Below are 288,358 nucleotides of genomic sequence, written 5' to 3' on the forward strand. Positions count from 1 at the left end.
AATTGATCAGGCCATTGCTCAGGCGAGCTTACCCCAGACATTCAACCCGTCACCACTTCACAGCTGTTCGCATGCACAGGTCTATTCATCCCTCTCCAGTAGTGCACTCAGCCCGACTCAGCACTTTGTACCATACAACCAGTGTTCATTTCCTTCTCTCCCACCATTGACACATCAAGTCCAAAGTCCGGCTCTCGTAAATAGTTCCCACACAGTGTATCAAGGAATGTATCATATACCGAGTTCTGATAATGCCCGCTGCGCGGCGACACCAGCCGTACCCAGAGTAGAACACGCTCCAAGTGCTACCTCTGGTGACGAAATAAACAAACTTTCGTCACAAATCTCGACCTTATCTTTGCATTCAACCGAAGAGATCAACGCCAGTTCTCTCTTCAATCTTTGCTCAAATGTACTGGAATTTGCGAAAACAGCTAATCAAAACGCACATAACAGAGGTTTCAACAAGGGGAATAATAAGTCCTCTTCCTACAGAAATAATAATAATTCTAGAGCTAATCACAGAGGTAACTTTCGATCGAACTCAAGAGGCCAGTTCAGAAGTAATGGTAACAAGAGGTTTCAACGTCGAGATCAGGCTAATCGCGACGATGCAAATACCTCAGCCTGCAAGTTTTGTGGTCGTTATAATCACGAGAGCGACAACTGCTTTTACAAGCCACAACGAGACAGTGATTTAAACTAAAATCGTCTTCGACTTGCAGGAACGAAATCGAAGATAATACCAGATTAGATAAAGTTCCTATAATTGAGAGAAATGGCCTATACTTTATTAATAGTAGCATACAAGGAAAACAGGTAGATTTACTTATTGATGTGGGTTCCCAAATCTCAATTTATCCTTCCCATCTTCTCCCTACTGAAAGAAAAACATACAAAGTACAATCCACAATCCAAGGTGTGTCCGGATCGAAACTGAGTGTGTCTGAAATTGTCGTTCTTCCTATCATAATTGGAAAGCGTAAATATTCGCACCCATTTAGAATAGTAGATTCAACTAACGTCCCTCCCCTTTTAGGAAATGACTTTTTACGAACGCAGAGGTGCGAAATGTCGCTAAAAGACAATACAATAACTCTTTGTCATTTAGGACGTACTCCTAATTATAGTATCTTAAGATCAAAGTACAAGACTCACCAGCTGTCGCATGACATATTTACCCAAATTGAGAATGTAAATGTGTATGAGGGAAAAGCTACCCTTTCAAACACAGTTCAGTTAAGTCCACGATCCAAGACTTATATCAATTTGAACATTACCACTACGACACCTAACACCCCTAAGCCTGTACTTTTTACCCCATCTGCTTCCCTTATGGCCCAGCATCCAGTAGTCCTTCCCAATGATACAGTAAACACTCAGTCACCTGTAATTCCCAAAGACAACCCTATAGAAAAGACTAATCATGACAAGAAAGATGATGATGATGATGATGACTTATTTTTTCATCAAGTATTTCATGCACAAGCAGCAGATTTTGATATTAGTTCAGAACAACGTAAAGACCCCTATTTCAGAGACATTATTGATGTATTAGAAAACAAAGATAAAGCTAGTGACCCTAAACTAGAAAAGCTTTCGTATTCTTATGTACTCAAAAATGGAGTCTTATATAGGACTAATAAAATCAAAACTGGTAATAGGGATAGACTTTGTATTCCTCATGCAGTAAGAAATCAAGTTTTCGACCTTATTCATGCACACAAAATGAACGGAAGTCACCAAGGTGCTCAAAAGACATATAATTTAATGCTTATGCGCTACTTCTTCCCTAATATGAAGAAATTTGTGTACGATAAGGTTAGACATTGCATCCCTTGTCAGATTTCAAAGAAACCACAAGGTTCTAAACCGCATACGCTGCAAACATTTCAACCAGCCCAAATTCCTTTCCAACGAATTCATATTGACGTATGTGGTCCTTTAGTCTCTTCAAAAACGCACAAATACAAATATTTCCTATCAGTAGTCGATAGTTGTACAAGGTATGTAATTACAGCTCCTTTGGCTAATCACGATGCACAAAACATAGCAACAGCCCTAGTTGAGAAAGTCTTTTTAGTTCATGGCATCCCGGAAACGATCTATTTAGATCGTTCAACACCCAATTCAAGTTTACTCTTACGAGAGTTAGCTAATATTACAGGTGTACAACTAAAATATGTAGATACTTGTGCCCATTTCATGAATGGATTAGTTGAAAGTTCATTTAGTTACTTAAAGAAGGTTATGAGAGTCTTTGTGTTAGAAAAGAAAGCTTCGTGGTGTGACTATTTAGCTAGCGCAGCGTTCAGCCACAACGTTACAATCCATTCTGGATCCCTCCAGAGCCCGTATTTTACTTTATTTGGCTACAACCCAAGGATCTTAGCTGACGCTGTCCTTCCTTCGAACCCCGACAATGTTTCCCAGACGAACGCACAGAGACTTGAACTCCTGACCTCCATACGAAAGACCGCACATGACAACTTGAATAAGCGTTACGAACAGCAGAAAAAGTACGCAGACAGCACTTCTAGGAAAATACAGTACTCACCAGGACAACATGTATGGATTCTAGATGCCACTCCAACTCCAGGCGTGTCAAAAGCTTTTGCGTCCTCTTATAAGTACAAAGGAACTATTCTTCGCAAAGTTAACGAGAATTCCTACGAAGTAACTTTCATCGACGGCAGAAGTAAACAAAAGACTGACACTATTACTATTTCTAGACTCAAAGCCCGCTACGACTAGTGCCATAAAACCCCACTAACATTCATTAACACGCCACTACGTTAACCTCCTCTTTAGCCTCCTCGCTCCGTACATTGCACATGCTAGCATACCATGATCCAGCATTTTCTCACGCTCATCGACTCCCCTCCCCCCTCTTTCCACTTCCAGTGCTCGCACTGCATTTCTGCGTTAGAACGAACTCATTTTTATTTTTAATACAACATGGTTATTTTTATTTTTAACAAGATCAGGATTATAGAATGCTATCTCAATCGTCGGAACATTTATAATACATCTCTTGCCTAATAATTATCTTTTTTTTTACAGATATTTTAATGTTATTTTATAATATGCGATTAAACGCATAGTAATAGTCAGAACATATCACTTAGCTGATTTGACTAATAAGTACTTAGTGTTTTTATGATTCTAACTAGCAAATATTTTTTTCCCCATTTGCTGGTACATATACGCTCAAATGAAGAAAAAAGTACGAAGAAATAAAGAACGAATGAACTAAGATAGAACAAGATCAATGATCTAAAGAACAAATGAACTGCGTAGAACTTGCTTGAACAATTGGCTTTTTGGCCATAGCAATTTTTTTTTATTTACGCTTAGGTGTAACGCGAACTGCTTCTTTGAAAGCTGCAATGCACTAAATATGTTAATAAAGCATATAATAAAATAGGCAAATGTTCCCACTCTCTTCTTTAATATTATAGTTCCAATATTGATAGCATACAACATGGTATAGCTCATATCCCATGAAATTACAATCTACTGTATTTTTCAACGAACTTTTACACAAATCTATTACTTACTCTTTTTCACTTCTTTTTCATTTTTTTTTATTAGCAGCGAATCGAAGGCGCTTAAACCTTTGTCCACAATACACGTAAAATTCTTGCAATTGCTTTTATAAACGACATTTACACATATTACAGAAGGAAATGTCTCGTAATCACTTAGTTCGTTCTATTATCGCTGAATTCTCCTTTCTTTTCTCATTTCATTCCCGGCTAAGCCGAATATTATAACTCCCCCCCCCCCCGTTGCGCCCCGGCGAACTTTCCTTACAACATGGAATTATTCCACCTATTCCCCCCCCATCCCCCCCCCCCCCCCGGCGAACTTTCCCGACAACATGGTAAACCTGTTAATCAAAAACAGGTCCCCTTAAAAACTCTACATCCTATAAGTAATAACGCCCCTTCGCCGTCATTCAAATCAGATATTACCTCCCCTCCCCCCCAAAATAATTCACCAGTTTTAACTGAAAGTCCCTTTTCAATCGATTTTATAACCCGTCATCACTTATTGTAAATCTGCTCCACTACCTTTCGCTTTTTCCTAATTTTTCCCTTTACGCTTGTTTCATTATCTCATCGCCACGGATGTTCCTGGACCCATGACGACCACCGGCTTGTACCATCGAGCGACAGACCTAGGCTCATCGCAGAGACCAACAACGATCTTGTGGAGTTCCAGCACCAACAAGGACCCGTTCCCGTCTGGACCCATGGCTGATTTTTCCATCTCCTACGCCGCGACCCAGACGTGGAGCGCTTTACCCAGGACGTCTCTTGACCCAAAGCGCCATCGCAAATTTGACTTCCAGACTCAACTTCGCTGACGTCACGGCGATCTTCATCGACAGGCCACGCCCACTCCGTGCATCCTGCACTTGTTTACTGACGACACATGATACTTATTGTTATCTTACATCGGCTACAAGTGTTCCGGTGCTCAGCTACTGCAAGTACCGTAAGGCACACGCAATTAATACAATCATATGTAATTTACAGTGCCAAAGTTAGTGCCCATGGGTGCTACCCATATTGGATTAGAGATACGTCTCTTTCTTTTGTGTTTTTTTTTTATTATCGTCAGCTGCACAGCACGTCCAGCCTATGGCGGCATGCAGTTTGCAATGTTGCCATGGTAACATACCTCAAGGCTCCGCCCAGCATTGTGTATGTTCCGCCGAATGTACTTTGAACTCCGCAAACAGTAAATACAACCGCTTGCGGTTCCCGGCGTTTCCTCACATTGTGCTGACATGTGTTTTTTTTTTTATTGTGCTGTCATCACTCAACCAAAACTAGTTCAGTGTCACACTTAAGCAATTATTTTATCCATGCCTCAGAACTTAGTTGTTGTGCTCGTACTTTTTGAGTTTATAAGAGGCTATGACCTACAATTTAATTTTTTTATTCTACGTGTTTTTATATTTTTTTTCTCAACGGTGTTTAGTGCCACGTTCTTTTCGATGATATGACTCTTCTGGTGATTTCCATTTTTTTTATGGTGATGCGATTCTTCTAGTGATTTACTGTATTGGTTTTCTACGAGTTTGATTTGTTAATAAATCCTAATTTTTAAATATAATCTACTCCGGACGAGGTAGTCGACCATCACAGAGTGGTTCGATTATTTCAACAAGGGGAATGTAGAGATATGGAGACCATTAAACCAAGAAAACCTCGTCATGTTAATATTCACACTTGTTTATTTCCTGAACTTGTCCGACCAGCGAGTGATCCCAAGAATGCGCTAACTTGTAACTTCCGTAAAACCAGGAACTGGAAAGGCAAACGCGTGGATCTAAACAGGATCTACCGCGTTTGAAAGGTTTAACAACCTTTCGACGCCTAGAATGATAAAAGCAAGCTCCTACCCGGAGCTCGCTCTCTTTTGATTCTGACACTCATCGACGCTACATGGATAACTAGTCCGATTACAACACGTTACACTGCTAACTACGACGATGGAACACGGAGTTACCGCTGCCTAGCATGCTACAAGGCGCAAGGGATCGCTTGGCTTGGTGAACTGAGGGTCGCTGGATAGAACCTTGGAACTGTCACGATTCGGTCTGCGAGAAGCATCAGGACAAGACATCACACACATCTACCAGGTATGAACAAGCGTGAATAACCTTACACCAACTTTCCATATCTCTACCCTCCTACGGAGCAGGTTCAGCCATCAAACATTATTAGCTCTACCTAAATGTTTAAATGAAACTTCCCTGTAACCTCTCTAACCCCAGGAAAACGGGGTTACAACAATATTTTAAAAATAATGTATAGTTTATTTATGTAGTATCTGCCTGTAGATAGTAACATATTTATTACTCATTATAAATTGTAAAGAGGAAAATTGTAAAGGTGAGAATAGTTATTACATGAAACATGAGTGAAAGTGTATTTTTAATTATTGTAACTTGTAATTGTAAAAAGATTTTGTAAACTTAGTTTCAAAACAAAAGAATACACAATATCTGAAAGGTCGATGCCATTTATTCAATATTGAGTGGGGGTGGGTGCTTCATTGATATAAGCAGTTATAGACACACTCTTAAAATCGCAGATCCTCTATTCTATAATTGAATATATCATTCAGTCATATTGTTATTGTCTTTATGAATATACATAGTTTTTAAAAAATAATATTTTTTTAAAGCAAAACCTGTCTGTGTCATACATTAGTTAAGGAGAAATGGATCATTTAGTTTCTTCATGAAATGTTTATTGCTACTTGTGACCTTATGAAGAACATGCCTGGAAACTAGTTTAAGGTTCCAAATTGCTGACTAAACTGGCAAAAATACCAGAGAAAGTAACCAAATATTTAACTACAGTTTACTGGTAATTTAATAGTTTAAAAGTGAAACTGAGATTTCATTTGAAAATCTGGCATCCAACATCCCTGGAGCCAGTCATGGCATGTCTTTTTACCAAAAAAACAGAACATTTTTATGAAGAAAATTTAATTATTGCAATATATTTTTTCATTTTGTACTAAAAAGTCAAAGGATTTGCATTGTAAGCAAAGATGAGTCAATATGGTGAATAACAAAGCAGAGAAGGAAATATGATTGGCAAACTATAATATAGTGGAACCTCGATTTTATGTTTTTCAGGAGACCAAAAGTAAGGGAGGCTTACCCCTGTGAAATAAGGAGAACACTTTAACATTCAATATTTACACTTCGATTGACTGGTCTGGCAGAATCATGTGAACAATAGAAAAGGAATAAAGGAATGTTTGCTTACCTCTCGTGTCCTGCAGAGATGATAGTCTCTGCTGATTTAGTAGACAAGGCACAGTCCTGAAATAAAACGTCTTTAGGGAGCGCAACTCGCTGCTGAAACTACTTACGTATCAATCGATAATCAGATTATAGATTGGAGGCAACAACTGTTCACTCGAGATTACAACTGGGGCGAGATCTGGTCTTGCGATCTATTTAAAGGGGATTCAAATTTCCAAAGCGTTAAAGCCATGGAACCTGTTCCATCTTTCTGTTAACCATACTTATTGCATAAGGTTGACTTTACTTATTTCCTAAGATTTCCTTTAGATTCCCATGTCAGTGGAGTTTAAAAGCTCCACTGAAGGTCGCCAGTGTAATATGCTTGTAATAAGTTACTTCCAGCGCTTCAGCCGGACCCATTGCCGAAGTGATTAGCCTATTGTGCTATGATGCCAGGGGTCTTGGGTTCGACTCATGCCTTTGGCATGATATGAAAGGTACCGATATTCTGACCAATACTGACGAATTACAGGAAAAACTATTTTTTACTAAAAACATTCCACCCGTGTAGTAAGAAATTTACTAATTCTGATTTGTATGTTGATAATTTTTTGGACGGATTTTCAAAGTTTGTATTAAGTCCACATTTTGTTCAGATGGGCTAATTGGGAATGGATTTACAGTTTAAAGTGGAATCTGAACCACTCTGCAATGAGTACACAGGAGATCGAACCTGGAGACGGCTTGGACAGATTCTGAGGCCAACATTCAATCAACTTTGATGTACAGAAAACTGCTGTAAAAATCCTGTTTGTGTATTAAAAATTCCTTAGACATTTCACACTGACATAGAAGCAGATTTTACATATTAATGGAAATGCATTATGTTAACAGATTTTAACTTTTCTTTTTAAATAAGAAAAGAACCTTCTATATCACATTTGTTAGGCTTTCTCCCTTCACGAGAATTGTACAATACTGATCTGTATTAACATTTTCGGACCTCTTAACTATAATATTGTATGATCCACCATGCAAGTGGTTTAAATACTTGAAATTTACAATTATCTTCTGGTACACCATTTTCAGTTGTTTATATACAGAATCCGAAATCTATTTTGAAAATCCTGGGCACATCATTGCAAGAACACCTATCAGTTTATGCAATCACATCAATGAGAAATAAACAGCATGTCTAAAGCATGACTTTTGTAAAGAAATTATGTGCACAAGTTGTGATGCAGTATTTTCTAATATTCCATGTTTCGGTTATAATCACATGTTGATAAACTACCAAAAGGCATGGATATATTTTATATTTATTGTCAAGCATATTTATCAGCCTCTGCAAAAGAAATTGTTAAGTATTTTAAATGAAGGATTGACAGGTATCATGTATTTCTGGGTTTATATTTGGTTTATATTTATTTTCGAATATATAAAAAAACACATGAAATACTGCTTTTACTTTGCTTTATTCAAAAAGGCAATATCATCACAGATATTTACAAATTCTTATTTTTTCATCTTTTAGTAAGACAAGGTACCAAATTTCAATTATGTTGAAATTATTTACAATTAAATAAGATTAACACATGTTGGGAAATAACGAATCAAAAGAACAATATATATGTGCCTTATATATACATATGTACAATGAATTGATACTGTATAAGAACACACACAACTTGAAGTTCCAACTGTGATTTCACAATTATGATTCAAAGGCAACTGCAGCTTACCGAAAGACAATAAATTATGACTTTCTGTGTACGGGTGTGTATTGTAGTCATTCATGCTGTATGAAAACATGAATTTGTTTTCCTGTTTTTGTAATCTCAACCAGTTGTGTTTAATAACAACAAAATGCATCAACAATGATTGTGAAAACACAAACTCGACAAAAAAATCACAGTTCAAAAAAATATCAAGAAAAAAAGGACACTGTTTTCACATTCTGATAAAACACAATCACAATTCACTCATACACAATATTTATAGCAGTATATTGGATCACTACTCACATATTCACGTCACAACTCTGTATGTTTTGCACCATCTGAAAACAGTAGACATTATAATTAAACATAACTTTAAATATGGTCCAAGTATATACATGATGTAAATATAATTAAGAATACACTAGAATACTTTTAACCTTTTGTGTCCCAAGCGTCTCGATCGAGATGCTGTGTCAGGGTCGTAGTTTTTACGTTGTAACTTTTCTATTTTTGGCTAGAATTTCGATTTTTTTTTATATTGTTCCTAACACATGCATTTAACAGAAATGTTTTTTGCATTTTTTTTTGTCTTCATGAAAATGGAGGGTGAAAAGGGGGGGGGAAATGGGGGGAGGGACTTCTCTTTTTGAGTCTCTTTTCAAGGTCAAATTTTTGCCGACAAAGTAAGACCGGCTTTGTTGTTCTAAATCAATGCATTTTCACTCCCTCCTGTTAAGTGCATTCGAAGGAAGCTTGTTTATCAGTATCCAATGTCAAAATGAAAGTTTTCTGTGAGGGCGCAAGCAGGGGGAGGGGGAGACTGGTTGTTGAATCTGCATTGTGAGGATGGAATTTCGAAGTGCGCTGAAGGAAACTTTTGTTTTTTTAGCACAAGTGTCCACAAGTTGCAACAGAGGTTACCCTGCATTGTCTAAAAATAGAATTTCAAGCAGCTGCAAGAATGGCAGCTTATTTTTCACTGCGTTCTAGCTTTTAGCTTTTCGTCCGTGAATGTTGTGTGTAGGTGTCGTTTCGTGCCCAAGTGCGAGGACATTTTTTGGGTGAAGTGACAATTTTTTAAAATAATTTTTGGGGGTTTTCTCCCTTCCTCCTCCATATATACGCCAAATTCGCATAAATTTTGCATTTTGTCATTTGGGGGGGAACAGCATTTTTTTTTTAAGAAAAGTATCTTGGAGGGGATTTCCCCCCTTTCCCCCTCCATATGTATGTGGAATGTGCATAAATTATATATCCTCTGAATCTGTGATTCATTCTGCGTACAACGGTACATCTTTCATATCTCTAGGGCATTTAGTTTCTGAGCTATAGTCATTTCAATGTAACTGTATTTTGAAGCTTGAATCAGTGGCGTGCTGACCATTCCTTCTGGAGGTACAACTCAAGTTACATTGGTCATATGATAATAATGCAAATATTTTTGTGTTCCTTACATGTCAGCGTTAATTTCTATGTGCATTTTGAACTTTTCATATCCTTTTTTTCGGGGGAGGGGGCAGGGGAGAACACCATTTAAAAAAAAATTCAGGGGATTTCACCCCTTTCCCCCTCCATATATATACCGAATGTGCATAAATTATATATCTTCTGACTCTGTGATTCATTCTGCGTACAACGGTATATCGTTCATATCTCCAGGGCAAATAGTCTCTGAGCTAAAGTCATTTCAAGGTACCGCTGCATTTTGAAGCTTGAATCAGTGGCGTGCCGAGCATTCCTTTTGGGGGTACAACTCAAGTTACATTGGTCATATGATAATTATGCAAATATTATGACATGTTCCTTACATGTCAGCGATCATTTCCATGTGCATGTCGACACTGTCATGTACTTTTTTCTTGAGGGGAGGGTGGGGGAACCAAATTTTTTTCCCGAAATTTTGGAATTTTGAGAATTAGCCCCCTCCCCACCGCCACATATATGCCAAATTTGCATAAATTTCATATAGTCTGAATCTCTGGTTCATTCCGCGTACAACGGTATATCACTCATCTCTCTAGGGCAATTAGTCTCCGATCTACACTCATTTAATTGAAACACTGAATTTTGCTCAAAATCGGCTTGGGCACCAAGGGGGTTACACGTGAAAATGGACTTGGGTTCCAAAAGGTTAAAAGCAACAAGAGGACACAGGTTTAGAATTAAGTGAATGCTTACAAGCTGAACTCAAGTGTTAGGTGCCGATCTTCACGGCAGAGTTGTTAGGACAGAATGCTATGATATCAGGGGTCCCAGGTTCGAATCCTTGGTCCCGTTTCTCAATTTTAATGCAGGTAAGATGATGAATATAACCTTGTAGTACTTTATGGATGTGAAACATGGCACCTTAAATTAAAATCCTTACAAAAATATTTGGAAATAAAATCTTTTAATTTTTGTTATTTAGCATCCATGCCCAGCCTGGGATTTGAACCCAGGACTCCTGGCATTGTAGTGTGTTGTGCTTACCACCCTGCCATGGAGGTTGTTTTTTTGGATATAAAACTAAGTGTGAGTTTTTTAAGTCCACTTTATACACAGATTGGCTAATTGGGATTGGACCTACAGTTTAAAGTGGGATCCGAACCACTATGTGCCTCCACTGGGTATCGAACCTGGGACCCCTTCATTACAAGGTGACGATATTACCACTGCATTAACTGAATGAAGAATATTCTGCAACGGTGCACTGTATAATTTGTGTTTGTCTCTTAATATTATTAGTAAAATTAAATCAATGAGGCCTTAATGGCACGTGTGGGAAAAGAAAGGAGAATACTTGTACAGAATACTTGTTTAGAAACCTGATGGTACAAGACCTGTAGAAAAATTGTAAGGATGGTCAAGATTGGATTCATCTATGCCAGGATATGAACAGATAGAAGACTTCGTGTTACAGTTGCAGTAAATCTTTAGGTTTAGGAATGACAGAGGCCACCAAAATTAACCCATTAACTGCAGTGGAGCTATATATACGAGGGTCACTATTTATATTTTGAGCCTTGGCAACACTGATTGAAGTTAGGCGCGATTTGACGTTTGCAGGGAATCGTCTGGCATTATTGACCATAACGTACTTCAAATGTATTGTCAATAGCTTCATTTGAGTTGTTTATGTTGCCTTGGAGATTGCGCGACAACAATAAAATGGAATTAACTCGTGAAGATTTTCGTGCGATGATTTTTTACGATTTTCGATGTGGATTATCAAGACAAGAGTGCATCGATCAACTTACTTCCACATTTGGCGATGAAGTCCCATCCTTTGCCACTGTGAAACGCTGGTATAACGAATTTAATCGTGGCCGCCATTTGCTCACCGACGAGATTCGCGAAGGTCGTCCAAAATCAGTTGTTGTTCAAGAAAACATTGATGCTGTGCAAAACCTAATACTGCAAGATCGTCATGTGACATACTGTGAGATTGAGGCATTAGTTCCACCAGCATATATAAAATATTACATGGTCATTTAGCTGTGAGAAGGGTACGTATGTTCTCGTTGGATCCCAGACAATTTGACAAAAACTCAAAAAGACGCTCGCGTCAATTGGTGCAAACAAATGCTCAATAAAGACAATCGTGGTGCTTCAAAAGACGTATATAAGATTGTAACAGGTGACGAATCATGGATATATGCATATGAGCCGGAACGTAAACAGCAGTCGACTGTATGGGAGTTTCAAGATGAACCCAATCCAACAAAAGTTGTTCGCGCTCGAAGCACATCGAAACAAATTGTCGCCTGTTTTTTCGGGAAAATGCTCATGTGGCAACTGTGCCTTTAGAGGAACGTAGAACGGTCAACTCTGAATGGTACACAACAATTTGTTTGCCAGAGGTCTTCGGTCAAATACGGAAAACAAACAAACGCCGTCGGATCATTCTTCATCAAGACAATGCCAGCTGTCACACATCTCGTCTAACAACCGACTTTATGAACAGTCAAAAAATCGAATTGATGGGTCATCCGCCATACAGTCCTGATTTGGCACCCAATGACTTCTTCTTGTTCCCGAATGTCAAGAATAAATTGCGTGGACAACGATTTTCGTTGTCGGAAGATGCCGTTGATGCGTTCAAAAAACATATTATGGAGGTGTCTCAAGAAGATTGGAAAAACTGCTTTGACAAATGGTTCGAACGAATGCAAAAGTGTATTGACCATAAAGGAGAATACTTCGAAAAACAATAAAGCAGTTTTCAATGCCAAATTCCTGTTTTTTCATTGTTAGGCTCAAAATATAAATAGTGACCCTCGTAGACTCTAAAAATGGATCTTTTTGCGTAACATCTATATAGACGGTATTTCAAAATTAACTGTTCTTGTATTGCAGTGTCATTTTTATAGATATCAATTTTTTGTGCTTTTAGTAGTCTATGTGGGCTATTGGCAATCAAACAATCCATTGTTGATGCCTTGTCAGTTCCTGAAAAATATATTTTTCCAAATATGGACTTAGAGCCATGTTGGTCTAGTTGGTAGGGTGTCTCACTGCTATTCAGGGGACCCGGGTTCAATTCTTGGGGTGGTCGGAATTTTACAAGGCTTGTCCATGCATGAAGCAGCTCTGGGCCTCACCCAGTCTCAAATAAATGGATACCTGTGGGCAAGACTGGAGGGTAAAGGCAGTCAGGCAGAGGGTGGTGCTGATAACATCACCTCCAATTGAGAATATGTTGTGGTGCCCTACTCCCAAATACCCTAAATGTGCCTTCATGGTATGGTACTGTATGCAGGGGGAACCTTACCTAGTATGGAAGGTTTATTTGCAGCAAAGTATATATATAGATATTTTACCTTAGCTTCATTTTGCGTAAAGACTGTTTTTAGTTATTTTTTTGCACTATTTACTATGAAGCGAATTTGAGGTTTCATCTATATATAGATTATTTCTGGGGGTATCTGTATTGGCATCGGTGAGTATCGGTTGATTTTCATTTACCGATACCATACGATACCAAATATTTTAAGTGGCTAGAAAAGCAAGCAAAGGCAACAGCTCGTCTCAACATTTGTCCTTTTTAAAAGTTCATTCACCCTTCCTTGTGACAGATTGGGAGACCAGCAGAGGAAGTTCCATAGATTTTCCTAGGAACACTAGATAAAACCCCACCCTCCTGGGAAGCAGATGGCAAGATCAAAGGCATGGGTAAGTGAAAGCTGAAACAAAACGTGACCATGAAGACATGTAACTGTTTAGTTAACGCTGTGGGAAATAAAAAAACATTCATTGTCAATTCTTGCTTGAAGATTGCAGTCTTAAGATAAGTGGATGGATGTTTTTAACCTCCTGCTACACAAATGCCAGCTCAGGTAGTTGCGGAGTTCTTGGAAAAGAGGGATGAAGGTCACTGTGAAATTAGCTTTGTTTTATCTACGTTCAAGCAGGAAAGGGAATCAGCAATTTACACTTATCCTCTTCACTTCTGTCTTTCCTGTAACTCCCAATATCAGTCAGTCTTTTGTGTAACTGCCGGTATCGGCCAATGAGGGTTATTTATTTCCGCCGAAAGCTGGCCCCTGTGGCAGAGTGGTTAGCATATCATGCTACAACACCAGAGTTCATCAATTCATCAATTTCATCACATCATCACTCATCCCCATCTTCGCAAATTAGCCAAAAGTTGCACAAAAGCAAAGTAAAATAAAGCAAATCAATCAATTATTTCTGCCAAGATTAGAATGGGATTACCACTTTGAATGACAGCACTAAGGAAGATAAGCTAATCGGACTGGACCTACATTTTAAAGTGGGACCCGAACCACTATCTGCCTCCACTGAGTATCGAACCTGGGATCTATTGATTACAAGGCGATGGCGTTATCCCTACACCAACAGGGAGGCCCCTCTAAAGATTTATGTTCACCACTACTTACAATATGTACATAAAATAGTTATCAGGAACTTTACTTTTCATCAAATGGATGTACCATCTTTCTTTTGTTTTTCAATAAATATTCAGTTTTTTAATTCTTTGACATTAATTTCCTTGCATGACAGTTGTTTTTACACAAATTTTAGTGGTCTTAACTACGTGTAAGCTAGATGATGAATATTTACGGTTTTATCTCTGATTTTATAGTGTCCTTTTACTATTTATGTAATAACAATATTTTTTAGTAAAGATTGAGAGAACAAAATAGATATTAACGTTGTCTTTCCTCCGTTTCTTAGTCTGTGGTTACAAACGAGAAATTAAGTACTAATTAATTAATTTACATATTATTACGAACTGACCGTTAATTATATTAACGTATTAAATAGAAACACTTTTATTATTATATTTCTGAGACAGCTTGGACTGGTTCCCCAAATTATATATTTCTAAATACGTGCCTAGTGATGTGACGAGTTAGTATGACTCGGTAACTAGCCTTTGTTATTTTATACTGGTATCGGAATCGGCAAATGGTGGTAACGGCTCAGCTCTAATTATTTCTTTTTGGATGCACTTTCCTTGAAGGTTGCCACAGGGAAGGGGTTAATACAACCTGAACAAGCAAGTCTCGCGGAAAAAGCTAGTTAACTCGCTTAGTCTAATTGTTATGTTAATTCAACAACGCCCAGTGCATTTTTAAATATCTATTGAGTCTCAGACAATATCTAGAAGGAAATTTCATTTTGGCTCATGAATTAAAATTATATCAGATCCTACTAACAGAGACCTCTTACTGGATTCTGGATGGATCTATCTTTATATGCCTGCCTGATGACTGTGCAAGAAAATAAAAAGGAGTGGTCAATAACAGGAGGATAGGAAGCTGATAGCACAGAACTGTGAATTTTTGTTGTATAGTTGGTACAAGGAGTAACATTTGTGTAACAAAATTGAACCTAAAATGTATTCAATTTTTGTGCCAAAAATTTCATTTTTTAAAAAATTCACCACAAATATGAGTATTACCTTACAATTTGGCACACACAGGAGATGTACTATGTAGAAATTTAAATGAGAAAATGCAGGCTCGACTTGAACTCAAACTTGTGTCTCTGGCATACCATGCCGCCATGCCATAACTCTACCAACATGAGTATGTATTGGTATCAGTGTCAGTTTGCCTTACTTAATACAAAATATACTTGCATAAAATAATATTCAGTTGTTACCTTTTAAATCTGCTGACAACATGTCTTCATGCATCCTTTCCTCTTCGGCAGCAACTTTTTCCTGCAGTATCTTGATTTCAGTATCGTAATCCTTCCATTCAGATATTATTCTCATGGCAGCAGTGAGCTTGGCTTCTTTGGTCATAGGGTTGTTGCACTGTGAACACAAACACATCAGTTTATGCTTTATCCTAGTCAATATTTGGTTAGCTTCCAGTTCATTATAAATTTAAAATATACAGGGCAATTCAAAATGATTCACCTGGTTTCAAATGGGCACATGTCCCGAGGTGACCATACCAAAGTGACAAGTGATACATCAACATACAGGAAAACTTATAAAATTTCATAGCATGCCACTAGATGCTGTAGTTCTCCCAGCATGTAGTGTAAAGGAATTTGTGTGTGATCCAGTTTTCTACTTAATTGTGCAGTGTACGTTTCATACCCAACATTGAATTGATTCACAAGGGGATCCAAGTCTCTGTAAATGGTATCGGAGTTCTAGATTGATTGATTTTGTGTCTTAAGTACACTTTTATGCACAGTAAGGCTAATTGGGACTGGACCTGAACCACTATATGACTCAACCATGTATTGAACCCAGGTCCCCTAGATTACAAGGCGACAACGTTACCACTATGCCATCAGGGAGGCCTTGAAGTTCTAGAGTACTGGATTCTTGTGTAAAGGGAAGAGCACAGAGTAATCGTGTATGCCTGAAGATTATGATTAATTCAACATAGCCTACATAAGTGAACCTACCACTGGCTGGCAACTGGGAATTCCCTAGACAACTGTTTGGCATGTGTTGAACTTTCATGTTACATTCAATATGCTGTATACGAACCACCACTGCCTACGACTTTGGGGAATTCAAAAAAACACATTCTTACTACCACAGAGCATGTGACAACTGACATACACACCGTGTGGCAGGAACTTGACTATGGCCTAGATTTTGTGCTAAGGAAAGTCACGCAGAGGACTTGAAAGATATAAGAAATTTCGCAAGTTTTCCATTACATTAATATATGACCCAACAGCATGATGCAAACTCAAAATACATGCTCATTCAAATTAGTGCAAAAAAATTTGAAATGTATAATACTGATAATTACATGGATTAAAAGATTCTTGGTATTTTTTCCTTTGTTTTAAACATTTTTGAGGTTACTCATGAATATGCCAAACCGATGATACAACAAATACAAAAGCTTAAACCAAGATGCCTTTGGTCAAGATCGTGAGTTGAATACACTATATTAGGGTGGATCAAATTAAAACGGAAATGTGGATGTATTGTGTTATATTTATGTTGTGTGTGTGTGTGTGCCGACAACCCTGTGTAAAGGTAGAGTGGGAGGTAAGGTAGGAAACCCCTTCTGCATAATGGACTCGCCTTAGATAGTTGCACATGAGATGCATAGGCGGTCAGGCAGCAGTATCGTTCGAGAAAGATCCACCGATTGCATGCAGCAATCAAGGCCCAACCTGTTGTCCTCTGGAGTGGATTTGCTGCATGACAACGCGTGGCCACATACGTCAGTTATTACAAGAACATGTTGGCGACATTTGGGTGGACAGTGTTGGAACACCTACCATATAGCCCTGATCTTCACAAACAAAATAAATATCTTTAATGTCTACTTAATGAACAAAAGTTCTAGTCATTAGGAACTCTTCACAATCTCAGCATATGTTTAAATTGAATGTACACTTCATCTGGTGATTCCCCATAAAAGAAGGGGAAGGGTATTCAACACAACCCCAAGGGTTAGCCCATGATCCAGAGATATGCCAAACACAACTTACCTGCAGGACCACTAAGTTTTTTAAAAATATATTTGGTCTGGGAATTAATTCGTGCGGTTGTTACGCACACATTGAAGCTGTAGTTCAAACACAAAATACATAAATACCTTAAGAAAAATATTGTCCATCACGAGCCACCACTTTCGCCCATCTGTCAGGCAAGTTACGGATTCTGTGGCGAAAGAAGTCCTCATCCTCATCCAGTCAGAGACCCATTTTTCGATATCTTCTGAAGAAGTGAACCGCTGTCCAATCAAATCGTTATTCATGCAATCGAACAAGTAGTAGTCCGAAGGAGCAACGTCTGGTGAATACGGCAGGTGGGGTAAAACTTCCCATCCGACATTTTCTAAATAACGCATTAATTGTCATCGATAACGTTCTCCATTAATAGTTTCACCCGGTTGCAGCAGCTCATAGTATACCACACCTTTCATATCCCACCATAACCTTTGCACAGTGAATATCTTGTTTCGGGTTCTCGTAATGGATCCACTTCTCATCGCCAGTAACAATGCGATGCAAAAACCCCTTTCTTTTCTGTCTTTGAAGCAGCAATTTGCAAATGGTTTTTCATATTTCAATGTCTCTGTCTTTCAATTCATGTGGAACCCAATGTGACATCTTTTGAATCATTCCCATGGCTTTGAGGCGTTTGGAAACTGTTATTTGATCAATGCCTAATGCTTCTGCAAGTTCTTCCTGTGTTTGACACGAATCCTGATTGAGCAATGCTCTCAATTCTTCGTCTTCAAATTTTTTTGGCTGTCCAGGTTGCTCTTGGTTTTCCAGGCCGAAATCACCACTTCTAAACCGTGCAAACCACTTCTGACACGTTCGCTCAGCTAGCGCATGGTCACCATACACTTCCACCAAAATATGATGACTTTCGGTAGCACTTTTCTGCATGTTAAAGTAATGAAGCAGAACACCCCGCAAAAACACTTTATCTGGCACGAACTGCGCCATGTTCAGTTGACTACAAAATGCTGTTGTTGACGCGTCAATCAACTGCCCTATACTACAAACGATGCGCGCTGACAGGAGTTTTCAACGCATGTGTGGATACACGGAACTGTGGGACGATACGCTCGTTACGCCATCTCTTGTCCAGGCGCACAAATTAATTCCTAGACCAAATATATTATCTTAAGGTAAAAAAAAAAAAAAAAAAAAGAATAAAATATTTTTCTTGTGGTCTACGGTTGTTACAAGCGTAAAAATGCAGCTTTTGTTGTGATGTTTACTCACCATAGACGACAAGAGAAATAATTATATGTAATAGATACAAGCAATGCTTACATGCCAAACAATTTATGTCAAAAAAATTATGAAGCAGGTAAAATTTGGGAATATAAAATAGTCATTTTATTAAATAGTTTTGTATTAATACTTACACAACAAGTTTTAATATTAGTCAAAGAACATTCATGGTAACAGTGACTCATTTAACCTACGTTAACTTATTGCAATTCCTCCCTGTATACTTACTAAATCAATGGTCTTGGCATACTTCTTGGATGCATCATCGCACCATGTTTCGCACCAGAGCCATTCCTGGGGCAGAGATTTGATGGTCACCTGGTGAATCATGTTATTTGGCAGGTCCTGAAAAATTTGAAACAAAGATTGGTGATATGGACAATGTACAAAATGACACTAAAGTCGCACAATTTTATCTACGTATAATTTTAAAAGAGAATATCAACATAGAAAAATGTTTTTATCCAGATAAAATTACGAACCCCTGATTAAATATCAATAGGCTATTTGCATGGCTGAGCAGACATCAATGCTGATGTGTCGGCATCAGAAAGTATTAGCTGAGGCTATTATTTTCATGGAGTTTGGGTATTACACAGGGTCTGCAAAAATGTAATGCAGCACTACTTTTGCGGAGTCTAATCATCCTGGAATTATGCAAAATTCCAGGCTTTCATTTATTTTGCACCAGCATTAGAAGAGAAGGACAAGACTGGAACATGGAGGAAAGAGGAGTGGTGGAAGACCAGGGAAAAATGGAGAGGCTTGACTTTTTTTAAAAAAAATATTCTACCATTCTTGAATATGGAAGCATATAATTGGAGTTATTGGGAATAACATTAATATATAAATTCATACTCACAGGTAGGACATATCAATGCAATGTTTCATTTTATTTCCACCTGCCTCGTTAATGTAAACTGACACTATTCCACCTTCGAGTGGGATACCATGTGCCATTTATGATTCAATTTTCCAGTCATCATGGTTGCCGCCCATGGCCATGGTAGGGCATTGGCTTCCGTTGAAAAAAAGCACCATATTTCTAAGTAATTCATTTTACTTATGAAACACCTACTCTATCAAATTAGTGGAAAGAGAGACAGACGGTGGTGGATTATAGCTCGCTCTCTATGCATGTGTAAGAAATTCTTGACCTTGACACATTTCACCAACAAAAAGTGAAAAGAAAAGAGGAGGAAAATGTACTTTATTTTGTCCGTACCTGATCCAAGTTAGACAAGCTATTTGGATCCTGGCTGAGTGCTTGGTACTGTCCACGAAGTCTATCACCAGCGGCAACCCTCCGGAATCTCTTCAGGTCCACAACATACAAAGCACTAATATGATACTTCCTGCCCTGCAGATGGTTCTTCCAATAACCTTGGTTCCAAAACCTGAAACAAGACTAGCAATTCATAAACCTTACGAGTAAAACAATCATGTACATTATTAGCACTTAAAAGTAAACATATTTCCATTCATTAATTAAATTCAAATTTGGAAAGAAAAAATGTGCATATGGCTTTTATTTGTGCATCTTTTTATTCTGTATACTTACAAGACAAACAAATTAGTACATAAACAAATTGTGACCCTCTAGATTTACCTCGAGTTGAGAGCAGCAGTACATAAGGTGTATAAACTTACAGTGGAACCCCAATCTTATGTTCGCAGATTTTACATTTATCCCGCATTATACATTCAATCTTGATGGTCCCAATGTAGCAAAATGTTATAAAATTTTCCTTGATTTTACATTTTCATGCATTTTAAGTTGTTTTTTTAAGCCTGGTCCCCTGAAAAACGAAATATCGAGGATCTTCTGTACTTAGTTTTCGATGGCAACAAGATATGAGATATGACATGCACTGTAATATTGATTGATATTTTTGAAAAATTTGAAATAAACTCAAAAATGAAAGTTACAGACACAATACTTTCCATAATCTCAATCATCCTATGAATTATACAAAATTGCAGAATACTTATTAATGCAGTTGCAAAATTCCAAGATGGAAATTGACCTTTTTACACAGGAAAAACTTCACAATACACTTCAATAACATATCAATGTAAGTACATCTTATTATGAATCTTTCACTGATAATGGTTTCAACTTAGTTGTAGTTCTAAATCTAAACACTGGTATAGTATTATAGCTACTGTGATATAGTGTGGGATGAAGTTGATCCTTACTCATGAAATAGACGAAAATGGTACATTTAAATACTACTTTTAGTCCCAAAATTTGCTCAGTTCTTGTAGTGAAATTTTGTTCGTCATGAAAATGTGTGTGCCTACAAGATTTAAGGAACATCTGGATGATATTTCACAAGGTAGACTCCAAACAGAAATGAGTAACCTACCTTCAGAAAAATACTGTGTGATATTGGTTACTAAATATGAACGGATAATTTTCCCCACCAGGTGCCATTGGTATTTGTATTAGTATCAACAACACTGACCCAATGTCACAACATATCACCACAATCAGATTGTCATGCATAAAAGAATAAACTGCATATACACAAATTCTGGCGCAAATATTACAATGGGTTGATAGTTGCTGGTCTCGTCAGAACTTTCACATATTCAAGTTTTAAATATACAGTGCTTGATGAAGAACTTGTAGGGAAGATTTAGCAAACTGTCTTACCTGAAACCTTCCATTTCTCTCCTGCTGTCACAAAATGGTGTGTAGCCATATGGTGCACCACCCATATCCAAATCTGTAAGCTCCTTCATGTCAGCACGAACAACCTAAAAATAAGAACATTTATTTAACTTACATCAATAACTCAAGCATAAATGGCACACAAAATATATTAAACCTGGAGACATTTCACGAATAACTTGTGTTCATAAATTCTTCGTTGTAGAATTTGAGAGCTTCATGATTCATGTTAGAGAAATTTTTGATTTTTTTCAGTATGATGTTTGGGACACTTATTTTGTCTTTATTTTCAGGGAATTTGCTTGGCTGTTATGTGCATGTGCATATCGTATCACGTCGTAGGCATGAGTCAAACCTAGGACCTGGGCAGCATAAATAAATAAGCTAATCATGTTACTAAAAGGGACCCCCTGAAGCATTGGAAAAGAGGTTCTTAAAAGCTAATCACATCAATGACCTTCAGCGGAATTGGGAAAACTCCGCTGACATTGCATTAGGCAGATACAATATGAAAATAAAAAAAATCAGTGTTTTCCCGCAGAATCACCCTTGCCTAAGGATGCCATCTAGTCAACTGTCTTAATGGCAGATAGTTCGAATTTCATTTAAATAGGTCGTGTGAGAAAATCTCTTTCTTAGTTGCCTTTAGATTTTCAGCAAATGTAGTAATTGCTAGTAAGCTCCTGAATCGCTTTCTGTTTTACATCGAAGTTAAGTCGTAATAATTGAGCTCTTAAATAATCCACGTTAAAGGAAAAGAAGAGAATTACGTTTAATAAGTGATCCTCTAGAAATCGCGTTTACGTTAGGTAAAGATAGGTATTGTGTATGGGGAAATAGAAACACCATATGGGCCAACACGGCGGCGTAAAATGTAATTATATTTAACATCAGTCGCGGTTAAGTCAAGGGGTACTCTTTCAAGCGACGTTATAATTAGAGCTGTAGACAACTATTGTGATTTCCAGGAAGTGCTAGCTTACAAGATAGACGAAGGAAAATATGATGTTAAGTTGTAATGCCGATGGTTGGGAGATTTGTTGGGGTTAACCAGAAAGTACCTTTTTATGTGACAGTAAAAAAAAGCAAATGACATTGTCCTGGGCTAAAAAAATAAACAACTTGATGAACTGACATCCTTTCGTACCACGGAAAGCACTGGGGAAGGTGGGGGCAGGGATGTGTGTGGACTTTTATACTCTCAATCTCGAGGTGAGGTAAAAACTAGGAGCCACGAACCTATGCAGGAATGTCATGCAGTGCTCCTGGTCGGTGAAAAAGCCATGTGAATGTAAGAGGGATGTGAATGCTGAATTTGCATTTTCGTGAAGCTAGAGGCTTGGCCAACCCTGGTTTGAACAAGAAATTGGTAATCTTAACTCCGACTGACCCAACCAAAAACACTATCGCAAATCTGGCATGTCAAGGGTGCACTGGCAACACTGTGCAGGCATTCGCAGCCAGGAGTTGAGGTACATGATCCAGCCAAAGTGCAGTTGGCTGAATACAAGCTGCCGTGAAACGAGGCGGCAGAATTTACATTTGGGATTTGTGCACGTAGGAGCAAAGGGGAAAGGGGGGGGCGGAAGCATGCCGTTAGATAAATGCACGAAGAATGGTGCACACTGAACCGACGCAGCTGGCTCCTCGTATCGCAGGGGAGAAACCAACATGCTTGTGAATGACAGCGAGTTGGTATGGTGCTACTCGCTGCCAGTGGCGTGGATTCGAATCGAGAGACCACCAGGTTACCATGCCGGGGGCGAGAAAAAAAATAAAAAGAATTTCAGAGACATTGTTCGATGCAATTCCAGGGCAACATGCCTGCTGCGAGAAAACAAAGTTATCCCAGCACAACTCTGGCCCTAAAGAAAATATTTAAAATTGAGACAGATCATCATACGATAAATGAGCAATAAATGCTATTGGCCCATCTCGAATTCGAGGAAGGAGCAACGGCCGATTAGTGGACAGGTCACGTGCTTGTGCGCTACACACCTCGGTAGAGGCATGTGGAGCCTGTTGTGAACCACGGACTTCCGGCTTCGCGAGTACACTGACGTGAGAGTGTTCGCTTGCAAGTTGCGGCAAGGGCGTATCCATGACCGGGGCCATTACGTTATCATAGTGTCTTGGGCAGGCTTCTGATTTCCACGACCGGGGAATGTCCTCGTGGATTGTCGCCGTTGGAACGGTAAAACCTGCATTTTCATATACATGAAAGCTATTGAAGCTACAATTATGTGATTGCACTTGAACGGGTCGTTGGCAAGAGCAACGGTGACAGGCAACTAAGCACTAAAACTAAAAACAAACAAATGGCCAATAGCGCAATTATAATCAGCGTACCAAACACATAGGGGTATGTGAAGGCTTGACAAATTATTTCTTTAGAAGTTAAGGCTTGCACTCGGGGTAAAAACATACCGAAGAAAAATACGAAGTAAGATATCGCCATAATATTATGTCAGGCTTGAGAGCCACAGTTCCTCTAAACTGAACGGAACAAAAATATATCCTTTGCTTAATTAGCTCCTAGTCTTATGCACTGTATTCTTTCTCACTAGTCTCTTTCTTGGAGCTATATCTTTAAATATAAAACGTAGCTCTCTGTATCTCTCAAAGTATTTAATGTCACTTGAATTGAATCTGAGTAAGATTGTTCCTTAGGGTCGTGAAGTTATGTATGTCCATGCAAGCAATGAAATTACTATTTATACAAGATTTTTGTTTCCCGTACTGATTAAGGAAGGGAAAGGAACAAAAGGGGTGGGAATTAACTTCTTCCACCTGTAAAGAAAAACAAAGTAGTATGCTTAAAAATGTGAACGTATTCTTAAAACCAGTTTTAGTCCATCCACACACCCAAAATGGAGAATCTGATTCTCACTAGACATTCTAGACATTGCACGTGTGCTGAGCACACAGCATGGTAACAAAATTAATACAAAAGGCATTGGTGGCTTAATTCGTTCATCCTTACTGTTTTAAACAGGAAGTGTCCCTTAAAGGTAAGGAATGCGTATTTCACCATAAGTGCCTATTTTCTTCATTGGTAAACATATAATATTTGAGACTATTTCGCTGGGTGCTAACAACTAAACACTCTTAGAGTTATTTAACATAAACGGTGTTTCTTGTAAGCCTTCATAAATTAGGTGTGGGTGACTCCCAGTGTCACTAAGTGCCACTGTGGTTGTTGGCTCAAAATAATCATAGAGAAGGTCAATATGCACGCATTCGTTATGTATGTATGAGATTAAAATTATTGCCAAAAAAAAGTTAGAGGTGACCACCTCAGAAAGTAGTCGGGGGTGGGGGGGAAAGTGGCAACCACCCCTTACTCCCAGTGTTAGCTAATCTTCATTTTCGGACTCAGGCAAGGGGGGGGGGGGATGGAATAGTTTAAGGTGCTGGATTCCAATATTGTCAAGGATCACCTGACCGTGCTTATTCGTAAATTGGACCCGATACAAATTAGGGTTAACACATTCTATTACCATACCGGGCCCTTCGCAGCGTTCACCTTGCTCCACTCGTCCATGTCAGAACGCAGAGGATTGAAAACTGGGAGGTTGGAAACGGGAATTTCCACCCTGCCACTGTTGGCTCTGGTCATTTTGGTCAGATCTGTTAAAATTATTATACCACGGGTGGTATTGGACTTGGCCTTGGCTGCAGCCAGAAAAGGATCTATTATTATTATTAGAAAAGACCCTTGATGACTGGCCGTGGTAGTTACTGGGGGGGGGGGGGGGCGAAGTCATTACGTCTCCCGTCACCAAGCTACGGCTGGCTGTGAGACATGCTGGATAGCTCATTCAGCCGAAGAGTCAAACTCTTCAGCTGCTCTTCAGTTGGGGGTTCGACTCGGCCTAAGTTTTCCTCTGCAGCGAGTCCAGCTGAACTTGCAATCCTCGCTGGGCTTGCTGTTAAACTGTTCACCATCAAACATAAATGGGTTCATAAACCTAGAAAAAGCCATCCACGGTTGGGTCTGTGGGATCCAAACCAAGGTACTCGTGGGACGCTCCTGCATGTGACGATTAATAAAAATCGGGCTCCTAATGGGCATTGATGCAGCCGTAGGGCCTGTCTCATTCAAATCAACGCTGACAACGTTATCCCCTAGGATCGTGAGATGATCTAGCATCTCATCCAATTCATCCAGGAGGGGGAGAGTTCGAAACCTTTGATTCAGGTCGTCCACTTCGCTAAACGACATGCAACATACTAAGACTAATGGCAAACCAACAACAACAACAACAAAAAGGTGCAATGACGCAAAATTAGAAAATAAGCTCAGGGAGCAAAATTAAAACAAGAATCTCGTACATTCGCTGAAAATCTAAAGGCAACTAAGATAGATATTTTCTCACGCGACCTATCGGCTGTTAAGACAGTTTACTCGATGGTGCCCTTAGGCAACGGCGATTCTGCCGAAAAACACTGATTTCCTGATTTTCATATTGTGTCGGCCTAATGAGTGAAATCAACACAGCCCACAACCTGACCAACTCCGATTTTCATGAAATTTGGGGAGTTGAAAGTATGCACGGAACATAGTAATTATGAAAATTTTGAGTCTCGTGCGTCTTGTAATTGTTAAATTATTCAAGGTCAAAGTTAGCATAAATTGCCCTTATTGCTCACGCTTAGCTACACTACATGTGCTGTAACTCTGCCCCTATTTCACCTACGAAGCTCAAATGAAACTTACTGTACCTTCGCCGCTTCAATTCTCGTGAAATTCTAGCCTGATTTGATATATTATATCACCCCCTTTCCTTTGAAATTTTTGCATTGAATTCAATATGGTGGTCAACAATATTCCGGACCTGCGCTTGACACACACATGGCTAGGGATCTCTCTGTGCCTAACCTATTTCTTTCATGACCAATTATACCCAGGATAACTCCTTTTTACATTTTGTAGGGGGTGTTAAGGGACATTTGACTCGTGATAGTTCATGTAATGAGGCTTTTATCAGTCACATATATTATTTTGTATCTTCTGATCCAATTGCAGTCCCAGAATGATTTTTTGATATATTTTAGAGTATGGGAAGAGTGACTAAATATATTTTTTTCACGATTTTTGGTGATGACATGTTTTGAGATATTCAAGGTCAAAGATCAAGGTCACGTGACAAAATTATATTTTTATCCAAAGATAGGCTTGTTATACATCACTGAAAAGCTTGTCCAATTCCCTGTACAATAAGTTTTCTTTGAGCTTACTAGGCAAAATAGGGGCGGAGTTACAGCACATTTAGTACAGCCAAGCGGGCTCAAAAAGGGCAATTTATGTGAACTTTGACCTTGAATAATTTAACAATTACAAGACAAACGAAACAAAAAAAATTACATAGTTACTAAGTTCCATGCATAGTTTCAAGTCCCCAAATTTCATGAAAATCTGAGATGGTCAGGTTGGAAATTGCACATATCAGCGTTGATTTGGCATTCCAATTCCGCTGAAGGTTGCTGATGTGATTAGCTTTTAAGAAGCTCTTTTCCAACACTTCAGCGGGACCCTTTTTATAACATGATTAGCTTATTTACAGTGATCAGAACGCTACATTTTAAAAGTAGCTTCGCTACAGCTACAGCTATTCTTCCAAAATGTAGCTTCGCTACAGCTACCGCTACATTTACCAAAAAGTAGCTCGCTACGCTACTCCTGTTCGCTACTCGCTACTTCGCTACTTTTTGCGCTACTTCTGCATAAAAAAGTTAAAAATAACCATGTGGATATTAAAAAAATCCCCTACTACTGATAAATAGATTATGTTGTTATTATCATGATTCCCGTCACTTGATAATTTTGATAGCAGTGTTACTTCAGTTACTTATTTTTACTATAGTTTTTGAGAATAACATACCTATGCAAGTGGCATTTCAATTCAAATTTGATATATGAATATTGCAATTAGGGTCTTACCCAAATTAATGATTACAACTATACACAAATGAAATTTGGTAGGATTACGTATTTATGTTCACATCAACATATTTTCCTTGAGAATAAATATTTCACTTTTTAATAGACTGATATGAAGGCAGCATTTTGAATTAAAAGTACCTGGGGCTCTTTGTTTACAAAAGGGCTCCAGGTTCGATACCCAGCGGAGGCACATAGTGGCTCGGATCCAGTCTCGATCAGCTTATCTATGCATAAAATGGAATTAAAACAAAAACTAGGAAAGACACCAAGTTGGGAGGATGGGATCCTCCTGCTCCTACATTCCCCACAATGTTCATCATTCTTCCTCATTCTCACAATTAGCCGAAAGTGGCAGAAAGCGACTATAGATAAGAGAATAATTAAATAAACCATTCATCCTCATTGTCATGATTGAGAAGAGTTGAAGAATAGATGAGGAGATAAACAGACGAGGACAAATGGGTGGTGGACTATATCAAAGCGTTCGAACATTAATATGGAACAGGGATGTACCTATGAAATGCAAGAAGGTAATATATAACACATACTATGTGCCAATAATTACGTGACATAGAGAGACAAGAAAAAGATGCAGACAGTGGAGATGAAATTTTTAAGGAGTCTATGGGAGAAGACTAGAAGGGATAGAATAAGGAATGAGCAGATCCGACAGACAGTGGGTGTGGTGAAGCTTCAGGACAGGATAGATCAGGCATGGATGAGATGGTTCGGGCACATGAAGAGGATGGATGCAGAAAGACTACCAGTAAGAGATTATAATGAACAAGCAGTGGGAATAAGGCCGGGGGGGGGGGGGGAGACCAAGATGTCGGTGGAAAGAGCAGATAGCGGAGAGTGTTAGGAGAAGAGGACAAGATTGTAACACCGTGAAAAGAGAGGAGTAGTGGAAGACCAGGAAATAATGGAGAGGCATGACTTCTATGCCGACCCAGCCAGAGGCAGGAAACTGCGAAGGATGATGTCATGATTAGTAAAAGTTACAGAAAAGTGACGCAAAAGTAGAAAAAATACATAAATTTGAAAACTATGCATATTAACTAAAGAAAATTGTCGTTTCTGCAGAAAGTCAATAACTCATACGTACTTTTCACAATATGATACAATATATTGAGGAAACTGTCGTGTAAACCCGAGTGTTCTTAACGTATTGTAATTTTAAAATTTGTGAACAAATATTATCGCGAAAATAATTGTAATTCCAAAAACTCTATCATTCTTGTAACAATAATTTCTTGCTGGTGAGATCCTATATACTGACAATGCTGTTAACGTACTGAACCATTTATTGCTGGCACTATTCCTTTGTCAGTGCAGCGGAAAAAACATCACTCGTTTTTGCACTGCAAGTTGTTTTTTACACAGCAATTAATGACATTTTGGTGTCTCTTACACCATGGATATCCACAGGATTTGTTCCGGGGGTGATGCAAACGAGCAGCGATGCAGGTAAAAAAAACCATAGCTGCTAGCTGGAATATATTCATATATGTCAGTTAGTTATCTGGATATCTGAATTATTCAGATACTAATTAAATAACATGCAGATATCTATAATCTACAATCTAGATAATCTGTATTTCCATGTAATAGACTTTGTCTTTATGAACCTCCTGCAAAATTAAAGGTTATTGTCGATTTTTTCTGACGCTGTTGCCACATTCAAAATTCACCTCAAAATGCTGAGAGAAAATGTAGCTGTAGCGAATACAGGAATTTTCGCTACAACTACAGGAATTTTGTAGCTTCGCTACAGCTACAACTACAATTTTCAAAATGTAGCGTCGCTACAGCTACAGCTACAAATTTTGTAGCTAGCTACTGTAGCGACGCTACAAGTAGCGCGCTACTTTTGACCACTGCTTATTTATTTTATGCTGCCCGGGTCCTAGGTTTGACTCACGACTACGGCATGATACGGTATTAATCGGGATCAATTACAAAATAATAATTGGCAACAATTTTATGACAAAAGTTCAAGACCACACATTTTTGAAAGCACTCAGGAAACTTTTTAATCTTTATAAAATTATTCAAAATCACATTGTCCAATTAATGAAGTTTAGTCACTGAAAAAACATTTCTTATTAATATTATTAGTAAAATGACACTGGCTTGATGGGGAATTTTCCAAGCAATGTTTCTGCATTATGCAAACCACTCTGGCACAGAATCTGGTAGTGTTCTTGAAGAAATTGTGGTCTAGTCACATACGGTAATAAAGGTATTTCTTTTCAATATAAGCATTTCTGTTAATGTAATAAAAGCTACCAGCAAAGTTGAAAAAGCCCTACCTGGTCAGCATCCACAAAGATTATCTTCTTCACATCTAACGGAAAGAGTACATCGAGGAACAGGATCTTGTACCCCCAGATTATCCTCTGCTTTTCCGTCTGCTGATGGAGCCACCTGGGCCACTTGTACTGTACTAATTCATAATCAAACTTATACTCCTTTGCCATGTGTGGAAGGAAATCCTGCAAAAATAAATCATTGAATATTTGTTATCTATTTGAGAAATTCTGAATAGAGAATAAACAATGACAACAATGAGCTCAGTATTATCAAGTCTTCATTTGTAAGCCTGCAGGATCATTCAAGCTACACGTATATTCAGACTGTTAAGCATGGTCCATAATAGATTTGAGTTGAGCTAATATTAATGCCGATATATCAGTTTAACCTTTGGCAGTAGTTGATTCACCGAGTTTGTGCACTTTATGCACAGTAAGGCTAATTGGGACTGGACCTAAAGTTTAAAGTGGAATCTGAACACCTATGTGCCTCCACCAGGTATTGAACATGAGACCCCTTGATTACAAGATGACAACGTTACCACCACACCATCGGGGAGGCCTTTTGGCAGTAGTAATGGTATTGGAAGTTGGAATTTTCCACCAATACTGGCTGATACTTTTTGTAATTTTCTGGGTATTTTGTACGATCTGCAACACTTTTATGAAGTTTAATTATCCTGAAAATTATGAAAAAGTAAAAAATTTCATTCACCAGTATTGTGTGAAAAAATTGATTCTCTGATCAAGTGGCTTTTATTTTAATATTCCAATGTACTTGAATACACGGTGTGCATCAATTTTGTAAGACCATATTTTTAACAATGCTGAACAGAAATATATGGTACTACCACCATTTGGAAGATAAATATTTGAAGTATCATACAGACTTCAAACGCACTCGATCTCTATGTGCACGCAACGTGCGGCAGGACAGATGTCCAGGCGGTACTCCCATTGTTACCAAACCTTTTTCAAGCATGTTTAGTGTGTCGTTTCCGATGGCAGTGTTGATGCACATTCGCAATACTGGCAGTGTCTGTGGAAGTTGAGCAATGAATCCCCACAGGAAGAAATCACACACTGTGAGGTTCTGTGACCAGGGAAAACCACCATCAGAAACATCACACAAGACATGCTTGAGAAGGTTTCACGAAAATGGTAGATACAATGTGTATATACCCTGTATAAATATCTTAGTTAACTGGTTGCTTGATCTAATAGCTGTTTTGAAATGAGAAGAAAAACATACAGAATAATATATCTTACAATTTTTACACCTGATGATAATGCTAGATGCATCGTCAAAAGTTAGCATTCTAAATCTACAGTCAATCACTATTCATGAGAAAATTGGTGATACAATGCACATGATCATATTATTGTTCTCAGTACCAAATAGTACAACACATAACAATTATAATCTTTGGAATACCTTGAATGTTGGAGAAAGGTAGTTTTTCAGAAACCAGAACTTCACATGAGATTTTGTGTGCTTAACAACACTCAGCATCATGATACGTATGAACCTCTCGTACAGATGTCCAGATGCCAAGGAGAATATATTAATTGTATTGTCTGGCTCTTCTTCTTTCTGACTTCCAAAGGTGCTGCAATCAAAAATCAAAGAGGTCATATGTATGATTTTTGGTTTTAAAACTACGGTTTTTCAAACTAAACTTTATTGCATAGCTTGTTGAGGGACTAGGTTTGCCATGCACCTCTTTGTTGGGTGATGAATGGTGAGAGAAATCCCATTGACGCTGTTTTCTGGCTTTCTAGACCAGTACTGTAGTTCCCCTTAGGCCTCCCCGATGGCACAGTGGTAGCATCGTCGCCTTGTAATCAAGGGGTCCCGGGTTCGACACCTAATGGAGGCTCATAGTGGTTCGGATCCCACTTTAAGCTGTAGGTCCAGTCCCGATTAGCCATACTGTGCATAAAGTGTACTTAAAACACCAAATCAATAAATCAATCAATAGTGTAGTTCCCCAATTGTCCTTGATGCTGGGTTAACATACATTTGTTTCGCCCATCAATTTGTATTACATGTTATTGTAGGGATGAATCAATATTAATGAAGTTTTTGATGATAAACAGAGTATCAATATAACATTTACCGATAGCAATATAAAATTGCATTTCACCTCCTTAATTAATGTATGTACCCATGTGATGTTAATGGGTTTTGCCTAAGAATATAAACCCTGTGGTTTGAAATTTACCTTACCAAACATGTACATGAATTATTTATAAAAAAATATGTTAACTAATGCAGTTCTATAGCCTAATTGCAACGATGAAAACTGACAATTAGGTGAGGAGCTGAGAGAAAGAATGTTGGATTCCAACTCTCGTATGCAGCTTCAATCTCACTATCAACAATGTCAAACTTAACAAAAATGTTTCAGCTTCCAAAGCACTAACAATGAAAAACGTGAAGGTATATTTTTAATAAATTCTGACTGCATTAAGTTTATAATTCTTTACTGTGTTGTCTGAAAAAGGAGCAAAAACATATCGTTCATTTAATCTCTTCCGTATGTGTTAATTTTAATGCTGGCTCAGAGGCCAAGAGCATTACATGGTCAACTTGCGATTGCGACACTGAAGTTCCTAGGTTCAAGATGGCCCAGCCTAGCCATGGGTGTTTATTGTGAATGTCAAGTCATCAACTGCATGTAATCATCCTCATCGTCACAATTAGCTAAAGTGGTCACTTCTACAATCCACTGGTACAAGAAGAAACTTTCTCGCATGTACAGCTTGCATCAATTTTTTAGATATGAAGCAGTGCAAGAAATATTGCAAACGCACTAAAACCTATATAGCAAATAAGCATTGATGTATCTGATAATGCTGATTTTATGTGTTATTCTCCCCCTTTTTCCATATACAATTATTGAACTACACACATTTAATAATAGAGAATAGCAATAAATATAATAAATTCACCACATCCTGGAAAAATATTACAAATAAATTATGTTCACAAGTGCAAAGACACAGAAACACAGTGCATTGTGAAACACGGAACAGCAGTATTAGTCAACTCAGTGAAAAATTCTGATTGTAAATATTATCTATCACATTGATTATTCATATGTGTAGCACAAACTTTGACCACACAGTTATACATACATTACATATTCATTGAACGTTTTAAGGAAAGAGGAGAAACAATTTGGGCTGTGAAAATAAATATGATAAAAGAATGGCTTAGTAAGATATAAAGACACTTTTAAAAGATTCTGTATTTTGGAAGGTGAAGGGGATTAGCTATTTCAGGAAGGGACGTCTTGCACACATGCCTCATCTTCTTGAAAACAGCAAACCTGGCAAAATATAAGATCACTTTTCAAGTAACTGTCATGTGTGTCACTCAGCTACATATTTGTCATATTTATATGTATATTGAAATTGAATGAAACATGCACTGCAAAATATCAAGTGCTTCTTTTTTCTTGTTTCTTTTGAATTTGATTATATCCACTCTTCTGGCTCTCTTTTTCCTTCCCATTTTCATTCACAGGGTGAATCAAAAGTCTGGAAACACCCCCTGAATTCTATACCAAAGGTATAGTTCCCAAATGCCTCTCACTGGTCTGGGAATTGTAGATGATGTTCCACTGCTCCTTGATGCCCTACTTGAAGAAAATATTTTCCTCTCATTGTTGACCGAAGATGGAAGTTTTCTAGAAATTTTCAGCATGATGAAGCTCTCTCCACTCTGTTACCAGCAACATCAGTAACTCCATGACTGAATTGCTCTCCATGATATTTAGACCTGTTGGCATTAGGAGTTTTATATGGGTGGGGAGAGGTAATTCGAAAGACATGAAGTACTCAGTGAAAATTGACATCATCTCTTATCACCCCCAGAGGTGCATAATGTCTGCCTGGAAGGGCATTTCACATGAAGGACCTCTCAGGGTGTGTGGAGATTGAAGGTGGGGGAAACAGGTTGCATATGTGCACTCTGCAGAATGGGTTCACATTGAATAGATGCTGTCAGTCCTTCATGATGAAATTAAATTTCCTTCTCTCTTGCACAATTCAAGTTCGGGAAGAAAAAAATAACACCTTCATCAGCTTCCTGGGAACTAACCACCACTGTTAAAACATGCGATGTGCATAGACCCCTTCCCCTCTCCTGATTTAAAACACTGGACTTTAATTCAAAATGGTGTTCGTAGTACATTTAGAAGTGGCTGCACTTTTGGGAGCAGCACCAGATGGAGCCTGCATCAATACATCGACTGCCAAAAGTGGTCGGTGCAGCAAGTGCTGTTGTGTATGTACATGTACGCGGTTGAGATAAACAAACAGCGAGCAGTGTACCACCATAAAATATGTTTACAATTTTTTTATTTATTTGCTTTATTTTACTTCGCATCTTGTGCCACTTTTGGCTAATTTTCGAAGATGGGGTTAAGTGATGACATGATGAAATTGATGGACAATCACAAACATCCATCCCCAGGCCAGGATTCGAACCCGGGACCCCTGGATCGTAGCACGATGTGCTAACCACTCTGCCACGGGGGCCGGCAATATGTTTACAAACGTCGAACAGTGATTGCAGATCAAAATACACATTTTGCCAGTGAAATCTGTAGCAACAATGTCTTACCATATCTGATGATTGCAGAATGGGTGACAGTTTGGGGAACACAGCATGACAAAATTTTCCTTCATGTTGAGATTGTTCTTTGGCATGTGCACGAGATCAACTTCTAGAAATACTTCTAGAAAGACAGTCTATTGGCAGTTAACCGAAAAGCAACCTGCACTATCTCCACTTGATCATCAGGAATAGATGGTTGACCTCCAATACTCCATGAAATGCATTTACCCATCATGCACCTGTCAGATACAGTTGCCATGGGCCACCTGGATTTTGATCCCTGATTGCTATTATCGTATCTTCGAACTGCCAGTACTAACAGTACTCACTGCACTGACCGCTTTTGGCACTCCATGCATCGACATGGAACCCAAATGACACTGCTCACTGCCTGATAGTGCATGCAAAGTGTTATCATTTTTTCTCATCAGGATAGCCACTTTCAAATTTGTAACCCAAACTCTCATATAATAGCTAAATAATTACATATGTCATACATTGTAGTTTTAACAGGCAGAATAAAATAAAACCATAAAAATCCAACCTTACACTGCAATTATCTTATTTTACTAAGACAATCTTATAGCATATTCTCTATTACCCAATAATTATTCTGTAATAAAATATTTCCTATTCATACAATCATATGGTTCAAACATTTTAAACAGAACTGGCTTCTAGTAAATACAGATTTCAAGTAACTAATTGTAATGCTGGTGAAAAATTTTGCACCAACTTCTCAATTTGTTACTTCAAATCCTCTGTATGCCAGAGGATATTTCTGATTAAATAAAATCCTTCTGAATTCCATTGTCAGTTTATGTGAAAAAGTTGTGTGTGTGTGTGCGTACCTACCCCTATCCTTCTAGCACTACAGACTATCGTGACTTTTTGATTCTTACACAAGCAACTTCCAGGCCTTCATATTTACAATTCTGCAGTCTCTAATATTAAACATCATTGTCTCCCTGCCTTCAAAGTCTTGGTTTTATACTTTCTTTTGATCAATATGGTTCTTCTTGAATGCTACACAGTGTTACATATTGTACCTACAAATTTCAATTGGTAACCTTTTTTGAATGCAGGAATCTCCCATGCTCAGGCAGCTGAAAAGTTCACAATCAGTCTGCCATGAAATGTTGGCAGGTTCACACCTGAATCACAGGAGTGACGGAGTTTATCCAAACAGGTTCCATTCACCTGTGGACAGTACAATAACGGGCCACTGAGGAGTGCCAGCAATCCATACCATAGTGGCCTACAATGGGGACCTGGGATAGACAATGGAAAACCAATAGCAGTGTGTTGAATTAGAAGTGTCCGGATTGGAGGAGAATTATCAGGACGCCAGGGAATACAGTGTGTTCTCACACTGCCTGCAGCTTCTCCTGAACCAACTGATGTTCCATAACAGACTGACTGCAAGCCTTTCAGCTGCCCAAGCAAGAGAGATTCCTCCTCATACATGCTTGCATTCAGACAGTTACCGACTGAAATTGGTAGATACAATACGTGCCAGCCTGTATAAGAAACAGAAGGGTAGGAAGATCACCCACTAGATTCAATCAAGCATTAACTCTCACGTTTCACTTATCATACTTCCAACTTTCACACCTTTGCTTTATTATACTCCACGTTTATAATATTCCAATTTTCTCCATGTGCATAACAATAACAAGAGAACCTGCATCCAAGAGAAACTTCTCTTGTGACTAGTATCACTCTGCAGTTTCCCTCTAGTCACTCCAGACAAATGTGTTGTGATGGCTAGAGGCACATATTTTTGGTAAATAAAAAAGCAATATTTCGGTACAAAAACTGAGTCAATTTCGGGTTCAAAAGCAGTAAATAAAATAAAATATCGGTGTTATAGCGGTAAAAAATTGGATGAAAAGTGGTATATAAAAGGACATTTTGGTTTTAAAATTGTGAATATAATCCTAAATTTGATTTATAAACTACACTTATTCCACAGAATTAACATTTCACTTCTAATAGCCCATGTATGTAGTTATCAGAGTATTAAGTTTATTTCTGTGTAAAGGAGTCCATTTTTGCTTCTCCAATATTAACAGCAGAATTAATCAATTTTCCGGGAATTGCATAACTCTCAGGATAATTCAGACCTCAGAAGGTGTCACATCGGTGAATAAACCCTAAATTTCGTGTTTAAGAGTTAATTTCGCTTTTTTGCAGTTCATTCCGCATTATTTCGTGACAAAACATGGTCACAAAATGCATCTCAAACCATTCAGAAACATGAAATATTAACACTACAATGTGTTTTTCAAATTTCGTTTTTTCGTCAAAAACGAAATATGTATGCCCCTAGTGATGGCAGATTCAAACAAGTTCACATATGTCTCCTGTCATTTTCTCAACAATACTGATTAAAAAAAACCTATTCTCATCCAATGACTTTCCTGGCCAATGTCAGGATGATACCTTTCATGAAGGCCACACGTGGTTATCGCAAGTTCCTCGGCGTTAGTAACAATAATATGGAGAACAGCAAATCCTGCTCACACTCACCTCGTCAGATACTGTTCCACATTTTCCCTCAAGGGCTACAGGCAAAATGCACATGGTATCGCTGATTAACTTCAAAGATACCTTCGATATCAGCTGGTGCCAGTATCAGTTTGGTTCTGGTTTTACATCCTTTGCGTCATTAGAATCAGTGCAATTATCACAATAGTATATATAGTGATAGTTTTATCATAATGTATTGTAGTTAAATTGCAACAAGTAAGGCATCTTCGTTATATGTATTTAATAAAGATATAATTATGAGAGTATCAGTAACCATCAGTCCAATTTACAGACCTGGGAGTCCATCTGTAAAACGGGGCCTACACTGGAGGGGTGGGAGGTGCTTATAGTGGGCACAAATTTTAAAAAAATAGATTTGAAATATTGACACAACTTGTTCTAAAGTTATAACTGAAATTTAATTAAGGTCTCTTGATAATATTAGCCTTAGGGCTCTACATATATCAATCCAGACCTGACACCCATCAAATAAGAGGGGGTCAAACCAATATCAAAAACTAAATTCCTTACTAAAAGAAAGTGCCTTTACTAAAACTCAATTTCTGCAAGTCTAAAAACAATTCATATATCCGCTAGCTAAAATCTTCATTCCTATCTAAAGGAGCGTTCAGTTCACATGACAAGAAAAAACAACACACATCCTCGCACACTATTACACAGACTGTGAGTCTATGTATCGCAGCTTCTTTGGCCAGCAATAATGTAATTTGTAGGGTGTACTAGAAGGAACAGATTAGTAATTGAGTGTCTTTCAAATAGGGTGCCCAGTCGTTGTGACATTACAGCATTAGCAACATATCTGCCACATTTCACATTACACATATAAATGCATGCAGTTATGCAAGTACATTAATACTATTCCCCCCAACAACAACACTATTTTCTAACGACAAAACAAAGCTAAGCAACATACAATTCATGCAAACGCATGCAACACTACTATCTCCAGATATTACTACAAATGAAAGCACTAAACGCAAAAGCTGCTTTTCTTGAAACATTCCAAGCACCTTTTAATATTTTCCGAAATAGCAGACTAAACACTCAAAATTAACTATTCCTTCTCACGCTATCAGCTATGAAGCTCTTACCTCAATATATATGCATTTCTTGGATCCATGTTCCAACTACCAAAAAAATTAAGTTTAAAAAAGAAAAACACAAAAACAATTAACGACAAATGAGCAACTGCATTTCATGACTGAGAAATACATGCCTGAAATTCAAAACTATTAGTGAACATTTGGGGGAATGAATGCAAATTCAATAAGCAGATAGCATACTACAGCCAAATTATGCTTTTAAAAATAAAAAAAAAGTCTGCAAAAATCAGATTAAATTATATCCAGATATCAGATTAATTTTTAGCATGGATATTTACTTTCTGATTATCCATTTGGATAGTCAGATATTCAGAAAATCTAGAATAGGCAAAAATATCCATTTAAAAATAAAAAAATCAATAAAATTGATGCTGTTATTTAATTCTACTTGTTACTTTAATGTCCAATGTTGTAAGTTAATGTGAAATCCTACTATCCTAAACTGTCTACATCCAATACATGCAATTAGTGCACACCTAAAACATTTTGCTTCCTTGGGAAAAAAATTGGATTTACGTGCTAGCATGAAATGCACTGAACATAATGAAAGTGTTTGAGAAAATTGCACTATGCCCTGAAGGCATATAGGGGGTTTGGAGGTAGGTTTGGAAAAGGTAAAGTTCCCCGTGCACTTTGTACCATGCCATAAAGCAAATATAGGGGGATGTGCCCAACACATTCTTCGATCTTGGCAATTTTGACTTGAGCAGCACCATGCTCGTCACTTTCACTACCCAGGTATACATTTATTTGAGGCTGGGTCTGCCCCAGAACTATTTTATGTGAGGATAAAGCTAGAAAAATTCCGACCATAGATCACCGAGACTGGGAATCAAACCTGGGTCTCCTGCTTGGAGGTAAGGCCCCCCGACATATTGATATAATTCACATACCCCGTTTTTATTAAGTAAATGTCTAAATATGAAGTTCCTTCTTTTTAATGTGAAATCTACTTGTCATAAAGGTATATTCACGGATTGGGGAGGTAAATGAACCACTCAGGTTCTTTTTGGAACATTTGCTACTTTTTATCAGATCTAGAATATTGGGTTATTGGAATCAGTAATTTTTTATTGATACTTTACAGGTATGGCCTAACATTCAATTTTTATCGGATACTGAAAAAGTAGTGATAAAAAATGTACCTATATTAATGTATCAGAGATCTAATGTACATCACATCACATTTCAAATATTTCATAATAAAAGTGACCGGTTCATTTGCCTTCTTAATTAATGACTATAACCAGATGACTTAATTAAGCTTTTATCAGCAAGATTGGAATTATATAAAATCAGCTATTACTAAGGGAATGAGACTCTTATTATATCCATACGCGTCAAGTTAAGGATATATAGCTTAGATTTAAGAGCTTATTTTGCTTTAGAAAATGGCCCTTTATATCAAGAAATGTACAAAACTTGTGTACATTAATTGTATCCTCATACTCATAAAAAAAGAACAAAGTAGCAGAACTGCACAGCCAACTGCAGGCTATTAACAGAAATATTGGATTGGAAAAATTACGATGAAGCGATGTACCAATACTGTTCTGAATATAGCTTTCAGATAGTCAGGGTTTCTTCAATAAGGTGATGTCTGGGTGAAGTGGTTATCTAAAGAGGACAACACAACTAGTGTTCTTTTATGGTAAATACCTCATCAAAAGAAAACTCCCAGCAGAATCCTACTTTTTCCAGAATTACAAGAATATTCAAAAATTTTACAAAGTATGCTTTTTCATACTTACCTTTGAAAAAAATATTTAAAAGATGCCTAATTTCTGGCAGGTATAACAATAAAACACTTCTTTCTTCCTTGCATAAAAATTGGAATTCAGCCAACACACTACAAGTATAATTTTGTATGCTCTATACAGATAAATCTTGTGATGCCATTTCCTTATTCCTACATTTCAGAGATCTCTAACATAACAGTTACAAAACACAAGATGGGAGATGATAGGTTTGATTGTTCTCTTAATAACATTTTTGTTTGTGTTCAGCCAATACCACTGTCGATACTCTTAAAAATTCCCACTGGAAATATATCAAAGCGATCTACCAGTGTTTTGCTCCAAAATATTATGCATTGAGCATAATTTTCAAGATATTTAGGAATACAAAAGTGTTGCCTGGCATATTTTGCAGATTCCATGAGCCACTTGGATTCCGGGAAAAATATCGATCGGTATAGGTGATTAAATTACAACTGTTACTCTCTCGTACTGATACCATTACATCGGTATCAGTATGGCTCAGCTATATTTTTTATCTATTAACAATAGTATAAAATAACTATTCTCGGTGACACTAAACTCTGTACAACTGTCAGAATTCAAGGGATCCTCAGTGAGTAGCTACTCTGCAAATATGAAAAAGAAATCACATCTAACTTCTAATTCAATGTACAGGGTGAGTCAGAAATATAGCTACACTTTTGAAGTAAATGTAGTGTATTACTGTACAATGTAGAGGGAAATGGTGAATGTTATATTAAACTTGAAACTTCATTTTATCATTTCAGATAAGAGCCACACGCCTGAGCTTACGTCATTAGCCAAGATGGCGCTGAACATGCAGCAGCAAGTTACAGTTGCAGAGTGGGCAATTTCATACCAGATGATCGTAAGAGATGTGAGCACAGCAATGGACTTGAACTAAACAACAGTTTGATGTAAGCAGTCGTTTTCTCCACTTTTTCACAGTTGATGACAACAATGTAATTAAAATCAAGTCTTGCCAGTCTCACAGCCTCATGATCATTCTGGTACGCAATTGCCCATGCTGCAACTGTTCCTCGCCATCTTGGTTAATGACGTAAGCTCGGGCACGTGACTTATCTGAAACGAAAAAATGAAGTCTCAAGTTTAATATACCATTCACCATTTTTCTCTATGTTGTACAGTAACACACTACATTTACTTCAAACGTGTAGCCATATTTCTGACTTACCCTGAATATAAATCGACAAGAAATTTTGGTAGAAACAAAAGAAAAGTATTCTAATATCTGGAGATAGTGTTGGTAATAGTTCTAACATGTATCTCTTATGAATATATCTGCATAAAGCTTAACATTGTCCCGCACTGAGGCAGCAAAACAATTAGCACTAAGCATCATGAAAAGTAGTATACAATAACTTCTACCTTCCCACTTTTCTCTTAATAGCTTTGGCTATTAGACCGAGCTGCCAGGTTAGGTCTTCAACAATGGGTCCGATAAATGGAACGCTTGCAAGACAGCAAATAGAAAGTTAAATGCAGTACAGTCCAGTCAATTCTAAAATACTTTCACAATCATGAAAATAATGCAGAAATATTGCATAAATATATGTCAATTTAACTTTATTACAAATTCAGATCTCAGGAATATTGATTTGCATTTAATTATGCTTATACACACAACAATAATGACATTCATGACATGTTTTGAACACATAAGCTTCCTTCTTTAGACATCGAACTGACCAAATAAATATCTGAAGAAAAATGTATTAGATCTCTTGATAACTCATTAGTATCAATAGTTCTTGTGCTTCAAATGTAGTTTAATACTGAAGACAAAATAATACACAAACAATATGAACTTTTAAGATGAAGGAAACATTAAATATTATTAATGCTTATTTACATCATCAGCTGTGAAATTCTTCAAAAAATATATCTACAGACACAATACCAACTTACCATATGAATCAATTAATCCTCAGAATTCATCTGCTAAGTCTAGCATGAAATGAACATATTTGTCACTTTGGGTGTATATGTGTATATTTTTATGTATATACAATACAAGAGAGGTACAAGAAAATAACAGGAAATATGAACTTTGTGCAAATGCATTTTTCTACTTATAAATGATACCATTCAGTATTTCTGAGCATAGTTTCCCGTATTAGTCTGCAGAGTTCTGTCATTTTTTGTCTTTCTTAAGAGCTTACATGTAATTTTGGCAATTTCTGTGATGACTAAGAAACAAAGGGTGTATGTGAAACTTTTTATTTTCTTAAAAATTGCAGCTGTATCTACTGTTACGCTTCAATCCTTAAAGACAACATTCTCACAGATAAGGTTACACCAATACAGCTTTCAACCAATACTGATGCAAAATAATCAAAAATTTCAAATTTAATTACACTCCATGAAACTGTTGTTGGTAATTTTGTAGATCTCATGAAGTACCCAAACTTCAGGCAAGTACTTGCCAATATCAGTGAATAAATTCCAAGCAATACTTTCCATTTATGACAGATAATGCAGTGTAACCTTGATTGCAGTATAAATTATTAAAGGGGCAGACTAAAGAACTTGTAATGTGAAGCAATTTTGTAACACATTGTGTTGACAAGAAATGACGTCTCACGTATTTCTCTTTATGTACAACCTTTATTTACACCACTGCTCTACTCCGTATGTACATCTTGTCATTAAAAATCCATTATCAACTGCTCCCAGTTGCCTTTTGCCCCATAACACAGAGAATTGCACTTATCCAGACTTTCCTCTATGAGCGCACTATTGACCATAGTGCTAACCTGCTCCCGCAGTTTATCACACAGAGGTCCCTACGCCGTCCTCATATTAAGTGCAGTACAATTTATAAAAGCTACGAGTGCACTATTTACCATAGCGCTAACCCATCCCCGCAGTTTATAAACAATAATACACTTCACTATACTGGATCCGCGCTTAGAAGGAACTGTACGGTAAACAAATGCACGTGTATGAATACAGTGTTGCCAACCAATAACTGCAGAATATAGCGAAAAGCGAATTCTCACAGTGTGTAGTGTTCTACATTATATTGTAGAAATTATTTTTATGACTTAGAAGGAACTGTACTGTAAACAAATGCAAGTGTATGAATACAGTGTTGCCAACCAATAACTGCAGAATATAGCGAAAAGCGAATTCTCACAACTCTGCTTTTTATGGATAATCACTATAATCACAATGTGGACATGTCATACCCTATTTGTTGCTAGTTTTCATAGAATAAAGAATACAAATTTTCCTCCTCACTTCCCTCACAAGAATAGCCATTTTTTGAATGGCCAGTTCTTTCCGAGTGTTACCTTTGTATATCCGTAGGTTTATTAAATATATATATATATGTAGTATAAACATATTCACATAACTAGAGTTGTTTTGCATACATTTTTAGAGTTTTCCAAATTTCACGCAAATTGGACAAAAATTGTAAGAGAATTTGAAAAAAAAATCCAATATCGAGGATCCGCGATTTTCTTTTTCTATGCTATCAAAAAATGAAGTCCTGTCTTGCAATGGACGTAGAGAATATATGTGCAGAATTTCGTCTAATTTACTCAAAAATCGTAAGAGGTGTGACGAATCGAAAATTACCAACGAAATGGAACTTCAGCCACTTTATTTCTTCCATTTTTCAAAATTTTTAAAATCTAGCATCATATTTAGAAACAGCGACGTAGAGAACGTTCGAATAGGAACATCTGCAACAATACCACAAGGATTAATACTGCTGTTAAAGAAAATAAATAAACAAACGAAAAATAGGTCACTTCCGTGTCTATTTTTGAATGAAGTCAAATAAGTATGATACTACTGTGCAAATATCTGAAAGCCATTATTGTCACCAATGCAGGACCAAAAAGTTCAAAACAGCTAATTTTAGCAAAAGAATAGGCGGATTGGCAACACTTCTCGTTGAGCCTGCTTGAACAACAGACCCTGCCACGCGCAACAAAATATAGTCCACTTTCTAACTTGCAAGAATAGAACATTCCTTCAACACAATTGTAATTATCGAACTCTAGAATTATCATAACCAATATTTAGTATGTAAATGAACTCCAGGTTGGCATAAATACACAAGACGTGACAATTTTTACTCTGGGTACAACACGCATGCGTAAAGGCTGGGCAGGCGGGAGGGAATTTCAATTTGTGCGAGATGGATGTTTGCTTTGGCTACGTTAAACACTGCAGCGGGAAACCGTTGAAAAGCGCAGAGAAACAAATTGTATTGAATGTGTTCGCAAAGTTTTGCGAGAAATATCCAACTATGGTTACCCAGGACGTGATGAAATTGACATCTGAGTTTACTGGTGTCTCTGTTAAGAGTGTAAAATCTGCGCGCAGCGAGGTTCTAAATGAGGGCATTTTAACAACACCAGGGAAAAAGTGTCAACGTCAAAAGCCTGTGTTACAAGTTCAGTGCGATGAGTTTGCGAGGATCCGTCTTAAGGTTCATCACTTTTTGGAGAGGAACGAAGCGCCAACAATAAATAAAGTGTTGGTGAGTGTGAATAGTGATCCGGATCTGCCGAACCTTAAGAAAACAAGTTTCCACACACTTCTGAAAGAAATCAGCTTCGAGTTTGTGCAACGCAACAGAATAAATATTATTGTTAACCGAGAAGACATATTGTTGTGGCGCCGGAACTACCTGAGGAAAATACGCGAATACAGGCAGGAGGGGCGAAAGTTGTATTTCCTTGATGAAACGTGGGTGAATGAAGGTCATACTGTTTCTAAGGTGTGGGTAGATTCTGCCATAAAATCTAAAAAAAAACAGGCTTTCCTCTCAGGATTAACCACAGGGCTAAGAAACCCGACCGGCAAAGGCAGACGCCTTATTGTATTGCATATTGGAGAAAGAAGAGGAACGCTTCTGGGAATCAGATTACATGTGCGACAAGGTTGTTGACCGACTTGTTATCAATCCAGCTGATAGCAGTAGCGGCGGCACCAACAGTGAAGGGGAGGAATCTATTTAAGGAATCGACTTTCTATCCGACTCTGCTTAGGCAAGTAAAACACTTTTATATCTTCAAATTAAATTCTTAAGTACAGAAGTTCAGCTTATCTTGTGAATAGTTATAGTTTTCCTTTTTATTTAATTTCTCGTAGCTTGTAACATTGCTTTCGCGCCAACTTTCTCTCACACGTGGTGGAAGCAGCAGAAGCTTTACGATCATCCAATCGCTGAAGCCTGGCGGAGTAATACTTTTGCCCTTGTGTTTACAGTGCAGTCCCTTCTAAGCGCGGAAAAGGTATAGTCACAGTTCATATTGAAGTTTTTAAGTGTCTTTACACACGCAAAATAAGGTCCCCTGAAAAAAAATGTCTCTCACTGGCAAATAGTCACACCTGAAAACGGTTCACCGGTCTTCCTGGCATATCCAGGACATCGTGTAGATTCTCTGAAACCGGGAAGTCCTCCTCTGCCGAGAATCCCCTCTCCAGCACATCCTGGTTCTCCGCGGTTACCATGCTGGTGTCATTCCATGACGTACTCCAATGGTTTCCTCACTAGGGCCGCGCCAGAAATCTTGTATCCGAAATCATTCTCGTAGTTCCGATACCATGTAGATTTTTCCACACAGGCCTCCTAATCTCCATTTCCAGCTCTGGCTGCGCATTTTGGGCTGCATGTTGATTCCTAACATCTGTTGCGCATCACACTAATTCCTATTTTTCCTGCAGCCTTCTTACGTGTGCGACCATTTCTTCCACCAACCCGTTCAGATCATCCAGGGCCACTTCCGGTTGCAACATGTCAATCTTGTTGCCTAACTGGCAGCCGGAGTCAAGATGGAATGGCAAATATCCAGTTTTGCTCGTGACTATACTGTTGATACCATACTCAAGACTAGGCAAATTGTTCAGCCAATCACAGTGGCTTTTTGTGTAAATTGCAGTGCATTTCTTGCTCCTCACGGGCATCTCGCTTTCCTTCTCTTGTGGGCACATCCGCATCTCGACAGAACAGTCGTCATTAGGCACCTCTTTTGAACCAGATACCCCTTTCTCCCGCAAAAGAAGCGCCAAGTCTAAGTCTTCTTTCTGGGAGACATCTGGTTGCCTTGAAACAAGTGGATGCCGACGCACATCCGTCTCGGTTAGCCTCGGTACATTTTCAGTCGGATACTCTCTCCTTCGTGTTTATAGCAAGGCCTCAGCCCGAAGCCCCGTGCTTCCTGTTTTGTTTCTTTATTCGAACTGCCCAATACAGAAACACTTAGTACATGGGCATCTTCCCTGGCCGATCTTTTTAGCTGTGCAGTTGCAACAATAGCTGCCGGCATTTTCTCTGCTTTTCTAGGAGCGTCAAAGTGAAACATTTCATCCCTTTCCCCACTCCACTCATTGACGCAGATATGCAAACGCATTCTGGATTGTGATATAAAATCCCTTCCCAATAAAACATTTTATTACATCTTTTAACACAAGGAATGTCTGTTTAATCATGCGTCCCTTTAATTCCACAAATAAGACCATCCCACCAACAGTGTGGGTTGTGCTGGCCGCTAAACTTAATTTAGTGCCATCATGATAAAGCATAGTAGCCCCTTTTTCCTGTAGCAACTTCGCCGTGTTTACATCTAGCAAGGAAGAACTGGCTCCCCCATCGACGAAAGCTAGGAATTCCTGGACTTTTATCTTGCAGCTAACAAGAGGCGCTTTTGCATATTTTGGAACGGTGTTTCCGTTTTTCTGACGAGACTTATTTTTGCGTGCCATGTTGCCTGGCAACCCTGATTGAGATGCATCTTTTTTCCAGCACGTGCCTTGGGAACTTTCACTTCCTTTCGAATTTTCGCAAAAGCGAAAAGTATGATACTGTGATTGACAACCCCCCCCTCCCCCCAGCAAATTCCATTCTTGTTCCTTGCCGGTTGCGGCAAACGTGCTTCCAACAAAGCACTGCTGCTGGACTTCATCGCCTTAACCGCGACAAGCTGCAGTGTCACCATGCTGCTGTGTCAAACTCCCTTTCTTTCATTTTCACACAATTCTTCATAAAGTGCTTCCCTGAGCAGACGAAACAATACACATTCCTCTTACGACCCTCTTCTTGACCTGAAGCCACACCCTTCTCGGAGCGGACGCTTGGGTGCAAGTGTGCCATTCTACCGGGATCTGCCTTGTCGAGGTCATTATCCTTCTCGGGCCCTGGTCACTTGTTGAGAGCTATTTTTGCGAAGAAAGCAGAGTGCTGGATCCACCAGCAACCTTGATGCCTCAAACTTCCAACCCCCATTTTGTGATTCTTCACGACTACATTTGCTTGTTTCCATCTGTAAGGAGGGGAAGACATAACGGGTTCTTCCTGGCTATCTTGTGTTCCCAGATGTTCGAAGGAAACCATCTCGAAACGCAGGATGCGACGTCCCTCGTTGTACAACTCAGCGACTGTTCCGAATTCCTGTCTATACAGATACTGGCAAAACAAAGGGTGCGCTTTCCTCATTTGCACCCTCTGAGCTTCCGTTCGAGAAACCTCTTCCATTTCAAACAAGTTCTGCATTATTTTAATGAAAGCAGTAAAAACTTCATTATCGCCTTGCTTTGCCTTATGAATTTTTTCCTGCAGTGAGGAATATGAGGAATGAAAAAAATCACTCAAAAATTCATTCCTGAATGCCTTCATAATGCAAAGTACATTTCACTGATATTTGTAGCATTCCAACGGATCCCCTGATAACGCTACGAACATTATATTATCTAGCATTATTTGATACGATATTTGACACGTTTCCTGAAAGAACTTTAATTTATCATAAAATTCTAACGCCGTTTCATGTAACGGCACTGGGGCAAAGTTGAGGAGGGAGTAACTTATATTCCCTGAGAATATGTCTTCTTCCCTGTAAGCCCTGACCAGCTGATGAGCCTGGCTACTTTCGCCTGCCCACGTTGTCGCTCGATCCCCGGTACTTAATGCCAATTCCCGCAATCGATCATTTACATTTTCTGTGGTCAGTTCCCTGTCCTCTGGCCAAGCCAATGCTGTGCGAAGGAACGCCACGTTTATATTTCCTGACGCCTGAGCCATATTGCATCTTGAACATGCCTGAGAATGCAATGTCATAGAGAGCATGCAGTCCGTGGTCGAGAAAGTATGGAGTGCAACCTTGAATTCAACAAATTCAATACTGTATACGGGAATGAGCTTCTAATATGTTTTGATGAGCCCCATCCTTTGACAAGAACTGTGTCTCTGTTGAGAAGAAATGACTTCTTACGTATTTCTCTTTATGTACAACCTTTATTTACACCACTGCCCTAATCCGTATATACATCTTGTCATTAAAAATCCATTATCAACTGCTCCCAGTTGCCTTTTGCCCCAAAACACAGAGAATTGCACTTATCCAGACTTTCCTCTACGAGCGCACTATTTACCATAGCACTCTCGCCCCCGCAGTTTATCACGCAGAGGTCCCTATGCCATCCTCATATTAAGTGCAGTAGAATTTATAAGAGCTACGAGTGCACTATTTACCATAGTGCTAAACCACCCCCGCAGTTTATCACGCAGAGGTTCCTAAACTACGGCGCTCACTCTGTGTGTACTTCCATACATCCATAAAAACGGCCTAACTCCATCGGGCCTTGTATCGAAGTCTCTGATATGAGAGAGTGTAACAAGTCGGAACCGGTAGTTATACCTCCGACAAACGACCTGCCCCCCAACCACTGGGGAAAGGCTCTATTGTTACCTTTCAAAACGGGGAATCCGTTTGAGAAAACCCAACCGTTGCAGCTTGATCACAGTGGAGGTGATGTGATCAGCATCATGCTCTAGTTTTCTTTTACCCCACCCTTCAAGGTACCCATTGATTGGGTGAGCCTCCCTTTACACAGGGACATTCGAAAAATTATAATCTGAGATCACGCTAAGAACTGAACTTAGGTTTCCCATGATGCACTAAGGACTGGACAACCACAGGTCTACGGAAACATGTATAAAGCACGAAAATATGAAATCTGGGAATTGTAACTCATGGTGCAATATTGTTGCACTAAACATATTAAAAAGCAAATGAATATTTTTTCTTATGATTCACTCTAATCGAGCTTTCAGGTTTGTCACTAGGAAATAAAGCTTCAGAAATAAATGAGACCTTTTGTACCAAGGTAACACAACAAGCTGCCACCTCATTCTGTTGGTCCTGCCTGTGCAGTTAAGGCAGACTGAAAGGGCATCTGTCAATTGTCAATAGTGTGAAAACTAATTGTTGCATGTTACTTGTTGTTTGCAGATTGTCTGTTCAGTTGAAATTTTTCTAACAACACAGACACATGAGTTTTAAAATGCTAACTTCTCAACAATAAAAAAGTCTACTGAATCCATGACAGCTGTGCAAAAGAGCTTTAAAAATAAAGTCTACAAATGCCACATTATGTAAGTTCACATTGCTTCTCACTCCATCTTACAAAATCACTATAACAACCAAAAACAAAAATAAAAGTACATTGCAATAAAATGTACATGAGAATTTGTTAAGTGAGAAAACAATAATATATGATTTAAATGCATTTCAATTAAATTATTATTGCAATTGTACAAGTGCTGAGCCAATACCACATTGATGCAGATACTCTTCTTGATTCTCACAGATAGAGATGCCGATGCTTGTAATGGTTACAAGTTTTCGAGAATATTGATTAATATTAATGTATAAATACGTATTCCATTGCAATTATAGCATCAATTATCAATTTGCTTTCAAATATTCAAAAGCTAGAGCCTGACGACATTCAAAATTGTTATTTACAGTAAATACACTATTGACACCCTAGAAGAGTGAAAATATTTTTTTCATTCTTTCATTCATACGTTTTTTTTTTCATAATCTTGTGTAGTGGTTGTTATGTGTTTGTGTGTCTTGTGCAGTAGTTGTGCTGTGTAGTGTGTGAGTTTGTCTTGTGTAGTAGCTGTGGTGTCTAGTGTGTTTGTCTTGTGTAGTAGGTATGCTGTCTAGTGTGGTTGGGATTGTCTTGTGTAGTAGTTGTGCTGTCTAGTGTGTTTGTGCTTATGTAGTAGTTATGCTGTCTAATGTATTTCTGTTTGTCTTGTGTAGTATCGGTGATGTGTATGTATGTGTCTTGTGTTGTAGTTGTGCTGTCTAGTATGTTTGTTTTGTCTTGCGTAGTAGTTGTGCTGTCTAATTTGTTTCTGTTTGTCTTGTGTAGTAGTTGTGGTGTGTAGTTTGTTTATGTTTATATTGTGTAGTAGTTGTGGTGTGTTTTTGTTTAATTTGTGTTATAGTTGTGATGTGTTTGTGTGTGTCTTGTGTAGTAGTTGTGCTGTCTAATGTGTTTGTGTTTGTCTTGTGTAGTAATTGTGCTGTCTAATGTGTTTGTGTTTGTCTTGTGTAGTAGTTCCTCCATTCATATTGGGGGTTAGGTGTAGAGCTGACAACTCTGCACTGTAAAAAGAAAATGTCAAGAAACAGCAATATAAGGCCATGGATGTTCCCAAGGTAAAATATTCCGGAGGTAAAATAGTCCCCCGTTCGGATCTCCGGGTGGGGACTACTTTGGGAGGTCCCTGGACTAAGGATAAGATCAACGTAAGGAATAAGGCTATTAAATTAGGCACCTGGAATGTTCTGAGCCTTTACCGGCCTGGGGCATTTCAGTGTACAGTTAATGAGATAGTGAAGTATAAATTAGATGTAGTAGCTGTCCAGGAAGTTAGGTGGCCAGGAGAAGGAAATTGTAAAACTAAAAATTATACTTTTTTCTATGGTGGTACTGAAAATCATAATTTTGGAACAGGCTTCTTCATAAATAATAGAATTATCTCTGCTCTTAAAACAGTAGAATTTATTAATGATAGGATATCATATGCAGTTTTACAGGGTAGGTGGTGTAAAATTATTTTCATAAACATACATGCACCAACGGAAGATAAAGATGATAATACTAAAGATGATTTTTATACAGAGTTAGAACAGGTCTTTGATAAATTTTCTCAGTATGATATGAAAATTCTGTTAGGTGACTGTAATGCACAGATTGGCAAAGAAGAGACATTTAAACCCATGATTGGTAAAGAAAGTCTTCATGAATTAAGTAATGATAATGGTATAAGATTGATTACTTTTGCAACCTCAAAGAATTTAATTGTGAAAAGTACCACTTTTAAACATAAAGATATCCATAAATATACCTGGTCTTCTCCAGATGGTAAAACTCATAATCAGATAGATAATATTCTCATTGATAAGAGAAGGCATACTAGTATAATTGACGTTCGTACACATAGAGGTGCTGATGTGCCAGTGACCATTATTTAGTAATTGCTAAATTAAGAGAAAGACTCTCAGTGATAAATCATAAGCAACAAAATCTAAACGTTCTAAAATTTGATACAGGAAAGTTAACTGATGAAAGAATTAAGAAAGATTACCAAATTAAACTGTCAAATAGATTTGATGTTTTGCAGGATTTAAATGATGATGAAAATATAAATGAAACAGACGTAAATAAGAATTGGGAGCACATACGTAATGCAATACAATCAGCAGCTAAAGAAAGTATAGGATACCATAAACCGAGAAAAAGTAAGCCATGGTTTGATAATGAATGTCATAATCTAATAGAAATAAGAAATCAGGCTAGACTTAGGTGGTTAAATAACTCTGATGATACAAATCTAAACAATTATAATAGAATAAAGCGAGAAGTTAACCGAACGTTTAGAAGTAAAAACAGAGATTACATGAAAAGCAAAATTAACGAAATTGAAACAAACAGCAAAAATAAAAATATCAGAGATTTATATAAAGGTGTAAATGAGTTTAGAAAGGGGTGGCAACCTAAAGTAAACTTGATAAAAGATAAAGACGGTGATTTTCTAGCTGACCCAAGCGATATTCTAAATAGATGGAAGAACTACTTTAATGACCTTTTAAATGTTCATGTAGGAGATAAATCAGAAGTAAATGAAGTCCACATAGCAGAACCTTTAGTTCCTGAACCTAACTTGACTGAAGTTAAAGATGCTATTAAAAGGCTAAAGAATAACAAAGCACCTGGCATTGATTTAATACCAGCTGAGTTAATTAAATATGGTGGAAATTCATTAATAAGTCAAATTCATAAATTAATTTGTTTAATATGGAATAAAGAAGAAATCCCTCAACAGTGGAAAGAATCCATGAAAGAATCCATAATTGTTCCTGTGTTTCAAAAAGGTGATAAAATGAACTGCAATAATTACTGTGGAATTTCTCTACTCTCAACAACATATAAAATATTATCTAACATTCTTTTAACAAGAGTAACCCCATATGCTAATGAAATTATAGGTGATTATCAATGTGGATTTAAACGTAACAGATCAACTACAGATCAATTTTTTCACATCAGACAGACACTTGAAAAAAATGGGGAATATAATCAAAATGTCCATCAGCTATTCATTGATTTCAAAAAAGCATATGATTCGGTCAAAAGAGATAAATTATATAATATATTAGTAGAGTTTGGAATACCTAAGAAGCTTGTTAGTATGATAAAAATATGCACCAGTGAAACAGAAAGTAAAATTCGTGTGGGTATTAATATGTCTGACAAATTTACAATTCATGATGGGTTAAAACAAGGAGATGCATTATCTCCATTGCTCTTTAATTTTGAATTAGAATATGCTGTAAGGAAGGTAAAGGAAACTAAAGAAGGACTAAAATTAAATGGTGTGACTCAGTTGTTAGCATAAGCAGATGATGTAGACTTACTGGGGGATGATGTGAATACAATTAAGAATAATGCTAAACTATTTTTCAAAACTGCTGAAGAGATAGGCTTGGAAGTTAACAAAGAGAAAACTAAATATATGCTTACAGGCCGAAACCAAGTGTTAGGTAATAATCAAAATCTAATTATTGATAACAACTCGTTTGAACCAGTTTCCAAATTCAAATACTTAGGAGTAATATTAACAAATGAAAATTATATTAAAGAGGAAATAAAAAGTAGGCTTAATTCAGGAAATGCATGTTACTTCTCTCTTCATAAACTTTTGTCTTCTCGTTTAATATCTAAGAAACTAAAAGTTAAAATATACAAAACCGTAATTTTGCCTGTAGTATTATATGGATGTGAAACTTGGTCCCTTACATTGAAAGAGGAACATAAATTGAGAGTATTTGAAAATAAGATCCTTAGGAAAATCTTTGGACCTAAAAGGGATGAGGAGACAGGTGAGTGGAGAAGGTTATATAATTTAGAACTACATAATTTGTATTCATGTCCAGATATTATTAGAATAATTAAATCAAGAAGACTTAGGTGGGCAGGCCATGTGGCACGAATGGGTGAGGAAAGAGGAGTTTACAGGATTCTTGTTGGGAAACCTAATGGTAAGAGACCTGTAGGAAGGCCAAGACGAAGATGGAGGGACAACATTGAGATGGACCTAAGGGAAATCGGTAGGGATGGAAAAGAGTATATAGAACTTGCTCAAGATAGGGAAAGATGGAAGGCCTGTGTTGCTGCAGCCATGAACCTTCGGGTTTAAGAAGGCTAGGGAGTTAGTTAGTTAGTTTCAAATATTCAAGACGTACATTGCAATATTAAAATAACCATCATTTAATCACAAAATCCATTTTTTCATGTAATACTGGTCTAAATAAATGCTTTTTTTTTAATTATGTATGATTTCCAAGAGAATCAGACACCAAAAAAATGTCATGTGGCATGTTTTGGACCCACACAAAACCCAAATTCCTAGAGGCACATAATTTTGGTAAATAAAAAAGCAAAATTTTGGTACAAAAACAGTCAATTTCGGGTTCAAAAGCGGTGAATAAAATAAAATTTCGGTCTTATAGTGGTGAAAAATCAGATGAAAAGTGGCATATTAAAAGACATTTTGGTTTTAAAATTGTGAATATAATCTTAAATTTGATTTAAAAATACACTTATTACACAAAATTAACATTTCACTTCTAATAGCACAGTTATGTAGTTATCAGAGTATTAAGTTTATTTCTGTGTAAAGGAGCCCATTTTTGCTTCTCCAATATTAACAACGGAATTAATCAATTTTTCGCGAATTGCATAACTCGCAGGATAATTGAGGCCTCAGATGATGTCGCGTCGGTAAATAAACTCTAAATTTCGTGTTTAAGAGTTTATTTTGGATTTTGCAGTTCATTTCGCATTATTTCGTGACAAAACATGGTAGCAAAATGCATCTCACACCTTTCAAAAACATGAAAAATTAACACTACAATGTGTGTTTTGACATTTCGTTTTTTTAATCAAAAACGAAATATGCATGCCCCTACAAATTCCCAAAAAGTATCATTAACCAACGCACACACACAGGCATTGGTTTCAGCTTAGCCCTAGAACAAACATCCCATGTTTTAGCAAGGATTCAATTACCACTCCTGGCTACATGTAAAGCACTTCTCGGAAATGAATTCATAAATTGATTAAACCGATAATGATAAAAATATATGTTAAAAAAAATGATTGCAACCTCTTACCTAGTGATTGAATTCCAAATTCCAGAAGTGGGATCATCCTCTGATAACAAATCCATGTTCAATTTATCAGGTTTCTTGGCAACTTTCAGCTTTATAACATGGCTTCTAAATGAACTGATCAGCACCTTGATATCATCTGAGTTGTCTGGGGTGTCCGTGTTGTCGTGGCTGCAAAAATAAATAATTCACGTCACTGCTGTGTAAATACAAAATTAAGGTTAAAATTTCAGGCTTCACCTCAAACTTTCAATAAACTAGGTATGTGAAATAGCTTATGAATTACTGAGCAAGCATTTCAGGTACATTGTACATAAGTCATGTTGACACCATTACCAATGTAAATTATGTAAAAATTGAAATGTTCAATTAATGTTTAACAAAATTTGTATGGAAAAAGTCGATTTTATGTCATGCATTGATTGTCTTCAGTGTGAAATTTCCGTTACAATCGATACAGATTACAGGGCCTCCCAGGTGGCATAATGGTAACGCCATCGCCTTAAAATCAAGTGGTCCTGGGTTCAATAACCGACGGAGGCAGATTGTGGTTGAGATACCACTTTCCGATTAGCCTTTTTTGTGCGTAAAGCAGACTTACCCCTAGCTTACCTGAGGGGAGGCACCTGTCAGGTCTACAGCCTTTCTTTTATTTTTAAAACGGATTTTTTTTATTAAAAAAATTGAAAATAAATTACATTATTCCCAATAATTCTGTTCTACTTTTGTTAATAGAATCAAAAATGTAATATAAATAGGAGGCATCATCTTTAAATGCATGTCATTAGAGACACTCATGCTGGAGACAGAGTAACGATGGTAATCTTTTGTAATTATTATAATTAATAAACCACTGCACATATGTAATCAACAATGGAAGCTGTGATTCAATAACAAAATGGTTTCTTGAATTTTAGTGACAAAAAAAAAATGTAGGCCTGTGAGCCCACCCCTCCTGTAAGTAAGTTCCTTGTAGGCATGGGTAATCTAGGGTTAAAACAAAAACTCAAAACTCGATACAGCTTACCTTGCAATGTTGAAGATTTCTGATGATCTTCCTTGCCTGAGCCTAAGGATCCAGGCTCCTGGATTGGCCTTCAACTGGAAATACCCCAAATTAGCCATCACAATGGTGTCTACCACAACTGGTTGCTGATTGGTTCCCAGAGTGATCTGAAGGCCTCTGGGAGGATTTCCCATTGTTAACTCAAAGCAATGCCCTTCCAGGAGTAAATACTCCAGTTCAAATTCACTGAAAAGAAAGCGATGCAAATTAGTTGCTTAGTGACAAAAAAAATTATAATTCTGTATTTGTACTAGGTCCCTGGATGAAAAGCATGTAAAAACACAATGTCGTACCGTTCAATCGATTTACAGTTTAGTAGGGATGGACTGATATGAAATATTTGCCTATACTAGTAAATAACAGTGAAACACCAATTTTACATTCAATCTTGATGGTCCCAAGATAGCAAAATGTTAAGAAATTTTCCTCAAGTTTGTCCCTGAAAAATATAAAATTCACGTTCCACTGTATTCTACAAATCTGACATACGATTGCATGTATTCCATGAAAAAACTCTTTCATTATTGCAAACAGGGGAAATTATCAATTACTGAAATGTAAAAATGTTATATATTCAAATAATAAATAGATAGCTGTTATCAGATTTATACTGATATTAATATCTGAATATTTCTCTAAGCTAAACATTATGTATCACTCAAGAAAGAATGAAAAGAGTAACCAACTCGTGATCAATGATGTATTCAAGTAAATTCCTTCCCCATTCATTCTTTACTAAAAATGCAATAATTGTATACATAATATACAAGATTATATTTATGCACAGTTTGTACTGTGCAAGATTGTAATACTAAAGAATCAAATAGTTATTGATAAATTTGTGAAAATTGGCATATTGGAATTTTCCACAAGTAGAAAAATTTTCTCTAGGAAGGCAACAATGAATAAAATACACAAAGAAGGTAAAAATATGTGAGAAACACTTATCATTTATATTGTGTATATAACTACATTTATAAATATACACCTTTTTCACACTATGTTTAGTACAAGTGTTGCCTTGAGTCAGTGACCCCTTATTTCGAATTAATCAGGTTTGGCAGAGTGACTGTTAATTTGTCCCAACTCTACAATAAATGTCTATGATAAAAGAGTAAGCCAGTAAAGGGATCCTATATTTCAGTTAGTTTGCTGTTTTCAAGGATTAAAAATTGCTAACACATCTTTCATACACATGCACCAAGCTTTGATGCTCATTGTCACAGTCAGACACACAGAACGAGACAGAGAGAGAGTAAAAACTTTTGAATACAAATAGCGAAACAAAACTTTCAAAATCTCACCTGTAAACAATACTCTCCACATCGTCCAGTCTAATGTTGTCTAGATCGTAAGGGCTTGTTATAGATTCCACAAGCCAATTTTCTGGCACATGCATATTTAGGGTAAATATTGGAGATGTTGGTAGGTTGGTGAAGCGTGCTATTGGTCCTGGTGCAAACATACCGTCGGTAGTAAATTGGACTTCTGAATCCAAGACGTACCGGTAAAAACTGTAAGAGAAGAGTTAGGTCTTCATTACCTGCTGAAAGAAAGTAATTTCTGACAAAATGTAAATTTTACCAATTCTGAAATTTCAGTTGACTAAAATGGTAAATTTTTAGTACACTGAATATTGAAGGATTTCCAATATTACTTGACTACTTACAAAAATTCACTTTCATCACACAAAGTTCATGTGAAATTAATACATTTTACATTGCAAAATGCACAGACTATGGGAAAATATCAGCCAATATCAGTAATAAAGTTAGAATTCTTACAACCTAATAATCATCAAAATATGGAAATTACAAATGAACATAACACTTGAAAATTTCATAAATATGTCCCAAAATACAAAAAAATATGCACTAAAAATATACACTTCTATAATAAATTGTGTTTTCTTGTATCATACGTGACTGGGAGAACTAAATTTATGTAGGAACAGAAAATGGAAGACAAACAATTAATGAACATGAAATTGAAAGTGTGTAGCCCTATTTACTTTCTTCTAAATACCATCACATTTGCAGGAATTTTGGACTTTCATGGGTTCACAAAAATGCCATGTGACGTTTGTGAAGTCTTTATCCTGGAAATTATGCAAAAACTGAGTTTACAATTTATTTTCCTCAGGATTGTGCAAAAATACTGATTTTTTATTATTATATAGCATGCATATTTTGATATAAGGTAAGGTAAAGGTAAAGTTCACCACGCACATAGCACAGTTCCACGAAGGCACATTTAGGGGATGTGGGGGCAGGGTCCCACACATTCTCAATCTCGACCATTTAGAAGGTGATAAGCTCCATGGTCTGGGCACCTTTACCCCTTAGGTACCTATTAATTTGAGGCTGGGTGAGATCCAGAGCTGCTTTATGTGAGGACAAGACTGGAAAAATTCCACCCTTAGATCACCTATCCTGGGAATCTAACTCAGTTCTCCCACAAGGCACTCAGATGGCCTACCGACTACACCACTGCGTCTCATATTTTGATGCAATTCTTGAATATTTAGAAGCAAAACTCTTGGTATTGGTTCAAAAAGTGGTATAGCTCAACTGTATCACAAATGGCAAAATGGCTATTTATAGAATTATCAGATTGCTAATATTAGAATTATTGAAAATTTTACCAATTTGCCAATATCCCGATATCAGCATGTGTTCATCTAAATCAGTTCAAATAATTATTGGCGAGTACACTGGAATTGCTAAAATCACATTTCATTACATTACTATAACATTACTGTTCAACAATTAGGCTGATGAAAGCTCTTTGTGAAAAGCACTGAAATATAGCTATCTATATTGCTTGCTTGATTCACGGTGATTACATTCATCTAAAGAATGACTGATTAATTAATTTGGATTATTTTACTTTGCTTTTCTGCCACTGTTGACTAATTGCGAAGATGAGGATGAGTAATGATATGATGAAATTGATGAAGGGACACTCACGAAGAATACCCCATGCCCAGTGTGCTAACAACTCCACCACAGAGGTCAGTTCATAAAAAAACGTACGTGAATTAACAAGCGATACGTACACTTAAGAACTGTGCAAAACGGGATACAAAAAAACACAAAAACTCACTTTTGCAATGGCATACCGCTAATCTTCTCCACAGAGTTGAGGAACACTCTGATGTTGCAGTTGATCACCTCTTGAAGCACGGAGAGGATAGGTCCAACCTTTTGAGCACCTCTGGAAACTGGATCCACAATTACTGTGATCTCAAAAGCAGGCTGTCCTGGCATTTGCGGTGGGAGTTTTATCACACTGAAAATATATTAAAAAATAGATTTAGATAACATTTTATTGTATGTACTGAAAATCTTATGCTTGCATTACACTGCATATAGTAAGCGTAGGGTTCTTCTCATGCTTACCAAACGTTGGCCCATCTAGTAAAAACCACACTGCTTTGTTGCTATGTATCAGCAGTTTTCAATGGGTGTAAAGGTAAAAAAGGTAAAGGTCTCCCTTGTGCTTAGCACCATGCATTGAAGGCATATAGGGGGTGTGGGGGTAACGCCCACACTTTCTTATCCGGTCGTGAGTGGGGGTGATGTGATCAGCATCACACCCCTAACTGCCTTTATCCCCCAGGGTTTCCCCCAGGTGCCCATGTCATTCGATGCTGTGTGCACGCCGGGGCCAATTCCAACGTTAGAAAAGTTCCCGGATTTGAACCGGCCGGGGATCATACCACGGAACATTTAGCATAGTAGTCAGACGCATTACCGACTGAGCCACATGGGTGTGCCATTCTCTACAGAGTTGAGGAACACTCTGATGTTGCAGTTGATGACCTCTTGAAGCACGGAAAGGATAGGTCCAACCTTTTGAGCACCTCTGGAAAATGGATCCACGATTACTGTGATCTCAAAAGCAGGCTGTCCTGGCATTTGCGGTGGTAGTTTTATCACACTGAAAAACTGTGCTGGATCCTGAAGAATAAAGGCGGTCAGGGGCATGATGCTGTTCACATCACTCCCACTCAACTCAATGGGTGTGCCACAAAAATCACATAAAATTTTTTGTAATGGGCTAGATTGTATAAAATATTTTAATGTTATTTATTAGCCTTTCACTTCAATTTGAAATATGGTCTTGTTTACTTTTACACAATTGTTCAATGCAGGGGAGGAATTGCAGACAAACATGTTCGTAATTGTTGGTCCACAGAAAGAAGTCGGTCTCGTTTGTTATTTTTTTATGTTGGCCAATGCACAGTGATCCACAATGCTGAAAAAATTGGCAAAAATCTGGTGCTAGCTATTTGAACCTCTAAATCAATAATAAGATTAGTAATTTTAAGGAAGAATGGGCACTTTGGGTCCACAGAGTTGACATGAAGTTGATTATTTAGATCTTTTAATACAAAAAATATAATTTATGGCCTATTTCAATAAACGCTAGGAAGCACAGTAATACTAAACAAGCCACTAGAAAACTGAAATGCATTCCAAGAAATAGACTAAATAATGTTGACAATAACAATGAGGATGATGATAATAATAATAGTGAAAAATATTGTTAAAATATTGTTATCCAGAAAAAAAAAATCTTTAGTTTATATGTTTTTACTACTCTCCCTGCTTTCTTCAAACCTAACACACTGCTTTTCAGAACTTATACAGAAGAAAAGACAACTACAATGATTTTTGAAGATTTTATCTTCTATTTGATGATAATTTTCATATCTTTAAAATAATATGCTGCAGAACCACGACTCATCAGCACTAATCTTTGGCAATATTGTCAATATTTATGGAGACTAACATGAATGAAACAAATTCTTCATTTAATCATTCCTGTCTTCACAAGATTTGGTGGCCACAAAAGACATTTTATAGATTTCCATAATGCACCACTGTTAGCCCGTAAGAATGCACATAACAATTACCTAGGAGATTTCGAAATATATTTTTAAACATTTCCAATGAGTGCTTGAGTCTACCCTTCTCAGTACCTTTCCAGTGCTCATACGGGCATTATACCAGGTGTATGGGTCCATTTAGAACCAAAATGACCATAAATTGGGTTTTCGTGAAACATTTTATGGAGAGTTGTTGCTGACGTTTTTGGGGGTATTAGGGAGTGCATGTGGATAATTCACTGTTACACTGATGACTGCTGCTATATGTATTGTAACTCAAAACCGGCGATGGATTGGCTTGAAAATTGAGCTGAATACAGAAGTTCCTGCATAATGAGAGGTTTCCCAACAAGAATCCTGTAAACTCCTCTTTACTCTCCCATTCGTGCCACATGGTCTGCCCACTTAAGTCTTCTTGATTTAATTATTCTAACAATATCTGGACATGAATGCAAATTATGTAGTTCTAAATTATGTAACCTTCTCCACTCATCTGTCTCCTCATCCCTTTTAGGTCCAAATATTTTCCTAAGGAAAATAATAAAAAGATAAGAGAATTTTAGAACTCAATATTTACAGGCATATCAGATCCATAAGACTGGCACCTCTTCCTGAAAAATTAATGTGACATTGTTGGTCAATACTGACTGAGCATCAATCAAGTGATCAATCCAGTCCCTAGATAATATTAAAGTATGCTTACCTGTGCTCTGTTCCATGGAATGGAATTTCAAATCTACTTTTAGTCTGTGGTCTTGAAACTAATAATCCAATTAGCTGCATTACTGTATCACTTTTTAGTTCACCTGAATCTGAAAAGGCATTTAAAATAAAATAACATAATTTCATACAATAGATATACATGCAAACACACAGTTTACTCTGCTCTCTTACCTATGGATGGAGATTACACTAGCAGTACAAACATTAGGTATACAGTGCTGCTCGCACTGCCTCCACTATATCAAAGATTGAGAACACCTATGTACGGTCCTCACACAATGTAATGCACACAGGGAAATTTTATGTTGATTTACATTTCCAACAAAATAAGGTTTTTCTTTTGGCACCCACACACACCAAAAAAAGTATGTAGCCACTAGAACAATAGGCCACCCGTATTGAGTGTGCAGATCAGGGTGGCTTTTGCCTTTTGCTCCACCCGAGGTTTCTGGACTCTGTGAGTTGCCCTTAGGACACCTGCTTATTCTTTGACAGATGTTCTGCTCCATACAAACTGCCTGCCTGGTATCATCCCCGGAATGGGTCGGCCCTGACCAGACTGGCTGGCTGATGTGCAAGGTGACAGAGCTGGCTGACCGCTGGCCCTTGTCTCGCGAATGGCACTTGATGGAGCCGGAGTCCTGACACCCGTGTCCTGCTTTACAGGGTATCTGGAAACTGTGAGAGTAGTGGTATTTTACTAGGGATGTGCCGAAGCCCATTACAGATGTATGAAAATCGGCCGAAATTGACACATCGGCATCGGAATCGGCAAAAATGCGATATTTAAACTGGTACAGATTATACTAGAGTTTTTACCTTCTAGTTTTGTAAGATTTATTGAAAATTTGGTTATTATTCGTCATTATTGTAGAGTTTTTGTAATAAAATTATTGCAAACTCATTCAGAGGATCAACCTAACTATAAATCGGAAATAAATCAGTACATTACTGAACCAGGATCTGCTGTTCTATTGGAAATTCAAAAATGAATATTCAAACCTGAAGCAAGTACTGAGAAAATACTTGGGCATACCTGCTGCATCAGTATTCAGTGATTGAGTGTTCAGTGTAGCTGAACAGATTTGAGATAAGAGAAGAAGTAGGTTACTTCCTGAAGTGCTTCCAAATCTCGTGTTTCTGAAGTTGAATCTGGCAGAACAGGAATTCATTTTGCATTTCAAAGAACTGCTTGTGTACTAATGTTTAATCTCTTGAGAATACATGTTCTTCTTAAAGGTTCACATAACATTTTGTAGATGCAAATGTACATTCGCATCTCTTGAGAATATATATGTATATACATATGATATGCAATAGAAATGTACATAGCAAATTTATTTTTGTCATGCTGAAAATAACATCCCACTTCTGTTTAATAATCTTATGTATCGGAATCGGTTAAATATCGGTATCGGTACGAAAAATTATCGGTGAGTACATCGGCATCGGTAAATTTTCAGCTTCGTCACATCCCTATATTTTACCAATGGGCACCGTGGTGACATCCCATTAATGTTACACCTCATCATGTCACCTGACAGCGCCAGACTAGTCAAACTCCTAGTCAAAGATTACATGTTGTGGGATGGTGGCTATAAATATAATCACTATGCTACCTAAACCAGTAAAAATGCCAGCAGAAAAATGATTGGGAGGTGGGGCAATAATACCTTGTGGGAATAAAATTTATCAAACATCTATGTATCACAAAACAAAATGCATATTTGAAGTAAAACAATATTCATCTCCATGTATCTTCATATCTGATTGACAAGTTTGTGAAGATAATTTTAATATTCCAGTGTACCTTTTGAATACCTGAAAACAAAACTCCCGGAAAGGGTTATGTATGATTGCAGTGCAATTCTTTCATTTCAATATTAACCAATATTTTGAACAATTTTTAGTCGTTACAATTTCAAGCATCAGTATCTGTATAAGCAATTGGTAAAAGCACATTTTTTGGTAAATAAAAAAGCAAATGTTTGCTACAAAAACAGTCAATTTTGGGTTGAAAAGTGGTAAATGAAATAAAATTTCGGTGTTATAGCGGTGAAAAATTGAATCAGAAGTGATATATAAAATGACACTTTGGTTTTAAAATTGTGAATATAATCCTAAATTTGATTTAAAAATTGCAATTATTACACAAAATAAACATATCCCTTCTGATATGTAGTTACCAGAGTATTAAGTTTATTCCTGTTCAAAGCAGTCCATTTTTTTCTTCTCAAATATTTGCAGTAGAATTATTAAATTTTCTGTGAATTGCATAACTCGCAGGACAATTCGAACTTTAGAAAATGTTGAGTCAGTAAATAAAAACTAAATCTTGTGTTTAAGAGTCTATTTCGCATTTTGCAGTTCATTTCACATCATTTCGTGACAAAACAGGGTAGGAAAATGCACCTCACACCTTACAGAAACATGAAAAACGATATATGCATGCCTCTAGAAAGCAACTGGTAAGAGTATTGGTACTCCATCAGGTTGACAATCTTGGTACTGGTATTGGTACTCCATCAGTTCAAAGTGGTACAGGAAAACCTCATTAATACGAAGTTGAAGCAAAAAATTGTGGCCGAAACAATTAGCATTGACCCCACCCCCACCTCGTTTGCTGACAGAAAAAGAGAGAGAAGGCACTCAGCCAACAGAACACTTTTTTGGCAAATTTTATGACATCAACACAGTTGGGAAATGTATGAAGCAAGAAACTGGAGTTATGACACATAAGAACGAGGTAAAATTTTGCGTAAACCTAGATGACAACACATTAAGCGGGTTGACAATCTTTAGTTGGCCTATGTGGCTTTGATTATCTGTAACAGTTTCCCTTTTTATGAAGTGGTGCAGGGCACAAATAACACGTTTTGAATGAAAGTGGTTACTGGAAATTGTCAGCTACCAGGCCAAGAGTTGCTCGCTCACGGGAAACTGTTGAATCTCGAGTTCAGAGCTAGACAGATGGGAGAGACTTCCAGGCGCCACAAGTCTTTATTTTGGAACATACCTGCGATCTTATCTCGCATTTCTCATCTGACTCTGGTGAATATTTCCTAGGTGGTGCGTTCAGCAGTCAAAGACCTGCCATGCACATTGACAAAAAAAGCAAGCCCAGTGGACATTTTGGGCTGCTTCCCCAGAGTTGTCAGCAGCCCTTAGGAGAAGGAAACATGTCAAGGTCAAGTTAAAATAACATCCAAGATCTCTCCATATTCAATCTTCTCTTGTTGACTTATGCAGGTGTCTACTTCGAATTAAGCAAAACCAGTTTTGCAAAAGGATCTTGCAAACAACATTGTATTAAAAATTATCTGTTTTTCAATTTATCCGTACCGAAAAACATTAAAAATCCTATCTTATCGGCTGGGAATGGGAAAAACTTCGGATTAAAGGGTACTTCGTATTAACCAATATCGTATTAACGAGGTTTTCCTGTATCGACTTAGTCCCATATGTAAGACTATTTAGAATACATAAACAGAATTTTCTTTTATAGTATTGTTTTTCTGTAAAATAATCATGCATATCAGGATTGGTTAAACATCAGAATCAGTCCAAACCTTTATCAGTACATGTTCTGTTTGGTCACATCTACATCCAGCAAAAAACTTCGTGAACACATTTGCTATTCCCTATGATCTGCACGTTTCCCAGAGTGCTAAACTTACTTCTCAATAATTTTCCTTCCTTTCAGATATGGATTTTTAAGTAGAATTTGTATACATTATTTTAAGATTATGTTGCTACAGCTAGGAAGAAATTCCCATTGTTATAGAAGCACTGAAATGCATACTGAAACTCTTATAATGTAAATTCCATTTTCACACGTAAGTCACATAATGGTAAAAATCAAAAATCAATGCACAATGCAAGGTAATTTTTGTGGATAGGGTATAATTTGCAGGATTGATTGATTGATTGAATTGTTGTTTTAACTTCACCTTATGCACAGAAAGGCTAATCGGGACTGGACCTACAGTTTAAAGTGGGATCCGAACCACTATGTGCCTCTACCGGGTATCGAACCTGGGACCCCGTGATTACAAGGCAAGGACGTTACCACTATGCCATGGGGGAGGCCCTATAATTTGCAGGAATTTCTCCAGTATTTTTCTCCTTATAAATTATCAAAACAAGTGAATATGCTTTTCTATTATCATGTCTTGTGTTTGTGCAAATTACTCACAATTACAGAATAATAAGTATTCCAAAAAAAATATTTAAAAAAAATTACTACACCTATTTTACTGACGATTAGTGAGTATGTAAAATTTCCAAACGACGTTTCAGGAATCAACTGTTACCTTTATCAGGTTCCTTCTTGACTAGCAAGATCGCCTCATAGCCACGTCAAATTGAATTAAAAACAAGGATAAAGGATATAGGAATAACTATGGTGCAAAAGGAATTTGAAAAGCCTGCGCAATCCTGTTAAAACTTCCATACCCACTACTATCCCTAGGTAAAACCACAAAATTAAAAAAAAAGACATTCTTAAAAGAACATCACAAACATTAGGAACCCTCACGGGCGAAAGTGAATTCGCATGCTTTTGTGTGGTGGAAAATACATATATTAACAAGATTAACTGAATTTATTAATCGCTGAACTTATGAATGATACACAACTGTTTGAAACGTAAGAGATAATCTTCAATGTCCTCTGAATCTTCGTGGAAAGCGTTAAATATTATGTTTGTGTACATATTTATAAATGTAAATCCAAAACATGGAACCTAATAACTATGAAAAGTGAGTTTTCATATAATTATACTAGATCTGCTTCGGATCACAATGTATCTATAAACGTGACAAAGCCCTTGTACGTTTAATGATTATAACTTGTTTCCACGTTAGAAGGAATCTTGATATATATACATTTACATCACACTTTTTTATAAGACTTGGACGGTTTATGCTTACCGTGTTATGCCAAATTGCGTCAAACCAACACGTTATGATTGTTCCAACAGTTTGTTGAAGTGAAAGGTTCTTCCATAACAACTGCACCATAATGTTGTGCGATGGAAAACACATATATTAACAAGATTAACTGAATTATTAAGGAACTCACAAAACAAAGTAACATAACGAAACTACGTTCTATCCCAGGTTCTGTTTGCACGGAATCTTGTCTAGCAACAGTAGCTTGCTTCTTCTTCATCTAGGAGGCAGCACTTCACATGCATCTTAATTTTTCAAGTCATAATGTTCTTTTAAGAATGTCTTTTTAACTTTTGTGGTTTTACCTAGGGATAGTAGTGGGTATGGAAGTTTTAACAGGATTGAGTAGGCTTTTAGGATTCCTATTGTACCATAGTTTAATTCAATTTGACGTGGCTATGAGGCGATCTTGCTAGTCAAGAAGGAACCTGATAAAGGTAACAGTTGATTCCTGAAACGTCGTTTGGAAATTTTACATACTCACTAATCGTAAGTAAAATAAGTGCAGTATTTTTTCTTTTTTAATATTTTAGTTTTAAATATTTTTTTTGAATACTTATTATTTCATAAAAAATTCACACATTTGCAATGAAGGATTCCAACTCACCTGAAATATCATTTGACTCATCAACTTTCTTCAAAGTTTGCACAACCTTGTCTCCATACACATTCATGCTGTACTTTTCAAGCAAATTGAAATCATCAGCCATAAACTTTTCCTTCTCGTCCAATGGAGCCAAAATCCTTCCGTTACTTATCACTCCCCTTGCACCAGGCTTCAGTTTCAACACACGGGCAGAATACAGCTGGTGGATTTTCAAAAACTCCTCTCCGGTATTTTGAACAGCAGCATCCAAGCCTGATAAATCAGCTCCCTTTGAAAACAAAAGAGGAAAACATAACAATAAAGGAGAGGTAAAATTCTCAAAACCATTTGCGACACATTTAATGAACATTTATAAGATCTGCACATTCTTGATTTTGGCCACAGTGGAGTTAGTGTGATCAGAACGTCAATGTGGCAACTTCAACCTCCATGGTGGCAACCAAGTATGGGTGAGAGATCCAGAGTTACTTCTGCAGAGATATTGAATAAACAAGTTCTACAATGAAAGGTACTCATAAGGACATGTTGTACGCTTTGTTATCCTATATTTCATGAAGTTTACTTGGCTTCTTCAGGGCTACATTTGGAAAGAGGATGACGTACATGCGGGAGACAGCAGAATTGAAAGTATTAAAAATAGGTGAACCTACAGTTTAAAGTGGGATCAGAAACACTATATGCCTCCACCGGTACCCCTCGATTACAAAGCAATGATGTTGATCCCTATGCCATTAGGGAGGCCCTCCAAATGGTTGTGGTACTACATGTAAAAGGGTTATTCCATGTCAAATCAACCAATGGTTTGAACCTTGACATCTCAGAAATAATTTTTGGTACAGTGGTAGTACCAGTAAAGTTGACGAAAACTGCCAAATTTCAGATTTTTTGGGCTCAGTTTCTTGAGTTATTGACTTTCAAAAAAGCAAAAATCCAATAATTTGACAAACATTTTGAAATCTTTAAACAGCTGTAGATCAAACACTATTTGACCCAGAGAGCTCAAATTGGTGTCATTCTCTTCTTCTTTTAATGGGCTTTAATTTGAAATGCAACATGGCTGTGATATTTCAATTTTCTAATTTTTATAAAACTAGAAAAAAGTTCTTTTGAAAATCTCAAAATAGCTCTTTTAATTTTTTTTGAAAAAATATGTGTTTTTGAAGACATCAACTGACTATTTCTGAACAAAATTTCATAATGGGATGCGTCAATGGGTTCCTATAGAAATTAATTATTTTGTATTGTAATTCTTGTGAAATTTGCTAAATTTGTTGACTTCCTTGTTAAAACCATAAGTATAAGCTGAGTGGTTGATGTTGTGGGTGATGATTTTTGGACTAGAAATAATATGGACATTTATAATATTTATCATTTTTAATAATAATGTATTGGTTTTGTTTTATAAACAATCCTCATCATACTAATAGAACATTAAATTATAACATTTTTCCCTGGCCTTACATTTATCTGCATTTAAGTTTTATCATCTTGGTCTCCTGGTTTCAGTGTGTATACACTGATGACTTATTTTTTTAAATACCATGGAACAATTTTTATATAGCTGGTTCACTTGCACCAGCAGTGGGGGCCAACACATTTATATGACACTATTAACATTACATATTACATGACCATGTTAGTGCATGGACTGTGGTATGTGTCAGATGCTACGTAAAGCATGTAATGCCTCGTACATTTAAACCAAGTTGCAGAGATAAAAAAAATATTCATGATGGATGCAGTAAACACAGTTTTAGTATTTATAAGAAAGGTTCGGTGTTTCTATATTGTGAATTTGAATGATTTCATTAACGCAGCACACAACCCAAGCTGCCAGTCACACCATGCAACGCCATCGAATGACTGAAACCAAAACAGCTGCCAGTGGAAAGCACAGGACATGATGCAAACCAAGATATATGCACCAGCATAGCTAGATGGGAGAAAGGGGAACTACTGCTGGCCGGGAACAAACAAAGCAGCAACACACTACCATTTCCACCACAGATGCTGCATACTCAGTTAATGAAGGCAGTGAGTTAATAGGAAAACACCCAAATTCATAATGCAGAAGCACCAAACTTTTCATATAAAAAAAAATATATTTTGGAATTTTCTTGTAATGAGAATTGTCATGTCACAAGATAACTTATGTTCATTGTTCTATATCTACCAAACTTTGTGTAATCCACTAATGAGATGCACAGTTGGAAAATAAATTTCTTTTCGCAAAAAAAAAAAAAAAAAAAAAGGGAAGGAATGTGTTATTGGAACTTTAAAACTTTGTACTGCTCAATGAATGTATAATTACATAATTTCTTTTATGTTATTAAAGATGATGTCGTAAATTTGGAATTAAAGGGATAGGGGATAAACTCATGCATGAAAAACTGAAATTTCAATCTAGTGTTTTCATTTTTTACTTCCTTATTACTAGAGGAACATATTTTTGGTAAAAAAAAAAGCAAAATTTCCTGCAAGACCTGCCCAAAAACCACCCCAGAGAGGACCTGCCCAAGGACCACCCCAAGGACCACATCGGAGAGAACCAGCCCAAGGATAATCTAGGAAAGGACCAGCCCGAGGCCAACCTCGGAGCGGACGAGCCCAAAGACCACCTGGGAGAGGACCAGCCCAAGGACCATCTCGGCGACGACCAGCCCGAGGACACCTCGGAAAGGATCAGCCCAAGGACCACCTCGGAGAGAACCAGCCAAAGGACCACCTCGGAGAGAACCAGCCAAAGGACCACCTCGGAGAGAACCAGCCCAAGAACCACACCGAAGAGGACCTGCCCAAGAACTACACCGAGGAGGACCTGCCCAAGAACCACACCGAGGAGGACCTGCCCAAGAACCACATCGGAGAGAACCAGCCCATGTACCACATCCGAGGACAAGCCCAAGGATCACTTCAGAGAGGACCGGCCCAAGGATCACTTCAGAGAGGACCGGCCCAAGGACCACCTGGGAGAAGACCGGCCCAAGGACCACCTGGGAGAAGACGGGTACAAGGATTACTTCGGAGAGGACCAGCCCAAGGACCTACTTGGATAGGACCAGCCCAAGGACTACATCGGAAAGGACCAGACTGAGGCCACCTCGGAGAGGACCAGCCCAAGGACCACCTCAGAGAGGACCAACTCTGAGAGGACCAGCCCGGGGCCACATCAGAGAGGACCAGCCCGAGGCCACCTCGGAAAGGACCAACCCAAGGACCACCTCGGAGAGGACCAAACCAAGAACCTCCTTGAAGAGGACAGAACCACCTCGGAGAGGACCAGCGAAAGGACCACATCAGAGAGGACCTGCCCAAGGACTAAATTGGAGAGAAACAGTCCAAGGACCACATCGGAGAAGACCAGCCCAAGGACCACATCGGAGAGGACCACCCCTAGGCCACATCGGAGAGGACCAGATGGAGGACAACCTCTGAGAGGACCAGCCCAAGGACCACCTCGGAGAGTACCACCTCAAGGCCACAATGGAGAGGACCAGCCCAAGGACCACATCAGAGGACCAGTCTGAGGCCACATCCGAGAGGACCAGTCTGAGGCCACATCCGAGAGGACCAGCCCAAGGACCACATCCGAGAGGACCAGCCCAAGGACCACATCGGAGAGGACCAGCCCAAGGACAACCTCTGAGAGGAACATCTGGAGGGCACATCGGAGAGGACCAGATGAAGACCTCCTCGGAGAGGACCTGCCCAAGGACCACATCGGAGAGAACCAGCCCAAGAAATACCTCGGAGAGGACCAGCCCGAGGCCACATCGGACAGAAACAGCCCAAGGACCACATCTGAGAGGATCGGCCTGCGTCCACCTCGGAGAGGACCAGCCCAAGGCCACATTTGAGAGGACCAACCTGAGGCCACCTCGTAGAGGAACAGCCCAAGGACCAACCCAGCGAGGTCAAGCCAAAGGACCACATCAGAGAGGACCAGCCCGAGGCCATATCGGAGTGGAAAAGCCCGAGGACAACCTCGGAGAGGACCAGACCAACGAACACCTCAGAGAGGATGAGCCCAATGACAACCTCGAAGTGGACAAGCCCAAGGACAATCTCGGAGAGGACCATCTGGGGGGTACATCAGAGAGGACCAGATGAAGACCTCCTCAGAGAGGAGAGGACCAGCCCAAGGACCAAGTCGGAGAGGATCAGCGAGAGGATCAGCCCAAGGACCAGCCCGAGGCAACCTCGGAGAGGACCTTCCAAGGACCACATCAGAGAGCAACAGCCCAAGGAACACATCGGAGAAAAACAGCCCAAGGACCACATCAGAGAGAAACACCCCAAGGACCACATCGGAGAAGACCACCCCAAGGACCACCTCGGAGAGGACCAGCCCGAGTCCACATCGGAGAGGAGCACCCCACAGCCGAAAGGCCACCTCGGAGAGGAGCACCCCACAGCCGAAAGACACCTCAGAGAGGAGCACCCCAGAGCAGAAGAACACATTGGAGAGGACCACCAAAAGTCCAACCCCGAGAGGACCAGCCCGAGGCCACATCGGAGAGACCTGCCCAAGGACCACCCCAGAGAGGACCAGCCAAAGAAGCACATCGGAGAGAACCAGCCCAAGGATCATCTAGGAAAGGACCAGCCCGAGGCCAACCTCGGAGCGGACAAGCCCAAAGACCACCTGGGAGGGGACCAGCCCAAGGACCACCTCGGCGACGACCAGCCCGAGGACACCTCGGAAAGGACCAGCCCAAGGACCACCTCGAAGAGAACCAGCCCAAGGACCACCTCGAAGAGAACCAGCCAAAGGACCACACCGAAGAGGACCTGCCCAAGAACCACATCGGAGAGAACCAGCCCAAGGACCACATCGGAGAGAACCAGCCCAAGGACCTCCTTGAAAAGGACAAGACCGAGGCCACCTTGGAGAGGGCCAGCCCAAGGACCACCTCTGATAAGACCAGCCCAAGAACCACCTCTGAGAGGACCAGCCCAGAGGCCACCTAGGAGAGGACGAGCCCAAGGACCACCTCGGAGAGGACCAGCCCGGGGCCACATCAGAGAGAACCAGCCCAAGGACCACATCGGGGACAACCAGCTGAAGGACCACCTCGGAGAGGACAAGACCAAGGAACACCTCAGAGAGGACCAGAGAAAGGACCACATCGGAGAGAACCATCCGGAGGCCACTTCAGAGAGGACCAAACCAAGGACCTCCTTGACGAGGACAGGACCACCTCGGATAGGACCACACCAAGGAACACCTCAGAGAGGACCAGTGAAAGGGCCACATCGGAGAGGACTAGCCCAAGGACCACATTGGAGAGAAACAGCCCAAGGACCACATCGGAGAGAAACAGCCCAAGGACCACATCGGAGAGAAACAGCCCAAGGACCACATTGGAGAGAAACAGCACAAGGACCACATCGGAGAAGACCAGCCCAAGGACTACCTCGAAGAGGACCACCCCTTGGCCACATCAGAGAGGACCAGCCCAAGGACCACCTCGGAGAGGACCACCTGAAGGCCACTTCGGAGAGAACCAGCCCAAGGACCACCTTGCAGAGGACCAGCCCGGGGCCACATCAGAGAGGACCAGCCCAAGGACCACATCGGGGACAACCAGCCGAAGGACCACCTCGGAGAGGACCAGACCAAAGACCACATCGGAGGACCAGACCAAAGACCACATCGGAGAGGACCATCCGGAGGCCACTTCAGAGAGGACCAAACCAAGGACCTCCTTTTATAGGACAGAACCACCTCGGAGAGGTACAGACCAAGGAACACCTCAGATCGCACCAGTGAAAGGACCACATCGGAGAGGACTAGCCCAAGGACCACATCAGAGAGGACCTGCCCAAGGACCACATCGGAGAGAAACATCCCAAGGACCACATCGGAGAGAAACATCCCAAGGACCACATCGGAGAGAAACAGCCCAAGGACCACATCGGAGAAGACCAGCCCAAGGACTACCTTGGAGAGGACCACACCTAGGCCACATCGGAGAGTACTAGATGGAGGACAACCTCTGAGAGGACCAGCCCAAGGACCACCTCAAGGCCACATCGGAGAGGACAATCTGGAGGGCACATCGGAGAGGACCAGCCCAAGGACCACATCCAAGAGGACCAGCTCAAGGACAACCTCGGAGAGGACCATCTGGAGGGCACATTGGAGAGGACCAGACGAAGACCTCCTCGGAGAGGACCTGCCCAAGGACCACATCGGAGAGAACCAGCCCAAGGAATACCTCGCAGAGAAACAGCTCGAGGCCACATCGGAGAAGACCAGCCCAAGGACCACATCGGAGAAGACCAGCCCAAGGAACACCTCTGAGAGGAGCAGCCCAAGGAACACCTCTGAGAGGAGCAGCCCGAGGACCACCTTGGAGAGGACCAGCCCGAGGACCACCTTGGAGAGGACCAGCCCGAGGACCACCTTGGAGAGGACCAGGCCAAGGACAACCTCTGAGATGACCAGGCCAAGGACAACCTCGGAGTAACAGCCCGTAGTCACATCTGAGAGGACCAGCCTGAGTCCACCTCGGAGAAGACCAGCACAACGCCACATTTGAGAGGACCAACCTGAGGCCACCTTGTAGAGGACCAACCTGAGGCCACCTTGTAGAGGACCAACCTGAGGCCACCTTGTAGAGGACCAGCCCAGTGAGGTCAAGCCAAAGGACCACATCGGAGAGACCACATCAGAGAAGACCAGCCCGAAGACACATCGGAGTGGACCAGCCCGAGGACAACCTCGGAGTGGACCAGCCCGAGGACAGCCTCTGAGAGGACCAGCCCGAGGAACACCTCAGAGAGGACCAGCCCAAGGACCTCCTCGGAGAGGGACCAGCCCAAGGCCCACCTCGGAGAGGACCAGCCCAAAGCCCACCTCGGAGAGGACCAGCCCCAGGGCCACCTCGGAGTGGACCAGGCCAAGGGCCACCTTGGAGAGGACCAACTCGGAGAGGACCAGACCAAAGACCACATCTGAGAGGACCATCCGGAGGCCACTTCAGAGAGGACCAAACCAAGGACCTCCTTTTATAGGACAGAACCAGCTCGGAGATGACCATACCAAGGAACACCTCAGATCGGACCAGCGGAAGGACCACATCGGAGAGGACTAGCCCAAGGACCACATCAGAGAGGACCTGCCCAAAGACCACATCGGAGAGAAACAGCCCAAGGACCACATCGGAGAGAAACAGCCCAAGGACCACATCGGAGAAGACCAGCCCAAGGACTACCTCGGAGAGGACAACCCCTAGGCCACATCGGAGGGGACTAGATGGAGGACAACCTCTGAGAGGACCAGCCCAAGGACCACCTCAAGGCCACATCGGAGGGGACCAGCCCAAGGACCACCTCGGAGAGGACCATCTGGAGGGCACATCGGAGAGGACAAGCCCAAGGACCACATCCAAGAGGACCAGCCCAAGGACCACATCCAAGAGGACCAGCTCAAGGACAACCTCGGAGAGGACCATCTGGAGGGCACATCGGAGAGGACCAGACGAAGACCACCTCGGAGAGGACCTGCCCAAGGACCACATTGGAGAGAACCAGCCCAAGGAATACCTCGGAGAGAAACAGCCCAAGGACTACATCGGACCGAAACAGCCCAAGGAATACCTTGGAGAGGACCAGCTCGAGGCCACCTCGGAGAGGACCAGCCCAAGGACCACCTCAGCAAGGTCATGCCAATGGACCACATGGAAGATGACCAGCCCAAGGACCACATCAGAGAGGGCCAGCCCGAGGACACATCAGAGAGGGCCAGCCCGAGGAAACATCGGAGTGGACCAGCCCGAGGACAACCTCGGAGTGGACCAGCCCGAGGACAGCCTCTGAGAGGACAAGCCCTAGGACAGCCTCTGAGAGGACAAGCCCGAGGACAGCCTCTGAGAGGACCAGACCAAGGAACACCTCGGAGAAACAGCCCGTGGACACATTTGAGAGGACCAGCTTAGGACCACATCGGAGTGGACCAGCCCTAGGATGACATCAGAGAGGACCAGCCCTAGGATGACATCAGAGAGGACCTGCCCTAGGATGACATCAGAGAGGACCAGCCCAAGGACTACATCAGAGAGGATCAGACCAAGGAACACCTCAGAGAGGACCAGACCAAGGAACACCTCAGAGAGGACCAGACCAAGGAACACCTCAGAGAGGACGAGCCCAATGACAACCTCGGAGAGGACCATCTGGAGGGCACCTCGGAGAGGACCAGACGAAGACCTCCTCGGAGAGGACCAGCCCAAGGAACACGTCCAAGAGGTCCAGCCAAAGGGCAACATCGGAGAGAACCAGCCCAAGGACCACATCGGAGAGGACAAGCCCAAGGACCACCTCGGAGAGGACCAACCCAAGGACCACCTCGGAGAGGACCAGATGGAGGACAACCTCTGAGAGGACCAGCCCAAGGACCACATCAGAGAGGACCAGCCCAAGGACCACATCAGAGAGGACCAGCCTGAGGCCACATCAGAGAGGACCAACCCAAGGACAACCTCGGAGTGGACCAGCCCAAGGACAACCTCGGAGTGGACCAGCCCAAGGACAACCTCGGAGTGGACCAGCCCAAGGACAACCTCGGAGAGGACCATCTGGAGGGCACATCGTAGAGGACCAGACGAAGACCTCCTCGGAGAGGACCTGCCCAAGAACCACATGGGAGAGGACCAGCCCAAGGACCACATTGGAGAGGACCAGCCCAAGGACCACATTGGAGAGGATCAGCCCAAGGACCACCTCGGAGAGGACCAGCAAGAAGATCACCTCGGAGAGGACCAGCAAGAAGATCACCTCGGAGAGGACCAGCCCGAAGATCACATCGGAGAGGACGAGTCCAAGGCCACCTCGGAGAGAACCAGACCAAGGACCTCCTCGGAAAGGGCCAGACCAAGGACCACATGGGAGAGTGTCTGCCCAAGGACCACCTCGAAGAGGACTAGCCCGAGGCGACATCGGAGAGGACCTGCCCGAGGACCAGCCCAAGGACCTCCTCGGTGAGGACCAGCCCAAGGACCTCCTCGGTGAGGACCAGCCCAAGGACCACATGGGAGAGTGCCTGCCCAAGGACCACCCCAAGGAACACCTCGAAGAGGACCAGCCCGAGGCGACATCGGAGAGGACCATCTGGAGGGCACATCGTAGAGGACCAGACGAAGACCTCCTCGGAGAGGACCTGCCCAAGAACCACATGGGAGAGGACCAGCCCAAGGACCACATTGGAGAGGACCAGCCCAAGGACCAAGTCGGAGAGGATCAGCCCAAGGACCACCTCGGAGAGGACCAGCAAGAAGATCACCTCGGAGAGGACCATCTGGAGGGCACATCGGAGAGGACAAGCCCAAGGACCACATCCAAGAGGACCAGCCCAAGGACCACATCCAAGAGGTCCAGCCAAAGGACAACCTCGGAGTGGACCAGCCCAAGGACAACCTCGGAGAGGACCATCTGGAGGGCACATCGTAGAGGACCAGACGAAGACCTCCTCGGAGAGGACCTGCCCAAGAACCACATGGGAGAGGACCAGCCCAAGGACCACATTGGAGAGGACCAGCCCAAGGACCAAGTCGGAGAGGATCAGCCCAAGGACCACCTCGGAGAGGACCAGCAAGAAGATCACCTCGGAGAGGACCATCTGGAGGGCACATCGGAGAGGACAAGCCCAAGGACCACATCCAAGAGGACCAGCCCAAGGACCACATCCAAGAGGACCAGCTCAAGGACAACCTTGGAGAGGACCATCTGGAGGGCACATCGGAGAGGACCAGACGAAGACCACCTCGGAGAGGACCTGCCCAAGGACCACATTGGAGAGAACCTGCCCGAGGACCAGCCCAGGGACCTCCTCGTAGAGGACCAGCCCAAGGACCTCCTCGTAGAGGACCAGCCCAAGGACCTCCTCGTAGAGGACCAGCCCAAGGCCCACCTCGTAGAGGACCTGCCCAAGGCCTACCTTGGAAAGGACCAGTACAAGGCCCACCTCGGAGAGGACCAGCCCAAGGCCCACCTCGGAGAGGACCAGCCCCAGGGCCACCTCGGAGAGAACCAGCCCCAGGGCCACCTTGGAGAGGACCAGCCCAAGGGCCACCTCGGAGAGGACCAGCCCAAGGGCCACCTCGGAGAGGACCAGCAAAAGGACTACATCAGAGAGGACCAGCCCGAGGCCACATCGGAGTGGATCAGTCCGAGGACAACCTCGAAGAGGACCAGACCAAGGAACACCTCGGAGAGGACCAGACCAAGGAACACCTCGGAGAGGACCAGACCAAGGAACACCTCGGAGAGGACCAGACCAAGGAACACCTCGGAGAGGACCAGACCAAGGAACACCTCAGAGAGGACCAGACCAAGGAACACCTCAGAGAGGACCAGCCAAAGGAAAACCTCAGAGAGGACCTGCACAAGGACCACATAGGAGAGAAACAGCCAAAGGACAACATCGGAGAGAACCAGCTCAAGGACCACATCGGAGAGGACCAGCCCAAGGACCACCTCGGAGAGGACCACCCCTAGGCCACATCGGAGAGGACCAGTTGGAGGACAACCTCTGAGAGGACCAGCCCAAGGACCACATCGGAGAGGACCAGCCCAAGGACCACATACGTTTAACAATTTAGTAATAACACGTAAAGCTGAATTTTATAATTTCGCAAGCAATAACATAACTAAATTCTGATACAAAGCATAACTTTCTGCACAATGGGTAATCAAGATGTATAACATTATGCAGTTGGGTAAACTGCGACGATCATCAAAAACAACGACATGGTCAACCGCAACGATGCCATTAATGCATACAAATTATAACACTGAGAATATGACAGACATTACAATTTGCTTAATTGAAAGTTATTGGTATTTTTTTTGTTTTGAATTGTTATTTTTGTTTCTCTCAATATTTTATTTATCTTTTCAAATTTTCTTTCCACCCTCCTTTTCTACAATTTATTCAATTTTTTAATAAAACACAAACATAAAACTTTACGAAACAGCACCCCAAAGTCAACAAAACACATAAACCCAGTCCCAGAATCAAAATAATTGCCATAAGCCACACTGATTATGCACTCCAGACATCCAAATCAGAAGTCTATTATTTCATCCATTAGGCAGTTCAAAGCCCTGCATGGCTCCCAGCGGAGGCACTGGTAGTGATTCTTTTCATCACAAAGTGCCATGATGTCCTCATCTACGGCAGCACATATGCCGTCTATATCACTGGCAGTATATACCATTCTGCAGGCCCTTTGCCAAACCATGTCACCCACCAGCAAGCAAATCGCGACCCATATGTGCTGGTCCAAAGCTGATTCAATATCCGAGATTCTATGCAGAATGCGCAGGCACATCTCAATAGCCGAAGTTGACATGCTCATGATTAAGAATGGATAAATAGTCTTATAAATGGCATTCATACTTCTGTTATATACCTCAATAACAACATTCATCAAACTTACAATCTTAGTGCATTCATTTACTATTAAGCTATATTCACACAGGAAATCTTTCCATCTATATTATATTTCAGCTTTAGGTTACAATCATTTATTCACGCATGTTGTTAATATCGACAGTATGTTGCACAGAGTCACCCATAAGAGGAAAAGAAAAGCAGTAATAAATTAAACTCAATCAATCAAATTAAGACATATATCAATGGGAGTTAAAAGGGATAAATAATATTAAAATCCGATTGCTTTATAAGGACTATCCTATCTTCTTTACATATTCTCGAATAAATGCAGTAATATTTATGGAACTATTCTTATTATATATTTTTTTAATAGTTATAATTTAAGAACTTATTAGTAGTTTAATTATATTTTAATTGATAATGGCATTTCAAAATTTTGAATGGCAAAATACTATTCTTGAGTGTTGTACCAGAAGGTTGGTTCAGCATAATCCCTTCCCAAGACTATACTTTCAAAATCTATGCAAAATATCCCCATTACCTTAAACCTGTCTCAAATTTGCAATTCATCAGCTGTTGACAGGAGAGAACCAGCCAGAGTCGGCCACAGGGAAACATATCAGCACTCCCAAACCCGAAGGAAGAATGTGGAACCAGGAACCACAAGCAGTGTATCCAGCCTCCAGCCAGCATTTAACCAACTGTGAGACAGAATGCAGCGACTTGTTCCAGCTAAAGCTTACTCTACAAGGGACCAAGGAAATTTTCCCTCCCTTGTCATTGCTAATTTTAGACTACCCTGCCACATTACACAACAAAAGAAGGTCCCGACGACTATAAGTCATTAGCAGCAAATATGTCCCATATAAGAAGAGGATTCCCCACAACATGACATATTCCAGAGAGTAAACTACATGATCCCTCCACTAAGTGTCACGCTACATTTCGAATATAAATATATTTACATGACACAGTTCTAAGTTATGTATAATTCTACAAATTTCATGTCAATTCTTCACCACAAAAGTCTCAAAAGAAGAATAGTCCAATGAATTGCTATCAGTACTAGAAGATTTCCCACCAAACGTTCCAGGAAAATAATTCTCCCACTCAGAGGATACATACGACCCCACATTCCCTTGGTTCTTATGTGATACACTCGGCAGCAAAAGCGTATTTTATCAATGTTCCAGTACAAACAGTTTATTGTAAGAAGAATTCCCTATTCCACCCTTAAGTGTGAACTTCCACAAACCATTTTCTTCCAAGGTGGAAGTAGTAGTGCAGAAGGAAAGTACAGTCACGTACAAAATGCAATGGCATTAAGTCCATTCAAACTGAACAGTGCGTCACAAATAAGGGATGTCTATCCTAAATAAAAGTCAACAAGCTTGATAACATCTTTTACTCTCAGCGTGTGTTTAACGTGTGTTGATGGACTTATCAACGAACAATTCTAGTGTAAGAGTAAAGGCAATGTTTCTTCAATGATATGGACAAACTAACAAATTGCGATGCGTAAAAATAATTTCCATGGTAAGTATTAATTCACATATTCTATGTAAATACCTAGGTATGTATATTATTTCATATCAAAGGACGGAATTAAACAAGTGACTAAATATTGTTATTCTAAGATAAAGACAGTAATCCACCGATCATAATTTTAAAGGATAACTATAGTGATACCATGTTTACATTTACGTGCGATACACATCGCTTGCAGTGTTCCCAAATACACATCAGTGTACTAGTAGGCAACATATTACAATACTCGTACGATTAGTAGCAAACAAGTGCGACAAATTATGGATAGAAATTGGAAATATTCCTGCATATCATGCCATACAATAGTCCATCGATTTATTATTACTCAGTGCTCCAAATCATTTACGGTGAAGGAAAGTTATCAGTGTCAACATAAATATATCATGTCACATTAAGTCACTAACCTTAAAACAGTGCAATGACTTTCTCTCGTAGAAAGAAATGTCTTGTTATACAGCTGGTGCGTTACACTCTGGGATGACATGATAAACAATTGCCTAACGTCAGGTGGACGACGCAATGTGACATCAGTCACATGTCTACAAACACATGTCTATATAGTATGTAATGCTTTTCAGCAAACACATCTTCAACACTTATTTGTTTTGATACATAGATTCTTGGGCCTCCCCGATGGCACAGTGGTAGCATCATTGTCTTGTAATCAAGGGGACCCAGGTTTGATGGCCGATGCAGGCACATAGTGGTTTGGATCCCACTTTAAACTGTAGGTCGTCCTGATTAGCCTTACTGTGCATAAAGTGGACTTAAAACACCAAATCAAATCAAAAATAGATTCTTCAATTAAATTCGTTCATAGTGTGTTTATATGGGACAAGGTGACAGTTATTAATTCTTAATCCACTTATATATTGTATTGGGTATTTGGTATTGTGTTTTTGTAATAAAAGCTACCTCTATAAGATTGGATCACATATAAACGGAGAGGGGGATCGTAACAATCTATAAAAGCATTGGAAATATTAAGCACAAAGAACACCAAATCCCAGATATTTAGCCATCACTTTTTCAGACAGGAAATATCTAGAAGCATCTGAGTAATGCCTTGCCAGACATTGCCAAGCTTCCTTGATCGTTATCGTTGTAAACAGGTGTAAACAATTGCAATCAAGGAAGAGACTACAGGTATCTCATTCGGCATTATTTAGTATTCGATCGGAATAAATGTCTGGGAGGAGAGAGGTGATGCTGATGCTGCTCCACAACCAAGATCCACAAAGACTCCTCATGTGTCTAGGAGGTTGATCAGGGTTAAAGTACCCCCTGATAGATACGGTTATCTTTGTTAAATCTTTATTTTTTTTGTAACTCTGTGAGGAATGTAGTGCTTCTTCCTCTAGGAAGAAGAAGCAAACTACTGTTGCTATGGAATAGTATGTGCAAACCAGATGGAATGTAGAACGTAATTTCGTTTTAATGTAAAATGTTAAGTTGTTTATGAGTTTCTTAATAAATGCAGTTTATCTTGTTAATGCATGTGTTTGCGCACTTCACAACACTCAATCTTCGCAATTAGCTAAAAGTGGAAGAGTAGTGAAGTAAAATAAAGCAAATCATATCATTCAGTCGTAACTTTCTGAACACCACTTCAAGTCTTTAGTTGGATCTACAACATAAGATCTTTGAACAAACACTATAATTATATATATACATCATGATAGTTAACAGAGAGGTCCCAATAATTATAAATCTATGTAGGAAAAGTAATATTCCAATGCATATAGAGATAAAACATATTACCTTCCCCCAGTCAGCGACATGATGGTCTTCAGTGAACACTTACTCCCTCCTACAATATGAGGAAGATCACGATGGAATGCCCAGACACAATAAAACAACAGGATATAAACTGCTTTCACAATGACGAACATTGTATAGCAGCCAATGGCTCGCCTTATTTTCCGTTCGCATGCTGCCAAATGAGACGAGAACTAATAATGTACGGTCTCTTCTATTCATCAGTACCACTCTAACAATGATACAGATGGACTTAGAAAAGTTGAAAGTGCCTCGATACGTCATCAATTAAGTTGTTGAAGTTTGTTTTAAGTCCACTTTATGCACCAATAAGCTAATCGGAACTGAACCTATAGTTTAAAGTGGGATCCAAACAACTATACTCTGGAGCAAGCGAACAAATACAAATCTCTGCGCAAGTAATGTCGCGAGACAGCACCATCAATGAACATGTGTGAGGAATGGGATTGTGTAGAGGGGGAAAGTGACTGTTGTTACCAGCCTTAGCAGCAATGTGTACTGCTTTACTCTTCCCACTCAATTTCCCCCCTTCTCTGCTGCTACATGCGGCTTTGCTCCACAGATTACGGGGCTAGACTACATGCGCCTTCACCGAGAATTGGTCTCGGACACCCTTTATTACAAGATAATGACCTTAGCAATATATTATCAGGAAGGCCCATATACTCAAATTTTAAAAATCCGATTTTACAGGAGTTTAAAACTAACAGTAAACCCAGGATGGTATTTGAAAGGGATATGGGGGAAGATTACTCTCTCTTGTTATTATTGTTCCTGGGGGTGGGAGGGGGGCAATAGTTATGTAAAAAGTATAAAATAAATAATCTCCTTCCCACGGTAAAAAAAAAGTACCACACCGAGTAAACCTTCACTGTACCTAACGAGAGATCTAAAAATGTGGGGTCAAATCGCTCCATGACAGTCCACTGAATGGTAAGACTCACGATCTAGCTATGAAATATTGCTGGTTTGACTCTTGGGTCATAAGGATGGTGTTCTTCCTTTGACAGTGCTCGTGTGTCAACTTTACCTTATTCATCTCAGTCCCAGAGATTAACCTTAAAACAAAAAAAAAAAAATCCCCTGCTAAATCAGAAATTACAAATTCATAATTTTAACCACTACAGCACAGATGAAGGCGAAATTCATAACTGTACCACATGAAAAGCAACAGGAAGTTGAAAATTAAAAAAAGAAATTATAAAGAACTCGGTATGAGATACGACCCCGTGACGGAATGGTTGACACATCATGTTATGACACCAGGGGTTCTGGGTTCGAATCCCAGCCTGGGCATGGATCTTTGTGAGTGTCCATTCATCAATTTCATCATATCATCACTCTTACTCATCTTCGCAAATTAGACAATAGTGGCACAAAAAAAGAAGTAAAATAAAACAAATCAACCAATCGGTATGAGAATCTAGAAAAGCTTACAAAAAAAAAAATATGGAAACAAATATTTCTACCACGGAAAATTTAAATATAGTCACAGAGAATCATGACCACCTGTGGGGAAAATAAAGAGTCAGAACTGTCAAAATAGGTTAGCTACCTCCAACTTCCTCCACATACATAGCTTGTTGATCAGACTTGCATCACGGTGAAATAAAATAAATCTCCGTAGCGCTGTCAATGGGAACTTGATCTTGCATCCTGAATAACGCACACTTCTATTGACTCTGCTGTATTCAGGCAAGGAAGTAACGGGATGCTGCTTCTTTTGTGAAAGAAATTACTTGATGCATTTGTGTAAAGATCCAATAGGATTCTTGCTTGTCCCTAAATGACAGTTAATAAGTCTTCCATTCATCATATCTGTGTTGACCAGTCAGGTGTATTAGCTTCTTTGTGTTAAATATTTGTTCCGCATGCAGTTTTGTGCTTCCTTCCTTTTGGCAATGTAAACTTGAGAGAAACCAAAACGTGTCATTATATCTTGACTTTATTGTTATTGCTCTTGTGCCCCTTTACGCTAAATGCGACAATGATAATAAGTGATAATCAGGAAATGGATTTATGTAACATCTTTACAGGATGCTAAATTCAAATGTTATTTTGTATTATCTTTGCAAATTGTGGTAAGCAAGCTCGAAAAATGTCACTTTTACTGTCTATCTTCACATATACAGGGTGGTGCAAAAAGAATGTATGTTTTTGGAATAAGTGTAGCGTCGTTGATGACATAAAGAGGTAGAAAAAGTGCCGTGAATCAAGAACAAACCAATTCCCAAACAACCTCCATTAACGTTATCACAGTGTAATCAAAGAGTCGCAGGTTCGAATTCCGGTGAAACTGCACAGAAAACGGACTTTCCCCTCAGAGAAGTTCCCACCCTGAACGACCGATAGGGGACAGCACCCAGGATGTGAGGGCATTTAATTTGCAATGCACTGTTTTCATCTTAAGAGCAATGCAGCATTCTGTTGTTTGGCATTGTGATGTTTGGCTTACATTTGCAATGGTGACTCGTATCTATTGGCAAAACAGAACGGTTTGTGACAAAAGTTCACCTTTGTGAGGTTGCTGATTCCCCTCACACACACACATCCACACAAAAGCTGCAGATGGTGAAGTTGGGAAAATTGCTAGTGTTGCCAACATGACAGTCTTGCTCTCAAATTTGGAAGAGAGGTTTCCTGCTTTCTGGCTGATCGAAATTGAAGTGTTTTTCTTTAATATATGTCGGGGAAATTTCTCAGAACTGATTGCGATAGCTTGAACGGTGAAAAGGAGGAAGATCAATAACATAAAATTCTAACTAGAGGGTAGAAAACTGTGGGAAACTAAGAAAGTTGCCAACCTGATAATGCACAAAAAAATGTTGTTTTTTTTACCTTTCAGTCTGGGAAGTTTTTGATCAATGTCTAACTGGAACTAGTATTATTTTTAATTCATCGAAAACTGAAACAAAGTTTTAAAAATGTTGAATGTCGACAGCTTGCGCATGAATTCTTGAATAATTAATATTTATTCATGCAGGCACACAGGCCTCACCAATAGTGAAATGGCTGAACCTGTTGTCTCTTAACTGTTCTCTTCCTCTACCACAAATCCTTGCTCATTTCAATTGCGGTTTTCTTCCTCTATCACAAACCCTTGGTAATTTCAATTGCTGTTTTCTTTATCTATCACAAGTCCTTGGCCATTTCAATTGCTGTTTTCTTCCACTAGCACAAATCCTTCGACATTTCAATTGCTGATTTCTTCCTCTATTACAAATTCTTGGATATTTCAATTGCTGTTTTCTTCCTTTATCACAAATCCTTGCCCATTTCAATTGCAGTTTTCTTCCTCTATCACAAACCCTTGGTAATTTCAATTGCTGTTTTCTTTATCTATCACAAGTCCTTGGCCATTTCAATTGCTGTTTTCTTCCACTAGCACAAATCCTTCGACATTTCAATTGCTGATTTCTTCCTCTATTACAAATTCTTGGATATTTCAATTGCTGTTTTCTTCCTTTATCACAAATCCTTGCCCATTTCAATTGCAGTTTTCTTCCTCTATCACAAACCCTTGGTAATTTCAATTGCTGTTTTCTTTATCTATCACAAGTCCTTGGCCATTTCAATTGCTGTTTTCTTCCACTAGCACAAATCCTTCGACATTTCAATTGCTGATTTCTTCCTCTATTACAAATTCTTGGATATTTCAATTGCTGTTTTCTTCCTTTATCACAAATCCTTGCCCATTTCAATTGCAGTTTTCTTCCTCTATCACAAACCCTTGGTAATTTCAATTGCTGTTTTCTTTATCTATCACAAGTCCTTGGCCATTTCAATTGCTGTTTTCTTCCACTAGCACAAATCCTTCGACATTTCAATTGCTGATTTCTTCCTCTATTACAAATTCTTGGATATTTCAATTGCTGTTTTCTTCCTTTATCACAAATCCTTGGTCATTTCAATTGCTGTTTTCTTCCTCTACCACAAATGCGAAAGGCATGTAAAAAAATGGCCGATTGGTTATTACAGAGAATAAAATCAAGCTAGAAAATTTTTATTTTGATGCTATATAAGTGCATACCCTGGCTATTTTTCTACATAGTCACCATGACGCTCCAAGCATTTTTGGTATCGTGGAACAAGTTTACATAGACCCTCTGTGTAGAAATCAGGCCTGTAGCCATGCAGGGGCCAGGGGGGGCTCTGCCACCCTGGAACTGCCATCAGCCCCCTTGACATTAGGTAAACTATTTTGCACAATTTGTTTGCAGTGAATAAGTGAAAATGTAGACAGCTTCAACTTTAAGAATAAACACACAGAATATGAACAGCATCTATTACATGCTCATTTTGTTAATTAGCAAAAGTAGCTGCAAGAATTTAGAATATTCTCTAGACTTCAGAAAGTTCTTTCATAGGGGAGCTTCTTTATCTGTACCTTCACTGTCCCTGTTGCAACCTCCCGTTTAGACAGAAATCTCCGACTTTGATGTTATCATGCAAATTCACTCCACACCTGTGTCAAAGGTCAACAGCTCCCAAGTTTTGGGAAGGAAGGGGAGTTTCATTGCTTTGGCTGGGGGTGGAATATACTGTAGGCACTGTGATTGAATAGTGTGCATTTTTTGTGTGTGATATAAATACCTGTATCTGCTAAAGTAGTATGGAGTGTTTAAGGGATGATTTCTGTATCAGTCAATTAACACTTCAAGAGATGTTTTAAAAGATGTAGAAAAATGTAGTATTTGTGTAGTATATGATATTTATAAATTTTAATAACTTAATAAGCCCCCCCCCCCACACACACACACATAATTTACCTTCATTTAATACTGTTAAATTTCTGAAAAATGGACTTTGTTTACAAAGCTACCCCTGCTAACCCGTGAGCCCCCTTGGAGATCAATTCTAGCTAGGGCCTGGTAGAAATCTGCCACCTGGGATCTCAGCCAGTCGAGAACTGATGTCTTGAGAACTTAACTATCATCGAAACTTTACGAACAAAGCCACTTTTTGAGGTGAAGGACAGAAAGTAATCAATTGAGGCAAGATCGGGACAGTATGGTGGGTGATTAAAATGTTTCCATCAAAATTTTTGATTTGTTGCAACAGTACGGTCAGCTGTGTGTGGGCGAGCATTGTCATGAATAAGCAGAATTCCAGACCGTAACATTCCTCTTCGACGGTTTTGGATGGCACATCGCAGATTAGACAGTGTTTGGCAATACACATCCACTGTGATAGTTCGTCCCAGTTCCAGGAATTCCATGATGAATACACCTTTTTGGTCCCAAAACACGACTGACATGATTTTGCAATGTGATGGTGTTTGCTTGAATTTCTTCGGTTTCAGCATACCATAGTGACACCATTGCATGGATTGCTGCTTCGACTCACCCTCACCAGTGATGTATGATATCCAGGTTTAGTCTCCAGTCACTATGCGAGAAAACAAGTCATCCCCATCCTTCTCCCAGCAGGCTAAATAATCACGTGCTGCTTTCATTCTTTCATCTTTGTGAGTGTTTGTCAACATTATTGGCACCCACCTTCCACACAGTTTGCGATAACCCAGATTGTCCGTTACAATTTGGTGCAATGTTTTATCAGACACTTCAGGAAACTCCTTGCCTAGATCAGTAATGGTGAAACGGCAATTGGATCGCACTTTCTCATCAACAAGTTGGTCAAGGGCATCCGTCTGAACACTAGGCCTGCTGCACTGCTCGTCATCATGAACATTTGAACGTCCTTCCCGAAAAGCATGACACCATTGTCTTACCTTTCCTTCACTCATTACTGTTAGTCCATAACTGGCACACAATTCCCGATGAACGTCAGCTGAACTCGGTCCTTTTGCGTTGAGAAATCTAATAACCGACCTCACCTCACATTTGGCAGGGTTTTCTATAACAGCAGCCATTTCAACTTCCTTCTACTTACACGTCCGCACCCACACACTGAGAAATATACCCCTGTTGCAGGCACAGAATACTAAAGTATGCTTTTGTGCTCGCGCAGCTTCGTCAGTGTTGCAAGTCCCAGTAAAAAATTATCGGCCCTTTTTCTTGACATGTGCCTCATACTTGGCCATTTCAATTGCTGTTTTCTTCCTCTACCACAAATCCTTGGACATTTTAATTGCTATTTGCTTTCTCTAACACAAATCCTTGACCATTTAAATTGTTGTTCTCTTTCTCTAGCACAAATCTTTGGCCTCTTAACTATTGAACATGATCATACATGGTTGAAAAAAAAATCACGTTCAAAAATACTTTTTAAAACAAGCCTAACTCTATGTTGGATTCAGGTGTATTGTTTCCAATGTAGAGTTTCTAAGTTCTTGAAATAAAACGACACATGAAAAGTACAACTGTAGTTATCACTTCAGGTTACAACACGTGCAGATTTGATTATTAGCAGACAGTGTGCCAGCAAGTGATCAATTATGTTTGTAAATGATGACTATGAAACTTGATTGCAAAATTATTCTTTCATAAAATTAATGATACATAAAATACAGGCCAAAAAGTGTTTTTTTTTTTTTTTAAATGAAATGTCGTTTTCCTGTTTGACTCTTTGTTTCAGCACAATGAACCCTGGAAAAACAAGTTTATCCTGAAAATATATGCAACCAAGTTACACATGTTCTCGGTTGCCAGTAACTGATTTATAGGGACATTGAATTTTCGCAATGCGCGAAATCACGAAATGTGAAAAAAAAGATGCAATTTTGAACATTCTGGACGTAACTACACCCCAATGATGAAATATGCATGAGTTTTATTCGCGAAGTAATGCAAAATGTGTGCTTTTCCATGAAATGAACGCTTTTTCGCGAAATAACCGTGAAATATCATCAAATTAAGTAGAAAACACGCAAATACCGGCAATCGAGGTTGTGCGCACAAACTGTTGAATTGTAACGAAACGTTTGCCTAAAGTTTCCTACCACTTGCAGCTGAAGAACGTTTTATTTTTAATCACATCAGGAAGATGTTGCAAATTGAGATTTCCCATGCACATAATCTCAGTTCGAAAACTTCCCTGCAATGTCAAGCTGCATTCCTTTCCCCCGAATGTCTACTCAACTTTCAGTTTCATTGAACTTGCTAGCTGTAGCAGCGATAAGATTAGTCTGTTTTTTTTTTTCCACTGCTGGTATATACCGCTGATCCAACATTTTATTTACCGCTCTCCTCAGTTTTTATTTACCATAAATTTGTCTCACTACTGATTTACCTTGGAATTACTATGAACAATTAATATATGACCTATATATAAATATTCAGGTACATGACCATTTGGTATGTAAGTCTCGGGTGCTAAGTTTCTTTATCATTTTTCTTCTTACCTCCCTCATGGCGCAGTAGTAGCGTCATTGCCTTGTAATCAAGGGGTCCCTGGTTCGATACCCGATGGGAGACACATAGTGGTTCGGATCCCACTTTAAACTATAGGTCCAGTTCCGATTAGCCTTTGTGCATAAGGTGGACATGAAACAACAATTCAATCAATCAATCTTTACCACCTCGGTTTTACAAAGGCCTTTCTCGGTCTCGTCAAGTCTCAAAGGGCTTGTTCTCGTCTCGATACAATCTCTACTGCACATGACACACACTAAATCTATGCCAGAAAAACACGAAGCTTCTCTCCACGTGGCCTTAAATCCACTTTATGCATGTGCAGGCTAATCGGGACTGGTTCTTTAGCTTTCAAATGGGACACTGCCCCACCGAGTTATAACAGGTGGCTCTCTTGATTAAAAGGCTATATTGTTAACTTCTATGCTATTGGCGAGTGGAGTAAATTGCATAAACAACTAGTAAGAAAGTGTTATTTGATTAGTAAAATATACTAGAGTTTCTCAATAGTTTGTAGAAATTTATTGTAACAATCAATACGATGCGTAACCGTCCACCAAAAGTATGGTTGATGCTCTGCGAAATGAACTTGTTAACCGAGATATGGAACGAGACTATTCGCGGAACAACTACCAATACCACCCTGCGGTAGTCTGTCTCCAGCCCATTGAACCAGTTTTGGACAGTTTGTGGATTTCATTGTCACTATGAAATCTTTGTCCACACAAAAAATGACTTCGGAAGGGGGAATATGTGAAATATGAAGCCCAAGTCTCATTACTTGTCACAATGTGGTTGAGAAGTGAGTCCCCTTCCATTGAGTAACATTCCAAGAATGTGAATGTAGCATCCATTTGGCTCTGTCTGTGTTCTGCAGACAGCATGCAAGCAACCCAACTCGCACACATTTTCCTGTAGCTGATATGATTGGTGGTGGCAATGCATACAGGACCATGCAAAAGCCTCAGGAAAGTGCTCCTTAAAGTCGTCAAGTGGGAAGCATCTCTTGTCATCTATGAACTCATCAATTCTCTGCTGAAAGTTCTGTGTAATGACAGATGGATCCACAGACTGCTCGTCGTCGTGAACATTTGTCATTCCTTCATTGAACATTCAGCAAAAACTTCTGATATATGATTCATCCAATATGCCCTCACCATACAAAGCTGAAACCTGACAGTGAACCTCACTGAGACAATCTGTGCATTAAGAGATCGAATCACCGAACACACTTCACATTTGGTGGCATCTTTAATTTTCAAATTTATTTCTGAAGGGCCTAGCAACCACGCAACTACAGTTAACAAGACAGGACTTGTCTGGAACATGGCCGAGAAATGACTGAAGCATGCTGGGAGAAGTGAAGACCGTGGTTTTGTGTGCAATCTGTGAGCAAACTGAGAGAACTTTCCGAATGATCCTCGTACATTCGTGAATATTGAAAAAGAAAATTATTTTTACTTACTGCTACAGTTACTTCTGATGGTTTCATTTTTCCACTGATAATCTTCTCTGCAGTATCTTCCTGCAGAATTTTTGCCAAGTATTGTCTGGACTGATCAGGTCTCAGTTTCTTCAAGGCACTGTGCACAAGTTTGCTGAAACTGTTCTTCCCATTTACATCAGCAGGATTAAAAATTATGCCTACACGAATAGCATTTGTTGCCCTCTGTTGATAAAAATAGAAACATAACATTAAATTATTGTGGTAAGCATTTCTATAACAATACTGTTAAATTATTGAAACATACTCAGTGAAAAATAAGGACCACTGAAATTTTAACCAATACCAACAATGTATCAACATAAAATTAATCAATATAGAGGTGGCTTGGTAGATCAGTTGGTAGAGCAATGGCATGGTATGCCAGACTCCAGATTTGAGTCCTAGTCAAGACTGAGTTTCTTGCTTAAATTTCTATGTACCAATATTCTACCGATGGAATATAAAATTGCAAATGTTGCTTGATGAACATAAAAGGTTCGTTAACCTTCTTCATAAATGTATGTAGCTAAGTGACTGCAATTGGTTCTTGTCTTTGAAATTGTAAATTTAGATAAGAGTAATGCAAGTACTTTTTCTAAAAGTTAAAGAGTGGTATCATGTGGGAGAACATGACAACCCTAGTATGTGCATACACCACTAGATGGCAGTGTGCTGTACAGTTATTGCACAGAGGGCAGTGGTAATTCATTGTGAGTCAACCACTGAGCAGAATGGATGTGATCTGAGGTGAAAATCATCTTATATCAAAATAGCTGCTCTTCGGGGGAAATGCTAGAGAATGCCACAGGGAGCTGTTTTAGTGCACAGCTCTTTTGTTCCTGTAATGGTAATGTATGCTTTTAGACTAATAAATGCACATAGCACAATGTTGTAGTTTATGGATATTGTTCGCTTCTTTATCCCACACCTGATCTGCAGAGTATATATATTCCACAATATCATACACTGTCCCTTTCTTTTGTACATTTTGAATTTTTGTGCCAGTTCCACATTCTCACAAAAAAAAATAAATTATATAGTTACCCTGGCTCATGCCACAACCCTCGTATTTACTTTACAAACACCAGGCCATATAAATTACATATTTGTATTCACAAAAAATAATAAAACTGCAAAATTTTGCATGAAATCGATAAAATTTTGGCAATTTTATTGATAAACTGACATGGCTATATAGTATGATGTCGATTAGCCTATCCCATCACTTACTTTATGTGCTACTGTCAACCTTCGAGGTAGAGTGGTTGTCACAGCATGTTATCATGCCCAGGGTCCTGGGTTCGAATCCTGGCCTGGATATGGGTGTTCTTTGTGCATGTTTCTTCATCAATTTCATCATATCATCACTCATCCTCATCTTTGCTATTAGCCAAAAGTGGCAGCAAAGCAAACTATAATAAACCAAATCGATCCAACTTTATGTGCTGCATTGCATCTCAAAAACTAAATATATTCCTTTTATTTGTTGCTGCTTTTATCTATTTGAAAAATACTACAATAAGGAGAGAGAGTGATGAGATGAAAGGGTGTGCACCAAGATACACCATTGCTCACACTAGGGCTCAGACCTTGGACACTCAGTGGCAAGATCATGAGAGCAGTACTCAAGTTGCTTAGCCACCAAGGCCAAAATGAAGTAGGTTTCTGTACAGAAAATTCAATCTTTTATCCATCACGAACATGTTATTAGGAATCACCGATGTGGCAGCTCTAGGCTGAACCTTGCTCAGTAGAAAATTCTATTCTATTGTAGGACTCACCAGTTGTTCCAGGGCCTCTCCAACCATATGACGCCCCTCCACACTGTCGAGATCAGCAATAATCCAATTGGTAAGGATCTTCATCGAGTCGTCATCCTTCCTCGTTATGTATTTCATGTGTTTCACTATAGTCCCTGTCATGTCCCTTGCAGATAGGTTGGAGAAAGTATCCAGTGCCAGCCGACCAATGCCATCTCCAGCCATATCAAGATATTGGCTCTTGCCATGCAGAATTCGGTCATTCAACCTGGAATTTCACAGAAATATTAAATATGAAACCCTTACATTCACAAGTTTCACAATTTCTTGTTTTCATCCTAAGGCACATCAACATTAATTTCCAAACCTCATATGGCAGTCTTGTGGATGCTTTGCAGCTACGCCCAAAAACACAACATTGCAATGTAAACAATAAACTTACTAATATCCTGCTAGAATAATCTAGACAAATCAAATCGGAAGACCTCGTAATACCATAGGAGCAGAAAGGACAACATTCAATAAGTGACAATGTAGAACATAATTTCCTGAAGAAAGTGAATGATATCAATTGATGTGTCAGAACATATGTAATAGGACCAGAACTCAGCATTTTTGGCTACAAATCGCTAAAAACAGGCAGTATGAGCCAAAGAAAATGACGACAGTACTCAAGAAATCACACTAGTTGATTGGATTCATTCCTTGCAAGAAATTAACTACATAAACAGGTACAGTCAACTCTCGATTCTACGACCCCGGGTATAATGACCCCCTCGAAGTAACGACCCTTTTCCCTGGAACCGTGAAAAATTTAGAAAAAAAGTTGAAAAATTTAGAAAAAAAGTTGAAAAATTTGGAAAAAAGTTGAAAAATTTGGAAAAAAAGTTGAAAAATTGAAGGAAATTGGCCGAAAAGTGCGTTGTTTTTTTTTCCACTCATTCCCTTCACGAGCGCTCTACCGCTCACAATTGGGTCTGAACTAAAAATAGACACCACCACACCATGCTTGAGTGATAACCAATAGCACTTGACCTCTACCCTCCCCTCCCTCAAGCGCACCAATGTTACTCCGCACCCAATGGCCGCTACGCACCAGGCTTGTTTTGCCACGCTTTCTCTTGGATACGCGAGAAGAGAAGATCGAATGTGCTTGGATGTTATTTTAAATCGACCTTGACTTGTTTCCTTGTCCTAAGAGCTGCTGAAATCTCTCAGGTTAGGAGGGGGGAGCAGCCCGAAATGACTGCTGGACTTGCAGTCTTTGCCAATGTGTATGGCAGGTAAAGCTCTTTCATCGATAAATACACCACCTTGAGAGATAAGATCGCAGGAATGTTCCAAAATACAGATGCGTGGTGCCTGGAAGTCTGGCCCATCTGCCCAGCTCTCACCTAGATTTCAGTATGTTCCCGTGAGTGAACAACTCTCGGCCTTGTAGCTGACAACTTCCAGTAACCGCTTTCATTCAAAACGTGTTCTTTGTTCCCTGCAACACTTCATAAAAAAGCGAAACTGTTAGAGATAATCAAAGCCACATAGGCGAACTAAAGATCGTCATCCCGCTTAATGCGTTGTCATCCAGGTTTCCACAAAAGTTTACTTCGATCTTACGTGCATCATAACTCCCGTTTCCCACTTCATACATTTTCCTAATTGTGTCGTAATATCTGCCAAAACATGTTCGGTTGGCTGACTGACTTCTCCCTTTTTTCCTGTCAGCAAAGAGGGGGAGGGGCAATTTTCTTGCTCGTTGTGTGCACATGGGCTAATTACAGGCAAGGGTGGAAGTGGACCCACCCCTCTTCCTTTCCTTTGATGTCTAGAATGGGGCAACCAGTTCTGGATATATTCTTGAAAACGAACAAAAACAGTAAAAAAAAAAAATAACCCTCCCCCCTTTTTCCCAGCTTATTCTCCGCCACTGGTGTGCACGGCAATGTTGATAATTGCAGAATTCAGGTTGTTTTTTTTATGCTGTTGTCTGCATAGGAAATATTACCCGTATTATTGTCTGTTGCAAGGTAAAACGTAAAGCAAGGGTCATTCCTTTCTTCTTTACACTGCTGTTAAAAGTTCAGTCTTCGACAGGTGTGTTATCTTTAAAATGCTGGGATTTTTCTCTTCCGCCACCTGCTGCTCGAACTTCCAGCCGGTCTCCTTGTTTTAACGATGCAGCTGGCGCCAGTGTTTTGTCTAGCGTCTGCAAAGCTCTTGCTTGCTGATAACAGCAATGACTGACTCATCCAGCGCGAAGGAAAAAGTTATTGTTTTGAATCTCTCAAAGCTGTTTTCATTTGACGATAATGAAATTCGATCTCCAGAAAGGAAAACAAGAGTTAAAATAACTTCATGTTCTGCCCTTCTGATAAGCAAAACTGTAAATTTAATTCGCATCCGCTTTTCTTTAGAACCATTCATGTGAAGAAAAAAAAAGTGCTCAATGTAGGAATGGTCACTGAGATCGATTAAAAAGACATTATTCAAGGGGAAAATTTTTGGAGGAGTGGGTGTTTGACATCGAGAATACTCCTAAATCCAACATTAAATCATCGATTAACGTGAGAGTAAATAACGATCTACCATTTTGATATGTAAAAATGTAAAGATTCATAAAGCTTGTTTTCAGTTCATTTTATGCTGATGGGCTAATCGGGACTAAATATACAGTTTAAAGTGAAATTCAATTCCAAACCTAAATGACTTTCGACTGGGACGCTGTTTAATGAGGTGTCCTAGAATACGCATTGGGTGAAGATAGATTGCAAGTTGCACGTTTCCTTTTTCACACTGGATTACAATGCAAGTCAAGGAAGGAGTTTGGACTGCTCCCTTGAATGGGGAAGGGGGGAGGGTGAATGAAGTTGGTTCAAGCAAAGAAAACGTGGCTTTTATTTTTGCGATGTATTTTACACAGCCGAACTAGAACGAAAATTACAGCCCCGCTGGCGGCAGTGTGACTGGTGTCAAGATTCTTCGAGTTTCGCTTGCAATGAGTGAGAGATTGTTTTTCTTTCAATAGGTCTCAGTGCAAACGGGTTTCTCATGAACTATGATTGTAAGAATTTCCTGGAAAAGCAACGACTGTGCACAATTGAAAGAAAGTAACATTATTTTAAATTATTTTTTGTGAAAACGTTTTTGTTCTATTTTCCTTCTCACAACATGCATCCTGTGTATAACAGGTTGTATAACTACCAGGATAAATGGTGTTACCATCTCCTAGGCATCTTTGTGTCTGTTTGAGCTCTGTTTAAGCAGAAAATTGGGGCAAATTCCAATAACGACCCCTTCGAAATAACAACCCTTTTCCCGGTAACTGTGAAAGGTCGTTGAATCGAGAGTTGACTGTAATGGGAATTACTTACGTGAAATTTAGAACTTCTGAGTTGCACAATTTAATGGTTAAATCCTATTAATTTCGAAGATCCACTGTCTTCATTCACAAAAGGGTATGGCGTTTGAAGCGGACATGGTACCTCATCACACGGAGGTCATTTATCAGACACAATTTTCAAAACAAAGAAAAATTAATGTAAGCACTAAAAATGGCAATTATATTTGTAGCAATTTTGATTTTTAAACCTTGCATTACATTAATTGTTTTAACAATATCAACTGATGTGTTGTGATGTGATGCGTTGTGCAATGCGGAAGTTCTAAATTTCACGTAAGTAATTTTAAACCGAGTTTACCGCAACCATCATGAGGTAATGGGAATTTTGAGGAAAACATAATTATTGCGATGTCATCCATCTTGGATTGTGTCTTTTAGATTAAAAGTTTCCATATTGGTATTTAACATTCTTTGTACTTGAAAATTCAAGAATAATACAGATTTGCAAATGGCAGACTGGCAGAAAAAGCTGACAGTTTTGAAATGTGTATATAAATAAAACAATTAATGTAATGCAAGGTTTAATAATAAAAATTGCTAGAAATATAATTGCAATTTTTATTGTACATTAATTTTCTTTGTTTTGAAAATTGTGTGTGATAAATGACCTCCATTCCTTACACATTCATGTAGCCTTCCTTGCCTTTAAGTTGGACATCGTCCTCACGCCCATTTCATTCAGAATTGCCGCTATTTCATTGCGAATAACCATAATAAACATTAGTTTTGTTCCAATATCATGTGCCAAAAGTGTCTTTCTCGGTTTTTAAATTATTTCAACCATGACCATTTAAAGTACGGATGAGGTAGAATTAATCCTTATTCTAATACATAACCACCACATACAATGTAAACAGTATCATATTTTGGTTCACACAATTTTAATGTGTGTGCATCTGAGTGTGAGAGTGGCATAATGTTTTAGTAAAAAAAAAAAGGAAAAAAAAGGAAAAAAAAAAAACATTTACTGTGTAAGTATGCTCACCCTAAGCAAGAACATGTACATTCCTGCTCATGGCATACAATATACCTATTCTGCAGACAAATTTCTGGAAGATGAAAATTTTCCTACAACAGAAAATTTGTTGGACATATACTTTACCTTGGCATGACGTTTGGCTGTCCCATGATAAAATCCAGAACATTGTCACTGTCAGACAGTTCTCCCTTGTAAACTGCCTTCTGTAACATTGGTGTCTGGTTCATGATTTCCGTCAAGACTGCCTCCTCAAAATCATTGGAATTCAGCAACTTTTCTGCCAGCGGAACCCCATTAATGAGAACCTACAGAATCAGGGAGCAACAGGATATAACCATCTGAATTAATAAAATGAGCGAGTGCTCAAGAAGGAAGAAATGGCACAGTGGTTCGGATCCCACTTTAAACTGTAGGTCCAGTCCCAATTAGCCTTTCTGTGCATAAAGTGGACTTAAAACCACAAATCAATCAATCAAGAAGGAAGAAAATTTCATATCAATTTTGTTCCACTCTGGAACATATATACTAGTGATGGACAGACATGAAATTTTGATCGATACCAATAAAGTACCGGTATAAAATTTACCCAATATTCTAACAATCAAATATAAAATTCTAAATGGTTCACTGACCTTCTTAATAAATGTACGAGGGTTGTTCCAAAAGTTTGTGGACTCAGATCAGTATTCGAAGTCCGAGTGAGTACGAGGGTTGGTGAGTTTCATTTTCGATATAATGCCCTTCACACTCTATACACAGATTCCAGCGATGCACTAGCTTCTCAAACACATGTTGCAGATAATTTTCTGAGAGTCAGTGTAACGTAGTGGATGTGATAGCTTTCACTTCCTAGTCTGTGCTAAACTTCCTTCCACGTAACTTTTTCTTAAGTGTTGGAAACACCCAGAAATTACAGGGTCCGAGGTCTGGGCTGTATGAAGGATGGTCTAGAGACTGCCCACCAATTTTCTCCAAAGCTGCCATAGGTTGACATGCCATATGTGGCTTAGTTTTATCCTGCAGGAGAAACCATTCTTCATAAAGCCGTTCAAGTCTTTTTTTGCGAATTGCTCCCTTCAAATGCACTTGCAAAACATTAGCATAATAATCTCCATTTACAGTTTGATTACTTGGAACCCAATGCTGCAGTACTATTATACGGATATCAATGTCTCTGCTTTCACAATGTTCTCATCGTTCACTGATGTTGATGGATGTCCACTTCTCGCCTTATCCTGCATATTGTGTTTACCTTCCTTAAAATGGTTCCACCACTTGAATACGGGCGATCTGCTCATTGCATCGTCACCGTAAGCTGCTTTCATCATCTCAAATGTTTCCTGGCCACTTTTGCATAACTTCACACAAAATTCAATAGCGATCGCTTGTCTGGTAATTATTGGTATATCACTTTCATCCGCCATTATAATACACTCTGCAGTTCGACTTTTATAGCAAGCAAATAAACAACAGCTGCACGTTGGTTCACTCGTAGAGTAACAAAGCACACAACAGGCTTCACGTGCAACAATCACAGACTCGGCTTACAAAGAATCGGTGCAGTGTTGCCAATCCACGAACTTTCGGAATTTCCCTCATATATTGCCTCATGAACTTAGCATTTGAATTGCAAAAGAAGTTGTATATTTAGACATTTACTTAAAAAAAAAGTACAGAATGGAGATTATATGTTAATATCCATACAAATTATAACAATATTGCACTAGATTGTGAGATATTTATAGATGTATCAGATACTGATAAACCAAGATGCTAATATTGGTCAATACGAATAGAGTGCCAATTAATGTATCCCATCCCTATATACATATTATTGTAAAGAAAAACGTGTCACGGAAATCTCTGTTTTATGTACACCTTTATTTGAAGCGGTGCCCTTCTCCTTATATACATCTCAAGGGGTCCCGGGTTCGATACCCAGTGGAGGCACATAGTGGTTCGGATCCCCACTTTAAACTTTAGGTCCAATCCCGATTAGCCTTACTGTGCATAAAGTGGACTTAAAACACCAACTCAATCAATCAATCCGTATATACATCTATACGTTACTTAACTCTACGAGTGCACTATTTAGCATAGCGCTAATCCGCTCTCGAAGTTTATTACGCAGAGGTCCCTATGTATCTCTATGCATCCATCTGGCTCTGTGCAACTGTATGAAAAACAGTCTCAATCCATCGGGCCTTGCATCTGAGAGTCACTGAGAACGAGAGCCTGTAACAAGTCGGATCCTGGTATTAATACCTCCGACAAAATGGCCCACCCCAACCACCCAGGAAAGGCCCTATTGTTACTTTTCAAACATGAATGCTGTTGAGGGGAAAACAACCGTTGGCTTCCCCGGCTACTGGGCAAAAAACAACCCAGGCAAGAGCATTTACAAACATTCAAACTTTTACATATATACTTCCATTTTCCAGTTGTGTGCCTTAAAACCACACAGCAATATGTACATGGGTATGTGTATATATTAGTACCTGCTCAGTTTCTGAGAATGAACTCTTCTTCTTCATATAGAAAATGTGAGATGATGCTCAGTTTCATTCACAAGGCTCGGTAAAACACCCAACAAGCCACAAGAAAGGTGGTGATCAATCTCAGTAATTCAAAAACTCCTAGAACAAAGACTGGCTTCCTTCGCAGTGAAAACATTAGGTTTCTTTGACACTGATGCAAAGACTCAATGTATAGTTCACTATAAACTTACCTGGGGCACTCTCTTGAAACCTGATCTCTCAACAAAATCCTTAGCCAACTGGCGACCAGTATCGTATTCAGAATCTTCTCCAAATACATCATCCAGAATCACTGAGGGGTAGTTACTCTTCAATTGTTTTTGTATGTCTTTTACTGTAACATCATTTTCAACACGTGCATACACCTGGAAGAAAATTTTAACCAATTGTATGTGTGAATGGCCACATTACATAGTTTAATATTTTTACAAAACTTCACATATACATGAATGTAATTCTTAAGAAACGAAGTGAACAAATCCTAACCACAACTCAATACAATTTTAGATTTCCAAATATTCAATTTTATCAAATACCAGTACAAGTATGTAGCAATGTAAATTCACTATAATGTAAAAAATAGCAAAAATTCTTGACATCCTGTAAATACAACCATTCATACCAGAGTGGCAATAAAAAGCTGAACATGTCATTTCCCAATAGGCTGTCTCTTATCTCCTTGGCCTGTTGGTCATGCATGTGAAATGTATGCTTCTCTCAGACAGGAGGAGATGTGATTATTCCAATGTATGGCCGCGGTGGCTCAGTCGGTAACGCGTCTGACTACCATGCTCAAGGTCCCGGGTTCGATCCCCGGCCGGTTCAAATCCGGGAACTTTTCTAACGGTGAAAGCGGCCCCGGCGCCCACCCAGCGTCGAATAACATGGGTACCTGGGGGAAACCCTGGGGGGTAAAGGCGGTCAGGGGCGTGATGCTGATCACATCACCCCCACTCACGACCGGATCAAGAAAGTGTGGGGCGTTACCCCCACACCCCCTATACGCCTTCATGGCGTGGTGCTATGCACAGGGGAACACTTTACCTTTACTTTACTTTATGGAGTTTGTAATCTGTTACTTGTTGTTCGGTGTGAAAGCCCTATGGCGCATGTCACTTGGCACCTGCTGCTTATCACTCACATTAACACATGAAACTGGATCAAAATTTTGGAGAAAACTATAGTGTTAGTAGTTAAGATTTTGCTGCAAATAACATGGAAAGATACTTTGAAGTAAAGGAGATGAAACAAGTGGTTGGAGAAGTTACAAAATACGGAACCGTATAATCTATATTCATCCCCTGATATTAGAATAATTCAATCAAGAAGACTTCAATAAACAAGCCATATGGAGGATCACAGGTTAGAAAATTTTACATATATTGCTGAGTATTTGAATATATGTTAACTGACACAGTTTTTCTGCAACTTTTGGCTAATTGTGGCAATCGGATGAAATTGATGAAGGGGCATTCACAAAGAACACCCATGCCCATGCTGGGATGCAAACAGGGAACTTCAGCAGCAAGACTGAAAGTTGATTACTTAAACTTTTGGAGCCCAAGACCATTTTCACATGTAACCCCCCTTGATGCCCGAGCCGATTTTGAGCAAAATGCAGAGCTTCAATTAAATGAGTGTAGATCGGAGGCTAATTGCCCTAAAGAGGTGAGTGATACTGTATTTATGCGTGTATAGTGCACATGTGTGTATATAGCGCACCCTAGTTTTTGATGGGGAAAAGTTACAAAAAATTATTTCTCTTATATAATGTGCAGTACAATCCAGTTTCAAGAAATGGCTTGCTTAGTTGTAGGTCGTAAAGCTGTTGCTATGCTGATCAAGAGGAGAATATCCTCTTGCGTAAACAATAAGTCTCCAAACCATGCCACCTCCCCCTTCTCCCTCCACTGTGTTTAGCATCCCAAAGCTTTCACTCTTTAACCACCATATTTATTCTGTGATAGAAGAAAGAGAGATCAAAAATACATTATGGATATGCAGTTATTTTCTATTATGTCTTGCCCAACAAATACTGCTGATATGCATCCCATGTGACAGAAGGTGCATGCTCGAATTCCACCAGAGTTGGACAGCTTTCTTTGGTGTCGCAGAAATGGCCTTCAAACTTTTATACGTGGTTTTGATCATTCCTTTTTTATTCTTTCTAAAAGAACTTCAAAATATATACTTTTTCCATGACTAATGTAACATTTATACGAAGCACATTCAGGACCTTCAAACTAGCAGTTAGCAGCACAAAATTTCTTCCATTAAGGAATTGACACTCCATATATATATTATTATTTGGCCAGTAATACATTTTAATTATTGTTTTCTGTTTCCTTATGTTTTCTTTCATCCAAAGCACCATAGAAATCAGAACGTTCCTTCATTTTGTGATGAACTTAATTTGGCATATACAGGGTGTTTCAAAAGGTCGTTTACAATGCTTGGGAGGTGATTCCTCACACGAAAACAAGCAAAAAGTGTGAGTTCCATATTTACGACTGAGGCAGTTCAGGCAGAACCTCACTAAGAAATGCATGATACGTGTGACCATTCAGGCGAACAGGGAGAATGTATGGTCCAATTAAATGATCATGTACTATCCCGCACCACACATTCACTGAAAACCTGTGCTGGTGATGGGCCACAAAAAGTGCATGTGGGTTGTCAAAGTCCCAGACATGACTGTTTCTACTATTGAAGACATCCATCCTGGTGAAAATGGCATCATCTGCCCACAATACCTTTACCCCGAAGTGAGGGTTTGTGTTCAGCTGATGCAACAACCATTGGCAAAACTCCATACGAGGGCGAAAGTGTGCATTCCTTCCTCTGACAGCACTCGCCAAACATTCACATGAGACGTGTTTCGTGGCCGAGCGAGCACGCGCGTACTGGTGCCAGGATGTTCTGCGACCACTGCTAACACATCTTCTGCAAACTGATTTGTGCGTACACTTCGGGGGTATTCCACAAATTGATATAAAAATTGTAATTATTGATAATGCTTTACTAGTAACTGTCATTGGTGGTAGTAGTAGTACAATTTCTACATCAAAAATAAGAAGTCTTCCAACTTCTTGCCGCGGTGGTAACACTGACCCTATTTCATGCAGTCGACTGTCCACTACCTGAAAGAAGGCGAGAGACGGTAAACGTCTATGTGGAAAGCATTCTCCATAAAGACGCCTTGCCTCACAGCTATTACCACGTGCCTCCCCATACATGAGATGCATGTCTGCTAGCTGCTGGGTCGTATACGCAGCCATCTGTGTAATAGGGAGCTGGAACTGCAAAGCATCGTTTTTGTTTAACACTGGCACACTGCACAAATTGGCCGTATCACCGTACGAACACCACAGACCAATTGTTGCGATACTTGACTTGCCCACTGCACCACGTCAACTTCTTTCAATACAACATACTAGTACACTTCAATGCATATGACAACCTAGAGTGAACTGCTGATCATATCCCAGCACCTGCAACACAACTGGGACGACTGCCGGAGAGAACCAACTCTTTGAGCTCCTCTCGTGGGTACAGCAGTCATGAAGGTCAAACGTAGACTACGAGAGCTAGACTTGCCTGCGCAGCGCTTCCAAAACTGGTCTCTTTTACGTCACAGTGATTGCGTGCAAACACTCTTGGTATTGCTCCCCACCCCCTTTGTGTGGTGAAAGTGACATCTTCAGTTGGTGTACAGTTACACGCACTGTCTGTGCGTAAGACATTGTTGCAATTGTTGTTTGTTGTGTTTGTGTGTGGGAGGGGATATTATGTAGTTGTCGCGTGAAAAAATACACGTTGTCGCAATCATCTGATATTGTGTTTTTCTTTCCCTCCTCCTGGTGGAGTAATGTGTCTCTCGTATGCCACATGACATGATTCGTTCATTCCTCGCGTGTAACTGGTGTATGCAACCGTGCTTAACTTTTCGGATTTTGTGTTCCGTGCTTATGGTTTGATGTTTGAGGTCGGGATGTGTTGTCTTTAACGCATTTCTCGTTGTCACGGTCCTTCTTGCTGCGTTACATACCCTTTCCATGCATTGTTCTTGCTGGAAATCCCCAATTCCTTTGAGGACTAAATTGCACATGCGTGCAGTGAACTTTTCATAGTGATTTCCGGACTGAGTACATACGATTCCTTGATGATTCCCTTGGAACCGCCTCTCTATCTGTGATAGTATTCGTCCCAGTTAGGTGTGACGTTCACTTTGTCACCTTTTGCGAGGCTCCTATCTCGGAAACGAAGCCTCAGTCGTAAAAATGGAACTCACACTTTTTGCTTGTTTTCGTGTGAGGAATCACCTCCCAAGCATTGTAAACAACCTTTAGAAACACCCTGTATGTGGTGGAGGAGGGGGTGAACACTCAAAATTCCAAATTTCGGAAAAAAAATGGGGATTCCACCCCCTCAAGAAAAAAGTACATGACAGTGGAAATTATCGCTGACATGTAAGGAACACAAATATATTTGCATTATTATCATATGACCAATGTAACGTGAGTTGTACCCCCAAAAGGAATGGTCAGCACGCCACTGATTCAAGCTTCAAAATGAAGTGGTACCTTGAAATGGCTGTAGCTCAGAGGCTAATTGCCCTAGAGAGATTAATGATATAACGTTGTACATGGAATGAATCACAGATTCAGAGGATATAAAATTTATGCACATTTGGCATATATATGGAGGGTGGAAGGGGGAATCCCCAAAATATTTTTTTTAAAAAAAAATCCTGAAATGATAAAGGATTTTAAATGTATTTTGGTGTGGATATGGATAATTTATACTGTAATTGGAAGTTGTTTAGAAGATCATTTAGCAAAACTAGTTTTACTTAATTCGAAGTAGATACCTTCATAAGTCGAGAAGAGAAGATAGAATGTGCAGAGAGCTTGGACGTTATCTTAACTTGACCTTGATTTGTTTCCTGGTCCTAAGAGATGCTGACAACTTGGGGGAAGCCGCTCAAAATGTTCCTTGGACTTGAATTCCTTGTTAATGTGCATGGTAGTTCAAGCTCTTTCATCACTGAGGGGTCCACTTTGGAAATATTCATCAGTGCCACATGAGAAATGCGAGATACGATCGCAGAAATGTTCCTGGCAACTTCAGGTAATCAAAGTCATATGTACCAACTAAAGTTTGTCAACCCGAATGAATATAACAGTAAATAATTATCTGCCCTTGATGTCTAAATTTAAACTTTCAAGCCCCAGGTGATGAACTCACCTGTGAATCAAAATAAAAAAAATGGGGAGAGGAGTTGTTGCCTTGTCACCATGATAGAAAGAAAATTAAACACCATGTTTTCAGCAGCATGAATGGAACAAATCACATTCTTTAAATGCTGTTCCATTTGATTGTGTTCTAAATTTCTGAAAATGTGCAATTAAAAAGGCAATACATTTAAACCTCATTTTTATTACCCCATTTTAAGTTTTCCCACTTAATGTGTTGTCATCCAGGTTCTGGCAAAAGACCATTTTAAATAATGGGATGCTTACCTCGATCTTACAATTTTCATAACTCCCATTTCCTGCTTCATACATTTTCCCAACTGTGCCAATGTCATAAAATATGCCAAAAAGCTGTTTTGTTGACCGTAATTTCTCCCTCCCCTTTTCCTGTCAGCCAAGATCTTCTTACTCGTGTGTGCACACAAGTAAGGGTGGAAGTGGATTCAGATTAACAAATCTGAGTGAATCTTCTATTTATAAAAAATAGCAAAACAGTGAAACACATTAACTTACCTCTGTAATAAAGCTAAGTCCAGCAAAATTATTCTTCAGTTCAGATATATAGTTGAAGGCAGTCAAAAATGCAATTCCTGGATCATCATTCCCTGTAGCATCAGGGTGGGAGTTAACGGCAAATACTATGCCAATCTTCAGAGGGGCGAAATTCACATAAAATGACTCGGCTAGCTTTAACAATGGTTGAGCATCTTCTTTGGATGGATCAACAACAAGCACCTGCAAGTAACATGTTATTACAAAGTATAGGCCATCACACATAAAAAGGGATTCATTTTTGATATCTATTCTAATTACATAATAAGTAGGGTTAGGCTGATACTAGTGGAATTGACATTGAAAAGTATTTGTTTAAATTTCATTAGCGATATATTAAGATACTTTCCCATAATCTGAATATCTTAACAGTATTCTAGAAATTATGCATAATTTGCAGTTGCTTTGCACCAGCCTTGTGTGAAAAAACAGGCCATGCATTGAAAGTCATACATGGAGACATGAAACTTTCAACATAATCACTGAAAGTTTCTATATATATAGGATAGATTTTAAGTGCTTATAGCGCAGAAACTAAGTGCTTTCAAGGTAAACTTTATAGGGAAATGTTCCTTGTTTTTATGATATCTACCAGCTCCCAAGCATTGTTGAAAGAGTTTTGCGACACCCTATATATATACAGGGTGTCGCAAAACTCTTTCAACAACGCTTGGGTGCTGGTAGATATCATAAAAACAAGGAACTTTTCCCTATAAAGTTTACCTCGAAAGCGCTTAGTTTCTACGCTATAAGCACTTAAAATCTATCCTGTACGTATGCAACCCAACACAGCAAACGCTTGCTCTGACATAACTACCAGGGGCACGTGGCAGGGTTGCCACTAGCGTTCCTCGTTCAGAGAGACGACTTGAAAATACCTACTTGGGAGTCTTGCCTGAGCAAAATCCAAAACATTAATGGTACTTGCAATGTTGTAAGAAGCATTGTCAGTATTTATAAACTGACCACGACAAATAATGGGCAGACTGAAATTCAAGATTACTCATTCTAAAATATCTCCATAATTGATTCATTTGGTTTATTTTAATTCGCTTTTCTGTCACCTTTGGTTAATCGCGAAGATGAGGATAATATGACGAAATAACAAATGCCACCAATGTCTAGGCCAGGATTTAAACCCGAGACACCTGGCGCCGTAGCGAGCTGTGCTAACCACATCACCACGGAGTGTTTCGTGTATCATGCAATATCAACAATTGCAAAAGACACATGACATTATCGTCTCAATGTTTCCTGCGTAACAGGTGGCACGCACATTGAGCATTTGTAATTCCAATGAACACCACAAAAACTTTATGAGTTTTTACAACTACTGTGAACATTTCTGTAGAATACTACTTTTGGTATTAAAGTTATACCCTTTCAAAACCAGGGAGTGTTTTTGTGCTCACGCTGTATACAGGGTGACTGGTAATTAGATGTATTCCCTGAAAGGGGTTAAAGTAGAGACAATTTGCAATAAATTTCACCATATGATACCCCGTCCGAAAATTAGTAGTTTTCGAGATAATTGAATTTCAATTGTTTTTTTTAAAAATGACAATTTTCCACATAAAAAGATGAATGGAGAAAAAACTGCTCATTGTATGGAACTTATTTCAGCGTTTTCTGATAGCTAACAAATAAGTGGTTTGTTGAAAAAAAAGTTTTTCCCAAATAACAATCACATGTAAGTAACGGGTGGGTCTAAACTTACAAGTGATGATAAAAAAATGCACTCTTAGTTTACTTGGCAACGTATTAATAACAAAAATGGTATGACACGAAGTGTACAAATTACTTACATTACTTCCTTGTGACATCTGCTATCCAATAAGGTACAAATGTTGCTAACATACACATTTGTGTACAAGAAATAATACTTCACTCATCTTCATGTGAATGGAATCAATGAACAATACAATTAAAGAACATTACACGTCTTGCTCAAAGTGGGCACCTCCGTTACGAATGCAGGCACGCAGGTTTTTACGGACATTTGTTCTCTTAACTCGTGATGTGATGGTGTCCTTGATGTGTTGACCACCTGTTAAGATCCTCTCCCTGAGCTCTTCTTGCGAGTTTACCTGTGTCTTGTCATGAGGCTCCAAATGTAAAAGTCGCAAGGGGTCAAATCGATCGGGGGATCGACCTGGTCAGTCATCATGCTGATAAATCATGTCACGTCTTGTAGCTAGAGGCACATCCTCCAACAACATTGCCATCCCGTTCCTCAAAAAATGTTCATAAGTGATGCCTTTTAAGATTTGGGGCAGGAAAAATGGCTCAATCAAATGATTGTTGATGACACCCATCCATACTTCTGCCTGGGCGTGCGACAGTGGCTGGATGAAAATTACCCAAAGAAATGGATTGGCCGAGGCGGCCCGATTCCATGGCCGGCTCGATCCCCCGATTTGAAGCCTTGCGACTTTTACATTTGGAGCCTCATGACAAGACACAGGTAAACTCGCAAGAAGAGCTCAGGGAGAGGATCTTAACAGGTGGTCAACACATCAAGGACACCATCACATCACGAGTTAAGAGAACAAATGTCCGTAAAAACCTGCGTGCCTGCATTTGTAACGGAGGTGCCCACTTTGAGCAAGACGTGTAATGTTCTTTAATTGTATTGTTCATTGATTCCATTCACATGAAGATGAATGAAGTATTATTTCTTGTACAGAAATGTGTATGTTAGCAACATTTGTACCTTATTGGATAGCAGATGTCACAAGGAAGTAATGTAAGTAATTTGTACACTTCGTGTCATACCATTTTTGTTATTAATACGTTGCCAAGTAAACTAAGAGTGCATTTTTTTATCATCACTTGTAAGTTTAGACCCACCTGTTACTTACATGTGATTGTTATTTGGGAAAAACTTTTTTTTCAACAAACCACTTATTTGTTAGCTATCAGAAAACGCTGAAATAAGTTCCATACAATGAGCAGTTTTTTCTCCATTCATCTTTTTATGTGGAAAATTGTCATTTTTTAAAAAAAACAATTGAAATTCGATTATCTCGAAAACTACTAATTTTCGGACGGGGTATCATATGGTGAAATTTATTGCAAATTGTCTCTACTTTAACCCCTTTCAGGGAATACATCTAATTACCAGCCACCCTGTATATATAAATATATCATAACATTTTATATTACGAATGAGCCAATATCAATACTGACGTACCAGTCTTGGTGGATATTAGTTGTACATTAATCATCAATACATCCCAATACTTCTTCGGAGTAAGCGTGTCTCATAGAATCCACAAACATGTTTTATGACACTTTCACTAAGTCTAAATGTCCTAGCAATTATACAAAATGCATAATTTTCCTTATTTTTATTATTTAACATTTTGGGGAGAATAGCATTTGCGAGGAAATGATTATCTCAGATGAAATTAAGAATATTTTGGTACAATGATATGTCGTAGTTCTAATAGAAAACTTGTATTTCCAAATTTATAAATACTTTGAAATGTTACAATTTCCAAGTATTGGCACCAAACAGTAAGAGTGTCATCAGTACTGTATCACAGTGGTATTACTGAGTATGTGAGTAATTTATGTACCCCTTTTATATGTAATTATTTATAATTTTTTTGTTAGAACTTACCATGTTATACAAATTCTTCCTGACACTTCTCAACATCCCTGGAAATGTGGGACGTAGGAGCTCCATCAGTGAACTAGACCACCTACTATACTGTTTGTCTTTTTCGATGTCATTGACATACATTATAGCAGAGTCCCTTATGTCAACTGCATAGTCTTGGTTTGAGGACTGGAGGTCCAGTGCTAGGAGAGGACTCATTTGATGGTTCTCAATACCTGAAATCCAAAACGTGCAATTGGTAGAAATCACTTCAATGTAGCACAAACACAGCACAGATCAGGAATAATATGGAGATGTCAATCACATTCACTGATTATTGCAGAAAATAAATAAAAAGTTTTCCATGCAAAATGCATAAATTTTACTATTTACTAGGGATTGGCCGATACAGAAAAAGTTCCGATATAAAATTTACCAATACCGATAACCAATATTCTACCGATCCGATTTATAATTCCCAATGGTTCTTGAGGAACTTGAATGGATCATTTACCTCCTTAATAATTGTGTAGTTCAAGGTTACTACAGTGCAAAAGAAGTTGCATATTTAGACATTTACTTTTTCAAAAAGTAGGACATGGAAAAAAAAAAGTTATAACAAACTGGCAGAATATTAAACTAAATTATAAGATATTTATAGATATATCGGATTCGTAAAATAATTGGAAATTTTACCATTAAACCGATATGCCTACATTGGCCGATACCGACAGAGTACCAATTAATCTCTCCCATCCTTACTATTTATGTAACAGTGTTGCGAGGAGAAATGGATTTGTGATTACATATTGTGAAATTATGAATATTTTGAAACAAAATTCTGGCAGATTGCTGTAGTATAGTTTCAATGGAATACAGATAATTACCGTATTTGCCAGCATATAAGATGCACTTTTTTCCTTTAAAAATAGGTCTGAAAAACATGTTCTGTCTTATTCGCAGATAGCCAGTTTTTGATTACTTTCATTTCTGGAAATTTTCTATGTTCTGAGTTAGAAGATTTCTCAGGAATGCAGTGGATGGTCCCCACCTAGTGGTTGCAGGACCTAGTTGTTTGTGGTGGAGCTTGTGTGCTTCAATGATCCTCCAGGCTATACCAGCAGTAGAGCTACCGGTAGGGTCTCCAATGCTTGGCAGGCTGGGGGGGGGGGGGGGGGGACCAGACTAAGATGCAATCGATTGGCTCTCCAGGATTGCTGGGGGAAGACTGTGCTGCCTTGTACAGAGGGTTTTGGTTACATTTGGTTACCCAAAGGCTAGGAGAGGGAAACTGATATAAGACCAGGGGTAGGGATGACAACTCCACCCCATAAAATGCACACTGTTTCGAAACCCCAACAGAAGCCTCGAAACAATGGAAACCAACGAAGATGAAACAAGCGCATAAAAATGGACAACGAATTTGGTACAAGGAACACTCAAACTCTCCTGGAGCATTGAAACCACTCATAAAGCAACTCCTAGCTAAACAGAGTGAAGATAGCTGCCATTCAAGAAACAAGATGGAGTGGCAAAGAGGAAATCTGGAACACAATATTTAGTAGCGGCAAATCAATAGACCGGAAATAAGGTGTTATGGCCTATATAGTAGATACATCAATAAGAAACAGTATCTTGAAATTTATCCCAGTAGATGGCAAACAAAACTGTACAACATGACAATTATAAATGCCTATGCTCCAACTGAGGTCAAGGATGAACTGACAAAAGACCAGTTTTACTATAAGCTTCAACAACTTTATGACTCTATACCATCTAATGTGCAAAAATGATTAAGGGTGAGCTACATGTACAAATATCCATGGAAGAAGCTTACAAAGGCACAATTGGTTTACACAGTCTACATAAAGAATGCAATGACAATGGCCAACGGCTTATAGATTTTGCAACAAGTAAGAATGTGGGAATCAGCTCTACACTCCTTCCACACAAGAAAATACATAAACAGACATGGATGTCACCAGATGGATCAACACTGAATCAAATATGCCAAGATGGTGCCGAGTGCAGTTTGTGCAAAATGTGTAGCTCTGGTCTTTACCTGTTTTGAGCTAGTACTAGTGCGAATTTGCACAGTGAAAAAATGTTGTCCGCCTTGTGGAATTGCAGTTAACAATGACAGATACTTGGAAAACTGAGTGCTTTTCCAACGCTTTGTGCTCTTCGAGGGGCGAGCGCGAGGAAAGCCTTGCCCGGGACCTCTGCCAGGAAGTGCATGCACCAGCACCTCTTCCTCCTGCTGTTGCTGCACGGAGAGGTCGAACTTCAGCCTGAACCAGGGACGTCTACGGGGATAACAACAAGCGATATTACCTTTCACCTATATTATCAAAATGTGCAGAGTATAAAGAATAAGTTTTTGGACTGTGAATTAATGACGACTGAGTTCTCCAAATATGAATGTGTGCTTTAGTAAGTTGTGGCTCAATTTTGATATCTTGTGTGTTGAAATTCTCCTTTTACGCTGCAGCAGGCACTTTTTTCTCTTGTATAGAGTCTGCAAAGCTGCCAATAACAGCAATAACTCATCCAGCAGGAAGCAAAAAAGTTATTGTTTTGAATCTTGCAAAGCTGTTTTGATTTGAAGATAACAAAATTCGATCTCCAGAAAGAAAAACAAGAGTTAAAACAACTTTATGTTCTGCACCTTCTGATAAGGAAAACTGTAAATTTTATTTTTCATCTGACACAAGAATAAACTTCCTCAAAACTCAGAGCGTGTTGGAAGGAAATGCACACAATATAATCGGTGCTTTTCTTCAGAACCATTCATGTGGAAAAAAAGGTGCTCAATGTAGAAATGGATGCCGAGACCAATTTAAAGAAACATTATTCAAGGGGAAAACGTTTGGAGGAGCGGATGTTTGACATTGAGAATACTCCTAAATCCAACATTAAATCGTCGATTAACGTGAGAGTAAATAATGATCTCCCATTTTGATATCTGAAAATGTGCAGGTTTCATAAAGCTTGTTTTGAGTTTATTTTAGGCTGATGGACTAATCGGGACTAAATATACAGTTTAAAGTGAAATCCAATTCCAAACCCGAATGATTATCGAGTGTGATGCTGTTTAATGTGTAATAGAATATGCATTGGGTGCAAACGGATCGCAAGTTGCACGTTTCCTTTTTCAGGCTGGATTACAATGCAAGTCGAGGAAAAAGTTTGGACTGCTCCCTGGAAAGGGGGAGGGTGAATATGAAGTTGGTTCAAGCAAAGAAAACGTGACTTTTTTTTTTACGATGAATTTTACACAGCCAAACCAGAACGAAATTTACAGGAACCCCTTTTTTAATCTGGTGCCTAGAAAGGTTGTGTTGTTTCTCGCAAGAGATCTTATCTTACCAGTTAATCTTTTAACAGACAATGCTTTAGTAGACCCGTATAAAATCCAACATTCATTCTCCCCGATTATCTCCAGACTTTTGCTGGTGTCAGTTTGACTGATGTCAAGATTAGTTGAGTTTCGCTTAACAGGTTGTATAACTACCAGGATAAAAGGTGTTACCGTCTCCTAGGAATCTTTGTGTCCATTTGAGCTCCATTTCAGGTGAAAATTGGTGCAAATTCCAATAACGACCCCTTCGAAATAATGACCCTTTTCCCGGGAACTGTGTAAGGTCATTGTATCGAGAGATGACTGTATTACTTTGTATTTGAAATACTGTAAATACTGCAGGTGGAAGATCCTGGGCGCGAATAGTCCGTTCGATGATATCCCACATGTGCTCGATAAAGTTCATGCCCGGTGATCTATGAGACCAATTCATGCGTTGGAAGTTGCCAGAATGTTCATCAAACCAGTCACGCACCATTGCGACCCGGTGACATGGCGCATTGTCATCCTGAAAAATCCCATTGTTGGCAGGGTACATGAAGTCCATAAAGGGTTGGAGATGGTCACCAAGCAGCCGAACATAGCGATGAGCATTCATTCTCTGGTTCACAAGAACCAGAGGACACAAACCATGCCAAGTAAACACACCCCAAACCATCACGGAGCCACCACCAGCTTGCATAGTGCCTTGTTGACAACTTTGGTCCATGGCCTCATGGGGTCTGCACCACACCCGGACCCTACCATCTGCACATACCAATTGGAAACGTGACTCATCTGACCACGCTACACGGTGCCAGTCCTCTAAGGCCCAATGCACATGTTCCAGAGCAAATGTGCATCGCAGTCGCCGATAGACAGCAGTTAGTAGCGACACACGAGTCGGTCTTCGGCTGTGATACCCCATGGAGACAAAATTGCGTTGCACTGACCTCTGAGACACGTTCCTGGTACGTCCTGCATTGATTCCTGCTATCAGATCATGCATTGCTGCTTGTCTGTTTGCCCGGATGAGTCTGCGATAGTACATTTTTCTCATTGGTATGTTTTTTTCTGGTGATCCCTGCCAATTCCCCTAAGGCTGCATACTATTATATTTCAGTTATACAATTTTTAGAGTTGTATGTTCAACAATTTCAGTCCCAAAAGGAAAAGACTTCAGTTACACATTTTTAACTGTGCTTGTTCGAAAGAATGCTGCTCTTGGAGTTCAAGATTTCCATGTCGATAACATGTGCTACCTGTTCCATACATTTATTATCAGCTACAATCACTAGACCAGACTCTCGACTTGGAATTCTAATTTAGTCACTTGCAACGAAGGGCAGAGAATGGGCAATGCACCTTTGAACCAGATTGGCCTGTACTAAATAATCCTGTTTTTGGTCTTTGCATTGCATTGGGCAAGTCGCATCTGCCTACAGCAGATCGGAAACAAATATATTTCGAACTATCTGATAAGTCACTGACACCACACTTCACAGCCTGTCGTAAACATCACAAACAAAGTGAAGAAAGCAAGGCGGAATCTACAGTGGCTTGCAGGTGAGGAAATGTTCCAGTGTCATATTACCATGATATTTAAAGATAATATGGTTGTTGAAGACAGAAGTTGCATTACTTTTCTTCATGCAAAAGAAATTGCATATAAACAAATTATTGAACACTGTGACTTATTTTTAGCGTGTGAATGGTTCTGAAGAAAAGCAGCGATCATGCTAAACATATTGTGCATTTTCTTTCTGCAAGCACCATTTGAAAAACCCCTTCGTTTCCCCATTTGTTACTATGAGATAAATGTATGATAAAAGGCTATAACTGCTCAACCACGGCATCTTTTTGAAAAATTTGAATACTAAATGTAAGAATTAGCAAAAAGAGCAACATTTTAAGTAAGATCCGACAATTAAAGGTCCAGGGGGGAAGCAGGGTTCAAAGTTCGAAATTTTAGGAACACTGTAATTTCAGTGGGTTTTTTTCTTCCAAAGTTGCAGCATGAGCTTTACATATCCTCATACAGTGGTCTTTTATGATTGAGCCATGTTCTCAATTGTCCACATATACATTTTTGTGGAGGGAGGGAGAACAAAGACAACCCAGTCATACTTTTAGAATGTGTTAACACCCTAGAGAAAGCAGCATTTAGTGACTATCAGTTTGGCAATAGTGTGCTTGTTCCCCGATCATAAGGCAGTAGTTCAAGGCATGGTGAATGAATGAGACTGCTATAAAAGTAAGGAAGAGGGGAGGGAGTGTTCGCCTGGCATAAGGAACAGGCTTCTGGCAAATTTTGTCATTGGCAGGGTTATTTGATTTATGACTATGTGAGAGTTAAAGTATGCCAAAAATACTACAAGCTTGGGGGCTTGGATTCCACTTCAACTGTAGTTACAGCTCTAATTAGCCTATCTGTGCATAAGTGGACTTGAAACAAAAACTCACTCAATACTACAAGATTAAAGAAAGAAATTCAACATGGCACTAATAACACTGATTGCCAACTATGTGAAAATGCCATCAGAAATCTAAAATGGGTGACACCACGCCAATGAAGCTGTGGTGGCCATTTGTCGATTATTGTATTTCACACCTAATTGTAATCGATTATACTGTATGTTAAAAGGAAACTATTTCATCGATACCTATCTTGTGGAGGCCTTCCATCACCCGGTATTCCTGTCGAATAACCTCAAGCAGAGATATCACATCGGTTACATCCATGTCGAAGAACATCCCATTGAGAAACAATGCAGTGTCTGATGGCTGAATGTTGAGGGCATTGGCAAAGCTCTCTTGGTTCTTCTTAATCTCTTTCTTCAATTCAGGTTTCACCATGGTTCGCACTAAGGATCTTGCCTGAAATCACAAGGTAATATTAATGGGGCCATTACATTATCATGGGTGGGAGGAACAGATTACATTTTTGCCTATTCTTTTAATAGTTAAACAACATTTTTATTCCAGTTCATGTGCAATTTATTATGGAAATAAACACTGCTGATTAAACATAGCTACCATTAGAATACTTTCCCAGATTTATAGCTATAGGTGAACAATTTTTTGTCATGGGTGAGACAGATAAAACTCTTCACACTACAGTGATGATGATAATGATGATAATAATAATAATAATAATAATAGTATAGTCTGTATTGAGAGGGCGTGTTTCGGCCTCGCGGGCTGTTCTTACAACAAACCCTTGTGAAATACATATTACAATTGACACTTTACACTTTTCAAAATCACTGTTGTGGTAGATAAATAAAAATAAAACATTCATACTTATAATATAAACAATTAATGTACTGAAGGTACAGAGTTAAATCTAAAACCACAATTAGAACACAATTATTACAGAGATAAAACTAAAACTAAGACCAATACCTCATTCCCATTCATTACAGAAAATACAAAGCCAGAAACTATTGTTTGGACAGTAGATGCTTCTTTAGGTTTATTTTGTGTGTTGCAAGGTGGAGCTCCCCTGAGGTCAGTGGTGGGGGGAGTTCATTCCATTATTTTATTGCAGTGACTATGAAAGAACTTGCATACTGTTGTTCTGTGTGTGGGAATCGTGAATTGTGTGTTTTGACTAAAGTTAATTTGTTTTCCCTTCTTCCTGTATGGGGTAATGTGATCATGTAAATATTTAGGTTCCTTGTATTGATGGCCAAGTATTCAAGAAAATTCTTCACTGCCATGTTTAGTCCCTTTGATTTATGCCAAGAGAGCTTCATGAATTGAAACAAAATTCCAAACAAGCCGCTGACAGCTCCTGCACCAGCACACGTAAAAATTCAACCATTAAAAATACGCAGGATGCGAGAATAAAATCAATGGAAGTATAGAGCATCTCAACCTTAAAAGTCAGTATGGGTTAAACGGAGCACGGCGTTGCCAGATCAACAAATGGAGTCACATCAAGTCGCTGTTAATCGCTAATGATTGCAACAAATTTACTTCCTTAATATCGTATAGGAAATCATCAAAATGTATGTATTTGATGCATTTTGGAAAAAAAAAAAGATAGTTACTTCAAGATTTGCATGTAAATGTTTATATTTCGACGTAACTATATACCATTTTACATTTGCATTATGTGTGTAATACACTAAGCAACTATTGTTCCTTCTTTCGTTGAATGTATCAATGTAACCAATGTAGCAAAGCTTAATTAAGCGTAGATTAATTGTACACAACATGTAGTTATAGATATACAGTCTGTAGTGTATCACTGCCTGCTTCAGTTTCATGGTTGCCACTGACAAAATTTTTCTGTGGGAAAGTCCCAAAGTTTTTAATATGATATGGACAGGCTATGTAAGTAATCTTTGGGTCACCATTCTGATTGTTAATACCTTACCAAAAAGTATACAAAGCCTTAGATTAATGCAAATGCACCAAATACAATAAGCACTATATGCATGTATGGTGAAAAAATCTAAACTTGAAAGAAAAGATTAAGCCCAGGCAATTATTTTTGATAATCTCTATTGGCATGACATGTTATTGCTTCATAAGAATACAGTGGAACCTCGATTTTACGTTTTTCATGGGACCAAGCTGAATAAACTTAAAATTAGGGATGGGGTGATATGAAATTTTGGCCGATACCAATATAAAATTTACCGATAACCGATATTCTACCGATCCGATATAAAATTAGAAATGGTCCTTGAAGAACCTGAAATGTTCATTTATCTCCTTAATAAATGTGTGTTTCGAGGTGACTGCAGTGCAAAAGAAGTTTAATATTTAGACAATTACTTTTCTAAAAAGTAGGGCATCGAGATTATCCATAAAAATTACAACAAATGGCAGAATTTTGCACTAAATTATAAGATATTTATCGATATATCGGATCGGTAAAATAATCGGTAATTTTACCGATAAACCGATATGCCTATATCGGCCGATACCGATAGAGTACCGATTAATCGGTCCCATCCCTACTTAAAATGCAGGAAAGTAAAATTGAATGTAAAATGCAAGAAAATGTCAAATCCTGCAATGTAAAATCAGGGTTCCACCGTAATAAAATTTTAGATTATCGCCACTGCAAAACTTACCTGTATGGGGAAGTTCTGAGCTATGTGGGTAAGAACCTTTAAAGCCTCATCACGTGGAGAATTCATTATTCTCTCAGCCGCTTGAAGGCTCAAGTCCTGGAGTTGCCAAACTTTCAGGGGTGCCATTTCACTAGTGGTTTCCAGAAGGTGATTTCTAAATTGCTCCAAGGTATCTATCTTATCAGGATACAGTGTCCTAGTTGAAGAAAAAATAAAATAAGAACTATGGAAAAAGACAAAGAATGCAACCATCAGCACATAGCTGGTTTCACATGAAATCACAGAAATTATGCACTACAGGATGGTTAGTTTCAAATGAAAGCACCTCCACATAGCAGCAATTAACATGTTACCTCTTGGAAACTACTACTTTCGTTTTATTCATTCATATGCATATGAAAGTACGACATGATGGACTGACCAAAATAATATACTTATTGTTACTATTTTAAACAAATGCATTTTGAAAATGTAAATCCCTCCCCCTCCAAAATTGTTATGTAACTAATAAATTGGTGTAAAATTTTGAATTTCCTCCTCTTCTTCTAATTCCTGCCTAAATGTCACCTCTGCTAAGAGTCATTCTATATATATTTTTTTTAAATCATGTCTCTACAATTAGAACTCATGCTATGATTCTTGTGTACACCGCAGCAAGTTTGAAAACCACATGCACGAAAAGTTCCTGTCCAGAGACGCTAACATGCAGGAGAGGTTCCCATCTGATAAAGGTGATAATGCAGCAGTAGTTAAGTTACGCACTCCTAAATAACAAATACATAAATTACTAATAAACTTAAAGAGGTTAACATTATCTGCCTTGACATGAGTGGTTCCAGATTCAAATCTCGGTTGAAGCTTTATCCAAAGAAGATCAATTTATGAAGAGCACATGATACCTTTCTCCAGAAAGAAATCACTTGATAGGAGTATATTTTATATGGTATTGGTAATTTTTATGGCAGTGCAAGACTAATTAATTATTGTATGTCATGTCTATGATGCAATTTCCAGTTAAACTAAACATCGATAGCGGACGACAATCACACTATGTGTGGATTCCCTTACTGCAGCAACTAACACCAGTGAACGGCAGAACACATGGATGCAGGCAGATAGGTGACAACAGCGCACCTAGCATCAATTGAGGAACAAAAAACAACGAACGCATGAAGCAACAACGCAACACTTTCCAACGAGCATGGTGGCAGTTGCCACCGAAATTAATAGAACAAATTAAAAACAGCTTCGTGGAAACCGTGAGTACTAAGTTTCTCTGTAATTAAATAATTCTTGATCATTCAATTCTGTAATTGCAGTTTGTAAAGCTTTGACAATTGCATCTCTTCATCTAGCTTCTGAAGAAGACACTCACATGTAAATTTATGGCAATGAATATTGTGAAGCTGGAGTGGCTGATAATTTGTTTAATTTATTGCTAATATATCAAAATGTGTTATTAAATATTTGGATTAGTTGCAAGTATTGTTTTGCTTAGAGGAATGTAAGATTTGGATACATAAACTGAATAGAAAAAAATATGCAAGGGGAAAAATGTAGTTCAGGATTGATTATCATTCTTTGAAAGATCCGTTATAGTATTAAAAGTTTTTTTTGAATGTTGATCAAGTTACTTTGCTGCGTACAATAAATATATTGTATTGTTCAAGTTAAGCCACTAAAGTAGGATGGCTATATTTTCATCACCCCAGCAGTGGCGTTATTGTGACTCATTCTTCACAACAATACTGTAAGGATAAAATTCTTTGATAAGAAGAAAGACATTTCGATATCACTGTTACTGTTTTAAAAATGTTTTCTTATTATGGGATATAGTGGAACACATGAAATCTAGTATGATTTTTGTCTTATTTATTACAAAAATTTATAGATTTTGTGCTTGTCGCTGATGTAAAAACCAACAACAAAAATTATGTATAACTGCATCTATTTAAAAAATAAGGTCAGAAATATATCAAAATTCTTACTTCAGTCTATTGAAATTGAATCCCTCTATTTCTTCTTCTTCTTCCTCCTCTTCTCCCTCAGATCCTGGTCCACCACCTTGTACTTTGGTGTCATCCTGTGCTTTGTACTCTGTTGACTTGATCTGTAGCTCCACACCATAGCCAGACAACCTGAGTTTCTTATCTGGTCGGTTCTACAAAACAAAGGAAGGAAATGCTCATTCTTATTGACTTATCACAAATGATATCAAATCTAAAGAGCATACTTTATAAATCTTTTAGGTAATTTGTAAAACTGTCTACTTTGTTGTTCATTGTGAACCAGTAAAAGCAACAATAGTTCTTACTAGTGGTGAGCAGATACCACGTTGAACCAATACCCTTACTGATTCTCACCGATACTGATGTTTGAAAATATTAGTAATTAGGGATGGGACCAATTAATCGGTATTCTATCGTTATTGACTGATTTAGTCATATTGGTGTATCGGTTATATCAGTAACAGTACTGATCATTTTACCGATCTGATATATCTATAAATATCTTAAAATGTGGTGCAATATTGTTATATTTTTTATGGATATAAACATATAATCTCTATTCAATATGTTTCTTTTTAAGTAAATGCCCAAATATGTAGTTTCTTTCCCATTGTAAAAGTTTGATTTATCTAGTACCATAAATTTATTAAGGAAGCCAGTGAACCATTTAGAATTTTATATCAGATCAGTAGAATATCAGTAAATTTTATATCAGTAATTTATTGGTATCGGCCAAAATTTCATATCAGCCCATTCCTATTAGTAATTAAAAATTGCTCAAAATATTGTAGGGATGGGCCGATATGAAATTTTGGCTGATACCGATAAAGTACCGATATAAAATTTACTGATCCCGATAACCGATATTCTACCGATCCGATATAAAATTAGAAATGGTCCTTGTAGAACCTGAAATGATCATTGATCTCCTTAATAAATGTGTGTTTCAAGGTAACTGCAGTGCAAAAGAAGTTGAATATTTAGACATTTACTTTTTCAGAAACAAGGGCATGGAGATTATCCATAAAAATTACAACAAAATGGCAGAATTTAGCACTAAATTATAAGATATTTATCGATATATTGGATCGGTAAAATAATCGGTAATTTTATCGATAAACCGATATGCCTATATCGGCCGATACCGATGGAGTACCGATTAATCGGTCCCATCCCTAAAATATTGATTAATATTTAGTGTGTAGTAACTATTCCCAATTATAAGCATCATTTCATTTGAGATTTGCTTCAAAATATTCAAGAATTACATAAGAATATCACAGTACCTGTTATGTAATCACAAAATAAGTTTTTTCACACAATATTGGTGCAAAATTAATGGAGACCTTGAATTTTGCATAACTTCCAGGATAATTAGACACTTCCAAAGTAAAGTACAGCATTTTTGCAGACCCCACGAAAGATCAAATATCGGAAAAGTACCAGACTGGTATTGGCTGACGCCGATCAGCCTTAGTTCTTACATTAGACAGGGGTGTAGCACATACAAAGATGGTCTGATGCTGTGAAACTGCAGAAGAAAAGCTACATTGAAAAGGGATCAAGAGTACCATTTCTTAAATTCTTCCATTTGCAGTGTAGCACCACAACACAATTTCATGCTATGAAGTCATGAACAGTGACAATGTTACTTACTATCTTTGGGATTTCACTGCAGAACTATCAGGATGACGCAAAAATAAGTCGAATTGTTTTGTGTGTTTGGCAAATAATTTTTCCTAATACATCTCATTGATTATATTGCATGTTAAATATCATTTTAAAGCTAATTTATTGCTTAATCTATCTGCCTTACAATAATTTTCCTAATGCTTCATTTACCTCGATTCTAGGCTAGTTACCGTGACACTGTCGAAGAAAGAAATGTTCATTATTTTGCATCATGAGTTCAAACTTGGTCACAGACCTGCGGAAGCAACTCAAAATGTCACTAAAGCGTGGGGTATGGGAAGCTTTTATTAGATACAGTGCGTACGTGTATTGAAAAATTCTGGACTGACCACATGCGTCTCAAAGATAAGGGGAGAGGGGGGGGGGGTGGTGGTTCACAACAAACAAATGAAGGCAAAAATCGATGGTGACCTGCTCAAAACAACAGGAGAGGTTGCAGCAGAACTCTATGTTAATCAATTGACTATTGTTTGCCATGTGTACCAAATTAGGAAACTGAAAAAAACTTGATTTGTGGCATGAGGTCGAGAGGCACGAATTGAATGAGAATAAAAAAAATAGCCATTTCAGATTATGCTCTGTGCTCCATTTTTTCAACAATAACGTCCAATTTCACGAAAGCATTGCAAAGCATGACGAAAAGTGTATCCTATAAGACAATCGGCAACAGTCAGCACAATATTGGACCATGACAAAACTCCTAAACATTCCCCAAAACCGATATTGCATCAAAAGAAGGTCATCTTGACTGTTTGGTGGTCTGCTGTTGATTCCATCCACTACCTATCTGAATCTCGGCGAAACCATCACAGCCGAGACGTATTGTTAAGAAATCCATTACATGCAGATTCTGTCTCTTTGTCGATCACTGGTCAACAGAGCACGACAACACTCGACCACACATCGCACAACCAACCATGCAGAAGCAGAACGAATTGAGCTGTGAAACTCTACCTCACCCATCCTACTCACCAGACCTATTGCTAACCGACTACCACTTCTTCAACTATCTCGACAACTTCCTATGAGAGAAATGCATTAACAACCAGGATTCTGCCGAAAATGCATTACGAGATATCGTCGACTGAAATTTTAAGCTACCGGAATAAACAGACTGATTTCTCATTTGCAAAAGTGTGTTGATTATAATGGTTTTTATTTTGAGTAATTACATTAACTTTGAACCAAGTTATAGTATTTCAAAATCAGCCATCATTTTTTCATCAACCCAAATATAAAGAGCCTTGTGTAAATTGGCAGTCTTAACTTCTCTCTGTAGTATCCATTATGTGAAGTTTTTACACATCAAACAATCTAACAACAAATCAACAATTAATGTGCAAGAAAAATGAAAACAAATAAAATAATAAGATTACTTCTGTATAAATACTACGAAATTAGTAAAGTAGCGAATTTTTGTGCATAAAATAAATCATTGGTAAAACTACTTTCTATGAAAAGGAGTCTCAGACAGCGCTAATTATATCAAACATCATTTTGCAAAATACTGTATGCATTGTTAGAACTGAGTTATCTTTTTGGTCACGAATTTTTCTTTTACCCTACACCAGTGATTCCAAAAGTGTGTACAACGGCTGGCTACAGGGACGCCGTGAAATGTTCCTATATTTACACTGAAATGACACAAACTTGTTAGACTACACGTGGTTTTAGAATTGGAGCATCGCATCAATCCAAATATGTGCTTTTTTAGTAATTTTCACATATAAAACGTTTCTGAATTTGAAATATGTGTTTATATTTTTACTTAAGGCAAGCAACCTAACTACACTAAACGAGCATTGCAAGTGTTAGATACGCCTAGATTCTGACTTTGGCACCATGAAAAAATCTTGAAACACTAAGGGTGTTATAAAACAAAAAAGTTTGGGAACCCCTGCCCTAGACAAAGAAAAAGGAACCCTTTGATTAATGACCAATTTCTTTGATTACAATGTCACTATCATCACAAATTCATTTTCATTCTTTGCATTCAGAGAAAGAAGATTCATGGATGGAATTGTGTATGCTTAAGGCGAGGAAGGACAATTTCCCAAGGTGCTTCTCGCTGGGAAAGCTGCCGATCACAGTTGCCAACTTCACTCTTTTGGAGCCAGATCTGGCTCTTTCGTGCACTCATTTGACTGTGAACTGTGGCACCCACCCTTTGCCCCACCATGATGCCACCACTGGCTCCGACCCATAAAGACCAACCTTTGCCATGAGTGTACATTTTGCACCTGACCTGATATTCATATATAGGCTGCATCACCCACCCCCTCTTTCCCAGGAATTTTTATATATAGAGCTGTGAAGATGACAATATTATTATCCGGGAATCCTTTATTTTCGATTTCATATGAACATCATTGGATTATTGAAATGAGTGATGCCACCAAATCTAGGCGGTGAAAATTAAGAATAAATTGCCATCACTTTAAACCTAACAGTAATAGCAGCTTCTCCGACTTCTCAGACACCTAAAATTACCCTAGGAGGCACTTTATGCAGCCTTCGTTAATCTAGCTCCTTGAAAGTCATCTTTAGCTCTATTAATGGTGAAATGTAGCTCTTTTATGCACATGAGGTTTGGAAACACTGCAAGGATGGCCGTATGAGGCAAGGAGAAATGCATTAAGTATATTATTTTATTCGTTCTCTCGGGAATATCAAACATCCAATGACGTAGAAAAGTACATGGACGGAGACAGGGCATGTTGAACTATGTCATAGTACCGTGCGTTCATTTCGATCTGCAGCCGAGAGATCGGGAGAAGCGTGGCGGGCGGCGCTCACGGAGATGCCGACATTTGCGGCTTGTAATGCCCGCTAATTTTTATGGACTAATGCAGACATTTATATAAATATTGCAAAACGAGCACTAACCTGTGTTATAACACGCAAAAGTTCTTCTGTAATTCATCACACAAATAAATACGCTTTAGAAACGATGTTAAGAGCCACAGATAATAAAACATTTTAATCATAGTTTTGACCAGTAACGTCCTGCTTAAGTTTATATCCTTGAAAAAGTTTTGTATCGATGGGGATCGTTTGGAGGTTTCGAATGTGCAACACTGTATCAAGATTACGCTGCAGACGAAACCGTCAAAAGTCAATGGTTTTCGTGAGCTTCCTTGCAATCCGAAATCTCCGAGCTCGAGTTTTTGTTCCTTCACGACTAGATTAAGACAGAGCTGTGAATATAGTGGCGAGCAGATGTATACCAAGAGCGTGTTAATTTCATACTGTGCGCAAGAGTGATATTCTTGGTTACTTGTCGTTACTTGTGTCATTGCAGTGTGTGTGTGTGTTGTGTCAGTGAGACGATTGGAATGCCAGCTCAAGTTTCACTTTAGAACAAAGAATTTTTATGTATGACTAGGGGCATGCATATTTCGTTTTTGACGAAAAAATGAAATTTGAAACAACACATTGTAGTGTTAATTTTTAATGTTTTTGAAAGGTGTGAGATGCATTTTGTGACCATGTTTTGTCACGAAATAATGCGAAATGAACTGTAAAAAGCGAAATTAACTCTTAAACACGAAATTTAGGGTTTATTCACCGACGCGACACCTTCTAAGGTCTGAATTATCCTGAGAGTTATGCAATTCCCGGAAAATTGATTAATTCTGCTGTTAATATTGGAGAAACAAAAATTGACTCCTTTACACAGAAATAAACTTAATACTCCGATAACTACATAAATGGGCTATTAGAAGTGAAATGTTAATTCTGTGGAATAAGTGTAGTTTTTAAATCAAATTTAGGATTATATTCACAATTTTAAAACCAAAATGTCATTTTATATAGCATTTTTTATGTGATTATTCACCGCTATATCACCGATATTTTATTTTATTTACCGCTTTTGAACCCGAAATTGACTCAGTTTTTATACCGAAATTTTGCTTTTTTATTTACCAAAAATATGTGCCTCTATGTATGACACTTACGTGAAAACAGACTCGTGTCGGGAAGTGTGTAGGCAATTTGTACATATATTCCCAAGCGTTTCACCTGCACATAGAGATACAGTTAGACATCTTGTCCTTAAATTACGATAAACTGGATCGTTAAATTTTAAAACACCTAAGCAAAAACGAGTGATTCTAACTGAAGCAAAACTCGATGAAATTGGTGCAGCGTTAGAACGTTCTCCAAACAAACCTCTACACCGTGTTTCACAGGAGATGGGCGTGTCAAAATCATCAGCACATACAGCCACTAAGGTACAAAAATTAAAACCGTACTCTTATAACAAAGGTTAGTGCTCGTTTTGCAATATTTATATAAATGTTTGCATATGTCCATAAAAATAAGCGGGCATTACAGGCCGCAAATGTCGGCATCTCCGTCAGCGCCGCCCGCCACGCTTCTCCCGATCTCTCGGCCGAAGATCGAAATGAACGCACGGTAGTAGGAAGAGTCAAAACTCCCATTTAATCAGCCGTAAGTTGAAGTTGATTTCTCATAAGGAATACATGGTATTCTTATTAGTCATATTTTATAAACATCGTGTCTAGCTTACTAATCAACTTGAAAAACAGTTTCCACTTGCAACAAGAAGAGAAATTCATACTCTCTTGCATACTTAACCCTTTTTTTAAATAGCAGTGCCCAATCAGACGATATTAAAATAAATGCACAACTAGTGCATAATTGTCCCTCCTCGCCTTAAAATGAAAGTATTGTTCTTTATGGAAAATTTGTCATACTAGTCATCATCATAGAATTCAACTATACTTACTGGTTTTAAAGGTGAAATTTTTAAAAAAATTCAATGGTGCAGGCAGATAATTTTTCTGTTTCAACCTTATGTATTACCGCCTCTCACCACACACAAATATATATTAACAATATAAAGGGTCTGTGCAATTCCAATGTATCCAAAAATTAAAATTGAAATTTTGACTTTTAATGGTTGTACCTAATCAGTATTTTTAATGAATCTTGAACCATTTTAATTTTTTTGGAACCTACTTCAGGCTTTTTTTAACCTAATTTAAGATTTTTTTTAGAACTTTTAGAGCCTATTTTAGGAACCTAAAAAATAGGTATAATTATCACCATCATTAAGCAGGGCTTCTAGCTTCAAATCATTAATAATTTTTATGATGACTCCTTGACCATTTAATTTTTCATACTCATTGTTGCAGTACAAAATACAGGGTGGGAAATAACCTTTTGCTAGGGGTCCACAGTAAAAAGTAACAACAATTAAGAAATTATGGTAATACCAAATGTTTACTATGACAATTGTGGTTACAAAAACAAAATTAAAAGTTAGCATGTCCGCCGTTTGCTTCTCACAGCACGAAGACGATCAGGGTAGGAGCTCAGAAGATTCGCAAACAGTCCGTATTCCATTCGATGTCACGGAGGACTTGTTCCAGATGTGCAAGGAGTGTTGGCCGGGAATAGCGGTCCGGTCCGCGTTCCACTATCATCAAGGACTCAACTGCATCCTTCAAAATAGCCCCAAACTGCTCCGCTGCATTCAGGTCCGGTGATGCACCCGGCCATTCAGAACTGCTGAAGAAGTCAATGCCACTTCGCCGAAGAAGGTCTTGGTTTTAGCATTTGCCTTGAACCAAGGTGCTTTGTCGTGAACTAACTTTTAATTTTGTTTTTGTAACCACAATTGTCGTAGTAAACATTTGGCATTACCATAATTTCTTAATTATTGTTACTTTTTCCTGCAGACCCCTAGCAAAAGGTTATTTCCCACACTGTATGGCCAAAAACAGCAAAAAAAATTCAAATGCATATGACACCACTGCTAGACAATACATCAATATAGTAGGGATGGGACCGATTAATCGGTACGGTATCGGTATCGGCCGATATAGGCATATCGGTGTATCGGTAAAATTACCGATTATTTTACCGATCCGATATATCGATAAATATCTTGTAATTTAGTGCAAAATTCTGCCATTTGTTGTGATTTTTATGGATAATCTCGATGCCCTACTTTTTAGAAAATTAATTGTCTACATATTAAACTTCTTTTGCACTGCAGTCACCTCGAAACACACATTTATTAAGGAGATAAATGAACATTTCAGGTTCTTCAAGGACCATTTCTAATTTTATATCGGATCGGTAGAATATCGGTTATCGGTAAATTTTATATCGGTACTTTAACGGTATCGGCCAAAATTTCATATCGGCCCATCCCTACAATATAGCATTAAAAGGCAGAAAAGAACAATAAACATCCACACAGATCAGACTATTACCTTCACATAATGCCTCAACACATAATCTATGCTGCCGGCAGAAGCCAGATGTTTCAATTTAGAATGAAACTGCTGGAACTCAGGTGTACCGAGCTCTCCATACAAGACTACTCCTAAAGAAATATTCTGAGTTCCTGGGTAGTGGTGGTCCAAATTAAAAATATCAGGCTTCTTTCCTTTCTTCATCATTTTCTGCATCCTGACGACATGTTCCACTTCATCTGCACTGCACGTCAGCTCCCCCTGGACATCAGCAACAGCTATGCAGCCTTCAGGGAGCACTCTGTCGATGGCAACTTGATGGTACATTTCAATCTTTGGTGAGTATATGTGGAGTGAGAGTGCAAACTTCAGCACAGATATTTGCATTGGTGAAATGAAGGTACTGGCTTCTGATAAAATTAAATCATAATACTCCTTCGGTGATTCTGCAAGTAAAGAAAACATTCCGTTAATTGATTGAAATAAAACTTTTGGGCGAGTCAACAGTTGGATTATTTGCACCAATCACACTACACAGGGCCCACCACCTTAATAACTAAAATCAACATCTGTCTCAGAGTACTAAACTCTCCTTACCTACCTAAAAACTGAGGCTGTGAAGGAGCACTCTGCACATGTAAGGACACAACAGCCCTACAGAGGATTATACCAGTCATATATCCAAATGCCAGAGCCTCGTTGGCCTGAAAGACTGAAAGTGAGATTGACTTTTGGGTGGGTGCCTTCTCAAAAGGTCACCCCCTAACTGAGTGAACAATATTGTAAAATAAAATAACTCTAAAATTTGCAACTGAGCATTCAGTGTGGCTATTCTTTAACCCAGACACAAATCAATCATCATTTCAGGTTTTTAAGGCGCAAAATGCACATTAAACATTCATAAATAGTTCTTCATACAACTGATCAAGCATGTGTATAGTTTATGAGTCTTGTTCTGAGGAATCAAATAAGCTAAAAATAAACTCCATGGAGCAACAACCCCTCCGAGGGGCAGGACGTCACAAGCAGCTTTTTCACATCGAATCCCATCACTGCTAATTTCTGATCAGAGTCTACTATTATTATTTTCAAGTAGCTTCCTAATTGTTCCCACAAAGGTGGTTGAACGCCGAAATTTTGTAGACCCAAAGGCAAAAGCACTAACCATTTGGCTAGAAAATACTAACAATTATCATAAGAGGACTGTGTCCCCGGTGTACGATTTCTCTCTTACCTCACTGTCATCGAAAATTAGCAACAACCTCGTTTGAGTCATCTAAAAAAACACCTTCCCCGTTGAACTCTAGAAAATATATCCAAGGAATAAAAAATCATTTGTTCACGCATTTAGGGAATTTCACACGAAAGCGACAAGCAACAGATGATAGGTGTTGCTTGAGGATTTCACCAATCGCATGCATGCTTGGGCTGCCCATCATGTTGCTACGGTGTGAAACATTTCTGTTGATCGGCTTGTTCCCAAGCAGCAAATGTCGCCGGTCACATTGGTGTGAAATATCCCTAAGAGAAAAATGAACAAGTTGCATCACACACAACACGACATGAATATATCTCATTCTTTGTCCTCTAAAATAAACTGGGACATCTCAAAAGTAATTCTTTAATGAAAATCAGAATATTAAACTATTTATCTTATACCAGATTTACTCATGCATTATGCACACTATTTTCCAAAATTATTGTCCCCAAAGACTGTGGTGCATATTACACGTGGAATAATTCAGACAGCCAAAATTAAACCACATATGTTTTCACTATGTCAGTGCGCATAACATGCACATATCAACAGCCGCAAATACAAATTAACAGGTAGGATTTCTTCAGCAATTAGAAGAAAAAAAACTATAAAAGTGAAATGCCCATTTCTTACAATTCTTGGAGCATTTTGAGACATCAAGAAAAAACAGCACAGTTCTGGCGAAATTCGAGCATGCACCTCCTGTCCCAGGATGCGTATCAGCAATATTTGTCGGGCAAGAAATAATAGAAAGTAATTTCCTGAGCAAACCCATAACGTAATTTTGATCTCTCTTTATTCTACTAGAGAATAAACAAGCTGGATGCAAAACGAAAGCTTTGGGATACTAAACACAGTGGAGGGGTAGGGGGAAAGTGACATGGGTTGGCGACTCATTGAATAGGTATGATGTGATTCTCTCTTGAACCGCATAGCAACAACTTTATGACCTAGAACGAAGAAAGCCATCTCTTGAACTCTTAATTGTGCAGTGCCTTACAAGGGTGTCTATTTTGTGAACACAAAATTCCCTGACTCACATTATACACTAATAGTTTTACCAATTTTTTGGAGTTAATTTATTTTCATAACAATTCAGTAGTCATAAGAAAAATAATATATAAGTTTATAAACTGAATGTAATTTTGCATAATAGTTTTCTTCCTTTAAAATAAATGCACAATTCGAATACTTGAAATGTCTTTCTAACATATATGTAGAATTGGCATTCATTAACATGTGAAAGTTTCAAAAGAACACATTACTCGAAAAAACACAACTACACTATTCTCTTCTTTAATGCTTTTATCTTTTCATCAACTTCTTGGATTTCCTTTGCAGATCTCTCGAGGATTTTAGCTTTCTTTGTGCTCAGTTCTTTCAGTTCTGCCATACTTCTTATCGTCTCTTCTAAATGAGTCTTCTGAGTTTCTGTTGTTTCATGCTTCCTTTTCAGTGCTTCCTTCCACTTCCCATTTGCATTTCTTGCTGCATGGATTAAAGATTATGTTATATGGACCTTTTTCAACCTCTAAATAACTTACAATTGCATCATGTATACTTCGTTGGCCAATATGTGAGTCCTCATCAAGATTATTCACAAGGCATTGCTTATTTACAGAGAAACTACATTCAACAGAAGCATTTCCATGTGAAAGCATTAAAATCTTCTGGACAAATAGTATAAAGGCACTGTTGTTGCAGTCTTCAAGAACTGTCATCCATATCTGATCCAGCCGATCAACAGCAATGTCAAAATTTTTCATTCTTGTAATCACACTGTCATTACTACATAAGTCAGTATAGAACAGTTTTATATCATCTGCAGCAGGATCAGAAAAATGGCGCTCTTCAATTAGGACTTGTAACGGCACATTTACTTGGTCTTCACCTACTTTTTCATCCAAAACAGATGCTGGAGACACATATGCTGCACCAATGGTGAGCCTATATTTCAATGGTGATTTCATACATATCTTCTTACACAAATATTGTAATATTTTCAGACAATCTTCACGAAAATGTAACATCTGAACGTCAGATAGTTTCACAGATCTAAATGCTGCTTGGGTTGCAAATCCAATGTCAACTTCTTTTGCAGAACACACACATTCTGGATAAGTTAGATTTAGTTTCAAAAGATCTTCAGAACTTACAGCTTCAAGCAGAATGGCCTTCTACATAAACCTTGACATAAGGGATTTCAGTAGCTTGAGCAAATGTTCATAAAGGAAGGGCACCATTGGTGAATCCAACTGAAACCTCGCAAGAAAGGGTTCTACGTCCACTGCAATGGTCTGAAAGAAAGCTAACCTGACTGGTAACAGAGGATTGCTCACTTGTGACTTAATAGTTTTAAAGCTTTCACACCTTGGTTGTTCCTTGGTACCAGAAACTCTGTCAGCAAAGGTTTTCAGAAATGGTAAATGGTAGTGCTTTTTCCATCACACTTCCATTGTCTAACCACCATTTGGACAAAACTTTTTTCGAAAAACTTTTGATCCTGTAATTCTTGTGAAATCTGCTCTCCGAGCTGAAACATTTTTAAATAAATTGTACACTGCTCTTAAGAATACCACTACGTTCCAACCAGAACTCTAAAAAGATGCTTTGAAAGCACCATGAAGAACATGAAGTCTGCAGCTTCCTATTTCCAGCATTGTTGTACTTTCTGGCTCATTAATAGCCATGTTTTAATTGAAAAAGGTGAGAAACTTCCAGTTAACTGCGGGTCCATCCATGGATATTTGCACTATATTTTTCAAATTGATACCTTTTACACCTTCTGGAAATGCCAGGAGCAAGTCACAAGCTTTGGTATGGCCCAGAAACAAAAATACAAATTTTTCCAGAAAAATATTAAATTTCCCTGACTTTTCTAGGTTTTCCAGACTGGTAGACACCCTGCTTACATATGGGATATAATTTATTGTTACTTTTCCCCATCCAAAACCAAGGCGTGCATTATACATGAATGCACAACTACAGTAATCACAAAATTAATTTTCACCGCACAGCGCAGGTGCAAATTAATAGAAAGTATGCAATTTGCAGATTTTCCAGAATATTTACATTCCACAAAAGCACTGTGTGGAATTTTGCAGACATATAATTATAGGTAATTACATTTGAAACAATACTTTATAATTAACAATATCAGCTCAAACCTAATTAATACAGAATGTATGGAACACTAGAAAAAGATGCATTCTTTTCTTCTCTACTATAGTGGATCTCAAACTTTTTCAGTCCGGGACCCACCTTCATTGATTGATTGATTTTCTTTATTTTTACTTCACTTTTTTGTGCAACTTTTGACTAATTCGTGAAGATTGGGATGAGTAATGATATCATGAAATTGATGAATGTACACTCACAAACATCCATGCCCAGGCCATGATTCGAACCCGGGACCCCTGGCATTGTAGAGTGCTAACCACTCCGCCACAGGGCCCAGCAGGACCCACCTTGAAGGATATTCCACTCCATGGGACCCATAAGCATGGGCACCGACGGAATTACTTGTAGAGGTGTGCACCCAGTTTATAACCATATTTATGCTAATATTGAGTACTTTAAGAAGCCCTTTTTTATGCTTGCTTGAACAAATTACACATACTTCATTCAAGAAAAATAAAAATGCAAATTAAAAAAAACTATTTTATCAAGTCTAACATCTAACTAAACACATATGCTGAAATTGATTCCCCCCCTAAAACTAATGTGACAGTTGGGGCTGCCTCTTCCATATAACTTGGGGTATGTTGGATTCAATGGTAGTTAACTTAAGTCATAAATCGGAGTGTGCATCAAGTCTATTTCACTTGAATCAGAGATGAAAATCCCTGTTAATAAGAGAGATGTTGGTAAAAAGCAATGGTAGAACGCGAATAATTGAAATGTTATTTAGACTATGTACAAAACTAGTTGATTTTAAATTGTTAAAACAATACATATTAGTAATTTAAATATAATAGGTTTTTAACACACAGTGAATGAATTTCCGAACCAGGCTTCACAACCCACCAAATGCCCCCTCGGGATCCACCAGTGGGTCATGCCCCATAGGTTGAGAAATGATGCTCTACAAAATACTGAATGATAAAATACCGATTTACTTACTGTACTCTATAAATCCAGGATCTAGCTCATTTATATTGTCCACATAACCCCAAAAGAAATCTGCATTTTCATCAGCAAGATATTCTGCTGCCTCTAACGCTAGGGGTGTTACTCGCCACTTGGCATCTATTAGTGTCGTCACAGACTTTTGTTTTTTGGCTTTTACTGCTGAAACACTTTCAAGGAATATACTTAGGTAAAATATCACAAGTGAAGAGATCAGATTCATGGGCACCTGAAAAAGACAAAACAAATAAGCTATATATTTGTAAGGCAATGTACAACATTTTTATTCAGATTTCATACAACACACAGACTCTGATAATGTTCTGTGGAAATGATACTTTGCATTTAACTGAAAAAAATACAGTGTACAACCGTATTCGAAACTGGATCTTGACATTGAAAACAGTGTCTGGCTCCTAATGCATCAAAGCTTGTATGGTGTTGTAACAAGCAGTTTCTGTAAGTTATATAATAGGGTGTTGCCTCAACAAGGAAATATGAAAGCATACTCAGGAAGTAAGGACATGTGTCACACACACTAGTCTCATCCTTGACACGAGTGATTCAGTCAAGGCCCTTCCCCTCCCCCCTATGTTAGTAGGGGCAAGGTTTCCGACAATGTAACCTACAGGAAGTTCTGGTGGCTTAGTGTAAACAAGGCTAGAACCTTGGCCTTGAATATTCTGGGAGTAACCCTGGCGATAACCATAGAAGGTCTACTGACCTCAAACCTTCACCATAGCCAGCAAGGCCAACTCTACTCCAGAATGGACAGTCACGAAAATAGCCACAACACTGAGTTCTCTAAGCTGGGTTGAGGATAGAGACTAGGTCCTAGGTAGAATAAATACTAGTGGAAACAGGTCTGTGGAGTCTTGGTACATCGAGAGACACTGAGAGGCCACTCTGCAGTTCGCTATTCCTGTCGTAGTGGGAAAGCATCATTTCCCTAAGTGTTGACAGTTGGGATTTCTCACTATTACAGTTACTAAGATCAAGCCACTTACGGCCAGATAGATAGAGTAGTTTAGGGTGGACATTCTACGTAGCACCATAATAAAATTCAAGTATAATTCCCGGAATTCCTGGTGAGTAGCCAACCTGCTAGTTATAACATGTCAAATATTGAGCGAGTGCGTTTCTATGTTTACCACCTAAAATTCATCTAAGGTGATGCCCAAAGGTAGCACACTAGCTGCCCTTTAGCATTACAGTGTAGTGGTAACACTGACACTTTGTAATCCAAATCACTGTGCAACGTGCCTCCATCGTGAATGTGACAGACAGTGATGTGGTTCTCACTTAAGCTGCAGGTTTGGTCGCAATTAGCTTATCTGATCATACAGTGGACTTGAAGGAAACTGACTCTTGCGGCATCAAACCTCATTTCCAAAGTTGAAAATCTAGTTGCTAAACTGAAAACTTAGGAACCAAATAATACAGACAATACGGCTGACTCAGTGGTCAAACATATTAAATTGTCAACTTTCAATCTTGCCACCAAACGTCACATGGGTGGGTTTTTTTTTGGGTGTCCCTTCACCAATTTCATCTAATCAACCTTATCCTTGCAATTAGTCAAAAGTGGCAGAAAGTGACACAGAATTCTAAAGAAGTGTTACAGACAAAATTATAAAATAATAATAGCATTTGCAGATTATTACAAATATTGATTGTTTAAAATAGCAGAATACTTCAGTAAGAAATCAGTTACAGAGATGAGGTGTAATAACTGATCTAATCAGGAAAGTCACTTTTCCATGATAATGTGGAAATTGTGTTTTACACCGAATTGCTAGATTTAAGAAGATCATTGACCCAACAAGAGAAATGCCTCTCCGCTCCTGCCAGCTTCACTCTTTTGTCTGCGAGCAAAAGCAGGTGTTGAGCGGCAAAAAATATTTTTTATTACTAGAACCCAGACTTTTAGGCACTAGAAATAGAAGAAATAGGCAGAAAATAAACACTAAATATACAAAATAGGCACCAACATGAAAAATATACTATAACAGGCATGAATTTTTAATGGTATGGTAATGGAAAACTAAGTTTATTCATTCAAAAAGTAATCTATAACATAGCGACAAGTACTCCATGAAAGGAGATGTTAAATCACTTATAATCATCAAAACAGAGCAACATTTGGAAGTATTCCTTTCTAACACAATAAGTGAAGAGTTACAAAGAACAATAATGAATTGCTCTAAGCTCTCTTGTAGTAGTGAAGTCCTTTTGATAAAAATTAATGTACTGAGATAAAGTTCTCTCGACTTCACAGGAATTTGTGTGGGCACATTTATATTTCTCCCCGAGCAGAAGGGGCCTGCAGCATATTGTTATGTACAGCACTCAGTAATGAATCATTGTTCTACTCATGCTGTATAGGCTATTTAAACTATATGAATTTTTCACCATATGTGATTTGAAAATTGCAGCACCAAAACTTGTAACTTGAGCATAACAAAGTCTCGGCATGTAGTTTTAGCCAAGGGATCTGCACATTATTGAAGAGACTTCCATTCAGGATAGCTAAAACTCTAGGCCAAAACTGTCACAAGTTATGGTGCCACAAGACAAGAGAAGGTTTTTTTTTAGGTGGTGTGAAATTTGGTAGGTGTTGAAAGTGGGGGGAGCAGGTCTCCCTGTTGCAATACATTTGTATCTAGCTGCCACAAATCATTTCAGAAAATGATTAGAAATTTCTTGTAAAGAATACCCAACCCTTAGATGTGTACACTGCCTCTTGTCTAAGGCACTAACAAATAAATTATGCAAATTTACACACAATAAAATTTAATCATTACTTCTTTATATCCTGAAACATGTTTATGTACTGAAAGCCTACAAATATGTTCATAGGAACAAAATAGGCATTTACGACAAAATCCTGACTGGTAATTGTCATCCTTAGTATACAAATGATTTCTTGGGGTAAAAGGTAAAGGTAAAGTGTTCCCCTGTGCATAGCACCACGCCATGAAGGCGTATAGGGGGTGTGGGGGTAATGACCCACCCTTTCTTGATCCGGTCGTGAGTGGGGGTGATGTGATCAGCATCACGCCCCTGACCACCTTTACCCCCCAGGGTTTCCCCCAGGTACACATGTTATTCGACGCTGGGTGTGCACCGGGGCCGCTTCCACCGTTAGAAAAGTTCGCCGATTTGAACCGGCCGGGGATCGAACCCGGGACCTTGAAATGAAAGTATTTTATTAAATGAATTTAATAAATTTATTTATTAAATATATTATGAAGTACCTTATGTTACAAATATCCACTTTCTTATGATAAAAATGGCACCTTGAACCATGTTCCGCAATACACAATTGGTAAGTACGAACCATGTGAAACACAAAATATCCAATTTTAATGTGTTTCCGATATACCAAAATAATTTTTCAGAATTAAAATAATAACAATAAATTCCTTGAATTAAAAGTGTACTTCAGATACCAAGGAATTGAGTGCAAACTTAGAATTTTGTATGTACTGCATCGAGTTTGCATTTTCGAAACTATAGGGGCTATCCACCGGAAGGAAGTACCTTCGCACGGACGCCGTACTTGTAGCACAACTTCCGGTTCGTAGGCCCACAACATTCCGCTAAAGGGAGCCGAGATTGTGTCATGTATCAAAGGAACGGATGGGTGTATATGAGGAGGATATAAACTACGACCAGGGCTAAACAATCTTTCACAGATCTATCTTCATCCATTTCCTTGAGATCTCGGGTGCCAAAATTATTGCATTAAAGCTGTCAGGCATGAAAATTGGAAGCCCATTAGCAGGAGTAGACTCCGCAGTAATGACAACGGATGGGCAGGAATCCAAATTTAAATAATTTATTTGTTAGTGCCTTAGACAAGAGGCAGTGTACACATCTAAGGGTTGGGTATTCTTTAAAAAAAATTTCTAATCATTTTCTGAAATGATTTGTGGCAGCTAGATACAAATGTATTGCAACAGGGAGACCTGCTCCCCCCCCCCACTTTCAACACCTACCAAATTTCACACCACCTAAAAAAAACCTTCTCTTGTCTTGTGGCACCACAACTTGAAATAACATTATTTTTCCAGTTTTGCACATCAGGACTTTAAAAATACCCCATCCTGATTCCGTCCCGACCAAAAATTTTGCGTCCCACACCCCTTGCGCTTCATTAAAGGTAGAAGAGAAATCATTCCAATCTCAATTTTCTCTCTATTGAGCAAAAATATTACATTTCCTTTCAAAAGATGCTCGGTCATAGTCAGTTAGATTACACGTTACATTCTTGAAGAATACACGAACTGTATTAAATTTTTGTGTAAGCAGAATTTTTTTTTTTGTGTAACCAACAAGAGGAAATACATTTTTGTGTAACCAACCAGAGGAAATAAATTTTTGTGTAACTAGAAGAAATAATTTTTTGTGTAACCAGAAAACTAAGTGCGGGTACTATTATTAATTTTCGTTTTTTTGCAATGGAAATCTCTTCTTCAACATTGATAGAGAATAGGTTCTAGGCTTGAACACTGGTCAGGCAATGGTGTGTCATTGTGTTTGTCCCATCATTATTTTTTCCAGTTTATTATTCATCTTCATCATCATGCTTAACACAAATAGCAGAAAATTGACTTAATGAGAGATTTGTATTTCTGCGTTCAAACGGGAACGAAACAAGCAAGTGTGCATTGCCGCATCCCTCTGACTCGTCCTGACTGAAGAAAGAAGAAAAAAGCACCCTTTTCCGCTTTTTATATGTTCATACATCTCACATTTTTTCACTTAAAACATAAATGTATGCATCCAAAGATTTACATGCTTAAAGCACTCTTGCTGTGTAAGAAAAATTACTTTCTATTAAATATGTAGGCTACAAATATCGCCAAATGCAACGATGGTCAGCAAATGGATCTCATCCTGGAATAATGCCGTATTACTTTCTAGTTGCTCATCCAACTGATATGGAAAGGTTTCTACTTTGCCTAGATATCTCTTCTTCTCCTCGTCCTCAAGTGCTATTATATGATACATTTCATCCGATATACAAAACGAGAAGAAAGGCCACAAGTACGCACTTGAATTGCCCAGCCGCCGTGAACTGGAAGTTACTGTGCTACAGTTCCACAATTGATTGTGCCGTTCAATATGTTTTTCTTTACTCATGGATAGCCCCTATCAAATGACCCAAGGACGTATTTAGGGGAGGGGGTCCGGACCTCCCCCAACAAAAGATTTACCAAGTAATAAGATTAAATAATCAAAATATAATTGTTTAGCATTTGTTACAAAAACGATGGTTATTGGTAAATGTCTGTTATATCGGAGACACTTTTCTTCAAATTTACAGGAGAAACTACTTACGGAAATGAGCTTCTGTTGCATTTATCAAACTTCGAGGAGGTATTTTGTCACTATTGAATGCTGCACAACATAAAATAAGCACTTTTGATGTAATAAAGTAGCCTTTTGTGCAAAGCGACAACATTATGCCGTTTCTTCCTTTATGAACCTGCAGATGGCGCGAGTGTCGAAAGTCACGTGGTCTCGCGAGAGGAATAAGTGTTTCCAAACGTGCCTTTTTTTACCAGAATTTTTTAATTTTTATTTTTTTAACTATGCTTACCTAACCTAACCTTGCCGGAAATGGTTCATGGGGCTAACGTGAATGGTTTTGTTGCTATCGTGAATTGTAACACTGCATGCCCACTCCAAATCGACAAAACACAAGCACGACGCATGATGATCCACAGCTGTGCGCGAAATATTGTGTGTTCCGCCGTGGAAGAAAGGACCCAAAGAATTACTTGTAATGTGAAAAGTCGAAGTAATTTTTGTGTAAAAAGCATAATGGCACCTTGAAATAGGTTCCGCAACACACAATTGGTAAGTACGAACCATTTGAAATTGAAAATATTCGTTAGAAATGTGTCTCCGATATAACCGACATTTACCTGGTTATTTATTTCCAAAAACTTATTGGAAGGCAAGGAATTGGGATCATACAGCTTTGAAGGACAGTTCTAAAGATTTACGTACACTACTACTTATGATAATACCTTCATCAGAAACTTCACTTTTCATCATTTGGATCTAACTCCTTTTTTGTTATTCAATAAATATTCAATTCTTTATCTATTTGGCATTAATGTCCTTGCCAGGGCAGTTGATTTTATACAAATTTTCACTGCACAGAAGCTAGATAATGAAAAAGTGCTGTTACAAAGCCTATATGTTCTTTCACCATCCATTTACCTATTCATGTAATAATAAGGATACAAAATTAGTTAATGAACATTATTATAAATTAATTAAATATAATCATTCGATTATTATTATTATTGAGACACTTGGTCGAACCCCCCCCCCCTTGTATTTCTAGATACATGCCTGAAAGTGACATCCCGAACTTAAAGCAAGTACAAGGAAGTAATTGCTAGAGAGTGAGACGATATTCAAAGACACGTAATGTATTGTTTGACATGTAAAATTCATAATTACAACTGTAGAGTATAGTTAAATCTAGTCACTACATAAAATCACAACAAATACCCAAGCTGAAAGGAATATCGACAAATTACCGGTACGTAATCATGACCGACGAAAGAGACTTTATTTGTTGTTAGTTTAAGTCCACTTTATGATCAAATAGGCTAATTGGGACTGGATCTACAGTTTAATGTGGGTTCTTAACCACTGTTCAATGTGCCTGCGCTGGTAATCGAACCCGGAATCCCCTGATTACATGCGATGCAACAATGCCACCCAGGAGGTCCTAGCTGAAGACTAAATGCAAAAACACAAAAATTCACAAAGAAAACGAACAGCAAGGAAATAATATATTATATCTATAAATACTTTCGGCATAATAATTCTGCCAATTCCAAGAGAAATAAATAGAATAAAACATTTTTGAACTCACCAACATTCTGTTTGTCCGCACTCTTTAATTTCTAATAAATAAAAGTGAAAATACAGAAAAACACCACTAGATTATTTCTAGTACCATCAAGAAATATTTTTCTGTCAGTTTTCTTTTTTTTTAATATTTACTTCCTCGAAGTAACGTACATTGAGCGATTAGTGCAGTAAACCAAACACGCTCTTCGACTTCGACCTTTCATCACTTGTCCAATGCGTACACAAAAATATTGACGAACCAATCATAGCAGGCCATGTACTGTGGTAGATGTAAAATTCTGCCAATAGATGTCTCTGAGCAACATAAGTAGAAAGACGATGTATAAAATAAATATTTGTCTCATTCCTGTATGAGTATACCATGCAGGTATTTCTTCGCATCGCACTAAGATGAAACACAAGTCTTATTCTACAGATTACCTGCTCTTCAATGGGCGGGCGACGTACATGTAAATGACAATTTTTTCTCTTCCCGAACGTGCAGATTTAAAAAAATTCCACTGTCCCGCACACCCCTAACAGTATCATTTGGGGCTATGATAGAACAAGTCAAATTCTTGTGCAATTTTAATCACTGTAGGTGAACATTTTTCACCTTCTGCATCTCCTCGAGAAACAGCAAGAAAGGCCGAAAAACCAAGGATTGTTGAATTATATCATCATGTTGGTTTATTTTTATTATTCGTAGAATCAAACACCGTCCTTGGCATTGGCAATACTGCAGACAATAGTTGCAGACAACACCATGGCTCAGCTGATGAAAACAAATTTTTTACTCAATGGGTAATATATTTTTATTTATTTATCTGTTACCTGTCTATATATAAATTTATTGGCATTAGTTGAAAATGTTTCTACATCTAAAAAGTACTAAATAATTTTCTTCGGTTGTCTTTTTTTTCAGTAATCGGTAAATCCACAATATTTCGGTGTGGCGATATGATAGGAATAAAGATGAATGTGAAGATAATAATATTATGTGGTAATTTGAAAACTAAAAATTTGCCCCCACCCCCTCCAATAGTCAAAAATTGGTAACCAGAGGGGAATTCCCGCTCATATCACTTCCAGTACCACCCTGTTTTGAAGCAGCTTATTTTCTGTGGTTGTCTTCTGTCATTTCCATCTGTACACTCACTTTACTAGGGTGCCAATACTTTCACAAGGTGTGACATAACCCCTTTTTTTCCTTTTTGACACCTGGTGCAACCACACACCCTCTGCTTTGGCTCCTTCTAGCTCATGTTGTGCTCACCACCCCTCCAAAGTGGGTAGGCGAGCATGTAGTCATCAGGCTCATAGAAAATATCACTATCCAACTATTGCAGATCATGCATTTTAATATGATCTATCTGACATAATATATCTGGGATACTACTTTACTATACCAGAGACACCTATCAATGATTTATTTCACAATTTTTTACATTGCTAACGTACTATTCTGCATTGCAGAACATTTCTTTAGGTGAAATAATGAATTTCTAACGAAAATAATGTATATTTCTTACATTAATGAGTACTTACTGTTGTTCGTTATTTCCCACAAACCATCCACGGGTAGCCCCAAAAACCATTGACGTTAGCCCAAAAATTCACGATAGCCCCACGAATCATCACGGAAACGAGGTATGCCTACTAGGTTAGGTTAGGTCTGTTAGGTTAGGTTCCATTAGCACTCCTTTCCTTCAATTTAGCATATACGGACAACATCGGCTGTTAGCAGCAGCAATAGCGCGTCGGAAATAGATTTTCGTAGAAAACCACATGCAATCGGATTAAAATGGATCAAAACTACATTCCCGAACATCAACAACACTACAGAAAATGATTTGCGTAAGTACTTTCTCCTGTAAATTTGAAGAAATACGTCTCTGGTATAGTTTTGCACAGTGCTTTGTCTATGTGCTTTTGAACATTCACCACAGTCTCCCTCCCCTGAACATAAAGTTCTTCCCTACGAGGGCCTCCCCTATGGTGCAGTGGTCACATGGTAGCCTTGTGATCAAGGGGTCCCAGGTTCAATTCCTGGTGGAGGTACATAGTGGTTCGGATCCCACTTTAGACCGTAGGTCCAGTCCCGATTAGCCTTAATGTGCACAAAGTGGACTTAAAACACCAACTCAATCAATCTTCCCTACGATGCCAGGAATCCTGATCTGGGCATGGGTGTTCTTTGTAAGTGTCCCTTCATAACTTTCATCACTCATCCTCATCTTTGTGATTGCAGGCTTAGTAGTGTTATTTGTGGTATTATAAACCCGAGAAATGATTAGCCCCCCTCAGGCAGATTTGGCTACACTTAAAACTAGCTCAAGATGTGCATATGAGCTTATTGCTCAAGTGTGGTACTCTGTCTAACCCAAGATTTTTGTAAAAATGGCCTCGGGAATTTCCCGTGAAATGATGAGCCCCCTCAGATTGATTTGCCTACACTTACAAAAGTTGCATCTGCCAAATTGTTGTCCATAAGCTTGTTAAAAATATGCCTCTTTTGATATTGTTATGGCTACACTTAAAACTAAGCCAAAAATGCCCATATGAGCTTATTGCCTCTAGCGTAATACTCTGTCAAGTGTGCTTAAATACTTGACAGTCAGTTCAGAGTATTAATATGTTAACCCGAATATTTTAATTGGACACCAGGCCCAACTTGCATATCTAGTACTAAGACAATGTAATATGCAGAGGCCTTCTAGAATTGCTCTGTGACTCTCTCATTTCTTACATCATAAACATATGATTTTTCACCTATAAGAATAACACTACATATGGTGTCATCAGGGAGTGTATCATGGAATTCACAGATAATTTTAATGTTTGTCCTGTCATTAACCAGAACTTGTTTCCTTTTTGAGGTGTTGATGACAAACATGGGTCTCTGTGCTTTGAATTCATCTGGTGAGTAATACATGTCAGTATTGCCAGTAGTGACCCTTTTGTATGCTGTAAATGCCTCATATAATTTAAGAAAATCATCCTTGGACATGTTTAAATTATAATTTTCTCTAGGAAATACCTCATTTCTGCCATTTTTAAGATATATGTTTTTGATGTTGCAGTTATCAAATTTACTTGAATTTTTTTCTTGATTATTGTGTCTTCCAGTTTGAAACAGTACCACCACAAAATCCGGCATGTCATATTGTATACTGGAGAATGAGTTTGTAGCATCAAATTCATAATAGCTACAAGTGGCAGGCTTCTGCACAGATTGATATGTATAAAATTGTAAAGGCACCTTTGGATTTTTTAGGATATCTGCTTTGTATTTAAGAGCATAACTAGCTTCATATTCAACTACTGGAATTCTTATCTCCATAGTCTGAATAAGGCACTTGCCCTCATCAGGTAGGGTATTAGGCAGAGCTTCCCCAGTAGAATTTAATGTACTGTACCTCATCAAAGCATTATTATCATTGGCAGCTCTTCTAAATGTAATTCTTAAACCACCTTTCCACATAATATCTTTGTAATCTGAGAAGAATTCTGGCAACAGGCGCATGGGGAACAGCACTATGTGGCTTTTAGATATAATTTTATCACCAGCTTCAAATCCACCTATTTTGTAGTAAGAAGCCTCGGTTTTGGATAATTTTAGTGTGGCCAAAGCTGTAGAGGTAATGCCAGGGTAATCTACTCTGTTTATAACAACACCATGTTTTCTGATCTCAATTTCAGAGAACAGATGTGGCACAAAATTGTCTACCAATCTTATATTTGAGTTAGCAGGATAATCTGTACCAACGAGCTTTACAACATCAAATTTGATGTATAGATCTGCTTTGTGGGGGTGTATAAAGCCATCTCCTACATCAAGATCAACCTCAATCTCTGTGTTGGGTTGATTTAAATTTGCAAAGGTCCTCCTGTTTGGGGGGAATGATTGTAGCTCATAACTCTCAATATTTTCCATTTTTTTTAAATGTATTTTTATTTAAATATTAATCTCTATGATAGCAGTTGTTGTGGCTCCAGCAAAATCAACTAATTCTTCTTTTTCATTAGTGACCATCAACTCAATGTAATCTATTCTATTATGTCACACAGGAAAATATAATGTTGGTGATGGAGTGTAGATGATTGGCTCCATAAATTCAGACTTAGGTTTGAATGTTGCAATGATGCCAGTTTGTTTGTGAGTGCCTATGCCATTTGATTTGGTGATCATACCCTCGGCCACATTACAGTGAATATTTAGAGTTTCTATAGCTAAGAATTTAGGTATATTAATAGCAGTGTGTTTGATGGCTGGTTCAAGTTTTGTGTTGTTCTCAAAGCCTAACAGCTCTCCTATAGTACCCAGATCCACTGTTTCTGTAGCAGACACAATTTCTACTCTGTGAGTGACAGAATTTTGAGTTAACACTATACCTCTAGGTAACTGAGCATTTAAAGTAGACAGATTATACTGCCCTGGAGTGATGACAATGTTTTGGTCACCAACTACAATCTTGTTGTTGTGGTGTGTAATATTAGGGATCAAGTACATGCCATAAAATGCTCTGAGAGCTATTGTTCTGGGATACACTATATCATCATGTAATCTAAGTTTCAATATTGAATTTTGGCTGGTGAGATGGAATACTCCCATGATGTTTCAGATACCACAGGGCCTTTTGAAAATCTTCAATTGATGGTTTATTTATTTGAGACAGATATCTAAGAAGAGATAAACACAGATGTCCACAATTAACATCTTTGAAATTTTGAACACGGGCATTATTGTAATAAAGATTAGTTGATTTTAGATATTTTACTAAATTTTCAGGTGGAACACCTCCAAATGAATCAAACACAAATGCCTCATCTTTTAAATATTTAAGATAACAGATCCAGTGAGTGCCCTGATTTTTGTACTTATCCAAATTAACTATGCCACACTCTTTGTTGAGTGGTTGTTCTGGTAAAGAATCAGACATGTACACACCTCTAAAATTTTTGATGCCCAGTGGCTTGATTAAAGCTTCAATATCTTGGTTTGTAAGCGGCTCTTGTTTTTTTAAACTTATTCATGGCTCTCTTAAGACCTTTGCCTTGTTTTTCCATGGCCAGATTATGGCGCTTCAATTCATCTAATTTTGCCTTATTCTTCTTGGCATCTATTACTGTTTTTGCTATAGCAGCTGATCCCCCAGCCAAGCTCCCAACAGCACCAAGTGCTGCTAAGATGGCCGGGATAGTAAATATAAATCCACCCACATGTGATTTTTTTCTAGATTGCTGTAATTTTTTTAATTGAGGGGTACTAAGTAATAATTTCATACCATGGCCCTTGGCAAGACAAGAATTTTTTTTCTTGCGCTGCTTTTTGGTTAGAAGACTATCAATAGTTTTAAGAGATTTAAGACCTGCATAAGGTATCTGATACATAACACCCTTGGCCTTCATCCTAGGTTTATTATATACATATTCTGGGTTTACATAGCTTAATTAAGTGGCTTAAATTTATTTAATTTATCACAACCCCCACCCCAGTTTTTGTTTGGTGTTCATAGCTATGGTGGTCCCCAATGCTGCTATTCTTTCACTTAAAGAAGCATCTTTGCTTACAAATCTACCAAATGCAGCCTCTTCTAATTTCTTGTCTGCAACATGTCGCCTATCAAGATCAGAATGTGTGTTGTATGCTATGTCATGGTCTCTACAAGCAGCATCTAGGGGATTAACACCAGGGTCACCTCTGTTTAGCCTATGATCTAGTTTTGTACCGGGACCACAATACTGATAGCCTGGTATGTGTAGTTCAAATGGCAGCTTGTTTATGATGTCATTAACCAGCCCCCGACCCTCAGAGATATTCCAAAATTTAGGTGGTAGAGTATTAATAATTTTTATAAGATATCAAATCCCCTTAGTGTCATTCACTATAAAATTAGACAATTTGGTGCTTATCATGTCCATAATTCCAACCTTTTCATTGTAAAAATTATGGTTGCCAGCATTTTCCTCCCCAGCTATAACCAGCAACCTATCTACAAGTTTCCTGACATCATCAACCCACACAAATTATTTAGGCAGGGTGTTGTAATGTTTGATTCCACTACCTGTCTTGATCTGTGACCATATGGGCTTGATTAAGTTGTTGTATTTTGCTCCACTGCTAGACTTGACTCTTTTTTGTGTGGGATCATTGTTCTGGTATAGAGCATCTGATTTTATTAATATTTCTTTGTAGTGCTCATAATCTTGATCTGTATAGCTGCCAGGTCTTTTCCGAGTCATCAGTTCCCACAATCCAGGTGTTCCAGGATACTTAACAAAACCACCTCTTTCTCCAAGATGAGATTCTGAATATACAATTAGATCATCTCCCATAAATGTTACTCTAAAATTGCCAATTCTATGTATGATGCTACCATCACGCTCTATGTCAGCATATAAGCCAAAAACCTCATCTTTGTTGTCTTTAGGTGTGCTTAAATATTTTTGAGCAAGAAGACCCAATTCAATAGGATCCTGACTAGCTTCAATTCTTCGAGGAGGAACAGGACTAGGTGTATGAATACTAGAAAGTGGGGTGATTGGATAATCTAATATGTTCCTAGCAGCTACAGGTACAAGCTCTGTGATCAAATTTTGATTTTGCTCTGTAACAGTTTTGATATTTTTACCTAATTCACTAATAGCATCAATAATAGGCTATTCTGTTTGCTTGTGTTGTTCATAGATTCCTCGGTTCTCTGATTTCCATCCCTTAAATCTTTTTACAAGATAATCTCTTAATTTAAGATCATCAATGATTGGCCTTTTCATGGTTATTTATATATGTTTCAATGTCTAGAAAATTGTTGATTTTATTTGTATATTTACCACGATTGGGTTTCCTTGTCATATCAATTGTGACAAACCCATAGCTGTCCTGGTTCCAGCACCTACTGCAAAACTTAGGAAAATCATTGTAGCTCAAGTCCCCACCTACATATTCATCATGTATGTGTTTGAGGTTGGTATGATCTTGATGAAACACACATATAAAATTGCTGTTGTCTCGGATCAGCTGTTTTGGAATTTTTGAAAAAGTCTGTGCCAGGTAGAAGCAATCTATGTTTTTGTGTCGGCCCTGTGTAAAAAAATTTCTAACCTTGTTTTGATTATCCAGTATAATGTCATCAAATACAACAACAGAGTTATCAAGACATTCATGGAGTGGCTTAACATCTGATTCAAAAGTGGCTATATCCAGTCCATCATATAGCTTCATCAGCTGCTGATATTTTAATTGTTCCAAGCTCTTAGAGAAGACATACAAGTGCCTGTTTTTCCAATCTAACCAGTTGGGTGCCAATAAAAAATTATCAATCATTAGTGTAATTTTACCACAAGCTAATGGCCCAACAATAAGACATCTAATATTATCAGGCAACAGCTTGCCATTTCTCTTAATCTGCTGTTCAGGATCTGGTAGTCTCTTTATAACATCCCAGGTGTTCATAGTATCACTTTGTCTGCCTCGATCCAGCTGTGTTCTGGGAGACCTAGCCATTTCACCAGTATTTTATTGCCTTTTTTGCGGATGATTTTTTCTATGAGATATGTGTCAGGCTGTTTAGTTTTGCTGAGTTCTTCTTCATAGAACCTGCCTTTGAGAATTTCTCCTCGGTGGTCTTTTATTATATATGTGTATCGGGTCCCAGGTTTAACTTGAACCACTGTAAATAATTCAGTGCTCCAGTTTCTGGTAAAGCCTCTTTTGAATAAGTGCTTATATTTGCTGATTCTTACTTGATCACCTACCTTGTATTTGGCTTTTCTTGTTGTTGGCTGGTATCTAGGATAATAAACAGTACTGATCAATTTTTGCTCATCAGATGAAGTTACCTCAGAGGGCTTCATGTTGATTGTGGAATGGACCGAGTTGTTATATCTATCTAAAAGTTCTGGTAGGATACTGAGCCATTTATAATTACCTTGAAGGGTAAATTGTTTATACATATGATTTTTTAGGGTTTTGTTGAATCTTTCTACAATAGAGGCCTTGAGATCACTGTAACTCGAGTAATATTGTATTGACTGGCTTTTAATAAATTGTTGGAACACCAAATTATAGAATTTTTTGCCATTATCTGTTTGTAGATAGCGCGGTGATCTTCCACTCTGATTGATGATTGTCCTGAAGGCTTCTGTAACACATGCTCCAGTCTTGGATTTGAGTGGCACAGCCCAGGCATATTTTGAAAATGTGTCTATGACAGTGAGTAGATACTTGTAGCCCTTGTTGATCTTGTCTAAGTTTTTCAGCTGTCCACTTGCCATCTCAACCAAGTCACACTGCCATAAATCATCTATGCCTTTTGTGACTACTGGCAGTCTCTTATAATTATGTCTGGCTTGTCTGTGTAATTCATCAACAATAATTTGTCTAGACATAGTATGTAAACAAGAATATTGCAACTATAGGGTGTTCAGCAGCTGATACTACAGGATTTTCTAAATATAATTTGTCTCCTATTTGTATATTAAATTCCAGAGAACCATCATCTTCAGCATAAGATGTTTCTAATGTATTGGGATCTGTAAAATCCTCTAACTCTACACTGGTGACTTTTGCTTTGTTGTCAGCATTTGTTATTGATAAGGTAGGGTAGTGGTGTGCCTGTGGTTGTAGCCAATATTTGATCTTGATTGGTCTCAGTGTGCCTCCAACAAAAAACTGGTAATAAAATTGAGCAGGGGACAGCATATATATTTTGCCGCCTGGTGTAAATGGTGAATCATATTCTTTGTTGGGGATACTGTACAATTCAAGAATTACTGTATGTTTAGGATTCTCGATTAGGCCAGTTATTTCTTTTTCTGCTGTAAGCAATCTACTTGTTACAGATTCAAGGTGCTCATTGATAGTCCTAACAACATCATCGTGGCCTGGCTTGATTTTTATGTCTACAGCAAGTTTTTTGTATTGTTGCACAATTTCTTGAAGCTGGGTGGCAAAAACAGACAGAGCATTTGCTTGGTTGGATTCCATGGTCCGTAGCTGTTGCTTGATATTAGCTACAATTTGCTGTAAATTTTCAACAACTGCTAATTTTGAATTTTGAGCAGTAAGATCATGGACTTGTCTTCTGATATCCTCAAACAAAGCATAAAGTTCATTAATATGTTGATTAGTTGGTAGAGTGGCCACTGTCTGAGTAAGTTGTTTGATCTCTGTCTGGATATTCTTGATATCTTCTGATTTCAATATGCGATTCACAGCTCTCTTAATATTTTTAAGTTCCTGTGATGTAGGCAGATTTGATACAGTATTTTGCAAAGATTCAAGTGCCAATTTCACATCATTTAATTCAGAAGCATCAGCCACACTTCGCATAGCATCTTGAAGCAGGGCTATGTCTGCCTGAGTAGGTGTTGATTGTTGTAAAATTTCAAGTTTTGTTTGGATATCATCGATCAAGTGATGAAAATGAGATAGCTCAGATTCAGTGTTGAGGTTTTCAAGTTTTGTGATCTGTTGCTGGACACTGACAAGGGTATCTACAATATCAGGCAGGCGAGATTCTAGAGTTTCTTGTACATTTGTCAGATCACTTTGTACTGTTGCTATTGTACCCTCAAGATGGCTTATGGTACTCTGAATTTTTCCAAAATCTTCATATGTTTCAAGTTGCAGCTTGATGTTGGCAACACTACGAGTTATAGCACTCAGAGCATCAGAAGATGGCAAGTTGTTCATAAAATTTTCAAGTGTCTCAATTTTTTCTTTAACCTCGGCTATGGCATTGTTCAGAGGGTCCAGATTAGGTATCTGTAGTGATTAAATCTGTTCTTTTAGAGTGGAAATCACTAGATCTTCTTGTAATTTTATGCTTTTGACAATTGTTTGGAGCTGTGTCTGGACATTATTAATCTGTTCTTCTAATTGTTGTTTCAATTGCTCAGAGTTGGTAGCCTGAGTCTTGAATTTGGCTTGAAGAGCTGCTACAGCTTCCTCTAAACTTTGAAAATTATCTAATGTTGCCAAATCAGTATATTTTTGAAGCAGCACTTTGAGTTCTGAGTCAATTTTAAGAAGAGGGTCCATGCATTGTGTTTGTAAATTTGTAATTTCTAGTTGAAGACTGGCATTGAGTGTGGTTTGTAAAGCTTGTAAATCACTTCTTAATTTCTTGACTCTGACATCAAGCATCAGAATCTCATCACTGTGATCTTCATGTCTTGTATGGCCAAATATATCATTAGGCATTTTTGTTTTAGTGGTTATTTATTATAAAATATCTAATTCGTAATTCTATAAAAAAATATATAAGCTTGTCATAGGATCCCGGGACCTCAATATATAAGCAGTCACCAGCAGAAACAGTATATACAGTGCCAGAAACCATGTTTGAGTGCTTAATTCTATAAATATTTCTCCCTATTGAAACCTTGACATTACCCTCGGGAGTTGTAATAAATTGTAATTGACCACCTACAGGTAATTGGTAATGATTTAAATTATTGTTAAATATGTACAATGTTTTACCTGTTTTATCATCAACATCTGTAAGTATGCTGTTCAGATGAATAATTAACAAAGCACTTAGTTCAGATATTATAGATTGTATATCAGAAGAGGGTGCTGGTGTTGGCAGGTCCATAATAGCCTGTTTTTTGAACCCAAATAAGTTCATAGGCATGTTTATTTATTTCAAATCATGCTCTGTAATTGGGCATTGTTTGCCACTTTTCAAATCACAATGACCCCATGGTAGAGTATGCCACATGATAAAATGCATCTCTTATCATCATGTGGGTGTAGAGCTACTTTTCTTACAATATTGCTAGTCAACAAGTGATCTTTACTCTGAATTCTGCATTCTGATGTTCTCATTAAACTCTGTGATTTGAGACAATTTTTGTAATCTTCAAATTGGAGCTCTTTGTCAACAGTTACTCTGCCAATGCCCTTGGCCTTTTTGGCAACAACACCACTACATGTTTCAAAACTGTACATCTTGGCCCTTAACCCAACAAATGCCACAATAACATCACCAAGTGTCTCATCTTTTAACTTGCCAGGCACCTTTTTGTTGTGGGGTTGAATCTTTGCATGTTCACTGGTATCAAAATATTCAAGCAATGCAGGCTGTGACATATCTTGATAAACATCTTCTGTCTGAATATCAAGAATAAAGCTATCTGTGTCCATGTACATCAGTTTTACACGATCCTTATAAAAAGGCTTCAACACATCATAATACAATTTTAACATGTTTAATTTGGCCAATTCCAATATCACAGCCCCTACATAAATAGGCTTATCAAACTTAATCTTTGTTTTTTTCATGTTGAAAAGTGCCATATTCTCATCATAAATTCTTCTATAATTGAAATTAGGCTTTGCAATCAATTTTTTGCTCCGGCTGGGGTCAGTAATTAATTTAACATCACTATGTTTTCTGACATTTTCTATGGTTTTGCCATACACTGAATTTACCATCAATTTAAACAAGGTCTTATCAAATTGGCTCATTGCAGATGTTCGAAGCTCTGTGTTTGTATCAATATATGGCTTCAACCATCTTGAGTGCCTGAAGCTCAAAACTTTGCCAACTTTGGTCACTTCAACACCATGATTCATTAGGAACTGGAGGTTTTTGTAATATATGACATAACCCTGTTTTGGCTCTAGAGTCATCATTAGCTTCTTCTGTTTAGAGCCAGGTGAACACTCAACCTCAGGAATTGGGAGCAGATCAGAAAATTTGTTGTGTAAATCATCAGGAATTGTCAGATCAACCTCTAAGAACAGGCCATAGTTACTGTCATCAAAGTCTTGAAGATCTTCAATATTGAAATCTTCAACCCACTCAAGCCCTGCATATGGCAGCTTATCCATCATAGCATAACCATACAGGCTGTTGGCATCTACATACAGTATATAATTTGATGGCAGTGCTGGATCATAATTGGGAATATACTTGTTATTTGCTCTGGCATATCTCTGAGAACATTGCACCATGCCTCCTCTTATACATTGCTCCATAGACAGATACATATCTTGATCTTGGATCAGATCCAATTGCATTTTAGTGTTTAAAAACATTGCAGACCATGCTAGGCCTGGAGCACTGTAGAAATACATTGGATCCAGCTTATAATTTTGCATGGAAGATTTTCTGAATGCCTGAAGTATATCAGCTAAGAGGGTCACATCAAGTTTTAAATATGCCTTGTGATAATCACCAAATGTCTGGCATTTTAAATTGTTCCACATCAACTGGGCATGGTGATAATCATCATCAGTAATTCCAGATGCTCTGATTTTGCTGTAAAACTCTTGTTGTGGTGGCAGAGAACACTCATCAAATTTAGAAAAATCTGTAACATAGTCATATGGATATACACCCTTCCGCCTAATTAATTTCAGGTCCTGATTTGGAAACATAGCACATGTGATTTTGAATTGATCATCAGATAATTGAGTGGCCAGTGTAGCCAGGCTAGCGGACAGAATTCTGTAGGAATCAAGAAATCTTAAGTGAATAGGAACGCCATTAACTTTAATTATCTTGCTAATAGCAATATATTTCTCATCATTTTCTGCTAAAATATTTAAATTCTGCTTGTCAAACCCCTCGTACCTGATCAGATGATGGAAATCATAATTAGATGCACCATGGCAAAATATAGGGACAAATTTTGGTCTCTGGATCTTAATATTACAGCTATTACACAGGGCCATTAAGAATTTACCATCTGTATGAGAATGGTGACGCACCTTGATATTTGTATCTGAAAATTCAGAATCACATACCGGGCATTTTTCTGCATTGTTGAAATCTTCAATCTGATCCTCTGTTAAAGGCAACATAGGTTTTGATTTTAATAAGACATTAGATGCTATGTCATGGCATTTATTTTCTATTCTATGTGCAAATTCTTTGATGGCATCTGGTCCCATGTATAAATATTCTTCACTAACAACACCATCCTGTACAACAACATAATAAAAACTAGAAGGCTCATGTAACTGGTATGATGTAATTGAAGATTCATCAGGATCTGGGCTGCATAATGCAAGGGGTTTGAGGTTTGATTCAAAATCACAGACTATATATGCTGGGTGTTCCAACAAGGCTTCAAATTTTTTGAATTTGGCGTTTTCACTGGACTAGGCATCACCATATGAACAGGTTTATGGTTGAATTTCCACTTAACATTACAGTTATTGACTTGCTTTGTTACTCTGCTAGTAACAATTCATCAAATCACTTGGTCTAAATCTAAAGTCTTTTTCTTTATTTAACTTCTAAATAATAAGTTGAGGTAGGTTCCTAAGTTGAATGCTTCTTTAGCAAACTGTCTCCAATTGAGACCTTTGTAAAAGCAACAGGACTATACTAAGTCCAAAAGGTGATGAAGAAACTATCTGCATCAAGTAAGTACTACTTTTTTAGCGACTATATTTTATTCTATCACTCTCATTAATTAAATAATTAATATCTTGATAACATAATTTAGAACTACATAATTTGTATTCATGTCCAGATATTATTAGAATAATTAAATCAAGAAGACTTAGGTGGGCAGGCCATGTGGCACGAATGGGAGAGGAAAGAGGAATTTACAGGATTCTTGTTGGGAAACCTGATGGTAAGAGACCTGTAGGAAGGCCAAGACGAAGATGGAGGGACAACGTTGAGATGGACCTAAGGGAAATCGGTAGGGATAGAAAAGAGTATATAGAACTTGCTCAAGATAGGGAAAGATGGAAGGCCTGCGTTGCTGCAGCCATGAACCTTCGGGTTTAAGAAGACTAGGGAGTTAGTTAGTTAGTTAGTTAGTTATACAGGGAGGTTATTGCAGCATGCCACCGCTTCAGCATCGGCCGCTTGCCGGCCCAGTCATGCAACAGGTGCCGGCAAATTGCGTAACAGATAGCCCGTAACAGAAACCGCTTGTTTTGTAATGTTTCCACTTTTCACAATTACAGTTACAATTACAATTGAAATAAGCACGTACCTTGTCGCACGGATGCAGGAAAAGGTGTCCTCCCAAATACAAATATTTCTGGCACCTTATTTCTGACGTCTAATCTTAGATTAGTCATCGCTACTTTATTCTCAGTTGTCGCGACAGCGCCTGCAGCTTATCGGGGGTTGGGTGAGTTGTCAGCCGCGAGATGGCGCTTCATACTGCACGTGTCGGCAGTGATGCCAACCGTAGGGACATGTCCCTACGCATAGGGACTTTTCACTAAATTTCGCCCGCGTAGGAACGTAGGGACAGATTTTGCCAAATGAGGGAAAACGTAGGTACTTTTTTCAATCTTGGTAAATTACATTTTATGAATTAGTTTATCTGGATACTTTAGCGAGGAGGAGAAAAAAGAACTAACTAACAGATCTCCATCAGAATTTTGGAACATGTTATCGGTTACCAAAAACTTTCAAGGCAAGTTCCTTTTTGAAAACATTTCCACTCTCGCGAAAATAGTGCTAACATTGCCGCATTCTAACGCGGAAACGGAAAGAATATTTTCAATGTTAAGTGATACAAAAACAAAAAAGGGAAATAAAATGGGACCAAAATTGTTAAAGAATGCAGGAAATACAGCATCACCAACCAACATCTATCTCTTCACAGCAGCAGCATGTATGACTTCAAATAACATAATCAACAGTAAACGACTCAACGTTATTCATTAGGGGTGTGCTGGATTCTTTACTTTAAAAAGTCGTTAATTCTCGACGTTTTCTGCCTTGTAAGTTTCTGGAACTTATCGAAAGTTGTAAGTTTTTATTCTAGAAATGCAAAAACAATCACTTAAAGTGAAAATGACTTGTAAAATTCGAGATTTCCAGTGCTTCGGGAAATTTCGAACATTTCCCGTCCAGAAAATTTTCCGACTTGGTCGGGAAATTGCAAATTTTTCAGTCCCGAATGTCGGGATTTAAAAAAATTACCGTCCCGATCCCGTCCCGACCCAAAAAATTCTGTCCAGCACACCCCTATTATTCATTAAGGCAAGAATTTACAATACCGGACCCTTCTGTAATTTCTATGCTACGTCTTATACTCACGAAATAATTATTCGTGATGATTTATCTCAAGTTAACATGTTGGGGTGAGGGGGAAAAAATGTTCATTAACGTGTAGAAGTTGTAAAATAAGCTTTTCAATTCTCGCAATGATTCTCCGTATACAAGTATGGTAGCCATATTTGTTGATATGAACAAATTAAAATTAGTTGCGCTGTCTACAGCGTTGCCACACTGTTGATTTCATACTTGGAGAGCATGGATCGTGTAAGAATGGCGGAAGAGAACAGTAAAAAAGTTGTTAATGTTGTACAGATTGTTAGGTGGAGTGTGCAGGAGGATGGCTGTGGGCTAATTAATAAACTTATGGATTTCAGTATATTGCCCAAAGAACGTGCTTACATGTGACAGCGACAATCACGATGTAGAAGAACTGATTTGATTACAGGTAAATTTGGCAACAGTACATCAATCATAAAATTGCAGGATACGAAAATGGCCTTCGATGATGAACGTTTGCCGTTAAAGTGCTACGAAAATAATATTTTTTATCGGTTCGTAATCACAATTACCGCAAAACCATTCAGGAATAGCCCCACTGACCATTCTCGGTAAGTTTAGGTTAAGTTAGGTTAGGCAAACATAGTTAAAATTTGGGCTCGAAAAAAACATGCACGGGTAGCCCAACAAACCATTGACGGATAGCCCCACGAACCATTCAGGTACGGTTAGGTTAGGTTAGGATAGGCAAACATAGTTAAAATTTGGGGTCGTAGTAATATCAGGAATGTATATTTCGTTTTTTAAGTATTGGAAACACAAAATCTTCCGGTAAATAATAAGCAATCGTGCCGATCGCGGACCACTCAATGTCACTTATTTTGCAATTTCTACACGTGACCCCCCAAATTTTAACTTCAAATTCGTGATTAGGAGGCCTCAATTAGTGAGTATGCGAAATATTACAAAAAATCGGGGAGAGGTCCTGTATTGTAAATTCGCTCCTTCATTAATTGTGGAAGCACAGAGCAGAAAGATTTGGTAAGTAAATGTGTATATTTTATCTTCTGTTTGCATGCTCATGAGGTGTTTTTTTTTTAGTCACTTTACTTGGCGTAGGGACATTTGGTCAGTTGTAGGGACATTTTGACTACGTCTGTAGGGACATTGCCGAAAAATGGTTAGCAACACTGTCGGCTACCAGACAGTGAGTCTACGCTCATTCATGTTCACTTCTGTTCGCGTTTATCAGTACGCGTTTTGTTTATACTGTGTTATTGAGTTGGTGTGCTAGTGCTTTATTGTGTGTTAATTGTTATTCATTCATTACTTATGTCGTTAAACAAATATAGTCTTGAACATAGAGTTTTTATGTACGATAATTACGTGAAAACGAATTCTTGCAGAAAAGTGGTCAGGGATTACGATAGACAGGATCTCTTGAACCTAAGAAACGTGTTGTATTGCTGTTGAAGGAAGTCATTTTCAACATCTCTTATAACACAGGAGGTTAGTGATCATCATTATTATTACTTTTAAATATCATTTTACGCTTTCGGTTTGCTTTATGCGCCGGGATGCTGTCTTCCCTTTCTGTCAACTGAGGATAAAGTAGCGATGTCTAATCTAAGATTAGATGTCAGAAATAAGGTGCCGGAAATATTTGTATTTGGGAGGACACCTTTTCCTGCATCCGTGCGACAAGGTACGTGCTTATTTCAATTGTAATTGTAACTGTAATTGTGAAAAGTGGAAACATTACAAAACAAGCGGTTTCTGTTACGGGCTATCTGTTACGCAATTTGCCGGCACCTGTTGCATGACTGGGCCGGCAAGCGGCCGATGCTGAAGCGGTGGCATGCTGCAATAACCTCCCTGTATCTTGATAACTTAATTCAGTGAATGAACGTTAATTAACATAACTAGTATTTCCATTATTCTATTAGTAATAAAAGTACTCAAGTACTTAACACACAATAATCAGTAAAGTGTTAACGTGGCCTTTAAAATACTGACTAGATAAAAAAAAAACACATTGACCCAGATGCAAGAAGGAAGAACTAGGTTGCTTGCAGTCAAGCTTTGATAAAACGTCATGTTCCTGATATGACGTCACAATCGGTTACTAGCGGTTACTACGTCACTAGACATCCGAGAATGGCTACTTCCTGTTTACCTCCTAATCTTCCCTTTACTCTCCCCGACCCAAGGTTGCAATTGCCCCCAATTGCAAGCAGGATATAGGGGGAAAGCCAAAGTAAGGGAAAATAAAACGAACTGGATTGGGGCAAGGTAATAAATAGACCACAATCCATGAAAGGGCAAAAACACAGCCATGTAGAACAGTCCGTAAAAAATCCAAAGGTGCGTCAGCAATTCGAAAATCGCAATTGAACGTTCAGTAGAGGGGTATGGCGTATGCAGCAATAAAAAATCAAGATCCACAGAGATGTACAACAGATGATAGCCAGAGCCGTTCGTCCTGAAGGGTGCAAAAGTCAGGGCTTGAACAATCCAGGAGACCTGGACGCATATAATGAAGAACAAGAGTTCACTTTGAATAGCGTCCGTACATACATTCCCATGACAGGTAATTAAAAAAATCTAATCCCAATCGAAAAATCTGTGGCTCTAAGCCAACAGCCAGGACTGGCACAAAAGGGCGGATCCAGGTGCAAGGATCATCATACAATGAAAGTAAATAACGAGAACAAAACATAACGCTAGAGCGGCGTTACGAGGTAAACGAACCGTGAAATACAAGGTGAAGGAAGGAGTCCACATTGCACCTAAAAGATCAGTATGTAACTTCAAGAAAAGTAGAGGTCGATACGAGCGTATAAAAATACTGGCACTCAGGTACCGTCAAAAGTGAAAGATCGAGCCAAACCACGGGAAAAAAATGGCGAGAAAGACGAATGCAACTATACGATGTTCTGTGTCTGACAGGGCCCATGTCAAATGTTTGCGTCCATTACCGCTGCTATACCTGTGCCGTGGTTCAGTGCGGCTCGCACACAAAGTATACACCAGAAGGAAAATACAAGTGTGACTCGAACATCCTAATTGAACGACCAGCGTTCCAAAAGTACATGCTCGTTAAAAGTGGAAATGGATATTGTCACACCGTACAGTAACGTCAATCAAGTAAAGAAATTAATAAAAGGGAAATCAAAACAGTAAACAGCGTCTTGTAAAGTAACCGAATAGGCTTAATACAGTATAAGGACAACAACACATGGAGAACGATCTCTCATGTTGAGTATGTATGGGAGAGAGGAAGACTCAGTAATTCACATAAACAAGTGAAAGTACTTCATAGTAGCAAGGAACTCAACGCATGTGTAAAGAACCCAAAAAAGAATAGGGGGGGGCTCACGTACAAAAAGGAACATCAATTCCCTAGGGTGTACATATCTCTCAAGGGAGTCAATTGCAGACAGATATATGGAAGATGACTATGGACCTTGACCCAAAAGGAATAATACAAGCGTACAATTGTGTATATATATAATAAATGGAACCCAAGTTCGGAGATACCATGTGTAGTGTAAGTATTAAATGTAAGGTGTAAAAAGGAGACATAATGTATGTATTTGCGTGTCATGTATGAAAGCGCTGAATCTGGAAAGTCTTCACGGCTCTTGCCGGAAGCAGATAAGATTAGCTCGGCCGCTGCTGGGAGTTGAGGAACGGATGGATCCGGGTTGGAAAATTAGCTAACTTAGCGCTCCTCTGACTCATATACAGGGCTATTCAGCCAAAAATGAACAAGTTTCAACACTTAAGGATTTCAAGATAGGAGCTTGAAATTCGGAAAGGAGAACATCTACTACGTAGGCTGCAAGAAACGGATGCGTATTGACACATCAAATTACCTATTTAATCCAGTTATGCCATTTAACATGAAGCTTGGAATCAAAACTTTCTCATTCGAACTGCAACGACATGCAAGACTTAGGAATATAGAAAAATCCCTTTTACCTAAGATAGATGGAGACGACACCGTCAGCTGTGGGCAGCAAGTCCCTAGTATGGGATGCTAGTCATAAAAAGGGTTGAAAAACCATAAAAACCATATCAGTAATCGTGTCGGCCGTAATAAACCAGTGTTAGAAAGAGTGTACAAGAATTACATAATATAAGATACTTGCCCAAAAGAGAGGGAAATATCCAGCATGTGATTGAAAAGTGTTCGAAGAATGACCAACGAAATCAGATCAGATATCGTAACACAAAATCAGTGGCGGATTAACACATGATGAATCAACAGGTACAACTGGTACCATGGCACAAAACCGCCTCGTAGGCCAAATTCCGCTAAGGAAGCCTAAAAACACACGTGGTGAATATGATAACACTGTACCAAAACTGAGTACAGGGACCAAAATACTATGCAACAACAGCAAATCATGCATGATCATCTGAACCAAGAAAAGAAACTCTGCTTAATCCAATTAAGCGACAAAATGGCCATAAAAGAATGGCACGGGATTCGAACCGCCGCTCTCGTATTGGGCGACCTCAAAAAATGTACTGTCTTGTACATAAAACACATGTGTCGACTCACACATCAATAACACTTAATTAACCCAAATGTGCTCAACAGGCCAACTTAGGTGCCTGGAAAAGTAAAATAATTACGCATTCCTCTGTGAATGCCTTAAAGATGCTGCTTATCAGCGGTACTCTACTCAACTAAACAGTAGTGACGATTATACGTGGCCGTCCTGGCGGCACACACAGAAATTGCGCCCAATTGAGCACAACATGCACATGGTACTTAAATTAACACTATTGCCATCTCTCGGCAACAAGAACTAGGCGATTTTCCCTCAAACGCCCAACTACGGCTCCCTGAGCCACAAGGTATACCTATAAAAGTTGCAACAACGTCGATCGGAGTACTTCTTAACCACAAAATAACGAAAATCCTCTGCATCACAATATGCAGGAAACACTGCCACTTCTACGGCACTACGTGCACAAGAATCCCTAGGAAAAGCACTGTAATCGCTTTTAAAACACACTTTCGGTTTAAAAAAATCACTGCAGTTAATAACTGCCGAAGGAACACTAGGATGTGTTACTACAAAACCAAAGTGAAAGAAGACGTAAACTTTTAAGAAAAATGACACACACTGACCACACACAGGGTGACCAAAGATTCATACCTCGCAGTGTGAGATATTAAATGCTGGCCGCGAGTAAATACACAGAATTTGGGCAAGAAAATGAAAAAGTACATTTCAACTGGGTCAAATGCTAAAATTTACACATATAATGTGAAGCATTTCCGGTATGTATCAAAATGGGGTGGACAAGCCTGTAAGCTAAAGTGGCAGAAAGCTAAGTCAAATAAAGCAAATCAAACAATAAAGTTATTCCATGCCAAAAACCTCTTAGAAGCACTATCAACACTAGCAGCACAACAAACACAGCCACTAACAAAGGTTCAATGCCATACATACATTCTGCTGGCCTCCATGGTGGAGTGGTTATCACAGCTTGCTATGCCGCTAGCTATCCTAATTTTAATCCCAGCCTGGGCATGGAAGTTCTTTGTGAGTGTCCCTTCATCAATTTCATCATATCTTTACTCATCCTCATCTTCACGATTAGCCAAAAATGGCAGAAGAGCGAAATAAAAGAAAAATCAAAAAATCACAAATATATTCTGTTTTGAACCAGTCATAAAATGACCCTTTCAACTGGAGGTGCACCAAGCTTTGTCAATGGCAGTAGCCAGCTCGCCATTGTGGTTGGTTTTTGCTGACACAGTCCCATACTGTCGCCTGCTCTTTTGACAGGAAGCTGGTACACTTATGCCTTTTGTCCTGTAGTTTGTTTCACAGAAGTATCTTTTCCAGGGTTTTGATCAATTCCTCTCTCTATCTTCCAGTCCACTTAATTTTGTCCGGCAGCAATGTTGTCCTCATCATTGCTCCACTGTGCAAAAGCATATCGACAAAGTCCTTATAGCCAATAGAGGAGAAATAGCATGCCGAGTTATGAGAACAGCCAAGAAGCTGGGGATTAGGACAGTCGCAGTTTATAGTGATGCTGATGTTGACTCCATGCATGTTGCTCTTGTAAGTACAAGGATATGATTAACCTGTAAATGTATTTGTGTAGGTGCACATAAATTTGATGAACATAATCCCACGATGGAAGTTCGCAGGTGTGAGTTCAAGTCAGGGCATGGATGATCTTTGTGAGTGTTCCTTTCATATGTAGAGATGGGATTTTAAAGGGGAAAATTTTTACTCTAAAGAGGACAAAAAAAATTGTTTCCAAAGTGGAGTGCAAGAATAAACTATAGTCCTTTTTAATTTCCTTTTTTGAAAGTAAAGTACAGCGAATAATCTTACCATCTGTTTCGATGAAATCTTCCGTGAAACAGCTTGCCGCATTCCACTTGTACCTGGCTTCACCATTTCACTGACACTCAATACTGTCATCACTGCCACACAGTAAAGTTAAAACTGTTCTAAAAAACTTCACAATAAAAGTCCAAATCTAGCAGATAAGTACACTTTCAACTCAACAGGTGTGCTGCTTACAATACATTTGTTACTGCTTAAGCCCAGATCTCATTGTTGCAACAATCGCTGCAATGTACTCCCTACACTCATGGAGGGAAGGTATAGTAGAAGGTGCTTGTTCTTTCTTTCGTCTAAGCTGCACCAAATAGACAGTTGTTGAATGTTTTGTTTAGGGAAAATACAGTCGTACAAAATATTTGATATCTTGTCAATAAAGTGACCAAGGAAGATGTTTTTTTTAAAAAGGAGAATGTAGGCTGAAAAACTAGTCAATAAAGGGACCAGAAAGGAAAATGTTTTTAATAAAGGGGAAAAGGGGAATGTGGGCTGAAAAGAAAAATCAAAACCATGTAATCTTGTTGGTGGAAGATAATTATCAACACTGTTGTTATTTATTCCTCCATGATAATCCGTGTTGAAAAATAAAATAAAAATTCCCTTTAAAATCCGGTATGTACTCATATGTTTTGTTATCAAATTGTTGTTATTTCATTCCAGTTTTAAGGGCCTCATTCATGTATGAGTTTAGCTTGGTGAGCTTGCATCTCAAGCAGGACTTAGGACATATTTCTCCACACACACATATAGCAGACTTCCAAACCCAAACTCATGCATTTATTATCCAGAATGAGTTCATTGAAACAAGTTCGAGCAGTCGTTTTAGACAAATGTGATATTTTCACAAGAACAAAGAAGAAAAACAGCAAAATATGGATTAAGAATTGGTTCCTGGAACGAGAAAGATTCACACATTTAGATTTGCTGAACTTTATTAGAGTCCTGAATGCTACTAAAACGTCTTTAGAATGGATGGTTGATTAAGATGTAAGTTACTTGTGCCAACAAGCAAGACCATTCATTTTGAACCAAGATGATGTGATGACAATAGAGAGTCAGCAACGAGCCGGGCCAGACTTGTGAGTCAGACTCATATGTGGATGAGGCCCTTCAGCCACCCTGGAAATGGATGTTGGGACAAACACAATGAACACACAGGAATTAATTAAGGAGATTAATGAGCAATTTACAGAACGTTGCTAGTTTTATTCTGATTGGTAAATTTTACGCACATTACTGTAGCATAGTATATTGCATGATGTCTATCAGAGTGAGATTCCTTGAGCCAATGGATCAAGATACTTGTTTTATATATTGTATAAATAGATGCTTCCATTTAGTATCATGTGACATCACTTCCTTAGGGAGCTTTCAGACTATAGCGATAGGCAACAAGTGACATACAAAGGCTGTCGCAGAGAAGGTGAGACTAATTCCTGTATAGGAAAACAGCGACCTCCATTGGCTAGCAAATGTACTAGGGTGAAAAATTGGTTCATTAGCTGCCGATTGAGACCAAAATGAGCGCAATAGGTCAAATAGTCGTGACTGCGTAGCAGTTAAAAGTCAAGCATGTACATGGACCCCTCCAAGAATCATTAAAATGAAACAAAAAAATTACAACCACAAAATTTTTATTCAGAATCAACCATATCGAGCAGACGTACATCTTTTTCAAAATATGCACCATTGACAGCTAAGCAAGCGTCTATACGTTCCTGCCACTTTGTGAATGTCTTTGAAAATTCGTCGTCAGGTAGCAAACTGAAGAAAACTTGCGCTGCGGTGATCACTTCTTTGTTCGTCATGAAATGACGACCACGTAAAGCAGCCTTTAAAAGTAGAAATAGCCAAAAGTTGCAGGGTGCAAGGTCCGGGCTGTATGCTGAATGTGGGAAAATTTCTATTTTTCTCTTCGTCGCGTAATCCTGAAAAGCCCACACGGTATGCGGGCGTGCGTTATCGTGGTACAAAATGCGTTACCCATGTGGAGCAAACCTTCTTCATTTTCAAATGATCACGCAAAATTCGGTGGACGGTGTCCTTCGATATGCCCAAATGTGCACTTAGCGCTCGCACAGACATATGCCTATCATCATGAATAATTGCTGCAACAGTATTCACTAGCATCTCATTAATCACGGATGGTCTTTGTCCAGGATGCGGAAGCAAAGCGCCTGATTCGCGCCCATCTTCGAACAACTTGTGCCATCGGTACACTGTGGCTCTACTCAGTCTGTCTTGATCGGCATATGCCTGTTGAAACATTGCATATGTTTCCGCAGCACTTTTCCCTAAAGGCCAACAAAATTTTATGGCATGTCGCTGTTCATCTTGAATACTCATCGTGAAAAGCAATGTTATACACAAAAACCTGGAGAGGTAAACGAAACACGTTCCATGTAAATCAACACAGCTACTCACTAACGTGGTTTCCCAACATGTGACAACTTGCTACGGAAACAGAATGAGTCATCCTACACGACGTGACTAGTGCCGAAACCATAGGCAGTGTTGCCAAGCCAGGAAAAATCTGTCTCACCTTCTCTGCGACAGCCTTTGTACAATATGGATGTTTCAAACCAAAGCAACAAGCAGCCCAGGCCCCTCCAGCCTTTTGCTGTGCAAGCACAACACACAGGCGAACATGGCATGCAAGTTTCATTACTTCAGTACAAAAGGTTGCATTTATTTCTGAAGGTTCATTTCCAAGTAGCACCTTTTTTTTTGTCGGGCATCACTTGTTACTTGTCATTTCCATCTGAAAGGTACCGTAAACAAAACTGATCGTAGTGACAGTTTGAACGTTTTTCTATTTCAAATGTAAATTGTAATATTAAAATTACTATAAAACGGTTCTATTCTTAAATAATAAGGCCAGGGAAAGGAAAAGAGAGTCATGCTATGGAAAGAACCTATGTGTGGCTAGTTTTCATCCTTTTGCTACTTATTGCTGATTGACTTTCAATCTTGCCGCAGAAGACCCAGCCTTGACTTGGGTGTTCTTTGTGAGTGTCCGTTCATCAATTTCATCATATCTCTCCTCCCTATCTTCGCGATTAGCCAAACGTGGCAGGAAAGCTAAGTAAAATAACAAAGTCAATCGCTCAGTTTCATATAATCGTACCTCATCTTCACAGTTTGCCAAAAGTGACCCCAAATGCGAAGTAAAATAAGCAGATTAAACTAATTTTAGAACTGAAATCTAGACTCACTGATAATGCATGTACATGTTATATATTTATGAATATTTTCTTGTGTTTAGGCAGATGAAGCCCACAATATAGGTGCACCACCATCTCAGGAGAGTTACTTAAAACAAGATAAAATAATTGATGTTGCAAAAAGAAGTGGTGCTCAAGCCATTCACCCTGGATATGGATTTCTCTCAGAAAATACAGAGTTTGCTGAACTGTGTCACAACTCGGGCATTGTCTTCGTTGGACCACCAGCCTCTGCTATCCGAGATATGGGGATTAAGAGGTAGGTATCAGGATGTCTCTTAGATTTAAGTTAAAAAGTTTTGCTGTAATTGAGGTATGGTTTAGTAGTAACGTAGCACCTAGCTGGGACAACTTATGAGGATAGCTAGCTATCCCAGCATCCCTCCTGATAGCTTCAAAACGTGTCCATGGAAAGAAACAAAAGAATAGCACAGTGTTTTCATGAAAATACATCCAGAGAAAGAAAGGGGAAAAAATATTATTGCAAACTGCATTGTTTCCCCCATTTTTTAATCCATTGGGCAAACCGAAAGCTATGTAAATTGTACATAAAATACATTTCTGATATTCCCACATAAACGCTGGCACAGTGGCCAAAGATATTTAGTTGTTGAATTTCCACCTCTCTACCAAAGTTCCCTTGATTGATTCCTATGAGTGTCCCATCATCCATGTAATCTAATAATCACCCCAATTAGTCAAAAGTTACAGAAAAGTAAAGTAAATTAACAAAAATACAAGTACTTTTATATAAACATTGTCTTTTTTTAGGTATAATCAAACTCTATTTTGGTTGCATAGTGGGAAAACATTGGTTTACAGTCTTGAGACATTATAATAACTTCAACTTTAGAGAAATACCGTATGTCCTAGAGCAAAGTTGCCTATTTTCACTATTAATTGTTTAATACTTGGTTGATTGATTGATTTGTTTTATTTTACTTCGCTTTTTGTGCCACTTTTGGCTAATTTGCAAAAATGGGGATGAGTGATGATAATATGAAATTGATGAATGGACACTCCCAAACATCCATGCCCAGGCTGGGATTCAAACCCAGAACCCCTGACATCGTAGCACGATGTGCTAACCACTTTGCCACGGGGGGCCAGCTTTCAATACTTGGTGGAGACACATTGCACAGTGGATCGGATCCCACTTTAAACTGTAGGTCCAGTCCTGATTACCCTTTCTGTGCATAAAGTGTACTTAAAACAACAATTCAAATTCACTTTAAATTCACTTTATTAATTGTAGGCGCATGTATAAACCCACAATTAATTCTGCATTTCTTACTTTTTCAGCACCTCAAAGGCAATCATGAGTAAAGCTGGTGTTCCTGTTATCGAAGGCTACCATGGTGAGGATCAGTCAGTACAACACTTGAAATCTGAGGCCAAAAAAATTGGTTTTCCAGTAATGATAAAAGCAGTTAGAGGTGGTGGAGGCAAGGTACTACTGAAGTATTTGTATTTATTGCATTCACTAATTCACTATGATATCACATCATACACATTTAAGGCCACAATGGAATTTGGCCTGAGCAGCAAAATCGTTTTTGAAAATTCTTCTCGTTTTGAAAACCTTTGTTGATATTTAGGGGCGTGCATATTTCGTTTTTGACAAAAACACGAAATGTGAAATAATACACATTGTACTGTTAATTTTTCATGTTTTTTGAAAGATGTGAGGTGCATTTTGCTACCATGGTTTGTCACGAAATGATGCAAATGGAACTGCAAAATGTGAGATTAACTCTTAAACACAAAATTTAGAGTTTATTTACTGACGCGACATCTTCTAAGGTCTGAATTATCCTGAGAGTTATACAAGTATTGGAAAATTAATGCAAGAATGAACTCCATAACACAGGAATAAACTTAGTACTCTCATAACTATATAAATGTGCTATTAGAAGTGTAATGTTAATTTTGTGTAATAAGTAGGGCTCGGAAGTTGAGGAAATATCCTTTTTTTTCCTAGTGTCCGAAGACGAGGCCCAACATATTATATGTTCATTTTGGATCATTGTAGGCCAGAAAAGGTGGGTTTTACTTGTCCTTCTTTGCCTCTTTCGGCGTTTTTGGGCTTATTGGTACTTTTTATAGCCTTTTTCTAGGTCTTAACAGCTTTTTTTGCAACTTCACCTTCTTTCGACTACGTTTTTACTGCCCATTCTCAATTCGAATCATCATCAGTACATCACCTCTTAAACATCCTTTCTGTAGTAAAGAAATAAAAAAAGGAAATAAATAAATATATTTGAACCATCCCTGAAACGAGAGAAAAACATTTTTGGACGACTGAAATAGGATCCGAAGTCCTATTTCTGTAACCCTAGTGTGGTTAGGCCAAATATGATTCTTCAAATATGATTTTTCAAATTATGTTAATCAAAAAAATATATAATGTCTGAAAGAAGATGCATTTCATTCATATAGTTTCTTTGCACTGTGTGTTCCATACCACCTGAATTTTTAATTTTTTTTATTCATTAAATACGTAATTAAAACTGAAGTTATTAATTAATTTGGATCACATTTATACATCCTTTTTCAGTTTTTAGGTCCTTTTTTTGATATTTTTAGGTCTTTTTTGGCAATTTATAGGTCTTCAACTTCCGAGCCCTAGTAATAAGTATAGTTTTAAAATCAAATTTTGATTCTTATTCACTATTTTAACACTAAAATGCTATTTTATATACCGCTTTTGATCCTTAAATATGCGAAGTTTTTCTACTGAAATCTTGGTGTTCCATTCACTATAACTATGTGTCATTATGGTTTTCCTTCACTATTGTCTAGATATCTGTGACAGAAAATAGGCTTACGGTTCCATGAAACTATTGCAAATATGTGCGGAAGCAAACCACATGAATTCTTTGGAAGGAATTCTAAACAGATGGATTTTTTCAGAATCTGGAAAACCATAGAGGTTTTTTTTAAAGGAATGAATTTTTCAGAAACAACTTTGCTGGTGCAGGCTAAAGGTCCAATGAGGCTGTAAGCACAAGGTACATATAATTAGGGCCACATTTTAATGCTGAATTTGAGCAAGGTTTTGGTACAAAACTGGGTACTTTTCAGGATCAAAAGCAGTATGTAAAATGGAATTTTGATGTTAAAATAGTGAATACAACCCTAAATTTTATTTAAAAATAGGGATGTGATGAAGCTGAAAATTTACCGATGCCGATGTACTCACCGATAATTTTTGGAACCGATACCGATGACGATATTTAACCGATTCTGAAAAATAAGATTATTAAAGAGAAATGGGATGTTATTTTCAGCATGACAAAAATAAATTTGCTATGTACATTTCTATTGCATATCATATGTATATACATATATATTCTCAAGAGATTTAACATTAGTACACAAGCAGTTCTTTGAAATGCAAAATGAATTTCTTTTCTTAATGTTGGCAATTTACTGCTGCCAGATTCAACTTCAGAAACACGAGTTTTGGAAGCACTTCAGGAAGTAACCTACTTCTTCTCTTATCGAAAATCTGTTCAGCAACACTGAACACTCAATCACTGAATACTGATGCAGCAGGTATGCCCAAGTATTTTCTCAGCACTTGCTTCAGGTTTGAATACTCATTTTTGAATTTCCAATACAACAGCAGATCCTGGCTCAGCAATGTACTGTTTTATTTCAGATTTTGAGTTGATCCTCTGAATGAGAGTTTGCAATACTTTTATTACAAAAACTCTACAATAATGATGAATCGTAACTTAATTTTCAATAAATCTTACAAAACTAAAATATAAAACTTATTAGAAGGTAAAACTCTAGTATAACCTGTACCGGTTTAAATATCGGATTTTTGCCGATGCCGATACTGATGCCGATATGTCAATTTCTGCCAATTTTCATACATCTGTAATCGGTTTCGGCACATCCCTATTTAAAAACTATACTTAGTGCACAATCTTTTTTTTTCATTCTAACACTTTATTTATTTAGTTTAATTGAATTGAGTTGAATTGTTGTTTTGAATTGTTGTTTCATGTCCACTTCATGCACAGGTAGGCTAATCGGGACTGGACCTACAGTTTGAGAAAGTGGGATCTGAACCACTGTGCAATTTGCCTCCATTGGGTTCATATCCCTTGCAAACATGTATTGAGTTTATTCCTGTATAAAGGAGTGCTTCTTCTTTGCTTCTGCAAATTTTAGAGCAGAATTAATCAATTTTCCATAATTTTGCATAACTCATGGGATAATTCAGACCTCAGAAAGTGATGTGTTGGTAAATAAACTCAAAATTTTATATTTAAAAGTTTATTTTGCATTTTACATTTCAATTTGCATCATTTCATGACAAGACATGGTAGGAAAACCTACCTCACACCTTTCAAAAACAAGAACATTTGAACATGGTGTTTCACATTTTGTGTTTCTGTCAATATGCATGTCTCTACACATAATGATCATGTACAATATTTGTAATGTATAAAACAATGTCATTAAACTATAAGTGACTAATTGCATTAATATACACTGCTGGATTGGCAATGGAGAAGAACTTAATGACATTGCATCTGTCAGCATATGTTGCATACCATAATTTGATAAATCAGTTATGAATTGAGTTTAAAACATACTAAGCTGATTGGAAAATTATATGAATTATAAAAAGTCAGCAAAGACACTGGCTTTCATTCCTTAATGCAATATGTTAAATTTGATTTTAATTTTCAGTAATTTATATGTAAATTGATATGTAACAATGCAGTAGATTGTAAGCATTTACTGTTAGTGGGAATTTTTATTATTATTTGGCCCACACCTCTCTACTTTGGAGATTTATAGCCATTATTTTTTTACATATCAATATTACACATAATTTCTTCACATTGTATCTTAGTTTCTATTGATACATCTAACTTAAATAAGTTTCTATACACAATTTAAACCAATTACAATTCAATTTACTTATGTATTTTTCTTCATGTACAGATTCACAAGTATCCTTTTTTCAGCAATAGATTCTTTGTTGATAAGAAATAATTCCTCCAGAAAAGTTGTCTTTGGATTGAGCATTCTCTCACCTATGTGACATGTCTGCCATTGCAAAAATCTTTTCAACCATCTGTCCTTGAAATTATGCCATTGTTAAACTCACCGCTCCATTTGTAATATGAACGAATGGTAGGCATGCATAGCAATACAGAATGTTTATTTGCTGAAGAACTTCAAAAGATGTGAAGCTGCCTGCTTTAAAATGATAAAATAAACTTGAGCGCTGACATGACAAGCATATAATGTCTCCTGTAATAGCTGTCAGACTTTTTAAGATTTTCATTTGAGCCACCCTCATACATATTTATTGCATGCAATAGTAATATTTTTTTCCTTCTTTTTTTCCTTCAGGGCATGCGAATAGCTATGTCAGAAAAAGAGTTTGAATCTCAGCTAGAATCTGCAAAGACGGAAGCAATCAAGTCTTTTGGTGATGATATAATGCTTATCGAAAAATTTGTAGAAACTCCTCGTCACGTGGAAGTCCAAATATTTGGGGATCATTTTGGAAATTATGTTTACCTCTTTGAAAGAGATTGTAGTGTCCAACGAAGACATCAGAAAGTCATAGAAGAAGCTCCTGCTGTGAGTAAATAAGCAATGTTTAGTTGTGTGCTGTAGGGATGGAACAGATTTACAATCAATTTTCTTGTATCATTATCATGTGGACAGCATATTGGTTTATCAGCAAAATTGCTGATAGTTTTATGAATGTGATATTTCTATAAGTAGCCTCTGTGCAAAATACTGCCATTCTGTTTTTATTGTTTATAGCAGGGATTCCCAACTTTTTACGTGCATTTGCGGCACTCTTTGGAATAAGATTATAAACTTGGGGCACCCTTGTTAGTACTTTTTTTTCAATTTTTATTGTTAAATCGAAGTTGAATATGTTATCAGGAGTAAGTTAAATTTATTGTCAAATAAATACGTACTCCAGTACCAATGTTATTCATTTATTGAAACATAATATAAGGAACAAACATCAGAATAGATAGAGTTTACTACGATGGAAATCACTCAAAAGAGTTTTGTTTTATTAATGTGAGACTTGCGATAGATGCTTAGAGCACAAATGTTTGATACCAGACCTTACAGTTGACAACAAATCATGCAAATCATCCTCAAGGTTATGCAGTCTATTTCTTGCTTTGTGTTTTATTTTTCCCAACTGTAAGGTCTAGTTGCTTGCACAAAGATGAAGTTAAAAAGGGAAAAAGTACATTCATTGTTTTCTTCACTAAGTTAGGCTACTCCTCTGCCAAACCAAGCCAAAAAACAGCCACTTATGCCTCACATTTGGAGAACTTAACTCTTGAGTGTGGAATCAGTGCAGAGATCAATGAATTTATCTTGTTTTCACGCTGTGAAATCAATTTTCTTTGCACTGTCAGCAAAATCAAAAGGTGACACAATTGAGTTGAGATTCTCAGTGGAAAGAATTGGAAAGTACATATCTATCACATCTTGCAATCTTGATAAGTGAATGAGGTCTTTCAGCTTTCCCAGATCTTTATCTCCTAAATTAAGAAGAGGTGGCAAGTTCGACAGATCTTTCTGAACTGCAGACCTGTAATAGAAGGTAAAAGTAAAGTTACCTCGCTGAACATTGCAACATGCCGTGATAGCATGTGTCTGAGTCATTCCCAATCTTGATCATTTGTGGAGGTGATGTGATTAGCACCATCCTGTTGCTATCTTTATCTTCCCCCTTTTTTTTCCCCCAGGTTGCCCACAGGTACCAATTTATTAGAGGCTGGCTGAACCCCAGAGCTGCTCCATGCGAATATTGCTGAATAAATTCCTACCTGAAATCTCTTGCGTGGCAGTCAGACATCCTACCGACTGGATCACTGTTACTCTGTGCAATAACAGAATGGCAGAATTATTTTTTTGTTGTTATTATTAGTATTAGTAGTACTAGTATTATTTGTCACATACCCTGTTGTTGTACTGTATATTTATAAATGTATAGTTATTTTTTTGTTGCATACAGTTACCTGGTTACATAAATTAATTAAGGAAGGGAATGAACTATTTGGGTTCTCATTGGTTCATTTGCAGTTTTATGTTGTGTTGGTTGAGTATTTGTGATTGAAATTGGTAAATTATGTATCACGTTTGTAGTATATGTGGAAATAAAATTAGGGACATTCTTCACTAGAGGCACTCAATTGTGACTTTCTTCCGCATAGCAAACCCCAGGCTACATTTTAGCAGGCTAACGAAGCTCTGGCACCTGAACTCACAGCCAGGATAATCCTCTGTGGGGGTTTATGCTGTGACATTCATATGTGTTTGCAATTGTCTCTTCTTCCATATCAGATTATTCACATTCTCACAATTAGCCAAAATTGGCAGAAAAGCAACCTAAATAAACTAAACAAAATTGTATATCAGTTCACTGGCTTGAAAAGTCCGGAAATGTTTTTTAATCTTGTTCTTGATTAGAGATATTTTGTCTAAAAATGTACATATATTTTATTTTTGTTTATTTATTTTCAATATTGTTGACTATACTTTGTCTATTTTAATATTATCAAAGTTGAAAACTTAATACTTACTCATTAGCATGTTAAAGCATGATATAATGGTCTGAAAAGTTATTTTAAGTTACCTGGAAAAATCAGGGAATTTGACTTTGAAAATTTGGGAACTCTGCATGTTGTTCGTGTTTAAAATGATGCACTCTCATTGTGTTTGTACTTTCAACAGCCTGGTATTTCTTGGGAAGTCCGTCGGTCACTAGGAGAAGCAGCTGTGAAGGCAGCAAAAGCAGTGAATTACGTCGGAGCAGGAACGGTAGAGTTCATCATGGACAAAAACCACAACTTCTACTTCATGGAGATGAACACAAGACTCCAGGTGGAGCATCCTGTGTCTGAGATGATCACCGGAACTGATTTGGTGGAGTGGCAGTTAAAGGTGGCAAGTGGGGAACCGTTACCTTTGAAACAGGATGAGATTTCACTCCAAGGACATGCTTTTGAGGCTCGTATATATGCGGAGGATCCGACGAATAATTTTATGCCAGGTGCCGGTCCGTTGAATCATTTGTCTACCCCAGTTCCAGCTCCTGATGTTCGGATTGATACAGGTATGACCTTCAATGTAATATTTACAATTACTCCTTTTGCACTGCAATTTGTCTATGATATAAATATTCAGGAATATGAAGCTAAATGCATATGAAAATTAGCAGTCAAAAGACCCAAAATGCAACCATGAATTTTTTGTTTGGTACCTAAGACTATGGTCAAATTGAATTTGTTTCAGCTGAACTTTTACACTGGCTACATGACAGAAAACTGCTGAACAAACAGCACCTTGTAAGTAAGTGTGAGCAGTCACAGTGACAACCAAGTTACTGTGGCATGCATGGCCATGCTTCATCAACCACTGAATGGAAAGAAATGATTTTATTTATTTTAGCCGAATTGACTAGAAATGAAGGGCCATGTGCTCTTTATGCATGGGTGACAATAGTTGACAATGTAGTAATTATTTACTTGGTTTACGAACAAAACCATTACAGACACATTATTTAAGAAGTATCGCAATCAAGAGCCAGGAAACTGTGGCTTGAAATTACAGGGGAAATGCAAAGCACTAACTGCAATTTTCCGTTAGTAGATACACAGACAAATAACAAAAATCATTCGAATTCTCATTAACCTACTCCATTCACCTTTTCCAATATTTATTTTCAACAAAGAGTTTTCGTAAAGTAGCATTTCATGTCTGCACAACAAATTCTACCAGCACACTGGTGCAATATGACCACCACATTGCCACAATGTCCTCCAGTCAAATACAACACAATAGAAAGTTCAGCAAGAATCAGACAATGAAATGCAGAATGACCATAAGGTAACAGTCTATCAGGCCACCATTTCTGGCAACTATACAATTGTAAACATTATGCAACATTTAGCAAGTTATCTTGAATAAACTTGTACCATTTACTGTATGTATTTCAGGTGTGAGGCAAGGAGATGAAGTTTCTGTACATTATGATCCAATGATAGCTAAGCTGGTTGTATGGAGTGAAGACAGGGAAAGTGCTGTGCGGAAACTGAGGGACCAGTTATCAGAGTACAATGTGAGTATCTAGTAGGATGCATAATTTATTTACCCCTTAAGTGTGAAATTTTCTGAACGAGCTGGAAAATAGTGTTTTTTTTTGGGGGGGGGGCAAAATTCAGTTTCATCACTCCCTTCTTCATTTTCCAATTCAGATTCCCTGTCACTGCTTTCAGAGGTCAACAAGTGAAACTCAGCCTTCCAGATGACTAGAGCCCGGAAGTTCAGGCATTTATTTTTGTTAAAATAGGCAGGCAAAAAGGCATTTATAATGTGGAAAATAGGCACTAAAAATTAAAAAAGGCAAAATAAACTGAAAAAAAGGCACATTTGGAAGTCTCTTACTTTTATCTATAATTTCTGGCAAAATATTAAAATCTACATTGGGAAGAGCATTTCAATTTTCTCCGTCTTGATTGCACATAACTACAAGGTGTTTTTTTATGTTCTCAATATTCATTGATAGTCGTCTGTCAGAGAGAATGTTTTTCATAATAGAAAATAATCTTTCTACTTTGACAGAAGTTATTGGAGCATACATAAAACAGCTAATGTAGCTGGACTCACTTCGGTAACAGCGTTTTCACCTTTTAATTGTTTCAGGTCCTCATTTGCACTCACTACCCGTTTGCACTTTTCTGCAACAGCTGACCCCTTTTCTCCTGGCACTTCCATCATCTGCTGCATAGATTCCTCAAAGATTTTCATGGATGCTATAAGTCTCACCTCTTTTTTCTAGCTTTGTAATTGTCTCTGGCAATGCACCATAATGTGCAAGAATAAACGACAGTTCATTCTTCAGTTCTGAATAGCACAGGAGTATCCATGCAAAGGCCCTTGGGCATTAGTGCTGTTTCTTGTCAATCACCTCCTGACACGGACGCTGGACGTGATGACGTAATTGTGCAGGTGTTCTTCAACAGGTTTTCATCAGTTAATCATGCACAAGGAAAATGTTAACCGAAAGGCAATATCCTAAATCAGCATGAAATACTTTTTTCTCACACTTTTCTCCTTCAGCAATGTTGAAACATACCGGAGTTCAATATTTCTTAAATAAGGCGAAAATTATTCACATAATAAACGGAAGAAAAATAAATGCCAACAACGTTTTTTTGGGAGAAAAATAATTTATATACATATTTTTTTAAAAGAAATTGTCAAATTTCATTGAAAAAGGCAAAAAAGGCATTATAATTAAATATAGGCATTGGGGTCCCAAATAGGCAAAATGAAATTACTTGTAAAACATTCGAAACAACATAAAAAACATATATCCAGAAAAATTGTATCAATATATGCAGTAGATAAAAAGTGTTTTTTTTCTAAACTTCCAGGCTCTACTGATGATGTAATGATAACTTTGTCACCTTGTAATCAAAGGATCCCAGGTTCTATACCCGATGGATGCACATTACACAGTGGTTCGGATCCCAATATAAAACATATTTCCAGTCCCAATTAGCCTATATGCACATAAAGTGGACTTAAAACTTCAAACAAGTGCAACTCAATGTTCGCATCATGCAAATTTTGTTTTTGAGTAATATTTCGGTTTTCTGTCATACCCACACAACAGCAGACAACTTTCCTTACGTCTAACTTATATTATCTTTTTTCTTTTTCATCTTCCTCTTCTGCTACTGTTTTGGTTTTACTACAGTTATCATATTGTGGATGGCATATCCACATTTAAAGTGTTAATTATATTAAAAACTTTTCACATGTGCCTTCTTTATTGAACTTTTTCCTGCTGAAACTTTCTCTTTGTTGCTATGAGTAAACATTTTGTTCATGTTGTAATGCTTTTTCTCAGCTTATAAAATAATAATAATGACTATGATTTCAGATTGTTGGACTCAGCACAAATGTGGACTTTCTCATGACTTTAAGTGGTCATACAGAGTTTATTCATGGAAATGTTCATACAGACTTTATTCAACAACATAGGAATGATCTTATGGTGAAAATAAATTTATCCCACACTTTAGCTTGTCAGGTAAGGTTATTGACATATTTTATACAAATTGTGCAGTGTTAATTATATACATGGTGTTATTTGCGGTGTGTATAGTTTCATATAGACTGTGATCTCATTCAGAATCATAAAATTTAAATTGGATAAGGAGGTAAAAGTGTGAAAATGTCCATCTGTGTATCAACTAAATTCTGTTCGCCACTTAAATATTTTTGGTCTCAACCTTGTGCATATTTCTTTTGAAAGAAGTTTGATACCCAGTGGAGGCACATAGTGGTTTGGATCACACTTTAAACTGTAGGTCCAGTCCCGATTAGCCTTACTGTACATAAAGTGGACTTAAAAACACTAAATCAATCAATCAATTCTTGTGAAAGAAGAATGTGTACAATACTTTTGATTGTAATTCTGAAAATATTTAATCTAATTTCACAATTCTTCATTCATCTATACAAAAATCTAGGAAGAAACAGAAACAATACTTGATGGGTGTAAGAATATGGTTATCAAAGATAACCTGAGAATGTGGTTTTTGATTGTATTAAAACAAAATTCATTGAAAGCTATAGGCCTATAGTCAATGAAATTGTATGTAATGTCCCTGAAATTAAAAATGACAATGATGACTTCATTATAATTATGGATGTGACAAAGCTAATTACCAATTTAAGATCAGTCAAAATTGGCATATCAGAACTGGAGTCATTATTTTAACATTTAAACCGATACTGATATTGTACTTCTTACCTTCACAAAAGTTTTATAACACACAATAATTTTAAAAGTTGTACTGAAATTAGGTTAAAATGAAACAAATAAACAGTGTTATAAAATGCATGTGAACAACATAACCTGATACATGGGTAATGTTGGATGTATTAAAAAAATAGTACAAACTTACACTGTTTTTATTGTGTCGAAGTTTGTTTCATTCTGTGGCATCGACAAGTAATTTTATAGGTGCATTTGTCCTGCAATAAAAATCTAGGAAATGTGAATTTGATGAAATTATGTTTTTAATGTTTTGCAAATTTTATATGTCATGTAAATTGTCAACATAAAGGGTTCAAAGGACAAGTGGAGTAACTCCTTTTAAGACAGTTTTGAGAAAAAGGCACTTTTAGATAACTTAGCACTATGTTTAGCTGTCATAGCATAGACTTGGTAGTACCTCTATCTGTATGAGGAAGAATTGGAAATTTGAAAATTTTCATAGAGCAACCCCCAGCTGGAATAATTTGCATAGGCACCTATCTCCAAACTTGGCCAAACATCCCTCCCCCATCCCAGCTAGGAATTTCCACTTCAAGCACTGAGTGTTAGGGTTCTAAGAATATAGTCATGTAACACACAAAATAATATTTTATAGTATATTTGTTGTCATTCTGAAAATGATACTCCCATTTCCATTAAATAATCATGCACATCAGAATCAATTAAATATTTGCATCCGCATGGTTCCAAAAATAATCTGAATACATCGGAATTTTCTGCATTGCCACTTACTAGTAAGAATGTTGTATACATTGTGTCACCATTAAACACCAAGAAACTTTTACAGTGTGTAGAGGACGTCAGGATTGAATTTTTTTTCTTAATGCCCTTTTTTTCATTGAGGTCATTTCAATGCTACATCTCAAAAATTCGAATTGCCGCCATCATTTATTTTTCTGTTAGAAACGTACATTAAGCGATATTGTATGCTGTGCAAACACAATCGTGCCAACAGTGTGAAATCAGTGGGATCACATCTTTCAAGTTGGTATAAATGAACCATAGAATCTATTTGATAGAGTTCGGGCATCCCTGATGTCGTAGTGAGAACTTTGTTGTCTTGTAATCAAAGGGTCCCAGGTTTGATACTTGGAGCAGTTGTTCTCAACCTTTTACAGTCCAGGACCCATCTTGAAGGATATTATACGTCATGGGACCCACAAGCATGGCCACCAGCAGAGTTATTGAGGGGTGCGCAGCCAGTTTACAATCATATCTTTGCTAAAATTGAGTACTTTAAGAAGTGCTCTTTTATGCTTGCTTAAACTAATTACACATACTTCATTCTAGAAAAATAAATATGTAATTGAAATAAACTAATTTGCTTTAGTCTAACATCTAACTAAACACCGGTTATGTTTTACCGAGATGCCGGTAAAGTGCAATGGTAGAGCCCGAATAACAAAAATGTAGAGTTTAGACTACAATACAACCTGGGTTGAATTTAAATTGTTAAAACAATATATCTTAGTAATTTAAATTTAATAGGTTTTTAAGACACTGTAAATAAATTTTCGAGCCCGACTTCACGACCTGCCAAATGCCCCCTCGGAATCCAGCAGTTGGTCACGCCCCATAGGTTGAGAAATGATGAAATGACTTAGAAGAGGCACATTTGTTCAGATCTCATTTTAAACTGTAGGTCCAGTCCCGATTAGCCTTACTGTGCATAAAGTAGACTTAAAACACCAAATCAATCAATCCATGAAGCTCTGATTTAATTGTTGAAAAATGCTCAACATAATCATGAACATAATGAAAAACACATGTTCAACATGGGGAAGAAAATACAATAGGTACCAGATTTGTATGCCCAATTCAAAAAATGAGTGATCATTTCAATCAGCAATTTCAGTTCTTGTCAGAAAAGTGTCAGATACGCAACATTTGTATCTGCATATAAACTGCTCCAACTTTCATAACAGCTAATTTATACTTATTTTTCTACCCTGTTCTACCCATTATAAAGTCTGCACGTTCATTATATCCCCATCAGTTAACAAAGGGAGCAGTACTCTTTGTTAAAAGAAACACCCAAGCTGGTGGTTTTCTTTTGAAGTAGAAGCAACAAACTGGAGTAGGAAAGCGATGTTGCCAAATTAAAGAGATAAAGAGGAAAAGCAGAGGGAAATGGTAAGGAAAAAAGAAAAAGAAAGAGAAACAAAATTAAAGAATATGGAAAGAGAAAATAAATACAGATAAAGATTAAGAAGTGTTTAAGGGTATTACCGAAAGGGGGGTGGGGATATCCAACTCTTACATATTAGGCCTTAATTGACACGGGGGTTCTGGGGGAAGGGATTCTGTATTAAACATGGGGGGGGGGCAGTATCCAACTCTAGGTCTTACATTATGGCTGGTATTTTAGTTATAGGGGGATTGAACATTAAATTGAGGGTGGTATCCAATTCTTGTGTATTACTATTGTCTTAGACTGTTGCGGAAATTTTGGTGTGGAGACTGAGAATTCATTTTTTTGGAGGAAGCAATGATGTCTAAAATTAGTATGGTATTTTGGTGTATTGTATTACATTTAAAGGAGGAAATAGGAAGATCTTGATAAAGTGTTAAATCTTAGATTGTCAAGATATTTCTGTAGTGGAGAGAAAGAGAGTTCAAACATTAAATTTTGGAGACTTTATTTAGCGATATTGTATCTACACGTTTTCGACCCCAAACATGCCAAAAGAGAAGCTGGAAAAGACTAAATATCTCGGGATCTTAAGGAAGTATTGACACCCCATTAAATTAATATTCTTGAAAGCCTGCAAAGAAATGGGTGTAAACATTTTCTTGCTCGCTTCACTCTCAATCATGTGTTGCGAGAATGCGTGTTTGGCGCTTTACTGAGGTGAATGTGAAGTTTTATACTATAGCTGCATTACAAGACATAACCGATATTCATCAATAACATCACTTCATAAAATATAATGCTTAGTGTTGGTATACTGCTTAATTTAAAGCAGGTGCATCATTTGGAACAAAAATATATCGAATCCGCATTTCTAACTTGTCACAGGAAAATTTTAAATTTGCACTGAAGATAAAATCCAAGTAATTATTGTTATGGATTATGGTTTGTTACTAAAATAATTATATTTACCCCAGGAAAACGTGGGGTGGGGGTGAGTTCTTTGAAAGAGGAACCCTGTTATATTATCGCCCTGACGTTAAGAATTTCTAGGTAGGGTTCTGTAATGTCTCGTGAAACAAATTGAATCTACCATACGGCTGGAGCATATTATTTGGTTTGCCAAGGTTGAATTATTCTATCTTTATCTTAAGTTGTGTAACAATTTGTGTTAAATACTCAAATTGTGTTTTATAAACCCACTCAACAATACTATTTATATGCATATTTACATATTTTAATGTACTACATTTAACCAATCAATGTGCTAGCTTTAAATTTTTTCGAAAATCGAACAATCAAAAAATATGGACAATGTAACATGGTTTTTCATTCAAATAGACATCAACTATTACTAGAGGCACATATTTTTGGTAAATAAAAAGGCAAAATTTCGGTACAAAAACTGAGTCAATTTCGGGTTCAAAAGCGGTAAATAAAATAAAATATCGGTGTTATAGCGGTGAAAAAATGGATGAAAAGTGGTATATAAAAAAAGATATTGGTTTTAAAATTGTGAAAATAATCCTAAATTTGATTTAAAAACTACACTTATTCCACAGAATTAACATTTCACTTCTAATAGCCCATTTATGTAGTTATCAGAGTATTAAGTTTATTTCTGTGTAAAGGAGTTCATTTTTGCTTCTCCAATATTAACAGCAGAATTAATCAATTTTCCGGGAATTGCATAACTCTCAGGATAATTCAGACCTCGGAAGGTGTCACAGCGGTGAATAAACCCTGAATTTCGTGTTTAAGAGTTAATTTCGCTTTTTGCAGTTCATTTCGCATTATTTCGTGACAAAATATGGTCACAAAATACACCTCACACCTTTCAAAAACATGAAAAATTAACACTACAATGTGTTTTTTCAAATTTCGTTTTTTCGTCAAAAACGAAATATGCATGCCCCTAACTATTACACATTCATCCAAACTATTTTCGGGACATTATGAACGATTTTAGGGGTGGTCTTGAGTGATGGGCGCCCCTGTTTAGGGAATAAGGGCAGATCAAGTATAGTGTTCTGTAAAGCTAAGAAAAAAGTTACTTTCGGTAGACACACTGTCGTAATTAAATACTTCGTGGGGATTACAATATGGTTTGAGGGCGCGAATGATTTTTTGGGGGGGAGGGACACATGATATGATCTGGTGGGATGCATGACATGATTTTTGGGAGGAATGAGCCATTGGCTTGGGGGAGGGGGTTGATGGGCACCTCTGCTCGCCATGAAGGAAATAATATCCTGCAATATTGCCATCATACTTGGAATTTTCACCAGCAGCCGTGAGCGATAACTTGCATTATGCAAAGTCTAAGGAAAAACTAGAAGCACAACACTATAACAAAGCAACAAAACAGCACCATAACACAACAATAAAATAACACAACACAACTAGTTTAAAAAAATCAACCCTGCATGTGGTTATGGAGCAAAAATAACAAGAGGCACCTTGCAACTACAAGAAATGTAAAGAGAATGTGGCAACAACGTTTGAGTGCACGCGCTTATCGGGAGCGGTTTGGCTATTGTTTGCTATTGTTGTCAGTGTCAAGTTTCATGAAAGGGTTGCCGATGGGGACATAATAAACGCGCGGACTTGATTGTACTGCAAAACCTTTTCAGTGCATTTTGTCTAGAGTTTTTCACTCTAGAAGGTGATATTGGTTACTTTTGGTGACACAATTTGTCCATAGCATATTAAAAAAATATATTTCAATGCCTGACTGAAAATAATATTGTCAGTGGCAACGTTGAATCTTTGTTACATGGTTACATGCATAAAAACATTAAAAAATGAGTTTTATGAGGGTTTGGGATCTGAAAGGAAACTTCCTTGAGATATTTTCTCTATATGCTATGCAAGTTTGTGTTACATAAAAACTCTATTCATAATTGGGAAAAGGGAGACGCGGTAGTATATAAATACGGAGAAACTAGTACTCACTTTATCCGCGAAACTGTTTTTTTCTTCTTTGTTCTATTAATTTCAGTGGCCACTGCCACCATCCTCATTGGAACTTGCTGTACTGTTGCATAGCATGTGTCTTTTGTTTGTAGTTCTCCGGCTGCCACTATGTGCGCTGTTGTTAACTGTGCGTCTGTGTCGTCTGCTATTTTCGGGCAATAACTGTTGTTATAACTGACGACACGGACCCAGACGCACAGTTAACAACAGCGCACCTAGTGGCAGCTGGAGAACTACAAACAAAAGATGCATGCTATGCAACAGTACAGCAAGTTCCAATGAGGATGGTGGCAGTGGCCACTGAAATTAATAGAACGAAGAAGAAAACACAGTTTCGCATATAAAGTGAGTACTAGTTTCTCCATATTTGAAAAACTCTATATTATTTCTTTGTACTTTGTGAACTGTTTTCATTTGAGATGAAAGAGACATTATTTTTAAACTCATTTTCCTTTTAACAAAGGCTGCCATGGGATTTGTTCTAAATGAAGAATTGGAGGCTATCAAACTGGCTGTGAAGACATTTGATCCATTCAGTCCTTTTACCAGGGAAAGAGGAATAAGATTTAATCATCACCTTATCCGTACCTTAAATTTAACATTTGATGGACAAGGTGAGTGCTCGTTTATTTCCAGATGACTTTTTTTTTTTTGATGTCAGCGCCATTTCTTGTAGACTATATATGAGACCGATTAATTTGCTACTGTATCGGTATCAGCCAATATAGGCATAATACATGTATCAGTTTATTCATAAAATTAAATAAACCATCTTATTGATCCAATATGTGTGTAATTAGCCTGTAATTTTGTGAAAGAAATGTCATGTAGGTACTTGTTTACAAATATACACACAACTCATTCATCCAAATTTTTAAAAATAAATGTCTAAATATGTATTTTCTTTTCCAATGGTAAAACCTATCAGTGGCAAAAACTTATATGGAACCATGGGCCTGAGCCCACACCATAATTCCTCATGTTATTATTATTATTATTGTTATTTTGTTATTGTAATTTGTGGTGGATTTCTTATTGAAATCAGCAAACAACAGATATTTTTTAAAAACTAAGTAAGGATGCATTGTTGGTGTGCATTAATATCATTATACACTAGACTCTCGCTAATCCGGCCATTCCTTGCATATGTGGGTGCCGGATTTGCGGAAGTGCCGGATTATTGAGGCCTCGGTTCAACTTATCTAAAACTTCGAGTTTCTGCTTGAGGTCAAGCGTAACGTGTTTCCTTTTAGAAGCCATAGTATGTACTGAACTTTACTGTAAGATAGTCACAATTTCAAATACTGTACGTATGTATAGCATTGTTTAACATTTTTAACTAACAACATTGTTGAACACGATAATTCATTGTTGTGCGCGTCATTTCTGCTTGAGTGACTAAAGACCGGATGTGGGCCGGACTACTGAGAGGGCGGACTATTGAGGGTCGGATTAGCGAAAGTCTAGTGTATATGGATGGGAGAATTTATGAGATTTTTTTGTAAACTTATGACTCAAGTATTTGAGCCCACCCAATGTTTTTCAAAAGTTGGTGGTCCTGAAATATATTGTACTCACCTGGTACATGTACAGTTGAACCCCAATTTTACATTCCCCTGTTCTACATTTTCCCACATTATAACAGGTGCGGCAGCGAAACGGGCAATTTTGAAACCTCCACCAGAGATACAAATTTATTCACAGCGATATCAAACAAATACAACATGAATTTACAATGCTTGCAATTTGTGATGAATGTTTCTGAACAACGTGCACATCTTGCACAGACATGTCACGGCAAAAATGTCCATCACTTGAAAATGACATCATGCAGGTGGCCCCCATTTTCTGTCACACACATGCAAAGTCTTTTACAGAACTTCGACATCACATCTTGCAGGATTGGCACTGGAATTCGATTAGGTGGGCCAACTTCCTCCCGAATGCGATCCTTCAGGTCCTGGATGGTGTGTGGTGGGTCACAACAGAAGATCTCAGATTTCAAATAACCCCAAAGGAAGAAATCACAAGCCGAAAGGTCAGGGGATCTTGGAGTCCAGGAAATGTCCCCGTTCTTGGAGATGAGATGACCAGGAAAGATGTTCTGTAGCACGTTAATGGAAATCCACGAAGTATGGCATGTGGCCCTGTCTTGTCGTTCATGAGTTCCAACAATTCCCGGCAAAAGCATAGTTGCTTTGGGTGGTCGTCAGCATTCAGGTTTTGCACTATCTGCATTTTGTATAAGTGGTATTGCAGTTCCTTGTGCAATATTCGCCTTACACTGCGATCTGATGTGTCAAGGTGCAGGGCATGCTTGCGTGCAGAATGCCTGGGACTTCGGCTGAAGGCTTCTTCCACTCTTGCAACATTATCTGGTGTGCACACGCGTTTTGCACTTCCACCCCTCTTTCTCACCATATCACCTGTTTCCTCAAAGTTATGTACCAACAATTTGTTAGCATGCGACGACGGGACTGGGGCATGACATGCCAGATGGAAATGGGCACGAAATACACGTAGCTGTCGTTGTTTTTGTAAAACGCCTTCACGGCAAAAGCACGTTGTTCACCGGTCCACAACATCATCTCGACTGAACACCGATATCAGTGTCAATGGCAAAGGTTTGTTGTCCAAATGGCACCACTCCCGTTTTCTGATTCCTTACGTAACTTGCTATTTCCAGGGTTGCCAAATCGCCCATTTCACTGCCGCACCTGTTACATTAGCAAAATGCTATAAAATTTTCCCGTATTTTAAGTTCTTTCAACTTGGTGCACTGAAAAACGTAATTAAGGAAGTTAACGAAACATTTATGTTATTCATGAAACATTTGCAGTACTTATACTCTTTCATTTATAACTATCATGAATTTTTTTTCAAATCTACAGTATCCATGTATTGATATCAGTATCAGCTCCAAGTTGTTATCAGATCAGTTGTAATTATTACAGTAGAATAAGGAAACGTAACAAAGGGCTGTTCATCAAGTGAGTTTTGGCTGGCTTTAAAAAACAAAAGGTACATATATTTGTTCACAAATTTATTATGGTCGGTTTCCTTACACTAACCTACCACTAGCAATGTTAGGGCACTTTTCAGACTGGAGCAAAGGCTTTTGTTGACCCTTGTAGAAATCATTACCTGATTGTTGACGAGAACTTACTATTCTTTGAATGTTAGTGACAATGGTTCTGCATTAGCATGGAATCCATTGTCTAGGGCTTTTAACTACAGAGGTTGTTCGCTTTATATCCGACCATTTTCGATTTGGTGCTGCCTGGCGTATCATGCTGGAACTATGGGTCTGCTGGCGGGAGCAATGTTGTGTCTGACCTTGTAGGTGCGTGAGTGTTGGTAGTGAATGTTATCAAATGGCACCGAAAATCAACCGGTATTGGGAGGGTTACGTAATGGCCCTTTTCCATGCTAAGTTTTCATACGTACGCATTGTGAAACTGTATGAAAAGTACCTGGCAGGTTCCAAATGGAAGAAAGTTGTCACAATGGATCAATCATATGTCCATCTCACTGCTGGTGGTCACATTCGGGGGATCACATACCGTGACATTGACGGCAAGGGGCGCAGCAACTTTGTTTGTCAGTGCAGGGAAAGTTTCCCTCCTGGCTTCATGGTTGTGATGGGATTCGGATATGAGGGTAAGTTGATGATACGCAAGGTGGACAAAAACGTGAAGGTGAATGCCAGATACTTCCAAGACTCCATTCTGACACCTATCTATCGGAGAGACATCCCACAATTGTATGGAATGGACGCGAACCAGGTGATGATCCATATGGACAAGGCTTCGAGTCATACCGCCAGAACATCACTACGTTTTTATCATGAAATGGCAGAGGAATTAGGAATTCGTGTCATTCGATTTGAAGACATTCCTGTGAAAAGCCCAGATGCCAGTCCAATGGATTTTTGCACATTTGGACTGTTGAAACGACGTCTTCAACATCGCCGCCCACGCACCCTGGATGGTCTATGGGAAGCTTGCAGGGAGGAGTGGGACAGAATTCCCATGCCTGTCCTGCGCCGGAGCTTGCTGCAATGGAAACTGTGATAGTCCACAATGCTGGGGTTCAATAGAACATGATCGGTGGTGGTGGCACGGTATCTCTTAAGGTGAGTACCCGTCAAAAATGGTCGAATATAAAGCGAACAACCTTACTGTATACATATTCTAACTATGTTTTAAGAGAGAGCACCTCTTTCCTCATCTTCAGTTGAACATATTTCTTTTTGCAGGTAGTGGGGACCAAACCTATGGTAGACCTGTAATTTTACTACAAATCTGGCACCCTAACTAACTACAGAGTTCACCGAGGAGTGTTGGTTAGGGAATCAGATTTGTAGTAAAATTACAGGTCTGTGATAGGTTCGATTCCCATAACTGGCTAATATAAATTTGTTCACCTGAAGACGAGAGAAGAGGTGCTCTCTCAAAATGTAGTGTTAGAATAAGTATAGTTAAAAGCCCTGGACAATGGATAATGTCCATGCTACTGGAACTTACTTTTTGAATACTCTTCAAACAAATTTCCTGTTCCTCAATAAAGTCTGAGTTGTCATATACCTGTATGTCATATTTATATTTGACTAATGTTTTGAATGTTGATGTAAGCCAACAGTTAAACATTCATTCTCTTTTGTAGATGTTTGCGCACTGCTCATGTACATAGGACCAGACAAATATTGCATCACCATAGGAGATGAATCAACTAATGTTAGTGGACATCTAATAAATGCTGATAACAATCTAGAGTTGGTGTGTCAGTTAGATGGTGCCATAATCAAATCTCGAGTTGTGTTCAGTGCATCTGATATTCATCTGTTTACTAAGGTTGGTTACTAAGTTTTACTTTCGAATTTTTAATTTGTTGATTAATTTATGTTTTTATTAGGATTGAGTCGATAGTGGTGCTGATGTATCTGTGCTGAAAAGTATTAATTCAAATTTAATCAGTGATAGTGGCCAGTGCTTTTCCTGAGTGTGTATATCTCATTGGATCAGCAAAAGCACTGTGCAGCACTTGTTGAGTCGTAGAAATTATGCAGCATTCAAAATTTTCCTTTATTTTGCATAAGTGTTATGTGAAAAAATAGATGTTGTGATTAAATAACAGCTGTTTCCGATGTAATTAAAATGGAATCCCAATTTTGCATTCCCTGATTTTACATTTTCCCACATTATACATTCAATCCTGATGGTCACAACATAGCAAAATGCTATACAATTTTACATTTTCCTGTATTTTAAGTTTTTTCATCTTCGTCCCCTGAAAAATGTAAAATTGCAGTTCAACTGTATTTGAATATTTTAAAGCAAAACTTTATTAAATTGATGTGGTATAAGTTCCCAAGAGGATGGTATTTAATACAACACATTCTTTTAACAACGGCTTTGTAGGGAGGAATGATTTTGTGAAATTATGAATATTTTAAAGTAAAACTGATAGACAGATATGATATGGTTTCCAATTTTAAAATATTTTTAAAATTTATATCCTCATCAGTAGGGTTCGGATTTTTATGATCTAAAAACTTCTGTAATATGCATGCATTTATGCCCTTAAAATTAGCAAAGTATGACCTTAAAAACTGAAAATATGACGAATAGGATATATGTAAAATTTAAAATGACTGACATTTAAAACATATATTAACTAACTAACTAACTCTCTAACCTTCTTAAACCGAAGGTTCATGGCTGCAGCAACATAGGCCTTCCATCTGTCCCTATCTTGAGCATGATCTATATACTCTTTTCCATCCCTACCGATTTCCTTTAGGTCCATCTCAACGTTGTCCCTCCATCTTCGTCTTGGCCTTCCTACAGCTCTCTTACCATCAGGTTTCCCAACAAGAATCCTGTAAACTCCTCTTTCCTCTCCCATTCGTGCCACATGACCTGCCCACCTAAGTCTTCTTGATTTAATTATTCTAATAATATCTGGACATGAATACAAATTATGTAGTTCTAAATTATGTAACCTTCTCCACTCACCTGTCTCCTCATCCTCAAAAATATATGAAACACAATTTCCAAAAACAAACTATATTGCATACATTTTCGTTCATACACGTACAAATAATATTTGGGGTAATTATTGAGAATTATTGCTTTTCTGAAATAAAGAATTACAAGAAAATGAAACTTACAAGGACATCTTCTGGCTCTCATAAAAATGTTCGAAAAGTACAGTGCAGAAAGCATAAAAAAGTTACATCACATCATCTCCATCACTACGGTTGCACTGAATTACAACAAGCATTTTCAAATGATAAATTTGAATGCCCTTCTGTTCGCAAGCACAGTCTTATACCTGGAGAAACACATGACGTAACAGGAGCATATCTGAAAAATGTTAGATGATTTGGGGAAAGTTCTAAACCTTCGCCCACTTGCACATCTTTTCCGCAAAGAATGTCAGAAATTTTACAAAGGGTTGAATACCCAGGGTTTCGTTGAAGCACACTTTTCAATTTTGCATTTATTTTGTCAGCTGCTTCACTCTGTGCTCACTCGCGATAATTTCACTCTCTGGGCACTTCACTTTCGGCATCTTGAAATTATAACAACATACGTGTTACCTGTAAAATTCGTTCCCCTACTTTCTGGAGCGGATGGTCTCTGGATGCACTGCGAACTGGAAAGTGCAAACTCTAAACGACAGGATTCCTTTCTCCCGTTCCTTAGCACTGATATGCTCCCTCACTAAAAATAACATACACTTCCAATGCTGTCTAGTTGCCATGTATAGAAGGGGAGAGGAGGGGCAGAACAGCTAACGATAAGGAATGAACAATAGCCTAACAAACTTTAAGCCAATTGCGGACAATGAAAAGAACGATTGAAAAACAATTTCACTGTTTATATTTTAAAGCATGTCCAGAAAAAATACACTGTTGGTTGTTTTCTAACAAAGGTATAAAACAAAGTAAAAAATAAATCTGCCGTTCAGATAAGTTTGCGAAACAAGCCAGGAATTTCTTTTTAAACACTGGAAGTACTGTGTGTTGAACATGAAAATATGCTTGTATTCCACACTTCTGGGCCATAATATGCCCTATTCCACACTTTTGAGCCATAATATGCCCTAAACTGAAAATATAGTAGAAATATGCATTTATATGCAGTATCATTGATTTTAAAACACCAAGAAATGTACTTAAACTAACTTAACAAACAGAAAACCAGCCTCTGGGAAAATATGATATGTCATAAAAATCCGAGCCCTACTCATCAGTATTGGTGGGAACCAGTAAGTGTGTCAGTATCAGGCCAAAGCGGTATCAGCCCAGCTGTAATTAATATAAAATAAGTTTTATTGTAAGAATTATTATTGATGACGACGAATAAGTTTTATTGTAAGAATTATTATTGACGACGACAAATAAGTTTTATTGTAAGAATTATTATTGACGACGACAAATAAGTTTTATTGTAAGAATTATTATTGAGGATGACGTATAAGTTTTATTGTAAAAATTATTATTGAGGATGACGAACAAGTTTTATTGTAAGAATTATTATTGAGGATGACGAACAAGTTTTATTGTAAGAATTATTATTGAGGATGACGAACAAGTTTTATTGTAAGAATTATTATTGACGACGACGAACAAGTTTTATTGTAAGAATTATTATTGACGACGACGAACAAGTTTTATTGTAAGAATTATTATTGACGACGATGAACAAGTTTAATTGTAAGAATTATTATTGACGACGACGACGCACTATCCCATACAAATGTAATAATAAAAATCGCAATATTCTGAATGGTAGACTTTCTCTATTGGTATAGGGTTGTGATAACCCTATCGTGCAGTGGCTCCTTCACTTCACTTAGTCAACCAACAGAGTGAAATGGTCAAAATTTTGTTCTGTTGGGACTGTCATGGCTCTATAAGCATCCCACATTTGGCAGAAATGGTTTATGGTTGGTGGACTACTATGTGGTCTGTAGGAAGGACCTGGACCTGTAAGAAGGTCGACAAAAATGGAGGGATAACATTGAGATGGACCGAAAGAAAATCAGTAAGAATGGAAATGATTGAATTAATCTTGTGCACGATTGGGGCAGATGGAAGGCTTCTAGCCTTTCACTGCAGCCATTAAACTTCTGGTTTAAGAAGGCTACAGAATTAGTTTAGTTATGCCATACAAATTACAGGAATTATATGCAACAACTTTACATGTTTATTAGCAAGAAACATAAAGAAACTAATTGTAATAGAAGAGTATGTACATATGTACATGTTCATATTTATTCTTACACTTGGTCAGGGACTTTATTTACTCTTGTAATCTGGCGAGCAACCAGAAGCTAGCAAAGACCTTGGAAGAACATTTATTGTTGATATCATGAGTTTCGAGAGGCTGGTTCTGTGCATAAAGAAGATAAGCACAGGATGGCGACTTGTCAGATACAAAAGTCGACAAAATTGGAGAAACCTTCAAATGAAGCATGCAGAAATCTTTGTACAAACCCGCTGTAAGCTGCAGCTGCCCCAGTCAGCCATGTGGACGGTTCTTCATAAATGGGTACAACATATCAAGCCATATAAATTGCAGATGGTCAAGCCTTGAAATCAAATGACAACATTGTACATCATGATACCTAAACTTTCTTCTGCCATTAATAGTTTCTTTATAACAAACATGTAAAGTTATTTCATTAGTTTATAATTACCCTGTATATTATATTATGTAATTTGTTGTTTCCCCATAAACTCTAGGATGGAAGCTACGTGTTCAGTAAAAAACAACCGAAGTTCTTAGAACAGCAACTAGGTGGCAGCTCTTTTGGTGATGCTGTGGCCCCGATGCCAGGGGTCATTGAGAAAGTGCTTGTTAATGATGGTGATTCTGTGAAGGCAGGCGACCCTATTATTGTGATGATTGCCATGAAGATGGAGGTATGCCTTGATTCTTTTAAAGTGTTCCCCTGTGCTTAGCACCACACCATGAAGGCGTATAGGGGGTGTGGGGCTAACACCCCACACTTTCTTGATCCGGTCGTGAGTGGGGGTGATGTGATCAACATTGATTCTTTTACATGATACATTTTGCCTAAATCAATTTAACCATGTATCTCCAATTTAGTGGATGGTAATTTTCCTTATACTTTGGCCTATCATGCAAACATCTTTCACAGGCAGCTGTTGTTAAAGATACATAAACACTGCATTAATAGAACTTCTGTATTTGCTTTGATAATTTTTACTGTGCATGAAAGTAAGTAATTTGTAGTTATTTTTTTAAAGTCTTATTTTGTTTTATGCTCATGTTGTCCAATATTTGCACTTTACCGACATTTCAAAATGAGATCCAGAACTCTGAAATGTGTCCTGCAACTCCTTGATTACAAGGCACTTTTTATTTGTGTATTAATTTGCACCATAGTTCTGTATTTCATGCACATCGTGTAGTATGAAGAAAAACACTATACAGTAATGCAGATGAGAATTGAAAATTAAATAGTTTTTGTATTTTTAAGTGTTCTCAGTGTCTTCATTTCATGAACTTTGATTTTTACTTTGTTTTTATATATTCTGGGCAATATAACTATTCCTAAAGAATTTTCTTTGGTAACTAATAGACCCCTGATTCTTGTGTACTAATTAATCTGTTCCATCACTAAATTTTTCTAAGAAGCTCAATGTTTGTTATTTGTGCTTATTCAATGAAATCTATTAACTTCCTTTTCTTTCCACAGTATGTCATCAAAGCACCAAAGTCTGGAGTGATCGAGAAGATTATCTTCAAGCAAGGTGATAATGTTGCCAAGAATACAGTTCTCATAAAATTTAAAGAAGAGGAAGTATCATAGAGACTTATCTCTTAAAATCTTTGATTTATTGAACATGTCAATAGAGAAAGAAGCAAATTAATTACACTTAACAAAATACCTCAATTAAACTTTCATCAAAACACAAGTTATGCTTTAACAAGCAGTTCATTTATTTTTGTGGCAACATTAATACTTTTTTTATGGCATTTTCATCAAAGCAAATTTTGCCGCTCTCTTATGTAGCCAAATGGTTGGTTCCCTCAGCTTTGATGCAACTGGTCCTGTGCACGGTTCCCAGTGGAGTCCCAAAATTCTTGGTGTTGGGCCCAACATCTTGAGGATGGACTTGCTTGAAGACAAGAAGTAACAGCCTCTTGTGCTGAAAGGCACAAAACATCAGTGATAGGACTCACTACACTGACCATGCATCACCCAGCAGAAAAGCCACTTGACAGGTCCTGCTCCTTAGAGGACTGCTGCACTTTGGAGTTTAGTTCAAATGTTGCTGATATTTATTATTACGTAGTGTATTTTACAGTGTTGAATATTCAATGTCACCAGGACCGAAACGTTGCTACAAAAGAAATGAACCGCTTGTTAAATGTAATTTGTGTTTATGGTACCATGTAATTCAACAGTTAAGAAAAATTTCGAACCTCAATTTTCCATGCTTAGGATACAAAAGCTGATACTGCATGGAACTCATGGCGATAATCTTCATGGTTCCTACTGATGTCAGTACTCTTGCCTGAAAATTGTAAGAATTAGAAGTTGTATTCAGAGTATGGATGAACATTGTTACATAGGTATTGTGCTGCAATAGTACCATGCCAATCTACCAAAGTTTTGTTTTAAAATATTTGATGAATTGCATAGGAGATAACTTGAAAATACACCTGCCGCAAAATGACTTCGGACCTCATAACAAAAGCACAAAAAATACAGAAAATTCATGTGAAAAGCTATTATTAAGCTATTAGATACAGCAAAAAATGCATACATTAGTACGGAGTTATGTTGCCTTTACTTTTGAGAACCATTTGGATGTGCTTGGGCATGGAATCACTAAGACTTCGGAAGTAATTTAAGTCCATGTCAATGAACCACATTTTCTTCAGTTCTGTTTGGAGGGTCTGTAGGTTCTGAATCTTCTTTCCCAGGAATTGCTTCATATGATGCCAACAATTTTCAATTGGGTTGAGATTGAGGCTATTCCCAGGCCACTCTAACATTTTTATCTGTTGTTCCTCAAGCCATTTCCTTACCTTCTTAGCCGTGTAACAAGGAGCGTTATCATGCATGAAAAGATCACACTCGTGGATCTGAAGCATATCCACTAAATGGTCCTTAACAACGTTGATATATCGGTCTGCGTTCATCGTCACATTTTGCGGTAAGAAATATAAACCATGCTAAAGGTCCCGGGTTCGATCCCCGGCCGGTTCAAATCCGGGAACTTTTCTAACGGTGGAAGCGGCCCCGGCGCCCACCCAGCGTCGAATAACATGGGTACCTGGGGGAAACCCTGGGGGGTAAAGGCGGTCAGGGGCGTGATGCTGATCACATCACCCCCACTCACGACCGGATCAAGAAAGTGTGGGGCGTTACCCCACACCCCCTATACGCCTTCATGGCGTGGTGCTATGCACAGGGGAACACTTTACCTTTTACCTACCCTTTTCACCTGAATTACACCCCCACCATTACAGACTGGGAGTGCTGAACGGTCGGAACCATATACTTTGGGTCGTATGGATCTGAAGATGATGGACGTTGAACCTTAGCAACTCCCATTCGAAACAGTTGGAATGAGCTTTCATCGGAAAACATGACTTTCCTCCACTGTGCTGGTGTCCAGTGTGCATATTTCTTTGCAAAAACAAGACGCTCTTTCTTCATGCGGGCAGTGAGTAGTGGCTTCTTAGCAGCAGTACAACACGGCAAATCCAAGTCTTTCTGTAAACGGTGCTGGATCGTGCGAACACTAACGTTTTCCAGCAGACTCAGGTGCATTTCTTTAAGTTCTGATGCTGTCAGTCGAGGGTTTTTCTTTATTTCTCTCATCAGGAGAGCGTCTGTAGATTTGGTTGTTTTTCTTTGCCTCCCACCACCGAATTTTTGCTTTGGAATGACAGTCGGAGGCAGTCCTCTGGCAGCTGCCAGTACCTTCATTATGGTTGATTTTGCATGACCTGTTTGTTTACATATCGTCTTTATCGGGACGTTTTCACTTCACCATACTGACTGGCTTTTTCCACACTACTACAGTACTTTCACAGCATATCACAAATACACCTATACAGTAGTCAAATATCCAACACAAATACAGTAGGAAAATATCCAACACAAAGTGCACCACACGAAAACACAGCAATTTATCACACACACTACAGCAGAAAGTTGCCCTTCCTGTGTCAACTAACAATACAAAATGAAATGAACTCGCTTATCAGCAGTAATACACTGTTGCCAGATACGTTCATGCAGAAACAATTCCGTATTCGAAACAAAACAACACTAGATACAAGGCTACAAAGTGATAGACCGCTTACTATGGCAGATATCACATGAGGTCAGAAGTCATTTTGCAGTGGGTGTAGCTGTCACTTAATTTAAACAAGCACTTTAGGCACACAATGTTTGTTTTGAAATTAACCACGCTTTGCCTTTTATAAATTTGCAGGATAAATTGACTGTGTGACTGTATCAGTTGTGATATAGTTTGGACTGATACCTCCTATGCCAATACTGTATGTATTGTTACACTGACAAAAATCCCACCTGTTAATTTTAATAATGTGCCTCAACTATTCACATGTGACTACCTCAATGTTTGCATTGTCTTTTGCTCAAGTCTGATTCAGACATTCATTTTGGTACATTCTTAGCCCTGCTTTCCTCACATTGGGCCTAACAGAGAATTGTTTGGATGAAGCTGATTTTTAGCTTCCAGTGGGTTGAGAATGAAATATAAAGAATGAAACAAAAAAAAATTGTATAGTGAATGTATAAATTGAAGTCATTGTTTACTGGATTACTGTGACATGTTGATGTTGATAAAATGTTTACTTATTTAAAAGTTTGGGGGTGAAATATACAGGCTCAATCAGGACTTGAATGTAGTTCTCTGGCATACTGTGCCATTGCTCTACCAACTACCTGATTTTTCTTGCACTGTGTTACCTGTGGAGCCAATCCATTTGTCATGGGTGTTACATTTACCCCTCATTTTTAACTGTAAAGTTAGTGCAGTGCGACTTAACTTTTCTTTACCATTTGTAACAGAAACAGAAGTAGTACATCAATAGCTTCCTGCAAACAAACTCACATGAACTAAAATAAGACCTTTTTCAAGATTTTGAAGGAAATATTCTTTCACAATATTCAAAACTTGTGAAATGCCTTTGTAGGTGGAAAGCTTCAAATAAAAAAAAAAAAAACTCTGGTTCCTGAATGAACCTTATGCATTCAAAAGTAAATTGTATTATGTAAATCCACATTTTTCCTTCTAAACATAACATTCTTAAATTCTGTGTCATAGGTGTTACACTTGTTTTGTCATGAGTAGGGAGCGTAAGTTGATGAAATGTCATCTTTTTTCTGACATCTCGAACACGATGCCCATTTTCGTCTAGAACCCAAAAAAGGTAATTTTAAAGTGCATTTTTTTGCAGTTTGTAGGTAATTTTCCCCGATTTTCGGCATCTTACCATCATTTTTTGCAATATTCAGTGTATTGTTTTGTCATATTTTGTCACTTCTTTCATTTTGGTAATATTCTTGAGTCTTGATATATATATATATATATATCGCAGGATTGCAATTTACGAGCAAAAAAAAAGGTTGTTGTTTAGGTCATCAACTTCCGCTCCCTAGTCATGAGTGTTACGAATAATCTACAAATTCAAATTCAGTACCAAATAGGCATAGTAAAAACAAAAGTGAAACAATAAACTCATTCAATCCATACAATTTGATATCTTTTAAAGGTGTTCAACCTAAAAAATCTAGTTAATTATGACAGAAATTCCAATATTCCCACTTTTCATGGATTTGCTCTGTGTTGAATTGTCTGCCAGTGATACTGCAACTTTGTCAATGATGCAATTCTGCTATCACTGACAAGGACAACACAGATAAAAACAGCAGAAGCAAAAACTCGGGTAAAACCACGGCTGGCTTGGTAGAGCAATGGCATGGTATGACAGGGACCCAGGTCATGCTCGAGCCTTCATTTTTTGTTGAAATTGCTATGTGGTATGTCACCGGTGTGTGCCAAATTATAAAGTTCATTGCTTATCTCTTGAACATTATTTCTTCCATTCTTATTCTTCTTGGGGATAAATTTAGAGACAATTTGAAAACAAAAAAATTACTATCATACATACATGAAAAAAACCATAATTATTTGTAGCATCAGATATCAGCATAAGTATCAAAAGGAAACTCTGGGCATGGGATATCACTAATGTGTACAATTATGGACACTGCTGGGTTGTAATAATTTTACTGAAAGTAAATGGACCTGTGACAACCCAAAAGTGTCTGTAACTATACATTTTAGCAGTGAATAATAATGAAGTTGTGCTTCATACTTTCTGTCTTGCACTACATTCATTGGTAACTCTACACCATTAAGAAATGTTGAAATTTGTTAATGGTTTGAAGAACTATTAAAATTTACAAGTATGGTACTAATATGAGGAGCAATTTTTGTATGTTTTTCGTACGTACATGTGTACTTGTTAGGTACGATGATCCATACAGTTTATAGTGACAATTATTAATTATTTTTTTTTGAGTGTCATGGGGACCTCTATTCCTAATTACTACCTTTTGTAATTATTGAGAAGATTATTGTACTTTTATATGGAAGTTATTGAATTTTTTATATTTGTTACTGTTTGTTATTACCGAAAAATGGGCATTGACATATATTTTTGTACTTTCATGATGCATGTGAGGATTAAATCTGTGATAATGTATTTCCAGTTTTTATTTTTTTATAGTAAGGAGTAATTTCTGCAGTAAAATTTAGTGCTAATGAAGATAATGTATATTGATATCATGCTCCAGTGCTTGATTCAAGTATTCAGATTTTGTTTAAATCAAGTAATAATTCAGCATGTGTGTATGCACGTTATTTTTCCTTGTGTAACATATGTAGAAAATTAGTATTTTTTATATCTATTACAGAAAAGCACTGAGTCTGCAATATAAGTATAAATACAAATTCTTCTTTTTCTTCTTCCTGGGAAACTCAAATGTTTGTTTATATTATCCGAGGGTGACTTAAGCATCAACACACACACATGATCGCAGTTGACCTGATCAAAATTTTCAATTCTCGCTGTAAAAAAAAATTGCATCCTTCAAGTATTTCACCAATTTGAGTGAAGACGTACTATCAAATGAATAAAAATCAAAAGCCTTGTAACCAAGGGCACCTGCAGGGAGGGGCCAGAGGGGGACCCTTACCCCCACTGAGATTTCTAGAAAGAGTAAATGTAATTCGAAGTGTGAAATTGTAGCAATATATTATAACAAAAAAATTGTTGTTTTCTGTGACTTACAGGCCATAAGTTACAGCAATTATTCCTATTATTATTATTTAAAATAGGGTTACATTTAAGCTTACAGTCTATTTTACATTACCTAACTATAAAAAAAAAGCTTTTTGTCAGTATTGAGTTATGCAAATTGTATACAGGGTGAATAAACTTCAGGGGGTGATTCCTGAAAGGTAAAGGAACAAGAAGTTCATATTAACATATGTCCGGAAACACATATTTGCCAAGGTAGATGGCACTGAAGAACGACATCATCCTCTCATGACAACACTCAAAGTGTGATTCTTTGTGTTGGAGATTGTGTGATTGGAGCTAAGTCGAAGCATCATGGTTCGTTATTCATACCAGGAACAAGCCAATGGTCTTCGTATACGGTCAAGCAGATGGAAATGATCGAGAGGCCGCATGGATTTATCGAGCCACGTAGCCGTACAGACCACCATCCAAACCACAAAACCTTTGCAGCCATTTAGGGCATTTGTGTGATCATGGGCCCTTTCATACAGGCGAACATGGAGGGTGGCCGCTGCATTTGTGTAAACCTGATCTGGAGGAACACGTGCTACATGATAATGAGAGCAACCCCAGTACAAGCTCCAGGCAAGTGGTCCGCCAGCATGGTGTAAGCCAAGCGACGGTGTTGTGTATCCTGTATGAAAACTGCTACTATACCTATCACCTGCAGCGTGCGCAGGGATTAGCACCAGCGGATTTTCTTCCAACAGAACGGTTGTTTGCAACAGGCCACCACCATATTGGGATTTCTGTCGTCAGTCCTCTTCACAGATGAAGCGACCTTTGGTAGAGATGGCATCGTCAACCTACACAATCATCATCTGTGGGCTACAGCCAACCCTCAAGGAATGGTTGAATCATCTCATCAGCAACCGTTCAGCATCAATGTTTGGGCAGGGATTATTGGTGATCACCTACTTGGACCATTTGTTCTTCCACAACACATTAACGGACAGACGTATCTGGAATTCCTGCAGAACACTGCCTCTTTTGCTTCAGAATGTACCTTTGGCAATACGACAGGTAATGTGGCCGATGCATGATGAAGCGCCAGCCCACTTTCGCATTATTGTTCGTTAACAACACCTCAACAACATCTTAATTGGACGAGGAGGCCCTGTGGCATGGCCAGCTCGATCACCGGACTTAAATCCCTTGATTTTTCCTTGTGGGGGCATCTGCAAAGTGTGTATGCTGAGCCAGTTCCTGATGTGCAGACCCTTCAACAGCGTGTCCGTGTAGCCTGTGACACTATTCGGATACAGGCTGGAACATTCAAACGAGTGATGCAATCCATGATGCGATGTGTGGACGCTTGCATTGCATCCCATGGAGGCCATTTTGAACACCATGTTGTAACATGGATGAAAGTCATGCCATGTAATGTGTGCCGGTACTAATTGCTTTATTGCAGACTCACCGTCCATTTCCGGACATATGTTGATATGAACTTTTTTGTTCCTTTACCTGTCAGGAATTACCTCCTGAAGTTTTTCCCTATAGTTTCTGTTCACCCTGTATAGATATACAGAATATGGAAATTACAAATATATGTAATTTAAAAAAAAACATTGGTAGTAGTAGTAGTAGTAGTAATAACAAAAATGATAGCAGCAATAAAAGCAGTAATAATAGCATTAATAATAATAATAAAAGTTTATATGACCCTGCAACCCCTGAGAATAAATCCTGCAGCCACTCTTGATAAGAATAGAGATATAACAGCACATATTCATTATCTAGCTAAGATCTCCAAAATTTGTACGAAAACAAGTCCTGTCAAGGAAATTAGAGTTAGATCCAATTGACGAATAGTAAAGTTTATGATTAATATTTTATGTATATTATCATGGGTAGTAGTGTGCATGAATCTTTAGAACTGTCCTTCAGAGGCATATGATCCCAATTTCTTGGCTTACAATAAGTTCGGTGGGAATAAAGAACCATTGATTACATAACACATGCTAAACAAGTACGTAGATATTTATTATTTATTTTAGTACATGTCAAGTCTTTTGGAGGGATCCGGACCCCCACCCCTGTCCTATTTTAATTTTTCTTGCTTTCTGTTCTCCATTGTTAAATCTTCGATTTCCATCAGAACAGACAAACATCAATGTCTTGCCCAGGATTCGAACTCTGGCCTCCTGAAATCGTAGCTAACCACTCCACCACGGATGTTGGCTTTTTTTTGGGGGAGAGGGTCTTCTACAAGGAATAAGTAGTTCATAAGAACCGGCGAATAAGTATCCCCCCCCAAAAGACATTTAATTTCTGGCTATGCCCCTGTCTAGGCAGCTGAGAGGAGTGCATGACTACGCTGGAGTGTGAATATCTTCAGACTACATTCACAAAGCTATCTTCAGTGCAAAAGCATAAATATGGTAAGTGACACATGTATGTGTGATGACCACGGCCCGGATTTTGATGACATGTCATTAGGGGTGTGCGGGATCCCAAAAAGTTAGAACCGGGATCGGGAAAAAAATTTCCCATCCCGATCCCAACTTTGGGAAATGACTTCCCAACTTTTCAGGATCCCAAGCAGTCGAAAAATACTGATAGTCATTTTAAAAAGTCTTTAATTCTCGATGTTTTCTGCATTGTAAGTTTCTGGAACTTATCGGAAATTGTTAGTTCTTATTCGAGAAATGCAAAAACAGTAACTTAAATTGAAAATGACATGTAGAATTTGAGATTTTTCAGAGCTTCAGCAAATTTTGGGATTTAAAGAATTTCCCATCCCTACCCATAATATTCTATCCCACACACCCCTACATGTCATTCTTTTTTCCTTATGTAGGATGCATTGCTCTTAAGTATTAAAATCCTGAATATGAACCCCTGGTTATAAAAATGTGAATTTTATTCTGCACTTTTTCGTCATATTTCCTATTATTTAAGTCATTTTTTTCATCACGTCATGTTTTGTCATTTTTCGCATTTTACGTCTTCTACTGGTCTTTTCTTGTGTAGTTTTAAAAAATGTAATTGCATTATGTTTCATTCACTCATTGTTAGGCAGGAACTGGCATTTATCGCCTTGATGTCGGTAACAATGAAAACAAGATTTCTATCGCCACGCGATTGTAGGAACCGAGCAACATGCCTCGCGACATTACCTACTGCAATAATTCTGAATAAGGAAGGTTTTTACAGATTTTTATGCCTAAAATAAACAAACACCTTGTAATTTTAGTTCTAACATTACAGAAGTAAGAACTGTGCTGTACTAACTGTCATATCTTGAAATCAGTGGTGTAGGCTGAGTCTAATACCTGGATTGCCCACTATGACACCTGGTCCTAAGCTATGGAGGAAGGGAGAAGGCTAGGCTCATTCTTGACATCTTCAAGGTAGCCACGTTGCAATCCCAATGGTAGTTAGGTTGGAAACTTATTAAAGTTCAAGTTGCCAACTCCGAAGAATTCAGGTTGCGAATTTCAGAATAGCTATTATCTTCTTTTGGAAATCAGGTTAATTTACAGTTTCTAATTGGTTATTCTTCACTATTTTAATTTCTAGGCATCAGGCTTCACAGATAGCCTAGCTAGCCTCTAATATACGCTCCTGCTTGAAATAAAGATAAGATTTTTTAAGTCGCTTTTTTAGCCCATATTATTGATATTTTAAAGTCATCAAAATCCGGGCCCTGGTGATGATAAATGATTATTTTGATGGAAAGAGACTTGTTGATGTATGTGTTAACATTATGATGTTTCTCTAACATGTGGGCACTTTTTAATATGTTATCCGACTATAGGTACTCTTTGATGTTGTAGTGGTAACGGCGTGTTCTGGCCCTCTTTGATGTGGTTGTGGTAATGCCGTGTCCTGTAATCAACAGAACTCAGGTTCAATTCCCGATGGAAGCCTAGATCCCACTATAAACTATAGGCCCAGCCGTGATTAGGCTATCTAAGCATAAAATGTACTTGAAACAAACTTTGACCGTGACAGGGGAAAGTGCTAGTCGCAACTCTGATTCTGTCCTGCGTGGTTCTACACATGCAAAATAAACAAAGCCTCAACAAGCAGGCCAGAGAAGTGGTTCTGATCACATGACTCCCATCTTCAGCCGAGATCAAGAAAGTGTGGGGCCCTAACTCCACACCGCCTATACGCCTTAATGGCGTGGTGCAAAGCATAAAGGAGCACTTTTTGTATATATACAGGGTGGCCCAAAAGTCAGTTTCCCCTGAGAGAAACTGTTATATGTAATTCTAAGAATTAAATTTGAAGTGTTGTTAGGAGTACCACCTGTTAAGGGGAAGTCATACCGTTTGTCCAAGCGCGGCCGTTTCTCCCCTCCCTCACATTTTCCGAAGAGAGACGAGTTTCAACCATTTACTTACATTGAAGAAAAGAACAATTTTACGTTTTCTCCTGAACTATTGCCGGCCCCCTTGGGGGAATGGTTAGCACATCGCACTGCGGCGCCAGGGGTCCCGGCCTGGGCATGGTTGTTTGTGGGTGTCAATTCTTCATATCATCATTCATCCTCATCTTCGCAAATTAGTCAAAAGTAGCACAACAAGCGAAGTAAAATAAAGCCAATCAATCTCCTGAACTATTGGACGTGCGACCTTCAAATTTTTAAGGGACGTTATTGAAAAGTGTATTTCATGGTCAGTAAATTTCTTGTATCACAAATGGTTCGATATTTGGTTTTATTTACATTAAGTTTGGCAACAGTGTAGAACTGTGCGTGAAGTGGTCTCAATTGCTGAAACCTAATAGCTACGTCTTCTTCCTCATTTTCAGCCAGGGTAAACAGCTGAGAATCCAATAGTCGGTCGGTCATCTGTTTCGCAGGAGGAGGGGGTGGGGGTGGACTGCGTCCTCAAGAACGGTCTTTGGATAGCCGTGGACTCGGAGATTTGAGAGGACTTCCTTCACAATTCATGTGATAGGGTGACCAGATTTTCTGAAACGAAAAGCAGGACATCCATGGATGGTATAACTAAAACTATGCAGGTATAACTAAAAGAGCACAACATCAAGTGCACCCCCTCCCCCCCTTGGCAATGAAAAAGTCACACTGCTTATATGCAAGCCCGTAGCTAGGGGGGGCAGGGGGGGCAACTGCCCCCCCCCCCGAGACCCTGCCTTGTCCCCCCTATGAAAATATAGAACACATTCTTATCCGGAAGTCTCTCTATTCTTATATCATATATTGCTCTATCAACACAACAAAGACACTCATTGATTTGGTTATTTATTAAGGAAGGTGTGTTGGATTCTGTACTGTCATAACAGAATTGGGAAAAAATCCCTTTCAAGATCCAGATTTCTGAGAATGATTTCCAGATTTTCAGTATCTAGAACAGTTGGGAAATTCTGAATGGTCTTGTATTATTAATGGTGTGTAATGTGCTTGGATGTGTTTTCTTGGAATTCTATGAAGTTTGAAATGCTCAATTTTTTTTTGTTTCTCACATATACCTTTTGGTAATAGTGATGCATGTGGTAGGGAGAGAGAGAGTGGATATTTGATTTTTCTTACTTAACGCCTCTGTCCTGCCACTTCTAGTTAATCGCGACGGTGGAACGAATGATGATATGAAATTGATTTAGGGACACTCACAAACAACACCCATGCCCAGGCTGGGGTTTGCACAGCGACCCCTGTCATCGCAGTGCGTTGTGTGATATGGGTTACACCAGGTATCTTTTGGAGTGTAAATAGAAAAGTTTCTAGGAAGGTTTTGCAATACACCTTTCATTTTAAAAATCTTTGAAAATACTTTGCACCACTTCTTCATCCTTCAAAACCATTCGTCGAACCAACTCTTCCATATTTCCTCAGGGAAGTGGGTACACTCGTCATCCCACGCCCTTAGAATGTTCTTTTCATTCGAAAACCTATTCCTTTTAGTCTGTTATCGACGTGGGGAAACAGTGCAGAGTCGCATGGAGCGAGGTCTGAACCATAGGGACGATGCTCCAGCACATTCAGCCCCGTACATGCCAAATAATCGATGCAAACTTTGGAGCGGTGCTCAGGAGCGTTGTCATGGTGGTAAAACTAAGCGTCTGCCTTTTGAGCGCAAATGTTTTTGATAGCTTGAACTACTCTGGGCAGGCACTCCTCGGTGTACCACTTCGCGGTGACGGTCTTCTGTGTTAATAGCACCACGTGCTCCACAACCCCCCTTACAGTTACTGATCGAGATTCTTGCACAGACTTAACCCACCTTTTTTCTGAGGTAAAGCCAGGTTTCATCGCCTGGTAAGATGCTGTTGACGTAGCGAGATGTTGCATTTTCCTCAACACGCTTCAACTTGTCACAACGTACGACCTTCAGTTGCACCATATTGCAAAACTTTACTAGTACACTTTGTATTAATTTCAAATCTTGTAAATTATCTCTTATTCAAACGCATCAAATATGATAGAGCGACATAGGTGTGTGTTATGATAAATGCATTTTATAAAGGAAAGGGTAAGTGTTGACTTACTGCTGACATGCTATCATTTCCATAGTATTCTATTGCTTTTAGAATTTTAAGCGGCAGTAAAAATAAATGCCATTTGAAACCGTGAAGCTAATTGGGATTGCATACATTAAAAATAGCAGATGATTCCATTTTTCGATTGCTTGTATTCTAGCATCGAAACAAGAACTGGACGAGCAAATGTAAGAAAAATTAAATTGTTTGCCTTGATGTCCTCTACACTAGGGATGGCCAAACGGATCCGGATCCGGATCCAAAAGTTCCGAATCTGGATCCGGATCCGATAGGTTCGTATCTCAATCCCATTATAATATTACCACACCTTAAAAGGTATTATGATCTTCTATTACAAAGAAATTTTTCATTTGTTAGTCCTACAAGATTTTTTTTCAAGTATTGTTCCTAAAATAATTTGCTATTCATCGGATAACACACTCGTGCACAAAAATAATCTTACTTGTTTAACATAAAATGTCAGAGGTAATTTTGTAAATGCCATTGAAACGAATATGTATTCATTCGAATGTATTGGAAATGGAAACACACATAAATGTGAGACATTCCATTCCAGGATGAAACCTTTAACACATTTAACAAGATAGAAATGTTATACAAAAATTATACAATTGTTCTAGAATAACAGTTTTAAAAATTAAAAGAAAACATTATAATATATGCAGTGTTATATAATTACAAAGTGTAAGACTAACAAGGGAGGTTATCTAAGTGTCCCCTCCGATTTCCATGAAACTTGGCAGGTGTATAGTGGGGCCCAATGGAAGAAATAACTGTTTTTTTGAGCTAAAAAACTGTTTTAGGGAGCAAAACCCCCTCAAATGTCAAGATGAGGACAAATTGAAGTGAGGATCTGATCCCTGTGTCCCCTTCCGATTTCCATTAAACTTGGCAGGTGTATAGAGGGGCCCAAAACAAGAAATACGTGTTTTTTGTTTCGGCTAAAAAACTGTTCTAGGGGGCAACCCCCCCCTCAAATGTTAAGGTGAGGACAAATTGAAGTGGGGATCTGACCCCTGTGTCCCCCTCCGATTTCCATAAAACTTGGCAGGTGTATAGAGGGGCCCAAAGGAAGAAATATGTGTTTTTTTGTTTCGACTAAAAAACTGTTCTAGGGGGCAACCCCCCCTCAAATGTTAAGATGACAAATTGAAGTGGAGATCTGAACTCTGTGTCCCTCCGATTTCCATTAAACTTGGCAGGTGATTAGAGGGGTCCAAAGGAAGAAATACGTGTTTTTTGTTTCAGCTCCGATTAGGGGTATTACATTAAAAATTTTAAAAAAGTCGGTACAGCGTTTGAATGCCACGTGGAAGACCTGGGTTCAGTTCCTGGGGTGGGTGATCTAAGATCGGAATTTTTCCTGTCTTGTCCCGCATAAAACAGCTCCGGGGCTCATCCAGCCTCAAATAAATGGATACCTGGGGGCAACCCTGGGGAGTAAAGGCTGCCGGAGCATGGTGCTGATCACATCGCCTTCAATGTGGCCAAGGTCGCGAATGTGTGGGGATCTATCCCCACATCCCCTAAATGTGTCTTCATGGCACGGTGCTATATACAGGAAACTTTGCCTTTTTATAAACCTAATTTTTTGCCAAAACATTCTGTCAACTCTGCTGTGGAGTGTATTTTCCTAATTTTACTCATCTGAAGCCATTCTCTGACTCACAGAAATCAGTATCAGTATAAAAAAAACCCTGATATTTGGGGTTTGTATACTTTGGTGGTGACAGGTGAACGAGGCCCCTTATGCACTGCATAGTTGATTTCATATTATAGTCATTAAGGAACATATTTTTCCTAATGTAAAGAGCATGCAAGATTCCCCTGTATGCAACTTAATATGAAATGACATCGTAAGCCAAGAAGTCATTGATCAATCAAGGGGTTCCCATTTGTTTGTCGGGTGTCAAAAAAATGTGTTTTCAACAATAAAATAATACAATTCACACAATATTTTGCAAATTGGTTAACGTAACCAGTAAGCCAACATTTTCTGTAGTGATGCAACAGTCTCCCCTTTCAAGGAAATAGAGTCCATGGTGGACTAAGGAACCCATGTTTTAATGTACAAAAAACGTAATAGACGTTGGTTTTACGTAACCATTATTATTATTATCTTTATTAGATTTTTATTGCTTAACACAACACATTGGTGTTATTGAATTCTTGTTCCTACATACAAATCTTGCATACTGGAAACTAGAGGGAAACATTATGAAGCACATCTTAATCGTCTATTAACATTAGAGCCATTCCATGCGAAATCAACACAGCCTCCAACCTGACCATCTCCGATTTTCATGAGATTTGGGAAGTTGAAACTATGCATGGAACTTAGTAACTATGAAAATTTTTAATCTCGTGCGTCTTGTAATTGTTAAATTAGTCAAGGTCAAAGTTAGCAGAAATTGCCCTTTTTGAGCCCGCTTAGCTATACTAAATGTACTGTAACTCCGCCACTATTTCGCCTAGAAAGCTCAAATAAAGCTTATTGTACAGGGAATTCAACAAGCTTTCCAGTGATATATAACAAGCCCACCTTTCGATAACATATAATTTTGTCACGTGACCTTGATCTTTGACCTTGAATATCTCAAAACATGCCATCACCAAAAATCGTGAAAAAATATATTTGGTCCCTCATGCCATACTCTAAAACATATAAAAAAATCATTCTGGGACTGCAATGGGATCAGAAGATACAAAATAATATGTTTAACTATTTGACTGGTAAAAGCCTTATTACATGAACTATGACGAGTCAAAAGTCCTTTAACAGTAGTATAAAATACTATAGGATGAGGACAAAAATCATACAAATGAAGAGCTCATATGATTAAACAGACTGATTTGGCTATACTTAAAACAATGTCAAGATGCCCATATGAGTCAATTGCCCAAGTGTGCTACACTGTCAAATCCAAAGAATCCTGACTTCTAGTGTACAAATGAAGAATTACAGTGTACAAATGAAGAAGCCTCAAGAGACTGATTTGGCCATGTGTACAAAAGCTGAATCTGTCAGTCTGTTGTCTGTAAGCCTGCTAAAAATATAGTCTTCTTGATATTGTTATGGCTACACTTAAAACTAAGCCAAAAATGCTCATGTAGGTGCCTCTAACAACTTACAGATCTAATACAATACAGGATTACCTTGGACAAAGGCAGGCTGCAAATTGAACTGTTACCTGCTTGCTTACTAATTGCACTAATTACTTAGCTCAGAAAATACTTCAGTCTGTCGCCTAGACAGTTTCGATCGGGGAGATCGATGCATTGCTTGGCCTGGAAATAAATTATGCAGGCTTGGGACTTCTATATTCCACTTTGCTGGCACGCATGGGAAAATTCTTACTAAAAAGGACATTACCCCTTTGCATGCTATCATGCAGACCTGACACACGCTACTGACTCCAATTCGCTGGAAGGGCATGAAACTTTAATTGATATTTCTGTGTAATTGTAGGGAATTCTTACTAAAAGGACGTTACCCCTTTGCATGCTCTCATGCAGACCTGACACGCGCTACTGACTCCAATTCCAGAAGTCTATGCTCTGAAATAATATCCCCACACGTGAGACTTTGAGAATATTCACTGCAGATCCAAAGTCCAACTTTGACTGTATTAGCTGATATCCAGCTGATGACTCCCGGGTCTTATACTCAGTAGAGTGTGGGCTTAGTCCCGATGGCTTATATGCCTTGTAATCAAGAGGCTCCCGGGTTTGATACCTGGTAGAGTGTGGGCTTAGTCCCGATGGCTTATATGCCTTATAATCAAGAGGCTCCCGGCCCGATGGCTTATATGCCTTGTAATCAAGAGGCTCCCGGGTTTGATACTCGGTAGAGTGTGTGAGATTGAAATACATGTGGCAGAATAATATCCCCACATGTGAGACTTTGAGAATATTCACTTCAGATCCAAAGTCCAACTTTGACTGTATTAGCTGATATCCAGCTGATGGCTCCTGGGTTTGATACCTGGTAGAGTGCGTGGGCCTCCCTGGTGGCAAAGTGTTGGTATTATTGCCTTGTAATCAAGAAGCTCCCGGGTTTGATACCTGCTAGAGTGTGTGGGCTTAGTCCCGATTAGCTTTACTGTGCATAAAGTGGACTTAAAACACCAACTCAACAACAACAACTCTAGAATTGTGTCTTTAAAAACATATGAGCAAATGCTGGACTGTGGAATATTTATGAATAGCTCTATGCTGTTAAGCATTTGCTAGTACTTAAATTGTCTATTGCTGTGGGCAAATCCAAACTGATTGGCTTTTTGGATAACAATTGTGTTAATTCTATTTGGTATAATATAATTGTACCCAACTAATTTCAAGTCTGTTATACAACAGCATAATAGAGCAAAACTCCTCTACATTGGGGATCACCAGAGCCTAGTTACTGCTGTTGTCTGGGTATAAGAGCACCCGCTCAGCCACTAACTGCTGTTATAATTGTTTTGGCATACTATCCATAGTTCTGTTTTTTTGGCCCAAGAAATTTTATATAAATAAACAATAAAAATGCCAAACTTGAAATATTGCAATCAGTGTAATAAAAATATATCTAGTTCTAATTGGGCTAGGCACCGGCATAATTGTGATTCTAAGAAATGCAGAAAGCCTACTAAAATGTGCTCAAAATGCCATAAAATATTTAGCAAAGCATATTACAATAGGCATAAGTGTACTTGTTATGTACAGCCTTCTATTTCATCACAGCCCACTACATCTGGTCTAAAAAGAAATCTTGAAACATCTGATAATGCTACCAGCAAAGCAGCCACGCTATGCACCTATCCATAGCAGTTTTGCTGGTCAACTTAGTGATTACTGTTTTGTATCAGAGCCAAAATGTGACATTAAGAATTTTTTGAACAGTATAAATCCTGATGTGCAGGCTATTCTAAATGCACAAAATGGCTCTTATAAGCTGTCCCTCAAATTGTTTACACAATATAAGAAATCAAATGGCACCATGGAAATTACGATTGCGTTCTGTCTTTACATTTAGTTCGTGCTTTTAGTTTAGAGTTGTCAAGTTAAATTGTAAGAAGCTTTTCTTTCTGATTTGCTTTATTTTACTTCGCTTTTTGTGACACTTTTGGCTAATTTGCAAAGATGGAGATGAAATGATGAATGGACACTCACAAACATCCACGCCCAGGCCGGGATTCGAACCCGGGACTCCTAGTGTTGTAGCGCGATGTGTTAACCATTCCGCCATGGGACCGGCAATTGTAAGAAGCTGTTATTTCTTTGAGTGAAATGAATTTTATGCACAAAAGTATTTATTTTGCTAAGAAGTAAAATATACTTCTTTTCTCCTAGTGAAACCTTGACTTTGATTTTCATTTGGCCAACGAACGTACAGAATATTATTACCCAATACCCTGAGAGGCATCACTTAAATGCCACGAGTCTTCAGGTGATCATTGTTATTGTGTTTGGTTTAAATTTTGTTCTCTTGACTGTAAGAACGTGTCAAACTCCCGTAGAATTCACAACTGTACAAATAATTTGAATTTCGACATATACAGGGTGACCCAGAGATGTATACCCATTTTGGAATGAACATTACACAGTTAATTGTACACCAAACTTAGTGTTGCCCACGAGACGAGACTTTGGCCTGTCTCGTCTCGTGGAAATGCTGTGAAATGCTGTCTCGTCTCGAAAATATTCGTTTGTCAAAGGGACACATGATCAATCTCGTCTCGTCTCGAATTTTTAGAAGCCTGTCCCGTCTCGTCCCGTGGGCAACACTAACCAAACTGTATTATTTTTGTTGTATTATGTGTGTATGATCTATTGCCATTTATTTTACATTTATTTATTTATTTATTGCAGTTAGCATGGAGTCGTGGTCGGTGGAACATCACGTGTTTATGTATGATGTCTATGTTGAAGCTCAGAGGTTCAGCACGTGGTGGTGTTTTTGGAGTTACAGTGCCTGTGGTTCGAAACTGCTTAACCCATTTTAAGATTGTTTTGCATGTTGGAACTGATCCATGCCGCCTTACGTGGAAGTGCCGGCGGAATAACCGCTGAGCTGCAACCACTGAGTCGCCGTTTCTCACATAGGCATCATACGTGAACACGCGATGTTCCACCGACAACGACTCCATGCTGACTGCAATAAATAAATAAATAAATGTAAAATAAATGGAAATATATCACACACATTATACAACAAAAATAATAGAGTTTGGTGTAAATTAATTGTGTAATGTTCATTCCAAAATGGGTATACATCTCTGGGCCACCCTGTACCCTGAGACGTTAATGTTATTAACTAAATGTCCTTCTATATTTTTTTTATATTTCCTGCAAATGAAGCAGATATTTATCGGTTTGTTCGGATATTTATATTATCAGGCATATGCCCACATGTCGATTCTGGACAATTCTACGAGAATTCTTTGAAATTATAGGTCCTTTAAAACAAGGTGCGAGAACAGAATGCTAGAGATTTGTCCCCTACTACACCTATCCTAAGTATGATGGGGGAAGAAAGAAGTCTATCTTCTTATTATGATACAAGTGGCCGCGGTGGCTCAGTCAGTCGACCTCCGTGGCAGAGTGGTTAGCACAGCGCGCTACAATGTCGGAGGTTCCGGGTTCGAGTCCCGGGTAAGGCATTGGTATTTGTGTCTGTCATGAGAAAAATCGAGAAAATAGTCTAAACGCGTCTGACTACCATGCTAAATGTCCCAGGTTCGATCCCCGGCCGGTTCAAATCCGGGAACTTTTCTAACATTGGAAGCGGCCCCGGCGCCCACTCAGCGTTGAATGACATGGCTACCTGGGGGAAACCCTGGGGGTAAAGGCGGTCAGGGGCGTGATGCTGATCACATCATCCCCACTCACGACCGGATCAAGAAAGTGTGGGGCGTTATCCCCACACCCCCTATACGCCTTCATGGCGTGGTGTAAGCACAGGGGAGCACTTTACTTTTACTTTACTTATTATGACACAGACTATACGGACCAAGATTATTATCATGATAAACTTAACAATCTTTTAATTATTTGTTATTGTTGGCTTATAATTGTATAATATATTAATAAACTTATTGCAAGAAGGCCATAAAATGGAAAAGTCCTCACTATTGAAATTGAATGAAGGTCATATACTTGGAAACTCCACACTATTTTAAGGTTTCTTGAAATGTTTACACTTAATTAAGATTGAAATTCGTTAGTGTAAATTTAGTCTGAGAAGCCGACAAGTGCCGCGTTAAATAAAGTAAAGAAAACAAGTTTTTGACACATTTGGTGCCGCTTAAGAACTAGTCAAAACTACTTTCGTCTCTATTTGCGCGAGAACGCTTTGTTTTCAGTGTTAAATTATTCCGCAAGGCGTCGCCACCGCATTTAACACTTCATCGTGGCATATACACTTTAGCCTTCCATCCTCTGCGGTTGTAATTGCAGACACTCGTTACCTCTGGATGACTGAGTCGAAGCAGAGCTCCCCGCCTGGCTTTTGCCCCCGTAAACTGAGGCGGCAAAGGTTTGCTAAGAACCTCGCAAACGAGCGAGCGAAGATCAAGGAAGCTTCTCTGAGAAGACGACGGGAAAACCTGTCCACGGTTGAAAACTAGTTCAAAGACGCCAAAGTTTGAAGGAATTGACCTCATAAGTGAGTCAAGGTCGGTCGTATCTTGCTCCTCGGGATTCCCTTCCCAGACTCGAGTGGGTATTGAAAATTGACGGACCGAAGTCGTTTTGCCAGCCGGCATTGATCAGACGCCCCCTCGCGTCGGAAGAAGGGTAAGAAGTTGGAAAGAAGGGGAATTAAAAAAAAAAAAGAGCTTCTAGGAGGTATCGAGAAGGGAAAGGATGGAGGGACTTGAGGTGTTTATGATGTGCCGGAAACTCCTTCCTTACTTTTTTTATTATTATTTAATTGTTTTTACTTCAAACAAATCAGTTTAAATTTCACACACACAATGTACATACTTACTGACTGATTGATTTAGTATATTTTACTTCGCTTTTGTACCGGTTTTGGCTAATCGCGAAGATGAAGATGCGTGATGATATGATGACATTGATGAAGGGACACTCACAAAGAACACCCATGCCCAGGCCGGGATTCGAACTCGGGCATCTAGCGTGGCATCTCGCTGTGCTAACCATCCCGCCAAGAAGGTCGGCTTAAAAGGCATGAATTTGAATATTTGTTATGACTGTAGGTACTCAATGAGAAAAGCAATCTTATCTAATATAGAAAAATGTGTGTGTGTGTGTGTGTGTGGGTGGGTGTGTATATTTGTTTGTTACGGCATAACTCTCAAACGCCTGCAGCGATTTCAACTAAACTTGGCACGCGTATCACTTGCAATCTGGAAATAAATACTGTCGGGGTAAGACACCCCTAGGGCTGGGGTGTGAAGGGGTGACATGTAAAAATAATCGAGAACCACCGATATTAAATTGAGCACGAACAGACATCCGTGACTCTATGCAATCCGCACAACGATAATGTTTCTCTGGTTGTCTAACATTCAGGCTGTGTTGCGAATGGAATCCATAGTTTTCGTGACACTCCCAATGCGGTTCAACTCCAAGTTCATCACCTATCGGCAACGGGGGTGAGAGGGGGTGAAAAAAGAAATGTCACAAATGACCTAGATTAGTGTCGAATCCATAGTTCTCGGCAACGACGGGTAATCAGCTAGTTCCAAATAAAATGAGATGTTATTCACAAGACTATACCGCTTTGACAGTATGGAATTAATTGTGCATGTCCTACACTGTGAGTATTTCACCAACTAGCTTACATCAGGCATCTGCTATAAGCGAGTTTTAACCTTCCTTCTGTGGTAAGGTAGTCCCATTTTTGAGTCTGTCCCAATTTTTTTGAACGGAAAACGGAACGCCAAAATGTCCATTATTGTGACAATGACTTTTGGCATAGAATTACTGTAACAATACACCTTATTTACTATTACTGTGAATTATGGAATTGTTGGACAGACATTATATCATATTCCCATGTCAACAATGTGCCATATTCCAATTTCCTTAAAATGTTGAAGTTTCTTCTCTGTTTAGCTGGAACTAATGCCCCCACTGAACGAGTATTTTCGTACGTGAATTTCTTGTGGACAAGTGACAAAAACGCTTTAATCACACGTGTGTGAACTTTAAAATAAGGATGTAGCCTATGGAAGAAAATCCATTCATGCGCAACATATCCATGAATGACTTCTAATTCTAAAGGACTACTTGGTTGGAGCAGGGCCGCCGACTTGTCAACATTATTGGGGGGGGCTCTGATCACTGAAATAAATTAATGAATGACTCACTCCCTCCCTTTTTTAAGTTTTGGCCTCAGTGTTCGGAATCTCGTAAAAGCCCATGAATTCCTCAAAAATATTAAAATTTTCATTTACAGTTCGAGTGCAAAATGTCAATTGTTCACGAATGGATATGTCAAAAGTTTCGTCAGCCATAATAACAAAATATTCCCGACATTTAATATCTGCTACCACGGAGCGCAAAACAGATCTCCCTAATATATCAATGATCTCGTTCAGAATGTTATGTGAGAGCCATTTGTAGCCCGAACGTCCCATCGACTCTCCTAGTTCATGCACATCTTCTTTTGAAACTCTTTTTAGTAAAAATGTTAACAATATTCATAATTATATACTTAGTATATAGTAATAAGTCATGTGGTTTGCTGTCTCTGGTAATAGCCCCCCAAAGTTGATGGTTTAGCGATCTCAACCCCCAAAGTTGATGGTCAGAACATTTCAAATGTGTATTTAAAGTTAAGTTCATGTGGTCCAATTCAGAGTAAACTTTACAAGAGAAGCAAATAATATATTAGATCCTCTTAAGCAAAATTATTTGGGGGACTCTGCCCCCACGTCGTTAACATTGTGGGGGCGAGCCACCCCAAGCCCCATGGAGTCGGCGCCTATGGGTTGGAGTGCAGTACATATCACCATATTATTAATTATTATAATTATAATAAAACATGCAATATGTTATATACCCATATATACACATCATTTATTTAATTAGTTTCGAAACATTAAGTATTCATGTTGAAACAGTTTTTATATTAAAATGTATACATTTTGTCGTCCTGTTTTGTACCGTTTTTTCTTGGAAAATATGAAAAATGTCCTGTTTTGTTGTTTTAAAAATCTGGTGATCTTATTCTATGCACTTTTGGTTAGCTACACACATAAAAGTAAATGCATGAGTTGAAACAAGAAATGCATGAAGTATGTACCTCAGACAATATGTTTAAGTGCATCATGGAGAAAAATGCAGGACGGTGCATAAAATAATGCATCAATTGATACTTCAATGTACAGCTCGACATACAAAGCCGAACTCACCTGCATCATATCATGCACTTTGGCGTTACTTTTACAAACAATATAGAGAAATTACTCAAACTGTAAGCAGTGATTCTTTGCTGGGGCCAAAAAACACACTTCAGTAAATCAATGAATGCGTTTCTGATCGATTGGCTTTATTTTGCTACGCTTTCTGTGCCACTTTTGGCTAATTTGCGAAGATGGGGATGAGTGATGATATGATGAAACTGACGAATGGACACTCACAAACATCCATGCCCAGGCCAGGATTCGAACCCGGGACTCCTGGCGTCGTAATGCGATTCATAAAATAGATTAATTGTATTTTGTTTCCTGTGTATATAGGCTGTTGTGGTTTCATATGGACAGGGCAACCAAGGGTATCACTAATTTACGAATTTCGAACTTTATACTCTAGAGGTTCGAGGGGATCGATCTTATGATTATAAAATACTGGTAAGCTACACTGATATGAGATATCTATACGACAAATTGACATTGAATGATAGTATTGAAGACTATCAGCTGTCACGCTTCGAAAGTTGCCATGCCTCTTATGCACTATCTTTCTTCATTCCTCTCTTCCTATCTCTTCGTCCATCTATGTATGTTTCTTCCTTTTTATCTCACTATCTCTTTCTCTCTATCTTACTTTGTTTTCTCTCCATTTCTTCCTCTCTCTGATCCTCTTCTTTATATTACACCTTTCTATCTTGCTTTCCTGTTCTCTTCTTTTATTTTTGTTTGCTTTCTTTCTTTCTTAACTTGTTTCTCATCCACTTTGAACAAAGACAGGGCTTGACACATCCTGGACATGGGCGTCGAGAGTGTGTGTGTGTGTGTGAAAGGGGGGGAGGGTCGAACCGGTCCGTTGTCTCTCGAAATTTGCCTCGTTCATTTCAAGTTACAAAAAAATGTAATTATTGTTAATTAGAGAAATACAGTTTAGTTTCTTGGTGTGTGAACAGAATAACGACATAAAAATGTGTTAGAAATGAGTAAAATACAGGAAACAGTGGTTTCACAGTTTTCAAAATTCCAAAAATTAGTTTTATATGAGAGATCACAGAACATAAACCATGAGACTGAGATTACTCCAAAGCTTTTTCTACAAAGAGGAGTGTGTTAAATTTAATAACAAAATGGAATAAGTATGCATTTTATTACAACTGTCATTATGTTATGTTCAAAAAAATAAAGAAAACAGCTGTGTTGTATATACGCCCATCTTTTGGATCGAGTTGAAATGTCTCCCAAAGTGTATAACAATAATGGAAATTGACATATAAATACTCTATCCTTGGAATATATGGAGTAATGCCGCGCATAATGGTAGAAAAGAGGAAGAAAGCGAGTGGGAGGATCCGAGCAGTGCGCCCTGCTGCAAACGGCTGGTAGCTTCACTCTGTTCCCTTCTCACGCGTTCATTGGTCACGCTCTCGAGTCACCACTTGCGCAGAGACGTGTTTTCGTTCCCTCGCTCCAGAGCTTCCCGGATCAAAGGGTAGTGCAATTGGCGGGAGCTTTGAACAGAGACATTCCTCATCTAACAGAAGATTCTTTAGCTCATTCTTAAATTCGCTAGGATTGGGGAGAGACTTTATGGACGAGGGAAGTTCATTCCATGCTTTTGCCACTCAAAATGTAAAAGACGATTTGAAAGTTCCAGTGAGTGTTTGAAGAGCTCAAGTTTCGCTATTTCGCTTGTTTCATAGTCGTGCGTTTCCCTTTTGGTTTTTAGTTTCTCAAATATGTTTCCAGGGCTTCTTTTGGAAATGGATTCTGTATAAAACAGCAGAAATGACGCCTGTTCATGTTTAGCATTTTGTTCTCGCTTATAGTTTTGCTCACGGGACAAGCATTTTGAAATTCGAGACGGGACGAGACGGAATGCCTTTCTCGTCTCGTTTTCGAAAAGTCTCGTCTCGTCTCGAATGTCTCGAAAAAATAAAAGCAAAATTTTTAATCAGTTGCAAATACTTGTTTGCTTGGAATAAAGTATTTCAATTAGAAACGTTGATAAGCGTGTATTAAGTCAAAAGAAGACTATTCTAGAGACAGTAATGAATGAAAACCTAAACTTATTTTCAATACTCTTTCAAAACACAGCATTACTCCCAATTTTTGTTTTTCAATTTATTCCAGGTTAATAACTTTATGTTACGATAGTACTTCAGAAACTAATACAATTCTGAATAACATCAAATAAAAGGGCAGGTAGAGAAGGTGGAAGGAGGGGCCAAAAGATCGTGGAATGTCTGCGTCCGAGGTTTATCTTGTAAAAATAGTCTCAGCTCTATAGGTTGGAAAGATAAACGGACCGACGGATATGGTTTATTTTTATTATTTATTTTTTACATCAAAGGGTGTACAGAAGTGATCGTTATTAGGAAGTAGGAAAAACATTGTAGGAAACATGGCAGTACAAATTGATAAGGAGTTGTTGGGAAAGTTATTAAGGAGTCCAAAATATTAGCAAGACTAAGAGAAGGAGATAATTAGGGGCAAATAATCTTGCATTATCCCACTCCGAACAGCTGAGAGCTAAAGAGGAGGAGAAAATACGGGAAATATGGAAAGAAGTAACTTAGTGATTTTAGTGTTTACAGGGAACCACGACAAGATTTTACCACATGATTATTTGCACGGGTTGCGAAATTATTAGAATGTTATGGAAAGTTCGGATATGTCTTTGTTGAGAAAATTGTTGTTGTTTCCCTCAGGCATTCTACAGGTGGTTGGATTCGATTTTTTTACGTCCGTTTGAAGATTATTTCCAATGCTTTTTTTATTTGTTTATTTCTTATTTAAGGAGAATACTATTCCTTGGATTGGAATAACGAAATACTGAGGCTGATAGAGAATAATTTCAAATTAAGGAAGGGCACTAAGTTCTGTATAATCGCCGTAGGAGGAAACTTTGTTCTATGACGGTACTCTCCGATGGTACAGAGGTAGCGTCGTCGCCTTGTAATCAAGGAGTCCCGAGTTCGATACCCGGTGAAGGCACATTGTGATTTGAATCCCACTTTAAACTGTGGGTCCAGTCCCGATTATCATTTCTGTAAATCAGATGAAGGAATGTTGTAGCTGTTCTTTTTATTCTGTAAATTTAGCCTTCAAGTTTATGAGCAAAATACATGTAGTATCTACTGTCTACATTTTCACTTGTTACTAAACACATTTCACAATGTAGTTTTATCGAACTTCAAAGGGAAGCTGACAGCAATGTCAGGGTGGCGGGAACTTGTTTACGACCAGGGTGTATTCCGAGACTATTTTTAGCAGTTCCCCACTGACAGAGTTTTTGCTTTGCACAATGGACACCGTGTCTTGTGTTGTAGTTGTGCTGTCTAGTATATTTGTGTAGTAGTTCTGCTGTCTAGTATGTTTGTTTTGTCTTGCGTAGTAGTTATGCTGTCTGATTTGTTTGTTTTCTCTTGTGTAGTAGTTGTGGTGTGTAGTTTGTTTATGTTTATATTGTGTAGTAGTTGTGGTGTGTTTGTGTTTATATTGTGTTATAGTTGTGATGTGTTTGGGTGTGTCTTGTGTAGTAGTTGTGCTGTCTAATGTGTTTGTGTTCGTCTTGTGTAGTAATTGTGCTGTCTAATGTGTTTGTGTTTGTCTTGTGTAGTAGTTCCTCCATTCATATTGGGGGTTAGGCGTAGAGCTGACAACTCTGCACTGTAAAAAAATGTCAAGAAACAGCAATATAAGGCCATGGATGTTCCCAAGGTAAAATATTCCGGAGGTAAAATAGTCCCCCGTTCTGATCTCCGGGTGGGGACTACATTGGGAGGTCCCTGGACTAAGGATAAGATCTACATTAGGAATAAGGATATTAAATTAGGCACCTGGAATGTTCTGAGCCTTTACCGGCCTGGGGCATTTCAGTGTACAGTTAATGAGATAGTTAAGTATAAATTAGATGTAGTAGCTGTCCAGGAAGTTAGGTGGCCAGGAGAAGGGAATTGTAAAACTAAAAATTATACTTTTTTCTATGGTGGTACTGAAAATCATAATTTTGGAACAGGCTTTTTCATAAATAATAGAATTATCTCGGCTCTTAAAACAGTAGAATTTATTAATGATAGGATATCATATGCAGTTTTACAGGGTAGGTGGTGTAAAATTATTTTAATAAACATACATGCACCAACGGAAGATAAAGACGATAATACTAAACATGATTTTTATACAGAGTTAGAACAGGTCTTTGATACATTTTCTCAGTATGATATGAAAATTCTGTTAGGTGACTGTAATGCACAGATTGGCAAAGAAGAGACATTTAAACCCACGATTGGTAAAGAAAGTCTTCATGAATTAAGTAATGATAATGGTATAAGATTGATTATTATGCAACCTCAAAGAATTTAATTGTGAAAAGTACCACTTTTAAACATAAAGATATCCATAAATATACCTGGTCTTCTCCAGATGATAAAACTCATAATCAGATAGATCATATTCTCATTGATAAGAGAAGGCATACTAGTATAATTGACGTTCGTACACCTAGAGGTGCTGACTGTGCCAGTGACCATTATTTAGTAATTGCTAAATTAAGAGAAAGACTCTCAGTGATAAATCATAAGCAACAAAATCTAAAAGTTATAAAATTTGATACAGGAAAGTTTACTGATGAAAGAATTAAGAAAGATTACCAAATTAAACTGTCAAATAGATTTGATGTTTTGCAGGATTTAAATGATGATGAAAATATAAATGAAACAGACGTAAATAAGAATTGGGAGCACATATGTAATGCAATAGAATCAGCAGCTAAAGAAAGAAATCAGGCTAGACTTAGGTGGTTAAATAACTCTGATGATACATATCTAAACAATTATAATAGAATAAAGCGAGAAGTTAACCGCACGTTTAGAAGTAAAAAAAAAGAGATTACTTGAAAATCAAAATTAACGAAATTGAAACAAACAGCAAAAATAAAAATATCAGAGATTTATATAAAGGTGTAAATGAGTTTAGAAAGGGGTGGCAACCTAAAGTAAACTTGATAAAAGATAAAGACGGTAATTTTCTAGCTGACCCAAGTGATATTCTAAATAGATGGAAGAACTACTTTCATGACCTTTTAAATGTTCATGTAGGAGATAAATCAGAAGTAAATGAAGTCCACACAGCAGAACCTTTAGTTCCAGAACCTAACTTGACTGAAGTTAATGATGCTATTAAAAGTCTAAAGAATAACAAAGCACCTGACATTGATTTAATACCAGATGAGTTAATTAAATATGGTGGAAATTCATTAATATGTCAAATTCATAAATCAATTTGTTTAATATGGAATAAAGAAGAAATCCCTCAACAGTGGAAAGAATCCATAATTGTTCCTGTGTTTAAAAAAGGTGATAAAATGAACTGCAATAATTACCGTGGAATTTCTCTACTCTCAACAACATATAAAATATTATCTAACATTCTTTTAACAAGACTAACCCCATATGCTAATGAAATTATAGGTGATTATCAATGTGGATTAAAACGTAACAGATCAACTACAGATCAAATTTTTCACATCAGACAGACACTTGAAAAAAAGTGGGAATATAATCAAAATGTCCATCAGCTATTCATTGATTTCAAAAAAGCATATGATTCTGTCAAAAGAGATAAATTATATAATATATTAGTAGAGTTAGGAAGACCTAAGAATCTTGTTAGTGTGATAAAAATATGCACCAGTGAAACAGAAAGTAAAAATCGTGTGGGTAGTAATATGTCTGACAAATTTACAATTCATGATGGGTTAAAACAAGGAGATGCATTATCTCCATTGCTCTTTAATTTTGCCTTAGAATATGCTGTAAGGAAGGTAAGAGAAACTAAAGAAGGACTAAAATTAAATGGTGTGACTCAGTTGTTAGCATATGCAGATGATGTAGACTTACTGGGGGATGATGTGAATACAATTAAGAATAATGCTAAAATATTTTTCAAAACTGCTAAAGAGATAGGTTTGGAAGTTAACAAAGAGAAAACTAAATATATGCTTACAGGCCGAAACCAAGTGTTAGGTAATAATCAAAATCTAATTATTGATAACAACTCGTTTGAACCAGATTCCAAATTCAAATACTTAGGAGTAATATTAACAAATGAAAATTATATTATTAAAGAGGAAATAAAAAGTAGGCTTAATTCAGGAAATGCATGTTACTTCTCTCTTCATAAACTTTTGTCTTCTCGTTTAATATCTAAGAAACTAAAAGTTAAAATATACAAAACAGTAATATGCCTGTAATATTATATGGATATGAAACTTGGTCCCTTACATTGAAAGAGGAATATAAATTGAGAGTATTTGAAAATAAGATCCTTAGGAAAATCTTTGGACCTAAAAGGGATGAGGAGACAGGTGATTGGAGAAGGTTACATAATTTAGAACTACATAATTTGTATTCATGTCCAGATATTATTAGAATAATTAATTCAAGAAGACTTAGGTGGGCAGGCCATGTGGCACGAATGGGAGAGGAAAGAGGAGTTTACAGGATTCTTGTTGGGAAACCTGATGGTAAGAGACCTGTAGGAAAGCCAAGACGAAGATGGAGACACAACGTTGAGATGGACCTAAGGGAAATCGGTAGGGATGGAAAAGAGTAGGGATAGAAAAGAGTATATAGAACTTGCTCAAGATAGGGAAAGATGGAAGGCCTGTGTTGCTGCAGCCATGAAGCTTCGGGTTTAAGAAGGCTAGGGAGTTAGTTTTTTTTAGTTAGTTCAATGGACACCGTTGCTTCAGGGGACAAACACCAAACATAGGGCGAGGTTGACCTGCAGTAGCGGGTACGTGCCTTAAATCCAGGCCTAAAGTAGGAATGAAAGTTTATGCAAGTGAGGGGCAATAAAAATTCTGTAATTTGGTTTGCTTGCTGACAGGAAGTTTTGCAGGAAAAGCTGAAAAGGAAAACGGTAGACTTTGAATGAAAGAGGGGCAGTGAACAAAAGTTCTTTGTATTATTCGCCGACACACAAGCTTCCATTTCGAAGGTGAGGCCATCAGCAGCGAAGTTATTAGAGGGTTGGAAGCAGTGACGACGCCAGAGGGGGGCAGGTGGACGCCCCATGTCAGACACTTCGCCCCCCACCCGGGCCCCCAACTGAATTTAATTAAATATCGAATAATAAGAGAGTTCATTTATAAGAGTATGACGATTTTCGCCTTTTCAAAGTGGTTTATTCTGCATGATATCACTTTCCTGCTTATAATACCAACTTGATTAACAAATATTAATTTGTTTCGTCCAAAATTTGAGCGCCGACCTGGGCATAGGTGATTTCTCATTCATTTATGTCCTGTAATAGCCGAGATTAACCTAAGTTTTAACCAGTCTTAAGAACTGGGAACAAGTGTTGAATGTGGATGGTTTTAAAACATCACGAATATTTTGAGGACCACAAAACATCATCTGTAGTACGGGCAGATTATTCTAATCGTGGTCGTTAGTGACAACGCTAATTATTAAAAGACATTCAAAGTTGATTCAAGATTTGGTTGGTTGGTTGATTTGGTGTTTTAAGTCCACTTTATGCACAGTAAGGCTAATCGGGACTGGACTTATAGTTTAAAGTGCCTCCACTGGGTATCGAACCCAGGACCAAAGGTGATCGAAGAAAACCCGACACTACATGTCAGTTGTTGTGGATTCACCGCGGTTTCTTACTATTCACGGACTTGAATTTCGAGATGATGAGTCTGAGCCAAAACCTTAACAAAGGGAATTTCTTCGATACTCTTGAAGCTAATGAGGGGATATTATTTGGAAATGTATTGAACGTGAACCTTAAATGTAAATTACACTTAAAATTCGATTCAAAACATATCGCGGGCAGGTAAAGGAACGCTTATTAGGATTTGCCACTCTTGAATCATTAGATGCAATTTCGCTCTTTCCCGTACATATCAAAATCGAAGAGCTTCTTCCCACGAACTCCATAGATGCCTGTAATTGTGTAGCACAGACATAGGTTGGAGTGGTAGAGTAAGAGTAAGTAATGCCAGGGTCCGAATATTTCTTGAAGTATGAGATAACTGTAACCTTTGATTTTTTATCATCTGATAATATTTCCCTGAAAAGTGAAACACAAATTTTGCCCAAAACTCATCAGCGTTACGAAGATGGTTGTTCTTAAAATCTTTGAAAAGGCTTGCTCGAAACAGGATGCTGGATGCAAACTGCCTCATTTGGCTGTTCTTACCATTGAGAAGAAATGTCAAGTCTTGGACGTACCAAAGGTGGGCAATGTGTTCTCCAAAGCACACAGAGCAGAATTCTCCTACAGGAGAATTGCACTTCACTAAGTACCAAATTCAAGTACTTCGGAGTAATACTAACAAATGAAAATTATAATAAGGAGGAAATAAAAAGCACGCTTAATTCAGGAAATGCATGTTACTTTTCTCTTCACAAACTTTTGTCTTCTCGTTTAATATCTAAGAAACTAAAAGTTAAAATATACAAAACAGTAATTTTGCCTGTATATTATTGGTCCCTTACATTGAAAGAGGAAAATAAATTGAGAGTATTTGAAAATAAGATCCTTAGGAAAATATTTGGGCCTAAAAGGGATGAGGAGACAGGTGAGTGGAGAAGGTAACATAATTTAGAACTACATAATTTGTATTCATGTCCAGATATTATTAGAATGATTAAATCAAGAAGACTTAGGTGGGCAGGCCATGTGGCACGAATGGGAGAGGAAAGAAGAGTTTACAGGATTCTTGTTGGGAAACCGGATGGTAAGAGACCAGTAGGAAGACCAAGACGAAGATGGAAGGATAATGTTGAGATCGACCTAAAATATGTCGGTAGGGATGGAAAGGGTATATAGATCTTGCTCAGGATATGGACATATGAAAGATGTGTTGCTGCAGCCATGAACCTTCGGGTTCAAGAAGGCTAGACAGTTAACTAGTTAGTTAGTTACTTAGATTTGCTACCAATTGTACATCCAACAGCAAAAGAAATGGTAGGCAAACTGCCCATGACCATTTTCATTCATTCGGTTTTCAAGAATGTAGTGGTGATGAGTTGAAATAAGATGTCAATAAGTAGAGGATATCTGCTTCAAATCAGCAGAATTTCATTTCTTAAAACAACACAGGATGTAGAATAAAAAAGAATGAAAATAGCCATGGGCAATTTGCCTACTATTATACTCAGTGGCATGCAGCCCTGGAAAGCTGGAGGGCTTTGTTTTACATAGTTAAAACTAATACAAAAATTACCTCCAGTTGCCTTAGATTAATCTTAGGTTAGTAACATAGATTAATAAACAGAAAATAAACACTTTAACGTCAATTAAAAGAATATGGTCGACCTACTTACGAAATTTACTCAGCTCTGCGCTTTCACTTTGACTGTAATCAACACTTCCGATATAAAAGTACACATCTCGAGAGCTCTCTAGGGGACACTAGGGGGGAAACACTATTGGCAGAAGCTCCTTGATGTCTTCTTTCCGCCGCTTCTTCTTTCCCTCGAAGATCTTCGACGTCTATCCCTCGAAGTAATTCACCGCCGCATTCATAGTGTGAGGCAACCACCAGTTTAGAATTTCTTTTTCAATAATAATATACATATTATTTTTTTGTATGTGTTTCGTGTGTAGTTTGCGCTCTTCTCTGGAGTATAAGAGATCCGGGCATGGAGGAGTCTGGCGAGAAGGTGCGGGTAGAAATTTCGTATTATAATTATATATATATATTTTCTTGGGTTTATATTCAACAATAATCTATTCCTATTCTCCTGGGGTATTTGGGTTATAGTTAGGGATTAGTTGAGGTCCAGTACTACCAGTGGACCCTCATATACGGTCCATAACAGATTACGGGCAGCTAGATGTGGAATTTTAACATGTAGTGTAACAAAATACGCAAGAGGGCAGCACCTCGTGTGACTGACCAAAAAGGACTCTTGTTGGACACCCCCTCTGCCGGTCAGTCCAAGAACCACCCCAGGAGGGAGAAGGGGGAAGTTTCTTTATGTTTTTTTTTCTCTCTCTTCGAGGAGAGAGTCTACAAAAATACACAAAAAGGATATAATATGGCGGAGTAGAAGGACATAGTAAAACAGCCTGTAGAGAGTGTGCATTGTGCAAATAGTGCGGATAAGGATTTTTTTGACATGTGTAATATCGAAGCAAGGATCTTAGGAAAGGATTGGACATAGTGAAAGAAAGAAGCCGCCGAAGGAAAGTGTGTAAAAGAAGAGGACTGGACTAGCTTAGAAGGAATATGCAGGTGAGAGTGCAGTGAATAAGGGCCCCAACGAAAGGCATGCAACGTCCGCGCGCCGGAGCACTGCACACTACACCACGGAGCGGTGCAAAAGTGTACCCATATATGCTAGCTTGTAGCCAGCCGAAGACAAGCATTAATAATACAGAAGAGCGGCTTGCACCTATTCACTTCTTCCTAAATTGGAACTTATATCCCATTCGGCTAACCTAGGTTTTACAGAAGAGCGGTATACACCTATTCACTTCTTCCTAGATTAGACCGTTCCTATTTGGCCAGTCTAGGTTTTACAGAAGAGCGGCTTGCACCTATTCACTTCTTCCTAGACTGGCACCAGAACAGACCTCCTTACGGACCAAACTCCTTCGTATTTATACCCAAAGTTCCAGCCTCGAACACCTGTCTTTAGGTAATTTCTTATTACAATACTCCAAATTACAACAGAAAGATATTTGAAAAATACATAGTTTGGCAATTAATAATTTACAAAGAAAGTTTACATATTCATTTGAGTTAACAATTATTTCTTTAACGTTGATAAAATCTTACATTTTGGAAATATACAAATTTAAATGTTCCGCCATTATTTAATTACAATTAGGTTAATTCATCAAACATGGATAATCTTTGATTGGCAAATCTATATTTACATCATAATAAATGCCCGTTGTCTTAAGCGAGCTGTCTTCATTAGATTGTTACAGAAAGGTGAATACATTAGTTCAACAACGCCTTGATTGGCGCGTTCATATTTGCGTCACAACATGTAGTATCACGGACATTAACAATGAATTGAGGTAACACAATATCAAATTTTCTTTTAACACGGAATTGCAAAGTTACAAAATAAGTAAGGTCGTAACACACTTGCAGTGTTCTTTTCACTTCTCGTGCTATAAAAGTTGTCACGAGAAAACAATCTGTATTTAAATAAAATTCCGCGCGCTCTTTTCCCAATCACGCGAACGCTCAAATGTCCGGAACACAGGTCACTGTTAACTGTTCACTAGGTAAACGGCATCTACAAAAACAGTCCCCGAATATCTAACTGCAACTTGCTGCCGATAGCACTATCAAATTCGAGAATTTTCCATATCCAGAGATCTCGACGCCCAGGCACGTATCCAGAGGGGGGGCTTAGGGGGCTCGAGCCCCCCCCGAAAGTTTTAGGTTTAAACTAGATAAAATGAGGTTTTTGGTTTCTTGTGGTGTGAAATAAAATAATGTGACAATAATTTAAGGAAAGAAATAATTATCGAGGCAAGACTGAGAATGTTCCGTAACCCTGTTATTGATAAAAGCACGTATCCAAGATGGGGAACAGGGGGCTCGACCCTTTCCCCAGGAAATGTTGCAGTTTACGTTAGATAAAATTAGGTTTTTGGCTTCTTAAATAATGTGAAAATAATGTAAGGAGAGAGATAATTATCGAGGCAAGACGGAGCATGTTTTATACCCCTGTTATTATTAATAGCACGTAGCCAAGGTGGGGATGAGGTGGCTCGAGCCCCCCCCCCTTAGGAAATTTTTAAATTTACACTAGATAAAATTAGATTTTTGGCGTCTTGAATAATGTGAAGATAATAAATTTATAAATCTGAGAGAAATAATTATCGAGACAAGACGGAGAGTGTTCTATAACCCTATTATTTTTAATAGCACGTATCCAAGGTAGGAATCAGGAGGCTCGAGTGCCCTTGAGGAAATTTTCCTGTTTACACTAGATAAAAATTAGGATTTTGGCTTCTTGAATAATGTGATGATAATTTGGGAGAAATAGTTATCGAGTCAAGACGGAGAATTTTCTACAACCCTGTTATCGTTAATAGTACATATCCAAGGTGGGGTTGAGGTGGCTCGAGCCCCCCCCCCCCTCCCAGGATTTTTTTTATTTTACAATAGATAAAATTAGGTTTTTGGCTTTTTGAATAATGTAACGATGATTTAAGGAGATAGACAAGTATCGAGGCAAGACGGAGAATGTTCTATAACCCTGTTGTTGATAATATTGCACGTACACTTTTCTTGCGCTTTCGGTGTTGTCTCAGCGCACTTGAGGACTATGTAGAGACTTGTCAGCATTTGGAAGCTGCACAACAAAGGTAGCGCCACACGTAGGGCAATTCTAATCTCTGGAAGGCGGGAGAGGGTACGTTATTGAATGAGAGAAGGAGTCAACTACTGGCAATATTAACGAATCGTTTTATCTGCGGAACGTTCTACAATATAATGAAGATATAAATACGCGGATTCAATTTTTCGATTGATCTGTACAAAGAATCGGTTAATGAGATTTCAGAGGTAAGTGTGACAATTCATACAGTCGATTGGTGATCAGATCAGTCAGCGTCCTCTGATTGCTTTATAAGATATAGTGATTCGAAAATGAAGACATTGACGACAGCAGAACTTCAGGGCCTCAGTGTGGTGCTAGTTTGGTTCGAGGGCCGAAGAGATCAATGCCTCTCTCTCTCTCTCTTCTCTCAAGTGAATATTTCATCAGTACCGGATATTAAAACAGAAATAAACTGCATAGATCAACTGAAAATCAAAGTTTTGAGTGATGATTTAGTTTTGCCAGAACTAAATTTCGTATATGCAGTCTGAGAATTTCATGATATAAAAAAAATACTTTTGTTTAAGCCTACTGGGTTCGAAACACATTCAAACACTTAACTATCATAAAGAGACAGCCGAAAATTTTATGAATGTCGAGAAGAGAAAGCAGGAAGATGTTGCATATGTAGACATTTTAGGCGGAAATTACAGGCTCTACCAGGATCCAAATCAGGGTTCTACCAACTGAGCCACCTAGTCATCCTTTACTTCAACCGATTTTTCGTTAAAATGTCTACATAGTATATGTCCTGTGTATATCAAATCGTAAGGTGTTGCCTGTATAGTGAAAAAGCACAGAAAATATAGGAGAGAGAAGAAAACTGAGGAGCATTATCACCGGTTGAGGATATTTTTTTCTGTAGTCAAGAAGAGCTACTACTTCGAGGTGACAATGACAGTGGCCTAATAAGGGAGATTTCACACCGTGTCGCCTGAAGATTAGGTTTGTGCGGCCTTTTGTGTCGCTACGGTGTGAAACGTTGCTGTTGATTGGCCCATTCCAATCAACATGTATCGCGTGTCCCTTCGGTCTGAAACCTTCTTAAGTCTTGAAAATCCAAGTCACAAGGATGGAAAATAAGGGCCTTGTTAAGGTTAGGTGTGAAGGCACCTAAAGGATCTTATTCAAACCTGCAGGAAGAACGCATCTCCAATACGATGATAAAAACTTCTGGCGAGTTCATTTTAAAAAAAAATGTCCGAGATAAAGAGAGGCGTGCCCAGGATTTTCGGAAGGGAGAGGGGTTACGCATACTATTTTTGGTGGTCAGTCCTGATTTTGTCATTTTCCCCTGTCTTTGACGTTCATTTTTTTTTTTTTTTTAAAAAAAAAAAGGAATACTGGGTCAAATGGGGTTATGACCTCACCAACCCTCCCTTGGGCACGTCACTGGAGATAAATGAGTAAGCATTTGATCATACTGGGAGACGAACATTAGATGTGTTGGGAACGGAAGGGGTTTTCACTGTGAATTAATTGTTTCGTGATCCACCTGTATTCGAGAAGACTTCCTTTGTTTCGTGCCGATATATAACAAGACAGCGGAAGCTGAGACAGGCATTTTTGAACACTTGTGAGTGCTTTCGCCTCAATATGAACAATTTGGTGGGTTTCGGATTTTATAAGAGCTGAAAAAATGGGAGGACAAGACACGTTAGTGGTGTTCAGGCTCGAATCAGAGAGTAATATTCGAGAGCTGTCTGCGTCCAGTTCGCAACCCACAATTTGAATCTCGCGTTGTCGAGTGGATTGTCCATCCCGTGCGTGTGTAACAGCTTCGTAAAAACACTCAAAGATACCATAGTTGTTTTTATGCCTGATGAGAAGAAATGGACAAACACACATACTGAGATGGTTCCGGCACACATTATTAATGCATGGAAACAGAGGAGTCGAGTGGTAAAAAATGTTCAGATTTCACGTTCTGATTAAAATGATAGCCTTACAGTGGCAACGATTTAAGGGATAGTTGCTCCCCATTTTTTATTTTTCTGCCTCAACATTATGGCCTCTTAATGTTAAGCCTTGGCTACCAAGAGAAAGTAAACTTTCCTTGCAACGCCCTCCGCCCCCCCCCCCCCCCCGTTTTGGAACCCAATTGCCACCACTGGTCTTAAACATACAATTGTGAGGTTCTTACTATACCCCTTAAAAAAATAGTGTTGAGCCCCCCCCGAAAGGAATTCCTGGATACGTGCCTGTCGACGCCAACTGCTGCATATGAACTTCTGCAGCCAACGCGCGAAGCAACGCAGCTTTTCACTCACAGGCTCTACAAACACTGCTCGAAAAACTTCACCGCGTTTTTCTTTGTCCCTTTACACAATGCATATTAAGGACAGTTCATTTTGCTCGAGGGGTGTTAATCTCTCTCTAACCTCCTTCTCCTCGAAAGAAATAATCAGTCCTCAAAATAATCGGTTATAAGTTGAATGTCCAATTTTACACTTTTCATTTCACAACACTCTCGCACAGAAAGAAAGAAAGAGAAGGAGAGAGAGAGAGAGAGAGAGAGAGAGAGAGAGAGAGAGAGAAAGATGTGCGCAAAGACAAACAAAGTAAATAGAAATTCACACGCACGAAAGACAGTAACTTTTACCTCGCAAAGCACTTGAAAAAATTGCGTGACCCCAGCCAGCCAGTCTTACCAACTCTATTTGGCGGATGTGTCTATGAACGTGTTAGCTGTCTCAATAGACCGAACACTCTGAAACATTTATCTTCACATATAATATGTCATACATATGTCAGCAATCATATTTTTGCGATTCTCATGTGCTTTGAACGCTGGCAGTATACAGTGCACGTGGACACTTAATCGTGCAGTTTGCAGAATACTATACCGATGACACTCTGGGTTTTCTTTTCAGCCCTCTATTGGAAAACAAAGTCCCCCGTCACATAACCTACCCCCTCCCATTGGATCCTCAAAGTCCCGTGGTGTAGCCTACAGGCTGGGTGTCCCAGATGTCTTTTCAACATGCCACAAGAGGGTGTGGATGACATCATATCGAAACCTTGGAGGCTTGCACAAGGTTGACTCTTCTGCGGTAACAGGGAAGAAATAATGAAAAGCCGAAAGTTAAAGAAATACCTTTGTAACTGTTATGCTGTGAGGCAGCACTTCTGGCCTTGCTGTACTGGAGTGCACACGCATGTATTAACTTTGCCCTTGGCTGTGCTACCTATGTATGAATTCATAGGAGCCTTGTTAACTTTCTTTCAGATGTGAATAACTTTTAATCAGTGGCATGCCCAAGGGGGTGGGTGGTGGGGGTTATAACCCTTCATTTGGCCCAGTATTCCTAAAAAAGGAACATCAATAGCAGGAAAAGATAGCAAAATGGGACAGAGCACTAAAAAAAATGCACGTATCCCTCCCCTTTTGAAAATCCTGGGCACGCCAGGATTTGAAATTTTGTTAAAAATGGTCTTAAATGACTCGGGAAAACTAGGACTTGAGCGACATCAGAGATACAGAATAGGTAATCCCCATACTTCTTTTCCTTTATATATACAGGGTGTCGCAAAACTCTTTCAACAACGCTTGGGTGCTGGTAGATATCATAAAAACAAGTAACTTTTCCCTATAAAGTTTACCTCGAAAGCGCTTAGTTTCTGCCCTATAAGCGCTTAAAATCTATCCTGTACGTATGCAACCCAACACAGCAAACGCTTGCTCTGACATAACTACCAGGGGCGCGTGGCAGGGTTGCCACTAGGGTTCCTCGTTAAGAGGGACGGCTTGAAAACAACAACTTGGGAGTCTGGCCTGAGCAAAATCCAAACATTAATGATACTTGCGATGTTGTAAGAAGCATTGACAGTATTTATAAACTTACCAAGACAATGGGCAGACTGAAATTGAAGATTACTCATTCTAAAATATCTCCATAATTTATTGATTTGGTTTATTTTAATTCGCTTTTCTGCCACCTTTGGATAATCGCGAAGATGAGGATGATATGATGAAATAACAAATTACACCAATGTCTAGGCCAGGATTTAAACATGAGACACCTGGCGCCGTAGCAAGCTGTGCTAACCACATCACCACGGAGTGTTTCGTGTGTCATGCAACATCAACAATTGCAAGGGACCCGTGATGTAGGGGAAATCCACGAACGAACAAATGTAAACATGATATGTTTGCTGCCTCGTTTCGAACACGCAGACTGTAATGTTATTACAATTTACTTGAAAATTATTCCTATCTGTGCTAGCGTTATTGCTAATCGTGTTCGTCTCATAATGAAATAATTGCAAGGCTCTTTTAATTTAATGATTGATTGATTAATTGATTGATTGATTTGCTATATTTTATTTCGCTTTTACTTCGCTTTTTTGTGCCACTTTTGGCTACTTTGCGAAGATGTGGATGAGTGATGATATGATGGAATTGATGAATGGACACTCACAAACAGCCATGTCCAAGCCGGGATTCGAACCCAAGACCATCGTAGCGCGATGTTCTAACCACTCCGCCACGGGGGCAGGCTTTTAATTTAATGAAAACCGTCGTTTAGACATGAATAAATTCACACATTAAAAGTAGTGCTTATTAAAAACCAAAGCCAAGAAATGCATACTTATATCAAGCGATGAACTGTAAAAGACACCTGTATTGTACTGTAACATTTTCGGAAGGCACCAAAATGTCATCTTTTAGTTCACCCTAGAAACAACGTTTTGTAGCAAATGAGCGAGATTTTGACACCTAGATGAACTTCCGGGATAATTCTTGTGAATTTCTATTCTTCACATTGTACGTCATTTTTCTGCACATTCAGGCAAATAGTAAATAAGAGGACGAAAGATTCACTGACATCTTTATCCAGGTCGGAACTCGTGTCGGTAGAGAGATCATGTGTTGATCACTAAACGTACTCAGTCACAGAAGTGGCTCAAAAATATTCATCTGTCAGAGATTTTTGTTTCTTTTCAGTATAGAGATTTGCCTGCTTTTTATAACGAACAGATTCGCAATAACGCTATAGCCTGACAAGTTAAGTCCCGATATGCGCAGATCGCTGCGGAGCACTTCCTATTACGTCATCCTCCCCACCATTCTTCTACTCACTTGTCTGGCGTTGAGAGTACCAGTGGTGCTAACTCAGCAAAATTAAGCTAAAACAAATATGACAAACGATTTTCACTGTTTATCGTGACGGTGCATGCAGGCTCCTATTATATCAGTGGTTCATTTTATTTAATCCGGCCTTTGAAAATGCGTGCGGTGCGCCGATCGTAAACTGTAGTATTACGCACGTGCGTTAAGGTTTATAACGAAGAGAAACTACAGGGCGAATGACTTCATTTTCTGAATGCGACATCGAGCAGTGTCCAGTTTTTTTATATTTTTTATATATTTTTTTAAACCGAGTGGGGTGGTGGTTCGTTTGTTTATCGTACAACAATCACTACGAGAAGGCAATCTGATAACACGCTTGCCTGTGTTCTTTTCTAAAGCATTGAAATGTTCATGCTCTTTACTCTTGGCTGCAAGATTCTTACTTTGAAAGAGATGGACTTATGGACGAGCGTGTAGATGAACTGATAATTAGACTTGGTGAAGCCGATTCAGACACGGACACAGATTCATCGGTAGACACAGACTCGGATGAGTGGGAGAGTGAAACTGAAGGAGAAGTGGAAAACATTTTGGTGAGCTCAGTTCTATCGTTTATATATTTTTCATTTTTCTATCGTTTTATTTCATACATTTCTTATTCTGGTAAGAAATATCCCTAATATAACTTAATTCATTTAAGGTTTAAAGGGAAAATATCAAAATGTATTTAGAATTTAGCGCAATCAATAGGTAGCGTAGGTGACGGGATACTAATTCATGCCTTTCACATTCAAATTTCGTTGAAAATTCTCAGAGGATTCAGCTCCCTCCAGTTTGCAACACTGCGAATGAACGTCGCCGCAGACAATGGAGTGGGGAAATGTGATGTGAGGTGCGCAAACAATGGATTGCAGCGTCTTGTTTTTAAACTTGTCAAGTTATAGTATCCCACAGTAGGAACAGTACTACAGGGAGGTTATTTCAGTCGTTCACCGCCAGAGTGACGGCCGGTCGGCGGACTCTTCATGCAACAGGTCCCGGCAAATTGCATTGCAGGAAGTCCGTAACAGAAACTGCTTGTTTTGTAATGTTTCCACTTTTCACAATTACAGTTACAATTACAATTGAAATAAGCACGTAACTTGTTGCAAGGATGCTGGAAAAGGTGCCCTCCCAAATACAAATATTTCTGGCACCTTATTTCTGACATGTAATCTTAGATTAGACATCGCTACTTTATCCTCAGTTGTCGCGACAGCGCCGGCAGCTTATCGGGGAGTTGTCAGCCGCGAGAAGGCGCTTCATACTGCACGTGTCGGCAGTGATGCCAACCGTAGGGACATTTCCCTACTCATAGGGACTTTTCACTAAATTTCGCCCGCGTAGGGACGTAGGGACAGATTTTGCCAAATGAGGGAAAACGTAGGTACTTTTTTCTATATTGGAAAATGACATTTTATGAATTAGTTTATCTGGATACTTTTGCGAGGAGGAGAAAAAAGAACTAACTAACAAATCTCCATCAGAATTTTGGAACATGTTATCGGTTACCAAAAACTTTCAAGGCAAGTTCTTTTTTGAAAACATTTCCACTCTCGCGAAAATAGTGCTAACATAGTGCTGCATTCTAACGCGGAAACGGAAAGAATATTTTCAATGTTAAGTGATACAAAAACAAAAAAGGGAAATAAAATGGGACCAAAATTGTTAAAGACTGCAGGAAATGCAGCATATATCACCAACCAACATCTATCTCTTCACACCAGCAACATGTATGACTTCAAATAACATAATCAACAGTAAACGACTCAACGTTATTCATTAGGGGTGTGCGGGATCCCGAAAAGTCAGGACCGGGATCGGGAAAAAAAATTCCCGTCCCAATCCCGACTTCGGGAAATGACTTCCTGACTTTTCGGGATCCCGAGCAGTCGGGAAATACCGAATGGTCACTTTAAAAAGTCGTTAATTCTCGACGTTTTCTGCATTGTAAGTTTCTGGAACTTATCGAAAATTGTAAGTTTTTATTCTAGAAATACAAAAACAATCACTTAAAGAGAAAATGACTTGTAGATTTCGAGAATTCGGGAAATTGCAAATTTTTTAGTCCCGAATGTCGGGATTTTAAAAAAAATTCCCGTCCCGACCCAAAAAATTCTGTCCCGCACACCACTATTATTCATTAAGGCAAGAATTTACAATACCGGACCATTCTGTAATTTCTATGCTACGTCTTATACTCACGAAATAATTAGTCGTGATGATTTATCTCAAGTTAACAGGTTGGGGTGAGGTGAAAAAATTGTTCATTAACGTGTAGAAGTTGTAAAACAAGCTTTTCAATTCTCGCAATGATTCTCCGTATACAAGTATGGTAGCCATATTTGTTGATATGAACAAATTACAATTAGTTACGCTGTCTACAGCGTTGCCACACTGTTGATTTCATACTTGGAGAGCATAAATTGTGTAAGAATGGCGGAAGAGAACAGTAAAAATGTTGTTAAAGTTGTACAGATTGTTAGGTGGAGTGTGCAGGAGGATGGCTCTGGGCTAATTAATAAACTTATGGATTTCAGTATATTGCCCAAAGAACGTGCTTACATGTGACAGCGACAATCACGATGTAGAAGAACTGATTTGATTACAGGTAAATTTGGCAACAGTACATCAATCATAAAATTGCAGGATACGAAAATGGCGTCTTCGATGATGAACGTTTGCCGTTAAAGTGCTACGAAATAAAGATTTTTTATCGGTTCGTAATCACAATTACCGCAAAAGCATTCAGGAATAGCCACACTGACCATTCTCGGTAAGGTTAGGTTAAATTAGGTTAGGCAAGGCAAACATAGTTAAAATTTGGGCTCAAAAAAAACATGCACGGGTAGCCCCACAAACCATTGACGGATAGCCCCACGAACCATTCAGGTACGGTTAGGTTAGGTTAGGATAGGCAAACATAGTTAAAATTTGGGGTCGTAGTAATATCAGGAATGTATATTTCGTTTTTTAAGTATTGGAAACACAAAATCTTCCGGTAAATAATGAGCAATCGTGCCGATCGCGGACCACTCAATTTCACTTATTTTGCAATTTCTACACGTGACCCCCCAAATGTTAACTTCAAATTCGTGATTAGGAGGCCTCAATTAGTGAGTATGCGAAATATTACAAAAATCGGGGAGGGGTCCTGTATTGTAAATTCGCTCCTTCATTAATTGTGGAAGCACAGAGCAGAAAGATTTGGTAAGTAAATGTGTATATTTTATCTTCTGTTTTGCATGCTCATGAGGTGTTGTTTTTTTAGTCACTTTACTTGGCGTAGGGACATTTTGACTACGTCTGTAGGGACATTGCCGAAAAATGGTTAGCAACACTGTCGGCTACCAGACGTAGTCAGTGTACGTTCATGTTCACTTCTGTTTGCGTTTATCAGTACGCGTGTTGTTTATAATGTGTTATTGTACTGTGCTACTCATTGCCAGTGCTTTATTGTGTGTTAATTGTTATTCATTCATTACTTATGCCGTTAAACAAATATAGTCTTGAACAGAGAGTTTTTATGTACGATAATTACGTGAAAACGAATTCTTGCAGAAAAGTGGTCAGGGAATTGCGAGAGACAGGATCTCTTGAACCTAAGAAACGTGTTGTATTGCTGTTGAAGGAGGTCATTTTCAACATCTCTTATAACACAGGAGGTTAGTGATCATCATTATTATTAATTTTTAATATCATTTTACGCTTTCGGTTTGCTTTATGCGCGGGGATGCTGTCTTCCATTTCTGTCAACTGAGGATAAAGTAGCGATGTCTAATCTAAGATTAGATGTCAGAAATAAGGTGCCAGAAATATTTGTATTTGGGAGGGCACCTTTTCCAGCATCCCTGCGACAAGGTACGTGCTTATTTCAATTGTAATTGTAACTGTAATTGTGAAAAGTGGAAACATTACAAAACAAGCGGTTTCTGTTACGGACTTCCTGAACGCAATTTGCCGGGACCTGTTGCATGAAGAGTCCGCCGACCGGCCGTCACTCTGGCGGTGAACGACTGAAATAACCTCCCTGTATTTAGCGTAGCTTGATGAATGAAGACAGCGTGGAAATGGAAATATGTGTACTGGGTGGAAGTCTTTGTAAAGAGAAAATCAATGGGACAGAACAACAATCAAAGTACAAGTACAATAGTACTGTGTTATAATTTTAAAAATCTCAGTCAATTTCTACAACTCCCCGATATTGTAATGCCCATGCTGTCGCATTTAAATCCAAGGATCTCCAGATTCCACTTCTAGCAGACACACAATTTGCTTACCCCACTGGCGTACGCGGAGGTGGGGGGAATAAGAGGCTATAACACCTTCTCGAATTTTTTTGACAATAAAAAAATCTAAACAAGTTGGGAAAACTTCCCTTCCAATAATCATTTTTTTCTTTGAGTTACTTCTAAAACGAAAGTTTAAAATAATGATTGGAGCTCCTATGTCATGAAAAAGGAAATACAACAGCGAGGTATCACCGAAATTGATTTACGGTGATGTATTCTATGATCCGAGCAAATTTAATCTCACTCTGATCACTAAAGATTGGATTCATGGCACTGAACCGACGTATAGCTACATTCAGGTGTAATTGGTACAATTTCGATTGAAATCTCATAATCTTTGAGTGAGGTAGAAATGTGTTTTGGATTTTATTTCTAGATACGAAAATCTTTTACTGATGCACACATGCTTTCGTTTAAATTAAAGGATCACCTGACATCTCACCATTAAACACACATTCACAATTATCTAATTGCCATGTATGTGCATTTAATAGGACTACTTGCGAAAATAAATGCAAGTCTTCAAACCAGCTATTCATATTGTCCACCAAAAGATTTAAAAAAAAAATATTTTCGAACGTATGGTTTTCCTCTAACTCCTGAACTACCGTCCTCCTACGGTGAATCAATCGTTTTCAACATTTCAAGCAAGAGTAACAATGTCAATTTCTTGTGCTCTGAGAACTGAAGGATTTCGGTTTTACGTACACAATGATAATACTTTCAGTGCTTCTACAGCGTCATAATGGACACCAAATTCCATTATAAATAACTACTTTATCAAATAATTCACCAATCTGTCAAACTTGCACCTCTCACGAGTCGATCGGGGAACATATTTACTTAATTTTTTGTAAGAGACAACAAATCGCTACAAAACTCAACAAGCTAGCAAACAGGATTAAAAGACGAAGCGACCCAACATGCGTAAAAAACACAGCCAATTTTTACTATTTAATACAAAAGTATTTGTGAAACACCAGAAGCCTTAGAAAATATCGAATATATGACATCTAAATGAGACACAGCTAGGGGCGGCAACTTTTCAAAAAAGATTGAGTTAAACTGTACTGGAACACTCTGAGTACGATATATTTAATAATATAATTTACATATCCAGTGAATTGGAAATAAAGATCCCTGGATAAGATGTGTTATGCATAACGAGATTTGATGGTTCAAGACACAGAGCGATGGATCCCTCCTATTCCCCTTCAAATCGCACCCTGCATGAAAATCAGAGGCGTAACCACGAATTTATGTCTGGAGGGGCAAGTACCAGGATAAACGTATCAATAATAATAATAATAATAATAATAATGCATTATTGCTATTATTATTATTAGTATTAGTAGTAGTAGGTGGTGGTGGTGGTGGTGGTGGTGGTAGTAGTAGTAGTAGTAGTAGTAGTAGTAGCAGCAGCAGCAGCAGCAGCAGCAACAGCAGTATCAAAGACGTTATTATCCTCGTAAATTACGCAAATAAGGTGTAGAATTCGGTGCAACAGCATTTGTGCTGGAACAAACTATTTCAAATATTTTTTCAATGCGTTCAATTTCACATTAGCTAATAATGAAAAGCAGGCACACAAACTCTATTTTTGAATTGCAGAAAGTGCATGATAAATGCATTCCGATTATAATTATTTTCGTATACATAGCGGCTGGATTGTGTGACAATGCTCCTTTTTAGGATCAACACCTGACTATTTGGCTTATGTGACTTTGTAATTACCATGGGCACATGTTGCGAATTGATTGGTGTTTACTTGGATCAAGATTTCCCTCACTCCCCCTTCCAACCGGTTTGGGCGAAAGGTGATATCCCATTTCTCCTAAAATAGCAGACAGCTGTCAGATCTGATTGGGCCGGCCCCGTGGCGGAGTGGTTGAGTCTGCCTGCAGCTCGTGCAGGTATCAGTTCGTAGAGAGCTCCGCTCGTCGCGTGAGACGGCTTAGCGATCGAACTGTCCGAGTTAGCTAGGGCCGTATACGGTTTGCTAGTGTTGTGTTAGTTCTTTTTTTTCCTTTGAAGTGCAAGCGAGGTCTTGACTACAATTACCGTGCGCCAGTGAAGATACGATGAAATAGATCACGATGAATACACAAAGAGAAAACACCTTGAAATTTGTTTTCATTGATGTCAAAACGCGACCCACGTCATTGGATTTTCATCGATGGTTTCATGATGTCTACCAAGTGCCTACGAACCAAGTGCTCAGTTTTGAAACAGATTACTTTCGTAAGTATTTGTACGTGAAATTTGCGACAAAAGTGGTAGGAGAACGGTTACTAAATGATTTTGGTGCTGAGGTAATTTATAGTGACGTAGATGGTGATCATAAAGTTGAAGTAGAATGGGCCCACCAGCGACATGTAATTGTCAGAATTCATGTAGTCCCAATTGAATTAAGTGCAGAAGTGATAAGTCGTGTCATGAGGTCTTATGGGGAAGTGTTAAAAATTGAAGACGAGACATACTCTGCAGACCACATTTACCCTACTCGAACTGGACGTGTATTGATTAAAATGATACTACGTAAACCCATACCCTCATATGTAATCATGAATGGAGACTCCTATTGGGTAACATACCCTGGGCAGGTTCGTACCTGCCTCGCGTGCTCCGGAGAGGGTCATGTAGTGGCTGAGTGTCCTAAGCGTCGTTCCACTGTCAACCAGCCCCGCAGGGGACCGGTTAATATACCCGCTGACAATGTACCGATGGTATATGAACCAACTGTGCTACCCGTACGGACTAAACCTAGAGATTCAGCTCCATCAGTTGCAGAAGTCCCTGCGTCACGAGATAAGAATGGAGGGAACACGGATAGCTCCAGACTCATCGACGAGGAGACAGGTACCAGACACGAAGGTAGTGAGAAGAATGCACCAACAGGAAGGGAAGAGATGGAGCAGCCAACATTGACCACTTCTGAGGAGATGCATCACATACCCCCGCCCCCACCCCCAAGTGCTTTGTTCGCGGAGGCAGAATTCCCCGTAGTTACCTCTCCTAGGAAATCACGGTCAAGATCTGTATCAAGGTTACGGTCAGTGGCGGAAGAGTCCATGGTGCTACGTAGAAAGAAGAAGAAAAATAATGCATGCGTAAGTTCCACAATAGTTCATAACGAATTTAGAGTAGAACCTGGTACCCCAAAACAAGACGTTTCAAAGGTTAGTTTAACCAGTAATTCAGTAAATGTAATTAAAGAGAAACCTTCGACGAGTAACGAACTTACCCCAGATTTATTTAGTGGAAAGCAAAGTTAATGCATTATAGGCAGAAATTAGAGATCAGTAATGTTGAAGAATGTAAGTAAGTTTAGTTTTCTTTTGTGGACAGTTATAATCATGCAAACATTTACCTTGGCATCTATAAATTTGAATCAAATGCAAAGTAAGACCAAAATAATTGCTCTCAATGACTTTCTCATTAAATCGTCTATTGATGTGGCCCTCTTACAAGAGGTCGCCAGTAGTGTAATTGATGATATAACCAGGACAGGAAAGTATGAACCCCCCTCATGCAGATTTGGCTACACTTAAAACTTGCTCAACATGCCCATATGAGCTTTTTGCTCAAGTGTGGAACCCCGTCTAATCCAAGATTTTTGTAAAAATGCCCTCGGGAATTTCCTGAGAAAGTATGACCCCCCTCAGATTGATTTGCCTACACTTATAAAAGGCACATCTGCCTGATTGTTGTCCATAAATTTGTTAAAAATATGCCTTTTGTGATATTGTATGATATCTTAAGTATAGTAACTGCTATAGTGCCCTAGCATGTTTAGATTTCAAAATATTAACAATTTTGTTAATATTGCATTTTTCAGAAAATTCTATTTATAAAAATTAGGCATTTACAGCTTAAGTATTGCATATATCAGGAAAATTATAGAGACAAAAAATGTAGAGAATCATGCCTAGAATATGCCTACAAAATTTCAAGTCTCCAGTACTGATAGTTTTTGAAAAATCTCAAATTCAAAAAATTATCGATTTTTAACAAAACTTCTAAACAGCCTCTAGATTTCAAATATGCAACCCCCATGCACCTATCTTGGAAAATAGGCAAGTTATTCAAGATCTAGAGAACAACAAGAGATTTTTGAAAAATTATAGAGATCAAAAAGTTGCATCTTGCCATGCCCAGGCCAAAGCAACAAACCCCATTTCTCTAGGATTTATGGTTCCAGAGATAATCAAAATTCAAAAAATTATCGATTTTTTCAAAATTTGAGTATGTTGCTCTGGGGAACATGCAGAGTCACCCCCAGGAATATAACTTGCCTAGGATCAAAACTAGTGAAAATTGCAAAAATAAAATAATCGATTTTTTCAAAATTTCAGTATGTTGCTCTATGGGCCATGCAGAGTCACCCCCATAAATATAATTATTCTAGGATCAAAATTAGTGACAGAATGCAGAAACAAAAATTATAATAGGGCTTGGATATAGCTACCAGCCACTATATTTTTATTTTGAGCACAGCACTTAAAACTAAGCCAAGATGCACCCCCACCCACCCCCACCTACACCCACCCACACCCACCCCCACACCCACCCCCACCCACCTACATCCATACATATTTACTTCCCGGTACACTTCTATTGCATCATGCTGTGTAATATTATACAATAAATTATTAGGCATGTGTTGTTTTCTGATTAATTGGCTATGACATAATGTGATGATGTGGTGTTTTCTGATTGGTTTAAATAAGCAGGGTTTCTATTGGCTCTATAAATCTATATAAGCCAGAGCACAGTGCAGATTCTTCACCATTGCTGGATCGGCAGTGGAACCCACATCGCGGGGGATAGAACCTGAACAGGCTCCACCAAAGTATAGGAGACTTGAAGCATATAATTTGGCGGAATAACCCAAGCAAGGTCATAGAAACAATATACATACAATAAAAGCCAAATTTTTGGCAGGGGGGCCAAAGTGGTTCCTAAATACAAAATAATTAATATCTCAAGAACTAATTGACATAGAGCTATGCAGTTTTTTTGTCTGCACTGAACCCAACTGATATTTTTTATTAAGCATAGAATTTTGATTTGAATCCCAAGAAATTTTATATAATAAACCAACAACAAAAATACCAAAGCCAAAAATATTAACACACACACATACATATACACACATACAAATCACACTGCTGAACCCAACAGAAATTTTTTATTAAGCATAGAATTTTGATTTGGACCCCAGGAAATCTTATATAATAAACAACAACAAAAATGCCAAATCAAAAACATTGTAATCAATGCAATAAGAATATATCCAGCCCCAATTGGGCTAAGCACCAAAAGATTTGTAATCCAGACAAATACAGAACACCCACAAAAATATGCCCAAAATGCCATAGAGAATATAGCATGCAATACTTCACATATACACATAAAGGTACTTGCTCTGCACAGTCATCAATATTGCCCCCACAACCATCTACATCTGGTCTGAAAAGGAAGCATGAAACACCTCTTAATGCTTCACCGGCAAAGCAGCCACGCTATGAACCCATCCATAGCAGTTTTAACGGCCAATTAAGGGATCTCCGGTTTGTATCAGAGCCAAGATGTGACATTAAGAATTTTTTGAACAGTGTAAATCCTGATGTGCAGGCAATTCTAAATGCACAAAATGGCTCTTATAAGCTGTCCCTCAAATTGTTTACACAATATAAGAAACCAAATGGCACAAAATTTACACAGCCCCACATAACAGAAACTGTACCGGTATATTCAAATGCAAATTCAGACAAAATAATAAGCAATTTGATAGAACAATTGAATATTAAACACTCTGAATTTGCAACAAAAGAGTCTGGATGGAGCCTATGCGGATCTCCACATAAGTTATATATTAATATTTCAGAATTCAGCCCATTACAAGGATCTACATATCTGCCATTACCTGCCAATATTAAAAACAAAAGAGCCGTGGTTAATATAGAAAATAATGACGAGAAATGCTTTTTGTGGTGTATTTTAGCTGCTTTGTATCCAGTTTCAAGCCATCCTGAGAGAATAACTTATTATAAACAACATGAAAATGATTTTGATGAAGCAATGGTGGGTTTAGAATATCCAATGTCTGTTCAGAATATTGATAAATTTGAAAAAAAAGGCCAGGAATATCAATGGAAAACAATTATCTATTAATGTATTTATTTGTTCTACTGGCCGTGGCAATTGCTTGATAGCACCTCTCAGAATCAGTACATTTCATGATGATTCTGCTGTTCCGATTGATCTGCTCTTAATTGAAGGGGATGATACATATCATTACACTTTGATACATAATCTTCAAGCTTTAGTCAGAACACAACTATACAAATCTAATAGAATATTTAAGTTGTGCAGAAGATGTTTAACTGTATTTGATGGTCAAAAAATGGTGAATGGGGTTCGGGAAGAGAATGCAGAAATTGCTAAAAACAAATTAATTGAGCATCTAAAATACTGTGGCAACCATAAACCTGTTCATATGGTGATGCCTAATCCAAGTGAAAATGCCAAATTCAAAAAATTTGAAGCCTTGTTGGAACACCCAGCATATATAGTGTGTGATTTTGAATCAAATCTCAAACCTCTTGCATTCTGTAGCCCAGACCCTGAGGAATCTTCAATTACACCATACCAGTTACATGAACCTTCTAGTTTTTATTATGTGATTGTACAGGATGGTGTTGTTAGTAAAGAATATTTATACATGGGAGCAGATGCCATCAAAGAATTTGCACATAGAATAGAAAATGAGTGCCATGACATAGCATCTAATATCTTATTAAAATCAAAACCCATGTTGCCTTTAACAGAGAAACAGATTGAAGATTTCAACAATGCAGAAAAATGCCCGGTATGTGATTCTGAATTTTCAGATCCAAATATCAAGGTACATCACCATTCCCATACAGATGGTAAATTCTTAATGGCCCTGTGTAATAGCTGTAATATTAAGATCCAGAGACCAAAATTTATCCCTATATTTTGCCACGGTGCATCCAATTATGATTTTCATCATTTGATCAGGTACGAGGGGTTTGACAAGCAGAATTTAAATATTTTAGCTGAAAATGATGAGAAATATATAGCTATTAGCAAAATAATTAAAGTTAATGGTGTTCCTATTCACTTAAGATTTCTTGATTCATACAGAATTTTATCGGCTAGCCTGGCTACACTGGCCACTCAATTATCTGATGATCAATTCAAAATCACATGTGCTTTGTTCCCAAATCAGGACCTGAAATTAATTAGGCGGAAGGGTGTATATCCATATGACTATGTTACAGATTTTTCTAAATTTGATGAGTGTGCTCTGCCCCCACAACAAGAGTTTTACAGCAAAATTTGAGGATCCGGAATCACTGATGATGATTATCACCATGCCCAATTGATGTGGAACAATTTAAAATGCAAGTCATTTGGTGATTATCAGATGGCATATTTGAAACTTGATGTGACCCTCTTAGCTGATATATTGCAGGCATTCAGAAAATCTTCTATGCAAAATTATAAGCTGGATCCAATGTATTTTTACAGTGCTCCGGGCCTAGCATGGTCTGCAATGTTTTTAAACACTAAAATGCAATTGGATCTGATCCAGGATCAAGATATGTACTTGTTTATGGAGCAATGTATAAGAGGAGGCATGGTGCAATGTTCTCAGAGATATGCCAGAGCAAATAACAAATATATTCCCGATTATAATCCAGCACTGCCATCAAATTATATACTGTATGTAGATGCCAACAGCCTCTATGGTTATGCCATGATGAAAAAACTGCCATATGCAGGGCTTGAGTGGGTTGAAAATTTCAATATTGAAGATCTTAAAGATTTTGATGACAGTAACTATGGCCTGTTCTTAGAGGTTGATCTGACAATTCCTGATGATTTACACAACACATTTTCTGATCTGCCCCCAATTACCGAGGTTGAGTGCTCACCTGGCTCTAAACAAAAGAAATTGATGATGACTCTAGAGCCGAAACAGGGTTATGTCATATATTACAAAAACCTCCAGTTCCTGATGAATCATGGTGTTCAAGTGACCAAAATTGGAAAAGTTTTGAGGTTCAGGCACTCAAGATGGTTGAAGCCATATATTGATACAAACACAGAGCTTCGAACATCTGCAATGAGCCAATTTGATAAGACCTTGTTTAAATTGATGGTAAATTCAGTGTATGGCAAAACAATTGAAAACGTCAGAAAACATATTGATGTTAAAATAATTACTGACCCCAGCCGGAGCAAAAAATTGATTGCAAAGCCCAATTTCAACTACAGAAGAATTTATGATGAAAATATGGCACTTTTCAACATGAAAAAAACAAAGATTAAGTTTGATAAGCCTATTTATATAGGGGCTGTGATATTGGAATTGGCCAAATTACACATGTTAAAATTGTATTATGATGTGTTGAAACCTTTTTATGGTGATTGTGTAAAATTGATGTACATGGACACAGATAGTTTTGTTCTTGATATTCAAACAGAAGATGTTTATCAAGATATGTCCCAGCCTGAATTGCTTAAATACTTTGATACCAGTGAACATACAGAGATTCAACACCACAACAAAAAGGTGCCTGGCAAGTTAAAAGATGAGACACTTGGTGATGTTATTGCGACATTTGCTGGGTTAAGGGCCAAGATGTACAGTTTTGAAACATGTAGTGGCGCTGTTGCAAAAAAAGCCAAGAGCATTGGCAGAGTAATTGTTGACAAAGAGCTTGAATTTGAGGATTACAAAAATTGTCTCAAATCATGTAGCACAATCAGAACATCAGAAAATAGAATTCAGAGTGTGGATCACTTATTGACTAGCAATATTGTAAGAAAAGTGGCTCTGGACCCACATGATGATAAGAGATGTATTTTATCATGTGGCATACATACTCTACCATGGGGGCATTGTGATTTGAAAAATGGCAATCAATGCCCAATTACAGAGCATGATTTGAAATAAATAAACATGCCTATGAACTTATTTGGGTTAAAAAAACAGGCTATTATGGAGCTGCCAACACCACAACCCTCTTCTGATATGATATCTAAACTAAGTGCTTTGTTAATTATTCATCTGAACAGCATACTTACAGATGTTGATGATGAAACAGGTAAAACATTGTACATATTTAACAATAATTTAAATCATTACCAATTACCTGTAGGTGGGCAATTACAATTTATTACAACCCCTGAGGGTGATGTCAAGATTTCAGTAGGGAGAAATATTTATAGAATTAAGCACTCAAACATGGTTTCTGGCACTGTATATACTGTTTCTGCTGGTGACTGCTTATATATTGAGGTCCCTGGATCCTATGACAAGCTTATACCTTTTTTTATAGAATTAAGAATCAGATATTCAATAATAAATAACCACTAAAACAAAAATGCCTAATGATATACTTGGCCATACAAGGCATGAAGATCACAGTGATGAGATTCTGATGCTTGATGTCAGAGTCAAGAAATTAAGAAGTGATTTACAAGCTTTACAAACCACACTCAATGCCAGTCTTCAATTAGAAATTACAAATTTGCAATCACAATGCATGGACCCTCTTCTTAAAATTGACTCAGAACTCAAATTGCTGCTTCAAAAATATACTGACTTGGCCACATTAGATAATTATCAAAGTTTAGAAGAAGCTGTAGCAGCTCTTCAAGCCAAATTTAAGACCCAGGCCACCAACTCTGAGCAATTGAAACAGCAATTGGAAGAGCAGATAAATAATGTCCAGACACAGCTCCAAACAATTGTCAAAAGCATAAAATCACAAGAAGATTTTGATCTAGTGATTTCCACTCTAAAAGAACAGATTCAGTCACTGGAGATACCTAATCTGGACCCTCTGAACAATGCCATAGCCGAGGTTAAAGAAAAAATTGAGACACTTGAAAATTTTATGAACAACTTGCCATCTTCTGATGCTTTGAGTGCAATAACTCGGAGTGTTGCCAACATCAAGCTGCAACTTGAAACATATGAAGATTTTGGAAAAATTCAAAGTACCATAACCCATCTTGAGGGTACAATAGCAGCAGTGCAAAGTGATTTGACAAATATACAAGAATCTCTAGAATCCCGCCTGCCCGGTATTGTAGATACCCTTGTTAGTGTCCAGCAACAGATCACAAAACTTGAAAACCTCAACACTGAATCTGAGCTATCTCATTTTCATCACTTGATCGATTATATCCAAACAAAACTTGAAATTTTACAACAATCAACACCCACTCAGGCAGATATAGCTCTGCTCCAAAATGCTATGCGTGGTGTGGCTGATGCTTCTGAATTAAATGATGTGAAATTGGCACTTGAATCTTTGCAAAATACTGTAACAAATCTCCCTACATCACAGGAACTTAAAAATATTAAGAGAGCAGTGAATCGCATATTGAAATCAGAAGATATCAAGAATATCCAGACAGAGATCAAACAACTCACTCAGACAGTGGCCACTCTACCAACTAATCAACATATTAATGAACTGCATGCCCTGTTTGAGGATATCAGAAGACAGGTCCATGATCTTACTGCTCAAAATTCAAAATTGGCAGTTATTGAAAATTTGCAACAAATTGTAGCTAATATCAAGCAACAGCTAGGGACCATGGAATCCAATCAAGCAAATGCTCTGTCTGTTTTTGCCACCCAGCTACAAGAAATTGTGCAACAATATAAGAAACTTGTTGTGGACATAAAAATCAAGCCAGGCCATGATGATGTTGTTAGGACCATCAATGAGCATCTTGAATCTGTAACAAGCAGATTGCTTACAGCAGAAAAAGAAATAACAGGCATAATTGAGAATCCAAAACATACAGTAATTCTTGAATTGTACAGCATCCCCAACAAAGAATATGATTCACCATTTACACCAGGTGGCAAAATATATATGCTGTCCCTTGCACAATTTTATTACCAGTTTTTTGTTGGGGGCACACTGAGACCAATCAAGATCAAATATTGGCTTCAACCACAGGCACACCACTACCCCACCTTATCAATAACAAATGCTGACAACAAACCAAAAATCACCAGTGTAGAGTTAGAGGATTTTACAGACCCCAATACATTAGAAACAGCCTATGCTGAAGATGATGGCTCTCTGGAATTTAAAATACAAATAGGGGACAAATTATATTTAGAAAATCCTGTAGTATCAGCTGCTGAACACCCCATAGTTGCAATATTCTTGTTTTCATATTATGTCTAGACAAATGATTGTTGATGAATTACACAGACAAGCCAGACATAATTATAAGAGACTGCCAGTAGTCACAAAAGGCATGGATGATTTATGGCAGAGCGACTTGATTGAAATGGCAAGTGGACAGCTGAAAAACTTAGACAAAATCAACAAGGGCTACAAGTATCTACTTACTGTAATAGACACATTTTCAAAATTTGCCTGGGCTGTGCCACTCAAATCCAAGACTGGAAAATGTGTTACAGAAGCCTTCAGGACAATCATCAATCAGAGTGGAAGATCACCGCGCTATTTGCAAACAGATAATGGCAAAGAATTTTATAATTCTGTGTTCCAACAATTTATTAAAAGCCGGTCAATACAACATTATTCGAGTTACAGTGATCTCAAAGCCTCAATTGTTGAGATATTCAACAAAACCCTAAAAAATCTTATGTATAAACAATTTACACTTCAAGGTAATTATAAATGGCTTAATATTCTTCCAGAACTTCTACATAAATATAACAACTCGGTCCATTCCACAATCAACATGAAACCCTCTGAAGTAACTTCATCTGATGAGCAAAAATTGATCAGGACTGTTTATTATCCTAGATACCAGCCAACAACAAGAAAAGCCAAATTCAGGGTGGGTGATCAAGTAAGAATCAGCAAATATAAGCACTTATTCAACAGAGGTTTTACAAGAAACTGGAGCACTGAATTATTTACAGTGGTTCAAGTTAAACCTGGGACCCTTAACACATATATAATAAAAGATCACCGAGGAGAAATTCTCAAAGGCAGATTCTATGAAGAAGAACTCAGCAAAACTAAACAGCCTGACACATATCTCATAGAAAAAATCATCCGCAGAAAAGGCAACAAGTTATTTGTCAAATGGCTAGGACTTCCAGAACACAGCTGGATCGATGCAGACAAAGTGATAATATGAGCACCTGGGATGTTATAAAGAGGCTGCCAGAACCTGAACAGCAGATTAAGAGAAATGGCAAGTTGCTGCCTGATAATATTAGATGTCTTATTGTTGGACCATCAGCTTGTGGTAAAACTACACTAATGATTGATAATTTTTTATTGGCACCCAACTGGTTAGACTGGAAAAACAGGCACTTGTATGTTTTCTCTAAGAGCTTGGAACAATTAAAATATCAGCAGCTGATGAAGCTATATGATGGATTGGATATTGCCACTTTTGAATCAGATGTTAAGCCACTTCATGAATGTCTCGATAATTCTGTTGTTGTGTTTGATGATATTATACTGGATAATCAAAACAAGGTTAGAAATTTCTTTACACAGGGCCGACACAAAAACATTGATTGCTTCTACCTGGCACAGACATTTTCTAAAATACCGAAGCAGCTGATCCGAGACAACAGCAATTTTATGTGTGTTTCATCAAGATCATACCAACCTCAAACACATACATGATGAATATGTAGGTGGGGACTTGAGCTTAATGATTTTTCCAAGTTTTGCAGTAGGTGCTGGAATCAAGACAGTTATGGGTTTGTCACAATTGATATGACAAGAAAACCCAATAGTGGCAAATACAGAAATAAAATCAACAATTTTCTAGACATTGAAACATATATAAATAACCATGAAAAGGCCAATCATTGATGATCTTAAATTAAGAGATTATCTTGTAAAAAGATTTAAGGGATGGAAATCAGAGAACCGAGGAATTTATGAACAACACAAACAAACAGAACAGCCTATTATTGATGCTATTAGTGAATTAGGTAAAAATATCAAAACTGTTACAGAGCAAAATCAAAATTTGATCACAGAGCTTGTACCTGTAGCTGCAAGGAACATATTAGATTATCCAATCACCCCACTTTCTAGTATTCATACACCTAGTCCTATTGCTCCTCGAAGAATTGAAGCTACTCTGGATCCTATTGAATTGGGTCTTCTTGCTCAAAAATATTTAAGCACACCTAAAGACAACAAAGATGAGGTCTTTGGCTTATATGCTGACACAGATCGTGGTGGTAGCATCATACATAGAATTGGCAATTTCAGAGTAACATTTATGGGAGATGATCTCATTGTATATTCAGAATCTCATCTTGGAGAAAAAGGTGGTTTTGTTAAATATCCCGGCACACCTGGGTTGTGGGAACTGATGACTAGGAAAAGGCCTGGCAACTATACAGATCAAGACTATGAACACTACAAAGAAATATTAATAAAATCAGATGTTCTATACCAGAACAATGATCCCACACAAAAAAGAGTCAAGTCTAGCAGTGGAGCAAAATATAACAACTTAATCAAGCCCATATGGTCACAAATTAAGACAGGCAGTGGAATCAAACATTACAACACCCTGCCTAAAGAATTTGTCTGGGTTGATGATGTCAGGAAACTTGTAGATAGGTTATTGGTGATAGCTGGGGAGGAAAATGCTGGCAACCACAATTTTTACAATGAAAAGGTTGGAATTATGGACATGATAAGCACAAAATTGTCTAATTTTATAGTGAATGACACTAAGGGGATTGGATATCTTATAAAAATTATTAATACTCTACCACCTAAATTTTGGAATATTTCTGAGGGTCGGGGACTGGTTAATGACATTATAAACAAGCTGCCATTTGAACTACATATTCCAGGCTATCAGTATTGTGGTCCAGGCACAAAATTGGACCATAGATTAAACAGAGGTGATCCTGGTGTTAATCCCCTAGATGCTGCTTGTAGAGACCATGACATAGCATACAACACACATTCTGATCTTGACAAGAGACATGTTGCAGACAAGAAATTAGAAGAGGGTGCATTTGGTAGATTTGTAAGCAAAGATGCTTCTTTAAGTGAAAAAATAGCAGCATTGGGAACCACCATAGCTATGAACACCAAACAAAAACTGGGGTGGGGGCTGTGAATATGTATATAATAAACCTACAATGAAGGCCAAGGGTGTTATGTATCAAATACCTTATGCAGGTCTTAAATCTCTTAAAACTATTGATAGTCTTTTAACCAAAAAGCAGCGCAAGAAAAAAAGCTCTTGTATTGCAAAGGGCCATGGTATGAAATTGTTGCTTAGTACCCCTCAATTAAAAAAATTACAACAATCCAGAAAAAATCACATGTGGGGGGTTTCATATTTACTATCCCGGCCATCTTAGCAGCACTTGGGGCTGTTGGGAGCTTGGCTGGGGGATCAGCTGCCATAGCAAAAACAGTAATAGATGCCAAGAAAAATAGGGCAGAATTAGATGAGCAGAGGCGCCATAACCTGGCCATTGAGAAACAAGGCAAAGGTGTTAAGAGAGCCATGAATAAGTTTAAAAAAACAAGAGCCGCTTACAAACCAAGATATTGAAGCTTTAATCAAGCCACTGGGCATCAAAAATTTTAGAGGTGTGTACATGTCTGATTCTTTGCCAGAGCAACCACTCAACAAAGAGTGTGGCATTGTTAATTTGGATAAGTACAAAAATCAGGGCACTCACTGGATCTGTTATCTTAAATATTTAAAAAATGAGGCATTTGTGTTTGATTCATTTGGAGGTGTTCCACCTGAAAATTTAGTAAAATATCTAAAATCAGCTAATCTTTATTACAATAATGCCCGTGTTCAAAACTTCAAAGATGTTAATTGTGGACATTTGTGTTTATCTGTTCTTAGATATATGTCTCAAATAAATAAACCATCAATTGAAAATTTTCAAAAAGCCTTGTGGTATCTGAAACATCATGGGGGTATTCCATCTCACCAGCCAAAATTCAATATTGAAACTCAAGTTACATGATGACATAGTGTATCCCAAAACAATAGCTCTCAGAGCATTTTATGGCATGTACTTGATCCCTAATATTACTCACCACAACAACACAATTGCAGTAGGGGATCAAAAAATTGTCATCACTCCAGGGCAATATAATCTGTCCACTCTAAATGCTCAATTACCCAGAGGTATAGTATTAACTCAAAATTCTGTCACTCACAGAGTAGAGATTGTATCTGCTACAGAAACAGTGGATCTGGGTACTATAGGAGAGCTGTTGGGCTTTGAGAACAACACAAAACTTGAAGCGGCCATCAAACACACTGCTATTAATATACCCAAATTCTTAGCCATAGAGACTCTGAATATTCACTGTAATGTGGCTGAGGGTATGATCACCAAATCAAATGGCATAGGCACTCACAAACAAACTGGCATCATTGCAACATTCAAACCTAATTCTGAATTTATGGAGCCAATCATCTACACTCCATCCCCAACACTATATTTTCCTGTGTGTCATAATAGAATAGATAACATTGAATTGATGGCCACTAATGAAAAAGAAGAATTAGTTGATTTTGCTGGAGCCACAACAAGTGCAATCATAGAGATTAATATTTAAATAAAAATACATACAAAAAAATGGAAAATATTGAGAGTTATGAGCTACAATCATTCCCCCCAAACAGGAGGACATTTGCAAATTTAAATCAACCCAACACAGAGATTAAGGTTGATCTTGATGTAGGGGATGGCTTTATACACCCCCACAGAGCAGATCTATACATCAAATTTGATGTTGTAAAGCTCGATGGAACAGATTATCCGGCAAATTCAAATATAAGATTGGTAGACAATTTTGTGCCGCATCTGTTCTCTGAAATTGAGATCAGAAAGCATGGTGTTGTTATAAACAGAGTGGATTATCCCGGCATTACCTCCACAGCTTTGGCCACACTAAAATTATCCAAAACCGAGGCTTCTTACTACAAAATAGGTGGATTTGAGGCTGGTGATAAAATTATATCTAAGAGCCACACAGTGCTGTTCCCTATGCGCCTGTTGCCAGGATTCTTCTCAGATTACAAAGATATTATGTGGAAGGGTGGTTTAAGAATAACATTTAGAAGAGCTGCCAATGATAATAATGCTTTGATGAGGTACAGTGCAATAAACTCTGGGAAGCTCTGCCCAATACCCTACCTGATGAAGGCAAATGCATTATTCAGACTATGGAGCTAAGAATCCCAGTTGTTGAATATGAAGCCAGTTATGCTCTTAGATACAAAGCAGATATAATAAAAAATCCACAGGTTCCTTTACAATTTTATACATATCAATGTGTACAGAAGCCCTCAACTGGTACTTATTATGAGTTTGATGCTACAAATTCATTCTCCAGTATACAATATGACATGCCGGATTTTGTGGTGGTACTGTTTCAGACTGGAAGACACAATAATCAGGAAAAAAATTCAAGTAAATTTGGTAACTGCAACATCAAGAACATATATCTTAAAAATGGCAGAAATGAGGTATTTCCTAGAGAAAATTATAATTTAGACATGTCCAAGGATGATTTCCTTAAATTATATGAAGGATTTACAGCATACAAAAGGGTCACTACTGGCAATACTGACATGTATTACACACCAGATGAATTCAAAGCACAGAGACCCATGTTTGTCATCAACACTTCAAAAAGGAAACAAGTTGTGGTTAATGACAGGACAAACATTAAAATTATCTGTGAATTCCACGATACTCTCCCTGATGACACTATATGTAGTGTTATTCTCATAGGTGAAAAATCATATGTTTATGATGTAAGAAATGAGAGAGTCACAGAACAATTCTAGAAAATCTCTGCATATTACATTGTTTTAATATTAGATAAGCAAATTGAACCTGGTATCCAATTGAACTTAAACCGGAAGTAAATATGTATGGGTGTGTGGGTGTGGGTGTATCTTAGCTTAGTTTTAAGTGTATCCAAAAAAAATATCAAGAGGGGCATATTTTTGACAGGATTATGGACAACAATCTCACAGAAGTGCCTTTTATAAGTGTAGGCAAATCAATCTGAGGGGGGTCATACTTTCTCAGGAACTTCCCGAGGGCATTTGTACAAAAATCTTGGATTAGACGGGGTTCCACACTTGAGCAAAAAGCTCATATGGGCATGTTGAGCTTGTTTTAAGTGTAGGCAAATCTGCCTGAGGGGGGTTCATACTTTCTCGGGTTTATAATATCATCAATTACACTACTGTCGCCATAGATGATTTTTCTGTACTGAGCATGTTTAAAGTATATAACAATTTTACTCCCTTTGCACAAGGGACAGCCATAGCGTGTAGGCGACACTTGGATTTACGTAATGTAGTGCCCCATCCCACGGGCAGACAAATAAGTGCCAAATTAGGCTCAGTGTTTCTCTGTAATGTGTATGCTCCGTCAGGAAGCCAAAACAGACGGGAAAGAGAAGATGTTTTTTCAACAGTTGTAGGGCCCGAGTTGACATCCCACACACTAGACACTATACTAGTGGGTGATTTTAACTGCGTAATTCGTTCACAAGATCAAAATCCAGGATACAATTTCTCACGTGCGCTCTATGAATTAACGCAGGGGTTACAACTGCGTGACGCTTGGATACACGCCAACGGCGACAGTCAAGGTTATACACATATCACCTCCAATAGTGCGTCAAGGATCGATAGGTTTTATGTCGCACCAAGATTTCAGGAATATATCATTAGTGTTCAAAATTTTCCAGTATGCTTTAGTGATCATAGTGTCCCAATTCTCAAAATAAATTTAGATTTGATCAAACCCCGACAAGGTAGCGGATACTGGCTTTTAAATAGCACATTATTACGCAATGGTAGTTATGTCCAGCTAATCAGGGAAACGTGGAACGAACTCAAGGCCAGTTCAAAAGACACTAATCGAGTGGTGGGAAACTCGAGTTAAGCCTAAATTTCGCCAGGTCAGTAAATTCTTCAGTGCAGAGGTTAGTAGAGATCAAAGAAACAAATATAATTTTTTGTATGCAGTCTTGAATGATCTCCATCGTTTAGCACTGCAAGGTAATTTCGATCGTCCCTATGCAAATGAAATAAAATCGCAATTACTTGCCATACATAGGAAACGAAAATATGCAACAATAATAAAGAGCAAGATTCTTCCTATAGACCCTGACGAGCAAGCCACACTAAGTCACATTCTTCAAGAACATAAACACGCCAGGAGTCACGGTATTCATGAATTAACTTTAGATTACGGTGAAGTTGTCACCAGCCCTCATAGTATACACGACATGTTTTTGCAATACTATAAAAATCTTCTTGGTCAAGCCTTTAATCCCACAGAAACGCAATGTAATTTTTTGAACTACCTCCCTGCATCACTGACGGAAAATGAAAGAACTGAGCTCACACAACCGTTTAGTAAAAAGGAGGTTCATGATGCAGTATTCAAAGCTCCGAGGAATAAAACTACAGCCGAAGATGGATTACAATCAGAATTCTATCAATGTTTCTGGGATATAATAGGAGACGAATTAATGGAATGGGTCAACGAAGTGTTGACAACAGGGACAATAGGGAAGATCAGTAGCACGGGAGTTATAGTATTAGTTCCCAAAAAGGCAAATCCAAAATTCGTTACAGATTTTAGGCCAATTTCCATATTGAGTAGTGATATCAAACTTATAAGTAGGTGCATAACTCAGCGTCTAAAAAAATATATGGTTAAACTTATTGGCAATTTACAGTTCGCTTGTAATACGTCTTAAAGTATACATCACTTGCTGCAAACGATAAGAGACGTAATTATTACCAAACAAAATAAGAATGCATCAGAGGCAATTCTATCTTTAGACTTTTCCCAAGCTTATGACAGAGTGAGTCCCGAATATCTGTACAAAGTCTTAGAAGCATATGGCTTCGGAGACATTTTCTTAATTGGATAAAAACATTATATAATCATATGCTGCTAAAACTCAAAATAAATGGTTTCTTGACAACAAGTTTTAAAATGCGACGGGGTGTACTACACGGTAGTCCCTTGAGTAGCACATTGTACGTCCTCACAATAGCACCCTTTTTGTTTAGTATCCAGCATCATTTACAGGGTATTTCTATGGTCTCCACCACAATACAAGTTGGCAGTTTCATGGACGACGTCACGATTTTTCTCAAGGATGAAAGAGATCTGTACAGTGTTAAAAGCCAAATACATACTTTCGAGCTCACATCAGGAGCAAAACTAAACAATCGAAAGTCATTCCTGATGCCCCTTGGCAAGGCGAATCCTTTCACAAACAATACGGAGATCCCTGTAGACAAGAAAATAAAAGTTTTAGGTATAAACGTCTATGCAAATATCGATGAAACGATCGAAGCCAATAGTAAACGTACGTGCGAGAGGGAAATCTACGTCCTCAGAGTGAAAAAGATGCGCTCTCTGAGTTTAAAAGCACGAGTCAGATTTATTAACGTTTTTGCTCTCTCTGAACTTTGGTATGTAGCAAAAATCCTGCGTTTCAAACCACAGCACTTAGCCAAGGTCAGCAAAGCTGTTGGCTGCTTTTTGTGGCACGATACAATTTTCCGGGTGGCAATAAATGAGGTCACGTTATCAGAGAAGACAGGTGGGTTGGGACTAATACACGTGAACACACAGGCAAGATCATTGTTTGTACAGACTGGCCTTCAAACAGCTTTCTCACTGCACGAGTCAACGACCCAAGCATGTATACAGACGATAATACAGGACATTCCATTAGAAGCTCCCATCGATATCCAAAGTATCCCCAAAAGATTTTCGTTTTATAAGGACATCGCTTTACAGGTATGCTACCAGTTATTACGACATGAGACAATTACACCATCTGTTAAAAAGTTATATAGAGAAATCAATAGTTTCAAGCAGCCGTACCACGAATAGTCAGGGATTTCAATACACATAATTGGCCACAAATATGGGAAAATGTCTCCGCCAAACACCTTTCAAAAGCTGCCCAATCAATATGGTACAAAGTGGTTCATCGTGGTATAGTGACAAGAGATAGGACATATCAATATGGAATCAGTGACTCTCCTAACTGTATATCATGCAACGTGCCTGACTCTTTAGCCCACAGGATAACCAAGTGTCGCAACTCCTCCACGGCGTGGAACAAATTGCGAACAATGCTCAGTCGTATATGCCGCACCTCATTAACAAAGTTTACGGATACAGATATAGTTTTTCCTGATTTCAATTTTTTTCCACCAACAAAACAACTAGCAGTACAATGGTTGATAACAGAATACTTATTATATATATTTCACAATGACGAGAGCAGTTTTCAGAAACAATTCAGTATCTTCTTGCAAGAACAATACGAAAAAATTCCTCTCCAAGCAAGGAAGAAATGGTATGCAAATTTCTTATTAGTGCTTTATACTTAATTTAGGTCAAACAAATATGTAAAGGTTAACCAGATAGAAATACAAATTGTAATAGCAGTAATACACTTATGTAAAAACAATGTAATTCCATAACTTGTATATCAGAATGAGACAATAAAAAAAAAAGTGGTTAGCACATCGCGCTACGACGCCAGGGGTCCTGGGTTCGAATCTCGGCCCGGGCATGGATATTTGTGAGTGTGCATTCATCAATTTCATCATATCATCATTCATCCCCATTTTCGCAAATTAGCCAAAAGTGACACAAAAAGCGAAGTAAAATAAAGCAAAGAATCAATCAGATCTTACTGACTGATGCTGGTAAACTATTAGGCGAAATGGGATGCGATCCAAAATTGTGGTATTTGTTCAAATTGGCCAAATGGCTAGTGCAAGTTCTTTATGTCAGAATTACTTTAATTGACAATTCCCTGCCAAGGTAAATTATTAATTAATAGCAGGAGCGTGTCCAGGATTTTCGCAGTAATTTCTATCATTTACTGCCTTTAACTTTTTTTAATAGAATACTGGAGCAAAGAGGAGGGGTTATGAACCCCACCGATCCCCTTTCGGCACGCCACTAATTAATACACTTATGGCTGTCTTATCCTTTGTCATTTTGAAACACATACCTCCTCATACCACCACCATTTTTTTTCACAAGGAACAAAAAAGCAAATGTGTACTGATTGATTCCCACAAATCTTTCAGGCGGAAAAAAAAGAAGGGGAGAACTGGCGTCGTTATGTCCACATATGATGAGTCACCAACAGGTTGTCCAGTTTGCTTACCCCGATTAAGGCTAAGGGACATTTGGTATTTCCAAAAATCTTGACATACCTTGCAACCCTTAGATCTGGCGAATAACAGCTTTCAGTCAGTTCAACGTCAACGAAGACTTAACCTTCTTCAACGTAGGGAAAGTCAAAGGCACATAACAAAGCTGAAGTAAGCAAAAATTGCAGAATAGGCATTTTAGGTACGATTAAGCAAAATAGGCACTAACCTAATAGGTATTTATAGATACTACAAAATGCATTTTTGGACTAGAAACACCATGAAACGAATTAAAAATATTAAAGCCTATTTATTATTAAACCCGGTGGAGGCACATTGTGGTTCGGATCCCACTTTAAACAAGAGATGGTCATTTTCGTTCAACCTCCCTCACCCTCACGGCTCGCCATCACCTTCACGGTTTGCCCTCACCCTCACATGACCTCACGACTCGCCTTTCACCCTCACGGATTGTCCTCGCCCTCACACTAAACACACCCTCACACACACACGCCCTCACACACCCTCACAACTTGCCTCTCGCCCTCACCATCACAGAGGGTGACCACCTCTGGTCACTACTAGGATTTCCCCATTTCTCTTCCATTTCTTTTTTCTTCCCCTATAATGTTGTTTCCCTCTGTTCTCTCTTCGTCTTCCTCTCGCTCTCTCGCTCTCCATACTTCTAAAATCATTTTTGTGTACATCAGTCATTCCACTTCTTTTTAATTTTAGAATTCACTAAAAGTAAATGCAAAATTATTTCTTTCGCCAACGCGAGCCTTAATATGGCTTACGACAATGTAACAGTACAACAATGGTCACGTGATAATCGTTTCCGTAGATCATATCTTACAAATATGGATATACAAAAAAACTGTCTTTGAATAGCAGATTTAGAATTAATTGGCTCTTTACAATTTTCCAAAGCCTAAATTTGGCTAACAAGATCAAGAAGGTAAGTGTTGTTTATGTATGTAAAAATTAAATGTGAACTGTGCTCTCGTTCAAACTTTAACAATTGAGGACCTCCAAGAAAAATGGGCCCAATTCCACTTTCTTCTGAAGTTGATTTTTTAGGGTTAAAATACTCTTTATGTGCTGGGGCACATGATGAAATAAAGTTAAGTGCAAGAAACTCATTTTGTGATTGAAAAAACAATTTTAAAAATTTCCGCTCAGTCGAAAAATTTCCTTCCACCGAGGTGCTAAGTGTTGTTGACAGGGGCGATTCCTCCATGTAGGAAGTGAGGAACTTCCTACAGTTCATTTATACTCTACTTTTTAGGAGTTTAATAGTAATGCACGTTATAAATTTATGAGCTCAATGTACGTGCAATTGACTAGGTTAGCTAGCTACTGTCAAGAGTTGACTGCTGTCGCTCGCTCCAGCCCCGACTGAGGAACCTCGCTGGTAGATGGGTGAGGAGTGAAAAAGGGGTAGGGGAAGGTAGATCCAGTCTCGATTATCCTATATGCGCATAAAGTGGACTTAAAACTTCAAACAAGTGCAACTCAATGTTCGCATTGTGCAAATTTGGTTTTTGAGCTATATTTCAGTTTTCTATTGTGCACGAACTACACCGCACAACAGCAAACAACTTTTCTTATGTCTAACTTATATTCCCTTCTTCTATTTCTTCGTTTTCATCTTCCTTTTCTGTTACTCTATTTTCACTACAGCTTGCATAATATCACATAACTGATTGTTATGTCCTCAACTTCTTGGCGTATTAATACGCCACCCGCACTCAAATCTAGTCAAAGGAAATGCAAGGCGTATATATACGCTTTCCTTACTACAACTGTACATTGCGGATGGTTAATATATATATATGCTGTCCACACTTAAGGAGTTAAAGTTTACAATTGTATAAGTCTTTGTCATATAAACATAGTGACTTAACTTTATTTCTTATTATACCAAACAGTTCTCGCCTTAATATAGTACACTGTGTTGTAAATGTATTTCTCCTATCTATACTTCCTATAAATTCCCGAAAAAATCCCTCTAAATCCAGATTTTTGCCATTTTTGTGTATATTTATAACAGCGTTGCGATTAATTATTTTCTGGACCATTATTGAACAACTTAAAGACCAAATTGCTTTAGCGGAAAGAGATGACTAGTCGAGTAGGTCTTCGTAATATGGCAGGCATTGAAGAGAAGGCATGTGCTTCAGAAATTTCAAAATGCAATCTACCACGTTAACAAGTATAATAATAATAATAATCGTTTCTTTTAAGTGTTGAACACAGTATGAAACCTAATACAACACTAAGTCAAATACAAAAGTACAAAGTAACACGAATAAAATAGAATAACATAACATAACAAGTTAGCACATTTACACTTCAAGTTACAGTTTCAACGAGATCTATTATATCTCTGATACTAATAATTGTTTATTGTTATATAATATTGTGCAATTAACTGTGTATTTTTCTAATAATAATAATAATAACCATATTTATTTAAGTGATGATAACGATTAAACAACCAGGTATATCACTATGTCAAAATTGGTTATACAAAATTAAAAAATTGAATACATAATTATAAAATAAAACAGTGGATCCTACAATCTTATACATCAACATAAATTCAAAGGTGTCGTGTCGTTTGCGCCGAGGCTTCTTATCGGTTCATTTCCGCCGTGACATATGTCAAGACCTTCCTTGGCTGGTTTTCCCAAAATCCAGAGTGTCATCACCGCCGCGCGCACGTGTGTTTATGGGCACATGGTGCATAGTGCATAAATTGGACTTAAAACATAAAATCAAACCTGTGTTTATGGCGATGCACAGCTGTGTTTACACTGAAATGTTAAACCTATCCAGAGAGTCAGATGATGACTTTTCTTTGCTTATTTCAAAAGACGTTACACAGGATTACTTGTATCAATTTTATTCCACAACAGAAAATACATAAATCAGTATCAGCCTATTAACTATTAATCATTTATCGTTAATCGTAAAAAAAACATTGTAACTACAGTATTGTTAAAATATTGAAAGCATTCTACAAGTACTACGTAAATGTACACTTTGGAAGCAACGTAAATGTGCCAGTCTACTGCACTTAATTATTATACACTACATAAAATCGTCAAAAACATTATAAATGCAGTGTAATTTTTTGCAAACATTATATAAGTAATAGCTATGTATATATAAACACAATATTTCGATACACTTGCACAACAACAATACAAACGTTATTTGAATTCTTGAAGGTATGCAAATGCTCGAAGGCATTCTACGCGTTGTTTCTATCATTTCCATAGTCTCAGCCATCTTGTCGTCTCTCTCAAGTCTCAGTTTTACATAAATACTAATTTCCCAATGTATATCCCTCATATATACTTTCATCTTACATTCATTTACCAATCACCTTCCTTTTCAATCGAAGATAAACACAGCTGTAGCTGGGCAACGTCATAAACACACATGTGCGCGGCGGTAATGACACTCCGGATTGTGGGAAAACCCACCAAGGAATTTCTTGACATATGTCGCGGCGGAAATGAACCGATAAGAAGCTTCGGCGCAAGCGACACGGACTCAATTCAAATTGTAGGTTTCAACAAGATCAGCTACTAAACCTCTGGCCTTGTTTAGGCATGTGAGAATTGAGATATACCTATGGGAATATCTGGGAATTTTATAAGCTATATTATTCAAAAAGTATTCACTGTCAACTTAGAAAGTTAATATCTTCTCTACAAAATTTATCCTTTTCATTTTTCTTCTTTTTTCTAAGGTAAACATATTCAACTGTGTTAACCATTCAGAGTAATGTTGGTCATAGTAATTTTTTTTAACTTTGTGCATAATAACCAGATATTTTTTTTTGAACTGATTCAACTTTTTGAAGGTGACTGGTTGCAATCAGAAGACGAACTATCGTTTTATACATGTATATTGATGTATCTTCTTTTTAAAAAACTTTTCACGAGAAAAATATATAACCAAGCATTCATTCTCTTTGCTCTTTTGCGAATTTCTGAAATGTGCTCATCAAATATGAGAGAGGAGTCTATTAATATTCCTAAGTCTTTATGACTGTCACACACTTGGATTTTATTTTGATAGATAAAATGGTTGGAGACTATATAATGAACTTTCTTAGTGTATCTTAAAACTTTACACTTTTTCAAGTTAATTACCATTTCATTAATCTTGCACCAATATGTCATTCTATCGAGATCAGCCTGAAGTTGAGCGACATCATTATTTGTTAAAATACTCTTAAATTTTTTTATATCATCTGCATATAGTAGACATGTGCTAGATTTAAAACACAATGTAACATCATTGATAAAAGCAGCGAACAGAATTGGGCCAAGCGGCGACCCTTGAGGTACTCCACAAAGTATTTCTTTCTTAGAAGAAGTTGTTTCACCAATCTTAACAGAGAAACTTCTATTTACTAAAAAGTTGGAAAGCCATTTCAGAAATCGTGGTGATAATCCCATTTGGTCGAGTTTCTAAATTAATAGCTGATGGCTGACACTATCAAAGGCTTTAGCCAAGTCAATAAATAAAATGTCGGTCTGGGATTGCTTCCTAATGTTAGATTTAAGAGAGTCTATTAAAACCAATAAATTTGTAATAGTAGACCTTTTTCTAAAAAAAAAATGCTGATTTCCATCAATATATTGTTTAAAAGAAAAAGACAAATAGACAGCAATTATGTGTTCAAAAACCTTTGCCAAGGAATTTAATATAGAAATTGGTCTATAATTATTAAGATCATTGGCTTTTCCATCTTTGTTTTTAGTTGCAGGTACAATAAACACATTTTTCCAGATATCTGGAAATATTCCAGAAGTAAGTGAGATGTTGTAAATTTTAGTTAACAATAGTACAAAAACATATTTGTTTGCTTTCAAAATAAAATTAGGTATGCCATCAGGACCTATTGAAGACCTGCCTTTTAGTTTGTTAATTGTATCACTTACATCCTTTTCCAAGATAACAGGTACACTTCGCAACATCTTATTTAACCGCCCGAAAAAATTCTAAGTCCCGAATTCGTAAACTTAGCAACATTGCACTTCGGCTCCAAGTGAGAGTAGCCAACTTTGAGTTGGACCTTCCACTAGACGTAAAACGCTGCGGTGAGAGGTTTTCAATTTCTCACTTTCCATGAACTTAGAAACTATAAACCGCTATTATAATACACAATCAAACAGAAATAATACATTGGAAAAAGAACCTTGAGGAATATTTACGATTCTGCTTGCTCGACTTGAAATTAGAGGGGGTTGAAACACTGAATAGAGTTTTTCTCCAACTGGAGGAAATCACCATCAAGTTTGTGCAGAATGAAGCAAATTTGTGAGGAGTTTATGCGACATTTTATTTACAATAGCTTGCATAATATCGAACAGTTCTCAAAAAATTATATTTTTCACGACTTGTCGAGAAAACGTGCTTGGAACACAGGAAGGTGGGAGTCTTCATAAACGTCAATATATTTTTAAAGGTATTACGTCATGAAGTTAACGTAGAGCAGTAGGTTACACCCTGTTTTCCTTATTTTTTGTCAAGCGTGAAAGGTCGTGGGTTCAAATCTCACCCTCTCCTCATTTTTTTGCTGAACAGAGACCGTTGATATTAGAATATTTAAAAAATGAATCCGATACACACTTGAGAGACGTTCCTTCTGCGCATATTTCCCCTTAGAAGTTGCAGATTTCCAGTTTTTAAAGTTAAAACTTTTTTTAGTTATTGTATGTTAACACACACATCATGATTAATTCACAAATCACATATATGTATTCAGGATGCAAAATGTAATCTTATTTAAGTTATGTATTGTTTGTTCTTTACTGACACCTAAAATATTGATTATTTGATTTCGATATACTAAAACAAACATATACAATTATATTAAGTAGTGATGTAGTGCATTACTGTAACGAAGAAGAGTGTTTAATGAGTTCAAATTGCTAAGATTGGTAATTTTATGTCAGTTCCTTCGTAATGACTGTTGTCAATCCCCTCACCACAATCTTACCATGCATCTAAAAATAATAGTAAGTCGCCAATTAACATAAGTAAATGGTTATTGCGACGGAGGCCGATTCGATAAGAAACTACTAATAAGTATTTATATAGTGAGTGACAAACAAAAAATTCAAAACCTCATAATGATCGTTTATTCGTCACTGCTTTTGTATCTAAAATGTTTGTCTTGTTTGAACAGAAAGTACGAGTATCAGATATAACAAACTTTCCCCACTAACTTTGCAATATTCCATACAACCATTACAGACTTAGCTCTACGTAACTTGATTCTACGCATTCCACGTGGCATGCGACTTCCTCTTATCATCGAAACAACTTTCTCTTACTATTTCCTTTCACCTTGTCAAATACAAAGACCAATGTTAACTTCTTAGCATGGTGGATAAACTTTACATCCAACGATAAACTCCTGATAAAAATCCTGCCTAGGTGGAGAATCGAACCTACGAAAAATCCTGACCCTTAAAAACAATGCCAAACCTGATATCATGTCCGTTTCCCTTCAGTTAGAGCCTGAAAACACTTTCTATTTTACATTTCTTTTGCATTTTGCAGCCTTTTTTGGCTTTTAGTTTATTTGTCAGTATTCGTAACAGTTTTTGTTGCATTTTTTACTTATTTTTGAGGTTTATTTTTCTCCTCCCCTGTTGTTTCGTGCATTTTAAATGCATTTACTAGTAAAACTTACATATTTAGATGTCTTGACATGGTCCTTTTAGCAAATTCACCATGAATCGAAAATACGGTCAATGGAAAAGCATAATATTATTCTTAACTGAAATGTTTGGCAATGGATTAAAATACTTTGTGTGAAGATCTACTTTGAGGTTCTTTCTCTGGACACTATTATCGCTTTAATCTGTGGTTTTAAAGTAAAATTAGTCACAATATTAAATGCAATTACACTCTGGTATACGCGAAGCAGAACTGTATTTTCGGATGCTGGCCGACTACAGTATCATAGAAGGCCCACTTTGAAAGGAGATGAATTGGTTGATTTGGCGTTTTAAGTCAACTTTATGCATAGTAAGGCTAATCGGGACTGGACCTACAGTTTAAAGTGGGATCCGAACCACTGTGCAATCTCCACCTGATATTAAAACGGGGACACCTTGATTACAACATGCTGTTTAAGAACATGTATTTATGATATATTAATTCTTAATGTGTATTAACATAGCTTTCGACAGCTAAATGAAAATAAAGGTCTTGCCAAAAATCCTGCCAATCACTGAAAAATCAAGATGAGTAGAAACAATTCCGAGGTATGCATCGCATAAATATTTACAGTGATTTAATGTAATCTTATATTACATTATTACAACACTTCGTACTGCGTAAATTAAAAAAACGAATCAGGAGTGGGTGATATTTGAACTTACGATGTTTCGTTCTTGACGAAAAAGCATAACGAGACGACCGCTTAATCAACTGCTCCAAGGGATTGTTAACGCGAAAGCCTGTAAAACAAGTTGATCTAAGTTTTAATAACATTTTGCCGGAGTTCCGAACCATGTTTCGCCACAGATCAGGGAAAAGACGCACTTTGTAGAATCGTCCGGTATTGTGCAATTTATCTTTACTGTAATTTTGCCTAAAATCGAGAGAAATTTGCTTTATTGCATTGATATGTGATTTCAATTCTCTCCAGGTGGTGGAGAACGAGTTCAGTGTTTCCAACTGCACATAAATTCCGCTATTTTCTATTTCAGAACAAATAGTCTTTAAAAAAATCAACATTTCTATTTCCAATTTACGATTTTTCTTTAATTGCGTACTATATTACTGGTTTAGGGTTTCTAACTTAATGGAATGTGAAAGAATGAAAGAAATTCACAAGAGCGTTTTCGTTTAGATAGAAAAACTGTTGCTAAGTTGGATACTGTTTGTGGACTCTGAAGCGCTATGTTGCCAAATTTACGAATTCAGGACTTTGAATTTTTTCAGGGCGGTCAATTAAGATGTTGCGAAGAGTACAACTTTGGTTCTTTTTAAATTGCATAATCAAGATAAATAGATTCTGAATTCATATGTTAAAACGTAAGTTTTGTGTTTTTATGTCTATTTACTGCAAATCTTAATGTTTTCCCGTGCCCTGGGAAATATCACGCGTATACCAATATATAGTCTCATGTTGCTCTTCTCAATTTGTATTGAGATAAATATATTCTTATGACTATCAATAATATCCTATGGTTCACTCTGGCACGACCGTGTCAATAATTTGGTGCACTGAACGTGGGGCCACGAACACATTGTGCATTAGCAAGATTATAAATATAAAACCTAATATGTTTTTTATGGAGAAGTATGGATGGAACGGTATTTTGTCCATATTGCTGTTAATAGAAAGTGGATTATTAGATCCGGTTTGATGTAAAAAAGTAGGTGAATTATGGATATTGCTCTTAACCCTAGAACACTACCGTGTTCCAATATTACAGTGTAACTACCGCTACGTAAATTTTACGTACGCGAAGGAATCTATTTTTAAAACAACCTCTACATCATGAAAACAAATTTCTATTCATTGTGAACATTATTTTGTTTATTTTTCCTTATATTGGATTTTTTTTCTTCATTTTAAAATGTATAAACATTGTTTTATTATACATAGAATATTTTAAGAGAAGGTCTTGCTTGACAAGCCCGTTTGTACAGTCACGGACAGTTCTGGATTGTAACGATTCCATTGAAAGTAAATGAGATTATTCCAACCCAGAAGTGTCCGTGACTGTACATTAATAATAAAGGCGAAAAGTTCGAACAATGAAAAGCAAACAATAATAATATTCATAACGCTGTAAATAAGGAACAAATGTAATTTTAAAGTCTTACAAGAAAATAGTGCATGCTTCTAAACCTTCGTTTTCAAAATCTAAGTATCCAAATCGAATTTACAAATGTCAAAATTACGTGAAAGATATTTCTCGTTTTACACAGCTACGTAAAATTGCACAACATAACAAACCAAATCAAGACGATCAGCGCTTGGACCCTCCTTACCCAAGTGCTGCCTTATGTCCGACAGACAACTTGAGGCACTGCTAGGCAGAGGGGTGAGTGGGTGCGAGGTAGGGGAGGGATTTGAGCGCAAAGCATACGTACATTTTGGCTTCCCACAGGAGCAGTACATAGTTGTCATCCTCCTTTTCTTGTGGTTGCAGAACCTGCAATACTTTCTGTTCCCTTGTGACGTGGCTGCTACAGTACTTGTCTCTTCCTTCCCCAGTACATTCAAAATTGACTTTCTTAACTCCTGTGACAGTCCCGGATTTATTAGCCTTTGCTCCTGCCAGATCTTGGTCAAGTTCTCATGGAGGTGAAGCATGAACTGAATTCGTGAGAATGGTCTCTTTTCTGAGTTGCCCTGATTGTTGTAGAAGTTGTGAGTGTGAATAATGTATCCATTGATCCCTGCGATGTTGATCATATTATAGAACAATTCACGCAAATTTTAAGTGAACACAAATGGCTTTATTATTACATGCACGTCAAAATTACGCCCAAGATTTTTCTTCTGTTACTATCGCTACGTATTATTAACTTACAGAGTCCCACATAACACGCAAACTAAAGACGTTCACTGCTTCCGCCCTCCTTACCACAGTGCTGCCACGCACCTGACAGAATGCCCGAGGAATACCATAGGCGGAGGGGTAGGTGGGTGCGATGTGGGAGGTAGGGGAGGGAATTGAGCGCGAAGCATAACTAAATTTTACGTACGGTAGTGTTCTAGGGTTAAGATAAATGGCAGTAAAAAATGAAAGGTGAAGAATCGGGTTAGTGTAGCACTATCTACTGCGAAACCACCCCAAATTCATTGAACTAATATAGTTCCTAAATATGGGATTGCTGAGAGCAAGTTAGTAATTACTGTGGCACCTCAGAATGATATTTGACCCCATGGTAGTAGTACATACCCAACAAATGCTGTTGCTATTGTTGTTAATATAATTATAACTCCAATAGATCATGTATGAATATACAAATAGGATGCATAATATATTCCTCGGCCAACATGTATATATATACAAATAAAGAATATGGAGGCTCCATTAGCATGGATAGTTCGTAATATTCATCCATAGTTTACATCTGGTAAATGTAACAATTCATTATAAACATTCACATAATCACCTCTGGCGAAATTAAGACATCTATAAATATTATTTTCCCTTGTATCTGTATTGTCTTTTTTAGACCTATCCAATTCAAAATAAAATGAGAACGGTGGATGAAACTTATCAATTTTAGATAAAGGATGTTCATTAAAACTAATGTTACAAGTGGAAATGTTAGTGAGTAGAAGATGTAAAACATTAATAATAATAATAATAATAATAATAGGCAAATTATTGAGTGGACTCGAGCTCCACGTGCTCATGTTAAATTTGCTCCAGTAGTGAATTTAACACACATGCAGTTTTACTGAATATTCCAGCATGCATTTTCTAACCTGATTTTAAACAATTTAGCAATTTGCATTGTTGGAGCACAACAATGCTTGCCTCTTAACCATTTCCATAGAGGTTATCTTCAAAAGACATTGAAATAAGATAGCCTTTGACTCACAGTAAAATAATGTTTTCTTGCAACTACAACTTAAGTAAGTAAGCTTCATAGATGACTGTTACACACGCAAAACCTTTTCTTGTTTTAAGACTGCATATAAATTTTTCACGCATGCAATGCTGCAAATGTAAATTCCCAGCTAAGCAGACCTGTAGGCAATTTATCTTAGCTAGGAGATGCTTTACACAAATTTTCTTCTCTGGAAAGGGGTGGGGGACTGGCTTTCCCCACGTTGGTTAAGACTATAGTCTTTAAAAACAATGGATTTATTCAATTTCCAGAAATTTTTAATTGTCAGGCTGAAAGTACTTTCATACTGAAGTCTGACAAGTTAAAATTAACAAATGCAGATAAAACCGTTCTTATGCTGTATTAAGTGCTTTCCTCACAGCCTTATCGATTCTAACTTATATTTTTAAATTTGTCAATGCAAACGACACTGTGTGTTACATTCCTATGTCTCTGAAATCCACACTTGTTATTATTTGCTAAAAAATTCTGAAAAATAGACTTATGAGATTGACATCCCCTTTCATAAACATTGGACAATATGGCTCTCTTCGAATTTCCTCATGCCTTACCAATCTTTCTAAGCTATAATCAGATCTTCTTCATTTTTTATCACTAACTTACAAAATAAATTGTATATAAGTAATGATATTCTGAAACTGACCTCTGTTTAATCTTGGTATTAATACTAGTCTACTATAATTTCATTCCTGTACTGGAAATGTCATAAATAAAAAAAAATACTTTCAAAACTCAACGCAGAATTAGTTTGAGTGCCAAATGGAAGAAACAAGAAAACTTTACACTGGAATAAGTTTGCAGTTTTATGAATGATTTTCAAAATGTAGACCATGCAGATTTCGGATCTGCTTGAGCATTTTGAGATTTTCATAAGGCGTCCAACATGGTAACCAAAATGCAAAGGATAAAATTATTAACACGCTACATGATGATGGTTTGTCTTATATTTTTGAGATCGTGGAATTCTAAACAATGGTGAATTAATTCGAAGATATAATATTTATCCTTCTGTTAATTATGTAGTTTAAAATATTAGCTTTTCGTTTAATTTAACGTTAATATCTTGAGGTTCATGCAAATTAGTAGATTTTGTACATTTTAATACATCTAAGGTGGAATTCAAATTCTCGTTGATTGAAGCAGCTTAAACAACCAACATTCATATTCACTAAACTTCTAGAATGTGATGTTATTGAGGGAATTAAATTAATTGATTTACTTTGTAGGGTGAATATGAAGAGTTATTTACCATAAAACGAAGATCGGAACTGATATTTTGTCTGTTTAAATACACATAATGTAAACTAGTGAAAATTAATAAATTTTAAACTACATTTTTTTTATTTATAGAAGCTATAAATATTTATAGAGTCCTAAATTCCAGTGTTAGAAACCCCCCTTATTTTCTTGCACACAGTCTAAACAATGAAAAGGTAGATGAGATTATTATGAGATCCCTTAATGTGGACCTACATTCCAATTCCGAAATCCTATTCAGGAAGTGTTCACAGCTGTTTCTGTTGTAAGTCTACATAGATATAGCTGCTTAAGAAATGTGAGATCATTTTGTAAAATTACAAATTAATTTTAAACTTGTCAAACATTTAGATATGTCCTATAAATGTGGTAAAATAGTAAGAATTGTACATTGTTTCACAGAAAGAGTTGTTGCATGGCCTGAAGAGTCCAAGCAAATAGGTTTCTCTTCTGGAAAGAAGTCTCAGCACTCTTTGAGGCTTCCACAAGGCTGCCTAAGGAAACACAGAAGTTCCACAACTATACTGGACTTCACGGCGTCTCCTAAGAAGCCAATGAAACGGAAGAAGTGTGTATATGGTGTATATGGTCCTGATTAACATCGTTCAGAAGGGACTGCAGGCTACAACACCTGGCAAGAGGAGTACTGTACAAGCAGTAGGTGAGAATTCCTTTTTATATTCAATAAATCTTACTTGTTATACAGTGTGCATTCAAACAGGGTAAGAAGACAATTAGCATAGTCTCCGTACACTTCTGAGATCATGAGCTTCGGGAGAGATCTGGACAACCTTCTGAAAATATTTTCCCATATCACTTCAAGACTCGAGAAGCGATCGAAATGATAACTGGGATATATGGAGGCGAGACAGGAATTTGTATCTGTAGCTTAAAATAGGGGCTTGAACACTGAAATGTCCCTCTAGCGAAAATCAACCAATTGTACGGAAAGAGACATCTGGGAGCTAGCATAGGGTGCGCCTAGGATTGGATCAAAGCAATTTATTTGAAGTGAACTCCAATGACGTGCTTTGTCATCATTAAGAGTTGTTGACTTGCAATCAAAAGTTGTATCATGATTAAGGTGTGGGAATTGGGAAAGGTGACTGGAGTGTATCATTTAAAATCTTCTTACGGCTTATATCAACTTTTGCAGAGGCCTTAGTATTCCAAATTTGGTTTCCTGAGAAATTCCAAAATAGGTGCTTCTTCCCCAAGGATAGTGTAGTCACTGGGACTACAGAAGTCACTGGGTCATTTTGTATTCCTTAATGGTGTTGCTTTATTCGTGACTATCAGTTTTAGAAGAAAATTAAAATGTTGCTTTGTAAAGAAAGCAAGGTTTAGATGCAATTCTTACACTTGGCTGTTGTTCAATATTAGTGAAATCTCTGATGTATTTCAAGCTATTGTTCTCAGCAGACCACCATAGGCGTCGACTCCATGGAGCTTGGGGGGGGGGGGGGCTCGAGCCCCCCCCAATGTTAATGATGTGGGGACAGAGCCCCTGAAATAATTTTGCTTAAGAGGATCTAATGTATTATTTTGCTTCTCTTGTAAAGTTTACTCTGAATTGTGCCACATGAACTTAACTTTATATACACATTTGAAATGTTCTAGACCATCAACTTTGGGGGGGGGCTTAGAACGGAGACAGCAAAACACATGACTTATTACTATATACTAAGTATATAATTATGAGTATTATTAACATTTTTACTAAAAACAGTTTCAAAATAACGTGGTGATATGACAATTATACCAGTATGTTGTTTAGTGAATTCTGAACAATTTGAGGTCGTAAACACGACTTTCAGGCAATATTGATATGTACGATATTTAGCTATCCTCGAAATCTCTTCCTCTAGTCCAAAGAATAAGGGAAAAATAATTCTAAAGTCTTTGAGTCTATTTAACACTGGCTTGCAGTAAAGTACGCAAGGAAAGCTTATGAAAAGTCTGTATTGCGAAAGCGGGAACGGCTATGATCAAAGGCATTATTGCTAAAGCACGGCGTGCTATGTGTTAATTTATTATTGCAAAATTTGATTTAAGAAGTAAAATATTGTAGCAAGAACAAAAAAGTAAAACTATTTGCCTGCGATTTGTGTTAGCATTTATGTAAATAATTAAATAAAACTGTTAAATATTGTAAATATTCGTTATTTTTATGGGTACGTCAACACTAAGGTTCTTTGCACCCGTCACATGTTCTTTATTTACAAGTCTGTTGGGGACATTAAAACACACTCATGCCCTCGTCGGGACTCGAACCCGAGACCTCCGGATCAAAGTGAGTTGAGCCGACCACTCAACACGCTCGGCTACCGAGGCCGGCATAAAACTGTTATGTTGGCCTCTTAATGTAAATACGTAGCCTACTTTTAAATAAAAATGTTAATTGTTATCTAAAAAACAAATGAGCAGACACACGTACTTCATGTTACATTTCATTTGCATGAGGAATATAATAGCTGCTTAAAAACTGCTATACGAAGACGTAATTTTTATTATTAAAAAAGGGAGGGGTGAGTCATTTATTCATTTATTTCAGTGATCAGAGCCCCCCCCCACCCAATAATTTTGACAAGTCGGCGCCCCTGCAGACCACTGTCGACATAGTATATAGATTGCCACCCTTTACCAGTTTTCACTTTTTGAAAACTTTTCCTACCTACATTTTTGGAGGTTAGAAATCCAAACCCTCAGGTCATCTAAGAGTTTAGAGACACAACGGATATTCCATGTGTTACGTGCTTCCAATTCCGTAAATTGACTGTATTTGTCTGTAGCTTTGAGTCAGCGTACAGCACTAATTGGCAATTGTATTTGGGAGAAATGGGTTAATGTCTTTCAAGATGATAGCTTTCAAACCTATACCTAGTCGTATCATAAATACTGACAGAAAGTTTGAGGCAGTGTGTACAACCGGTTTTCAAGGTCGCAGCCAACCTTCCTGTGCAAGAGGCTGGAGTGGGCCACTGTGAGTTGAGCTGTCATAGAGGAAGTGTGTTCGTAAAAGTGTAGCTATGGAGTGGGGCGATTACGAAAATCGTGTGGCAGCAATAGCGCTTCATAAAGTGGATCAAACAGCCCCCATTGATATTCAGAACACTTAAAAAGTTGAATATCAGCAAATCTTTCGTGTATCGGACCATCAAGCGATTCACAGAGACTGGGACAGTTGATGATCGCCCAAGGCAAGGCCACCCACGCAGCGTACGAACCAAAAAGTTAGTGCAAGCAGTGGCAGCCCGTATTCGGAGAAATCCTGTACGAAAGCAGGCAGTGCTTGCTCGTGAGCTGAACAGTCCCAAAATGTCAGTGTCTCGTGTGTTAAGAAGTGACTTGGGGTTGAAGGCTTACCGGCGAAGTACAGGTCACTTCCTCAATGCACATCTGAAAAAGCAGAGGGTGATAAAAGCAAAACGCCTCCTGCAGCATTACACCAACAATGGACACAGGAAAATTCTTTTCACAGATGAAAAGATATTCAACATTGAGGAAACTTTCAATCGCCAAAATGATCGGGTGTATGCGTCAACATCCCACGAAGCTCGGGAGAAAGCCCCGAAGATCCAGAGGGGTCATCATCCGGCCTCAGTCATGGTTTGGTGGGGCGTGGCGTATGATGGCACTACTAAGCTGCATTTTTGTGAAAGAGGGGTGAAAACGTCAGCCAGAGTGTACGAAAATACTGTGTTGAACTCTGTTGCGAAGCCTTTGAGTGACACTTTGTTCAGGAACCAACATTGGACCTTCCAACAGGATTCCGCACCAGTCCATAAGGCACACTCTACCCAGGAGTGGCTCAAGAGCAATGTCCCGGACTTCATTGCTCCAGCTGATTGGCCTGCTAGCAGCCCTGACCTCAACCCGTTAGACTACAAATTGTGGTCAGTGCTTGAGGGCATGGTCTGTACGAGGAGGCATGCCAATATTGACAGTCTGAAACGGTCCCTGGTGAAGGCAGTGGCGACTTTCCCTACGGAGACAGTGCGTAATGCTGTAGATGAGTGGCCGCAGAGACTTCAGGCCTGTGTGAAGGCCAAAGGCGGCCATTTTGAAAAATGATTGGTGTTGTGTGTTCGTTAGACCTGTAAGTAACCTATACAATCAAGACATTAAAGTATCTTTAACACTTTCGTCATAATTCACTTTCAATGTTGTGCCAGTATTTATGATATGACTAGGTAGTAACACAACTTTGGTACACTTTGGCGGTTGTTTTGTTTAACCAAAGTTACACAAAGTTTCGTGAAGTATTATTCTGCGTTCTTAAAAGTCTGGGCAACAAGTGGAGCCTTCTCTTACATTTAACTTAACTTGTTTATAAACAACATTACAGCACGGATTATTTGTGTCTCATCTTGTATCTTCCAGAGGCAATGCAGTGATCCAGCAACAGAATCAAAAAGATGCACGTCCGAGAAGGAACAGTCGTAGACGATTGGTGAGTACCATTTCTTAAATTTCTCTATAATCGCCGAAACTTCACACCATATTTCCTACTCAAAAGTAAATATACCCTTAATGAATTAGGATAACAATTTTTGGCTACCTACTCCTAAAATCTCATTTTGCTGTTTTTGCAGTAAAACTTACAGGAGCTAAACTTAATTAGTATCAAAATTGTAATTGCCTGGAAAAGTGCAACAGATTTAAAGGTGAATTGAGAACTTCAGCATAAAAAATATTTCTTCTTTGTTGTTGGTTTTATTTTCAGGTTATTAGATTAGCTACATTTAATGTTATTTTCCCAAATAACAGCATTTTAATAGAATAGCTTAATTCACTATTTTATATACTTGTTTCATATCACTGAAAACATGCTTCACGTCACAATTTTACATTTTATGATTTTCTCCAATAGTGGCATAGTATACAGTGGTGTGCACAGGACCCTTGGTGGGTTTTTATAGCCTTTTTTTGTAATCACATTTCATAAATCGACGTAATATAGGTGATAGTAAAATATTCCCGTGTCTACTAACAAAAAAGGTGCATAGTGTCTTCACAATTTCTGGGACGCTTACTGACTCTTTCAGATGTAATTTTGGTACAGATGCGTTACGTATAATTGCACAAATAGGCTACACGACATTAAATGTACACATTACATGTAAGATCAGTGGCTGCGATTAGGAGGGTGTGGGGGACATTTGCCTTTCACTTTTGGACAGTTCTTGCTCACTTACTATGTTCTCGTAATGCACAGCCTTGTCTACAAGAGAAAGTAAACTGCCTCTGCCCCCGTAGTTTTGGCACCAAATCGCTGCTACTGTGTGAGTCGTAAGGGAATTGTTATGAACAGGAAATGGTTCCAACGCAGCATATGTAACAATCAAAATACAATCCATTTCCTGTTAAGTTTCGGTTTTAACTTTAGGGTGGTTTAGCCTTAACTTCAACGAAGTGGGCGGGGGCTGCCAGGCCAACCACTTCTTGTTTTTTGATTATTCAACTCTGAATATATTTATAAAAAATTAAAATAAATTACATTATTTCTTAGGGTGTTCCCAATATTTCTGTATTACTTTTGTTGATAAAATTCATAAAGGTAACATACATATTCTCGTGTGGGCCTTTAAGCCCCTCCCCCTTTCCTTTGGAGTGTTTCCGACATGAATGCATGATTTACTTTTCTTCCCGTTTCTGCCACTTTTGGCTAATTGCGAAGATGAGGATGATGAATTGGGGGACAATCAGAAACAGGTATGCACACAAGTCCTATGGGTACAGACGCCAGAGCCCTGTTAGTCTGCAAATTTCAGTCCAGGGTGTACTACGCGGAAGTGAGGTTGACATTTGGGTATCTTAAGAAAGGGTCATCTCTTACACCCCTGTTCCGACATGACACCCATGCCTGTAATGATGGTAATTTTTGTGATCATATTATAATTACTACATAAAACTACAAGGAAATAAACAATAAAAGCATTGATGCAAGAATAATATGTTTTATTTTAGGTTTAGTGAATTACAAAATATGTGTGTAACGCTTATTCTACATGCTCAAGGTCCCGGGTTCTATCCCCGGCCGGTTCAAATCCGGGAACTTTTCTAACGATGGAAGCGGCCCCGGCGCCCACCCAGCGTCGAATAACATGGGTACCTGGGGGAAACCCTGGGGGGTAAAGGCGGTCAGGGGCGTGATGCTGATCACATCACCCCCACTCATGACCGGATAAAGAAAGTGTGGGGCGTTAACCCCACACCCCCTATACGCCTTCATGGCGTGGTGCTAAGCACAGGGGAACACTTTACCTTTTACCTTTTTACGCTTATTCTACAATTGGTCCTTACTTTTTAATTAATGATGATCATTTTTTGTAATTATTATGCAATTGCACCTTGTAAACAACAAAGAAGGCAGTGGTTCAATAACAAAATTGTTTCTGAATTTTAGAGATAAAATCATGTGTACCAACCACCTTTCCCCCATCTGAGGTAAGTTAGTTTCTCGTACAGCACGAGTAGATCATCTCTAACAACATGATTTTATCTTTCAGATTCCGGATAAAAAAAAAAAAAAAAAACATAATTTGGGAAAATGTATAGATTACTGCTCTTAGATCAAATAATTCCCCCCTCGAATTAAAGCCTGTTTTGGGCAAGGAGAAAAACTGGAGTTCATTCTCTAAGGGTTCCTTCAACTGTTGGGGAAAGGGTTTGGGCGGGGGGTTACAGAGGGGGGAGAAACAGCACTGCGGAGGGGTGAATGGTCCTTGGGGAACAACCCAGGCCGGGAGGGACGTAGGCATCAGCGGGTTGCAGAAAAAGCAGTCTTTGGTGAAAACTCCATACTTCCACCCTTTGACGAGCCATGTGTTAACGGCTCCTCCGGAGCTCCTGGCTGTCATTGAGGTGGTAAACAGTTCTCCTCTGTTGGCGTTCGTGAGAGGCGGGGGAGGCCGCCCCCTCTCCCTTTTTAGTTGCCTTAGGAAATAAGCTGTAAGGGAAGGGTTGCAGGGGATGTAGTGGTTGCGTGGAAACTCGCACGACTCTCTCGTCTACACTTCACACTGCTCGGTCCTCTGTCGCCTGGAAGCAGCTCGATCTCCCTTTTCCTTTCTCCAGTGACTCATGGTGCCACAATCAGAACAGCCAGTTGGAAGTAGTTCAAACTATGCCGCATTCTACGTACAGAGGATTTTTTCAATCTAACTCCAAGGGGACAGGAAAAAGATTCGAATTAAGCGAAGCATGCATTTTTAAAGACAATCAATAAAATTAAACTAATGTACTGCAGTATAATCAACAATAATGAGCATGCAGTGGACCTTACCGTATAAATTGCCGTATTTTGTGGATGGTCCTATAGTGCAAGCAAAAAACAATTCCTCTCACAACAGTAATTAAGCTACCAGCAAATTAAAGACATGTTTAAATGTATTAGCATACAAAATCAAATGGACGTGTATCAACAATAGATACCTTTTCCACTTAAATTTGTGCTTTTGGTTCGTTATTTTCATTTATTGCCTGTGACTGGACGTCATATAACGTTCGCTTAAGATTCAATGTTCCAAGTGTCTAGATTGGGAACAATGTACCCTGATTAATCACACAAATGGCAACGGAGGGCAGATGAGAAGACTTTCACATATCATTGGCCAGTGGGGAAGCTGGTTGAAGGACGAACGCAAAAGAGGCTGGACATTTCCACGTATCGAGGAGATGGTGGGGGCTGCATACCAGAAAACAGGAACGTTGTCTTCCCTACAACCGCCTCTGCTTACGTGACTTCAAATTACCCATATAAAGGGTTTGAAAATCCGAATTACATATGAATTTTTAACATTGGTTTCAATATGTATTTCAAGAGGAATAAACTTTTTCTCTTTTTATTACCTCTCTGGGTAAATCGGGACAAGGAAGAATGATAAAGCAAGGGATGGAACAAATCCAATCACGAACTCAAGCCCTCAACTAGCATTGGAACCTGCCTGGCTCTAACCACTCTGTCACCGCAGTCACTGATGTTGACTGGATACTGTACATTAATTCACTCAGTATTTTCTAAGCCTAGGCTGAAAGGACTTTCTTAGGAAAGATACAGCACCAATTTTCCTTTTTGTTTTTGCGTGTGGTGGGATAAGGGAGGGGGGGGGGGAGAGGATACTGCTCATACAATAAATATGAGTGTATAGTATCGACTTTTATTTACTTGGGAAAACATCTTATAAACCTCTATTCACACATTTCTATTCCTATAAACTTCTAAACTCACTTCGGCAATCATTATATTGAAGATGATAAACACAAATTCAAAGTTATTAACATTTCCTCTGTAAGAAATATTAGTGCAGTCACTTAAGGCGACTTTTTTCTAAATAAAGGAACTAATTCATAACAAGCTGAAATTTGGTATGTAGCATCTTTAGAGCATTAATAACAACATACCAAAAGTCCCCGGCGATCACCCGTACGCTAAGTCCGCCATATTGAAAAGTAGTGGACAATGAAAGTTTTCAAGAAATAAGGGAACTATAATTCATAACAAGCTGAAATTTCGTATATAACATCTTAGTAAAATTAATAACAACATATAAAATATCTCCAGTGATCAACTGTACGGTAAGTCCGCCATATTGGAAAATGGTGGACAATGAAAGTTTTCACGAAATAAGAGAACTATAATTCATAACAAGCTGAAATTTGGTGCGTAGCTTCTTCATAACAATAGTAACAACATATCAAAAGTCCCCGGCGATCAATGTGCCGCTAAGTCCGCCATACTGAAAGAAAGTTACTAATAACCCCTATGTATCTACGTAAGATATCAGTGTGTTCCACATTTCTTCTCAAGGACATTTTACACTGCTAGGTGAGGGCATATTATCATTTAAAGTAACATGCAGAGACAGTAGGGTATTCTGTACTCTGCTAGGAGTACTTACGATAGGGGAAATGGTGTACTGATTGATTGATTGCTTGAATTATTGTGTTTAGTCTACTTTTACGCATAGATAGGCTAATTGGACTGGACCTACCATTTTATATTATCCGAAATACTTTATGCCTCCTCCAGGTAACGAACTCGGAACCCCTTGATTACAAGGCGACAGCGTTGTCTACGTGAAACTCGTGAATAAACCTTCACAACGAAACACCCCTTCCATGCTGACATTCGAACCCGGTATCTCGCCGTAGGTCTCTCATTCAACACTTTCGGTCAACAGGGCAGGTTTTTCTTTTGTTCTTTTCGTGATTTTTCTTTTAGTTATTTGACGTCGTTTTTACCTGCCTAGGTTAATCAAGAACGAAGAGGATGAAATGAAAGTTAAAGAAAGAGATGGGGAACACACTCAATGTTCATGCCTTACGTAGGATTCGAACCTAAGACATAGATTCCCAAAAGCAACTGGCTACTGAATGTGAACCACCACGAGCCACTGGACCCCAGTCCCTGTTCTTTCACGCTTTCTCCAATTGCCTATTTCATACAATAGTTCCTCATTGGTTAGACGAATGTGCGCGTTGTTGTCATGCTGCATCTATTCAGTCATTCTCATCATTTTATTTCATTTTTCTGATTTTTTCGTTGCTGTCGTACTATGCTAACAGCGACGATGAGATTGAGTGATGAATTTATTTGATTCTTGTTATTTATCGTAGCTTTTCTACCACATTTGGCTAATGGGGACGATGAGGATGAGCGATGATTGATTGCTTTGGTATACTTTACTTCGCTTTCTGTCAATTTTCCTTGGCTAATCTAGAAGATGAAGATGAACGATAACATGATGAAATTGATAAACAAAACACCCATGCCAAGGCACGGATTCGAACTCGGGACCCTCGGTATCGTAGCAGCCCAGTGTGATAATCGCTAGGTCACGGACTTCGGCAGGATGAGTTATGATATTATGAAATTGTTGAAGGGGCACACACAAATAACACCCATGCCCAGACCGGGTTCAAACCCTGAGCCCCTGATTTTGTAGCGCACTGTGATCATTACAGACGGAGTGATGAAGTGAATGTTAATAGAAATCACAAAAGGAACATCCATGCTTACTCAGGATTCAATACGAGAACCCTTTGCTTCTTGGAGCAGATGCTAATAACTCCGTGACATTAGCATTGGACCAATCAATAGATTTCAGGATCCAGGGTTTCCTGGTGTGGCCTCTAGGCGAATCAAATATAAGGAAAATATTTTATTTGTTTGTTTTTCACCTTCATACCATTTCTTTGTTGTTCCTTTGCTCATGATCTTCTTACTCTCATTTATCACCTGTTCTCATCCACTCTCTATTCCATCCTATCACTTCACTCGTCCGTTACATCATCATCTTGCATTTCAATTTCATTATCTTAAGTCTCTATTATAGCTCTCTACATTAATCGCAACAATAAGGATGAATGGTAAACTGATGAAACGTCCATTCCATATAACTAGGGACCTTGTTCGGTGATAACTTTTTCCTAGAAGTGCTATTTCTTTAGTTTTCGGTGTTTTCCCCCCAAAAATTCGCATTTTAATTTTAGCACACTTTTCTGAAAAATATTCGTGTTAGTGTTTTTCTTAAGTACACTTTATGCAGTATGTCTAATCGGGACTGGAGTAAAGTTTAAAGTGTGATCCGAATCTCTATGTGCCTCCACCGGGAATTGAACCCTGGACTACATGATTACAAGCCGACGACGTGTCATTACCAAGATGCCATCGGAGAAGTCCGTTTTGCAAAGATAGAATTGTACCTTCATTGTGATTTTTAAACCAGTATTTTAATTTGTAGGTCACGTGGTCTACGACTATACGTGACAGTTTAATACGTTGGGAAGGAATTTTGATGGTTTTCTTTCATTATTTCTCGTACGACAAATACTGGTGTTAAGGCTTTTGTAACGGTAGGTGCACACTCGATCACCGCGGGAACGGCATTTCTTCGCTCGATGACGTAGAATATTTCTTGCTCGACAAATATCGATGTTATGGTGGTAGGAGCACACGCGTCCTTCCCTTTGAACTTTGAAGTTCCACCACTTTGCTCGGGGATGCACAACGTTCCCACGGAGATCAAAAAGTAGTGTAACACATCGATTTGCACGTGGCTTCACGTAGCTATTGGAATTATTCCATGCACTAGTATTTTTGCGGAGGATAAAATTTTCGAAAACATGGACTTTATACATGCGTAGATATTGTAATTTTACGTTTCAAGCCTAAAACACAATAATATTGAGGAAAAATGTATTCTGAGTGTGCCACTGCACATATACAAACAATTTTTGCAACAATTAACATTTTTCTTATCGAGAAAAAGCAAGGTCCCTACTAATACTGGATATGAACATGTGTATCACTTTCTTTGTGGATCTACATTGTTCTGAGGTGCTTTTATACATCTCTACAATAATAACAACGACAAGGGTCAATGAAGAAATGTCCATGCGTTTCACAGAATTCGAACCTAGGGTCCCTACTTTCTTGGTATTCTACGTTACCACTCTGCCACTCTCTTCATAGTATCTTAGAAAAGGGGATCGGCTGTCTCTGTGTTCCTTCTTTGCCTCTTGTTGCCATGTTCACACAGTTCCTCTAGATTAAACACACTGTGGAATGGCCATGTTTAAAATCCAACACTTGTTGTGTTCACACTGCATCCATGTTTCATTATGTCACACCTTCCACAATATCTACCATTATTCAACATTTGAATTCTTTCACATACAATTGGTTAACATCTTCACTTACTTCAATCCAAATACCTCTAGATCAAAGTCAAACATTTAACTTTAAGGATTAGTGTAGATGTAAGGTGGTAGCAGAAGCGAAGGTTACTGTTGGAATATAATATGGAGATTACATCCTGATGTGTATTACATAAGGAGTGCAGTAAGCAGTTCTGTGAGCAGTAGGAAGAAACGTTCCGGTACTCATCAACTTGGTTTGGTGTGTTCACTTCTTATTGTGTTTATCCTAAGAACTCACAGTTATTTGTAAGTCATTTGTCTCTCTCTTTCCTTGTATCTTTCATGTAGCTTTCGACCTTTTCTCAGTTTTTAGTATATGTTCAATCCTGTTACTTCCTCTCTTGTCGACCGTTTATACTATTTCCTCCCTTCAATTTTCTGTGTATTTTTTCTTTATTATTTCTCTCTACTGTTATTTCTGTTCCTTCTCTTTCTCTCTTTCTGCCTCTTTCTTCTAAATTTATTTTCTTTCTTTCTCACTCTCTGACTGAATTAATTCTCTTTTGCTTCCTCTCATTCTCTACCGCTTCTTTCATTTTTCTTTTCTCCACAATGAGATGTAAACGTTATAACAATATACGTTATTAAGGATGCAGCTTTTCCGAATTTCATAATCTTCTGAGGTAGCTCATGTAAGAACTATTAAAAATGTCGCTGAATATTCATGAGTGACACAGCATGCACATTTCTTATGTCACAATAGAAAGACTTAACTCATTAAAAGGTGCCGGTACGACATACCATTGTTATATGCCAGGAAGAGAATACTGATAATATAATTGAGAATTGGGTAGCAAAAATTGTGATTAGAATGAAATATACGTATTATAAGTAAGAAAAAGAAGTACTGAAAAGGTTCTGAGGGAACGATAATAATATTTCAGGTAGAATTAAGAGACAATGTATATATAGAATGAGGAAGTACTTATAATACATAGTAAAGTCCTAGGATTGGAGGGCAGGTACGAGATAAGTAAGAACAAAGAAGTACTGAAGAGGTTCTGAGCAAATGATGACAACATTAAAGATAGAATTAAGATACAATGGATATAGATAGCCTATAGAATGAGGAAATACATATAATACATAGTAAAGTCCTAGGATTGGAGGGCAGGTACGAGATAAGTAAGAACAAAGAAGTTCTGAAGAGGTTCTGAGAAAATGATGAAAATATTACAGATATAATTAAGATACAATGGATATAGATAACCTATTGAATGAGGAAATACATATAATACACAGTAAAGTCCTAGGATTGAAGGGCAGGTACGAGATAAGTAAGAACAAAGAAGTACTGAAGAGGTTCTGAGAAAATGATGATAATATTACAGATAGAATTAAGATACAATGGATATAGATAGCCTATAGAATGAGGAAATACATATAATACATAGTAAAGTCCTAGGTTTGGAGGGCAGGTACGAGATAAGTAAGAACAAAGAAGTACTGACGAGGTTCTGAGCAAATGATGATAATATTACAGATAGAATTAAGATACAATGGATATAGATAGCCTATAGAATGAGGAAATACATATAATACATAGTAAAGTCCTAGGATTGGAGGGCAGGTACGAGATGAGTAAGAACAAAGAAGTACTGAAGGGGTTCTGAGAAAATGATGATAATATTACAGATAGAATTAAGATACAATGGATATAGATAGCCTATAGAATGAGGAAATACATATAATACATAGTAAAGTCCTAGGATTGGAGGGCAGGTACGAGATAAGTAAGAACAAAGAAGTACTGATGAGGTTCTGAGAAAATGATGATAATATTACAGACAGAATTAAGGTACAATGGATATAGATAGCCTATAGAATGAGGAAATACATATAATACATAGTAAAGTCCTAGGATTGGAGGGCAGGTACGAGATAAGTAAGAACAAAGAAGTACTGAAGAGGTTCTGAGAAAATGATGATAATATTACAGATAGAATTAAGATACAATGGATATAGATAGCCTATAGAATGAGGAAATACATATAATACATAGTAAAGTCCTAGGTTTGGAGGGCAGGTACGAGATAAGTAAGAACAAAGAAGTACTGACGAGGTTCTGAGCAAATGATGATAATATTACAGATAGAATTAAGATACAATGGATATAGATAGCCTATAGAATGAGGAAATACATATAATACATAGTAAAGTCCTAGGATTGGAGGGCAGGTACGAGATGAGTAAGAACAAAGAAGTACTGAAGGGGTTCTGAGAAAATGATGATAATATTACAGATAGAATTAAGGTACAATGGATACAGATAGCCTATAGAATGAGGAAATACATATAATACATAGTAAAGTCCTAGGATTAGAGGGCAGGTACGAGATAAGTAAGAACAAAGAAGTACCGAAGAGGTTCTGAGAAAATGATAATAATATTACAGATAGAATTAAGATACAATGGATATAGATAGCCTATAGAATGAGGAAATACATATAATACATAGTAAAGTCCTAGGATTGGAGGGCAGGTACGAGATAAGTAAGAAAAAAGAAGTACTGAAGAGGTTTTGATGAAATGATAGTAATATGTCAGGTAGAATTAAGAGGACAGGGTTAGTAAGGGTAGGTTTATATAAGTTGTAGGTTAGGTTACGTGATAGTTTCGGTTAGAACTAAGTTTGTTTAAGTATTCGTTGATATTTCGATTTGTTAACACGTACTCATCAACTGTCATCAATTCAAGATTATCAATTTCAATTTCCTGCATTTTTCCTTCTTCCCTGTCATAAAGAGGTTCTGGCATAGGCGTCTACAGGGTTCTTGATTCTTTGGTTACTTGCGATAAGTGACTTGAAAGAAAGGATTGTGAAACGAATTTTTAAAAAAAGTCGAAATAGTTAATTGTTAGTAAATATGCAATGTTTGTGTACAGAGCATTAGTTCATGCTATACACAGATGATATAAAGTAATGGATGATTATGAAAACAAATGAATGTGCAGACCTTTATTGTCTTTCAAACTTAGGACTTTAGGCTTTCGAAACCATTCTAATATCAGTCCATGGCTTAGGTTTCCCCTTCCTGTAGACGTCCATGCCAGTCCCCAGCGTCTCTTCTTCGTTAGGGATGAGCACTGGCATCAAGAGACAAGTGGAATGGCGAAGAGGCTGGGTCTAAACATGCTGTTACACTAAAACTATCTCCATACACCAGAGAGTTTCTGTGCTACCGCTATTTCTGAAGTAGAATATGGGTTTTAATGCTTATTTTAGTGAATAAGGGGGTCTCTGGCTGCTTAGAGGTGGCTGGAGACCCCATTAGCAGATAAGGGGGTCTCCGGCTGCTTAGAGGCGGCTGGAGACCCTATTAGTGAATAAGGGGGTCTCCGGCTGCTTAGAGGCGGCTCGAGACCCTATTAGTGTGTAAGTGGGTCTCCGGCTGCTTAGAAGTGGCTGGAGACCACATAGTATGTAAGGGTGGTCTCCGGCTGCCTAGAGGCGGCTGGAGACCTCGTATAGAGTAATAGTTGTTGTCGGCTGCTTTTCGGTGGCCGAGCTCATAGTAGTTCACCCTCCAAGTCCCCTCTTAGTTCCTGGTAGCTCATAGTTTATTCTTTATTTTTTGGTGTGGGTGAGAGAGAGTGTGTGTGTGTATGCATGCGAGCGTGTGCGTATGTGTGCGTGCATGGGCCTCTCTCGTCCCTTTCGGCGCTCACTACGGACTGTTGGGTACCGCGCGCGCCTCTCTTGCACGTCACCCAGGTACTCGGGGGGACTCATTCCCACCTGGAGGGGGGATTAGGAGGGAAGGAGGGCGGAAGGCATGGAGGTACCTCACGTCCCCCTCCGACCTGGGCCCCCCATTGTCCAGGATCTCCTCTGCATGCTGGTTTTCCCCCTAGGGGAGATTGTGGGTTCAAAGGGGTCTCAAGGGCCCTCAAAGGAGTCAAGGGGAACCCTGAAAGGATCCACAGGGACTAGATAATCAACTTGGACCTTAAAGGACACAGAAGGCACTTAGATCTTGAGGAGGGAGGCTCAAGGAGCCAGGGAATGAACATCGAAGTCTCACTCAGAAACCCATCAGAGGGTAGAACTCCAGTTCCGTGGAAGTATATAGGCTATATATATAAAAAAAATAAAAAAAGAGAGAGAGAGAAAAAATAGAGAGAGAAAAAAAAGATGAGAGCAGAGATCTGCGCCAAATTATGCAGCTATCCAGGAATAAGGAGTGCAGCATACACAGGTAACTTTTGTAGTACTTTGTATAGTACAATGTAATGTAATGTAACACATGTAAAATATGTACCGCTTGAGAAGTTAAACAGTTTACACGTAGAAACAAAAGTAATCCCATTGAATGTTGATTAAGGATTCAAAAACACGTTATAGTTATATTTTAGAGTAACACTATTCCTTAGTTTACACATATATTTTGTACTTACATGAATTGAATCGCCGAAATTAAATTCCATTTCGCATTATTTGTCACCAAATTTCACATTTCGAAATTTTGTAACCATCACCTAGCATACGATTCTATGTAAAGGTCACTGAGCGTTTAATAATTTGGCTAGAAATTACGAAGTTTTTTTAGCAATTACAAATACAAGATCGTAGATAACTTTAAACCTATGTATGCGATTAGAGTGTATTTCTTTCAGTTTACATTGTTCAATAAAATATGCATTGAAAATAATTTAATTTTTTTTCTTTCAGAGTCGTGAGAGAAAGATCCTGCAAGAAGAAAACATCAAGGACAATTAAGACCGCCTCGTACAACCCCAGGTGCTATTGTAAACGTCAAGGGGAAAAATAAATCTTTGTAAACAATGTATGTTTTACCTTGCAACGTACTCCAGTTGGACACCAGTCGTCGATAAGTTACTCCGCTACTCCTTTAGTCAGGAACATGAGAATCTTTGCAAATCATCAGGGCTTGCTGGGCAGAAAAGAAAAACAACACAGTATTCAAAGTTAAACGTAGTTTTTATAAGCACTTATATTTCCTATCGTATGTGTACTTACAAGCAAGGCACAGATTTGCTTACGTTTCTGCCTGAAGAGGAACAATTCTATATCATATTAAATCACATCACAATCACTACAGACACTTGCATATAGAATTAACGTTGGACAAGACAAACATAAATACACGAAAGTTTCTGTACTTAATTATTATTTCGAGTATAGCCAGAATGAAACGAAAATAGTTACCATTACATTTTTCCGGCATTAACTGTTACCACGTTCTTGTTGATTCTTCACCTTCACCTTCACCTGTTTTTTAAACTCAGTCTGTCGTCAGGTGAGAAACATTCAGGTGTGTTCACTTCCTCTGCTGAGATGAGAAAGTGACGTCAACACGAACAGATTATGACGTATTTATAAACATCTACACAAGTTCCAAACACAACTGTATCAATCTAACTATAATTATCTGTGAAAACTTGAACATTATTTGAAGTAACAAACATTTTAAAAATCTTAACGTCTTACAAATATAAAACCTTAAACCCTCAGGTTCGTTACAACCTTCAATATTAATTGCTAGAGTATTTTTGTAACATAAGGAGAAACATGCACGTCGATTCAAGTAGGATAGTCTGCGATGCTGGCCTACAGCATTACACTTGTAAAAACCTCTTCATGAACCTTTAATTTTTCATTTTTCTTCCTATTAAACCAACAGAACAAACCTGTGAATGGGGACCTTGAAACTTCCACTAAGAAGACACTTTATGTGGAGCAAATTTTTCCTTAAATATGGGTACCAGGTCTAAGACGTCAGTTTTGCGAACAGCATGATTGATTTTTTGATTTAGTTTATTTTACTTCAAATTACTGTCACTTTTGGCTAATGGAGAAGATGAGGATGATTGATGGCATAATGAAATTGGTGAAGGAACACTCATAAAGACCAACCATGCCCAGGCAGGCATGTGAACAACACGATGAAGTGTCTACGTGCAGGCATTATTGTATTATGCATATTGCCAACGTTGTTGAAAATCAAATAAACGAGATTTAAAGGTGGCATACGCTGGGTTCAAAACCTGGGCTATCTCACATTGCCATTGTGTTAGAATTGTGTCGAAACTATGCTGGGAGTCTTACTCGTTCACTGTTTTTGGATTTTGAAGTGAAGTGATTAAAAATGGCCTGCATAATATGGAAATAATTACCAAATGAACAACAATCATTTAATGATCAACAGTAGGAAGAGGATTTCATGAATTTCATGCTTATTTTATCCTGAATTTTAAGTTGTGGAAGTTATGGTTGAGGCCTACCTGTATTCACGATTTGAAGCTCATCCTCATACGCAAACCGACGTAATGTGTCGTTGTCAATAGTTTACCATCATCAATAAATTTTACTGAACTTACAGCTTTAATTTAGCTGTTTATTACGAGAATACATTTTGAATACTTAAAGAAACACATTTGGTATAAATTTTTACACGTAAAGTTCAATATATTCTTAAATAACTTATTTGCATATAACTCCATTCACTCTTACGTTTAAATATTAAATTAAATATTATTAATTATTTAAATTACTCAAAAAGCAAGTATATATATAAAATATTTATTGGTTGTGGACAAAATCCATGCACTAGTTAACAATTTATCAATTGGTAATATATACATGTATGCACATAATATTTACTCACAATTATTCCTTTCATAATAAATAGTTACCAAATTCCATTACATTTTTAAAGAATTATATTCGACTTATTAAGATATTTTGTAAGAATATAGATTACCGAGGATGAAGGTGAAGTCAGTAAACAAGGCAGTGTCAGTGGCGCTTGATGTCCACTCCTGTACAATTCCTGTAAAAATGGTTCTCTCTAAGTTTCATAAAGTTTGCATTGAAATATAATGTGGTTCGGAGTTGCAGTATATTCATTGCACAAACAAACTGGTGAAGTCACTAAATTCTTCTTGTATAGGTGAGCTGCGGTGAGAGTGTGATTTAACCTGCAGCAGATTATAGTTGTGAGGGAGCTCCGGGAGAGTTGGATCTGTTTAAACCAACATTCCTTTGGAATTCTTTCTTGTATAGAATAGTACACCTTACCGCATTGAGTGCCAGCCAGCATTTGTCCACAAGCTTTGCCAGCCAGTAAATAGTATTTTTTTAGTGTGTGATTCCAAAATTACGGACGGAAACTTTATTGAAAGCGGCCGTTGGATTGTTTGATTCACTGCATATTTTGCCAAAGTATCTGCTATATTATTCCCTTCTATTAATGAATGTCCAGGTGTCCAAATAAAGTTGATATCATATCCCAATCTCATTAATTTCAGTGTGAGTATTCTTATGTTAACAATGTACCATTCCGTATGACATGACCATGATTCAAACTGTAAAGAATTTAGCACAGAAGCTGAATCGGTTGCAATTATAACTAAATTAAACTTCTTCTCTTGTACATAAAGCAATGCCTGTCGTATTGCGAAAGCTTCTGCAGTGTAAATGGACATATACGATGGCAAAGGAGAAATTTTGAATTCTGCAGAATTATCACAGTAAAATGCTGCTCCTGTTTTTCCAGACGTTGATTTTGAAGCATCTGTATATATGTGATATTCACATTGTAATTTTGACTGTATGTAGTCTTGATATATATTATTTGAAATTGTTGGGATTGTCTTCCTGAAATCTATACTTGGGTAGGCAGGACAATGAATCCTCATGGGAGATATCATATTAAAGTAGTCTGTCATGAAGCATGCTGCATTAGGTAAACAAATAATTATTTGCGCCAAAATATACAGTACTGAAACTAGCGCACCTCGAACACGCATGTGCGTTTGTCGATGGGGCATAGCTCCAGCCGCTTGTGTTCTCAGTAGTAAAAATGAAGTTATAACTCGCTAATAGTGTGTATGTTAGTGTTTCTTTCAGGTTAAATAAACTCACAGATGACATCAATTTAATGTTCGTCTTTTAATTTCAGTACTGTATATTTTGGGGCATACTGTATTAGCCTGAAATTTATTAATGTCCTTATAAGCATAATATAGTATAGGTAATCTGGATTTATATTTTGCTGTACGTCTGTTGAGCATCAAAGTTGAAATTTTGGTATGATGTCATGTTGGCAATTTTTTTAAGTAAAAATTTGCTCACAAGATATTTAACTCTAAGTTTGAATGGTGTATCTCCTACTTCTATGAAAGTTGCTTGTTTTGGAGTTCCTTTCCAAAGGCCATAAATCCTGCATAAACTGCTATATTGGATAGAAGATAGCGTGTTAAAAGCCCAACTTAGATTATCATTGTACATAAAGGAACCATACTCTAGTCTTGAGTTTAGCATCTGTTTATGGACCTGATGTAATAATTTAGGATCAACACCCCACTTTTTCTTAACTGTCAACATTTTTATTACGTTAAACACTTGAGATCCCTTACATTGTGCCAGTTCTACTTGTGACTTCCATTTCAGTTTTTAATCTAATATAAGTCCCAAAAATGTATGACTTCTTTGTTGATTAATAGTTTTTCCGTTTATATTTATTAATAAGCATGAATGCAATCTCTTCTTATTAAAAACTACCAGTGAAGACTTATCTGGATTTACTTCAATTCCATTTATATCACACCATGATGATAATTCATCCTGAGATTTTTAATTTTTTGAGCCCCTTCTTGAATATTTTTACTACTAGTGTATATAACAATGTCATCTGCATATTGTAATAGACGAGTGTGTTGAAGAATTTTTGAACCTAAATCTGCCGTGTACATATTAAATGGGACTCAGCACTGCGGCTTGTTGTAGACCTTTATGTGTATAACGTGCGGTGGATAACTGTCCTCCATATCGAATGTACAATTTACGTGCCAATAACAATACAAGAATACTTTTTATAAAATTACGTGGAACGTTCATTTTCTCCAATTTTTGTAACAGTATATCTGGAAGGACCGAATCATAGGCGCTACTTAGATCGAGAAAAACTACGATACAAAAAGCAAGTATAATGTATCCAATACTTACATCTGGTGCGTGCAATAATGACGTCAAATTTATTGGAAAAGGCACATTAACTTTTGATGATGTTTTGTACAATTCTTTCCTTTCTCTGCATGCATAAAACCTTCCAAAATAATTTGATGAGCATCACCTCTTGAATTACCACAAACACAATTTATTTTAAACAGATGATGATAACTTTACCTGTGACTATTTTAGTCTATTAAAACGATTGCATTATAAATTATATAACCAAGGGTTTTCCTACTGTGTTCAGCATAAGGTTGATTGATACCTTTCGCCAACATTTTCCAATGAACTCTTGCACCAAATTTG

General features: G+C 38.1%; 2 protein-coding genes across 3 annotated transcripts; one reads left to right on the forward strand and one right to left on the reverse strand.

Annotated features, from left to right (window-relative positions):
* Positions 1-8,234: 8,234 nt before the first annotated feature.
* Positions 8,235-138,896, reverse strand: Uggt (UDP-glucose-glycoprotein glucosyltransferase). Of its 2 annotated transcripts, XM_083129748.1 has the most exons (26): positions 138,684-138,896; positions 131,774-132,008; positions 126,412-126,839; positions 118,451-118,623; positions 116,463-116,658; positions 114,036-114,249; positions 108,054-108,268; positions 104,390-104,611; positions 98,813-98,986; positions 96,208-96,389; positions 91,730-91,976; positions 89,928-90,131; positions 66,422-66,689; positions 60,843-60,951; positions 58,351-58,536; positions 56,550-56,759; positions 55,207-55,431; positions 54,183-54,350; positions 41,056-41,139; positions 31,059-31,233; positions 29,624-29,806; positions 21,347-21,450; positions 19,913-20,084; positions 18,916-19,032; positions 15,610-15,766; positions 8,235-8,837 (listed from the first exon to the last, which is right to left on the reverse strand). In XM_083129748.1, the coding sequence occupies exons 1-26, from the start codon at positions 138,687-138,689 to the stop codon at positions 8,812-8,814; spliced, it is 4,680 nt and encodes a 1,559-aa protein (XP_082985874.1). In that variant the 5' UTR covers positions 138,690-138,896; the 3' UTR covers positions 8,235-8,811. The 2 variants fall into 2 exon arrangements, with proteins under 2 accessions (XP_082985874.1, XP_082985875.1); XM_083129749.1 differs by lacking the exon at positions 41,056-41,139.
* A 438-nt stretch (positions 138,897-139,334) lies between these two features.
* On the forward strand, positions 139,335-195,023 carry Mccc1 (Methylcrotonoyl-CoA carboxylase 1). The gene is made up of 12 exons (XM_083129751.1): positions 139,335-139,465; positions 159,551-159,740; positions 163,297-163,514; positions 164,558-164,705; positions 168,638-168,871; positions 171,002-171,383; positions 172,267-172,388; positions 174,219-174,368; positions 180,692-180,842; positions 184,894-185,081; positions 188,984-189,163; positions 189,964-195,023. Exons 1-12 carry the CDS (start codon positions 139,428-139,430, stop codon positions 190,075-190,077), a joined length of 2,115 nt encoding a protein of 704 aa, XP_082985877.1. The 5' UTR covers positions 139,335-139,427; the 3' UTR covers positions 190,078-195,023.
* Positions 195,024-288,358: the final 93,335 nt, after the last annotated feature.

Source organism: Lepisma saccharinum, chromosome 10 (assembly GCF_977018435.1).
Source record: "Lepisma saccharinum chromosome 10, izLepSacc3.1, whole genome shotgun sequence".
Classification (NCBI taxonomy): Eukaryota; Metazoa; Arthropoda; class Insecta; order Zygentoma; family Lepismatidae; genus Lepisma; species Lepisma saccharinum.

Coding starts and splice junctions, on each gene's coding strand:
- Mccc1 (XM_083129751.1), top strand. CDS start 139,428: ATGGCTCAGCTGATGAAAACAAATTTTTTACTCAATGG. Junction 139,466..159,550: donor ACAAATTTTTTACTCAATGG/GTAATATATTTT, acceptor TCTATCTTCCAG/TCCACTTAATTTTGTCCGGC. Junction 185,082..188,983: donor ATATTCATCTGTTTACTAAG/GTTGGTTACTAA, acceptor CATAAACTCTAG/GATGGAAGCTACGTGTTCAG.
- Uggt (XM_083129748.1), bottom strand. Junction 116,659..118,450: donor TTCAATTTCAATAGACTGAA/GTAAGAATTTTG, acceptor TTCTTCAACTAG/GACACTGTATCCTGATAAGA. Junction 31,234..41,055: donor ATTAAGAGAAAAGTGGGAAG/GTAGAAGTTATT, acceptor TTTTGATTGCAG/CACCTTTGGAAGTCAGAAAG.